The sequence below is a fragment of the Lithobates pipiens genome, unplaced genomic scaffold (assembly GCF_037356315.1).
Source record: "Lithobates pipiens isolate NorthernLeopardFrog02 unplaced genomic scaffold, aLitPip1_a1.2 Scaffold_8, whole genome shotgun sequence".
Lineage (NCBI taxonomy): Eukaryota > Metazoa > Chordata > Amphibia > Anura > Ranidae > Lithobates > Lithobates pipiens.
Genome location: NW_027507903.1, coordinates 480083622 through 480371979, shown reverse-complemented (window position 1 = coordinate 480371979; position 288358 = coordinate 480083622). Strand labels below are relative to the sequence as shown.

The 288358-nt window shown below is 43.7% G+C and overlaps 2 protein-coding genes across 5 annotated transcripts; both read left to right on the top strand.

Annotated features, from left to right (window-relative positions):
- Positions 1-7169: 7169 nt before the first annotated feature.
- On the top strand, positions 7170-47437 carry MANSC1 (MANSC domain containing 1). Of its 4 annotated transcripts, none has more exons than XR_013270302.1 (6): positions 7170-7272; positions 41114-41184; positions 42862-43157; positions 44608-44748; positions 45055-47246; positions 47412-47437. XR_013270302.1 is itself a non-coding variant. In XM_077468808.1 (5 exons), exons 3-5 carry the CDS (start codon positions 42932-42934, stop codon positions 46224-46226), a joined length of 1539 nt encoding a protein of 512 aa, XP_077324934.1. In that variant the 5' UTR covers positions 7170-7272; positions 41114-41184; positions 42862-42931; the 3' UTR covers positions 46227-47247. The 4 variants fall into 4 exon arrangements, 1 of the variants encoding a protein (XP_077324934.1); XR_013270303.1 differs by having other exon boundaries at positions 7242-7388; XR_013270304.1 differs by having other exon boundaries at positions 7267-7290.
- A 69109-nt stretch (positions 47438-116546) lies between these two features.
- LRP6 (LDL receptor related protein 6) lies at positions 116547-263456 on the top strand. Its single transcript, XM_077468806.1, has 23 exons — positions 116547-116732; positions 131140-131533; positions 157684-157881; positions 175867-176063; positions 179280-179411; positions 186421-186817; positions 190149-190320; positions 213981-214197; positions 214286-214575; positions 218264-218490; positions 222747-222931; positions 228662-228988; positions 229074-229273; positions 229992-230203; positions 233766-233956; positions 236118-236327; positions 237563-237688; positions 239691-239927; positions 244670-244780; positions 247918-248148; positions 252354-252490; positions 252586-252683; positions 255778-263456. Exons 1-23 carry the CDS (start codon positions 116675-116677, stop codon positions 256058-256060), a joined length of 4830 nt encoding a protein of 1609 aa, XP_077324932.1. The 5' UTR covers positions 116547-116674; the 3' UTR covers positions 256061-263456.
- Positions 263457-288358: the final 24902 nt, after the last annotated feature.

Sequence of the window (288358 nt, the reverse complement as noted above, 5' to 3'; positions counted from 1 at the left end):
TAATATGGTCTTTGACTTGGGGGTGCATTGTTGTAGTAATAAATATATATATATAAAATATTGTGCTTTCGACAAGTCAATGCTGTATTCTAACAAATTCTGACATTACATTGGAGCAAGTACAATTTACATATTTATATATATATATATATATATATATATATATATATATATATAAATAAATAATAGTAGTGCTTTATATAATATATATATATATATATATATTATAGTGCATATATATATATATATATATATAATATCGTGCTTTTGGCTAAGTAAATGCTATATTCTAACTTGACATTACAACCTGCTCCTGCTCCTCGCCTTGGTGACTTTGGTAGCAGGACTCAGAGAAGCAACACACAATGTTCTCTCTCTGCCCTGCAGTGCACTCTGGGAGTTGTAGTCTCTGCAGAGCACAGGCACCAGACGGCCATGTTGAAGTCTGTGTGCCTGTGCTCTGTGGGAGAACTACAATTCCCGCCATGCACTGGGGCCGCCGTCGCCGACTTTAGGGGAAGGGCTAGGACTCGAAGGACGGCGCTGCAGCAGTCGAGCCTGCTATTGGACGCAGGCAGCATGACCATGCCCACACCATCCACCACCATGATGTCGAGCGACTGTGCACATTAGTGTTATCCCCCCTACTCGTTCCACCACCGCGGAGCGCGGCGGTGGATCAGCTCACTCTACACCGCAGCTGTGTGCAGCGTGCCCGCCGCCCACTCACCCCGCCACTTGCGAGTCCCAGTGCCCCACATTGTACACAACAACAGCACAACACCTGAAAGGCAAATTAGGCAATTGCGCAACGGCGAGGCCCTTTCTGTGGGCGAGGCCTAAGGCAATCGCCTAATTTGCCTAATTAAAGAGCCGCCTCTGCAGCTAATGGTAGGAGAGATACCCAGTCACCCTGGACAAAGGATGTGAAGCAATGGAAGTATTGTTCTAATGTCTGGTTAGTCTGTTCGGTTTGTTCATTAGACTGTGCATGGTATGCGGATGACATAGAGAGTTTGATTTTCAGGGTCTCCCAGAGTGATTTCCAGAACCTGGACATAAATTGGACCCCTTGGTTAGATACGATGTCAATAGGTCCCCCATGGAATCTCATAACTTCCCTAATGAACACTCAAGCAGTCTCTGCAGCAGATGGTGTACCCTTTAACGGTACGAAGTGGGCAATTTTGGACAGACGGTCAACAATAACAAAGATCGCCATGCAATCTTCAGAAGGTGGTAATTCTACTATTATCAGGGAAGGCATCACTGCGCACCAGGAATTGCATGACAGATGTGCACATTCACGGTGCACGCACTTGCACGCACACGTGCGGCTGTCACCAACGTTGGCGCCAAAGGGGCTATTTAAAGTGAATACGCCAAAGACTCCTTGCTGTTTGGTCTGCAGCTTCTGTGTGTCCTGAAACCTGTTATTTGTGCTGACCTCTGACCCTTGTCCCGGCTTGCTCTTACTAACCTGCTTGATACCCTGACTCCGGCTTGTTTCTTGGATTTCTCATCTGCCTGCTGCTCTACCTGATCCACCAGAACGTTACCGACCCAGCCTGCCTGACTCTGCATCTACTCCTCCAGCCTGCTGCAACTCCGCTCTGTGAATCGCACCTGTTCCTGTTCCATCTGCGATCCAGTCTGCCAAGGTTCTGGTCTACCGGTCTGCCTGCTGCATCTCCAACCATGAGCATCCAACCATACCGATACTGGACTGATCCCAGCCACTCCTGTGTCACCGTGTTTCTGTGGCTGCTATTTCAACCTCAGGGGCCCACAAGCTGGTGCGGCAAGAGAGACTCTCCTCTACACATCAGGCTCACGATCCAGGTACCTGACAATACCAAACAGCCAGGAATGAGCCTGCAGGAGGAACCTCTCCATTGAAGGAAATCTGCCAGCACCTCGCTTCCCTCTCCCAAGTGATGACATCCCTGCAGGAAGACTACACTCGACTTGAAGATCGCGTCCAGGGACTGGCTACTTCTGCTGCTTTCTCTACTATACCTGTGCCTGCTACATCCACTGGGGTCTCTGCTTGCCCTCCAGTAATGATGGTACCACCCAAACCTCGAGTTCCAGCCCCTGAGAGGTTCTTCGTGATCAAAGCCAGTTTAGGGCTTTCCAAAATGCCTGCCAGCTCTACTTTGATCTGCAAACAAGGACATTCTCTCTAGAAACCACAAAAGTGGGATTTACCATTATGTTGCTTCGAGGAGAACCTCAGTCCTGGGCTCATCGCCTATTGGAGGAAAAGAGCATACAGTTAAATACTCTACAACTTTTCTTCATGGCCATGTCTCAGCTATACGACGACCCACAATGAACCGCCACTGCTGAATCCGCCGTACACACCTTGCAGCAGGGTCACAGACCAGTCAAAGACTACATTACGGATTTTAGATGTTGGAGTGCGGACGTTGACTGGAACGGCCCTGCCCTGCATCCCCGGTTCCGTTTGGGTCTCTCTGAAGGACTTAAGGATGAGCTGGCCCGGGTAGGAATACCCAGTACACTAGAGACTTTGATCATGCTTTCCATACAAATCGATCTCCGATTACGTGAGTGAAGGTCTTAGAAATATTTCCAGTAGTTCAGACCGACATGGACATTTCCCAAGTCTCTCAAGTTTGCTGATTCTATGTCTGGAAATCATGCTCACTCCATTCCAGAGACATCCAAACCGAGGCAGTTGGGTTTGATCCATCCGTCATTCACCTTCCAGAAACGGCAACGCCGACGAACGAACAACCTCTGTCTTTGCTGTGGGGAGCCCGGTCACTACATATACACCTGCCTGGCTAAACACTGTAAAGGTCCTCTTCTTTCTCCAGCTAAACAACCCAACATATCTGCCAATTCTGCCCATGTAGTTTTGCCTATTTCATGCCAGCTTCTGGGAAGAACCATACCAGTAACTGCGATTATTGATTCAGGTGCCTGCATTTGCTTTATTGACCTGTCCTTTACAGCCCAGCATCACATTCCACTGCAACCCAAGGACCAAGGGCTCTTCGTGTTCCTGGCAGATGGATCCTGCATTAAATCAGGATTTGTGACCCAAGAGACTCCCCCACTTCTAACCATTACCTGCACCCATCACCAAGAGTTGCTGTGAGATATTCTCCATCTCATTAGAGACCCACCGAGGACATGTCAACAACGTACTTCTCCGACTCCGCTAGCATGGACTTTATGCCAAAGCGCAGAAGTGCGACTTCGAGCAGCAGAGTATCCAGTTCCTTGGATTAATTATTTCCACTGAGGGAATCAGGATGGACCCTCAGAAAGTGTCCACAATTCTGGATTGGCCAGCCCCTACCGATAAGAAGGAAATCCAACGTTTCATAGGCTTTGCCAATTTTTACCGTAAATTGAGTAGAAGCTTCTCAGCCATTATCTCTCCAATCACTCAACTTACCAAGCAAGGCATTGATTCCCACTGGTCCGCAGAAGCACAAGCTGCATTCGAAACCCTGAAAGAACGTTTTACCACTGTCCCTATCCTAAGCCATCCAGATTCTGCCCTGTCTTACATCTTGGAAGTGGATGCATCAGAGCGCGCAGTCAGAGCAGTTTTGTCGCAGCGACAGGGCCCCAAGGATGTAATCCATCCAGTCGCATTCTTTTCTCAGAAACGTACCCAGCCAGAAAGGAAATACAATGTGGGAGATAGAGAGCTCCCTGCAATCAAGGCTGCATTAGAGGAGTGGAGGTATCTGCTAGAAGGAGCCACTCACCCAATATTAATCTTCACAGACAATAAAAACCTTGAATATTTAAGGTCTGCAAAACATCTGAGGCCTCGTCATGGCCGTTGGGCTCTCTTTTTCTCGAGGTTTGTTTTCCATATTACTTACAGACCCGTATCAAGAAACATTAAAAGCCGTTGCGCATGTTTGATAACCCAAAGGACATACCTCCAGACACCATCCTACCAGCTGGGAACTTACTCCTGTTACAATCAGGTCTATTACCACGATTATAGCAAGCCTCAGCAGGTACAACCAGTCCTCCAGAGGTCACCTTGCTATTATGGAAACAGGGAGAAATATTTTTACCAGAAACCACTAGAGTGGCGGTCCTAGGACTCTGTCATGACCACTCATTAGCAGGCCATTTCGGTATCCACAAGACCATAGAATTGGTCCAGCATAATTTTTGGTGGCCTGGGTTGGAGGAGGACTGCAAGGCCTATGTCAAATCATGTATTATCTGCACCCGGAACAAGAGAACCCAAAATAAAGCTTGGGGTCTACTCAGACCCTTACCCATACCTGATAGGCCTTGGAAGATGATTGCCATGGACTTTGTTGTTGAGCTTCCACCTTCTGAAGACTGTTCTGCTATTTTTGTGGTGGTGGATCACTTGTCAAAAATGGCGCACCTTCTCCCCCTAAAAGAAACTCCATCTGCAGCCGAGACCCCTGAGGTCTTTATCAAAGAGGTTGTCAGACTCCATGGCATTCCAAAGAACATCGTATCTGACCGCAGAGTCCAGTTCACGTCAAGGTTCTGGAAGGCATTATTTGGATCCCTAAAGATTGAACTATCCTTCTCAACAGCATATCATCCCCAGACCAACGGTCAAACAGAACAGACCAATAAAACCTTGGAACAATATATCCAATGTTTTACGTCCTTCGCCCAAGATGACTGGGTATCTCTTCTTCCTTTGGCGGAGTTTGTTTATAATAACGCCAGCCACTCTGCCACCAAACAATCCCCCTTTTTCTCAAATTATTGGTTCCACCCAACCTTTTTACCTGACTTGATCCCTGAAACTGTTGTTCCTGCTGTCCACTGTGTTCAGAGCACTCTGGATTTTTTTTCTTCTAACAACCTGTTATTTCAGGAGGCGGTCAAGAAAGCTCAGGAGGACAACAAGAGAAGCTTCGATAGGAGGAGGAGAAGGGAACTGTTGCTGCAACCGGGGGACCTGGTATGGCTTGCCACAACGAACTTAAGGATGACCTGCCCATCCAAGAATTTGGCACCGAAATTCTCAGGACCCTTTCTGGTAAGAAGACAAATCAATGATGTGTCTTATGAGTTAATTTTAAAGTACATCCTGTATTCCACATGTCCCTGTTAAAGCTGACAGTACCAGATCCATTTCCCAATCGTAGTTCAGGACCCCCGGCACCTGTTACTGTTAATGGGGACGATAAATTCAAAGGGGAGGCCATTATAGACTGCAGGAGAAGAAGGGGACAAACACAGTACTTAATTAAGTGGAGAGGTTATGGTCCAGAGGAAAAATCTTGGTAGTAATGTGCATGCTGCGGATTTGGTTTGCGCTTTTTTCCATAGCCATCCCTGGAAGTAGAACCAGTTGGGCACACAGAGGTTGCCCGTAGAAGGAGGGCAATTTCAGGGAAGGCATGACCGTGCAGCAGGAATTGCACGACAGACGTGCACATTCAAGGCGCATCGGTGAGCACACACGCACGTGCTTTTGCATGCACCTGCATGCACACGTGCGCCTGTGCGCATACGTGCGCGTACACGTGCGCATGTCACCAATGTTGGTGCCAAAGGGGCTATTTAAAGTGAATACACCAAAGACTCCTTGCTGTTTGGTCTGCAGCTTCTGTGTGTTCTGAAACCTGTTATCCATGCTAACCTCTGATCCTTGACCCGGCTTGCTCTTACCCTATCTGCTTGATACCCAGGCAAAAGCGTAGTCAGGGCACAGGCCAGTTTGACAACAGATGCTAAGTAACATGAACTGGAGACAGAGATCAGTCCGTGAAAAGCCAGAGGTCAGGGCAGGAAGCATGCAGGAGTAGTCGGGAGCAAGCTGGATCGGTAACAGAAGTCATACACACAGGAAGCAGGATTCAGGTAAACGCTGCAGACCAAACAGCAACCAGTTCAGCGTTGTAGCTCCATTTAAATAGGCCGACTGGCACCCGTTCTGGTGACAGGTGCTCGCACCAACACGAGCGCCAATGCGTGGTCACGTTCACACATACACGTCTACAGAGACATCTGTGGTTGTTCTGGTCATTCTTGGTTGGTGCCTGCGCACAGGTATGCACCTGGAAACAGCAGCTGTACAGTGTGCAGTGATCACAGTTGTTGATCAGTTGGAGGATCAGAGGTAGTGACCACAGTTGGTGACCAATGGGAGGATCAGAGGCAGTGATCACAGTTGGTGATCAGTTGGAGGATCAGAGGCAGTGATCACAGTTGGTAATCAGTGGGGGGATCAGAGGCAGTGATCACAGTTGGGGATCAGTGGGAGGATCAGAGGCAGTGATCACAGTTGGGTATTAGTGGGAGGATCAGAGGCAATGTCACAGTTGGTGATAAGTGGGAGGATCAGAGGCAGTGAACACAGTTGGGGATGAGTGACCAGGGGTAGTGATCACAGTTGGTGATCAGTGGGAGGATCAGAGACCAGAGGCAGTGATCACAGTTGGGGATCAGTGGGAGGATCAGAGGCAGTGATCACAGTTGGTGATCAGTGGGGGGGATCGGTGATCACAGTTGAGGATCAGTGGGATGATCAGAGGCAGTGACCACAATTGGGGATCTGTGGGAGGATCAGAGACCGGAGGCTGTGACCACAGTTGGTGATCAATGGGAGGATCAGTGATCATAGTTGGGGATCGGTGATCACAGTTGAGGATCAGTGGGATGATCAGAGGCAGTGACCACAGTTGGTGATCAGTGATCATAGTTGGGGATCAGTGATCACAGTTGAGGATCAGTGGGAGGATCAGAGGCAGTGACCACAATTGGGGATCTGTGGGAGGATCAGAGACCAGAGGCAGTGACCACAGTTGGTGATCAGTGGGAGGATCAGTGATCACAGTGGGAGGATCAGTGATCACAGTCGGGGATCAGTGATCACAGTTGAGGATCAGTGGGAGGATTAGAGGCAGTGACCACTGTTGGGGATCTGTGGGAGGATCAGAGACCCGAGGCTGTGACCACAGGTGGTGATCAGTGGGAGGATCAATGATCATAGTTGGGGATCAGTGATCACAGTTGAGGATCAGTGGGAGGATCAGAGGCAGTGACCACTGTTGGGAATCTGTGGGAGGATCAGTGATCAGCGTCCTCTGCGACCAAAGAGACCAGCGCAGATAGAGAGGGCGGGGCCTTGTGCAGCGAGCCCAGCCAGGAGGCGTGGTTGGGAGGGATCAGCGAATGTTTGGGTGTGGTTAGAGGGAAATGTAGTGGGCGGTGCTGGGAGCTGCGACTGGGAGTCAGGGGAAGCTGAGCGATCTGGGGAGCAGACGGAGGAAGGTGAGAAGGACAATTCCTGTAATTATCTCCGTAGCATGTAATGTACTGTGTCCCGGGGTGTGCGGAAATGGGAACCCACTATGGACAGAGCAATGACTCTATATGGATGGAATATGGTAGGTTAGGGGAAGGGAGCCTGCACCGGGGCTGATCATCATATGGGGGGATGCCTATGGTAATGCATTGCATGCATTTTGTCTTGTGATCTATAGAGAGGCATTTTACTGGTTCACTAGATTTATGTACACAAATCCTTTGCTATATAAAATGGATCTACATATACAGTGTGTGTGTGTGTGTGTGTGTGTGTTTCACCTTCCGACGAGTTTGCATCACTGAGTGCTGCCAGGCTGGGTTTTCTTATTATTTCTGATTATAATACATTATAAGACTATATAAAGCTATGTCTGGTGCAGGTGAATAGCCCTGCTGTAATGGAGTATATGCTGTAATGGAGTATCTACTGTATACTATATGGTATGTCTTAATGACACTGTGCTGTAATGGAGTCTATACTGTATATGGTATATAACGCCCCAGGAAAAGATTGTGGAATGCTGTGTTGGATACAATGGAACCAGATTGTGCAGGTGTCTGGTAGATACACATTAGCAGGTGTCATGGTGTTTCTGGGGCAATAAGGGTTAAATAAACATGGGGGCCTTGCAGGGTGTGTGGCACTGTAGCGGGTGTTGTAAACACCCCTCCCTCCGGTTTGCATACATAAGGCCATGTGTAGGACAAGGCAGTGCAGGTCTTCCATATGTTACACAGCAGAGTGTGCAGGTGGTGAAGGTGGTGCCCGCCCTGGGCTGTGCCAGCATTGTCTGACCTCTGTGTGATATTGGGTTTCTGCATCAGCATTTCTATTCCAGCAGTGTGCTCCGACCAGTGCCACACATACTAGACTGGCCTTGTGGGCAATCGCAGCCCCCTAGCTGAAAAGAAAGTCTAAGATCAATGGGCATTCTTGCTACACTCAGACTGCTAGTTACTCAGCACTGCAGGATTTTTATCTTGCCTTAGTGTATCACAACTGGCATGCCCGGCAGAACCTTTCACTATGCATGACAATCCCTCTTGTCCCAAAGAAGATCCTTTTGAATTGGAGGCAAATTTAACCCCTTGCTGCTGCTGTAAATTCTGGGAGGCAGAATTTCAGAACTTGTGATTGGCAGTTACAGCGGTCACTTGATCAGAAGCTCCCAATTCCAAGTATGCATCAGGAGCTGCCCAAGACAGTGAGTGCACTCTCAGCACAGAAAATCCATTCCCCGTGGATGCATGCATGTGGACACTTGGCATTAAAGGAATTCAGCTCCTTTGCAAAAAGTAAAGGCGCAGAGTTAAATAGGACTCAAGCTTCAAATACAGTAGTTGCTGACTTTTAATATTAGGGTACTTACCGGTCCATCCATCCAGTGGTGTTCTCACCCAACCTGATTATTCAATGAGCTGTCGGGTATTGGGTGTCAGCTGTTGGCACTGCAGTCGGTTTCCTACTGTGCTTGTCGTTGTGAATGGGCTGCAGTCTTCCGAGACCTGTTAAGTGTCCCAGAAGGCTGTGGAGGAAGGGGGGCAGCCAACTTCTGGCTCAACTCTCTGCTGTGAAGTGAGCTGGAAGTGGGAGCGGGTACCTGGCAAAACCAGGTACACACACACACACACACACACACACACACACACACACACACACACACACACACACACACACACACACACACGGTGCCAAATGTGGCAGCGGAGGGGGAGGCAGACAAATGGAGCTTCCCCTTTTGGGTGGAGTTCCGCTTTAGGTCCAAGGAGCTGCATGATGTCCTCTGGGCTTATCTCTATTATTTACATCTGATAGTTTTATTGCACTCCTAGATGGCGACTATCACTGCATTTTCAAAAGTCTCACACTGATGTATCGTTAACATTAGAGTCAGTGCAGCTGCTTTGCCTGACTTTCCTCCTCCTTCTGCCCAATCCCAGAAGCATTTTTATTATGTGAACTCATTTACAAAATACAAAGGCTTCTCTGAATGAGCAGCAGAGAGGAGGGGCGGGTAGAGGTGCTCTGTGTGCCTCTATCTCCTCTCACAGGCTGGCAGAGCCATAAACCTGTCAGATATAAATAATAGAGATAAGTCCAGCACCTCCTTCGATTTTAAAGCGGAGCTAAAGCCACCCCCCCCCCCCAACAATTTGAAATGTAAGCGTCAGCAGCTAAACAAATACTGTAGCTGCTGACTTTTAACATTGGGACACCTACCTGTCCAGGGATTCCACGATGTCGGCACCCCAGACGATTTTCAGTCTGTTCTCGGGTGCTGCCGCCGTCATTCCCTGTAAGGGAAACCGGCAGTGAACCCTTGCGTTGTGCTTTCTGAATAGAGTAGAGGAGGGTGGGGGGGGGGGGGGGGGGGCAAACTTCCGGGAGACTTTGCTGTGGCAAGGTCTCCCAGAAATGGGGACGAGTGCCTGTCAGAAACAGGTACCCACTCCCCCCTCCTTCCGAAAGGTGCCAAGGGGGAGGAAGCAAACAAGTGGAGCTTCTGCTTTTGGGTGGAGCTCCTCTTTAAGTCATAGTGGCCTGGCACTTCTTACATAGTGGTTGGATTATATGCGTATAGCTGGCATGAACAGGTATAAAGGCAGCTCTGTATTTGTTAATGCATTAATATGTTTATTTTTAGCTTATAGTTTCAGTGTAAGTACCTGGATCTTACAGGATATTAACTTCTTGTAGTCCCTGTATAGAAGAGTTTAAACTGGGAGAAAGAGAGACGTAGTACAAAGAGCCAATCAGTTGTGCTGATGTGCTTAGAAGGTGCATGTGGATGGGAGGAGATGACAAAGAGACAGGGAGATGAGCTCATCAGTCTGGACCTGTTCATTTTACTATCTAATCGCAGGGGGGTCGGGGGGGTGGGAGACCTGTAAGTGTTACTGAACTACAGCAGAGAAAAATCAGGGCTTCTGCCAGTTAGAACTGTGCTGTGTAGCAGAGCTATATAAATCTCCAGACTGGATAAACAGAAATGCACAATCATTTGGCAGTTAAGACATCTCTTGTATATTTATTTCAAGAGTGAATTTGGCCATTTGCCTTTAGTTCAGCTTTAAAAAAGGGACTCTTCCCCTGAAGTTGATAAGGCTTGTTAAATCCCCCAGTGGATCCTCCACACAGCACTCGTCCCAGTGGTTTGGAAATAAACGTCTTTTTTTTATTACTGTCAGTGCTGGCTGTTGCTCCATCCCAGGCCAAAGCCCAATTTATGGGCATTCCTAAGGGGGAGGTACAGGCAGAACTGCAGCCACAGACCCCTTTGAATACTAGGCTCAGTTTATATAGATAAAAGGCTGAGCCTGCAATCTTCTGCAACCCCCGGCTAGGTATGAAGAGATTCCTATGCTAGTAGCTGGTGGCTTGTGTTGTGAATGACTGTGGCTGGGGAGCACAGCTTGAAAACGGTATACACTGGCAGCTACTACATTTGTCAGAGATAGATTAGAGTTGTAGCAGCCGGTGTGTGCTGTTGTCGGCTTGTGGTTTTGTGAATGTCGCTTTTCCGCAGCCGCTGTCTTCACACAGCTACTAGTTTGCAAGCTAAAAAAAAAAGCTTTACAGAAAAGCTATAGTCAGGCTTTGATGTATATTAAAAACCCAAAATGTGTTTTTTTTTTTTCTTTTTATTTATTTACTTATTTTTTTCAATTTTGGATGGAGTAGGAAAGGTTTCAGGATTTTTGTCCCATTGGAATTCCCCTCTTAGATGTCACTAGAACAACTATCCTCATTGGAAAATCCTCTCTCTATTGTTTTTGATTTCCTCTCACTTCCTGTTGTGTCTCCTGGACAGAAAGTGAACAGCAAATTTCCCAATATGACACAGCAAAAGCAAAAAAAAAAAAGAGACTGGTGTTCAAACCATTCCCTACTGGTTTTGTTTTTACCAGGTAAGAAGCTAAAATGCGATTTCCCCAGATTACGGTTTTCCTTTTAATGCATAGTTCAATTTTGTTTCATTGAGCCCTGGTTCACATTGATGTGATTTGGCAGACAATTTGACATGTCAAATCGCATGCCAAATCATTGGCAATTGCCGGCAATGGCACCATCCGAATCGGTGTGATGCCGCATTTGTGGCACCGCACCAATTCCCAAAATTAGTTTCTGTACTACTTTTGGTGATTTCGGGGTGTGATTTCTATTGACATCTGTGCACAAACCCGCACAGATATCTCCGAAATCGCCCTGAACTCAGGACTGACATGCCGGAATGAAATAGTTCAGCTGAACTCGCACGACTTCATTCCCGCGGTCCGTGTGAACCAGGGCTGATGTTCACTTGGTTGCATCACAGCTGAAGCTTAAGGATCCTGTTTATAGGAAGTTTATTGGTTCTTACCTCTAGTAAAAACTATTACTGCCAGATGTCGCATGTTGTTTCCTTTAAGCTGTAAAAGCTATCACCCGTGGTCCGCAGTGAGCACCGGTGGCATCCATTTTGTAGGCGTGTCCAATGTTCAGCGTAATTCATAGTCCAAATGGCGAGGATAAATAATAAGGTCACTTTGTAATTCGTGTGCGTTTGGTCATATGGCCCTGCTGACAAGGTGTCCTACTCTAACTTTGTGCCCATACAGAATGGAGAGCAGCTTCTGCCAAATCTTTTGTCTCTGGCAACATGAAAAATAATACCCTCCCTCTCCAAATATTTGCAAATCCTGCCATTAAATCTTTTCGGTGACGCGCTTGTTATTTGTTACTAAGCTAGACTATTTTTCCTAGTTTGTTCACAAAGGTGATTCTGGCCTTTCCACAAGAGGTAAAATGTACCTAAAACAAAAATGCAATGCGTTGTAGCTTATCAGTCCTTAGATGTGGTGGCTGCATTCGTTTTCGCTTTTCAGGCTTTCTTTCTTTTTTTCACTTGGTAAAACATTTAGAGTCCTTTCACACGGGGTGGATCAGTCCTGATCCGCCCCGTGGATATCCGCTTGCTCAGCGGGGATCGTCGGAGCGATCTCCTCTGAGCAGGAAGATGACAGGTCCGTCTCTGCACACTGCGCAGGGATGGACCTGTCACAGCGCCGCTCTCCCCTATGAGAGATCGGGTGACGATGGACCGTAGTGTCCATCGTCATCCGATCCGATGATGGATGGAAAAATAGCTTTTTCCTCCATCACACTTTTTCGGATCGGAGCGTCGGATGTCAGCGGTGACAAGTCCGCTGACATCCGACGCTCCATAGACCTCTATGGAGCATCCATTCAGGTCCGCCTGAAAAACTGACAGGCGGAACTGTACGGATCGTCCGTGTGAAAGGGGCCTTAAAGGCTGGCTCGTTTGGCTGTACTTCTTCTCCTTTTTGGATCACAGCAGTGTAGTTCGTTTTGCAATCCTGTCACCCGTTTTCAGCAGACAGCGGGCTTCAGCCTGCTAATGTCACAGATGTCACAGAGGCGGTCCAGGTTCAAGAAGGACCATATGATCGGGATCTGTCCACATGCCTGGATTGGCACCTGGCTTGACCTCTCACCGAACCGATGAGAGCCTGGGCCAGCCGCACCCGCCTCTCCACAGCCCAGCGAGCACAGGGTGCAGAGCAGAGAGTCGGTAACTGACAGTTGCCAGCTCTCTGCTCAGGGAGCTCTGAGAACCAAGCGATTGGCGGTGTTTAATCGCTCAATTCTCAGTGTTTGGGCTGGCAGGGGACAGATGCAGCACCATTGCTGCATCCACCTAGGTAAGTATGATTAAAAAAATACAGCAAAACCCATACTTCTTTTAACTTCATCATCTCCTCTTTGCCATAACATAGGGAGAGGTGTTCTGTATTCTATGGGTAGGATTGAGAACAATGTAACTGACCATAGTCTGCAAAGGCAAAGAGTACACAAAGTCATTAGCAGATATCAGGATTGACTGGTATTTTTTACACTGATTGAAGAGATAAAACCTGTACACATTCAATGTTGTATATATAATGGACCAAAAGGGAGCGAAAACAAAAAAAACAAAAAAAAATCATTGTTAGGATTTCTATACAGATTAAAGCAGAGCTCTAGCCAAAAACAAAGATAAAAACCAGCCTTTGCTGCAACATTCACCTTATATCCTGAAGTTTCCCTGGCAAAACCTTTTTTTTTTTTTTTTTTTTTGCCTTCTAGATGTCCGCATTCTGATGGCCAGCATCATTCAACCCACTTCCTCTGAGACCAGGTTGTTCTGAGCTAATTCTCAGCTTGTGACTAAATAGTTAAAACAGAAGCAGCACAGTGATGAGTTCATCTCCTCTCATTAGTGTTTCTTTTCAGTATGTGAACTGATTGGCCCCTTGTACTGCTTCTTTCTCTCATACTCCAGCCCTGCTATATTTATGGTACTTGCACTGCTGGTATTTGGAAAATGCATGTAATGTGTATTACAGACCTGTACTCGTCTTTTATACCTGTCTATAGTTCATCGTTAAAATATTCATGTCAGAGTACACTGATAATCAGGGCAGTCTCACCACTGCTGCCAGTCAGTGCCCATCAGTACAGCCTCATCAGCGCACATCAGTAATGGAGAAAAATTACCTGTTTGCAAATGTTATACCAAACTATGAAAGCGTGTGTGTGTGTGTGTGTGTGTGTGTGTGTGTGTGTTTTTTTTTTTTTTTTATGTATTTAGCACAAAAAAAAAAGTGGTGATTAAATGCCACCAAAAGAAATCTATTAGTGTGAAAAAAAAATGATAAACATTTAGTTTGGGTGCATGACCGCGTAATTGTCATTCAAAGTGTGACAGCGCTGGAAGCTGAAAATTGGCCTGGGCATTAAGGGGTAAAAGTGCCCAGTAGGCAAGTGGTTAAGTAGGTTTTGCATCCCTATAGACTTGGAAACCAGAACCAGTCATCACATGTCCATGATTCCATTGAAGATATTTTTTTGTTCTTAATTTCAAGTTTCAGGAAGTGAGGTGGAGGAGATCACTGGGTGACCAAACGCTCCCCCATCCACTCAGCGAGGGCTAATAAAATTCCATTCTTTATTAAATCCCGTCTAGGTATTACCTTTAACTCTTGTGTTACCTTTGACTCCCAACCTATTGTGAGTGGCATCAATAGGGGAAACTCCTAATTCTAAACTTGACAATCAAGTCTTTCCTGATTGAGGCTTCTGGTGTAGTGCAGGCCCTGCAACCTTGCAGAGTCACCAGGCAGAACCACCCGCCCCAGGGGGAATGAGCACCCTGTTCCACCCTCATTTTAATCTTATTACAACAAGAATCTGCTCTGAGGCTCTCTGAAGCCAGGCAATGCCACAGTTTTTACCCGCAAAGCTTTGCTTTTTAGTTTTTTTTTTATTTATTTATTTAAAGGGGTTGTATGGGTTTGTTATTTAAAAACAAAAAAAAAAAAGTTATACTGACCTCCACTGTGCAGTTCGTTTTGCACAGAGTGGCCCCGATCCTCCTGTTCTGGGGTCCCTCAGAGGCAGTTTTGGCTCCTCCCCGCAATAGCTAACCCCCCTCTGGGAAGCTCTATACCGAGGCGATTAGCTTGCGGGCGTGCTCCCTGTCATACACATTATGTCCATAGGCACGCACAGAGTGTATGACTTGGTCCCGCCCCCCCCCCCCCCCGGTGGCCGCGTCATTGGATGTGATTGACAGCAGCGCAAGCCAATGGCTGTGTTATCAATCTATCCAATCAACGGCCAGACTCCGTGGTAAAGAGGATTCTGGGAGACACACACAGCAGGTGAACGGGCTCAGGTAAGTAAATGGGGGGGGGGGGGGCTGTCATTGCCAGGTTTTTTTTTCACCTTAATGCATAGGATTCATTAAGGTGAAAAAAACACAAACCCTTACAACACCTTTAACCTGTTGCAATGTTTGTTTCATAGTTTGTTAGGTTGAATAAAGACACCTGTCCATCCAGTTCAACCTGAGTGAGTCTCTACAATTGTCCCTATCCCTGTACATTGCACACTCACTTCGGTCCCTACCCTCAAGGAGCCCACAATCCAAGGTCCCCATTCATATACTAGGGCCAATTTTGGACAGAAGCCAATTAACCTACCTGCATGTCTTTGGATTGTGGGAGGAAACCGGAGTACCCGGAGGAAACCCACGCAGGCACAGGGAGAACATGCAAACTCCAGGCAGGTAGTGTCGTGGTTGGGATTTGAACCAGCGACCCTTTTTACTGTTGGGCGAGAGTGCCACCCACTACACCACTGTGCCACCTGATATTTGTATATAACTATATCTCCTCCATTCTTTCTTTTGTGAGGTCAGGTACTGATGTTGAAAAATAAGTTCTGGCTCACAATCGGTCTTACAATTCACCCCAAAGGTGTTTAGTAGGGTTGAGGTCAGGGCTCCATGCAGGCAACTCAAGTTCCTCCAAACAAACTGGTCACACCATATCTTTATGGTGCCAGCTCTGTACACGGCACAGTTGTGCTAGAACAGAAAATTTCCCAAAACTTACCACAAAGTTGGAGGAGCACAGTTAACTAAAATGTCTTTAAGTGTCCTTCACTGGAAACCTCTGCTGATTCCATCATTGGAGGGGTTCACTTATTTTCTTTGCCACATGCAGAATAGGGGTGGGCTGTGCTGCGAAAGTAATATGTGTACACTGAGTGCACAGCATCAATCAGGCTTCAATCACTGTTATGAAGCAATAGTGTCCAAAGGAAAGGAGGCTGTTCAACAGAATTGGCAAATTGTCTGCTGCAGTGCAATCAAAGGTACTCGGCCTCCTTTCCTTGAATACTATGGGGACAATCACTAAGCAAATTGGTGGATCAGGCTAAAGCCTCATACACACGATAGGACTTTGTACAAACTTTCCCTTGGATTTTTGTACAAAGGGCGTCGGCCCTGAACTTGCATTGCATACACACGGCAGGACTTTTTCAGCCAACTTTCAACAAATCACGTGGTTTTTCTGCTCTTTACCGCCACCTTTGGTCAACTTCTGTATTGTTGTCTGATCTTTTGCATTGGTTCTGAGCATGCCTGTTTGTACTTTGTACAAAAGTCCTATGGTTTTCTATACACACGATCAGACTTTGCTCCATCAGACTTTTGTTGCCAGAAAGTTTGTCCGTTCGTACAGCCAACAAAAGTCCGATGAAAACCAAAAAAGTTTGTCCGATGGAGAGTACACACGGTCGGATGTTGCTCCAAAACAGCTAATTTGCATGTTTGTTGTCAAAAAGTCTGATCGTGTGTATGGGCCTTTACTCTCACTTGGCAAAGTCTTTGCGACCAGATTACAATTTACAGATAGGTTTGTCCTCCAAACTCGCCTTTACCCAAACTTTAAAGTCGGAAAACAGGTAAACAAAGGGTCAGGATGCTGGTGACTTCCGTGCTGATATACAGTGCATCCAGAAAGTTTTTTCACATTTTGTTATGTTACAGCCGTATTCCAAAATGGATTCAATTAATTATTTTCCTCCAAATTCTACAAACCATAACCCATAATGACAACATGAAAAAAGTTTGTTTGAAATCTTTGCGAATGTATTAAAAATAAAACAGGGAAAAAAATTCCATTTACATAAGTATTCACAGCCTTTGCTTAATACTTTGTTGAAGCACCAATTACAGCCTCAAGTCTTTGAGTATGATGCTACAAGCTTGGCACACTTATTTTTGGGAAGTTTCTCCCATTCTTCTTTGCAGGACCTTTCAAGCTTCATCAGGTTGGATGGGGAGCGTTGTTGCACAGCCATTTTCAGATCTCTCAAGAGATGTTCAGTCAGGTTCAAGTCTGGGCCATTCAAGGACATTCACAGAGTTGTCCTGTAGCTACTCCTTTGTTATCTTGGCTGTGTGCCTAGGGTCATTGTCCTGTTGGAAGATGAACCTTTGCCCCAGTCTGAGGTCCAGAGCGCTCTGGAGCAGGTTGTCATCAAGGATGTCTCTGTACATTGCTGCATTCATCTTTCCCTTGATCCTGACTAGTCTCCCAGTTCCTGCCCCTGAAAAACCGATCCACAGCATGATGCTGTCACCACCATGCTTCAAAGTAGGGATGGTATTGGCCAGGTGATGAGGGGTTCCAGGTTTCCTCCAGACATGATGCTTGCCTTTCAGGCCAAAGAGTTCAATCTTTGTTTCATCAGACCAGAGAATTTTGTTTCTCATGGTCTTTTGGGTACCTTTTGGCAAACTCCAGGTGGGCTGTCATGTGCTTTTTACTGAGGAGTGGTTTCCGTTTGGCCAATCTACCATAGAGGCCTGATTGGTGGAGTGCTGCAGAGATGGTTTTTCTTCCCTCTCCACAGAGAAACGCCGGAGCTCTGTCAGAGTGACCACTGGGTTCTTGGTCACCTCCCTGACTAAAGGCCCTTCTCCCCCGATCGCTCAGTTTGGCTGGGTGGATCTGCTCTAGGAAGAGTCATGGTGGTTCCAAACTTCTTCTATTTATGGATGATGGAGGCCACTGTGCTCATGAGACCTTAAATGCTGCAGATATTTTCCTGTACCCTTCCCCAGATTTGTGCCACGATACAATCCTGTCTTCGAGGTCTACAGACAATTCCTTGGACTTGATGGCTTGGTTTGTGCTCTGACATGCACTGTTAACTGTGGGACCTTTTTAATAGACAGGTGTGTGCCTTTCCAAATGATGTCCAATCAACTGAATTTACCACAGGTGGACTCCAAGTTGTAGAAACATCGAAAGGATGATCAGCGTTAGAATGCACCTGAACTCAATTTTGAGTGTCATGGCAAAGGCTGTGAATACTTCTGTACCTGTGATGTTTTTCATTTTGAATAAACTTGCAAAGATTTCAAACAAACGTCTTTCACATTATCTTTATGGGGTATTGTTTGTAGAATTTTGAGGAAAATTAATGAGTTGAATCCATTTTGGAATAAGGCTGTAACTAGGGTTGCAAGGATACTAGTATCGGTATAGGTGCCGATACCGAGTATTTGCACAAGTATTGGTACTCGTGCAAATGCACTGATACTTTCAGGCTCTGCTCTTTGAGCTGTCAGTGGGTCTCCCCAGTGTTAAAGAAGTCTGGTCATTGGAGCTGTCAAATGGGATGAACAAATGTTCCTCTGTTTAACCCCTTAATAACCCTTAATTTACTCCATATTTACTCCCTATTCTCCTCCATTTAATTATTTTCCTGCATCTTTTCTTTTGTTCACATTTATTTTAAAAACAATAAAACTTTTTTTTTTTTTCTTTTTTGCTTTGCTAGTGAATAAAAAAAACTCTATATATATATATATATATATATATATATATATATATATATATATATATATATATATATATTATATTCTACTTTTCAATGCTTTGTACCATTGCTGACAACTGAAGTTAAAACGAAACAGTTGCGGTAGGTATCGGTAATTGGTATCGGCGAGTACTAAAAAGAAAGTATCGGTACTTGTACTCATTCTAAAAGGGGGAAAAAAAATGGTATCGGTGCATCCCTAGCTGTAACATAACAAAATGTGTGAAAACTTTCCAGATGTGTATGGACATATGTCCATATTTGGTTATGCTGTCACAGTGCAACTTTAGCGCAAAGAGTGAATTTATGACTCGAGCTGTGAGCTTATGAAAAAATCTGTCGCATAATTTTCTGTCAGTGCTCCCTTTTAACATTGGCAGTGCCCTGATGAATTGATAAAGGCCCTCTTTTATGCCTAATATATCAATTGATGGTTTGCAATTGTGTATAGATGCAGACAGGGACAGTGCAGAGCCTGTGTCAGCTGTAAAAGGGTCAATGAACAGGTATAAGACCGAATGGAGACCGGTAGGTGTACTGTAGAGAGTATTCTTCAGTTAGTCATTCAAGAATTTGGGGGAGACTCGCAAGGAGTGGACTGTGGCATGGGCTACAACTGGCCCATTCCTTGTTTCATTCAACTCCTGAACCAAAGACAACGCCAGAAGCCTCTTACCTGGGCTAAGGATAAAAAAGGACTGGACTGTTGGTCAGTGGTCCAAAGTCCTCTTTTTGGATAAAAGTAAATTCTGCATTTCATTAGGAAATTAAGGTCCCAGAGTCTGGAGGAAGAGTGGAGAGGTGCAGAATCCAAGTTGCATGAACTATCAAAAGAATTTGGGCTTCCACAACATCTCATCTGTGCCACAGACTGATCACCTCCATGCCACGCCGCATTGATGCAGTCATTCATGCAAAAGGCACCTCGACCAAGTATTGAGTGCATACTATACATGGATATATTTTTCAGTAAGCCAACATTTCTGTATTAAAAATCCTTTATTTTTATTGGTCTTATGAAATATTCTAATTTTCTGAGATACTGAATTTTGGGGTTTCACTAGCTGTAAGCCATAATCATCAAAGGAAATAAATACCAAATAAATGCTTGAAATATATCACTCTGTGTGTAATGCATCTATAGCAAATATGAGTGTACCGTATATACTCGAGTATAGGCCGACCCGAATATAAGCCGAGGCCCCCAATTTACCCCCAAAAAAACTGGCAAACTTATTGACTCGTGTATAAGCCGAGGGTGAGACATGCCTGTCCATCCCTGTGTGTGTGTCCGTCCATCCCTGTGTGTCCGTCCATCCCTGTGTGTCCGTCCATCCCTGTGTGTCCGTCCATCCGTCCCTGTGTGTGTGTGTGTGTCCATCCATCCATCCATCCCTGTGTGTGTGTGTCTCCATCCATCCATCCATCCATCCATCCCTGTGTGTGTGTGTCTCCATCCATCCATCCATCCATCCATCCCTGTGTGTGTGTGTCTCCATCCATCCATCCATCCCTGTGTGTGTGTGTCTCCATCCCTGTGTGTGTGTGTGTATCCATCCATCCCTGTGTGTGTGTGTGTCTCCATCCATCCATCCATCCATCCATCCGTGTGTGTGTGTCTCCATCCGTGTGTGTGTGTGTGTGTGTGTGTGTGTGTGTGTGTGTGTCCAGCCTACCTGTGTCCCGAGCCTTTGTCCCGAGCCTCCGTCCCGTGTCGTGCCTTGCCTTCGTCCCGTCCCGTCCCGTGCCCTCTTCGTCGGCGGCCATTGTAAAATTCAAAAGCCGCGCCTCCTCCTTCGCCTGTGATAGGCGGAACACTGAATTTCCCAGCAGCCTGTGTTCCGCCTATCACGGACGTCGTATCATCCTCGTCCGTAGTACGAGGATGAGAAGATGCCCGTGATAGGCGGAACACAGGCTGCTGGGAAATTCAGTGTTCCGCCTATCACAGGCGAAGGCGGAGCCGGAGGCGCGGCTTTTGAATCATAGAATGGCCGCTGTCTGTCTGCTCGACACGCTGATCGAGCGGGCAGACAGCGATGACTCGAGTATAAGCCGAGGGGGGCACTTTCAGCCTCAAAAAAGAGGCTGAAAATCTCGGCTTATACTCGAGTATATACGGTAACTTTTTGAATTGAATTATTGAAATTTACTTTTTGATGATATTCAAATTTTTTGAGATGCACCTGTGTGTATGAGATTAGAGAATAATATATATATATATATATATATATATATATATATATATATATATATATATATAATTTATTTAGCGGTACCCCTATAGGGGCTGCTGGATATCGTGGTTCGTCTGTCACCCTTTCCAGTCACTTTTGGGACATTGAACTGTCCATATTTTTATTGAGGAATTTTGAACTTGGATAGGGTAAGGGAAATGATGGGATGCCCAAAGTATATAGTAGAATCAATAAAATGATCAGATGGAACATCCTATTTACACTTTTATAGTTCCAGTCTCCTCCAGGACAACGCTTATTTGTAGACTGTTCCTCTCTTTCCTGTACGATACTTGGTTCCTGGTACAGCTACCACATGGTTAGGCCTGACCCTGGTTCCAGCCAGGCCTTAGCAACTGCCATTTGCAGACAGGGACCGCGGGCCCCTTTAGTGTAGCAACAAGAATAGAAGGCTTTATTGCTAGCTGACCTTGATGGACTACTGCTCCCAGTCAGTCCTTTTCAGGCTCTGCCAACCCTCCTGGCTGCAGCTGCCTGACTCCACTGCCCATGACCTCAGTCTCTCCCGCTGGCTCTACATCCATCCTCCCTTTTTTTTTTCCTCTAATATAAATACTGTATAATATGAACCCCCCCCCCCCCCGCGTATATAAGCGTACATCCTTCATTCTCTTACAACGGGAAACCAACTTAAATCAGGTCTACGATTGTTTCCAAGAAATGTCCGTTTGTTATTTTTTTTTCTTCTAATGAAAACTGACATTTGTTATCTTCAGTGGCCTGGCTTTCCTTCCTTCCACTCTGTTTTGGGGGTCTCAGGCGCTAAGCCATTGTTATATACTGACAGGTCTGCAGCTTCCTGCCTGAGAAGAGCTGATGCATAGGATTTCAGTGCTGAAGGAACATGCGGACATCTCCATCTGAAAATGCTTGTTGCTTGGCTTCCATGTGATCATACGGCTTTGATACTTTTTTGCCTCGTTCCGCTGGAACCTTTCTCTGACTTTGAATGCTGCATGCATGTTTCAAGTTGAGGACTCAAAACAGTGAAGGCAGATAAAACCAGCAAACTAACATATTTAGAAAGAGGTCATCAGCCTATGTGTTTCTCAGTACAGGTGTATCTTAATGAAATATAAAGATATAAAAGACAAACATTAATTCAGCACTTTTATTTAACACTTTTTTTTTTTTTTTTTTTCCCTTGCAAGCAGTACAAGTCCCTGATTTGACTAGGTATCGGCTTCTTGCAATCCCTGTACAAGCAGAGCTTAGACTGGGAAAGTGAGAAACAGCACAAGGAGCCAATTGCTTCATATGCTGATGAGGAGAGAGCAGAGAGCCATGAAAAGGTGTGGACTTTGGCAACCTGTCCATTATAGTATACAGGGCTGGTGGCTGCACCTAGCTGCTGAAAACTGCAGCAGAAACTACTGCTTATGAATATAACTTTAAGCAGGCCATAGGTGAGTCAAAACTGAACACAAATTTTTCTTGTTTGTTTTCGTATTAGTGTGCCAGTTGCGACACACTATTTTCGTGTGTCACAATTGAAAGTGCCTGATTCAACATGCTGGATTTAGAAAAACAAAACGCATGATGGCACAATAGTATGCACCATTTTAATTTTTATGATCGATAGAACATTCGGTTTTCGAGTTGTCTATGGCCTGCTTTAGTGTGGAAAATAGTTTGGGCCAAACAAACTATCTAGAGGGATGGTAAACCAATCGGACCACCCCGTGTACATTTACTGTGGCAGGGCGGCCACTCTATGCAGAATGATGTACAGGCATGCAATTCTGTACTTCTGGGTCTGGGGCACGCATGCACACCACCGGCGACGCGCTCCTGCTGTGACTGGACACAGTGGGAGCCAATTAGTGGGTCTGGCAGGCACAATGTCTGCCGGTACCTGACGATCGTTAATGGCACACGGCAAGTAAACAAGGCAAATCGCCATTCTGTGACAAGGGAAGGCAGTAATCTTTTTTTTCTGCTAAGCAGAAACATGGATCTCTGCCTTCCCACAGTGCAAGCAATCCCTAGGAACACATTTTAACACTTTGATCACCCCTGATTTTTAACTTCTTAACTTTTAACTCTTCCTTGCCAGTGTCATTAGTACAGTGACAGTGCATATTTGTAGCACTGATCACTGTATTAGTGTCCACTGGTCCCCAGAAAGTTAGGTGTTCGACTTGTCCACTGCAATAGTGCAGTCCTGCTATGAATGAATGAATGAATGAAATACTTATATAGCGCACAATGCGAACTGAATCGCCTCTAGGCGCTGTGGCGAGCTTTGATCATCTGCTAAAAGAGGAAGGTCTTGAGTTTTTTCCTAAAAGCCAGGTGATTTTCTTCCAGGCGGATGTTTATTGGTAGAGCATTCCATAGCCGAGGCCCTTGGACAGCGAATCTCCGATCCCCCTTGGATTTATACCGGGCTTTGGGCACGAGGAGGAGGTTTTTGTTGGCTGATCGAAGACTGCGGTTTGGTGTGTAATGATTTATTTTCTCCATTAGGTATTGCGGAGCTTCTCTATGCACGCATTTGTGGGTGAGGCAAAGGGTCTTGAACGTGATCCGATTTTTTACGGTTAGCCAATGTAAGCTCCTCAGTGAAGGAGAAATGGATTCCCAGGGTTTTTTCCCCTGTTATCAGCCTTGCCGCCGTGTTTTGGATCAGTTGTAATCGCGCAAGTTGATATTGTGGTAATCCTATGTAAAGCGAGTTTGCGTAGTCCAGTCGTGAATTAATGATTGTTCCAACTACCACTGCTTTGTCATTCTTTGGGATAAAAGGGATGAGTCTGCGAAGCATGCGCAGCAGATGGTGAGATCGACTGACTACTGCTCCTATTTGCGCATCCATTGACATTTGTGCGTCTAAAATAACCCCGAGACTCTTGGCTTTGGTCTTTGGGGAGATAGTCTGCCCAAAGACGGTTGGTGGAGACCAGGAGGTTTTGGTTGCGGGCTTATGATTTGGGTGTAAGATAAGAAGCTCTGTCTTTGATTGGTTCAGCTGGAGGGAGTTGGTGGTCATCCAGTCCTCTATTGATTTGAGGCAGTTTTCAAGTTGTTGTTGGTGATCTTTTTTTCCATTGATCCGGAAATAAAGTTGCGTGTCGTCAGCGTAAGAGTGGAAGCAGAGATCTGAGCATCTGATGATTTGAAGGAGTGGGCGAATGTAAATGTTGAAGAGAACGGGTGACAACGGAGAGCCTTGAGGGACTCCGCAGGTGACTGCCCGAGTTTCGGAGAGGAATTTTCCTAGTTTCACTGTCTGTGACCGATTTCCTAGGAAGGACGCGAACCAATGGAGATCTATGTCTTGGACTCCGGCTACTTCTGTGAGGCGGACGAGTAGAGTATTGTGATCTACTGTATCAAACGCTGCACTTAGGTCTAGCAGTACGAGGAGACACGGCTCTCCGTCATCTGCCGCTTCGAGGGCGTCATCCCAAATCTTGAGGAGAGCTGTTTCTGTTCCATGACCCGGGCGGAAGCCTGATTGCAGCGGGTCCAGGAGTTTGTGAGTATCCAGGTGAAGTTGTAGCTGATGTACTACAGCTTTCTCCATGATCTTAGAAATGGTGTTGAGGCTTGTAATTGGCCTACGGTTGTTTGGATCCTGAGGGTCCAGGTTTGGTTTCTTGAGTAGAGGTTTGACGATGCCTTGTTTGAGGATGCTGGGAACAATCCCTTCGTGGAATGATCGGTTTATGAGGTGGGTTATGGTTGGAGCCACGATGTCGGAGCATTCTTTCAGTAGTTTTGTGGGGATGATGTCAATAGGTGAGGTACTGTCACGCAGTTTATTAATGATGTTTTTTGCGGTGTCTACGGTAATTGGGGATAGTGAAAATTTTGGCGGTTGCGGTATGTTGGTGCGGACATCCTCTTTATGTATTTGCTGGCTGAGGTCGGATGTTTTCTTCTGACAAATTGTTTCCCTGATGGTTTTGACTTTATCGATGAAAAAATCTGACAGTTTGTCACAGTAATCCTGGGATTCGCTTTCTGGGGGTTCTAGGCACACCGGATTCATTGATTGATTAACCAGTTTAAACAGTTCCCGCGGTTGGTTTGCGGCCGTTGAGATTGTATATGAGAAGTGGTCCTTTTTGGCTTTGAAGATTGCTTTCCGATAATTCTCTGTCAGACCTTTGTAGTTAAATAGGTTTTCCTCGGTGGGATTTCTTCTCCATGTTCTTTCCGCTCTTCTGCGTTCTTGCTTTAGTACGGAGAGGGAGCTATTAAACCATCCAGCATTTTTCTTCCTGATGAGAGCCCTGCGTTTTGGTGCTACCGAGTCTGCTGATTGCAGTAATGCCTTGTTCAGGGAGTTGAGTGTTTCCTCCGTAGAGTGGTTTAAGGTTATTGTAGATATTTTTTTGGACAGAGTGGTTTTGAAGGCTTCGGAGTACAGTTTTTTATGCGATCTGGTCCAGTGCGTTGTTACAGGTTTCCGTTTTGCGTTGGTGATGTTGGTAGTGATTTTGAATTTGATGGCGTGATGATCCGTCCATGGTAGAGTTATGTTGTCGAGTATGTTGACGTCGATGTTCTGTTTGAAAATGAGGTCCAGGGTGTGTCCTGACCCATGCGTGGGAGTCTTTATCAGTTGCTGTAGACCCAGTTCTTCTAGTTGATTGATGCAGGCAGTCGCGATGGGGTCTTTAGGCTCGTTTGCCCAAAGGTTGAAATCTCCGAGTGCCAGGAAATTTTTGAATTTTAGGGTGTGCATTGCAAAGGATTCCGTGAGGGGTGAAAGAAGATTGGACTTTGGTCCCGGTGGTCTGTAGCACAGTAGAATATGAGTGGTGTCATGGGGTGTTGGTTGAAAATGTAGCGTCAGGGTTTCCATAAAAGACACTGGGTTCTGAGATGATGGTTTAGTGAGATCCAGGTGACCTTTAAAGATCACTGCTAGGCCTCCTCCTTTTTTCCCTATCCGGTGTTCGGTTAGGATCCTGTAGTTTTCCGGCACCAATTCGGTGAGGATGGTGTTGCAGTCAGAGGTTAACCAGCTTTCGGTGATGAAGAGACAATCTACATTGTTCTCGATGATGAAGTCGTGTACTTCCAGTCTATGTTTGACTGCAGACCTGGCGTTAATCAAGGCGCAATCTAATTGTAGTGGTCGAGTAGATGTCTTCCTGTGGTTGGGAGCTGCTTGTCGTCCGGTTTTTAATAGTTGTTCTCTTTGAAGTATTTTTTGTATGGAAGATGGCAATGTGGTGTTGATGTTCCTTAGTCTGTGCAGAACTTCAGCTGAGTATTTGAAGTAGCACATGGTTTGTGGATGCTGTTGATGGTACTATGGGCCTAAGATGATGATCCTGATCAGGGTATTGATCCTGAGGTGGGGCTAGGTATCAGACTTGCCGCCGTGCTTGAGGCTATTAGCGCGCAAGTTGATCAGGGGATGCCTATATGGATGCGGAAGGAGTTGTTGTATTCGGTTGCTGGCTGTTCCAGCTGCCTTTACTTAAGGTGGAGGTCTCCGCTTAGAAAAGAAGTCTGGCTGTGATCTGGAATAGTCGTCCTAGGATAGCGTAAAAAATGGAAAGGAGGCCGGAGGTAGGGGTAGGCTAACCTATGGTTGTTCCAGAGGAAGGCAAAAAACCCCCTGACAGTAGCAGCCAAATGCACCAGTGGGGCAAAAATTCCTTCCTGATCCCCGTAGGCGGTCGGACAGAGTCCCTGGAACAATCACTGGGGGGGGGGGGGGGGGGGGAGTGGAGGTGCGAGCTTACCTGGCTGCGGTTGTCCCCTTAAAACACTCTGATCCGGTGAATCTGGCTTGCTGTCAGCCTGACATTTCTGGAAAGCTGTCTGGTTGCCCCTTGCAGTGGGATCTTTAAAATGGAGGGGAGGATGGATGTAGGATAGAGGTTAGAGACTCCTGTCTTAACTCCTGTTTTCAACTCCTGGTTATTAACTCTCCACTTTAGTTCAAAAAAATCCACTTATGTTCAGAAAATCCACATGCAAGCCACAATCAGGGAGCAAGCTCAAGGGGGAGTTTGTAGAACTACCTTTATACACCTGTGAACAATTCACCCCTCCCCTAATTTGGGAGGAAGAAAGAGGGGAAAAAAAATGCTGTTTAAAAAGTGTCAGCAAAAAAGGTCTTTTAAAAACTGCTAGCAAATGTATCAAATAAAGGAGGGGAGAAAATAAAACACCCCCAAAAACAACACTTGCAAGCAGAAGCAGTCAAGCAGAAGCAGTCAAAGCACAACTCCTGGTTATTAACTCTCCACTTTAGTTCAAAAAAATCCACTTATGTTCAGAAAATCCACATGCAAGCCACAATCAGGGAGCAAGCTCAAGGGGGAGTTTGTAGAACTACCTTTATACACCTGTGAACAATTCACCCCTCCCCTAATTTGGGAGGAAGAAAGAGGGGAAAAAAAATGCTGTTTAAAAAGTGTCAGCAAAAAAGGTCTTTTAAAAACTGCTAGCAAATGTATCAAATAAAGGAGGGGAGAAAATAAAACACCCCCAAAAACAACACTTGCAAGCAGAAGCAGTCAAGCAGAAGCAGTCAAAGCACAACTCCTGGTTATTAACTCTCCACTTTAGTTCAAAAAAATCCACTTATGTTCAGAAAATCCACATGCAAGCCACAATCAGGGAGCAAGCTCAAGGGGGAGTTTGTAGAACTACCTTTATACACCTGTGAACAATTCACCCCTCCCCTAATTTGGGAGGAAGAAAGAGGGGAAAAAAAATGCTGTTTAAAAAGTGTCAGCAAAAAAGGTCTTTTAAAAACTGCTAGCAAATGTATCAAATAAAGGAGGGGAGAAAATAAAACACCCCCAAAAACAACACTTGCAAGCAGAAGCAGTCAAGCAGAAGCAGTCAAAGCACAACTCCTGGTTATTAACTCTCCACTTTAGTTCAAAAAAATCCACTTATGTTCAGAAAATCCACATGCAAGCCACAATCAGGGAGCAAGCTCAAGGGGGAGTTTGTAGAACTACCTTTATACACCTGTGAACAATTCACCCCTCCCCTAATTTGGGAGGAAGAAAGAGGGGAAAAAAAATGCTGTTTAAAAAGTGTCAGCAAAAAAGGTCTTTTAAAAACTGCTAGCAAATGTATCAAATAAAGGAGGGGAGAAAATAAAACACCCCCAAAAACAACACTTGCAAGCAGAAGCAGTCAAGCAGAAGCAGTCAAAGCACAACTCCTGGTTATTAACTCTCCACTTTAGTTCAAAAAAATCCACTTATGTTCAGAAAATCCACATGCAAGCCACAATCAGGGAGCAAGCTCAAGGGGGAGTTTGTAGAACTACCTTTATACACCTGTGAACAATTCACCCCTCCCCTAATTTGGGAGGAAGAAAGAGGGGAAAAAAAATGCTGTTTAAAAAGTGTCAGCAAAAAAGGTCTTTTAAAAACTGCTAGCAAATGTATCAAATAAAGGAGGGGAGAAAATAAAACACCCCCAAAAACAACACTTGCAAGCAGAAGCAGTCAAGCAGAAGCAGTCAAAGCACAACTCCTGGTTATTAACTCTCCACTTTAGTTCAAAAAAATCCACTTATGTTCAGAAAATCCACATGCAAGCCACAATCAGGGAGCAAGCTCAAGGGGGAGTTTGTAGAACTACCTTTATACACCTGTGAACAATTCACCCCTCCCCTAATTTGGGAGGAAGAAAGAGGGGAAAAAAAATGCTGTTTAAAAAGTGTCAGCAAAAAAGGTCTTTTAAAAACTGCTAGCAAATGTATCAAATAAAGGAGGGGAGAAAATAAAACACCCCCAAAAACAACACTTGCAAGCAGAAGCAGTCAAGCAGAAGCAGTCAAAGCACAACTCCTGGTTATTAACTCTCCACTTTAGTTCAAAAAAATCCACTTATGTTCAGAAAATCCACATGCAAGCCACAATCAGGGAGCAAGCTCAAGGGGGAGTTTGTAGAACTACCTTTATACACCTGTGAACAATTCACCCCTCCCCTAATTTGGGAGGAAGAAAGAGGGGAAAAAAAATGCTGTTTAAAAAGTGTCAGCAAAAAAGGTCTTTTAAAAACTGCTAGCAAATGTATCAAATAAAGGAGGGGAGAAAATAAAACACCCCCAAAAACAACACTTGCAAGCAGAAGCAGTCAAGCAGAAGCAGTCAAAGCACAACTCCTGGTTATTAACTCTCCACTTTAGTTCAAAAAAATCCACTTATGTTCAGAAAATCCACATGCAAGCCACAATCAGGGAGCAAGCTCAAGGGGGAGTTTGTAGAACTACCTTTATACACCTGTGAACAATTCACCCCTCCCCTAATTTGGGAGGAAGAAAGAGGGGAAAAAAAATGCTGTTTAAAAAGTGTCAGCAAAAAAGGTCTTTTAAAAACTGCTAGCAAATGTATCAAATAAAGGAGGGGAGAAAATAAAACACCCCCAAAAACAACACTTGCAAGCAGAAGCAGTCAAGCAGAAGCAGTCAAAGCACAACTCCTGGTTATTAACTCTCCACTTTAGTTCAAAAAAATCCACTTATGTTCAGAAAATCCACATGCAAGCCACAATCAGGGAGCAAGCTCAAGGGGGAGTTTGTAGAACTACCTTTATACACCTGTGAACAATTCACCCCTCCCCTAATTTGGGAGGAAGAAAGAGGGGAAAAAAAATGCTGTTTAAAAAGTGTCAGCAAAAAAGGTCTTTTAAAAACTGCTAGCAAATGTATCAAATAAAGGAGGGGAGAAAATAAAACACCCCCAAAAACAACACTTGCAAGCAGAAGCAGTCAAGCAGAAGCAGTCAAAGCACAACTCCTGGTTATTAACTCTCCACTTTAGTTCAAAAAAATCCACTTATGTTCAGAAAATCCACATGCAAGCCACAATCAGGGAGCAAGCTCAAGGGGGAGTTTGTAGAACTACCTTTATACACCTGTGAACAATTCACCCCTCCCCTAATTTGGGAGGAAGAAAGAGGGGAAAAAAAATGCTGTTTAAAAAGTGTCAGCAAAAAAGGTCTTTTAAAAACTGCTAGCAAATGTATCAAATAAAGGAGGGGAGAAAATAAAACACCCCCAAAAACAACACTTGCAAGCAGAAGCAGTCAAGCAGAAGCAGTCAAAGCACAACTCCTGGTTATTAACTCTCCACTTTAGTTCAAAAAAATCCACTTATGTTCAGAAAATCCACATGCAAGCCACAATCAGGGAGCAAGCTCAAGGGGGAGTTTGTAGAACTACCTTTATACACCTGTGAACAATTCACCCCTCCCCTAATTTGGGAGGAAGAAAGAGGGGAAAAAAAATGCTGTTTAAAAAGTGTCAGCAAAAAAGGTCTTTTAAAAACTGCTAGCAAATGTATCAAATAAAGGAGGGGAGAAAATAAAACACCCCCAAAAACAACACTTGCAAGCAGAAGCAGTCAAGCAGAAGCAGTCAAAGCACAACTCCTGGTTATTAACTCTCCACTTTAGTTCAAAAAAATCCACTTATGTTCAGAAAATCCACATGCAAGCCACAATCAGGGAGCAAGCTCAAGGGGGAGTTTGTAGAACTACCTTTATACACCTGTGAACAATTCACCCCTCCCCTAATTTGGGAGGAAGAAAGAGGGGAAAAAAAATGCTGTTTAAAAAGTGTCAGCAAAAAAGGTCTTTTAAAAACTGCTAGCAAATGTATCAAATAAAGGAGGGGAGAAAATAAAACACCCCCAAAAACAACACTTGCAAGCAGAAGCAGTCAAGCAGAAGCAGTCAAAGCACAACTCCTGGTTATTAACTCTCCACTTTAGTTCAAAAAAATCCACTTATGTTCAGAAAATCCACATGCAAGCCACAATCAGGGAGCAAGCTCAAGGGGGAGTTTGTAGAACTACCTTTATACACCTGTGAACAATTCACCCCTCCCCTAATTTGGGAGGAAGAAAGAGGGGAAAAAAAATGCTGTTTAAAAAGTGTCAGCAAAAAAGGTCTTTTAAAAACTGCTAGCAAATGTATCAAATAAAGGAGGGGAGAAAATAAAACACCCCCAAAAACAACACTTGCAAGCAGAAGCAGTCAAGCAGAAGCAGTCAAAGCACAACTCCTGGTTATTAACTCTCCACTTTAGTTCAAAAAAATCCACTTATGTTCAGAAAATCCACATGCAAGCCACAATCAGGGAGCAAGCTCAAGGGGGAGTTTGTAGAACTACCTTTATACACCTGTGAACAATTCACCCCTCCCCTAATTTGGGAGGAAGAAAGAGGGGAAAAAAAATGCTGTTTAAAAAGTGTCAGCAAAAAAGGTCTTTTAAAAACTGCTAGCAAATGTATCAAATAAAGGAGGGGAGAAAATAAAACACCCCCAAAAACAACACTTGCAAGCAGAAGCAGTCAAGCAGAAGCAGTCAAAGCACAACTCCTGGTTATTAACTCTCCACTTTAGTTCAAAAAAATCCACTTATGTTCAGAAAATCCACATGCAAGCCACAATCAGGGAGCAAGCTCAAGGGGGAGTTTGTAGAACTACCTTTATACACCTGTGAACAATTCACCCCTCCCCTAATTTGGGAGGAAGAAAGAGGGGAAAAAAAATGCTGTTTAAAAAGTGTCAGCAAAAAAGGTCTTTTAAAAACTGCTAGCAAATGTATCAAATAAAGGAGGGGAGAAAATAAAACACCCCCAAAAACAACACTTGCAAGCAGAAGCAGTCAAGCAGAAGCAGTCAAAGCACAACTCCTGGTTATTAACTCTCCACTTTAGTTCAAAAAAATCCACTTATGTTCAGAAAATCCACATGCAAGCCACAATCAGGGAGCAAGCTCAAGGGGGAGTTTGTAGAACTACCTTTATACACCTGTGAACAATTCACCCCTCCCCTAATTTGGGAGGAAGAAAGAGGGGAAAAAAAATGCTGTTTAAAAAGTGTCAGCAAAAAAGGTCTTTTAAAAACTGCTAGCAAATGTATCAAATAAAGGAGGGGAGAAAATAAAACACCCCCAAAAACAACACTTGCAAGCAGAAGCAGTCAAGCAGAAGCAGTCAAAGCACAACTCCTGGTTATTAACTCTCCACTTTAGTTCAAAAAAATCCACTTATGTTCAGAAAATCCACATGCAAGCCACAATCAGGGAGCAAGCAAGCTATAAGTCGATGATCATTGCCATTTCTAGTAAATAATAAATACAAATTCCAAAAATATATCCTATAGGTAGTAGACACTATAACTTTTGCGCAAATCAATCAATATACGCTTATTGGGATTTTTTTTTTATTATTAAAATATGTAGCAGAATACATATTGGCCTAAACTGATGAAGACATTTTAGATTCTTTACATTTTTATTATAAAAAATGTTTTTCTATAGTGTGTTTGTTTTTTTGTTTAAGACCCCTTTCACACCACACCGCAACTTGCGTCGGCGGTAAAACGCCGCTATTTTTGCGGCGCATTTCGGCCACTAGCGGGGCGCTTTTACCCCCCGCTAGCGGCCGCGAAAGGGTTAAAACCGCCGGCAATACGCCGCAATAGCGGCGTTTTGCCGGCGGCGTTACAGCGCTGCCCCATTGATTTCAATGGGCAGCAGCGGTGGAGGAGCGGTAAACACACCGCTCCTTCGCCGCTCCAAAGAAGCTGCTGGCAGGACTTTTTTTTGACGTCCTGCCAGCGCACCGCTGTAGTGTGAAAGCCCTCGGGGCTTTCACACTACACACAATGGTGCAGCTTCTTTAGGGCGTTTTGCAGGCGCTATTTCTAACGCTATAGCGCCTGCAAAACGCCCTGGTGTGAAAGGGGTCTTATAGTGCAAAAAATAAAAACTGCATCAGTTATCAAATACCACAAAAAGAATGCTTTATTTGTGGGAAAAAAGGACATACATTTTATTTGGGTACAGTGTCGCACAACCGTACAATTGTCAGTTAAAATAATGCAATGCCGTGGCCCGTATCACAAAAAATGGCCTGGTCATGTAGGTAAGGGGGGTAAACCTTCCAGAGCTGAAGTGCTTAAATGACAGAGTTGGAAAATGTAAAAAAAATTTGGAGCAGAGTGTGACCAAAGAATAGTCCTTTTTAACAGGTCTGAGCTTAGAACAAGGAAATCTTAACTCCCATGATCTGATGAGAGCTTTTCTGCGCGGTGTCAAACTGCGCTTCATTTGGCATTTTTTTTTTTCCATAACTTTCATAATAATTTTATTTCAAGTAGATGTAAACCCAATCAGTAAATTCTCAAGTTAATATTTAACATGTTAGGGCCATTTCACACTGATATGTTTTTACCAAAAAAAAAAAAACACAGGAAAAATGTTTCCCTTTAAATCCTATGGGACTTTTCCCACCACTGCGCTGTGGGTGTGTTGCATTTTGAAAAGTCCTACATGCTACATCTTTGGTGCAGTTTTGAAAACCTCACCAAAAAACGTCACCTGTCCATTTTATTACAGGTAGCCCAAAAATGCACAGGAAACACATCTGAAGCATAGCATATGCGTTTTTACCACAGAGCAGTGTGAAAAGGGCATTAATCTATTTTCAAAAGTCATTTATCATCTGCAGCTTTCATTAAAACAATCCCTGGAGATCCTGCCATGAAGGTTCCTGTTTAGGCACTTCCTGTTGTGGGGTGAAAATGCTCCATCTCTGTCCCCGGATTGTGCTTCAACATTCTCACCTTGTTAGATAGACTACAAGTTTCAACATTACACAGGTATGGCCCACTGTTGGTAACCTGCATGAGGAATATTGTGCAGCCATTGCTGGAGTGCACATAAACTGGAAGTGTGCAAAGAGGATGCAGGAGATCAGCAGTACTGTAAAAAAAAAAAAAAGACAGAAATATGGATTTTAATTTAAAAAAAGGAAATTGTTTGACCATGTGCAGAGCAAACGAAATGGTCTGTTTTTATTGCTTTGTAAAAAAAAAAAAAATGTCTGTGTTTATATATATATATATATATATATATATATATATATATATATATATATATATATATATATATATATATATATATATATATATATATATATATATAAAAAAAAATTTTTTCCCAGTAGGAATAGATTTGTAAAAATATATGAATCCTGAAAATTGTGTGATAGTAAATAAACCCCTAAGTTTCATTAAAATTTTTATTTCAGTTTACTGAATGCTCCAAATCACACAACATCAAGTTCCATGTTTTTTTGTTGGTAGTGACCGTCCGTAGCAACGCAATCCCCACCCCCACCCTCCTGCCTATGTGACGATTCTTTCATTTGCAAAAGCGTGTTTTCATCTCAAAGGGCGCAGGGAACTCTGTGAGTCACGGCGTTTATAGACAAATAATCCCTTTTCATTCTGAGGAGTGACCTGGGCGGATGTTTGATATCGGTACAGAGAAAATTAGCAAAACACAGACAAAAAATTTGAATGTCAATAATCTTCTTTTCCACTTCAATCTGGTTTTCTTTCGGTGCCAAAAACCATTTAACTGGAGGAAAGGGGTCGTTTTGGGTTGACTTCATTGATGTGGGTTTTTTTTTTTTTTATGTGTTTGCCCTTTTTCCTGTGTCACCACATTCCTTTACTTTTCCTTGTGTTGCATTCATGTGAGATCAAGGCCTCATGTACGCTGCTGCTGCTAAACGGACGGTTTAGGAGCAGTTGGGCGTTATTTCAGCTGCCCCTGAACTCTCCTCTGTTATCTTCTCTGTCCATGTACACAGAGTTGTTTCTAGGCGGTTGATTTTAGAAGCATTTTTTGGAAAGCAAAAAAAAATGCATTCAGGACGGATGTTCAGAGGCATTTGAAACGCCAAATGCAGGTAACAGCATGTAAACGCGGTAACTCGCGTTTAGCCGCATTTTATTTCCAGGCAATTTTTTTTTCATTTTTGACAATTTTTGACAATTTGAAAAAATGCTGCTAAATGCGGGAAAATAGGTGGTTTTTAAATGTTGGTTACTATCTGTCAAGTTAAATTGTTCAGGAGAGGTTTTAAAACCGTCCTGTGTACATTAAGCCTTACATGCTTTTTGTGTGAAAAAATGCATACACGCTGAATTTTTCCACACCACTTTCAAGGTGTGACCCGAAGCCTCATTCACACCCTCGGTCCTGCGTTAAAGTGCACGTAGTGTGCGTCCGCTGGTGTTCATTGGGAATGTATGCTATAACATGTTTTAAAATGCCACAGTAAGATATTGCTAGCATACCTTTTTTGTAATAAAAATACCATTATGACATTTATTCACCACCATAAATGAGTGGCATTTTGGGGATGCGGTAGACCCCTTCCTCAGGCAGCAATTGCCCCTTATTTTTGGTCTGTGGCCTCATTCACAAAGGCATACTTAAAGTGGTTGTAAACCCATTACTACTACTTTAAAGACAACTGGAAAGATCTTTAGCATATACGCTTGCGCCAACGTCATCGGCGCATGCGCAATGAAGAAAGGGCATGATCGTGCAGTTTCTAAAGGGCCTGTGCCGTAACCGGCAGCTCCCATTCGCGGAAGTGACGTAACGCGACTCCGGCCAGTCACTGATGGATGGATGTGGCCTGCAGTGGGTACATCTCAGGCTTTGTTTGCAGTTCGGTGCAACATAATGGGCTAGTATGCATTGCAATTACTTTGCAGGGTGGGGGGGGAGGAAGTAAAACCCATCAGGTTTTAATTCCTCTTTAAAGGGGTTGTAAAGTTAGAAGTTTTTTTTTTTTAATCTTAAAGGATGCTATACATTAAGTTTAAAAGCATTCTGCGTGCAGCAGCCCCATATTTACCTAAGCTCCCTCTGGATCCAGTGATGTGCACGAGAGACTCCACTGTCTGGAAATGTGCCTCCTCATTGGCTCAGACAGCATCGAAGCGCCATTGGCTCCTGCTGCTGTCAATCAAAGTCAGTGTGCCAATGAGGAGCAAGAGAGAGAGAGGGGGGGCCGGGCCGCATCTGTGTCTGAATGGACACACAGAGCCGTGGCTCGGCTAGGGTGCCCCTATAGCAAGCTGCTTGCTGTGGGGACACTCAACAGGAGGGAGGGGCCAGGAACGCAGAAGAGGGATCTGAGAAGAGGAGGATCTGAGCTGCTCTGTGCAAAACCACTGCAACAGAGCAGGTAAGTATAACATGTATTTTTAACCACTTCCCGACCAGCGCACGACTATGTACGTCGACAGAATGGCACGGGCAGGCATATTGGCGTACAGGTACGTCCAATATTCAATGCCGCCCTGCCATCGGGAGCGCGCCGCCGCCGGCGCGCTCCCGCGCTGGTCGGGACCCCCGTGAGTCCGGTCGCGGGACCCGCGGACTCGATCGCCGCGGGCATCCCCGCGATCTTCTCACGGAGCGGCCGAATGGAGGAAATGCTGTGTAAACAACATTTCTCCATTCTGCCTAGCAACTAGTGACGCTGATCTCTGCTCCATGTGATTGGAGCAGAGATCAGTGTTCACTAAATGAAAGCCCAACCCCCCCCACAGTTAGTAACACACCCCTAGGAACACTTAACCCCTACACTGCCACCCACTGGTTAACCCTTTCACTGCCAGTGTCATTTACACAGGAATCACTGCATTTATATAGCAGTGATTACTGTATAAATGACAATGGTCCCAAAAATCTATCCCTATTTTGTAAACGCTATAGCTTTTGTGCAAACCAATCAATAATCGCTTATTCCGATCTTTTTTTTTTTTTCTTTTTTTACCAAAAATATGTAGAAGAATACGTATCGGCCTAAACTGAGGGAAAATTTTTTTTTTAATATATTTTTGGGGGATATTTATTATAACAAAAAGTAAAAAATAATGCGCGTTTTTTCAAAATTGTCGCTCTATTTTTGGTTATAGCGCAAAAAATAAAAACCGCAGGGGTGATCAAATACCACCAAAAGAAAGCTCTATTTGTGGGAAAAAAAGGACGTCAATTTTGTTTGGGAGCGACGCAGTGCCGAATCGCAAAAAGGGGTCTGGTCTTTTACCAGCAAATTGGTCCGGTCTGCAAGTGGTTAACAAAAAACAAAACGAGACTTTAGTATCACTTTAAAGTGGAACTTTATGCAAATATTAAAGGGCGAATAAGCAGGAATTTTAATGCAGAAGAGACATGCTTTATTTGTTTTATTTCCTTTACTTCTATAGTGCTCTCAATTTACATATATGTATTATACATTCACATCAATCCCCACCCTTAAGGAGCTTACAATTTCTAAGGATCCTAACTCGCATTCTTACAAATAATCTACCAGCATGTCTTTGAAGTGTTGGAGGAAATCCACGCAGGCACAGGGAGAACATGCAAACTCCATGCATGTAGTGCTGTTGTTGGGATTTGAACCAACAACCCTAGTGCTGCTAGGCAGAAATGGTAACCACTTAGCCACTGTGCTAAGTTACCTACCTGTCAATAGGCCCCTGTACAATGAGCTGCACATGCATTCAGCAATGTCAAAGCTGACTGAGAACTCCCGTGTATGTGTGGAGTCGTGCCATATCAGCCCGGCCAATGAATGCGGCCAACAACCAATACCTGGAAGCTGGCTGCGTGCAGTATTTCTGGAGCCAAGGTGAATAGAGTTCTGCTTTAAGCGTACAGCTATATGAGGGCCCTATTTTGGCTGCACAAGATGCCCATTTTACATACATCTGCATGCAGGCAGTCCCATTCATCTCAATTGGGATATAGTGACTGCCGCTGCTCCCAATTTGATAGCCATGTGGTGTGAATTAGCCCTAGCAGTCCATCATATCCTAACACGGGCATTGACTACCTTGGTACAGAAAATGTATTCCGTTTTATGTATTTGATTGGTTTGCGATTTGAACAAAAAAAGAAAATGCAGTTGCAATATATTTGCTATGTGTGTGGACAACAAACTTAGAAGGGTTTCAGAAACTGTGATGGGGAGGATGTACAGTAGTTGTTGGAGATCTTAAAGCGGAATTCCACCCAAAAATGGAACTTCCGCTTTAAGTGAAGGTGACTCCCTGACATGCCACATTTTGGCATGTCATTTTTTTGTGGGGGAGCGGATACCCTCTTTTTAGGGGCATCCAGCTCCCACTTCCTCCCAGCGCTACAAGGAAGCTCCCCCCTCCTGTGCAATCTTCTGGGACACATCACAGGTCCAATGAGATTGCCCAGCCAATTGCAGCGCGCAGCAAGGCTCGTGCATGCGCAGTGCATGCACAATTGTGAAGCCAGAGGCGGGCACCCACATTCACAATGTCAAGGAGAGAAGGGGGAGAGGAGCGTGGTTTCGTTTGCCCGCATCGCTGGACTGTGGGACAGGTAAGTGTCCGATTATTAATTAAGCAGCTACACTCTTTGTAGCTCTTGACTTTTATATGGGTGTAACTCTGCTTTAACCACTTAAAGACTTGGTCTCTTTTTTGACACTTATTGTTTATAAGTTAAAATCTCCTTTTCTAGCAAAAAAAATAAAAATTACTTAGAACATATATATGAGATTATAATTTTTTAGACACCCTAGAGCAGGGCCCTGCCCTAGAGAATAAAATGGCGGTCATTGCAATACTTTGTCACACCGCATTTAGTAAATTGATCCCCAACATGTCACGCTTCAAAATTGCGCCTGCTCGTGGAATGACGAAAAACACTGACCTCCTAAAAATCTCCATTTCTACAGGTTACTACGTTTGAGTTAGAGGAGGTCTGGTGCTAGAATTATTGCTCTCGCTAACGATTGCGGTAATACCGCACATGTGATTTGAACACCGTTTTCATATGCAGGAATGACCTATGTTTACGTTCGCATCTGCGCGCAAGCTAAGCGGGACAGGGCACTTTAAATACATTTTTTTTTTTTTTTTTTTTTTACACTGTCCTTTTAAAAAAAATATTTTTTGGGTCACTTTTATTCCTATTTCAAGGAATGTAAACATCCCTTGTAATAGAAAAAAAAAGCATGACAGGTCCTCTTAAATGTGAGATCTGGGGTCAAAAAGACCTCGGATCCTACACTTACACTTAAATGCAAAATAAAAATGTAATGTCTCCCCTTTTAAGACCATTGGGCGGAAGTGACGTTTGTCGCTTCCGCCATTCAATGTTATGGAAACAAGCGGGGACCATCTTTTCCTCACACGGCTCCAGGCTTGTCAGGGGAGAGGATGCGATGGGAGTGGGCCCCTCTCCCGCCTCCGATAAAAGTGATCTTGTGGCGAATCCGCTGCGGAGACCACTTTTGTCTTAAAGTGCACCACCCACCATTTTAGAAAATTAGCTGCTGCCATAAAAACGGTATTTAGCATCAAAGTACCGACGTACAATGATGGTGATTTGCGCAAAGTGGTTAAAGTGGCTGTAAACCCTCACATATACTGAGTCACTGGCCTCATGTAATAAACAGAGCTGAAACAAATCCTCCCACGTAAGTTGTTCCTGTTTATCTGCAGTCTTCTCTTCTCTTCATCTGTTCAAAGTTCAGAATTTATAAAGCTTGTCTGTCATAAAAAAGAGGCCTGAAGTTACATTCTGCAGAGTGGAAGGAGAGGAGAGCTGATTGGAGGGAAAGGACATAAACCCCTTCATACAGCGCATAGGAGCAAAGCTGAGGCTGCCAATCGCCTGGAGCTCCCTCCCCGTCACCATTTTTCTCTTGGGTTCAGGAAAACTTGTCAGAAGTGATTCATGTGGATAGCAGAGAAACTAAGCAGCAAACAAAAGTGACACTAATGCCGCGTACACACGGGCGGACTGTATGGCGTACTTAGTCCGTCATACAATCCGACGGACAGTCCGTCATACTTTCGACTGAACGGACTTGACCACACACGGATGCACAAACAGTCCGTCGAAAGCTTGCGCGATGACGTGTACAGCACGTACGACGGGACTAGAAATAGGAAGTCCAATACACAGCAAAGCACCCTTCCGCCGTGTAAATCCTTTCTGAGCATGCGCCATTCTTAGTCCGTCGAACTAGCCTACTGACGAGCGGATTGTCCGCTGAAACCAAAGTACGACGGACAGAATTTTCGAAAAATCTGAAATACTTAGTACGCCAGACTGCACGCTGAAAAAGTCAGCTGAAGCCCACACACGAGCGGACTGTCCGCTGAAATGTGTTTCGACGGACTAAGTACGCCATACAGTCCGCCCGTGTGTACGCGGCCTTAGCCCTGGTTCACACCAGTGCGACTTTGAAATCGTGCCATCTCAAAGCCGCAGATCAGTGCGATTTGCACCTTCGATTTGATTGCAGCTTGCAACTTCATTTAGCAGAAGTCTATGCAAATCTCAATGAAAATGGGAAAGAAAGTAGTGCAGGAACCTTATTTTTTCAAAAGTCGCTGCGACATGAGTGGTTCCATTGTGGGCAATGAGGTGCAACTTGTCATGCAATTTGGAACTGTCATATCTCACAGTTTGAACAAGGGCTCAGGGGTTGATTTACTAAAACTGGAGCGTGCAAAATCTGGTGCAGCTCTGCATGGTAGCCAATTGGCTTCTAACTTCAGCTTGCTCAATTAAAGAGGAGTTCCAGCCTGTTAAAAAAAAAAAAAAAAAAAAAAAAAGGTCAGCAATGCTGTAGCTGCTGACTTTTAATATAAGGACACTTGTCTGTTCAGGGATTCACCACTGGTTTCCTACTGCGCGAGTCGCGCGGCGCTTTCTGAATGGGTCCATCGTCTTCTGGGACACACAGGTTACAGAAGGCAGCGGGCGAGTAGTAGAAAATGACACCCTGGGCCGCGGCGAGGCTGGGGCAGAAGTACATAATCTACTTCATTAAAGGTAGGAAGGAAAAAAATCGTTAGCCAAAAACGAGGGGTGGAGGGGTAGTCTTTCCTTTAAGACCTAGTTGAAAAAGTGGGTGGAACTCTGCTTTAAGTATTGTTGACATAGGCTATCGGGGAAACAAAGTCAGGAAGATGTTTTTTAGTTGGCAGCAGGCCTGGGTTCACATTGTTGCGATGTCAGACGTTGCATATGATTCGCGCTGCAGTGCAAATCACATACAATGTCTGTACGATGCAAACTCAGCCATACAGATTGTATGGCTGAATTTGCATTGCATTTGGACCAAACTTGTGCAGGACCCGTTTTTTGGTCTGCATTAGAATTGGATCGCATGGGTGTTCACACCCATGTGATCCGATTTCTGTCTGAATTGAGAGATCGCACTGTGATATGCGGACGGATCTGGGGGTGTCATCAACTTTGTATTTGACACCCGCAGTGTGAACTGACTATGAGATAGGTGTAATGCAGGAACCCGCAGTGGATTAGCAGGGTTCTCGCATCGCACCAATATGAACCGAGCCTAAGACCTGACAGAATGATTGCCACTGATGTGTGCAACAACCAGCACACTAAAGTCAGAAATGTCTTTCAGTTCAGCAATCCGTATTTGTTCTTTTAGCTCTTGTAACAGGAAATGTTGTAACAGTTTTTTTCCTGTTTTTTGGTATATAGGTTTTGCTGAGCCAAAGTGATTCGTCTTGTATTATGAACTCAGTTGGCAAAGGAGGTGAATGGTCATTAAGGTAAGTACTACATGGCTGTGTTTAAAACCAATGATGGATGCCGGTGCCAGCTGCTTAGTCACTTTGTCGCCCTCTGCCTGGCATTGGAGGGTAATGAGAGCACAGTTTTCCTTATCATACTTCTTCCAGAGAAGCTGATTGCAGGGCCTGATGACTATCTGCCGATCCACAATAGCAGCAAATATTTGCCTTCCTTCTTAATCACTGATTCTGAAAATAAAGTCAAAGTAGCTGGTGATTCACTGTATAGTTCAGACACACACAGCTCTATAGCAGACAGTACCCGGGTTAATGAACAGGGATCAGCAAGCAGGAAAACCACCCAGCAAATGTTTATGTAACAGCCTGTGGTTCTGGGCGATCAGCCTTTTTTAGGGACCACTTCAAGGCGAAAGCCCTCCCACCCACTAGTACTAATCTTATGGAACCCACTGTAACTCGCCCTTTCAGGAATGAGATTTGATGCAACAAAGCATTGTAAAATGTTGGAAATTTTATTTTGCAAAACAAATAAATGTTATCCAGTTAATGTTAGACCAGGGATAGGCAACCTAGCGCATGTGTGTCAGGGCAAGCACACGTTGTCATTTTCAGTAGCACCTGGAAGACCATGACGTGGCCTATGCATGGGCCTATACTGGCCCACTAGAAGATCTTCCTATGGGCCCCTGTACCCTACAAACTATAGGCTGTAATTGACAGCTCTCTAGGTTATCAGTTACAAAGCCTTGCCTGCGCCTCTGTTCCTGCAGCCCATCCACCTTCATGATGTTTCAGATAGGGCCTGCATGAGATCACTGATATTCAGGTACAGGCCCTCCTCCTGGTACCACCATATACTCCGGCTGCAGAAACCTATCTGCCTATCCTCTTCACCTTTTTAAAGTGGAATCGCCAGCTACAGCAGGTATGAATGTGATACTCTTGTTTCTGGTGGTGCAGGAATGGGGGCTGATCTGAGGTCTGAAGGTGCAGGAACTGGGGTTGAGCTGGAGACTGAAGGTGCAGGAATTGGGACTGATCTGAGGTCTGTGGGTGCAGGGATTTGGGTCTGGTCTGTGGGTGCAGGGATTTGGGTCTGGTCTGTGGGTGCAGGGATTTGGGTCTGGTCTGTGGGTGCAGGGAACTGGGTCTGATCTGCTGTCTTGTAAATTGGAAAGAAATGTGAAAAAAGGTTGCATACTGCTAGTTGAGATTTATGTTAAGGCGTAGCTCTCAAGTGTGTCACAACATCCACCAAGAGCCTGAATAAAGATGCATGTAAGCTCTTGTCCTGTGCAAGAGCTAATGTGCTCTATCACACTACCCCAAAGATTGTCTGTCTGCAACATCTGTCAGTTAACAGCAACCTTCAACTTGGAGATTTAATGTGTGTAAATGAAACAAAACACGCTAACCTTCAGTTAGACTTGTAGACAATGTAGACTTCACCAAAAATATTATATTGTATCTTATGCTGTATGTAGCTTATTCTATAACTGACAATGTTCCTATAGCACTGCCTGACATAAAGTTGTCCAGAAGAGGGCACACCTGCTTCTCTGAATAATAAATATCATGCAAATATGACCGATCAGCAAGTAAAATGTTAACAGCTAAAATGAGTACTTGGTTGTTGATACAAGCTTATTTGAATCTCATTCTAAATTCCTGCTTCTTTAAATTTGTGTTTTCCAGATACCCGGATCATTGTGATATGCTGCTTGGTCCGATTCTGCCTTAAATCTTCCCCCATGATCCGGCCGTCATGCTGGCCTTCACACCCCATCTCGTCTTCAATTTGCTGTTCTCTACTCTGCTTCTGCCTGATGCCTCTGCCTCCAGATTCTCAGCATGTGTCCCCCAGGATATACCCAACATGACAATAGATGTTGAAAATTCTGTCACTAAAGGTGCCCGCTTTACTGATCCTATAAAAGCTGCAAGTGCAGAGGAGTGTGTGTCTGCGTGCTGCTCTAAGCTAAATGGCGTAGGTGAGTATGCCTAGAACATGGTGTAATTAATTTTGTGGAGACAGGTTTGGGCTGAACAAAACTCCACTTTTATTAGAATATTGGAAAATGTTATGGCTACACAAGTTATTTTTTAAGACCCCCTTTTCCACTGATCCGATTTTGCCATGCTGGAAAGCATCTTTCCAGCGGGACAAAAGCGCATCAAAATTATTTCCTCTTAAATTCTATGAGACTTTTTACATCGCACTACGTTTGCTCCGCTGTTTGAAAATCCTACATGTATTGTAAGGTGCCAGACGGCCCATCTTCTCCTTCCCCGCCATGTGTCCCAGGCTACCCTGTCCCTCCTGGGTGAACATCATGGCATGTGTCAGAATAGAGAATGGCGGGAGACCAGCGAACGTTCATTCACTGATCTTTCATGTGAAGAACAGCAGAACCAATCAGCTCTGATCACTTTTAGGTTCAGCGCTGTCATTTCACAGCCTCTGTGGCTGGGAAAGAAAGTAATTAAGCACATTATTTGCTTGATTCTCTTCACAAGAATGCAGAGCTGACATGTCGTCTTAACGAGAACCTGTCACCTCCACTATGCTATCACAATCGTTATGGCCCATCAGCCCCCTGGTGATGGAAATAAAGTTTTTAAGTAAAAAAAAAAAGTTTTAAAGACTACATTTTAATGTAAAAAACCCTAAAAACATTTCTAAAGCCTTTGCCCACACGTACACATAGGGCTGTTGCCAGGAGTTTTGTGTGCATAGGTGAAGGTGCATTTTGGTGCCCAACACCATCCTTCCACGACCCCAGACAGCAGCTCTGCAGGGAGGATGGGACTCAAATAAGGATAAAACATCTGTCATATGAGTGTGAACCACAATAAAGTGCAATGTGATCGATATCAAGAATCATTAATACATGTACGTTCCAAAGTGCTAACGTAATAAATAATATGCCTAAAACATACATTTCATATAAAAAGTCCAATAAAATTTTGCCATGATAAACTTGTGCAGATCCATTGCCATCTGCTTACCAAAAAAAGTTACTTTATAAAATTATGAGGTCATGTGTGTTGGGTTGGGTGTAAATGGACAGCAAAGTCTGTTTACTTCTAAGCACCCATAGAGCAGAGCGGGCTCCAACCATCAGCTTACAGATCCCCCACTGAGCAAAGTAGAGTCCCCCCCCCCACGTGTCTTCTGTTCTGCACTTACCCCGTCGATCTCCTATGCTCTGATTCTGTGTAACTTCTGACATGTCTCCATCTCTTTCCCCTTGCTCCATCTCTCCTTCTCTGTGCCCTCTTCCTCATGTGTTCACCCTACAGAGCATCCCCATGTACATGCAGGGGGCTGTATAATAAAAGCCCACACATAAAGACATTTAATCCTTGCCTTACATTCCACACAGATCTTTGTACAGAAACTACAGTAAAGAAATCTGAACATGTGATTATTCTTTCTAGGTGATCGAACCTGCAACCTTGCTGTGTATGACACCAGAAGCAGCAACTTCGTGCAAAATTGTTACCTGTTCATGTGCCCAGAGACTGAATCCTGTCCCATGTCTCCCTCTCCAGGGGTCTTCAGTTACTCCTTCTGGACAGGTTGGTAGAGGAGACACTTTGCTGTACAATCCTAATTCCTTGTTCTGTTTTATGTAAAAGCTCTGAGATGCAGTCATTTCTGGTTTTCTTCACTCGGTAGAGTGTAGAAGCTCTTCTTTCTATGATCTCTTTTGAACTTTACCAAAAATGAAAACAGTCTTTGGCTGGAGTTTCTATGTAAGCAGTCATTTAGTAGCTGTCTGTAACATTTCAGGTTTTTCCTTGAACATTTGAATCAGATGCTACTGAAATTCTTTGTTTTCTGATGATTTGTGCGGACTCAGTTGTGAATTTATTTTGTTTCAGAGAAAGGAAAGAGTAACGCTGACTCAACAGAGGAGGATTTGCTGGACAGCTCTAAGAATAATGGTAAGGTGCAGAACTCTCCTGGTAAGAAGGTGAGCCCTGCTTTCCAAGCAAATGACTCTGCAGAGCCAGAATCTGAGGAAGAGTTAAGTGAACATGACTCGATCAAGAGCCCTCCATCTAATGTTCATTCTCAGAGCAAGACCGATGAGGTTAAACACCTGACTAAGGAGGACAAAGCTGACACCCCTGACCGTATCACCTCCAAGTTGCTTCATCTGGCCAACAACATAGACAAACGGTTGGAGAAAATTGAAGCCAGCTATAAGGAAGCAAAAGACTCCAAGTCTGAACTTTCTGTCTCGCCTACAGATGAGAAGTCTGTGGTAAAACCAACGACAAGTTCCAGAAACAAAGATGCAAAAATGTTTTCTTCTCATACTAAGGACACAAAACTTAGTGAAGTTATTAAGAAAAAACCTGAGACCTTTGAGGTCCATTACCTTACACCAGAGCTCAGCACCTTGGCTCCATCTGTTAGGACTTTACACCAAATTAGCACTGCTGCCCATCGTCTTGTTCCAAACACAAAACCCATCTTCAACCCTTCCACCATCCCTTCAAAGGAAAGTAAAGTTGCTAAAAAAGCACCAAGTTCAGGTACAAAGGACACCAAGGTTCTTGGTCACAATAGTGGCAGTTCTCCCAGCAGAGATGCAACTGTGAAAAACATGCAGACCGGTCACTTCATGATCACGACTCAGGTTCCAGCCACCAGTGCTGCCCATCAAGCCAAATCTTCCCTTGCGGTAACTCGACACAATCCTTCACGGACTTCGCTCTTGAAGGCTGCCAAATCCACCCTCAAAGTTGGTGACCATCCTTTTACTAGCAAGGAAGTACAGGAAGCTGATCGATCAGTTTCAGAGCTGACTTCACCAGAACAGGATCCTTCTGCTGAGGATACTAAGGATTCCCCTCAAAATCTTGACTCTCTTGATACCGTTTCGCATGATGGTGACAAAAGTGGTTTGGTGGCTGCTCTAGTATTTGGGGTAATGTTCCTTGTGCTGGTCATTGGACTGGTCAGTCACAAGGTATCTGAGGCGCGGCGCCGTCACCAGTACACCAAACTTGACTATCTAATCAATGGAATGTATGTCGACACCTGAGGCTGGGTAGTAGAAGGTGCTGTTTCAATTTTAAGTTGACCAGAAATCAGAATAGAAAAATATGGAATTCTTCAGGACTACACAGTAGCTGCATGGTGCAGTTTTCAACTTGACTTCTACAATTGAGAGTTATAAGGCGGCCATGATGAACACCAAACCAAAAGGGGACCTGTCATGATAACTGTTGCTTTTTGCATGCCTGAAGTGGTGCTAAAGGCCATAGCAAACCTATGTAGTGCCATGACTAGCACTGCAACAGCAGTCAGGACATAGGAGCCTTAGTTGGGGCAGCTCAAGAAGAATTCCAAGTATGGATATTTTTACATAGCTACATTATATATCATACAGGCACGTACTATATGCTATGCATGTGGGATCGCTGTAGTTCACACTGCTACCACAGTGATCTGCACTAGCTTCTGGGTCTTGTGCCGAGGACCTGGACACAGGAGGTTGCCTGCTCAGCACCAGTGCCATTCAGGGATGACTGAATTTTCTTAAGGAAAGCTTTCTCTGGACAAGGTGGAGAGGTGCAGCAGTAATGGCATGCCCTCCAACTCAGAGAATGCAATGCATTCATTGAAAAAAATTCTCTGAATAAGGCCCGTACTGATTGGGTGACCTCTTTTGTTCACGTTACAGCATGGCAGCTGAGGAATGTTGGCTCTGGAAGCTAGTGGAGATCACTGTAGTATTGTTGCCTACTATAGTGATTTCCAGCTTCAAGGGGGGATTTTACCGATATGGTAAATGCATAGGTAGATTGATTTACGCTGGATCAAAGTATGTAAAAATATCCATATATGGAATGCTTCTTTAAATTCACTTCTTTTGAAATATATCTTATCCCATGAACAAAAAATTTAGTATTTCCCCCACACCCCTTGTAATGGCGACAACCAGGGCTCCCTATATGGAGTGAGCATAGATGCCCAGGGACTTGAAGTGTCATTTGCAAGATTGCTAAGTGAAAATAAAAGAACAAAAACCTGAAAGAAAACTCATACAGAAAACTCTAAGGCAGGGGTCTCAAACTGGTGGCCCTCCAGCTGTTACAAAACTACAAGTCCCATGAGGCATTGCAAGGTTGACAGTTACAAGCATGACTCCTACAGGCAGAGGTATGATGGGAATTGTAGTTTCGCAACAGCTGGAGGGCCACCAGTTTGAGATCCCTGCTCTAAGGACTAATAAAGTGCAATATATATTAATTATTTTTTATGGGTTTTTAAACTGTCACTGAAGATTTACAAATTGAATCCACTTTAGCTAAACGGCTGAAAAATAAGTAGCAAAGTTGATGAAACGGTTTCTTATTTCTTGTGAATGGCTGACTTCACAGTGCTTGTACAACAGCCATGGAAAGGAGCACACACATCACCCCAATCATAAATAAGCCATAACAGTAGCTGCTTATGTGTCTGAATACACTGAGGTTTTTTTACTTAAACTGGAAAGTACAAAATCTCTTGCTGTGCATGGTAGCCAGTCATCTTCTAACCTCCAGCTTGTTCGATTAAAGTGGTTAAGCCACTAAATTAAGTTTATACCATCCCCTTGTCTTAGAAAAGAACATGTCTCCTAGTGCCTGTGCTATATATATATATATATATATATATATATATAATATAAATAAAATCTCTCTCTCTATATATCTAAAAAAAGGCAGATTTCTACTTGTTTTCACAGCGCCTCCCGGTGTTCATGTTGTGACTCCGGCTCTCTCCTCTCCCTGTCTGACAACTCCAGCAGGTGGGGCTGAGCAATCCCACTGATGTCAGCCGGCCGGGGGAGGGGGGATGGCTAGAGAGAGAAGGAGAGAGAGCTAAAGAGTCATGTGAGTGCTGGGAAAACAGGTAGAAATCTTCTTTTTTTTTTTTTTTATTTAAATAAAGCTCAGGCACTAGGAGACAGGTTCTTATCTAGCAGCAGGGATGGTATAAACATAACGTTTTAGAGCAGCTGGAGCACAGCGGCGCTGGCAGGGAGGGGAGTGGGGAGGAGGACAGAGGGAGAGCTGCAGATGGCAGCGGATGACAGAGGCACGTAAACTGACCACGGTGTCAAGGCTCAGCAACCATGATAAACCGTGCTCAGTTTTATAGTGGGGAGGGCATAACCAGGCAGGATCGGCCATGTATTTCAGGTGTTACAGCGGGCCAAATTACACAGCACAGTACTGTTATGCTTTAAAGGAACAGTATCCTTTTTATTTATTTTTTTGGGTAACAAACGCTTTAAGCTTTGAAAAAAATAAAATAAAATAAAAAGCTGCACCAGATTTTGAACAGTTTTAGTAAATCAACCTCACTGCTGGTAAAAAAAAATAAAATAAATAAAAGCAAAAAAATAACATCAGATTTCAGCCTGTTTTGGGGCAAAGTCTCTGACTTGACAGCATGCACTCATCAAGGATATAATGGGATGCAGGGATTATAAATTGGTGCAGAGGCAGGAAATTTAACCCTTTCATGACTAAGCCTATTTTTGGCATTTGGTGTTTACAAGTTAAAATCCATATTTTTTGCTAGAAAATTACTTGGAACCCCCAAACATTATATATATTTTTTTAACAGAGACTCTAGAGAATAAAACGGCGATTGTTGCAATATTTTATGTCACACGGTATTTGCGCAGCGGTGTTTTAAATGCAACTTTTTGGGAAAAGGGACACTTTCATGAATTAAAAAAAAAAAAAACAGTAAAATTATCCCATTTTTTTTTTTTTTTTTTTTTTTTGCATAATGTGAAAGATAATATTACGCCGAGTAAATAGATACCAAACATGTCACACTTTATATTTGCACGCACTTGTGGATTGACGACAAAGTACGGTACCTAAAAATCTCAATAGGCGACGCTTTAAATTTTTTTTACGGTTACCAGGTTAGCGTTACAGAGGAGGTCTAGTGCTAGAATTATTGCTCTCGCTCTGACGATCGCGGCAATACCTCACATGTGTGATTTGAACACCGTTTACATACACGGGCGCGACTTCCGTATGCGTTTTTTTGCTTCGCGGGGACGGCGAGCACTTTAAAAAAAAAAAAATTATTTATTTTAAAATGACTAAATTGTTTAAAAAAAAAAAAAATTTGATCACTTTTATTGCTGTCACAAGGAATGTAAACATCCCTTGTGACAGTAATAGGCAGTGACAGGTACTCTTTATGGAGGGATCGGGGGTCTAAAAGACCCCCCACCCCTCCTTTACACTTTAAAACCGGCACCATTGGCAGCCGAGTAAACGGGAAGTGACGTCATGACGTCGCTTCCGTGTTTACTATGAGGAGACTGGAACTAAGCCGATTACGGCTTCATTCCAGTCCCTGCCTAGCGGCCGGAGGCATCGCACCAGGAATTGGTGCTCCCGATCGAGCGGGAGCACTGGTAACAGCGGCGGGAGGGGGGGACGTCCCCTCCCGCTCCTCCGGCATAACAGCCGAGTGGCTTTTAGCTGCATCGGTTGTTATGGCTGGATAGCCAATCGCCCGCTGAACAAAACGGTACCGGGATGATGCCTGCAGGTGCGGGCATCATCCCGGTATACCCCCCCGGAAGCCGAGTACGCACATCTGCGTACGCTCGGCGGGAAGGGGTTAATTTGTACAATAAAAAAGAACCTGCACCACCAAAACATGTTAAAAAAAAAAAAAAAAAAACACACAAATATGCTACTAAAATTACCATCTAAAAAAAAAAGATTATGCACTGATAATACATTCAAATAGTAGGTCTGAGAAATAGTTACTTGTCTCAAAGAGCACATCGTTGTATACACTTCACACATAATCATGAAAAAATTAGCCCAAACGACCTCATTTGTCAATCAAATATAAACTGAATTAACTAGTTAAAAAAAAAACGCCAATTGTTCCAGGGACCCAGGTCACACGTGTATACAATATGTACAGATCACATAATTATGTATCTATAGGGAAAGTGCTAGATATATTGCAAAGCTGGTTTGAATCCCGACCACGACACCATCTGCCTGGAGTTTGCATGTTCTCTCTGTGCCTGCGTGGGCTTCCTCCGGGTACTCTGGCTTCCTCCCACACTCTAAAGACATGCTGGTAGGTTAATTGGATTGACTAAATTGGCCCTAATATATGTATGAATGTGTGTTAGGGACCTTAGGTTGTAATCTCCTTGAGTGTAGGGACTGATGTGAAGGTATATGTAAAGCGCTGCGTAAATTTACGGCGCTATATAAGTACCTGAAATAATAACAAAAACCCTAGGTGAACAGTTGCCTATAATAAATATAGGCAATGTGTATAAGGCCTTATTCACAGTGGATGTTTTTACAGCTGCTCCTGGGGGTATCTGCTATTTTTGTTCCTGCCTCTAAACTTCCCTGCATGCTAGCCTATATTTCCATGCACACACAGGGTTTTAGCAGCGTTTAGTGGCAGGAAAAAAAAATAAAACGCTGCCAGTGTGTCCAGGAGCAGCAGAGTTTGGGCAGAAAAAAAAAACTTGATGCTACTAAAAGTGCCTAAAATGCTTTGGCGTGTTCTAGTGCTTAAGCATTAATTAAATTTATATTGGTCAGAATAATTTATTTATTCTGGACAATGAAATTAAATTACATCCAAGATCTTAACGCTTGTAAAAGCTTTGGACACTTTTACAAGCGTCAGACATTTTTTTCTGCAAAATGCTGCTGGCTTCTAGGAGAGTTAAATAAATGTCCTGTGTGGATGAGGCCTAAAGGCCCATACACACGATCCAAAAACCGGATGGAAAAATTTGTACGACGAGCTGTCTGACGATTTTCAGACCGTTAGTACGGTGCTTTTGACAGACGATTTTCGCTTTTTCATCAGACAAAAGCTGGCTGTGCAGACTACATAAAATTTTTGTCAGCTGTGAACTCAACATCTGATTTTCGTTTCATTAGTATGGTTTTTGTATGAAAAAAATCGTAATAGCAGGACTATGCATGCTCAGAAACATAAGAATAGATATAAAACTATTCAACACATTACGTCACTTCTGACGTTGTATTCTGTCGTACGAAAATTTTAGTATTGTGAGTAACCTTTTCACTTTCGACATGAGACTAGCATGCCACAAAAAACTAACGTAAGGTCATCCAAAAATGTAAGTGCGTGTATGAGGCTTTAGGCTGTGGGCCTAAAGTGTGTATTAAGGGCCAGTTCACACCAGATGCAGTTCCGTGTGCTTTTTTTTCTGCATTAAAAATGCATGCATAGTGTTTTCCATGTATTCCAATGGCTCTAGTTCACACCATGCAGTCAGTTTCTGGTGCAGAAACTGACCGGGAACTGACTGTATTGGTGCAGAAAAAATGGAACTGCATCTGGTGTGAACTGGCCCTAAATGTCCCAAGTCTAGTTATAGTACCCTGTATGACCCACAGATGGTGCTGTTCACAGGTAATCCACAGATGAACTTCAATACAAGAAGACTGATAAAAATCATGGTTCCACACGCTTCATCGGGGTAATTTAGGTAGTGTGTTCAGAACTTCAATCTGTGACTCCACTAGACCTCATATTTAAAGCTGAATTACAACATCTGATATAAGTTAAAAAACGTAGCTTTACTTCTGTTGAGAAAAAAAAAAGCATTCCCTTCTTGGTGATCTATGTACATTGCAGGGATTTGTACAAAATTTGTTGCAGTCGCCTACGTTTCTGTTCTGAAGAAATAACTGTTTGTCTGTGTCCATGTTGAAAGCGAATCGAATTGGAGTGATTTTATACTAATCAGCTGCTGTACTAATATGGAAAGTGACTGGGTCTGCATCCCTTTAGATGGGATTTCCCTTTGAGCGTATCTTACCCAAAATTACTTTTTTTGTTGTAGGGGATGCCAAAAGTCTGACTTGTATCTTAGTGCAGGCTTCTGGGAAAATCGGTAAACCAATCACACAAGCAGGAAATGACAGCCGGAGGCGTGCTGTACACCATCTGCGCACAAAATGCCTCCAGGTTGCCATAATACCTTGCATTTTATAGAGAATTACAGCACTGCAGATTGAAAAGGAAGAGTAATTAATTTTTAACATACTATTACAACTCAAGCCATATTGTATTTTTATATACTTATGTGTGTGTATATAGATATAGAGAGATATAGCTGTGTGTGTATGTACACACACACACACACACCTTATTTTTTTTATTTTATGTTTGTCAATGTTCTGCCTTACGAATGTGGAGTTGCCCTTTTAAAAGCTGATTTTTAATCATCACGGGAGCCCTTGTTTGTCTCTGAACTCTGAGTTGCAAGAGGTTCAGTTTATCTAGTCATTTTTATACCCATAACATTGGAAGGGGGTGTTGGGAGTTAAGATAAGAAAAAAGTACATTTTGGCTTTAAAACCAAATACTGTCAGTGTTGCTTTAACAGTAACTCTCATAATTGGGCTGATAATTTGTGTGCCAACGCCGTCGTTCATATAAATAGTAAAGGACAATTACACTCTTATAATGTGGGCACACTGAAAAACGTGAGCTGATAAAATGGATTAAGGGTGTGCTGGCCAATCAAATACAGAGACTACTGCACTAGAAACTCCCAGAACACAGGGAGATGAAGCGTTAATATATGAAAATGCCTCAGAATTTGCACGCTGCCAAGCTGACCAAGGCTTATAGACAATGTCCGATAAAGAGAGTGTGTCTTGAAGAAACCACACTACCTATTAGTGATACAGTATAAAAAAAAATGTGTAAAAAGACACTAAGATTCCACAATGTGAATGAAAACGTGATGCAAAAACATATAAATTGTATGCAAATATTCTTACATATAAAACGTCACAATGAATATAAAATAATATATTTTTTTAAGTGAAGGCAGGAAAAAAGGAAAAAAAGTCCCAAAATTAGCTCTATTGGTGATTGGTAAAAAACAGTCAAACAGTCCCATATAGTGTTCAATTAGTGCTGAAATGATGACATTCATTACCCTTCAAAGTGAGCTCAAGTAACGAAACAGCCACTTACCAGACCTCAAGGGTCAATGCACTTATATGCTGATGACAGCTGACAAGAACACCAATCTGTGTTGCCGCCTGTATGGAACTCTGAGTAATCACAGACTCTCGGCTCACAGGTGGATGTAAAAATGAAAGGAGGATTGATGGTGCATTATCATTAAGGCTGTGTTCACACCTATGCGCATTGGATGTGTGTTTCACCGCATCCAATTCGCATAGCTGGAGAATAAGACGGGCACTCTATGGAGCTGGTTCATATGTCTCCGGCGTGACTGTGGAGCGCACTGCACATATACACTGTGTGTCTTTGCCTCCGTTTCAGGGCCGAATTCAGGCAAAGATTCTGCCCTGATCCGTTCCTGAAGCAGATCGCTTTGCTGTGCGATCCGCGGCCGGTTTAGGTGTGAACCGAGCCTTAAAAAAGTTAACGCGGAGTTCTGCTTAAAAATTTTTTTTTAAAAGCCAGCAGCTACTAATATCACCTGTCCCAGGGTCCAGCGATTGGGGGGAATGGAGTCCCGCTCGTCTCCCCCTCCTCTCTGCGGCAACGGTATGATCGCTGTGGCTTAACAGCAGGGCACGCACTGCGCAAGTGGCGTGCCGTGACTGGCCGAGCAATCGTCTGGGACCTGTGACTTGTCCCAGATGAGAGATAGATAGATAGATATCTATCTCTCAATCTCTAAAATATATTGGAGAGTCCACACTTGGGTATAAGCTAGGCTGCAGCCCCCCCTGGGATGCCCTAACTGAAGCACCAGAAATGTAAGAAAAAAGTGAATTGGGGATAGATGAGTGGCACTGCCTATAAACTAAAAAGTGATAAACTAGCTCCCCCTTCACAGGTTATAATAAAAATGAATTAACTAAATTATTCCAATGGTTTGTGCTTTAAACCTCCTACAAAACCTGAAATTAAATTAATTAGTGCACAAGTGCCATGCTAAGCCAACATTAGCTGTATCATTAGTGATAAAAATGAAATTAGATAAAAAGTCCACTTTAGGCTGGGTTCACATTGCAGCGATGCGGGAACGCCACAAATCCGCGGCGGGTTCCCGCATCGCATGCCTCCCGGCGGCAGTTCACACTGCCCTATGCCAACTGCTGGGAGTGTCAGTGAAATGTTAATGACACCCCCAGATCAGTTCGCATATCGCAGTGCGATCTGCAAACTCAGACAGGAATCGGATCGCATGGTGTGAACACCCATGCGATCTGATTCTGCTGCGGACCAAAAAAAGGGTCCTGTGCGAGTTTGGGGGGGGGGGGGGTGCGATGCAAATTCAGCCATACTATCTGTATGGCTGAACTCGCATCGCACAGAGATCGGATGTGATTTGCACTGCAGTGCGGTGCGAATCACATCCGGTTCTCGTAGCCGCAGCAGTGTGAACCCAGCCTTACACACATGTATAACCCACACTCAAATGGTTAATTACGATCCACCTGTTGCAAGGTTTTGAATATACTTCCAGAGTGATGACAAGTGTTTTGAGTGTTTAGCCGAGCAGTGTGCAAAAAACCCGAAAATTTTATATATTAATAATGTGTAATAACACTGAAAGAAGATTATTGTGCAGAAGGCAGTCCAATAAAAATCATATCATAATTTTCAAGTGACTCCTCCTGTTTCAAAGTGACTTGTGCTTGTATTTGTTTCCAGTCCTGGTGCCAAGGTGATAAAGTGACTGTTGTGCTCCCTTTTCGGATCCCTACTCACTAGATCCCTGCACCCCTACAGGGGCAACTCACATGTGGTGAGTTTGCAACAAGCTGGCGAAACCAATCGATCCTCCGTTCGATCGTCCTAGGAGATCCAAGGCCCTCTAGGGGCGGTTCCTGGTATCCTGCTGTCACTGGATCATGGGACAATGATTTCTTTATGGCCCCCAGTAATGTGTCCTCATATAGAAAGAAGATAGGCTCCAATAGTGTAATTCTGGATAACCATTTTTATTGAAATTACAAAACAACTAAAATAAGCTAAAACAGAACAAATATAAAGTCCCGTGAGCGGATAGGTGGAAAAAAAAACCCTGCATCTGATGGTTTAAAACACAAGCGCTCTCGGGCTGTGTGCATTCCAGCAGCAAGAGCCGCATTTAATCGGAAGTGACGTGTGTGCGTAGCTCCGCCTTACGCGTTCCATCATAGGACATTGTCTGAGGCAGTGCCACCTTGGTACACCTCACATCATTTATGGAGAACAGCCGTACAGGATCCACCCCTCTTATTTGGTTAATTACTTGCGGGCAATACGGGTGGCTTACACTGATCCCATTAATAATTAGAGCAAGCACCACTAATCCATAGTCCTAATGCTGCAACCTTCAAGAAAATATTAAAGTCCTAATTTATATTCTTAGGAATCAAAATGTTATAGTCCCGGGATCCGATCACATTTGTTTTCCCATATCGCTGCTCTCCCATTAAAACTTTTACATTTTAACAAGTGAAAGAGGCTATCTTAACTTAACAGGGTAAATGGGCTAATTACCCCTTTTTAAAATGGTATACAGATTTATTCGCTATGCCAAACCATTGTATTTTAGAAATGGTAGGGTTATACTGATCCCCACTCATCCTTTTAATTTTAAGCCACTTAATGCAATTCCCCTCCACTGCTCTATCCCCCCAGGGGTCAAATTGGGAATTACTATGGAATTTTTGCTATCCGTCACTAGGTTGGACTTTGCAATCCAGATATTACCTCGTAAACCTAAAACTATTTCAGAATAATGAGGGACATCATGTAGATCATAAATATATGTAAGGCATGTCTAGAGATGTTGTCTTGGGTGCAGTAACCATCTGGAGTGCTAACTTTGGCCCAATGTACACCTCATAGTCAGATCCAGTAATGGAAATCTACTGCAATCTGCGTTTGCTCCCATCCAACGATCTTCAAATCGACCTCCCCTCATTTTTATTTTCTCTCCCCTGATGCCCTTTAGAACCCCTGTATTGGGTCCCCAGGAGGGTTAATTACTATGAACCACTAGAATATGCAATACCAAATACCCTAAGACACAATGCCACAAGATATAATTGTCAGACTTATAACAGATTTTCACCAATGAGGAGGAGAAACCAACACACCCCCTATGGGAATTTCCAGTAAAGGAGGGAATTTAGAGAGGACAGGGATTTTCCCAGAGGTGGGCAATGAGAGAGGCCTCCTGGGAGATGGAAAGCTCATGTCCCCTATCAGAATCCTGGCTGGAGAGGACAGAATGGGAAGGGGGGGAGGATATTTCACCTGGGGACCCGGGGAGGATATTTCAGGAACATAGAGGAGCAGGGCCATACTGGACATCAAAAACACCTACAGGAAGTGAATTCAAGAAACGGGTGGGACAGCAATCAAGGAAGAGAGATGGGACCAATACCAAGAAATTTAGAAAGAGGAGGGAAGAGGAAAAAGACGACGAGAGTATCAGGGAAAGGGGTATATAGAATTTAAGTAACATTCAGTTCTGAGTTGAAAGTCTTAGACCTGGGACTAAAATTCACACCTGTCAAAACAAATTTGATGCCTATATTCACCACCAAAAATGTATGAGAAAACTCAATTTCAAGAAACGCTGCACTAAATGATGATAAGGGGGTACTGGAAGATCCAGGATATGTCCAAAATAAACTCAGGAATAACTCTATATTTAACCCTAAGACCCCCTGGCAGCCAGTGTCTGGCAGTGTTTAAGAAAATGGTTAAAGACGACCTAAGAAGGACAAGAAGTCCTACAATATCTGGAAAACTATTAAGGAAATTGAGAAGAAGGAGGTAGTAATACTCAACTACTCAATATCTAAAACCACTGGTTAAAGGGAAGTCCTATTTAAGAGACAGCATGCAACTCAGAAGAACTTCAAAAAGTCACTGGGGCTCACAACTACTTACTGACCACTATAGACATCAACTCACTATACACCAGCATAGTAGAAAAAGATGGACTAAAGGGAATAGAGAAAGCACTACTTGAAAATACAAGATTGAAATGGGAGCAAATTGGATACATCCTTTGAAGGTCTCCAACTAGTCATGGAGAACACCTACTTTTAGTACAAGAAGAATTGTTATGTCCAAACCAAAGGGGTAACTATGGGGTCGCGCTATGCACCCAGCGTAGCTAACCTCTTCATGAACATGTGGGAGGAGGAAAAACATATATGGGTAGAAGATATTCCAAATCAAGCTGTACCGTCGATACACAGACAACCTGATCATCCTATGGGAAGGGACGGCGGAGACCTTTGAGAAGTTCCTTGAAGAACTGCATAAAAACAAATATGATATGACCTTTACCAGCAAATGCAATTTTCAACAGATCGATTATCTAGATCTGCAGATATTTAAAAGGGGGAAAAATTACACACTAAGACATTCTTTAAAATGACAGATCCGAATGGTTATATACCAATTCCCAGCTGCCACCATCCCAAGTGCAAAGGGAATATTCCCAGGGGACAACTCCTAAGATTATGCAGGAATTGCCACTCCCTGGAAGATTTTGAAGTACAAGCAGACATCTTGATCAAAAGATTTCAGGAAAAGGGGTACCAACTATCAAACCTAACTAAACTGAAGATAGAAATAATGAAAATGGAAAGGAATGTGCTTTTTGCAACAAAAAAAAAAGTTAAACAAAAGGGTAACCAAATGGACATGGCTTTCATTAGAGGATATAACATGCAATATCAAGCCTTAGAACATATCATAAAAAATACTGGCCCATCTTGAAGGAAGACAGAGTATTATATAAAATCTTACCAAGGAACAGTGGCGGCCCGCCCATAGGGGGCGCCCGAGCGCCGCCCCCCCCCCCCCCTCCAGGCAGTCACAAAAAAAAAAAAATTGAAAAAGAAATTTTTTTTTTTTGAAATGGCCCTTTAAAAAAAAAAAAAATGAAAAAAAGTCCTTAAGTGCACTGTGTACGAGCGCCGGACACAGTGCAGCGCTGGACACAGTGCACTATGTGAAGCACCACGTCAACGCAATCACAAGATTGCAGACGCGGCACTTCATTTGCGGGGTTTTAACCCGCCTTGTGGCGCAATTAAAAGTGCCGATCTGCATCCGCCCGGCGCCCATAGGTTTATTATGCTATGGGCTTTGAGTGACAGACTAGTTAGTCTGTCACTTCCGGTCTTCCCCTGTGTCAGACCAGTGCGCCGAGTGGAGGAGCAGAGGAGTGAACTCCTGCGCTATGAAACAACAACAAGGTAGATGCTGGAAATCCACAGGAGGGGGGTAGAGCTGAATGATTCCACTGACAGCCAAACGAGGCACAGCAACACCAGTGGAGATATTAGAATCACTGACGATCACACAGGGCTGGTCTCCTTATTTCTACAGGATGGATGGATGGGGAGGTTTCACACGGGCTGTGAGTTTATCAAGTGCTGATCGTCAATGCTTCTATTATCTCCACTGGTGTTGCTGTGTCTCGGTTTGGCAGTGTCAGTGGAGGCTCTTGTGAAACACACAGCCCATATGAAGCCTCCCCCCACCCACCCATCCCTCTGTCCCTGATTCATCCCACCCACCATCTCTCTGTCCCTGATCCATCCCAAACACCCACCATCCCTCTGTCCCTGATTCATCCCACCCACCAGCTCTCTGTCCCTGATCTATCCCTCTGTCCCTGATTCATCCCACCCACCATCTCTCTCTCCCTGATCCATCCCACCCACCCACCATCCCTCTGTCCCTGATTCATCCCACCCACCATCTCTCTGCCCCTGATCCCTGATCCATCCCACCCACCCACCATCCCTCTGTCCCTGATTCATCCCACCCACCAGCTCTCTGTCCCTGATCTCTGATCCATCCCACCCACCCACCATCCTTCTGTCCCTGATCCATCCCACCTACCATCTCTCTGTCCCTGATCCATCCCACCATCCTTCTGTCCCTGATCCATCCCACCTACCATCTCTATGTCCCTGATCCATCCCACCATCCTTCTGTCCCTGATCCATCCCACCTACCATCTCTCTGTCCCTGGTCCATCCCACCCACCATCTCTCTGTCCCTGATCATTCCCACCAACCATATCTCTGTCCCTGATCCATCCCACCCACCATCTCTCTGTCCCTGATCCATCCTTCTGTCCCTGATCCATCCCACCTACCATCTCTCTGTCCCTGATCCATCCCACCATCCTTCTGTCCCTGATCCATCCCACCTACCATCTCTCTGTCCCTGATCCATCCCACCATCCTTCTGTCCCTGATCCATCCCACCTACCATCTCTCTGTCCCTGGTCCATCCCACCCACCATCTCTCTGTCCCTGATCCATCCCACCAACCATATCTGTGTCCCTGATCCATCCCACCCACCATCTCTCTGTCCCTGATCCATCCCACCGTCCTTCTGTCCCTGATCCATCCCACCTACCATCTCTCTGTCCCTGGTCCATCCCACCCACCATCTCTCTGTCCCTGATCCATCCCACCAACCATATCTCTGTCCCTGATCCATCCCACCCACCATCTCTCTGTGCCTGATCCATCCCACCATCCTTCTGTCCCTGATCCATCCCACCTACCATCTCTCTGTCCCTGGTCCATCCCACCAACCATATCTCTGTCCCTGATCCATCCCACCATCCTTCTGTCCCTGATCCATCCCACCTACCATCTCTCTGTCCCTGGTCCATCCCACCCACCATCTCTCTGTCCCTGATCCATCCCACCCACCATATCTATGTCCCTGATTCATCCTACCCAACATCTCTCTGTCCCTGATCCATCCCACCATCCTTCTGTCCCTGATCCATCCCACCCATCCATCCCTCTGTCCCCGATCCATCCCACCCATCCATCCCTCTGTCCCTGATCTATCCCACCCACCCATCCCTCTGTCCCTGATCTATCCCACCATCCTTCTGTCCCTGATCCATCCACCCATCCCTCTGTCCCTGATCCATCCCACCCAGCCATACCTCTGTCCATGATCCATCCCACCCACCATCCCCCTGTCCCTGATCCATCCCACCACCCCTCTGTCCCTGATCCATCCCTCTGTCCCTGATCCCATCCCACCCACCACTGATCCAACTCCCCACCCCACCTCCATCCCTCTGTCTCTGATCATCACCATCCCTCTGATCCCACCACCAAAGGCAAACATGTAAGATATTGCATTATTGCAGTCACTAAATGTGATGACTGTATTTGTTTTATTTTATTAGGCTTTCTTGTACTTCATTGTCTGCGGTGACCTCTGCCTATTGCTGTTTCCCGAGCACCTTTTTTGTGTTTCCTGTTTTTTTTTCTCTGGTGAACGAGGAGTGTGGCTGGGCTGTCAGACATATTGATGTGTCATTAGAACCTGGTGTATAATGTATAGCCTGGTATATGAAGTATAGAGCCCTGTGTATAATGTAGAGCCTTGTATATGATGTACTACAGGGGACGGAGTTGGTGGATTCTATAATGGGTGGGGCTTAGGAGAAGTGGGATGGGTCAAAAGGGTGGGCGTGGTCTAGCGCCCCCCCCCCCCCATCTTAAAACTTCACCAGCCGCCACTGCCAAGGAAACCAAAATTTGTCTACAGAATGGCTCCATCTTTCCACAACCACCTAGTCCATAATGTGGTTGACCCCAAAAGCAGTTAAGATTTTCTCAGAAATGAAGGGCTTCTACAAATGCCAAAGATGTCTACCATGCAGAGTGAGCAAAAAACAGCCAAGAAAAAGAGTTTAAAATCTAGATTTGACCATAAAGAGCACCAAATAAAATAATTACATGCCACGGCACTCATGTTACATTCACCATCAAATGTCCTTGCCACCTTCAGTATGCGGGAAGAACCACCCGACCCCTGTTCGTGAGGATCGGGGAGCATATTAATAACATACGAAAAGGGTTCCCTAAACACAACTTGTCACGACACTTTGATGAAGTCCATAATAGAGACCCCTCAGGGCTGATCTTCTATGGAATTGATCTTATCAAGGATCATTGGCGAGGAGGCAATAAGAAAATACAGGTCTCAAGGAATGAACCAAGTGAATATATAGGTTGGGGTCTCTGGCACCCGGGGGCCCTAACCTGGATATAGATCCAAATTGTTTCATATCTAACACTTGAGCAATCCATTCCCGCTGTGATATCCAAAATAAGTTGGGCCTAGGATATAATATAGGTGGGCGACGATAGTAAATTAAACATCTATTAAAACGGGAGTCCGCCGTTTTTTTTTTTTTTTTTTTTAAGCCAGCAGCTACAAATACTGCAGCTGCTGACTTTTAAAATAATGACACTTACCCGCCCAGCTCGCCCGCGATGTCGGCACCCGAAGCCGATCTCTCGATCGTCTCTCGGGTGCTGCCGCCGCCATCTTGGGTATGGGATTTAGGAAGTGGAGCCTTGCGGCTTCATTTCCCGGTTCCCTACTGTGCATGCGCGAGTCGCGCTGCGCAATAAGGATGGTCCCCGCTGTCTCTGGGATCCGTGTGTTTCCTAGCAGACAGCGGGGGACCTTCGGAAAGGGGCGTAGATTCTGCGGAAAGGGGCGTACCTTCTGCAGATATCTATGCCGGAAGTGGGTGCAGATACCTGTACTGTACAGGTACCTGCACCCCCTCCCCCCTGAAAGGTGCCAATTGTGGCGCCAGAGGGGGGGAGGGTTCCAATGAGCGGAAGCTCCACTTTAGGGTGGACCTCCGCTTTAATAGAAGAACCTGGACACAAGCCCTCGGGGTTAGACATGGAGGCATAGTCTAAACATATCATCTATATAGGAATCGCCCCATAATGCATGTCCCATACACTCTACTAGTTAGGGAGGTATTTGGGACTGGGCTATTTAGCCCAGGACATATACAATGGGTTGCCATGCCGCCACCTGACCTCTAACCTACAAAAAACCCAGCAATTAATCTGCCTCTGGAGACCCAATACAGGGGTTCTAAGGGGCATCAGGGGTTATAAAATAAATAAAATGAGAGGAGGCTGATTTGGAGATTGTTAGACGGGAGCAAACGCAGATTGCAGTAGATTACCATTACTGGATCTGACTATGAGGTGTACATTGGGCCAAAGTTAGTACTCCAGATGGTTACTGCACCCAAGCCAACATCTCTAGACATGCCTTACATATATTTATGATCCACATGAAGTCCCTCAGAATACCTGAAATCGTTTTAGATTTACTAGGTAATATCTGGATTGCAAAGTCCAACCTAGTGAATGATGGCAAAAATTCCATAGTAATTCCCAATTTGACCACTGGGGGGATAGAGCAGTGGAGGGGAATTGTATTAAGTGGCTTAAAATTAAAGGCTGAGTGGGGATCAGTATAACCCTACCATTTCTAAAATATAATGTTTTGGAATAGCAAATAAAATTGTATACAGTTTTGAAAATGTATTAAGGGGTAATTGGCTTATTTACCCTGTTAAGTTAACATAGCCTCTTTCACTTGTTAAAATGTAAAAGTGTAATGGGAGAGCAGCGATATGGGAAAACACGTGATCGGACCCCGGGATTATAATATTTTGATTCCTAAGAATATAAATTAGGACTTTTAATATTTTCTTGAACGTTGCAGCATTATGACTATGGATTAGTGGTGCTTGTTCTAATTACTAATGGGATCAGCGTAAGCACCCGTATTGTCCGCAAGTTATTGACAAAATAAGGGAGTTGGATCCTTATTGCTGCTCTCCATAAATGCTGTGAGGTGTACCAAGGTGGCACTGCCTCAGACGATGTCCTATGACAAAACGGCGGAGCTACGCACACACGTCACTTCCAGTTAAACGAGGCTCAGGCTGCTGGAACGCACATAAAACGAGAGTGCTTGTGTTTTAAACTATTGGATTTGGGTTTGGTTTTTTCCACCCATCCGCTCACGGGACTTTATATTTGTTCTGTTTTAGCCTATTTAGTTGTTTTGTAATTTTAATAAAAATTGTTATCTGGAATTACACTATTGGAGCCCATCTTCTTTCTATATGAGGACACATTACTGGGGGAGCGTAAAGAAATCATTGTCCCATGATCCAGTGACAGCAGGATACCAGGAACTGCCTCTAGAGGACCTGGAGGCCTTGGATCTCCTAGGACGATCAAACTGAGGGATCGATTGGTTTGGCAGCTTGTCGCAAACTCACCACATGCGAGTTACCCCAGTAGGGGTGCAAGGATCTGGTGAGTAGGGATCCAAAAGGGGAGCACAACAGTCACTTTATCACCTTGGCACCAGGACTGGAAACAAATACAAGCACAAGTCACTTTGAAACAGGAGGAGTCACTTGAAAATTATGATATGATTTTTATTGGACTGCCTTCTGCACAATAATCTTTCAGTGTTATTACATATATACTGTATATTAGAGCTGCACAATTAATCGTCAAGAATCGTTATCGCAATCTTGACTAAAGTGTTTCACAATTCTTTCTATGCAAAGAATTCTCTCTGCTCTTCTGAAGCCACAGCCATATATATATTTTTATTTTTTTAGTAGACACCCTAGAGAATAAAATGGTGGTTGTTGCAATATTTTATGTCACACTGTATTTGCGCAGCGGTCTTTCAAATGCAATTTGTTTTTGAAAAAATGACTTTAATGAATTTAAAAAAAAAACAGTAAAGTTCGTTTTTTTTTTTTGTTTTTGTTTTTAGTCCATTTTTTTTTATAATGTGAAAGATTATATGTCGCCAGAATCGTGCGAGAATCGTGATCTTTTTAGCCTAAGAAAAAAAAAAAATCGTGATTCTCATTTTGGTCAGTGTGGGTGTGTATGTGTGTATATATATATATATATATATATATATATATATATATATATATAGTAACATTGGGGGGTTTAACTCAAGTGGTTAGAGGCATTTTTAAGTCCACATCAGGCAGGCGTTTATAGTTAAGGGCCTGGTAGCCCACGTTTATTAAAAGGAAAAACAAAATAATAGTCCATCCAGGAATCCCACGCAGGGGTCCAATCTTAAATTAAATACACACACTCCAAATGAAAATGCTAGCCCACCTGGCTACTCTTCAGCAGTAGTGCTGCTATAAGTACTTGCCCCTCAAACGAGCTGCTTGGATACACACAGTCTTAGGCTCCTTGGATGCACACAGCTTCAAGCCCTTTAACACACAGTTTTGGACTCCTTGGACGCACACAGCTTCAACCCTTCAACGCACACAGCTTTGGGCTGTATATATATATATATATATATATATATTACAATTTTTTTTTTTCTTATTTTTTTGCACACTGCTTGGCTAAACACTCAAAACACTTGTCATCATTCTGGAAGCATATTCAAAACCTTGCAACAGGTGGATCGTAATTAACCATTTGAGTGTGGATTACACATGTGTGTAAAGTGGACTTTAATCTAATTTCATTTTTATCACTAATGATACAGCTAATGTTAGCTTAGCATGGCACTTATGCACTAATTTATGTCATTTCAGGTTTTGTAGGAGATTTAAAGCATCTACCATTGGCAAAATTGTGTTAATTCATTTTTATCATTACCTGTGAAGGGGGAGCTAGTTTATCACTCTTTAGTTTATAGGCAGCACCACTCATTCATTCCCAATTCGCTAGTGGCCCAGATGATTGCCGAGAGGGAGGGGGAGAGGTGATCTCCCTTCCAGTGCCACGGTGCGCCGGGCGAAAGTGGGAGCTGGAACCCTCTAAATGAGGGTATCCGCCCCCCACCAAAAAAAATGACATGCCAAATGTGGTATGTTAGGGGGTCACCTTCCCTTAATGCAGAAATACAATTTTTGGGTGGAACTTTTAATTTAAAAAAGTTTGCACTTACAGACTATTTTCTTGTATAATAGCACAGAATATTGTAGTGGTACAGCTGCCTGCAATGCGGTCCGTACGTGCTAAAGTCACTAATGACTCCGCCCGACACATTTCCTCCCCAATCCCAGATGGTGCCTTCTAAAGGGGAAAAGCGTCGGGCGGAGTCAGGGCGTACAGACCGCACTGCAGGCGGCTGTACCACTAAACCATACAGGCTGCAACACAGATTGTGTTCTTGTCAGCTGTGATCAGCGTATATGCGCATTGACCCTTGGGGTCTGGTAAGTGGCTATTGCATTACTTGAGCACGGTGGTGATGCACTCGGCACTTTGATGGCTAATGAATTGTCATAATTTGAGCACCAATTGAACACTATTTGGGACTGTTTGATTGGTTTTTACCAATCAGCAATATACCGTACCTAATTTTGGGACTTTTTTTCCTTTTTTCTTGCTTTTACCTAATACTTTATACAATTTTTTTTATTTTATATTCGTTGTGACATTTATATGTAAGAATATTTGCATACAATTTTTATATGTTTTTGCATCGCAGTTTTGTTCACATTGTGGAATCTTATTTTTGTTTTCTTGCACATTTTTTATAATGTATCACTGATAGGTAGTGTGGTTTCTTCACGGCACACACTCCATTTATCCGACATTGTCTATAAGCCTTGGTCAGCTTGGCAATGTGCAAATAATGAGGCAGCTCACTTTATTTTCATTTATAAACTGAAGCTCAGCCCTGAATGCCTTTTGAATGACATGGTCCATGGAAAATAAATTTAGTGCACACCACATTGCTAGTGCCATTGTTCCACTCTAGGAAATGGTCATAAAAAGATCATATGATCAGGGTTTGGCTCTGCAGCTCATTCATACAACTTTGCAAACCTTGTGACACCCTTGACAACATTTGTTTATGCACATCTAATTATAGTTTGTCGAAGAGGAGGGGCAGCAGTGGGATGTTAGACATCGAACAAAGAAGTGCATTAAACAGATGGTCTTCTGGCAGGCATGTGTAAGGGTTTCTGAAAGCTTGTGTAATAGACATTCACAATGTACTAGTACTGTGATCTAAGGAAAAAGAAGATTGTTTTAAAATAAGCATCCATATCTATATTAATCACTTGATCTCTGGAAGGTTTTACCCCTCCTTATGGCCAGGCTGTTTTTTTGCCATTCAGCACTGTGCTACTTTAACTAGCATTTGCATGTTCATGCAACAATGTATGCAAATTAAATTTATACCATTTTTGTCACACAAATAGCGTTTTTTAGGTGATATTTGATCACCACTGGGTTATTTTTTTTTTTCTATATAATCAAAAATAGACTTCTTTTGATACATGTCTTTGGTAAGAAAAGAATACCAAAGTTATATGGTCTACAAACCATGGTATACACATATACAGTAATTTCTTGAGGCCCTTAAATTGCCAGGACAGTACAAATACCCCACAAATTACCCCTTTTTGTAAAGTAGACAGTCTGAGGTATTTGGTTAGAGGCATGGCAAGTTTTTTGTCACAATTTTTTATTTATTTTTTGCATATTGTTCCCAGTGCAGTACAGTGGCCCCATATGACTAGTGTGGTGGCGATCAGGGATACTGACTGGTGACAGTATGTTAAAATATATATATATATATATATATATATAAAATATATAATATTTAAAAAAAATATTAAAATTGCTGTCACAGTGATGATCACTGTAACAGCAATGTTTTGAACTGTCATGAATGGGTTACATTCAAGACAGCTGTGATTACTATTGTGTGCTGTGATTGGCACACAGCTACCACATGGAACAGGGTGTTGTGATTGTGGGCCAATTACAGCATCACAATAGGAATTACAGGTGTTATAAATTAAATTCATTCATAACCGCCTTGTTGACATTGTGATCCTGTAATTTCATAGGGATCACACGATCTCCTGGCCTCTCAAAGCAGCCAGGCACCAGGAGCCGCAATCTGCTGTGTACAGAAGCAGCCCTAGGCTGCATGTACATGTATGCGATCCAGCCTGTCCATGCTGGTTAATACAACCAATTATCAATATATAACATTTTTGTTTTGATGCATTTATTTTAACCACTTGCCTACCGGGCACTTTTACCCCCTTTCTGCCCAAGCACAAAGCTGTCGCACTTTGAATGACAATAGAGTAGTCATGCTACACTGTACCCATATGAAAATTGTATAATTTTGTTTTCACACAAAGAGCTTTCATCTTTGTTCATCACTGGGTTTTTTATTTTTTGCCAAATAGAAAAAACCTTCAAAAGAAAAAAAGATTTTCAGAGTTTGTTATAAATGTAGAGGCAGGCTCCCGAAGAGCACGCGCTATGTTTTCAAAATTAAAAGCTTTACCCAAACTAGTTTGGTTTGGGCTTATTTGACTAAATTTGTCTCTGTCTCAGTCTGACTGGACTGTGGGATGTTCAGCCTGGCCACAGGGGGCACTGTCTCTGGTGGCAGGCGTGGAACTGTGGTCTGGTTAGGCGCTTGAATTATTCCCTCTCGGAGTCAGGTCAGTGGGAGTGGCCCTCCTGTTGTGCCCTCTGGGAGAGGGTATTTAAGACACGGACGTCACGCGGTTCTGGGTTCCGGTACAGTATGCTGTGCTGAGTATTTGGTCCTGGTTATCCTGACCAGCCCCCAGGAAGGCTATGGCGGTTCCATCCGACTTTGATGCCTCGGGGCTGGCTAGCCCAAGGCAAGGGAACTGAGGAAGGATTCTGATATTGATGGGTACTGTCTCCGGTCCGGGAGAGACCCAGTATACTTCGAGCATTCCAGGGGAGGCCTCTTTAGAAGAATACCACACGTGAGGTTGGTTTCTGAACAAGAGCCTGGAAGGGCTGAAGTAACCGAGAGAATCTTGGTCTATCGCCAAGTGGGCTGAAAGATCCAGGTATCCTACAAGTGTTCTACCGCTTATGCCACGTACACACGATCAAACAATCGGGTGGAAAAGTCCGGCAAACTCAAGTCCGCCGGACAATCCCCCCGTGTGTAGCCTCCGGCGGACTTTTTTTACCCGAAAGTACGGCGGACTTAGAAAGTAGCTTTGCACTCCAATCTTCCCGCCGGACTTGCATTTCGGCGGACAATCCGGCCGTGCGTATGCCAGTCCGCCGTACTTTTGAAATGAACAGACTTTTCCCGCCAGGAGAAAAGTCCGCTCATTTTGAGCACATCTCCAGGTAGCCGGGGCCCGCGAAGGATGCGTCGCTGGCCCCACCACCTGGTATGGACTTAAAGGGGAACCCCAATGCCTAAAAAATCGGCGTGGGGGTCCCACCCAGATCCACATCAGACCCTTGTCCGAGCACGCTACCCGGCCGGCCAGGAAAGGGGGGGACGAGCGAGCACCCCCCCTCCTGAGCCGTACAAGGCCGCATGCCCTCAACATGGGGGGTGCCTTGGGGAAGGGGGGGCGAGAAGACCCCCGAAGACGGAAGACCCCCGGAGCTGTGCAATAAACTATTTTAACCCTTGTGTGTTGTGTTTTTTTTTTACAGGTGAATGGGTAGGGGTATATTGTACCCCATACTTATTCACATAGGGTGGGGGGCCGTGATCCGGGGGCCCCCTTATTAAAGGGAGTTCCCGGATTCCGATAAGCCCCCTGCCCACAGACCCCGACAACCAACGGCCAGGGTTGTCGGGAAGAGGCCCTTGTCCTCATCAACATGGGGACAAGGTGCTTTGGGGTGGGGGGGCGTGCGCTCGCTCGTCCCCCCCCTTTCCTCGTCCCCCCCCCTTTCCTGGCCGGCCGGGTAGCATGCTCGGACAAGGGTCTGATGTGGACCTGGGGGGGACCCCCACGCGATTTTTTTTTGGGCGTTGGAGTTCCCCTTTAAGTCCATACCAGGTGGCGGGGCCAGCGACGTCTCCTTCGCAGGCCCCGCCTACCTGGAGACGCGCTCAAAATGAGCGGACTTTCCTCCGCGTGTGTGGGCGAGTCCGTTCATTTCAAAAGTACGGCGGATAGTCCGGCGGACTTAGTACGCAGTATTAGTTCACTGAAAAACTGCCGTGTGTGGGCAAGTAGCCCGTTCGGAAAGTCCGGTGGAAACTCCGCCAGATAGTCGGCTACGTGTGTACGCGGCATAAGAAGCATTCAGGCTGATCACTTGCCATGCACATGGTAAACGCAGCAAAATTATGCATTCCGATGTACTGGCGCAAAAGTGAGGCCCCCACGGTCAGTGTTTGGTTGCACAGACTAAGTAAAACAGCGGAAATGGAAGAGCTCATACATCAAGCCCATGACCGCTCCGCAACGTTCAATTCGATTTGGGCATGTTGGCATCACTTTATTACTACCCCCGAATACAATAACATCATCCACCCACCGAGATCGGGGGAGCGGAGCTGATTGATTGACAGTTACCCCCCAACCCCCCCCCCCCCCCCCAGTGCCCGCCTTCCCTGTTCTTCTCCCTATTTTTAAAGTCCAATTTTGAAGACATGTCTTGCTCTAGGTTTTAGCACAGACATCCCAGTAAAACACTTTCTGGACTGGCTTATTTTCTTTAATGTGTTCCTTCCGTTTTTATTTCCATCAATTTTTTTTTCTCTTCTTTTGTTCCCTTTTGGGTTCTAACATCTAATATAGTTGATGTTCAGTTTGTAACTCTTCTTCAGCTAAAGTTTGATCTTCCCAACACAGCAAGATCCCTCACGGGGTGTTGGGGTGAGATAGAGTTTCTATGATTCAAGTATGTCTATTGATTCCTTCATTGTTATATATAGCATATTGTTGTTACATGTATATGTATCAGAAGCCTTGTTTCATATTTTGTATTTGTTGAAAATCTCAATAAAATATTTCGTTAACTTGTTTGAAACAAGAAGAAAGAGAGGAACTGGAAGCCCCAATAACTTTGAAAGAACTTCAGGAAGCAGTTGCGAGTATGCCAAATCAGAAATCGCCTGGGCCGGATGGACTACCGATTGAAGTCTATAAAAACTTTGGCGAGATACTGATTCCTGAACTCCTGGAGATGTTAAGAGGAGCATATGGGGAGGGTAAATTGCCTCCATCAATGATGGAGGCGGTTATAACCCTGTTGTACAAAGAAGGGAAGGACGCCTTAGATGTTGCAGCGTATAGGCCAATCTCTCTCCTGTGTACCGATACAAAGATACTGGCCAAGGTATTAGCGACTAGGCTTAATCGAGTCATAGCAAGATTGGTCCATATGGACCAAACAGGGTTTATAGCCAACAGGTCAACGAGTATAAATATTAGAAGAGCCTTTTTGAATTTGCAGGTCCCAATGGATAACGATACTCCGGGTGCAGTGGTGGCATTGGATGTAAGGAAAGCATTTGATAGCGTAGAATGGGGATATATATGGAAAGTTTTGGAGAAATTTGGCCTGGGTCCTTCCTTTATAGGATGGATTAGGATGCTATATGACAAACCTAGTGCGAGACTAAAAATTAATAATGAGTTATCTGGGAAAATAGAGTTGGGGAGAGGGACGAGGCAGGGGTGCCCATTATCACCCCTGCTCTTTGCATTGGCCATAGAGCCCCTGGCATGTGCAATTAGAGCAAACCGGGATATTGTCGGTTTTGTAAGAAAAACTGGAGAGGAAAAAATCTCACTTTATGCAGACGATATCCTATTGTTCTTAGGGGATATGAGATACTCACTACCAAGGGCAATGGGACTGGTGCAAGGGTTTGGAGGCTTCACTGGGCTGGAGATAAATTGGGAAAAATCGGAATGTCTCCCTTTGGACCCAATTGGTCAGCAAACGGCCTTGGGAACCCCCCAAATGCCAATAGTGGATAAGTTGAAATATCTGGGAGTAACCTTGTCAAGGGATCCTAAGCAATATATAAGTCATAACTTAGTCCCATTATTGGCTAAGTTTAAACAAAAAATTGCTATATGGAAACGAATGCCTCTCTCGGTCGCTGGCAGATGCAATCTGATAAAAATGATATGGATGCCCCAACTTTTATACATATTACACAATGCCCCAATATGGATTAACAAAAGCTGGTTTGATAAAATCGAGATGCTGTTTAGGGAGCTAATATGGAGGGGAGGACAGGCTAGATTGAGATTGCGGATGCTTCAGCTACCGGGAGAGGAAGGAGGATTCGCGGTCCCTTACCCGGAGTGCTATTTTTGGGCGTCCCAATTACAACAGCTAGGGGGGATCGATGAGAAGAACGGAGGAACCCCAAATGGGAGATTAGTATTAACAGGCTCCCCACATAGTACCCTGATTGAGACCCTGGAAGCGGACTCATTCCAGTGTAGATGCCCTACAGTAAAAATGATGTTAAAGCTATGGGGTACAGTTAAAAAAAAAATGGGATATAGTGAAATAACAAAGTATACGCCTCTATGGAACAATAAGAAGCTACAGGAAATATGGCGGGTTGGAAAAATTGCAGATTGGGAAAAATGTGGCATTGTAAGGCTAAGCCATTTATATGGCGGCAGGGGTATTAAATCCTTCGACCAGCTGCAAAGAGAATTTAAGATATCACAAAATTCATTCTATGCCTATATACAAGTGAGGCATGCTTTAAGGACCCAGTTTGGAAACCTGTTATTAACATGGGAGGAAATGCCCTTGCTATACCCAGTAGCACAAGCAGGACCCACTAAAGGATTAATATCTAAATTCTATGCCCAGCTGGGTGAACAGATTAATAGTGAGAGGAAAGGGAGGGTTGAGAAAGGGAAATGGAAGCGAAACCTAGGTAATATAACACGAGTACAGTGGAAAAATATCCTAGCGGCATGCCCAAAGGTCTCGGTCTCTCCTCCTCAGAGGATTTCCCATTTAATGGTAATTAATAGAGCATACTATACTCCCCAGAAATTATTTAAATTTGGTAAGAGAACAGATGACTTTTGCCCCAGGTGTGGGGGGGTCAGGGAATTTAATGCACATGCTTTGGAAATGTCCCAAATTATTTAGATACTGGGAAGGAGTGGTAAAGATAATAAGTAGGGTCTTTGGGACGGTAATAGAGTTAAATCCCATAGTGTGCATTTTAGGTTACAGAGAGGAGGAAGTAGAAAGGAAGGGAACAACAACGGCAATCCTAAGATGTTTATTTCAAGCTAGAAGGATGATAGCTAGGAGATGGCAATCAAAGCTACCCCCTACAGTAGAGGATTGGACAAGGGCGGTAAATGACTATCTATGTAAGGAGAGGGCAGTATATGCAAAACGAAATAACTTAAAGGAGTTTAATAGGAACTGGCGAGAGTGGATAGAAGTGATGCATACCCCAGTTTAAACCATGATAGGAAAGGGAAGAGGGGAGGGGGAGGGGGGATGGGTAATGGGAAGGAGTAGGGTAGGGTACATTAAAGGTTCGGGAATCATTATAACACAATTATGCTATACTGTAGGATAAAAGCACCAATATATATATAAGAGGGGAGGGGAGGGGGGCGGGGTTGATAGAAAGGATGGGAGGGAGGGGTGGGGTTATAACAATAGGAAAAACGTAGGAATTGCAAAAATAGTGATGGTAGGAGAAGGGGGGATATGGTACTGTTTAGATAATGTGCTTTTTTTTTTTTTTGCTAATTATATGTGATGTATGGATGTATCTTCATGTCCCCCTTCCCTTCCTAGAGCTCTAAAACTCAGATCTCGGAAGGGAAGAAAGAGGTATTTGAACCCTGGTAATGTTATTTTAAAATGTGGTCTGTATAAATGTGAAAATTTAATAAAGATTCACAATTAAAAAAAAAAAAAAAAATATTTCGTTAACTAAAAAAAAAAAAAAAAAAAAAAAAAAAAGCATTCAGGCTGACTCAATTTACTTCTGGCAGCAGACAGAACGTTGTCAGTACTGCTGCAGCGCACAGAGCCCCCATACTGTATGTAGCTAATGCTACTTAGTATGATAAACTCCACACAGCAGCTTAATCACTTAATGGAAATAGTTTGTTTGGACCACTGTTCATACTGACAGGAAACCTCAAAATTTTGCCCATTCTTCTTTGCAAAATAGTTCAAACTCTGTCAGATTGGATGGAGAGCGCCTGTGGACAACAATTTTCAAGTCTTGCCACAGATTCTCAATTGGATTTAGGTCTGGACTTTGACTGGGCCATTCTAAAGTCTCGTATACACAGTTGGATTGTTGGACAACCGAGCGTCTGATTTTTGTCAAAAGTGTGCCAGGATCTTGTCTTGCATACTAACGTTACACAAATTGTCGTGCCACAAACACTAACGTAGTGACGTACTACAAGGAATTTCAGCTCTTGAGCGTCACCCTTTGGACCCCTTCTGCTAATTCTGTGTTTGAGCATTGATTCCGAGCATGCATGTTTGTACTTTCCACTTTTGTGTGAGATTTGTGTACTGACCATCCGAAAATCTGACGTGGAGCTTGACTGACAAAAATTTATTAGCCTGTCATCCAACATTTGTTGTCGGGAAAATTGGAAAACAATTGTCAAAATGAGCATACTAACGGTAAGAATTTTGGACCAGTGGCATTACTAGGCGGGTGCGGGCCACACCCGGGTGACACCCGCCAGAGGGGTGACACCCGTGGGTAGCGGCACCGCTAACACCGCCCGCTGCCCTGTGTCTCGCGCCGCGGCTGTGTCCCTCAGTGGAGGAGGAGCCTGAGCTGGAGGGATACACACTGCTGTGTGTATCTGCTGTTCTGAGGTATGTAAGGTGGGTGTCTGTACTACTGGGGGTGTCTGCACGGAGGGGGGTGTCTGTACTGAGGGGGGTCTGCACTGCTGGGGGGGTGTCTGTACTAGTGGAGATGTCTGTACTGAGGGGGTCTGCACTAAGGGGGTGTCTGTACTGAGGGCGGTCTGCACTGAGGGGGGTGTCTGTACTGTTGGGCGGTCTGCACTGATAGGGGGATCTGCACTGAGGGGGGGTGTCTGTACTGAGGGGAGTCTGCACTGGGGGGTCTGCACTGAGGTGGGGGTGTCTGTAATGCTGGGGGGTTCTGCACTGAGGTGGGGATGTCTGTATTCATAGAGGGGGTCTGCAACGAGGTGGGGGTGTCTGTACTGATGGAGGTGTCTGCACTGAGGGCAGAGGTTTATACTGAGGGAGGGGGGTCTATATTGATGGAGGGTGGTCTTTACTGAGGGAGGGGGATCTATATTGCGGGAGGGGGGTCTATAGTTAGTGGGGGGGGTCTGTACTGAGGGGGGCTATAGTTGGTGGGGGGGGGGGGTGACACCAACCCTAGTGACGCCACCGTTTTGGACAACAGTCTGTCAAAAGACAATCCCCTTCCAAAAATTGAACTGTGTGTACGAGGCTTTACACATGAATAGACTTTGATCTAAACCATTCTATTGTAGCTCTGGCTTTATGTTTAGGGTCGTTGTCCTGCTGGAAGGTGAAGCTCTGCCCCAGTCTCAAGTCTTTTGCAGACTCTAACAGGTTTTCTAAGATTGTTCTGTATTTGGCTCCCTCCATCTTCCCATCAACTCTGACCAGCTTCCCTGTTGCTGCTGAAGTAAAGCATCCCCACAACATGATGCTGCCACCATGTTTCACCATGGGGGATGGTGTGTTCAGGGTAATGTTTTCCACCACACATAGCGTTTTGCTTTTGGGCCAAACATTTCAATTTTGGTCTCATCTGATCAGAGCACCTTCTTCCACTTGTTTGCTGTGTCCCCCACATGGCTTGTTGCAAACTGCAAATGGGACTTCTTATGGCTTTCTTTCAACAATGGCATTTTTCTAGTCATTTCCATAAAGGTCAGATTTGTGGAGTGCACAACTAATAGTTGTCCTGTGGACTATTTAAAGCGGAGGTCCACCCTAAAATGGACCTCCGCTCATCGGAACCCCCCCCCCCTCCGGCGCCACAATCGGCACCTTTCAGGGGGGAGGGGGGTGCAGTTACCTGGATAATCCAGGTAACTGCACCCACTTCCGGGCTAGCTCTCTGCGGAAAGGGGCGTACGTTATGCCCCTTTCCGCAAGCGCCCGCCCCCTTCAGCAAGTGCCCCGCTGCCTGCTGGGAAACACACAGCTCCCAGAGGCAGCGGGGACCGTCCGGATTGCGCCGGGCGGCTCGCGCATGCGCAGTAGGGAACCGGGAAATGAAGCCGAAAGGCTCCATTTCCTGATTCCCATACCCAAGATGGCGGCGGCACGAGCGAGCGGTCGGCTTCGGGTGCCGACATCGCGGGCGCGCTGGACAGGTAAGTGTCACTATTTAAAAGTCAGCAGCTGCAGTATTTGTAGCTGCTGGCTTTTAAAAAAAAAAAAAAACGCGGAGTCCCGGTGGACTCCCGCTTTAAGCTCCTACAGATTTACCATGGGCCTCTTGGCTGCTATACTGATTAATGCTTTCCTTGGCCGGCCTTTCCATTTAGGTGGACAGCCATTTCTTGGTAGGTTTGCAGTTGTGCCATACTCTTTCCATTTCCGGATGATCAATAAACAGTGCTCTGTGAGATGTTCAAAGCTTAGGATATATATTTATATATTTTTTTTATATAACCTAACCCTGCTTTAAAAATGACACACTATTTACTAATTGGGTGACTTCTGAAGGCAGTTGGTTCCATTCGATTTTAGTTAAGGGTATCAGAGTAAAGGGGGCTGAATACATATGCACGCCACACTTTTCACATATTTGTTAAAAATTTTGAAAACCATTTATCGTTTTCCTTTCACTTCACAAACGTGTGCCACTTTGTGTTGGTCTATCACATAAAATCCTAATAAAATACTTTGACATTTTTGGTTGTAACATGACAAAATATGGAAAATTTCAAGGGGTATGAATACTTTTTCAAGGCACTGTATATACTGTGATTCTGTAATTGCCAAATCTCCCTCCGCTAAGTCCGGCTGTAACCATATTAACTGTGGGCAGCTGCCTGTTCACTTCCTGGATTTACACAGACACACTGCTCTAGCCCTGCGGCTCTCATTGACCCTCCTATGACTTATTCCCCCCTTCCTTCCTGGCAAACTCCCAGAGGAGTGAGAGAGAGCGAGCTGTGCATGATGTCATAAGCCTAGGCTCATGACCAGACAAACAGGAAGTGGGCTGTATAAGGTATTTACTGGCAGAAAATAAATATTTTACTATCCAAAGTTAAAACAGCAAGGGCAGAAGATTTAATAGATGGAAAGTTGAAAAAATTACTGAAGGTCTGCTTTAATTGCTTAGGTCTTTGGGCACCTTTATTCCCTGTGGCTTCCAGTTTTGCTCTGGAATGGATTACCACTGGGACTGAGTTCTGACTACATTCATTGAGTGAAGTGTAATGCCGCGTACACACGTAGCCGACTATCCGGCGGACTTAGTCCGGCGGACTTCCAGCCGGAATGTCCGCCAGACTTTCCGAACGGGCTACTTGCCCACACACGGCACTTTTTCAGCGGACTAATACGGTGTACTAAGTCCGCCGCACTATCCGCCGTACTTTTGAAATGAACGGACTCGCTCACACACGCGGGGGAAAGTCCGCTAATTTTCAGCGCGTCTCCAGGTAGGCGGGGCTCGCGAAGGAGACGTCGCTGGCCCCGCCATCTGGTATGGACTTAAAGGGGAACCCCAACGCCAAAAAAATCGGCGTGGGGGTTCCCCCCAGGTCCACATCAGACCCTTGTCCGAGCACGCTACCCGGCTGGCCAGGAAAGGGGGGGACGAGCCAGCGGATGATGTCCCCGCCCATTATGGTGTCACAGTCCCAGAGGATGCTGGGACTGTGACATCATAATAGGCGGGGACATCATCCGGTGATGTCCCTATATAAGTCGCCGCACGTCGCGTCGCGTCGAAGCCATTGTGAGCAGCGGATGCGACGAGGCAACATCTGAAGAGAACAGAAGGCGGCGATGACAGCGGCGACAGAAGACCGGGCCACTGCCTATAAAAGAGCTAGAAGAAGGCGTGGTGGCCCGGCAGAAGAACCGAAGAGGGGGACAAGACCCCCGAAGTCGGAAGAAGAGGGCGGCGGCGAGGAAGAAAGCCGGGCTCCTCCGCTAGTAAAAGAGCTAGAAGAAGATAGCGAGGAGTCCGACGAGAAGACCCCCGAAGACGGAAGACCCCTGGAGCTGTGCAATAAACTATTTTAACCCTTGTGTTGTGTTTTTTTGTACTTTATTTTACCGGTGAATGGGTAGGGGTACATTGTACCCCATACTCATTCACATAGGGTGGGGGGCCGGTATCCGGGGGCTCCCTTATTAAAGGGGGCTCCCGGATTCCGATAAGCCCCCCGCCTGCAGACCCCGACAACCAACGGCCAGGGTTGTCCTGAAGAGGCCCTTGTCCTCATCAACATGGGGACAAGGTGCTTTGGGGTGGGGGGCCGCGCTCGCTCGTCCCCCCCCTTTCCTGGCCGGCCGGGTAGCGTGCTCGGACAAGGGTCTGATGTGAACCTGCGGGGGACCCCCACGCCGTTTTTTTTGGCGTAGGGATTCCCCTTTAAGTCCATACCAGGTGACGGGGCCAGCGACGCATCCTTCGCGGGTCCCGCCTACCTGGAGACGTGCTCAAAATGAGCTGACTTTTCTCCGGGCGGGAAAAGTCCGCTCATTTCAAAAGTACGGCGGACTGGCATACGCACGGCCGGTGTCTTGTCGTATAACGTCCTCCATCCGATAGTGTCCGCTGCGTACTGCGCATGCGCAGTACACAGCAGCACAGATTCCGAACATTGCCGAGGATGAATGGCGCCTGCGCCGTGAGTCCAGGTTCTAGCCCCACTATCCAAGTGGACATAGAGTAGGAATAAAAAAGAGCCGAAGCTCGCCCGCGAAGGGCCCTCTAATATTCACAACCCTATGTCCGCTTGGATGGTGGGGCTACCACCTCCACTTACGGCGCAGGCGCCGTTCAGCTTCGGAGATTTTCCGAAGCTGCGTCTGCTCTGTACTGCGCATGCGCAGTACGGCCCGGACACTATTTCATGGCCAGATACTATACGGCAGAACACCGGATTGTCCGCCGAAATGCAAGTCCGGCGGGAAGATTGGAGTGCAAAACTACTTTCTAAGTCCGCCGTACTTTCGGGTAAAAAAAAGTACGCCGGAGGCTACATACGGGGGGATTGTTCGGCAGACTTGAGTTTGCCAGACTTTTCCACCCGATTGTTTGATCGTGTGTAAGCGGCATTACAAGCACTCTCATTACTGCCATACAGCATTGCAAAAGCATTGCCTTGCTCCTGCTTGAAAAGAGCCATGTGAAACGTTGATCTGTTCCTCCTGCTCAACTGCAGTGACTTTTATCACCTCTAGCCTTCCGACCTTCACCTGCTTTTAGGTGTCCAGGTTGCTTAAAGTGGGATTCCGCTCTTTTTTTTTTTCTTTCTTACCTGTCTCACAGGTGGGCGAGTGCTACCTTCGATTGGCATCCACGTCCGGCGTTTATTTGACCCCCGGCGCGACGAATCTTTTCCTCAGGATGACCTATAAAAACCTGCTCTGGCGTTTTCCATTTTAACTGTGGGCGTCTGAAGCCCACAGGCATTTACTTCCTGGTATATGAGGACGTCTGGCTCCCAGCATGCTCCGCTCCATCTTGCACATGCTCAGTGAGAGCAGTGTAATGGCAGATACAGCTGCCTGCCCACTTAAAAAATGTCAAATTCGTACACGCCCTCGTCACGTGACCGGCGTCCTAACGAAATCTCGCGAGATTTCGCAATTTCATTGTCCCCCATGGATTCTTGGGAAATAGCTTACAAATTTCCCAGGGACCATTGCGAGGACGATAGCCACGCCTACTCCCACGGGAGGACAACCCGGAAGTCAGCTGAAACATCAGAAATAAAAGGTAAGTAAATAATATTTTTTTTTCAGGGTTCGTTTAGGTAAGTATGCTATCTGTTGATTTTAATAACATGTACTTTCATTTTTAGGTACCAAACCACTTTAAGCATATACAGTACATTACTTTACTGTCACATGGTTGCAACATGTCTGATTCTAAACATGGAGGGGACAGTCCCACTATACCGGTGGGCACCCCTAGCTCACATTCTGCTAATGGTCCTGGAGCCACCTGCACTGTGACTAGTGATGTTCTGCAGCCTGAAATGATGTCATCCTCTGCAATTTTTTCCTCCATGGCTCCCTCGGGCGTGGCTGGACCTTCTCCCCTCTTGGCTAAGGTTTTTACTATGGTCATGCAAGATTGTATGACCCAAAGCACTCAGTTATTTGCTAACTTAGATCACAGAGGCCACAAGCATGTTCCTGCACCATGTCCTGCAGATTCTGTCTGATTTGCCCATGGCCTTAGTGCAGCCTTTCTCAACGTTTTCAACACAGAGGAACCCTTGAAATAGTTCTCCAGTCTCGAGGAACCCCTGCTAAAAAATTTGAACACTACAACTCGTGATACATTAGTGTGATGGTAAGTGGGAAGAATGCTCCTTACACTTGTGGGCTTTGGGAATAATTACCTCTTTACAGATAGCTAAAAAGATCAATGGTGTCAGTGGGAACTTATCTGAGAGGCAGAAATTGTCCAATGCTGAAGGAACCCCTAGTAACTTCTGGAGGAACCCTAGTTGAGAATCACTGCCTTAGTGACTTTGAAGCCAATGGCTGCAGGGATTCTTATTCTGAGTTTTTCCATTTCTTGATTGATAAGCTTACACCAGAAAGGCAGTCTGCTGCTATTACTTCCAAATTAAATGAGACAGTTTCAACTCTTATTGATGCAGTGCACACCACTCTGAAACTAGAGAACCTGCCTGTTTCTACCAGTACTGTTTTTCCAGCCTTGTCTAAAATTTCTAAGGCTGAAAAGACTTCTTTGCCCTAACTGTTGCTCTGTGGGGATTGAAAACATCCTGATGAGCTGTTTGCTCATTCTAAACACTTATTAGCCTTGTATATATTTAGTGAGGATTTTTTTTAAGTGGATTGTTTCCAGTGGCCTGTGAAAGAATTCTTACTTTTCCAGTTGAGGATGTGCCTGTCTTTAAGGACCCAACTGAGCGCAAAAAGCCTAAGTAACAGCCTACAATTCTTCTTTCCCCTCTGTTTTGAATCCTTTTCAATTCTCCACTCACTCGACAAACACATCGAGACTCCCCCACCCTTCCCCAAGCTTGACTTCCCTTCCACCAAGTCCTCAGTCTGCCAAATCCTCAGACAAGCTATACTGTGTATAAAGATGCACCTTCACCTCCCAGAGTGCGGGGGACATTTTGTTAACCTTTGCGGACACTTGGACAGCTTGCATCTTAGGCCGCGTACACACGGGCGGATTGTATGGCCTACTTAGTCCGTCATACAATCCGACGGACAGTCCGTCATACTTTCGAATGAACGGACTTGACCACACACGGATGCACAAACAGTCCGTCGAAAGCTTGCGCGATGACGTGTACAGCACGTACGACGGGACTAGAAATAGGAAGTCCAATACACAGCAATGCAACCTTCCGCCGTGTAAATCCTTTCTGAGCATGCGCCATTCTTAGTCCGTCGAACTAGCATACTGACGAGCGGATTGTCCGCTGAAACCAAAGTATGACGGACAGAATTACGGAAATTCCGAAATAATTAGTACGCCAGACTGCACGCTGAAAAAGTCCGCTGAAGCCCACACACGAGCGGACTGTCCGCTGAAATGTGTTTCGACGGACTAAGTAGGCCATACAGTCCGCCCGTGTGTACGCGGCCTTAGATGTTCGGGTGCAAGATGCATTCTCAGTTCTTCTGGATTGAGGTATCCTTGTCCAAGTTTGGGTGGCAGAATGGTTTCAGTGGTTTTATTCAAATCTTTTCACCATTTCCAAGTCCGTCCATGGGAAAATTTTCCCCTTTCTGGATTTTTAGAAATGGTTCAGAATGTCTTTATTCAAGTTCAAAAGGCTTCCTGGCTTCTGTTGCCATCAAAGATAGATTTACATGTCCCTATTTTTTCAGCACATCAGCACTTTTTACACTTTACTGTGTTGCACTACCAATTCCTGGCCCTATCCTTCGGTATTTTTTATGTGCATTTTAAGTATTCACCAAGGTGCTTGCTCCTATACGAGCCATGCTGTGTTCTCATGGCATCTTCATTTTGGGGGTTACTCAGACAATCTCCTGTTTAGGGTAACAGTCATGACAGGCTCTTTTAAACAATGTGAAGTTGACTTTCCAGACATTCTAGTACTTCCAGTGGGTTCTGAGTCCTTGTTTGGTTGTCCAGTCTTAGACACAGCTCAAGCCAAAATTTTCCTTCAGCTGGAGAAACTTCAGACCCTCTGGCCTTGGATTCTCCAGTTCTGCAACCCTCCAATTTTTAGCTATTGCATTAAAGTCCTAGGTCTAATGGCAGCCTCTTTCAAGTCTTTTCTTCCCATTTTTTAGAAAATCCCCCAGAAAGAAATCATTCTATTGGGCTGCGGAGGAGTCCTGCCACCCACTTGATTATTGGAGGAGTCACGCCCCTTGATCACAGTGGCGTCTCTAGCTTTCATATTTAGGGGGGACAGGGACAAAAGTAGGGGGGCCAACTCTTACTGTCCTACCCCTGCTATTGACAGCGCTGGTCTGGTGTCTGTCTCCTTGGCAATGTGGCAGTTTATTAGGACATAGTGCTGGTGACATTATAGGTACATGCAGGGGAAGGCTGGCACTATTGGTTGTAGAGAGCTGAGCCCCCAGCTGGTCACCTAGCAGCAGTAGATCAGTATTTTGGAACTGAGGTCTGGTTTGGCTGTCTCGTAAGAATTGGTCCATACTACTGGAGGGTCATCTGATCCAGAGTCAGTTGGACAATGGTGTCAGGGAGGAACCAAACGTTTATCTGCAAAAAAACATATTGGTACTGCATAAGCACAGGGTGATGGTGATTTATTCATGTGCTGTACTTTTTCTCAGCCACTGCTTCTCTCAAGCAGCCTGATTCCTTTTTTGTCATCCCAAGTGAACACTGTAAGGCTGTTGGCTAAATAGAAATATTGAAATTGAAATACATTTTTACTTGTCAAAAGATTTGTAAGTCTGTACAATTAGCCTTTAGATTTAGGAATCCCTGCTAGACAGTAAAGCTCGACACGTGACCTCTAGAGAAATTAAAGTGTGGGCAAAAAACACATTCAGTACATTGCAGCAAAACATGCACATTTTTTAAAATGCATTTAAAAATTCGACAAGTACCGGAAAATACTTATCGATCTGCCAGAAAATTGAAATCCAATGAGCTAATAAGTCCCTGTAGTGAGCTGACAACACTGCCGCTGCTCCACTGAAATTGTAAGCAATGTTGTCAGGACTGGGTGCTCTGTACTCTATAGGGAAGTGCTGGACAGTACTGACAACTTTGCATGAAGGGGTAATATATAATTGTATTCAATGTTACTATTACACAAATACATTTGAGAATGTGTAACAAAAAGGCAGGCTTTCTATATCATTAAGTAAATAATTATATGCCGTTGGTTATAATAATCAGATACAATAGCAAAATCGAAATAAAATTACAATTATTAATCCCATTATCAACTGTATAATTACGTATATACTTCTATCCGTGCTTCTTCAAATGCACTGATAGTGCTTTTATTTGATGCCCAGACTGTAGGTGCTGCCTGTTTGCCCTCACGCCCCTCACCGACCATAGGGAACTTTTCCACTTGTGTAACTCCCCGTAAGTCTCGCAGTTGCGCTCGGCTCTCTCCGTCGGTGTGTCGGCTAACCGGGGACCCTGCCGGGACCGGGTAGTGGAAGTCTTAGAGGATCTCAAATAACTACGGTATGTCATCTCAGGTAACTATGTCATAAAGTGTTTATCATTATTAGATTTATTATATACATTGTTTATGTGCGGTGATATTGATTTCCATACATGTAAATTTCTTTACAGCGCATATATCCTCTGAAGAAGACCCGATGGGGTCAAAATGCGTCATGATTCACTCAAGCGCTTGAACATTTTGTATCACTGTGTTTAGTTTCCCATGTGTAGTTGCGCTTCCTTATCTCCTGTACTACAGCTCATATTTTTACTGTAATTGTCACCCCTTGAAACGATGTCTCATTAAAGTTTATTCAATTTTAAACCTGTTGTTATCCTTTCACCAGCGCTTTGCTGCCTAGAAACCCCCTCCTGGGGGGACAACTTCCTCTTTTTCAAAAAGGCAGGTTTGATCCACGATTTTGGGCAATTTTTGGTCATCTTGTGAAGGCACCTCTAAAGACTCCAGTGCTACCTCTGGGTGAAAAAAGCTGGTTTAAATAAAGCTCTTCAATTTCTACTCGCATACATTAAAGTGGAACTCCACCCAAAACGGGGATATTCGCTGGTCTGCCTCATCTCCCCCCCTTCCGCTGCCACATTTAGCACCCTTCAGGGGGGTGCAGGTACCTGGTTCCGGTACAATTTACATTATCCTGTGAACTTGCAGTCCTGCACTCGAGAGGGTCATGCAGGGAGTGTGGAAAAAGTCTTGTCTGCAATTCCAAGGCCAGGCAGGACTGCAAGAGTCTTTGTGAATGGAGTTTCTCCTGTAAACTTCAGTTCAGCTTTAGGCTGGGTTCACACTAATGCGAATTGGATGGTTTTCCCTGCATCCAATTCGCACAGCAGGAGATTGTGACCCGGTTCGCATATCTCCGCAGTGGTTCCGGTACAATTTGCACAGGAGCCCTGTGCGCCTTTTGGTCTATTTCAGGTCTGAATTCAGCCAAACATTTGGTCTGAAATCAGACATGAAACGTGCTCATATGGGAACCCAGCCTTAAAAACAAACAAAACGTGGAGGGAGTGAAGATCAAGCTTGAATTGCTTTTGCCCTCCATCTCGTTGCCTAACCGCAACAAACAAGAACACCCTACTCTTCCGCAGTCTCAATCTTACCTGAACAAACAAGTCTTCCCTAGTAGGTGAACAAGCAATAAAGCTCCCCAGTACCTGCATGGCTGAATAATAATAATGAAAAATATATACAGTACTGACCCAGAAAATGTGCATGACAGATACTCTGTACAGTGACTGCGACCTCATGCCGTTTTTTTAATTATGTGTGCTCTCCGTTATAAAACAAAAAAAACTCTGTCTCCCCCATTTCTTATACCATACCAGGATACTTTTCAGAGAAGGGGGTGGCAAAGTGTCCCCCTTTCCAAGGCACCTTGTCTCTTAAGGGACAATGGGGTCTTCCCCACACCTGAACCCCCAAAAAAGTTGTGGGGGTACACATAAGAATCAGGAAGCCCATATATAATGAGGCCTCCTCCTCCCCAGAAATTTAGAACAGGGGTATTTTATTACCCCCCCCCCACCACAAAAAAAGAAAAGTAAATAAACATATGCCATTAAAAAATAAATTTTACAACATTACAGAAATAAAAAGCTGTAAATAATGTACTCAATCATGCTGCCCAGTGATGTATTGTAAATCCTTATCAATCACAAAGACACGGTGCCTGATGAGGTGTTTTTTTTGTATCCACCCAGACCCACCACCCAACAATAATCCCCCACCGCACTCCCATTGCAAATGGCAAATTCCCTGCACTCAGTAATGTAAAGAAAGGGGATCCTGGGCTCACCAGCTATTTTTTTTCAGATTTGGAGTGTATGGATAAGCCATAGTCTAATACATGCATGGGCGTCCGCAGGTAGGGGCAAGGGGGGTCAAGTGCCCCCCCCCTGGAATCAGGGACCAGATCTTAAATTCAGCACAGTTGCATCGCTATCGGGGTGCGGGCAGCCAGCACCCGGGTGCCATCCACCAGTGGGGTAACACCATCAAGGTGCTGTCAAGCCCCCCATCAGTGTAGTGTGACTTCGGGCTCTTTTCCTTGCTCAGTCCAGCAGAGAACTCAGCGTCACTGTGACAGGAGAAAGGCGTGATGAGGGCTATCAAATGTTTCCCCAACTCCCCCCCCCCCCCCTTTCTCCTGTCAGGGACAAGAGACGGTGGCTCTCACCAGGTTCCCCGCCCAGCTTCCTGCCCGAGAGACACACTGCCCAGTGCCACCAGAGAGAGAAACGCTGCCCAGTGCCACCAGAGAGAAAAAATAAGCCACTACCAGGGTACAGACATGCTACATTACTGACCAGAGTCGCCCCAGGGGAACCCAGAGTGAGCGATCATCCAGCCGGAGGGATCACTGCTGTAGTTTTGCTGGGTCTGGTAAGAGGGACTGTTGGCCATTATCCATTACTTATCATAGGGACTGTACTATGTCTGCAGTCTCTGACCATGATAATGTGATCATGACATTGTCGAAAAGGGGCGGTGCATGGGTGACCCTAAAATGATGCCCCCCCCCTGAAAAAAGTTCTGCGGACGCCCATGAATACATGTATGTAATAATGAATGCTAATAGATCTGTGAAAGATTCAAATACCACTGCCTAGAACAGAGATTCTCAACCAGGATTCCTCTAGAGCAGTGGTCATTAACCCTGTCCTCAGTGCCCACTAACAGGCCAGGTTTGCAAGATAACTGAAATACATCACAGGTTATATCATTTGCTGCACAGTGCTGTATTCTAGGCTGCATCTCCCAAGGTAATACATAAAACCTGGCCTGTTAGCGGGCCCTGAGGACAGAGTTGATGACCACTGCTCTGGAGGTTCCTTGAGCAAAGGGCAATTGCTGACTCTCAGATAAGTTTCCACTGGCAGCAATGATTATTTTAGCTATCTGTAAGGGGGGATTTTTCCCAATGACCGCCACAAATGTAAGGATAATTCTTCCTGCTGCCCCTCACACTAATGTATCATGAGCTGTAGATATAGTCATTTTTAGCAGGGGTTCCCTGAGACTGGGTTCCTCTGCATTGAAAAGGTGGAGAAAGGGTGGCCTAGAACTATGATTAAAGAGGAAGTAAACCCTGATGAGTTTACTTCCTCTTTCATTCCCTGTAAAGGCAAAGCATAATGGACTACTATGCATCGCATAGTAGCCCATTATGTGTCACTTACCTGACACAGGAGCCAGCGAAGTCGCCGCTGTCCCCTGTAGTCCGCCGCATCCATCTTGTTGGTGGGGTCTCGCAGCTCCGCTGCTGTCATACGGCGAAGCCGCGATGATGTCACTCCCGCGCCTGCGCACGGGAGTCGACACACGCGGCAGCTCCATTCTTGGAAATGCCGCGCTCAGTGCGCCTGTGCGCCGCTGTCTACGGCGCATGCGCCGTAGACAGCGGTGCCCGTTTTCGGGCCAATATCTCCTAAACCATATAGGTTTAGGAGATATTGCTTGGACCTACAGGTAAGCCTTAATCTAGGCTTACCTGTAGGTCAAAGTGGTTTGTAAGGGTTTACAACCACTTTAAGCACATGTTATGTGCTTTATGCAACCACTGCAGTTCAGAATCTGAACAACAGAGGGAACCAAAGTACCACTTGTTAATTGACATATGTTCACACCAACAAAGAACCATATCTGTACTGTACATAGCAAGCAAGGAGGTTTCAGGGATTGTTTTCTAACATAATATAAAGAAGGAATAGAGATTAGCAAGCGAAAAAGAAAGAAGAGGTTATAGACAAAAAGCTGTCTAGTTCTGGTTCTCTATGTCTATGATACAGGCAGTTGAAAGGGATAACATTCCAAAAACCCTTGCCAAAGTTCAAGGGGGATCAATCAATCCTCTTTCTCTTTAATATAAACCCTGGGACTCTTTCAGGGCAACAATATTACCACTTAATTGGAAGTATAATTTGTACTATGGGAAATGTAGACAGGAGCCAAGTAACCTACAAGCAATGTCTTTGGAGTTTTGGAGGGAAAAGGAGTACCTGATGGAAACCCACACAAATAGAAGGAAATCCCTGATTTGCAAACCCCTGATTGGGATTAAAACCAGGTACCATAGTGTTGCAAGACAGAAACAATAACCACTAAGCCATTGTGCAAATAAACAGTAGTTTATTTAAATTACAAATAGATAAGCCAATCAAGGGTGGATCCAGATATTGATGCAGCTAAAGTCATGTGCAAATCGAACCATTTATTGGAAAAGAAAGTTGACCTTGATCCCAACCCTTCCACATTCCTAATGATCACTGAGGCCAGTTTTATAAGATCAATAGGAAGGCTCAGGGTGTAGCAGAGCCAAGCTCAGTTATTATTTGAAAAGCCAAGATTAGAATATACAGTGCCTTGCGAAAGTATTCGGCCCCCTTGAACTTTTCAACCTTTTGCCACATTTCAGGCTTCAAACATAAAGATATAAAATTTTTATTTTTTTGTGAAGAATCACCAACAAGTGGGACACAATTGTGAAGTGGAACGAAATCTATTGGATTTTTGAAACTTTTTTAACTAATAAAAAAATGAAAAGTTGTGCGTGCAAAATTATTCGGCCCCCTTGTGTTAATACTTTGTAGAGCCACCTTTTGCTGCGATTACAGCTGCAAGTCGCTTGGGGTATGTCTCTATCAGTTTTGAACTTCGAGAGACTGAAATTCTTGCCCATTCTTCCTTGTAAAACAGCTCAAGCTCAGTGAGGTTGGATGGAGAGCGTTTGTGAACAGCAGTTTTCAGCTCTTTCCACAGATTCTCGATTGGATTCAGGTCTGGACTTTGACTTGGCCATTCTAACACCTGGATACGTTTATTTGTGAACCATTCCTTTGTAGATTTTGCTGTATGTTTGGAATCACTGTCTTACTTTCGGGGAAACACGGTAGTAAGGGACACTGTTTGTTTTGCCAAGCTGGCCAAAACAAACTATGTAAAGATGGAGTTCAGCTTTAAGTATTGTGAAGTGCTGTGCTTTAAAATGAATTTAAAGCGGAGTTCCACCCATTTAAAAGTCAGCTGCTACAAAAAGTTTAGCTGCTGACTTTTAATAATCAGACACTTACCTGTCCAGCGATGGGGACGTACGAAGCCTCGCTCCTCTCCCCCTCCTCTCCGTAGTGCCGGCATTCTAACTGTGGGCGCCCATCTGTGGCATCACAGCAGGGCTCACACTGCGCATACGCGAAACACGCTGCGAATGGTCGGGCAATCTTCTGGGACCTGTGAAGTTTGCAGGGAGGGAGGAGAGGTGATCTTCCTTCTGGCGCCGCAGCACCAGGGGAAGAAGAGGGAGATGGGTGCCTCTAAAAAAAAGGGTACACACTCCCCCACCAAACCCCCCCCCCCAAAAAAAATGACATGACACATGTAGCATATCAAGGGGTCACTATCACTTAAAGCGGAAGTTCGATTTTTGTGTGGAACTCCGCTTTAAAGTGGTTGTAAACCCTTCCATATATCCATTGAAGTGACTGGACTCAGGTGATACGCAGATGAAACAAATCCTCCTACATAAGTTGTACTTGTTTATATGCAGTTTTCTCTTCCCTGCATCCATTCATAGTGATCAGAATTTATAAAGCTTGTATGAGCTGTCAGAAAAAGGGTATGGAGAACTGAAATTATACTCTGCAGAGCTCATTGAGAGCTGATTGGAGGGAGGGCGACACCACCCCCCTTCACACAGGAACAGAGCTGAGGCTGTTAATTAGTTAGAGCTCTCAACCCTGTCACCTTTTTTCTTTTGGTGTCAGGAAGCCTTGTCAGAAGTGAATCATGCTGATAGCAGAGGAATGAAGCAGCAGACAGAAATTACACTTAATTGGGACACGTACACACTATAAAGGTATAAGCTTTGTTCATATTTCATGTCTGGGGTTTACAACCACTTTAAAGTGGTTGTAAACCCATGGGTGGGGGAAGCAACCTGCAAGGCAAAGGCATAATGAGCTAGTATGCATAGCATACTAGCTCATTATGAATAACTTACCTGAGAATGAAGCCCCCGAAGCGGTCCTCCGTCTTCATGTCTGCCGCTGCCATGGATCCCGGAGTGACTTCCGGGTCTCGCTGCTCCAGCGCTGTGATTTGCCGGAGCAGCGATGACGTCACTTCCGCGCATTCGCACGGGAGCCGATACTTGCGGCATGTCGCCGCGATCTGCGGCCTGCCCAGTGCGCCTGCGCGCCGTAGACAGTGGTGGCTGTCTTTTTGTAAATATATCCTAAACCGTATAGGTTTAGGAGATATTTCTTGGACCTACAGGTAAGCCTTAATCTAGGCTTACCTGTAGGTCAAAGTGGTTTGTAAGGATTTACAACCACTTTAAGTAACCTTTTGCCAAAGTTGATCTCAAGTCTTCCCTTCAGTCTTGCAGAGTTGTACAGGCTCCTCTCCTGTACTGAAACTGCTTGCTCTGATTTCAGTTCACACTGAGTTTTTCACATTGTACATTAGAAGCTGCAACAAGTTAGAGCCAGTCACATTTCCTGGCTGGAGGACATCCTACATCATCTAGCCCTGTCCTCCCCACCTCTTTCGTTCATTGAATTTAGTTCTGTTAATCATGGAGGCTTAGTACATACCATATTTATCAGCGTATAACACATACTTTTTTCCTCTTAAAATCAGGGGGAAATCGTGGGTGCGTGTTATACGCTGTTCCCCTGCCGATTGTAAGCCTCTGGGCCGTTCTCGGCCACTTTCGGCCTTTCTCTGCGGCTTTCAGCCATTCTCTGCAGTTTTTGGACACTTTCGTCCTTTCTCGACAGTGAAAAGCCGCAGAGAGCCGCCGAAAGCTGCCGAGAATGGTCGAGAGTGGCCAGAAGCCGCCTAGAGCTACCGAGCGCGGCCGAGATATACAGGACATCCGGCTCTGTATCGCAGCGCATCATTTTTAAACGCCAAAGCCAAAAATGACACTGGCAAGGCTGCATGACAAAGCTGCATATAACACTGACAAGGCTGCAGATGGACACTGATAAGAGATACATTGATAGGCATTTAAATGTAAGTTTTCTTTTTCTTTAAACTTCCCTCCTAAGTTTTTTTCCTTAAAATTCCCTCCTTAATTTGGTGCTAGTGTTATACGCCGATCCTCCCAACATTTTGAGATGGGAATGAGGGACACCTACTACAAATGTATGTAGGCATAGGACATGCCCCCTGCCATGCTCCCTTAAAGGAGAATTAACCAAAAATAAAAGTTAATTAAATTCACAAGTGCTTTTTATTACCACTACTATTCCTATATATTAGTTTTTAAAATTTACAAATGCAGCAGTTTAGAAATTGGATGAAAGGTTTAGCACTGGGAAACACTATATGAAAGATAAAAAGTACATCTTATAGACAACTGTATAGATCAGACCAAAAAGAGGGACAGAGGGACATTGCTCGAAATCAGAGACAGTCCCTCAAAATCAGGGACAGTTGGGAGCTATGTCAGTATCACCTATGGGTGCTACCTAGGGGGGTGTACATCCACCCACCAGGCATTTTGATAATTTCATAATTCTTTCCAAGAGCCAGTCCACTGCTTATATCAGGGCTTGAGAGGAGTAGTATGGTAGGTTTCTGATGTTTTTTTAGGACTCTATGCACAGCGCTCTGCTGGCCCCTCCAGCCATGATCTGCCTTCATTACATAGAGAAGCGCAGAGACCGAGCGGTGACATAGCTGGGTCTAATCTAAGTTATGTCATGAAAATGGAAAAGGTTTTATTTAAAAACTTCATTAGCATGTTGATGAGGGGGGGAAAGGAGGAACCCAGCAAAGCAAAATATAAGCAGATTGAACTTCACTTTTACATTTACAGATGGACTAAAAGGAAGAATTTTCATTTCCCTGAAATGTAGTATTTTTGTTTCCAAAAACTGCCACCTTAAGAATTGCTCCTCTGGGAAACATTGTACTTCCAGGAATTCTCTGTGAGAAGTGAATCTACAGACGGGCGGGCGGCCTGCCCCATTACTGTGTGCCCAGCAAAGGTCTAGGATTACAAATCACACGGAAGAGACTGAGCGCTAACCCCCCCCCCCCCCCCTGTTCTGCGCTAAACCCAAATTCCTCTTTTCCCCCGAGTTCAAAAAAATGACGATACGCTGATATTGGCGGGTTATATTTGTTCAGCTTGCTTCAATGAGGGCCATTTAGGGGGCTTCACAGCATTTTGCAAAAGTAATTACTATTTTATGCGATGGAAAGAATCTGCGAGGGAGTTGTTTGCATAGTTGCCAATATTTTTAACCATTGGAGTCCCTAGCTCTTTTTCTTCCATTATTATTCTCAATTTCAGAGCATTGTTTTCTTTTAGAAATGTCTTGGCTCATCATGCCTTTTAGTGTTTGTAGCCTTCCCTAACATACTTTATACTGTAAATATTTTTTTCAGAACAGATACAGCTTCAGTTTGGTAGCAGATTTGTACAAATATAGTTTACAAAGAATTTGAAAAAAAAAATGTACGTAGTTTGCGCACCCCTTGATATTTACCCCAAAAATATAATACCCCACAAAATAACCATCAATGTCTTCAGTTTAGAATGGTATTCCATAAGTGTGATCTCTACGTAACATAGTGGAATAGTAAAGATCATTGCATTTAAGGCCCCTTTCACACGGGACGGATCAGTAATGATCCGCCCCGTGATGATCCACTCGCTCAGCGGGGATCGCTCTGTTGTCCCCGCTGAGCCGGCGGCGGACAGGGCGGTCCCAGCACACTGTGCAGGGACCGCCCTGTCAGCTCTCCGCTCTCCTCTATGGGGATCGGATGAGCATGGACCGTCTGTCCGTGTTCATCCGATCCGCTCTGCAGACGGATAGAAAAATAGGATTTTCCTCCGTCTGCAGAATAGGACAATTGCGGAGGCAGACAATAGCGGGTGTCTGCGGATGTTCATCCGCAGACACCCGCTTTTTCTCATAGGGATGCATGTATGTCCGTATTTCATCAGCAAACGGATGGATGAAATACAGACATACTGTCCGCATGTGTAAAAGGGGCCTAAGTGTTGGTGAACTTTGTTTCCCTTTGCAACACACAGGGAAAACAATCCCTAAACTGTAAGCCAAACGTTAAAGGAGTTGTAAAGCCTCAAGGTTTTTCACCGTAATGCATTCTATGCAGCTGTCAATCAAATCCATTAACACGGGAGCCGGGTGAAAGGGCGAGTCCTGCTGTCTGTGTCAATGGACGCAACAGCAGGACTCGGGAGCACGCCCGCACTAGTGCCCCCATGGAATATGGCTCTCCGCAGGGGCACTCGATGCGGAGGAGGAGCTGGAAGTGGCGCCGGGTGACCCCAGAAAAGGAGGATAGGGGCCGTTATGTGCAAAACTCTTGCACAGAGCAGGTAAGTACAACATGTTTGTTAATTTTTTTTTTTTTTTTTTAAAGCTTTACAATCACTTTAAGGTATGTTCAGGTGAGGTTGGCAAGGGCACAAACTAACATGGCAGCAACTTTTTCACAGATAAAAATCCAAATAACTGAAGCCCAGGAGCTGATTGTGTCAGTTCCTGGGCTTAGTGCTGGTGCTGGATGCCAGATGTCACTGATGGGTAGTTCCAGCCTACATGCAAGCAGGGAACCACAGAATTCCTGGTTCACCTGATTCCTGGTACCATTTCTAAATGGACCTAAGTGGTAATTAATTATCTGCAGTCTTCTCTTCTCTACATCCATTTAAAGTCCAGAATTTTTTACGTTTGCCTGAGCTGTCAGAAAAAAGGGGGCAGAGAGCTGAAATTACACACTGCAGAGCGCAGTGAGGAGAGCTCTGAGAGCTGATTGGAGGGAAAGGACACACCCCCCTTCACACTGCACACAGGAACAGAGCTGAGGCTGTCAATCAGCTAGAGCTCCCTGCCCTCTCAACTTTTTTTCTCTTGGTGTTAGTAAGAGATTCATACTCATAGAAGAGGAACAAAGTAGCAGGCAGAAATGACACTGAGACAAGTACACACTATAGAAGGATAAGCTTTGTTCATATTTCATGTCTGAGGTTTACGACCACTTTAAGGTCCATGAACACATCCATGCTGAAGCAGAGTAAGTGAGCTAGCTGTTTTGCCCACTGGAAACCCATCATCACATTTACTAATCAGGATTTATTTATTTTGTCAGTAATTACAAAATTGACTCATACTGGCATTGATTTTCTGCTTCTGGCTGCCCTACTATCTAGATCATCTTTTGAATAGTCCTCAATAAGGATGAGGTCCAGTGTGTTGGCACACTCCACGTGCAGAGCCCGCCAGGAAGTCGGCGCAGCGCTGCGCTAATCACAGGCAGTGAGACATTTCCCGAGGGGCGGCTGCAGAGATCGGGTCAATGTCTCACTGCATGTGGAGTGTGCAAATACACCGGAGCTCATCCCTAGTCCTCAATCTAAGATTAGGAAAAGGCAGTGAGTAAAGCCTTAAGCCTCGTACACACAGGCAGAATGTCGGGAGACATTTTCCAGTACAAAAAATACCGGCTGACATTCTGCCTGTGTGTAAGTCAGTCTGTCAGTGTAAGCCGCTCGACCAGCTTCTGTTGGAGGTGCATGCTGGAAAACCAGAAGCCGACCAACTCCCAATCAGCGCTCTCAGCCAATAGTAGAGGGTGCACACTCGGAGGAGCCGTTGTACTAATTATCCAATGTTATTACAACGATATCCCCTGCTGTGCTATTGTGTTCTGACAGGAAGACGCCCCCCACCAGAACACTCCGGTTAGCGTTCTCGGCATTGGCTGAGAGCACTGATCGGGAGCCAATCAGCGACCATTTTCGATCATGCCCCAAACGGCCGAATGGCTGTCTTCTGTTGGACCAACTGCAGTACACACGGGCCTAATGTCAGACAGTTTCTATTGAACTGGCTGATGCCATCCGACATTCTGCCGTGTGTACTAGGCTTGAGTTTCTGGTTGCCTCCATCACTGTCTGTCAAAGCTCACTTCACTACAGTCCACCCGAAGCACCCTAAGCTTGATGAATCTTCCACCATTTACAATCTAATTAAGGCTACTTGCACACTAAATGTTAAGCTCATGTGTGTCCATTCCCTGTGTTTTGGTGCATGTTGGAGGCACAAATGCAGTGTCCAGCTCCACTGCCTGCAGCCTGTCAAAGTCAATGGTAGGCTAAATGCTCTGCGGCTTAATGGGGCGGAATGCTGTACTGAGTGGCACTCTTGTTTAGTGCCATATGCATTCAGGAACGCATGCCCTGGTCACAGATATTTGGCGCTCCAGGAATACATACCTGAATGCAGAGGACCCTAAACACAAATACCACTCATTACAGCATTTATCTCTGTCCAACCGCAGCATATTTCAACCTCCTATATACTTTGACAGGCTGCTGGCAGCAGGAATGGACCCTGCACCTGTGCATCCTGGATACACTAAATCCCTGGGATTGAATGGACATAAGCGAAACACCTTGTGTGCAAGTAGCTTTAGACCTCTTGAACACGGAAGCCTGAAAATGCCATGTTTTCAGTTATTGAGGCCCTTTTTTTTACTGATTTAATTCTAGCCTATTGTTTTTAACAGGCCTGTACACACAGGCACAAAAACTTGTGTATAGAGCAGTAAAAAATCTGCGTTGCTGGTCAGTATTTTTACTTGTATATGGGCATATACATGCATATGGCACAATACCTTGGAAAAAAAGCTAGAAGAATTTTTACATGTGTGTATGCAAATATGTGCATGTGCTATACAGCCCATCCTTGCATTTTTGTGGAATATCTGATAGTCATACATCAGGATTGTGTGCAAGTTTAAGGTCTCATGCACACAGATATGCTCCAAGAATGCTGCCAGAAGTTGGCAGAAAAAAATGCCTCTAATCTTGCGTATTTGTGCACATTTGTGTATGTGTTTACAGGCGTATGGCGTTTCTAAACATAAACTCATTCTATTGGCTAGAATAATCATTTATTCTAGCCACTGGAATAAATTAAATTTTTGCGCATTCAGACGCATTTATGCACATACACACGTAAATTATGCTCATAAGTGCCTCTCCAAATGCAACTTTGAGGCATTTATTTCCAGGGCCGGATTAAGAACATCATGGGCCTGGTGCTGAGGATTTTGGGCTTTTTTATGAAATAGATAACAAAAAATAATTGGCATTTTTATTTATTTATGACAAATTAAATTAAATAGAGAGAGGGAGGATGAGAGAGAGAGAAAGGGGATGAGAGAGGGGTGAGGAGTAAGGGAGGGAGGATGAGAGGGAGAGAGGGGGGGGGGGGTGAGAGAGAGAGAGAGAGAGAGAGAGAGAGGATGTGCACGAGCATGCATAGGAGTGGCATCAATGCAGCCCGGCCAAGGCAAGTGACCAAAGGCACAGAACCCAGAAGGGTTTTGATCCCAGCCTAGCTGGAGGGCTCAGTCTGACATGTAAGTGTACTCTAATGTGCTAATATGCTGTGCATACTAGCTCATTATGGCATAACCTACCTCAGGGCCTCTAAAAAAAAAAAAAAATGTGGTAATGTTAGCAAAGTTTACTAAAGCTTTAAGATCCTTTTTTTTTTTTTACATTGCTGAATGCTATTTTTACTTTGTTGGACTATGCTGCTACTGCGAGCGAATTTGGCTTGCAGTTGCAGAGTGGCCCCATTGAAATCAATAGGTGAGTTTGACAGGCGGTGCTGCCTGTCAAACTCTGCAGTTAAAGATGCTGCAGCTAAAGAAATCACAAAAAAAAGTTGCAGCTGTGAAGTAAAGCATCACAGCTACACCATTCGTACAGCCCTGTCCAAATGAATTTTTAAGATTTGGGTCAGGGACGTGCGGTGAGATAGGTGGCTGGTGAGGCACTGGCTAGTATCAGAGCCAGATACACACGGGTTCCATACGCTGCACGTTAGAGTGAGAGCAATAATTCTAGCACTAGATCTCCTCTGTAACGCTAAACATGTAACCTGTAAAAAATGTTAAAGCTTCGCCTATGGAGATTTTTAAGTACTGTGTGTGCAATTGTAAAGCGTGACGAGTTAGGTAGCTATTTACTCGGTGTAACATCACCTTTCACATTATACAAAAAAAATAAGGCTAAATTTAGTGTTTTTTATTTATTTTTTATTCATGAAACAGTTTCTTTCCAAAAAAACACGTTTGAAAAATTGCTGCGCCAATACCGCGTAACATAAAAAGTTGCAACGACCACCATTTTATTCCCTAGGGTGTCAGCTAAAACAATATATATATAATGTTTGGTTCTGAGTAATTTTCTAGCAAAAAAAAAAAATTATGATTTTTACATGTAGGAGAGAAGTGTCAGAATTGGCCTGGGTGGCAAGGGGTTAATTACCATAAGTAATATACAAATAATTGTTATATATTATTTTTAAGGTCATTTACTATATTTTCAAAAACTGTACTCAAGCAGGTGGCTTAATGGACAAATTACTGAAATTTGAAGTTATAACTTCCAACCAGTTATTTCACAGTAAATAGATAAATAATAAATTATTATCTTATAACATATAGCATATAAATATATGATTTAGCTTGTACCTTTTCAACATCAGAAGATTCTCATTCTCCTTCTTTATCGTAGCTGTACGTCAGTCCCTTTAAGTGGGATAGTAGGCGCGTGAAGGGGTGCTGATGCTCGTGACCGGGGGTCGCGATGACCACCGGCCACGAGCGATCGTGGGCACAAGAGGCAGAGCAGGGACGTGTGTGTGTAAACACACAAGGATCACTGTTCTGTGAGGAGAGGAGAGCGAGATCGTGAGTTCCTATGAGCTGGGAACCAGGCTCTCTCATCTCCTATCTCCCATCCCCCACAGTTAGAATACACACATAGGGAACACAGTTAACCCCTTGATCGCTCCTTAGTGTTAACCCCTTCTCTTCCTGTATAATTTATACAATAATCAGTGCATTTTTATATCATTGATCGCTGCATAATTGTCTTTTGACCCAAAAATGTGTCAAAAGTGTCTGCTAATTTCGCAGTCTCGATAAAAATCGCAGATCGCCGCCATTACTAGTAAAAAAAACATAAAAATGCCATAAATCTATCCCCTATTTTGTAGACGCTATAACTTTTGTGCAAAGCAATCAATATACGCTTTTTGTGAATTTTATTACCAAAAATATGTAGAAGAATACATATTGGCCTAAACTGAGGAAAAAATTTGCTTTTTTTTTTTAAATGGGGCTATTTATTACAGCAAAAAGTACAAAATTGTGTGTTTTTTTTTCTAAATTGTCGCTCTTTTTTGTTTATAGCGCAAAAAAGAAAAACCGCAGAGATGATCAAATACCACCAAAAGAAAGCTCTATTTGTGGGAAAAAAAGGACATCAATTTGGTTTGACCATGCAATTGTCAGCTAAAGCGACGCAGTGCAGTATCGCAAAAAATGGCCTGGTCATTGAGCAGACAATTCTTCCGGGGCTGAAGTCGTTAAACTGGCCGCTCTATATTTAGCTTCTGACAGGCTGCACAAATACACAAGGAGCCCTGTATCTTTGGAACCATAGGTCCTAGGAGCCCAAAATTTTGACCAGTGGTGGGGTAGGTCTTTGGCTACTACCCCCCCCCCCCCCCCCCCCCAGATTGAATATACAGTGGCTGTAGCTGTGTTCGGAATTAAGCACTCATATTAAATAGGAGTCACACCTGCCACCATTTAAAGTGCCTCTGATTAACCCCTAATAAAGTACAGCTGTTCTAGTAGGTCTTTCCTGACATTTTCTTAGTCGCATCCTACAGCAAAAGCCATGGTCTGCAGAGTGCTTCTAAAGCATCAGAGGGATCTCATTGTTAAAAGGTATCAGGAGAAGGGTACAAAAGATTTTCAAAGGCATTAGATATACCATGGAACATGGTGAAGAACTGGACATCCCTCCAAAATTGTTGAAAAGACAAGAAGAAAACTGGTGTGAGGCTGCTAAAAGGCCTACAGCAACATTAAATTAAAAAACATGTAGGTCTGTGAAAGTGACTAAAACGTGTCTCAATAACCAAACAACAGTTCAGAGTCCAACTTGGACTCAATAAACTACGCTGATAGGCCAGAAAGCTACCTGTTTATTTAATTTCTCTATGTCTTTAATACTTTTCATCAATAAAAATTGTAAACTTTTTAAAGTATGCCTATAAAGGCAATTCCTTTCAATTCTTGAACAGGACGTGGCATAGTATACTCCATTGTGCTGTCCACAGCGCCACCCTGTGGTGACAGTTTTTTATGCATTTATTCTTGAGGTTGTACAGAAGTCAAACTGATCGACTTCCGTTGAACCACCGGTCAGATTTTTCCTACTCAATCAAGGCTGCCAGCTATAGTCTGCAACGTTGATCAGTGTACTCTGACAACCAGGAAGTCTCCTGGCTGCCAGAATACAACAACTCAGTGGAAAGGATTCTTCTATGCACATTAAGTGAAATTGAGTCTGTTTTTTTTTCGTTCAACTCTATGGTTGATCGAAAAAAGCTGTATCATCTATGGGCTGCTTTAGGCAGCAGGGACACCAAGGGTTGCAGGAAAGAAAATAGCTGGACTGTGTTGATGGGGGAAACCCTGCGTGGAGCAGGCCTGTACTGGCCATCGGGACTACCGGGAGATTCCCGGTGGGCCGATTGGCTCAGTGGGCCGCTGGGCTGGTTGTCAGTTTGAGTCATAGTGTTTTTTTTATTTTTAGCGACGGCGGCGGCCGCGGCTCCGCTACAGCATCTGGGCCGGCCCGGCACACAGGTTCCACCCCCTCGTGACGCTGCCACTCACTAACCTTACTGGCAGCCTCCTTGTCCCAGCGCCGTGATGTCACACACGGCCGGAGGGCGGAGGCGGCCCGGGGATATGGGAGGAGTCAGAGTGTAGCAGCTGCTGCCCAAGCTTAGCTGCCTGGCCTAGGACTGAAGAGAAAGTGCCGCCGAGGAGGAACGAGGAACCAGAACATTGCTCCACAGCTCCAGGACTCCACTCCAGACACAGACAGCAGCACAGACAGGGTCCATCACCTCACCAGTGTCATTAAAGTAAGTAAGATAATCAAATGCTATACTGGATGCAGGCTGCATGGCATGTCTGTGATATCTTTAAAGCGGTTGTATTTTTTTAACTTTTACCTACAGGAAAGCCTATAGTAAGGCTTACCTGTAGGTAAAAAAAATATCTCCTAAACCTGTACGGTTTAGGAGATATTCCCCTCGGTATGCACCGCTGACTGCAGCGGCGCATGCGCACAAGGGGATTCTCAGCTGAAAGTCCGGAAGTGGCCGGACCCAGCCGGGATGAAATCTCCCGCGCGCATGCGCGGGAGTGACAATATCGCGGCTCCGGCCACTCACAGTGCCGGAGCCACGATACCCGGAAGAAATGCCGAGGGAGCATGCCAGCTCCCTCGGCGTGGATCGGGCCAGATGTCGGGACCTCGTTCTAAGGTAAGTATTTCATAATGAGCTAGTATGCATACTAGCTCATTATGCCTTTTGCTTTGCAGGTGGTTAAAAAAAAAAAAATTTGCGGGTTTACTACTGCTTTAATATGCAGCATAGCGGGGGGAGGGGGTAGGGGTAAATGTACTGCCACTGACCATGGTAATTGATTAATAATTTATTGTCACTGTCCACGGTAATTGATTAATAATTTATTGTCACTGGTCACGGTAATTGATTAATAATTTATTGTCACTGTCCACGGTAATTGATTAATAATTTATTGTCACTGGTCACGGTAATTGATTAATAATTTAATGTCACTGATCACGATAACTGATTAATAATTTATTGTCACTGGTCACGATAACTGATTAATAATTTATTGTCACTGGTCACGGTAATTGATTAATAATTTATTGTCACTGTCCACGGTAATTGATTAATAATTTATTTTTTTGCGCAATTGCGTATAGTTTATATACAGTTTTTGTGTGTGTTTTCAAAATTAAAGTGGGCCGGTTTGGATGAAGTCCAGGGCCAAATTTTTGTCCCCGTCCAGCCCTGGCGTGGAGCCATTGTGTTCTCGAGGCAGGGGAAGGGGGGGGGGGGTGTCTGCTAGAACACAGTTATTATTGCTGGTGACTATAACAGCCACTAGCAATAATCACATGCAAGTTTACACAGGCTGGTTGTACCCAAGTGGCCAATCAAGTGGCAGAAGAGTCTGAGCCCGGCAGGAAGATCAGGATAAGATAGAAGCCCCCATGACACTGAGGCACTGGAGGGAATCGCTTGGTGGGTCAGTATGCCACAATGGGCTAATATGCAGTGCACACTTGTAAAAAAAAGTGCCATAAAGTTCCCGGGGGTAATTTTTTTATGTGGTGGTTTATTTCCACTTACTATGGTAATGTTCACATCTCATGCATCAGACTGTTTAACATTTTTGAGTTTGAATCTCTATTATTCCTATGTAGATGATTTGTGATTGGATACTATGTGGCTCCCGGAACATATTTGTCAACTTCATATCAATAAAAAAAGCAAAAAACTGACAAGCTCATCTATCTTATTATTATTAAACTCCTCACACAGCAGCATACCTGATTGGTTCCTTGTGCTGCTTCTTCCAGTTTGAGCTCTAGTACACAGAGACCGCAAGAGGCTGATACCAAGCCAATTGCACCTACTTACACTGCTTGTGATTAAAAAAAGAAAAATGTAACACTATATTAATAAACACAGAGCTGCACTGATGTGTGCATACTCCATGTGTATTACACCCCCGGCTGCCTTGTAAGGAGTGGAAGTTTTGGGTTTGCGCCACCAACCATAAAACCAATGCTCTGAAGCCATTCACAGCTGCTTAGGGTGGCACAACTTTGCTCCTGGTACACAGGCTAGCGTATTTCGATTTTGGGCTTCAAGGATAGCATAATATTTTTATATGATAATATATAGTTATATACTGAGTATTATTTATATTGTCACGTCATTTATAATCTTGTTTATATCCACAGGTGTTTTTATTGCATTGTGACCTCCTGCATTAAACCAGCACAGAACTTATAGTGAGCCTCCCAGTAGCTGGTTTATTAAGCTTACTTTCTGACTGGTGGATGGATCATGTTTGCAATTAAGTTTTTTACATATTTTTAATAATGTGACTGTGCTTATTGTAATGTCACATGCTTCTTGTAATACTTTGTATTGTATTGTTTGTTGTCAATAAAGTACATAATACTTTTTCATTGTGTCCTATATAACATTATAGTTAGTGCGGCAAAGATTTTCAGTTTTGAGGAAATTTTTCTATGTTGGGTTTGTAATGTTAACTTAAATGATGACTAACACAGCAATGCCGATTATTTGCCAACAATTCCAGTGTACAAACAGCCTCAGATGTTGGATCTCCATGCCTTCATTTCGACCATAGGAACTACAAAGTAGTCTGATGACTGCAAATGAGAAAGGAGCCTTACAGAAACATAGAAGAGCGATGGAACAAAAGACTGAGTGGTCCATGAAATATGCCCCATTGCTTTTATATTTATACATGTTCTGTTTATTTATTTATTTGCTGGCACATACGTAAAAAGGCACATTTTTCTTTGATGTCAATCAAGTGTTTTAGAACAAAAGATCCTATGAAATTATCAAATCTATAATCAATTTATTATTTAAAGGCCCTCATGCTGGTCATGGGCCTTTGCTTGTCTTTTACTGGCCCTAGGGTTGTATGGAGGGTGGGCAGAGCAAGGCCCCTGCAACACTGGTGTCTCTATGTGCAGAGTGGTAGTGGGCTCCAGCACCCAGCAACGGACCATAGTAGCCATTGATGTCTCCTGCCCAAAGGTCCCTTGCATAGCTCTGGTTGTGGCATCTGGTTAGAAGAGGAGCTACGTGGAACATGGAGCAAATACACATGGCAAGTGACCGCTGAACCCCAATTTTTTAGGGGGCTTTTATAATCCCACATTGACAATGGAGCACTATTCCTCGTACAAACACCAATGATTAGGGTACTATTCATTTTACTGACACCAACAATTGGTCACTATACTTTTCACTGACACCAGTGATGGGGCACTATTCCTTCCTCTGAAACCAATGATGGGATACTATTTATTTCCTTGTGAACAACAATGAGTTACTATTCTTTTTCGGTGACATCAATGATGGAACATTAATATTTTCACTGACACCAGCGGTGGGGCACTATTCTTTTTACTGATATCTATAATCGGGGCACTACTTTTTCACTGACACAAAAAATGGTATACTATTGTTTTCAATGACACCAATGATGAGAGACTTTTTCTTTCACTGACACCAATGATGGAACACTATTCTTTTCACTGACATTTATGATAGGGCACTATTCTTTTTACTGATATCTAAAATCGGGGCACTACTTTTTCACTGACACAAAAAATGGTATACTATTGTTTTCAATGACACCAATGATGGGAGACTTTTTCTTTCACTGACACCAATGATGGGACACTATTCTTTTCACTGACATTTATGATAGGGCACTATTCTCTTCATTAACATCAGGGATGAGGGGCTAATCATTTCAATGACATCTATGATGGAGCGCTATTTTTTTCACTGACGCCAATGGTGGAGCACTATTTCTTCCTCTGAAACCCATGATGGGGCACTATTCCTTTAAAGCGGAGGTCCACCCTAAAATGGACCTCCGCTCATCGGAATCCCCCCCCCCTCCGGCGCCACAATCGGCACCTTTCAGGGGGGAGGGGGGTGCAGTTACCTGGATAATCCAGGTAACTGCACCCACTTCCGGGCTAGCTCTCTGCGGAACGGGCGTAGGTTACGCCCCGGTTCCGCAAGCGCCCGCCCCCTTCAGCAAGTGCCCCGCTGCCTGCTGGGAAACACACAGCTCCCAGAGGCAGCGGGGACCGTCCGGATTGCGCCGCGCGGCTCGCGCATGCGCAGTAGGGAACCGGGAAATGAAGCCGAAAGGCTCCATTTCCTGATTCCCATACCCAAGATGGCGGCGGGACCCGGCAGCCGAGCGAGCGATCGGCTTCGGGTGCCGACATCGCGGGCGCGCTGGACAGGTAAGTGTCACTATTTAAAAGTCAGCAGCTGCAGTATTTGTAGCTGCTGGCTTTTAAAAAAAAAAAAAAAAAACGCGGAGTCCCGGTGGACTCCCGCTTTAAGTTACACCAACAATGGTGCACTATTGATAATAAAATTGCTCGAATTTTACGTCATTTTTTTTTTTTTTACTGATCTTAATAAAATTGCTCTGCGCCTCTTTCCCATCATCCTTTCTTTTGAGCACTATTGTCAATTATAGTTGACAAGCACTGGCAGAATACAAGTGGTACAGAACTACTCGGGCACTGGAGCACTAGCACTTCACCATATCACAGGAGCTCCATAGGAGCACTGTCACTTTAAATTTAGGTTCTACTTCGGGATTTATATTATCTGCACATTGTGTGTTTTGTGATACAGTGCTTTGGAAAAAGTATTCATACCCCCTGCAATTTTCCAAATTTTGTTGTGTTACAACCAGAAACGTGAATGTATTGTATTGTGATTTTATGTGATAGACCAGGGATATGCAATTAGCGGACCTCCAGCTGTTGCAGAACTACAAGTCCCATAAGTCATAGCAAGACTCTGACAGCCACAAGCATGACACCCAGAGACAGAGGCATGATGGAACTTGTAGTTTTGCAACAGCTGGAGGTCCGCTTATTGCTTATCCCTGTGATAGACCAACACAAAGTGGCACATACTTGTGAAGTGGAAAAAAAATTATAAATGGTTTTCAAAATGTTTTACAAATATGTGAAAAGTGTGGCATGCATTCAGCCCCCCTGAGTCAATACTTTGTAGAACCATCTTTTGCTGCAATTACAGCTGCAAGTCTTTTTGAGTATGTCTCTACCAGCTTTGCACAGCTAGGGAGTGACATTTTTGACCATTCTTCTTTGCAAAACAGCTCAAGCTCTGTCATATTGGATGGAGAATGTCTGTGAACAGCAATTTTCAAGTCTTTCCACAGATTCTCAATTGGATTTAGGTCTGGACTTTGACTGGGCTATTCTAACACATATATATGCTTTGATCAAAACCATTCCACTGTAGCTCTGGCTGTATTGTTAGGGGAATTGTCCTGCTGGAAGGTGAACCTCTGCCCCAGTCTCAAGTCTTTTGCAGACTCTAACAGGCTTTCTTTTAAGATTGCCCTGTATTTGGCTTCACCCATCTTCCCATTAACTCTGACCAGCTTCCCTGTCCCTGCTGAAGAAAAGCATCCCCACAACATGATGCTGCCGCCACCATGTTTCACTGTGGAGATGGAGTGTTCAGGTTAGTGCAGTGCAGTGTTGGTTTTCCTCCTTTAGGCCAAAAAGTTCAATTTTGGTCTCATCTGACCAGAGCATCTACTTCCACATGTTTGCTGGGTTCCCCACATGGCTTCTCGCAAACTGCATACGGGACTTCTTATGGCTTTCTTTCAACAATAGCTTTCTTCTTGCCACTCTTCCATAAAGGCCAGATTTGTGGAGTGCACAACTAATGCTCTGTACACACGACCGGTTTTCTCATCAAAATAAACTCTGAAGCTTTTTTCCGACGGAATTCCGATGGAATTCTGCTGAAGCTGTCTTGCATACACACAATCTCACCAAATTCCGACCGCCAGAAACGCGGTCACGTACAACACATACGATGGGACTAGAAAAAGGAAGTTCAATAGCCAGTAGCCAATAGTTTCTGTCTCGTACTTGCTTCAGAGCATGCGTCATTTTTGGTATGTCAGAACAGCATACAGACGAGCAGTTTACCCTATAGGAATTTGTTCTTTTGGTAAAATAAAGAAGTCTTCTAGATCCGTCAGAATTTTTGATGTAAAAAGTCAGATGGGGCATGCACACGGTCAGAATATACAATATACATTTATATACTGTATCAATTTTTATTGGAAATAATCTCACTATCTTACTTTATCTGAGGACAGATTGTTCCACCTGAGCTGTGGATCTCTGCAGCTCCTCTAGAGTTACCATGGGCCTCTTGCCTGCTTCTCTGAATTAATGCTCTCCTTGCCCGGCTTGTCAGTTTAGGTGGACGACCATATCTTAGTAGGTTTGCAGTTAAGCTACACTCTTTCCATTTTCAGATAATGGATTGAACAGTACTCCGTGAGATGTTCAAAGTTTGGAATATTTTTTTATAACTTAACCCTGCTTTAACCACTTCCCGCACAGCCTATAACAGAATGATGGCTGGGAAGTGGTTCAGTTATCCTGACTAGGAGTTATATAATGTCCAGCAGGATAAGCCACGATCACGCGCCCTAGGGGGCCCGCAGCACTGCAATCGGTGGTGTGGTGTGTCAGTCTGACACACCACATAATCAATCTCGGTAAAGAGCCTCTGACAGATGCTCTTTACTACGTGATCAGCCATGTCCAATCGCGGCTGATCTAGATGTAAACAGGAAGAGCCATTTATCAGCTATTCCTCACTCGCCTGACAGGAGGGTCTGTGCTGATTGTTTATCTGCACAGCCCCCCCGGATGCCCGCACAGGACCATCAGGATGCCGTCAGGACAACCAGGGATGGCCACCACACAGGAAATCCAGGTATGCTACCCTGGACCACCAGGGATATGCCAATCAGTGCCCAGGCAGCTGCCAATCAGTGCCCATTAGAAATGCCTGCCAGTGCCAGTACCACCAGTGATGCCTATCAGTGCAATATATCAGTGCCAGCCATCAATGCCCATCAGTGCCACCTATCAGTGCCCAACAGTGCCACCTATGAGTGCCCATTAGTGCTGCCTATCAATGCCCATCAGTGCTGAATATCAGTGCCACCCATCAGTGCCCACCAGTGACACCTATGAGTGCCCATCACTGCCGCCTATCAATACCCATCAGTGCTGCATATCAATGCTACCTATTAGTGCCCATCGTCAGTGCCCATCAGTGCCATCTCATTGGTGCCACCTCATCAGTGCCACCTTATCAGTACCTGTCAGTGCAGCTTATCAGTGCCCGTAAGTGAAGGAGAAAACTTACTTTTTTACACAATGTTATAACAGAAACAACGAAAAACTATTTTTTTTCAAAATTTTCGGTATTTGTTTAGCAAAAAATAAAAACTGAAGAGGTGATCAAATACCACCAAAAGATAGCTTTATTTGTGGGAACAAAATGATAAAAATGTTGTTTGAGTACAGTGTAGCATGACCACGTAATTGTCATTTAAAAAGTGAGAGCACTGAAAGCTGAAAATTGGTTTGGGCGGGAAGGGGGGGGCAAGTGCCTGGTATTGAAGTGGTTAAACTTCTCCACAGCTTTATCCCTGACCTGTCTGGTGTATTCCTTGGCCTTCATGATGCTGTTTGTTCACTAAGGTTCTCTAACAATCCTCAGAGGGCTTCACAGAACAGCTGTATTTATACTGAGTTAAATTACACTAATGCCGCGTACACACGATAAAACTATCTGGCGGAAAAGTCCGGCGGACTCGAGTCAATCCGCTCATGTGTGGGCTCCGGCTGACTTTTTTTTACCCAAAAGTCCGTGTGTGTGCTAGTCCGCCATACTTTTGAAATGAACAGACTTTCCTGCGCACAGAGGAAAGTCTGTTCATTTTGAGCGCGCCTCCAGGTAGCCGGGACTAGCGAAGGAAGTCAATGTCGCCGCTTTCAGTGGCGAGATTGACACATCGCTGGCCCCGTTACCTGGTATGGACTTCAAGGGGAAGCCCTACGCCCCGAAAAAACGCCCGCAGACCCCGACAACCAACGGCCAGGGTTATCGAGAAGAGGCCCTTGTCCTCATCAACATGGGGGGTAAAAAGAGTCCACCTAATGCCGCGTACACATGATCAGGCTATCCGGCGGACTTAGTCTGGCGGACTTTAATGGTGCAATATTCTTTTTATTAATATCATTGATGGAGTACTCTTATTTTCACTGACCTCTATGATGGGAGGTCTATTTTTTTCACTGACACCAACATGAAACTATATTCCTTCCTCTGACACCAAGGATAGTACACTATTCCTTCCTCTGACACAAATGAGGGGCACTATTCCTTTCACTGACATCAATGACTGGGCACTATTTATTTCACTGACACTTTCAATGGGTTAGTATCCTTTTTACTGACATCTATGGTGGGGTACTATTCTTTTCAATGACACCAATGATGGGGCAATGTTCATTATACAGACACCTACGATGGGGCACTACTCTTTTTACTGACACCATGATGAACTATTTAATACACTGACACTTGCGACTAGGCACTATTTTTTTCACTGACATCTACGATGGGGCACTATTCCTTTCACAGATACCTGACACCAATGATGAGGCACCATTTTTTTCACTGACACCTACAATGGGGCACTTTTCCTTCTCTAACTGACCAGCGCCTTTTACTCACACTAACCAGGCTTATTTTCAGTCCCCCTGATAATTGACAATGGGGCATTTTTAACCTAAACTGGCCACAGTCTGGCCCTTCAGCAGTTTATAGGACAGTTTACTAGTCTTTTGTTTAAAAAGTTTGAGTATATCTGAATTAAACCAAACTATCAACTTAATTCTAAACACTTGAACTGACCCTGCTGCGACTCCATTGTTGTGCGATTTCCAATTTGACTTGCTTGCAACTTTCATTCAACATTAAATTCTTTTGGATTCTAAGTCGCATCAAAGCAGTGCAGGATCCTTTTTAAAAGTTGCTGCGACTTTCATTGTATTGATTGGATTAGCTGCCATTGAAATAAATGTGACGTCACTTGTCATGTGACTTTATGTGTTGCAAGTTGTATAGCAAGTCAAAGCAGTGTGAACCAGGACTTTATCCTAACCCAAAATATCAACTTAATCTGCACCCTAGCACTCGACCTGTCAGCCAATATAGAGGGTATGTATAGTCTATAGACTTTACACAGCTAATATATGAGATCAACATTATCTGCTTGTCGTCCGCCCTTTAGCAGCTTTAATGCTTCAGGGCGGCAGCAGCTGTGCAATGATCACTTATAAATATGCGATCTCGCACTTCTGGGTAGGGGGCGGTTGTGCGCGCCACCGCCGTCTTGCTTCCACTGTGATTACATACAGCAGAAGCTGATCGGCGAGTGCTGGATATTCAATGTATGCTGGCACCCACGATTGTCAAGCAAAGACACAGAACTGCGATCTGCCTATGCAAACAAGGCAGACTGCCGTTATGACAGGGGGGTTGTAGTGTTCAAAGCAGGGAATAAATTCCATCCCTTCCCCTAGTAAAAGCCCCTCACGCAGTATAGTAAATCACTGGCTAGGCACCCAGTTCTCCCTTTAATGGCCCCTGATGTTAACCCCTTCCCAGTCAGTGTCATTAGTACTAGCATTATTGTCACTGGTTCCCAAAAAGTGTTAGTTAATGTCAGAATGTCTGTCTCAATATCGCAGTCCTGTTATGACGCGCTGATCACCACCATTACTAGTAAAAAAAAAAAAATATCCCATAGTTTGTAGCTGCCATAACTTTTGTGCAAACCATTCAATATATGCTTATTGGGACTTGTTTTTTTTTTTTTTTTTTTTACCAAAAACATGTAGCAGAATACATATTGGCTTAAATGTATGAAGAAATTAGATTTTTTTTTTCATTTTTGTTTTTTTATTTGATATGTTTTATAGTAGAGAATAGAAAGTAAAAAATATAGATTTTTTTATTGTCTGTCTTTCTTTGTTTATGGCCGCAAAAAAATAAAAACACAGAGGTGATAAAATACCACCAAAAGAATGCTCTATTTGTGGGGGGAAAAAAGACATACATTTTATTTGGGTACAGTGTCGCACTACCACACAATTGTCAGTTAAAATAATGCAAAATAAGGGGGGGGTAAATCTTCCGAAACACAATTGATTATAAAGCTGATAACAGGAAGTATAGTATAGTCTGTAGAAGATAATATATAGCCTATGTCTGACTTATAGTATATGCCGGACTTTACACATCTAATATATGAGGTATAGTATATTAAATAAAACTTTTGCAGCTGACATGTGATTATATTAAAATTTCATGGATATTATGTGGCTGATATTTAAGATGTGTAGTCTAGAGATATTATATAGCCTGATTATAAGTTAGAGTATACTCTGGACTTAACACATCTAATATTTGAAGTGTAGTATATTAAATGGACCTTTTCTAGCTAACACGTGGCTATACTAAATTCCATATACATTCCCGTGACTGATACAGTCAGGACCATAACTATTGGGACATTGACACAATTCGAATCTTTTCAGCTCTATACACCACAACAATGGATTTGAAATGAAACGAACAAGATGTGCTTTAACTGCAGACTTTCAGCTTTAATTTGAGGGTACAGTGCCTTGCGAAAGTATTCGGCCCCCTTGAACTTTTCAACCTTTTGCCACATTTCAGGCTTCAAACATAAAGATATAAAAATTTTATTTTTTGTGAAGAATCACCAACAAGTGGGACACAATTGTGAAGTGGAACGAAATCTATTGGATTTTTGAAACTTTTTTAACTAATAAAAAAATGAAAAGTGGGGCATGCAAAATTATTCGGCCCCCTTGCGTTAATACTTTGTAGAGCCACCTTTTGCTGGGATTACAGCTGCAAGTCGCTTGGGGTATGTCTCTATCAGTTTTGCACATCGAGAGACTGAAATTCTTGCCCGTTCTTCCTTGCAAAACAGCTCAAGCTCAGTGAGGTTGGATGGAGAGCGTTAGTGAACAGCAGTTTTCAGCTCTTTCCACAGATTCTCGATTGGATTCAGGTCTGGACTTTGACTTGGCCATTCTAACACCTGGATACGTTTATTTGTGAACCATTCCTTTGTAGATTTTGCTGTATGTTTGGGATCATTGTCTTGTTGGAAGATAAATCTCCATCCCAGTTTCAGGTCTTTTGCAGACTCCAACAGGCTTTCATTCAGAATGGTCCTGTATTTGGCTGCATCCATCTTACCCTCAATTTTAACCATCTTCCCTGTCCCTGCTGAAGAAAAGCAGGCCCAAACCATGATGCTGCCACCACCATGTTTGACAGTGGGGATGGTGTGTTGAGGGTGATGAGCTGTGTTGCTTTTACGCCAAACATATGGTTTTGCATTGTGGGCAAAAAGTTCGATTTTGGTTTCATCTGACCAGAGCACCTTCTTCCACATGTTTTGTGTGTCTCCCAGGTGGCTTGTGGCAAACTTTAGACGAGACTTTTTATGGATATCTTTGAGAAATGGCTTTCTTCTTGCCACTCTTCCATAAAGGTCAGATTTGTGCAGTGTACGACTGATTGTTGTCCTATGGACAGACTCTCCCACCTCATCTGTAGTTCTGTGCAGTTCATCCAGAGTGATCATGGGCCTCTTGGCTGCATCTCTGATCAGTCTTCTCCTTGTCTGAGCTAAAAGTTTAGAGGGACAGCCAGGTCTTGGTAGATTTGCAGTGGTCTGATACTCCTTCCATTTCAAAATGATCGCTTGCACAGTGCTCCTTGGGATGTTTAAAGCTTGGGAAATCTTTTTGTATCCAAATACGGCTTTAAACTTCTCCACAACAGTATTACAGACCTGCCTGGTGTGTTCCTTGGTCTTCATGATACTCTCTGCGCTTTCAACAGAACCCTGAGACTATCACAGAGCAGGTGCATTTATACAGAGACTTGATTACACACAGGTGGATTCTATTTATCACCATCAGTCATTTAGGACAACATTGGATCATTCAGAGATCCTCGCTGAACTTCTGGAGTAAGTTTGCTGCACTAAAAGTAAAGGGGCCGAATAATTTTGCACGCACCACTTTTCAGTTTTTTATTTGCTAAAAAAGTTTAAAATATCCAATAGATTTCGTTCCACTTCACAATTGTGTCCCACTTGTTGGTGATTCTTCACAAAAAATTAAAATTTTATATCTTTATGTTTAAAGCCTGAAATGTGGCAAAAGTTTGAAAAGTTCAAGGGGGCCGAATACTTTCGCAGGGCACTGTATTTACATCCAAATCAGGTGAAACGGTGTAGGAATTACATTGTTATATGTATATGTGCCTCCCACTTTTTAAGGGACCGAAAGTAATGGGACAGATTAACGATCATCCATCTCACTTTCACTTTTTAATACTTGGTTGCAAATCCTTTGCAGTCAATTACAGCCTGAAGTCTGGAACACATAGACATCACCATACACTGGGTTTCATCCATGGTGATGCTCTGCCAGGCCTCTACTGCATCTGTCTTCAGTTCCTGCTTGTTCTTGGGGCATTTTCCCTTCAGTTTTGTCTTCAGCAAGTGAAATGCATGGATTCAGGTCAGGTGATTGACTTGGCTATTGCATAACATTCCACTTCTTTCCCTTAAAAAAACTCTATGGTTGCTTTGGCAGTGTGCTTCGGGTCATTGTCCAGCTGCGCTGTGCAGCGCCGTCCAATAAGTTCTGAAGCATTTTGCTGAATATGAGCAGATAATATTGCCCGAAACACTTCAGAATTCATCCTGCTGCTTTTGTCAGCAGTCACATCATCAATAAATACAAGAGAACCAGTTCCATTGGCAGCCTTACATGCCCACGCCATGACACTACCACCACCATGCTTCATTGATGAGGTGGTATGCTTTGGATCATGGGCAGTTCCTTTCCTTCTCCATACTCTTCTCTTCCCATCACTCTGGTACAAGTTGATCTTGGTCTCATTTGTCCATAGGATGTTGTTCCAGAACTGTGAAGGCTCTTCTAGATGTTGTTTGGCAAACTCTAATCTGGCCTTTCTGTTTTTGAGGCTCACCAATGGTTTACATCTTGTGGTGAACCCTCTGTATTCACTCTGGTGAAGTCTTCTCTTGATTGTTGACTTTGACACACATACACCTACCTTCTGGAGAGTGTTCTTGATCTGGCCAACTGTTGTGAAGGGTGTTTTCTTCACCAGGGAAAGAATTCTTCGATCATCCACCACAGTTGTTTTCCTTGACTTGCAGGTCTTTTGGTATTGCTGATGTGTCTAATTGACATTATACAGGTAATATATGAGGTGTAGGACACTATGGATATTAAACTTGTGATATATGAGTTATGAAACACTGTATGGGAATTTATAGGTGATATATGAGATATATAGCACTGTATGAATATTACATCAGTGATATATAAGGTATAGAACACTCTATATATTGTATAAAGGATTTATGTAGCGCTGGGCTCCCAATGAGCACACGCTATTTGTTTTGCAAATTTATGTGTTCCTAAAACCACAGTTGGGTTTTGGGGTTAATTTTTCTAAATTATGGTCTCAGTACCAGTTTGGCACTGCACTGTGTTCTGCTTGGCCATAGGTGTCGGTGTCACCTTTGGCAAGCATAAGAACGCTGTCTGGTTGGATGCATTGGGTGCCAATCTCTCTCGGAACCAACCAGTGAGTGTGTCACCCTGCTGTGCAATCTGGGAGGGGGTACTTAAGGTGCTGAGGTCACGAGATACGGGGTTCCGGTCCAGAGGATTGTTCCGTCATCTTGGTCCTGGTCCTACTGACCAGCCCTCAGGGGCCCTAGTGGCCTGGGGTGCGGATCTGTCCATTTCTAAGTCTCGAGGCTGGCTAGCCCGAGGCACAGTAACTGGAAGGAGGATTCCAAGGTGGTCCGGTGACGTCTCGTCTTTGGAGAGGCCCAGCAACTTTACAGGGATACAGGGATGCGCCTGGCTCCTCAAGGGTGTTTCATCCTGTTTGCATCGGGAGACATCGAGGTCCTTGGGATGCTGTGTGCAAAATGTAAAGGATTGATTGTAAGCCCTCGGCCGTTTGTTCGCTGTCCTGGCTGTGGGGAATGCTTTTTCAAAGTGGAGCAGTCTATCAAAGGCCTACCACATAGACTGGGCCACAGAAGAGTCTGCCACCTATACTTCTTTGGTGAGGCCTTCCACAGCTGCGATGCCCGCTAGCATTCCTGAGAGAGATGCCACCGCTTCCACTATGGCTACTGTCGGAGGAACTACTCCGGAGCTGATGGACATCAATTCTTCCACCATCACCGATGACACTATGCCCGCTTTGGAGAAAGTGGAGCGTGCAAAGGCTTTCTGCAGCCACAGTGGAAGACCAACCCCAAGTCCGGCCGGACCAAATCGGTGAAAGAAGGTTGCCCCGGAGAAGTCTAACAAAATAGTGAGTAAGACTGTGACTAATTATTTGCCAGCGGAAGAAATCCAGGACTCCGAGTTAGACTCCCTGTCCGCTACAGGGGATGATGTGGCCGCTACCTGTACAGACATTTTGGGCTGGCTAGCCCTTACTTCAAGGAGCGTATCGCCACAGGCAGAAACTCTGACCACCGTTAGTGTGACTTTGCCAAAGCCTGTAAACCTGCCCACACTTAAAGCGGTAGTAAACCCGCACATTTTATTTTATTTTTTTAAACCTGCAAAGCAAAAGGCATAATGAGCTAGTATGCACCGCATACTAGCTCATTATGAAATACTTACCTTAGAACGAGGCCCCGTCATCTGGCCCGATCCACGCCGAGGGAGCTGACATGCTCCCTCTGCGTTTCTTCCGGGTATCGCGGCTCCGGCGCTGTGAGTGGCCGGAGCCGCGATATCGTCACTCCCGTGCATGCGCGCGGGAGATTTCATGCCGGCCACTGCCGGATTTTCAGGCCGAGAATCCCCTTGTGCGCATGCGCCGCTGCAGTCAGCGGCGCATACCGAGGGGGATATCTCCTAAACCGTACAGGTTTAGGAGATATTTTTTTACCTACAGGTAAGCCTTATTATAGGCTTTCCTGTAGGTAAAAGTTTAAAAATCGAGTATACAACCACTTTAAGAGAGACTCTGCCGCTCTGTTTTTTTTTTGTGTGTTTTCTTTTTCAGGATTCACCAAGATCGTCTATCAAAGCTGCTGGAGAATGGGTGGTGTAGATAGGCAGGAATTGGGTGGTGTATGTATACTTTACTTGTGTCAATGGTTTTATATACTGTGATGTTTAAACGTGTTTTACATTCCTTTCCTTTTCCCATTCCAAACCCTAACGTTCATGTACTCGAATTTTTCTAGTTTTAGACATTTTCTTAGCCAGACGATGAGGACATAGTCTAAATTACCAGGGGGAGTATGTAGTGCCGGGCGGGCTCCCAACCTCTGGCAAGCATAAGAACGCTGGGGCGCATTGGGTGGCAATCTCTCTCGGAATCAACCAGTGAGCGTGTCACCTTGCTGTGCATTCTGGGAGGGGGCACTTAAGGTGCTGAGGTCACGAGATACGGGGTTCTGGTCCAGAGGATTGTTCCGTCTTCTTGGTCCTGGTCCTCCTGACCAGCCCTCAGGGGCCCTTATGGCCTGGGGTTCGGATCCTTTATTTTCCGAGTCTCGAGGCTGGCAACCACGAGGCACAGTAACTGGAAGGAGGATTTCAAGGTGGTCCGGTGCCGCCTCGTCTTTGGAGAGGCCCAGCAACTGAGAAAGCAACCAGGGGAGGACTCTTCAGAAGAGGGCCATGCTGGGGGCTGGCTTCTCGGTAAGAGCCTGGAAGCTAAATTTACAGTCACCAGGTGAATCCACACTTGTATGGTATCGCCGGACCAGCTGTAAGATACTGGTACCGTACGAGGGTTCTTAACTTTGAATATCCTTCAGTTCTACAACCAAGTCTGTGGCAGAGACTTTGCATTTACAAGTTCTACAACCAAGTCGGTGGCAGAGACTTTTCTCTATCTGAACCATCTATCGGTTGCTAAATCTGCTTAGAGGAGATTTATCCGATGGCTGTAATATCCAGTTGCGAATGGCTATTCTCTGGATGCTATGGTGAGAAAATTATGCAGTTCCAAGAGTACCTGAAGTTCCTACCTATTCCCACTATCCTTTATTGAGAGACTGTCTTTTGTCTACCATTTTACAAATAAAAATCTCTAAGGTGGATCCAGTGTCTGTCTCTACAGTTCTTTGGGCCATCTACCTCGGGAAACCCCTAGACACATACGAGGCCAAGAAGGTACCGGTAAGCCCAAATTTAATCAGCCGCTCATTCGGGGGTAAGAGCTACATTTATAAGACATAGGACATAGTGTGGACATTATATAGGCGATATTTGAGGAGTAAAACACAGTATAGATATTATATTGGCTATATATGAGGTATAATTACATTAAATGGACAGTCTATAGATGGTTTATGATATAGTGTACACTGAATAGACAATATATATGTGATATAAGAAGTACAGAACACTGTATGGAAATTATATAGGCCCTATATACGAGTTATAAAACACACCATGGACATTATATATAGGCAATATACTGTATGAGGTATAGAACACTATATGCAGGGCCGTCTTTACCACGGGGCAAAAAGGGCAGCTGCCCAGGGCCCAGTCATTGTTGGGGGGCACAAAGCAGCTGCACCTTGTGACAGCGCTCCTCTCCCCACGGCCGCTCAAACCCCTCCCACCTCTATAAATCGATCTCTATGAGAGAGCAGAGGAGGAAGGGGTGGGGAAGTTGCACGAGCGCCAAACGCTATAGAAGAGCAGAGGAGGGAGGAGCGGAGAATTTACACAGACAGAAGCTCCTCCTGACTGGCAGCCTGCACAGACACACTGTGAGTACTCTGCAGCTCCACTCTGAAATTTTCTAGGTGGTGGGAGAGGAACTGGGGGGAGCTCTGAACTGGAGAAGAGAGCTTTGTACCCATACACAGACACCCCTCAGCCCTGCACTCCTTGCACAGCGCACCCCTCAAGCCTGCACTCTGTACATAGTGCACCCCTCATCACGGCACTGTAATGATGTGCTCTAACCTCTAGCACCATTAAGTCGTAATGATGTGCAGTAACCTTCAGCAACAAATCAGTGGACAGTAATGATCTCCTGTAATTTCTAGCAACCAAGTAGTGAGCAACAATATTGATGTGCAGTAACCTATAGCAACCATTCAGTGAGTGGTAAGGATGTGCAGTAACTTCTAGCAACCAATCACTTAGCAGTAATAATGTGCAGTCACCTCTAACAACCAATCAGCAAGCAGAAATTATGTGCTGTAAGCTCTAGCAACTAATCACGGAGCCTTATTGTGTGCTGTAACCTCTGGCAACCAATTGCTGCCTGATCTGCTGCAGTGAACTGATTTTGAGTCTAGCTGCTATTTATTGTATGTCTCAGAGTGGGGGCAAAAAAAAATAAAAAATGTTTGCCCAGAGTCCAATTAATATTACAGACAGCCTTGACTATATGGGTATTATATAGGTTGTATGTAAGGTATCTACCACTGTGTGGACATTATAAAGGAGACATATGAGTTATGGCATTTCTAGGCGATATATGAAATATAGAGCACCATGTGAATACTGTGTATGTGATATATGAGGTATAGAATACTGTGTGGACATTATATAGGAGGTATAGAGCACTGCCTGGAATTATATACTGGTGATATATGGGGTCACTTAATTATGTGGACATGAGGTATAGGCGAACACTGTACAGTATACAGCCCGTGTACGGACACAATATGGAGCGGGCTTCTCACACACAGTGGCGTCTTGTGAGGCTCTATGAAGACTGTCTCTGCCCGCTTTCCTCTCCTCCTCCTAAAGCAGAGCTGGGAACCGCATCCCTCCAGTCCGGGGATGAAGATTCCTCCTCTCTCAGGCTAGGCCCGTGAAATGTAGTTCCGGCTTTATGAGGGGGAAGGGAGGAGAGAAAATAGTCCTTGTGGAATTCCGCCGGGTTCTCCGGCTCTGCAGCTCGGTGGCAGATGTGGCGATTATAGAACATTGGTCAGGGAGTACGGATGTCCCTACCGGGTTCGGAACCGCCGAAGCCTGTCTAGGAGCGGACGGTCCGGGGAGACAAGGCGAAATATCAGTCCGCGGCAGGAGGGGAGAGCCAGGCGGGAGAGGGGGAGGAGAGGAAGCTCACACGCATCATGGAGAGGCCGGAGAGGGGCAACCGGGGGAGCCGGGAGCACTGAGGAGCCGCCGCCATGTCCGGGCCCCGCCGGTAACAATATGTGGAGCGCCATGCTGAGGAGCCTGCTGCTCTGCGGCCTGGGCTGCCTGCTGAGGGGTAAGTGACGTCCGTCCAGGGCTCTGTCTGAGGGACACCCGACCGGGTGTGGGTGGGGGGGGGTCCACACCAGGGGATGGACCCTAGGGGACTGGCACCTTACCAGGTGATGGGTGGATGGAGGGACTGGCACCATACTTTGGAACGGGGGCTGGCACTATACTGAGGGATATGGAGACTGGCACTACACTAGGGGTTAGGACTGACACTCCTTGGGCAGGAGGGGGGTGAGGGCACTATACCAGGGGCAGGAGGGGATCTGGCACCACACGGGGGGGGGGGGGGATCTGGCACCACACTGGGGGGGGGGGGATCTGGCACCACACTGGGGGGGGGGGATCTGGCACCACACTGGGGGGGGGGGGGGATCTGGCACCACACTGGGGGGGGGGGGGAGATCTGGCACCACACTGGGGGGGGGGGGGATCTGGCACCACACTGGGGGGGGGGGGGATCTGGCACCACACTGGGGGGGGGGGGGATCTGGCACCACACTGGGGGGGGGGGGATCTGGCACCACACTGGGGGGGGGGGGATCTGGCACCACACTGGGGGGGGGGGGATCTGGCACCACACTGGGGGGGGGGGGATCTGGCACCACACTGGGGGGATGGGGGGATCTGGCGCCACACTGGGGGGATGGGGGGGATCTGGCGCCACACTGGGGGGGATCTGGCGCCACACTGGGGGGGGGATGGGGGGGATCTGGCGCCACACTGGGGGGGGATGGGGGGGATCTGGCGCCACACTGGGGGGGGGATCTGGCGCCACACTGGGGGGGGGATGGGGGGGGGATCTGGCGCCACACTGGGGGGGGATGGGGGGGGATCTGGCGCCACACTGGGGGGGGATGGGGGGGGGGATCTGGCGCCACACTGGGGGGGGGATGGGGGGGGGGATCTGGCGCCACACTGGGGGGGGATGGGGGGGATCTGGCGCCACACTGGGGGGGGGGATGGGGGGGATCTGGCGCCACACTGGGGGGGGGGGATGGGGGGTATCTGGCGCCACACTGGGGGGATGGGGGGGGATCTGGCACCATACTGACGGGGGGGGGGGGGAGATGATCTGGCACCATACTGACGGGGGGGGAGAGATGATCTGGCACCATACTGACTGGGGGGGGGGATGATCTGGCACCATACTGACTGGGGGGGGGGATGATCTGGCACCATACTGACTGGGGGGGGGGATGATCTGGCACCATACTGACGGGGGGGGGGAGAGATGATCTGGCACCATACTGACTGGGGGGGGGGGATGATCTGGCACCATACTGACTGGGGGGGGGGGGGAGATGACCTGGCACCATACTGGGGGGGAGGGGAGATGATCTGGCACCATACTGACTGGGGGGGAGATGATCTGGCACCATACTGACTGGGGGGGAGATGATCTGGCACCATACTGACTGGGGGGGAGATGATCTGGCACCATACTGACTGGGGGGGAGATGATCTGGCACCATACTGACTGGGGGGGGGGGAGAGAGAGAGAGAGAGAGAGATGATCTGGCACCATACTGACTGGGGGGGGGGGGGAGAGAGAGATGATCTGGCACCATACTGACTGGGGGGGGGGGAGAGAGAGAGAGAGAGATGATCTGGCACCATACTGACTGGGGGGGGGGAGAGAGAGAGAGATGATCTGGCACCATACTGACTGACTGGGGGGGGGGGGGGAGAGAGAGAGAGATGATCTGGCACCATACTGACTGGGGGGGGGGGGAGAGAGAGAGAGATGATCTGGCACCATACTGACTGGGGGGGGGGAGAGAGAGAGATGATCTGGCACCATACTGACTGGGGGGGGGGGGGAGAGAGAGAGATGATCTGGCACCATACTGACGGGGGGGGGGGAGAGAGAGAGAGATGATCTGGCACCATACTGACGGGGGGGGGGGAGAGAGAGAGATGATCTGGCACCATACTGACTGGGAGGGGGGAGAGAGATGATCTGGCACCATACTGACTGGGGGGGGGGAAGAGAGATGATCTGGCACCATACTGACTGGGGGGGGGGGAAGAGAGATGATCTGGCACCATACTGACTGGGGGGGGGGGGGAAGAGAGATGATCTGGCACCATACTGACTGGGGGGGGGGGGGAGAGAGATGATCTGGCACCATACTGACTGGGGGGGGGGGAGAGAGAGAGATGATCTGGCACCATACTGACTGGGGGGGGGAGAGAGAGAGAGAGATGATCTGGCACCATACTGACTGGGGGGGGGGGAGAGAGAGAGAGAGATGATCTGGCACCATACTGACTGGGGGGGGGGGAGAGAGAGAGAGATGATCTGGCACCATACTGACTGGGGGGGGGGGGAGAGAGAGAGAGATGATCTGGCACCATACTGACTGGGGGGGGAGAGAGAGAGATGATCTGGCACCATACTGACTGGGGGGGGGGAGAGAGAGATGATCTGGCACCATACTGACTGGGGGGGGGGAGAGAGAGAGAGAGATGATCTGGCACCATACTGACTGGGGGGGGGGGGGGGAGAGAGAGAGAGAGATGATCTGGCACCATACTGACTGGGGGGGGGGGGGAGAGAGAGAGAGATGATCTGGCACCATACTGACTGGGGGGGGGGGAGAGAGAGAGAGATGATCTGGCACCATACTGACTGGGGGGGGGAGAGAGAGAGAGATGATCTGGCACCATACTGACTGGGGGGGGAGAGAGAGAGATGATCTGGCACCATACTGACTGGGGGGGGGGGGAGAGAGAGAGAGATGATCTGGCACCATACTGACTGGGGGGGGGGGGAGAGAGAGAGAGATGATCTGGCACCATACTGACTGGGGGGGGAGAGAGAGAGATGATCTGGCACCATACTGACTGGGGGGGGGGAGAGAGAGAGAGAGATGATCTGGCACCATACTGACTGGGGGGGGAGAGAGAGAGATGATCTGGCACCATACTGACTGGGGGGGGGGAGAGAGAGAGAGAGATGATCTGGCACCATACTGACTGGGGGGGGGGGGGAGAGAGAGAGATGATCTGGCACCATACTGACTGGGGGGGGGGGGGGGGAGAGAGAGAGAGATGATCTGGCACCATACTGACTGGGGGGGGGGGGGGAGAGAGAGAGATGATCTGGCACCATACTGACTGGGGGGGGGGGAGAGAGAGAGAGATGATCTGGCACCATACTGACTGGGGGGGGGAGAGAGAGAGAGAGATGATCTGGCACCATACTGACTGGGGGGGGGGGAGAGAGAGAGAGAGATGATCTGGCACCATACTGACTGGGGGGGGGGGGAGAGAGAGAGAGAGAGATGATCTGGCACCATACTGACTGGGGGGGGGGGGAGAGAGAGAGAGAGATGATCTGGCACCATACTGACTGGGGGGGGGGGAGAGAGAGAGAGAGATGATCTGGCACCATACTGACTGGGGGGGGGGGGGAGAGAGAGAGAGAGATGATCTGGCACCATACTGACTGGGGGGGGGGAGAGAGAGAGAGAGAGATGATCTGGCACCATACTGACTGGGGGGGGGGAGAGAGAGAGAGAGATGATCTGGCACCATACTGACTGGGGGGGGGGGGGGAGAGAGAGAGATGATCTGGCACCATACTGACTGGGGGGGGGGAGAGAGAGAGATGATCTGCCACCATACTGACTGGGGGGGGGAGAGAGAGAGAGATGATCTGGCACCATACTGACTGGGGGGGAGGAGAGAGAGAGATGATCTGGCACCATACTGACTGGGGGGGGGGGGGGGGAGAGAGATGATCTGGCACCATACTGACTGGGGGGGGGGGGGAGAGATGATCTGGCACCATACTGACTGGGGGGGGGAGAGAGAGAGAGATGATCTGGCACCATACTGACTGGGGGGGGAGAGAGAGAGAGATGATCTGGCACCATACTGACTGGGGGGGGGGGGGAGAGAGATGATCTGGCACCATACTGACTGGGGGGGGGGTGATCTGGCACCATACGGGGGAGGGGGGTGGATCTGGCAGTATGGTGATCTGTCACCATAGTGGAGAATGGGGAGGGCTGGCACTATACCAGGAGTAGGAGGATGTTGAGGGTTGGCATAATACTAGAGGCAGAAGTTGAGGGAGATGGGGACACTAGCGATAGGAGTTGGCAACTGGCATGGCATCATAGGCAGACCAAGTTGAGAAGTAATAAAATGAAGTAGGTTGGAGGGGTGAATATCGGCTGTTATAGTGCTGTGTACACTAATGGCTGACCAATCTGCAGACAATCTATGATTTGGGCTGGATTTTGCCATCTCACTGTTGATGTAACCCTGGTTAATGTTTGTAGACCTACTTCTTGGTCATCAGAACTGCCAACTTCTTCTAGATCACCTTTATCTCTTGGGACTGATGGTCCCTTGCACAGACAGATCCTATACTTTGTGCAATGTACTAGCAACATTCAGTAGGTAAAAGATGACACAGAGTAAACATGAGGGGGTACTTCTCTTGGCCTTTGAGTATTTTATTGGCTAAAAAGTTTTTTTTTTTCTTTTTCATTTTTCTTGCAGCCATAATAAGCTTGGTTTTGAAGAGACCGGTGTATTGCAGACCTTCTCTGCTGTGTTTTCATTTTAAAGCGGTATTGAACCTAACAGCAAATATTTTATACTGCAGCCTACCAATTCCTAGATGTAATGGCTTTATTCGTTTTTTATTTTTTTAGGCATTTTCAGGTGTCCTGCAGATATAGCAGTTAGAGGATTGAGACAAACCATTTAGCACTGACAGGGGTGCTTACAATGGTCCATCTTTTATTTTATTCATGTAAACCCTTTTTCCTAAACGGAAGAAACTGTTTGCTGTAAATACTTAAAAAGGTGTGAGCTGGCGTTTGACTTCAATTTGTTAGGTGTCTCTGTTGCTCCTTCATCTAGAGTGGAAGCTCTGTAATACAGGGGTTCCGATCACTAGGTGAAAATAGAAGTAAAGTAGCCTAAAAAACAAATGCAGATACCGCATCTAAGGACCGGTGAGCTGCAAAATATTTAATTTATGGTTTTGGGTTTAATAAACTTTAAGTCTGGAATAGTTACCTTACCCACCAGTTCAGTTGCTTTTGTCCTATTTAAAAGTTTAGGTAATTGCCATTTCCACTTGAGATCCATATAGACCTGCCATTGTTTATGTTGGCTTTTTCTCTCCCGTGATTACTCCAGAATCCTTGGTAAAAGCACTCATCCCACACAATTAGTTGGCGAGGTAATGGCTTTTACATAAACCACCAGTTGTTATGAATTATTTTTTTTCCATGGTAACTAAAGATTGATGTTTTCCCCCTTTTTTTTTTTTTTTTTTTTTTTTATTTATTTTTTTTATCATATGCATTTGGCATTTGGAGTAAATTTCTGTAGTGAAACCTTTTTTGATTGTTTCCTTGGTCACATGACTTTTTGGGGATAATATTTGACTGTAAATTATATTGAAAAAAAGTATGTATTGAATAGTTGGGTACTACAGACACACGCATGTGAACGCAAAGCGAGTCCAAGAATAGATGATCTTTGGCATTTTGATTTGAATGAAAAACGCAAGCTTTCTGAAAGTTCCTTTAAAAATCGTGGTTTGGTTTGTGAAAAGCTGCAAGTCAGTGCCCCTTTTCTTTGTGTAGCTCGCCAGCAATGGAAAGGTTAAAAGTCACTGACAAAAGGCTCCTGCATTCCTGTATGATGTGGGAATGAAAACACTTTTCAGATGTCTGCTTAATTGTAAATGCTTCTACCAGAATTCGTCTTCCACTCAGATCTGTGCACGGGTGAATCTGATTAATCTTGCAGAAGGGAAACAGTTTGTTAAATTTGGAACCTATTACAGTTTTCCCCCCATTAGTGTGTGAAAGGGAAATTAAATCCTTTTTTGATGAGCACTCTCTGGCTAACAATCAGTGCAATTGCTATTTTTTTTTTTTTTAATATTTTTAGGGCACAAAGATAAAGAAATAGGAGATTGTTTTGGCGATTGCCAAATAACTTTTTACTGTTTCCTCCTTGCTTTGTTTTCATTTGTGCACTTTGGCCAACTGAAAAAAAACAAAAAACTGTTTGATGCAATTCCACTTTCTCCAGTGAAGCCTATGATGCACTCATTGGGTATGAAATGTAAAATTTATAGTATTTTCCGGCGTATAAGACGACCTTTTACAGTAAAAAAAAAACGGGCAAAAAGCTCCAGTCCCAAATTGAGTCAGCAGCTACAAATACTGTAGCCACTGACTTTTGTAATAAGGACACTTTCCTGTCTAGGAATCCAGCGCTTTTCTCACCTGAACTAATTATTTTTTTGGAGCGCTGGAATCTTAACCAAAGGAAACTGGCAGTGGAGCCTTGTGGCTACCTACTGCGCTTTAATAGTGCTGCAGTCTTCTGGGACCTGTGATGTGTCCCAGAAGGCTGTGGGGGGGAAGAGGGAGGGCGGATCTGAGCGGGAGCGGCTGCAAACGAGCAGAGCTTCCCCTTTTGGGTGAACTTCCGCTTTAAGAACCAATCCAAGCACATGCAGAAATCTTGGAATCTTGTTGCTGCAGCTTGACATTTTCAGAAGATTGAATGTAACTCTTAGCCTGGGTTCACACTAGATGCAGAGTGAATTTGCTGCGGATTCGGCACCGCATCTAAATCGTAACCCGTCCATGCATTGCGGAGTGTATGTTACCAACACCTGGCAATCGGTTTGCAAATACCCATGCGATACAATTCTGGTGTAGACAATAAAGGGTACTGCACCAGTGTGTTTCACCGGTGTGATTCAAGCCATACAAATCCATGGCTCAAATCGCACCCCAGAGACACTGCATGTAATTTGCACAGTAATGTGCGGTGATTCCTGTGCAAATTACATGTGGTATCTTGCGACTCAGCAGTGTGAACCTGGGCTTAAAGTGATTGTAAAGCTTTGTGTGTGTGTTTTGTTTTTTTGTTTTTTTTGTTTTTTTAAGTCATACCTTCCTCCCCTGTGCAAGAGAGCAGACCCAATCCCCCTCTTGGCCCCCCCGGTGGCGCTCCTGGCTCCTCCTCTGCATAGAGTGCACTCATGCAGGTGCGCTCCCGAGTCCTGCAGCTGCGTCTATTAACACCGACCGCAAGATTCAGCCCCGTCACTGGCTCCCACGACACTGGATCTTATGGATGGCAATGGCTCCTGCTGCTTTCAATCTATCCAATGAGGACACTGGGCTCGTCACCACACCTTAACAGCTCATTTAAAGCTGATCTCCAGGTTTTAGTGATGTTTAAATAGTTTGGACCACGCTGGTCTAAATGAATTCTTTACATCAGTAACACCTGCAGTGGCTGTCAGTTCTGTATGAACTTTCTGCATACAGTGGTGTGTTTTGGCAGCCAGGCAGGAATCTCCTATCTTGCTCCCGCAACAAAATCTAGCCGGGCTGAGCGCTACCCAGCCATTCACAGGGAGCATTGTATTCTGTTACAGACTACCTCTGGCTGAGGTGGGGAAATTGCATCACAAGGCTACATACCTTTTTAATATATCGCTGATAGGCACTGCAATTGTTGGTGAAGTAAATAGTTTGCTCAGACCAGCTTGGGCTAAACAAACTATTTAAACTTCAGTTAAAGTTAGCCTTAATCTGATCATGGACACGATAATTTCCTGCATTCAGCCCAGCGGGCTGAACAAGAGAAATCTGTAGATTGCCTTATCCATGCTGATCAGAGTGAATGGACAAACCACCCGCTGCCGCCTTTTGCAGTCTGACAGCTGGCACCTGTGGCTGTTAAAATACCTGAACAGTAACACCCCTTTCACACCAGGGCATTTTGCAGGCGCTATAGCATTAGAAATAGCGCCTGCAATCCGTCCTAAAGAAGCTGCACCATTGTATGGGGCTTTCACACTGCAGCGGTGCGCTGGCAGGATGTCAGAAAAAAGTCCTGCCAGCAGCTTCTTTGGAGCGGTGAGGGAGCGGTGTGTTTACCGCTCCTCCACCGCTGCTCCCCTTTGAAATCAATGGGGCAGCGCTGTATTGCCTCCGGCAAAACTCCGCTATTGCCGACGGTTTTAACCCTTTCGCAGCCGCTAGCGGGGGTAAAAGCGTCCCGCTAGCGGCCGAAATGCGCCGCAAAACCGGCGGTAAAACGCCACTAAAAATAGTGGCGTTTTACCGCCGACGTAATGGGCGGTGTGGTGTGAAAGGGATTCTTACTGCATTTGGCTGCAGTCACTGTTCAGCTGACTTTTTTTATTTATTTATTTTTTATGCCCTTCTCTTTTTTTGATTTCTGAAAGAGAGCTTTTGGTTCAGGCCTTGTCGCCAGGCAAAATTCACAGGGATTGGCTAAAAGTCGAATTGTGTTGACCAGCTTTAGTTGCACTTGTGGTTTGAATACTAACTGCACCACAGACTAGCACAGCCATGCTTTGGTGCCAACAGGCTTAAAATCCTTAAGACTGACTTTACACTGTTCACAGTAATGCACATGTGTAGGTGTGACTGGGCCAAAGTTTCTTTGTTTTTCACACTAAACTGCAGCACATCGATGTAAACTAGCTCCATAGGAAAGAATGGGATTGCTATTGAAAATAATGCATTTTATGGAGCAAAAATGCAAGTGTTTTGAAAGTGTCCCTCAGGTTTTTCAAAACTAGGTGTTGTCAGTGTCGGGGATTGACAAATCTAGAGAGCAAGTGTTTCTAGAATATTATAGCTGATGCCTCACTTTTTATTTTATTTTTTATTGGTGGAAACGTATTCCCTGGCCTCACTTCCTAAAAATGCAGTCTGGCTTCTAGATTGGGCTGATTGGCTCCTAAATAATGCATTATGCTGTCTTCTACGGGTCAGCGTATGGCCGCTGTATGGTAAACATGCTGCACTGTGCAGAAAATATACTAAAGCCGCTTGTTAACATCTGAAGAAACTTTCCTCCCCCATCTGCCTGCACTGTCAGTAATGAGCACAGTTCTGGGGAAAAGTGTGCAGTCTGCTTTTGTTAGGGTCACTCTGGGACAGACAGTATGAGGGATGCTTGCCAGTCTTTTCACAGCTTTTAACGGAGAATCTTCTTGCTCTATACAGCTTATGAATCTCGCCTGATGTTGTTCACACACCTGGAAATCTTTATCCGCCTTCAGTGGCAGACTTCTTTAGAAACAAACAGCTAATAATTTTGATTTGTGAAACTCTCCAGGAATCCTTACAAAATCTATATTTATACAGTTTTTCAGGCCTGAAAGTGGCGATTGTTTAAAGTGTTTGACATGTAGCTGAAACCAAGGCTTGCAGACAGAAAAAGCTAATGGAATGCAGATGTGAGCTAGATACATAATGCCTCGGTTCTCTACAGGCCCTGTTGATTGTCAGGGACTCCGCCTGTCGTCCAGAGTTTACAGAATATATCTAACTCTGTAAACCAGAAAAGCCCCGTCCATGTCTGGAACAAAAGGCCCCTAGCCTTTGTCTGCTCTTGAAATGCATTTGGATGGTGTCAAATGGTAAGCAACGTGAAACTTGGTGATTCTAAAAGCAGAATTTTTTTTTTTTTTTTTAATCTTAATGCATTCTAAGTATTAAGGTAAAAATCCTTTTGGCATAGGTCTAGTCAACAAAGACCTACAAAATATACAAAAAAACGCAACTTTCCTTGGTAGGAAAAATAGCTGCATTTAAAATGCAAACCCTGCCTAAAATATTATACTACTTTAGATCATTTACCAATCCCAACAATTTTTTTTATACAAAATATATAATAGTGTATGGAACGGAAAAAACTACAGGGTGGCATTCTCCATTTTAACCACTAGAAAAATCTTTGTGAGGAATGAATCTACCTGACATCAAGAATTATTATTGTGCAACCTTATTGGATCAGATGAAATTTTGGTTCTCTACCACAGATGGTTAAACATAGAAAAAGAAGCCACCAAAAGACACGACTTATACGCCCTGGCAATAACTTACTCTATACTTCCAAAGAATAACCTAACTTGCTTAGTATCAGAGCTATATGAATAGCCTGGAAGCATATACTTTCCAAAACTAAAGTCATAAAAAAAAAAAAAAAAATCCATACTATCTGTACCAACGGGAACATTTAATTATTGCAGAATACGCCTAAATGTTGATGAATGGGTCAAGGAAGGATATCCTCTTTTATATAAATCTACCTTTGCAGTATAAAATGATAATTTTAAGCAAACTAGGAAAGTACACCCATTTTTATTTTTTTTAAAAGCTCAATCCCAATAATCCTATATAAATCCCCCTCAATAATGTGACCACTTTCTTACTCAACGTAATAACCAAAAAAAAGGGAATTTCCTTTTTTCTATGAACTAACTACCCAAATAATAAAAACGCACCCATGATTAAATGGGAGAAAGACTTGGCTCAATAATTCCTTTGGGACCAATGGGGAAAAAAGGCATTAATTTATCCAGTAAATCTGCGTGTATTGAACACTGGGATAATGCACAAAAAATGCTGTATAGATGGTATTTGACCCCATATAAATTCTCAAAAATATATCCCTCTACATTTGTCTTATGTTGGAGATGTAACAAACAGACAGGTAGCCTTCTGCGCATATTATGGAGCTGTAAAAACTTGCAAAGCTTCTGGAACACATGAGCTTCATTTATAGCCGACCTTACGGGAAACCTAACCAAACTTACTCTGGCCACAGCCTTACTCGGCCAAAATGTGGACATATACCCAACAACATTTAGAACAATAGTAATCCATACACTAATAGCAGCAAGGCTCACTAGCTATAACTAGCCTCTGGAAATCCAGGGACTCGCCCAATTTATCGACAGCTATAGCCAGACTAAATATTCAAACTCAGTACAAAGGTATGCTTGCTTATAAAAACTACTCCACCATCACATAAAAAATGGAATACTTGGCTATCCCATCCTAGAGCATCCAACTACTTAAGAGAGTAACTTTTAACTTATCCTTAAAATGTTTGTAAACCCTCCCCCAGAACTTTGTCCCATGTAAATCAGCATAAAAAACCCTAATGAACACTGCTTGTAGATATCTCCTTACTTGCTTAGTATTGTTGTAATCCTTTTTGTTCTTTAGAAAAAGTCACTGAGCATGCCCAGATCTCCCCTGATTTACGGCACACTCTGTTTTATCTATCTGTTATCAGTACTTCCTACAGCACTGAACTCCCAGGAGGCTGCTAATCACTCAGAGCTTCCTTCTACACACCATGTGAGGTGACATACAATGTAAACCAGGGAATGGGACAGCAGTACTGCAGTCTTAGCTGAAGCTGATAGGACACATACAGGCAAACACTAGGTAATCAGCACAAGTAAACACTATGAAATAAAACAAGTCAGCTATGAACAGGGAAGCAGGGTTGCCATAGAAACATTGGATTGAGAAGGAGGCTTGGTTAACAGTACATGAAGTGCTCAATGTAAGGGCAGAAATACACTCCACTGTGGACTCAGAAAACAATACTTAAGATGGCACTGCCTAACCCCTGGAAACACGTTTTTTAAAGTTTTCTTTAAACAGTAAGTAATATGCAATTTTGGGCTGGATTACAGTGGCTATAGAATAGATTGATAATTACTTATTATAATGGACTAAATGAAAAGAAGCATCTGAGTGGGAGAGTTTACTTCCTCTTTAAGTTTGAAGTACCATTAAGGCATATATGTGAATATCTTTGTAGTCTAGCAACTTGGACATTTTCAATTGGATTTGCAAGTTTTGTTTCGTTCATTTTTTTTTTTTTTTTTTTTTTTTAACCCAACTATTTAGTAAATTTGGTGGCCTGTCCATGCCTACAGTTAGAACCCATTAGGGGTAGGCTGGTACAGGTTTTCAAGTATTTTTTATACTTGCGCAAAAACCTTTTTTAAATCAATGTAACCATGTTGGATACAGATGACTACGGCAAATGAAAATTTGTATTGTTAAAAAACTTTCAATAAAAAAAATGTTAAAGTCCATCTAAATGTAAACCGTTCATTAATAAAAAAAAAAAAAAAGTGAAAAACCCTTTGGTGTGCAGTTTCCCCCGTAGCCCACACTTACCCAAGCCCCATCTCAGTCCAGTGATGTGCACGACAGCAGCAACTCTCCCACGTCTTTGCCTCCTCATTGGCTGAGACACAGCAGCAGGGGCCAATCGCTGCCAATCGCAACCAGTGGGAAGGGAGAGTGGTGGGACCATGCCATGCGAGGTGGAGCCAAGCCATGCTTCTTCTAGACGCACGCAGGTGGCTTGGGAGCAAGCATGCACAAGTACCTCCACAGCACGAGACCTGAGAAGAGGAGGATCGAGAATCCTGCTCTGTTCAATGGTTTTGCACAGAGCAAAGTATGTGTTTATTATAAAAAAACTAAAAAAGCCTTAACTATCATTGTTAATGTTTGATTTTATTAAATTTTTTTTAATCTGTTGTTCTACATAGTATTTTATTAGCATAATATGGCTCATTACAGTACAATATTTATTTAGTAGTTTAGTATTGCTGCCGTTAGTAATCTTGTTGTTTTTGAATGTAACTGTGTATTTTAGTAAGTTCCCTTTTGGAATTAATAAAGTATGTTAAATCTGAATATCACTTTAAAGCAGTATTAAACCCAAAACAAAATGTAGAATATTGTACATATACCAATCGCACCTCCAGTATTAGAGTGCTCCCCACTCTGGGTGATGGAGCACCTTTTTGGAAGCAGCATTGTCAGTTTGGGGAGAGGGGAGTGTTTGATGCACTAGCAGATTTTGATATACTAAAGCTACTTTCACTCCCAGACTGCCCGATCCTTGGCAGTGAAGAACCGCTAGTTTTAGTGGCGATGGGCGGGAGTGGGGTGCTTATAACCCTAAAGAAGGGGTTAACAAGGAGTAAAAAGCACCACTGCCGAAGAGCTTTGCAGGCACTTTGGCAGCGCTGCCCATTGATATCGATGGCAGGGGAGATTTAGGAGCGGTGTATACACCGTTCCCGTATCGCCCCTAGGATGCTGCTTGCAGGACTTTTTTTAAATTTTTATTTATTTTTTCGTCCTGCAAGCGGACCACCCCAGTGTGAAAGCACTCAGGCTTTCACACTGGAGAAGCTTGAGAGGTGTTTTTCAGGGGCTTTACAGGTGCTATTTTTAGTATTAGAATGCCTTCAGTGTGAAAGGGATCTAAGAAATTGAAAGCAAACTTCAGCTAAAATTTTATTACAAAAGAATCAAAATGTTGCTGTAAATGCACCTGCGGGAAAAGAAAATGAATGCAGCCATCACATCTAAGAACATCTATGAATTGGTAAATTGCAATATAATAGGTGTTTGCTGCCATTCGTAGCATCGTGCATTACCACATGGTCACTGGGGTGTGTTGTGAAGGAACAGTGTAATGTGGTGTTTACTATTTTCTTGTTTTTGTCATTTATTTTTCTTCAGTGCACACCACTGTTGTGCACACACACAAATCCCAATAATTCTACTTTCACACTAGGATAGCGGTAAAGCGCAGCTCGTTTTCGTGCTAGCAGTGTTTTCCGGCTGTTAGCAGGGTGCTTTTAACCCTCTCCAGCGGCCAAGGAAAAGTTAAAAGCGCCGCTGTCAAAGTGCTTCGGTAGCGCAGCCCATTGATTTTAATGGCAGGGGCCGTTAAGGAGCTGGGTATACACCACCACAAAGATGTATGACTTTCTTTTCCCATCCTGCAAGTGCACCGCCCCAGTGTGAAAGCACTCTGAGATGCGCTTTGCAGGTGCTATTTTTAGTGCTAAAACACCTGAAAAGCGCCCAGTGTGAAAGGGATTTAAACGAATATTGATTGGTTTGCGAAAAAGTTATAGCATCTACAAACTATGGGATATTTACTGGAATTTTTTAAATTTTTAATTTTTTTGTGCTTGGATCTTAATTTTATTTTTTATTTTATTTTTTTGTATGTGAATTAGCTTATCCCTGCACCAGACCTGTGCTCTTGAAAAAAACAGGTACAGTTGTTATTATGACCTGCTGATTGTTAGGAATGCTTCCCCATGTATACAGTTGTTTGACAAACTCTCTTTTCCCTGTCATCAATTTGTATTTAGGTGTCTGTTTATGAAGCAGTGAAAAAATGTCTTTGCTTCATTCTCAGAGGAGATTGTTCTCCTCAGGATGGCAGTTTATAAAGCTTTGTAGGTAGTGTGAATTCTGATACGGATCGCAGCTTCATAAACTGCCCGTTTCTGTGTCAGTCAATGAGAATTCTCTGTGTGTGGAGATCATCGGTTGGAGAATATGTAACCAATCCCTTTTGGTTGACATTTTCAGTGAATGAAATCTAGCGAGTCACTAAGAACTTACTGTATGCCCCAAAAAGTGCCACGATGGTTTCCTATTTCCGTTAATTACATTTTTGTTTCTACTTTTGCATTAATTCTCGGCTTTAAGAGACTAACTAACTGACTTCTGATTACATTTTCCTAGCGTCTCCGTTGCTGTTATATGCCAACCGGCGTGACCTGCGGTTGGTGGATGCTGGAGGAACAAAGGGGAACTCGACTGTGGTGGTCAGCGGCCTGGAGGATGCAGCAGCTGTGGACTTTGTATTTTCCCGAGGCTTAATTTATTGGAGTGATGTGAGTGAAGAAGCAATAAAGAGGATTGATTTTAACAAAACTGTGAGCAATCAGGATGTTGTCATATCGGGACTGGTATCGCCAGATGGACTGGCTTGTGACTGGTTGGGAGAGAAACTGTATTGGACAGACTCGGAAACCAATAGGATAGAAGTCTCAAACTTGGATGGCTCTTTACGGAAAGTAATATTCTGGCAAGAACTGGATCAACCACGAGCAATTGCCCTGGATCCTACCAGAGGGTGAGTGAGGCTTTACATAAATGTAAATTTTTTCAACAAGTTCTTTAATTTTATAACCCACTTTGAGTGTAATTGGTGCCGTTACCTTGCGATAACCCAGACCGAATTAGATCTGACTAAAGGCTCGTACACACAATGAGAATATTGGAGTATTGGTCGTGTGTGTGTGTGTGTGTGGGGTGGGGAGCCGGGTTGTCTTTTATAGAAAATAAAGAGGTTACTACAGTTATGAAAATTCTCGTGCAACATGGTAAAACTTTGAAAATGTTGTGTTGAGTTGTAATTTATTCTTTTGTTAACGGGGCATGCGTGGTCTTGCTCTTCTCATTTCTTTTGTACAAACACTGTACTGATTTAAAGAAAATTGTCTGATCTGATATCGTACTAGAAATTTTTTTTGTTTGTCCCTTTGGATAATTTCAGATGAACTGTTGTGATCGGTTGTCGAAAGCTGTGCATTTATGATCTGATTATCCTACGATTGCTCTGAAAGCTGTATTTTTCAGATAATTAAATAAACCTGAACCTGTAGCAAAAACCTAAAAAACAAAATGGTTAAAGTGATGCACCTATAAATCTAGTCCAAGAATATAATAATATGTAAGCGACTAAAGTCGCCATTCAGCTTTCAACATCATATAGCATGGATATACACACATTTCATAAAATATAAATATTGATACAAAAGTGCTCAAGTGCACATAAGTTTGTGATACTCTGACCACCGAGGATCCGTTTTTAGTGTCCTTTAACCACTTCCTGACCGGTGCACGCCGATGTACTAAAACAAAGCCCAGCCCCCCACAGTAACACACCCATAGGAACATTTAACCCCTACACTGCCACCCACTGGTTAACCCCTTCACTGCCAGTGTCATTTACACAGGAATCACTGCATTTGTATAGCAGTGATTGCTGTATAAATGACTGGTCCCAAAATGTCCGATGTGTCCTCTGTAATGTCACAGTCACAATAAAAATTGCTGATCGCCGCCATTACTAGTAAAAAAAAAAAAAAAAAAAAAATTAATAAAAATGCCATAAAACTATCCCCTATTTTGTAAACGCTTTAACTTTTGCGCAAACCAATCAATAATCGCTTATTAAGATATATATATATATATATATATATATATATATATATATATATATATATATATAATTTTTTTTTTTTTTTTGAGGATATTTACTATAACAAAAAGTAAAAAATAATGCGTTTTTTTTTTTTCAAAATTGTCACTCTGTTTTTGTCTATAGCGCAAAAAAAAACGCAGGGGTGATCTAATACCACCAAAATAAAGCTATTTGTGGGGAAAAAAAGGACATCAATTTTGTTTGGGAGCCACGTCGCACGACCGTGCAATTGTCAGTTAAAGCAATGCATTCCCGAATCGCAAAAAGTCGTCTGGTCTTAAGCCAGCAAAATGGTCCGGTCTGAAAGTGGCTAAAGCAGAGTTCCGCTTAAAAAAGTAAATAAATAAAATCAGCTGCTAAAAATACTGCAGCTGCTGACTTTTAATAATCGGACACTTACCTGTCCCAGGGTCCAGCAATGTGGGGGATCAAAGCCCCGCTTGTCTCCCCCCTCCGCTCGGTGGCACTGGCATTTTAACTGTAAGGCACCCACTGCGCATGCGTGAGCCATGACTGGCCGCGCAATAATCTGGGACCTGTCACGTGTCCCAAATTGCCTAGAGGTAGGGGGAGAGGCGATCTCCCTTCCAGCGCCGAGGGAAGTGATGTCAGGAGCCCAGGCGCTGAAGGAGGCAGATTTAGAGGGACCACATAGCAACAGGCATAAAAAGGTTAAAAAAACTAAAAGTAAATACATTTGGACGTTTTTTATTTTTTCATGCACATTAATGACTTTTTTTTTTTCTGGGGTGGAACTCCACTTTTTAATACAGCAATAATATATGTAACTTGATAGGTGACACTGAATATAGAAATCTGCAGCAGTGATTACACTCAGGTGTTCCCCACCCCAAGGTAATGGCCGCTCACCTCAGAGCTTGCGACCTCGCAATTAAGTTTGGTCAATACATGCTTTTGAATTATCAAAGCGTATTCCAGGTTAGGTTGCAAGGTCCAAACACTGCTCAAAGATGTAGCCTCCTCGCATATAAATATAAAAAAAAAACTCCATAGTGTGATACCGTTTTAAAAGGGCTTTGTTCGCAGTAAATAAAATCTATTGTAGGGCACTCACATGGGTCTGGTGCTCTATAGCATGCCTTAATAGCGCCAAGCCGTGGATGAGATTGTGTGCTCCTACTCCATAAGGTAGACCAGCTGTCTCCTGCGCTGTCCAGTCCCCTCCCCTACGTGTGTCGATACAAGGGGCAATATCGTATCTTCATCAGGGAGCTGCTGTTCATCACCCCCCCCCCCCCCCCCCCCCCCCTGGTAAGGATACAATATTTCCTTGTAAATATTGTATAAGTTTTTTTTTTTTTTTTTTTTTTTTAATAAGTGTAAAAATAAAAGGTAAAATAAGAGTTTTTTTTAAATTTATTTTTAAAAGCGCCCCATCCAGCCGCGCTCGTGTGCAGAAGAGAACACATACGTGCGTCGCGCCCACGTATGAAAACTGTGTTCAACCACACATGTAAGGTATCTCTGTGATCGGTAGAGCGAGAGCAATAATTGTAGATCTAGACCTCCTCTAACTCAAAACTTGCAACCTGTAGAAATATTATTTTATTTTTTTATTTTAAAACGTCGCCAATGGAGATTTTTAAATGTAAAAGTTTTGTTTCCATTCCACGAGTGGGTGCTATTTTTGAAGCGTGACATGTTGGGTATCAATTTACTGGGTGTAATATCTTTCACAATATTAAAGAAAAAAAAGTGGGCTAACTTATTTTTTAATTCAAGAGTGTGTTTTATAAAAAAAAAAAAAAAAAAAAAAAGTGAGCTTGTAAGAACGCAGCGCAAATACAGTGTTCTAAGTTTAATTTTCTAGCAAAAAAAATGTTTTTAACTTATAAATGACAAATCACAGAGGCTCGGCCCTTTTTTAAGTGGTTAAACTACATAGTTGATAAAGCTAACGTAGAATGTACAATCGGATTGTATAGTGTATGGTCAGCTGAAAACATTTTTTATCTGCTTCTTTATGGTACTTGGGGGAAGATTGGCTAATATTGTACACATGTTACCAGATTGTGTAGTGTTCTTATTGTGTTCCTAAACGTTGGCCAGGCTGCAGAATGTTCTTGTCTTTCAGTGCATGTGTGGTCAAGATGGAGTACATTCTTGATTGTGTGTGGCCTGGTCTAATGTTTGAACATCACTTATGTGCTTCAGATTATGACAGCTTCTCTAATACTATTTCCCTTTTTTTTTTTTTCTTTTTTCTTTTTCCCGTGTAGCCTAAAAATACGGTGATCAGCCTCAGTTTTACATATAATTTTTTTATTTTTTGATCCAGTGTCAGATTTGAGGCTGAAGTTACTTGGAATTAGATGCAGGCGTTAATCCAGAGGTCTGCTTTCTATTTACTTGTAGAAACGATGAATGTTTTTCTTTGATGCGCAGCCAGGTGTACACAGCAGCGTGCAATCAGATGCCGAGTGCTGCCAAAGCTCCGAGCCTCATCACATGCAGACAAATTAATTGGGTTCTTTTTCTTTGGGCCTCCGGGGAAGATAACCATGTCATGATAAAATACTATGTCTCATGCTTTTCCTGCAGGATCCCATGCATCGGTTTAGTATCTCTTGAATATTTTAGTCTTCTCTCAGCTGGGGGACTCCTGGTGCTTTACTACACATTGTTGTATTAATATCCCTTATGCAACAATATTTGTCTCCTGTATGAATACTCTGATCAAAATTTAGATCTTATGCCAGGATAAGTCATATAAAAGTTTTAGTAAAAGGTGATATCTGTTTTGCTCCTTAGCATTCTCAAATATATTACAAAGAAAAAAAAAAAAAGTATGCAGCTAGTTTAACCACTTTCAGACCGGACCAATTTGCTGGTCAAAGACCAGACCACTTTTTGCGATTCAGCACTGCGTCGCTTTAACTGACAATTGCGCGGTCGTGCGACGTGGCTCCCAAACAAAATTAACGTCCTTTTTTTCCCACAAATGGAGCTTTCTTTTGGTGGTATTTGATCACCTCTGCGGTTTTTATTTTTTGCGCTATAAACAAAAATAGAGCGATAATTTTGAAAAAAACGCATTATTTTTTACTTTTTGTAATAATAAATATCCCCCAAAAATATATAAAAAAACATTTTTTTCCCTCAGTTTAGGCCGATATGTATTCTTCTACATATTTTTGGTAAAAAAAATCGCAATAAGCGATTATTGATTGGTTTGCGCAAAAGTTATAGCGTTTACAAAATAGGGATAGTTTTATAGCATTTTTATTAATTTTTTATTATTATTTTTTTTACTAGTAATGGCGGCGATCTGCGATTTTTATTGTGACTGCGACATTGTGGGGGACCCATCGGACATTTTTGACACATTTTTGGGACCATTGTCATTTATACAGTAATCACTTCTATATAAATGCAGTGATTCCTGTGTAAATGACACTGGCAGTGAAAGGGTTAACCAGTGGGTGGCAGTGTAGGGGTTAAGTGTTCCTAGGGGTGTGTTACTAACTGTGGGGGGGTTGGGCTTTCATTTAGTGTACACTGATCTCTGCTCCAATCACATGGAGCAGAGATCAGCGTCACTAGTTGCTAGGCAGAATGGAAAAATGTTGTTTATACAGCATTTCCTCCATTCGGCCGCTCCGTGAGACGATCGGGGGGATGCCCGCGGCGATCGAGTCCGCGGGTCCCGCGACCGGACTCACGGGGGTCCCGACCAGCGTGGGAGCGCGCCGCCGGAGGCACGCTCCCGATGGCACGGTGGCAACGAATATTGGACGTACATGTACGCCAATATGCCTGCCCGTGCCATTCTGTCGACGTACATCGTTGTGCGCTGGTCGGGAAGTGGTTAATCATTTTGTGTACAGGCCATGTTTGGGAATGTCTCTTAAAGTTTTTCTTAACCCAAAAACAATAAATATGGATCCTGTAAAGCATTTTATACAGCACAGTGTTTGTCCTGGGTGATCTGGACCCCTGTGACAGCTAACATACCTGACTGACATTGCCAGTTTCCCCCCTCTCCTATGTAAACTGACCACAATAATCATGGCTGCTAAGCCCTGACATTGTGGTCTGTCTACGCACCTCCATCATCCACAGCCTGCTCTTCTGTGTCTGTCTCCTGTAACCCCCCCCTTCGTGTCTCACCTAGTCACAGTGCCTCACCATCTCCCTCCTGCTACAGGAATAACCAGTATATTTTTACACTATCCATTTTGTCTCCTAAATACAGTGCCCGTTTTTTAGTAAAAAACAAACCCTACTTTGCCGCAGCGAGGACACCTCGCCGTACCAACCCCCCCCTCCGCCGCTGCTTCTGTCAGATGGGCAGAGAGGGGAGACAGCCGGTTACATGAGCCGCCATGAAATACGGTAAAGGAGGAGTTTTTTTTTTTTTTTTATATAAAATTGACGGGGCCACTGTATAACGAGACAGAGCGGATAGTGTAAATTTGTGAAAGTGGGTTAACAGCCAATTTAAAATAGCTGTCCATAATACCAAACCATTGACTCTGATTTAAAGCACCTGTGCAAGATAAAGGAAAACCCGCAAACATGGCCTGTTTGGGGGTACTTGAGGACAGGATTGAGAACCACTGGTGTAGATGAAGCCAAAACTTTGAAATGTCATTCTATCCTTTATTGCCCTTAAAGTTCACTATTATTATTATTATTCAGGATTTATATAGCGCCAACAGTTTGCGCAGTGCTTTACAATATGAGGGCAGACAGTACACTTACAATACAAATCAATACAGGAGGGATCAGAGGGCCCTGCTCGTTAGAGCTTACAATCTCTTGTTTTTCACCTGATAGGCTAGACCAAATGTTCTATCTTTTTTCTTTAATGCAAAGTGCTTTATGCCAATGCTAGTAGATCACTTTATCCCCCCGTACACACGATCCAAAAATCGTGACGAATTCTCGTACGGCAGAATGGAGAATCTGAAGTGATGTTGTTTAGTGTCATTCTCTTATATTTTCAAACAACAACTGTACTGATTAAACGAAAATTGTACGATCTGGTATCGTATGAGAAATTTTCATATTTATACCATCGGATAATATCAGATGAACTATCGTGATTGGCTCTCGAAAGATCAGTACTAACGATCCGATTTATTGTACGATTGATTCGAAAGCGGTATTTTTTTTTTTTTATCCAATTTTTGGATCCTGCGTGCGGGCCATTAGCCTGACTGGCTTCACAACTGAGTTTCAGTCACTCCATAGTCCATTTTGGCTCAATTTTTGTTTTCCATGTCACTACAGCTTACCAAAACACAGAGATGGGAGCACGCAATGTGTTGTGGTACATTGCCGTATTGCAGACTTAAATATTTTATTCATAATGTTGTGTATTTTTTATTTTGTGCTATGGCATTTAAAATGAATGGTCACCTTTTAGACATGGTAATTTTAGGGCAAAGGATGGTATGAAATGGTGGTGGACTCTTTGTGTGCCCCATGAAATCTCCTGCATACTTCTAATCCACATGAGGCTGTAAGATGAGGAAGTTCCATCCTGTGTTCTGATAGTGCTCGGCTCTGACTGTGCGCTCCACAGGGAGCTAATGAACTGCATAAGTAGGTTTATGTTGGAGGTATGAGGTTAGTGGAACAGTAAATAGAAGTACCATTTGCTTAATTTCTTGCTGAGCTCATTGCAAAGTTTGGTGGGGAGGGAGGAGGGTGGAGAGCGGGCACTATCTGAGACGCATGGCTTTCTTAATTACAGAACTCCTCTGATTAAAAGCCATGCTTGGAGAATGGAAAGGATACACTGCTTAGCTGAAAGCTGTACAGCTGCTTGCTTGTGGTCTTCCTGAACGGATGGTCCCCCTCCCCCAGTGTTTGTATTATTCCATGGCACTTCCCCCAGAGCTTGCAAGTCAATAAGAGGCTCTGCTGCTCACCCTGGGAAGCCTCGGAGCTGTGAATCACTTCTAAAAATGTGGTTGTAATGAACCATATTTTAATTAAATCGAGTAGACTAAGCAGGCACCTGGTATGAGTTTACAAATCAAAGCTATTAGTACATGGATTATACATGGGTTTTCTAACTCTTATAAGAAAATTTAGTAAATTGCCATGCTTTTTGAATTGTTTATAAGAGATGTTGGTGTAGGTTATTTTATTTGTGTGGGTTTTTTTTGTTTTGTTTTTTTTATAATTAAACCTGCGCAGATCAAATAGCTTTTTTTATTTAATTTTTTTTTTCTGGAAAAATATACATTATACTACATTTTGTAGGGTTAGCTCACTTTTTTTTTTTTTTTTTTTCCCCTTTTTGTTTGTGTGTTTACACGAGTTCTGCTGCAATATAAATGCATGCTGCTTTTTTTTTTTTTTCACTGGAACTAGTTAGTAATAGTTAGGGCCGGTTCACACAGCGAGGCGCGGCGAGGCGTCTCCGACTTACCTCGCCGCGACCTGCGGGGAGCTCAGCGGCGACTTGCAGAGGACTTCTGTATAGAAGTCAATGCAAGTCGCCCCCGAAGTCGCCCCGAAGTAGTACAGGAACCTTTTTTCTGAGTCGGAGTGACTCGAGTCGCTCCTCTCAGAACGGTTCCATTGTACAGAACGGGGGCGACTTGCGGGAGCGAGGCGAGGCGAGCCGTGTCGCCTCGCCTCGCTGTGTGAACCGGCCCTTTAGTAGTGTGAACTAGGATATTTGGAAAACATTGATCTTACTATTCAGGTGTTCAGGATGTCTTTGAAAGACCACAATCCCAACTTATTTTTTGTTTTGTGTTATAACATCTTTCAATGATCTTCAGTAAAATTCAACGAGAAGTTCACCTTTTTTAAAAGTTCTGTGGTTTTGTTGGCCAAATGCTGTTCATTACTGTTATGGCAGGGGAGTGAAACGCCTGGTATGTCTAATTGCTAGTTCTGGTAAGAACTACAGGGGGTCCCCGGGTTACAAACAAGATGGGGTCTGTAGGTTTGTTCTTAAGTTGAATCTGTTTGTAAGTAGAACAGGTACATTTTTTAAGTGTAGCTCCAAAGAAACAAAGTTTTAAGCTTTTTGGGTAGCATAGGGAAGGTTTGTTCTTGCTGTCTGTGCCCCTTTTCAGAAGATTTCACCTCACTTACTGTCCCAATAACAATTGGATTTTGAAAATGTTGGGTTGTTGTGGAAACAAGGATTGTTGATAAAGCATCAGTGGAGGTACCCTTTTCCCATTATAACTGAAGTGAATTTCCCTTCCTAGGGGTAGATTTCCTTTCACTTTCTGTTGTCTCCCTCAGTTTGTAACTAGGGGACCGCCTATGTGGAGTCTGTGGTCAACTCTACACTTGATGAGGCCACTGCTTGCACTGTAGTGTACTAGCTCATTCTTACAAGTGTGGGCAATGTATCTGAGTGCTGGGAGTTCTATTTATCAGAGGCAGCCCAGAGACTGAAGAGAGACCAGTAACCTGGAATTGGTGTCAGCGAGGTATGAAGCAGCCTAATTCACTCAGAGCTGGAGGTGGCACACTTGTTTAGTTAAAATCCTCCAACAGGCAGAGACCCTGGAGAATAAAGGATTGGTAAAATAAAATGAGGGCTTTGCCAAGATCACAAATATCCAACATGTCAAGCCTTATAATAGTGTGCACCTATTATATTTTTAGGTACCCAAGTTTGTCAAACAGCAATTTAAAAGCCCATAGTATACAGTTACCCTAGAATTATTGCTGTCACCAGCATGCACAGAAACCTGTTAACCTGTATAGCACAAATGATGGTTTCATATATAGGTGTCTCCACAGTGTGCGTATACAAACATGCTTGAGGATCAATGTGAGCATTTTTACTATAAGAAGTTCTCCCTAATGCCTCACGTTCACGCTACTGTGGTGTGCAGATCACAAATGTACTGGGGGGGGGGGGGTGGGGGGCTTAACGGAAGCAATCGGTGTGTCAGCATGGATTGTGTGTGTGTGTGTGTGTGTACACACAAACACAGATGAGTTTCTGTGCTTTGGTCAGTTTAGAACAGGGAAGTAAAAAGTCACTGACCCGATCAGATACAGTGCCTTGAAAAAGTATTTGTACCCCTTTTTCCATTTTGTCATGTTGCAACCAAACACCGTCAATTTATTTCATTGGGATTTTATGTGATGGCCCAACACAAAGTGGCACATAATTGTGGAAGGAAAATGATAAATGATTTTCAATATTTTTTTTTATAGATTTGTCCCGAGTCAATGCTCTGCAGAACCCTCTTCTGCTGCAATTGCAACTGCAAGTCTTTTTGGGGATGTCTCTACCAGAGAGTGACATTTTTGCCCATTATTCATCTTTTCAAAATAGCTCAGGCTCTATCAGATTGGATGTGTAAAGGTCTGTGAAGAAGTCTTGCCACAGATTCTCAATTGGATTTAGGTCTGGACTTTGACTGGGCCATTCTAACACATTAATATACTTTTATCGAAAAACATTCCATTGTAGCTCTGGCTGTATGTTTAGGGTTGTTGACCTGCTGGAAGGTGAACCTCTGCCCCAGTCCCAAGTCTTTTGCAGATTCTAACAGATTTTCTTGTAAGATTGCCCTTTATTTGGCTCCATCCGTCTTCCCATCAACTCTGACCAGCTTCCCTGTCCCTGCTGAAGAAAAGGCCACAACATGATGCTGCCGCCACCATGCTTCACGGTGAGGATGGTGTGTTGTATCGGATGGCAGGCGGGTGTCGGTGAACACATCTTCGCTCATCTGCCTGCCCATAGACGTCAATGGTGGTTTGCTCGGATCCGCCTGAAAAACAGACAGGCGGATCCGAGCGGGCTGATTGTGTGAAGGGGGCTGAATAAAGATGACCTCCACACTTTTCAGATATTTTATTTGTGAAGCATTTTGAAAATAATTTTCCTTCCACTTCACAATTATGTGATGTGTCACTTTGTGTTGGTCTTTCACATAAAATCCCAATAAAATACATTTTACATTTTTGGTTGTAACTTGACAAAATGTGGAAAATGTCATATTTTTCAGACTTGTCCGTCGACATTTTGGTGCACTTTCACACTGGGGTGCCGGCAGTAAAGCACTAGTTGTAGCAGTACTTTACCATAATTTTAGAGGCCCTGTTTGGTCGCTAACAGCTTTATAAAGGGCTAAAAGCGCCCTCAAAGTGGCACTTTAGCGGCGCTGCCCTTTGATTTCAATGGGCAGGGGTGCTTTAGGAGCAGTGTATGCATCGCTCCTAATGCGCCTCAAAAATGCTGTAAAGTACCTCAGTGTGAAAGTAGCCTAAGAATAGGTATACTTGTATTGGCCTATCCTGGACCAATGTAACTAATCGGAGCCCCTGCGCAAGAAAAAAACATTCCTTTTCATATGACAGAGGTGTTGAACAAATAGTCATGTTTTTCAATCTAGGCATAAGCAGGCACTTTTAAGTAACTAGAGGTGATGGGCATACATTGACTTAGAACAAAATGCATCGGTATATTTTTACTTATCTGTTAAAGCGGTAGTAAACCACTGGGGAGGGGGGAAACCTGCAAGACAATAGCATAATGTGCTAGTTACATTATGAAATCCTTACCTTACCTGCAGTGGTGCCCAGTCACCACTGATTGGGGCTGACATGTTCCCTTTGCGTCTCTTCTGGGTTTGCGTGCTTCGGCACTGTGAGTGGCTGGAGCTGCAACGATGTCACGGGATGCGCGCGGTAGCTGTCCAATCTGGCATGGAGCTCTGACGCGATACTCCACATCTTCAGGAGGCATGTGCTGCTGACGGTGGCTGCATTCAGGGTAAATATCTCTTAAACCGTGCATGCAGGTTTAGGAGATATTATTTTTTACCTACAGGTAAACCTTTATTATAGGCTTTCCTGTAGGTAAAAACCAAGTGGACAATACAACCGCTTTTTAAGTGTGGAAAAATTGCTGGTAATTCTTCTATTTTCAACTTATCTGTGCTCCCTCCCTGCTTGTGCTGACTATTGGCTATGTTTCCGAGTCTCTGTGGACTATAGAAGGCCACCATCCTATGTTGTAAAGGGCAACCAGAAGGGTGTTTATTGTAGGCCTTTTGCAGGGTCACAATGATGCAGCAAGTGTTGCCCCCTTAGGACAGGAAGTGTGGTGCTGGCAGGATCATCAGGTAGAAATTAGTTTATTATTGGGTGTGTATATGTATGTGTGTATGTGTAATATATATATATATATTTCTTTTTATTGGGTTTTGCAGTTACCAGGTCCTTGTTCCAACCTGAGTGTGCATTTACAGCTGAGCTGTTCTGTTTGTTCCTATCCAAATCTGAGAGTATTCAGTCTGCATTGAAGAGATCCTGGTAACAAAAGCCATTAGTGGGGCTTTCTGTAGTTACATGTTCATGTAAAGCGGATGGCTCTGGTTTTTTGTGGGGGGAGGTGCTGAGCCTGGGCTAGTCCCATGGTGGAATGCTTTTGAACTTGAGTTACAAAATACAAAGCATGAAATGGAGCATGTGTTGATGTACAGCTGAGAGCTGTGCTGATGTGCCTGTATTCTCACATTCCATCCCCCCTCCTCTGTGTCCCCACCATCACTGGACAGCCTGCTTCTCCTTGGCGCACATGCTTACTTGCTTTTGTAAATGGTAGTTATCTTGGCTGGAAGAAGCCAGAGAGTCCCTGACCTGGAAGAAGCATAAAAAAAATCAAGAAAACCAGAGTGAAGTCAGAACTCCTAATCGGCATATTTGGATAGTACTAAAGTTAGTTGATTCGGCATGACAGCAGACTTGACTATTCTAAACAAAAACAGAGGTTGGCAATGGCAGCTAGCTTTCACCCATTTCTGTGCCCATTAAAAGTCAGCAGCTACAAAAAGTGTAGCTGCTGACTTTTAACAGACACTTGCCTGTCCTATGGTCCAGCGATGCGGCTCCACGAAGCCTCGCTTCTCTCCTTCTCCTCTATGCGGCCCCGGCATTGCAAGTGTGGGGTACCTAGCTGTGACATGCGCAAGTTGTGCTGCACTTTTGTGAATGGTCAGGCAGTCTCATGGGACCTGTGACGTCCCAGAAGATTGCGGGGGTGGGGGGGGGAGGTGGAGGAATGGAGACCTTGCGCTTGACGCCATGAGCAGAATTGGGAGCTGGGTACCTGTCAAAACTAGGTACCTGCTCCCCTCGCCCCACTTTTGGGTGGAACTCTGCTTTTAAGGGGGGTACACACTATGAGAAAATTTGAATAAATTTTGCGTATGAGGAACGATTATTTGCTTTCCGCATACTGTGTACGCAACTTTCGACATCTGATTGAAAATTTTCCATTTAGGAATTCTGAAAGCGACAAATTCCAAAATTTGTCTCGTACGTGTACCAAACTAACAATTTTCATTTAAAGTGGGAGTAAACTCCCTTGTATGATTTTTGCCTTATATTAATAAGGCTTACCTAATATAGGTACAGTAAAGATCTCCTAAATGTGCACTGTTTCTAGGAGATATTTCGGACGTCACTGGCACATGCGCTCTGAAGAAATGACATAGTCATGCATTAAACAGTGATGTCATCGCCAGCTCAGCCATTCATATCGCCAAAGTCCGCAAACCTGAAAGGAAGACCAGGTGTCCATGCAAGTCTGTCATAATGTGATGCATACTAGCACATTATGGCTTAAACTGCCCCGTGCCTAAATTTAAAAATTGTAAAAAAAAAATGAAGCAGTGTACTACTGCTTTCATATGTACTGTTTTTGTATGGGAAAAAAAAAATCCGATATGAAAGGCTGGACATGATCTGAAACGATATAAATAAGTAAAAAAAAAATCCTTTTGCCTTTTCGAGAATTTTCGTACAATTGGTGCCATCGTTGGTTTCAACTTGCTGTGAAATCTCATGGAAAACTGGACGATCGTTGGCCTGTTTTTCTTGGTGTGTACCCAGCTTTAGGCCTTGGTTGGAAAATGTCTGAAGTTCTGAACTGAAAATTAAGGTTACTACTTTAGTTTTTTGGGGAGACATCTTGCTTTATACTGCAGAAATATGAATGTGTATTTTTAGTAATGTATATAAAATTAACCTTTTCTATATTGGCTTCCAGATTGCATCCTCTGAGCTGTATAAGGTTATACGTGTTTATAGTATACAGAGTTTTCATGTAAGGAGAAGAAAAGCCAAACCATTATCATGTTTCAACCTGCAGTTGTTTGTACAGCCCTGGCCAAAAGTTTTGAGAATGAGACAAATAAAAATTTTCACAAACTCTGCTGCTTCAGTGTTTTAGATCTTTTTGTCAGATGTTACTATGGTATACTGAAGTATATTTACAAGCATTTCATAAGTGTCAAAGGCTTTTATTGCCAATTACATTAAAGCGGAGTTCCACCAAAAAAAAAAAAGTCAGCAGCTACAAATACTGCAGCTGCTGACTTTTAAAATAGACACCTGTCCAGGGTGCCTGCAATGTCACCCAAAGCCGACCCGTCCCTTGGCACCTGGGTGGAGGCGCCGCCATCTTCAGTAGAGGAATTGGGAAGTGAAGTCTTGCGGCTTCACAGCCTGGTTCCCTACTGCGCATGCGCGAGTCGCACTGTGTGTCCTGACTGGTCCCTGCTGTCTTCTGGGACCCGTGTCTCTCAGAAGACAGTGTGGGGGGGGGGAGCGCCGAGGAGGGGCCGGACATGGCGTAGAGCGCCACAGATTCTGCGGTGGTCTATTGCCGGATGTGGGATCAAATTGGAGGTCGACCCATATGGGTTTTTCTCTGGCTGATGCCGATATTTAGAAATCAGGCAGCCGATGGCCGATACACGATGCAGATTTTTGCGGCCGATTTATTTTTTTATTTTTTTCCCCCTCATTTCATTAAATCTAACAATTTAGTTAAATAATAAAGAAGGGATACAGAAAATTGCTTAAATTAACAAAATGTTAAGATAGGGGGTACAGGGAGGTGGCTGTGGAGGAGAGGGGGTACAGGGAGGTGGCTGTGGAGGAGGGTCATCCATTTTCTCAATGCCAGCTTGTCGGCCTCAGCCACGTTTCCCTTTAAGGGGAGATTAAATAAAGTCTGCAGGAGGGCACAGTAACACACACTCCATTTTTGTGACTTACCCTCCATACATCCTGGTATCTATCTGCATGCACCTGATGGGGCTAGGTGCATGCTGATGAGTTGACCAGCCAATCATATCAAGTGAGATAGAAGCAGCCAGCAGGCTCCGCCTCAGCAGGGAAGGAAGAGGAGTTTAGCTAGTGCTGGCCATGATCTCCTGCAGAGGCTTGTGATATGCTAATGAATGATCCTCTTCTACAGCCTGCCGGGGGGTGGGGTGGTGCCAGTGAAACACTCCTTCCCTTCTATAGTGGCTGGTCGCATGGGTGAAGGATCGAGGATTAATTTTACATGCTGCTGCAGCGGGGGACACAGGTCTGTACTGCAGGCGGCCGGGTATAGTGTTACCTGCCAATCTTCATGGTTTGCGCAATAATCGGCCGATGCCGATATATCGGTCGACCTCTAGATCAAATACCTGTATTGCACAGGTATCTGCTCCTCCCCCTTAGAGGTGCCAAATGACACCGGAGGGGGGGGGGGGGATAAGTGGACGTTCCATTTTTGGTTGGGACTCTGCTTTAAGCTCATACAAAGAGTCAATGACTCTTTTTCTCGTTCAAAAATTTTGTACAGAATATAAGACAAATTATGTGATACCAGAAATAAAAAGTAGACCTATTGAAGTACGGATGATACAAAGCAAAAAAGAATTTCAAGATATTCTCATGGGAATGACAATAAATGGCCTTTTATATATTTTAGAATTTGAAAACATTCTTATAGCTGAGTTTTAAACATTTTAATCCCAAGAAAATATAAATATGTCTAAAAGAAAATATATGATTTTAAAGTTTTGACCATAACTTCTAAAGTATGTTTATAGTAAGTATTATATAGTAAGGGAAGAACATAAAAGGTATATAGGAGGGGAAGGGGAGGGAATAATTCTCCGGAGGAGGTTTTATATATCATCTAATGTTGTAATTCTATAAAAAATCTTAATCACCATAACAATAAAACTCGGTTGTCAATATTATCTGACGTATAATATTTAATCCAGGGTTTCCATATGGTATCAAACTTTGTCATCTGGTTTTTATCTATAGCGTCCATTTTAGCATGGATGAAAGATTTATTCATTCTACGTTTTGGTTTCTGCAATATTCACCACATCTGTTTTCCACGTATTGGCTATAGTCTGCTTTGCGGCTATCAGGAGTGTAAGAACTAATTTGAATTGTTTCTGATTCAGAAAGACTGGTTTTAAATTGAGGAGAGCTATAATTGGGTCTGGAAAAATTGGACGATCAAAAAATTTTGTAATTATCAGATCTTTTTCCAAAATGATTGTACAATTGAGCAATGCCACCAGGTATGTATATAGGTACCCTTTTCTGGACAGCCACAAAAGCAGAGGCCAGTGTTGTCTGTTGAGAATTTGGCGATTCTCGCTGGAACCAAATACCAGCGTGTGAGAACTTTATATGATGATTCAGACGCCAATATATTTATAGAGGAATATTTTGTGAAAGACCATATGTTGGACCAAGACCTAGAATCGATCGTACAATCCAAATCTTTTTTCCCACTTGGCCACATATTTAGGTATAACAGTATTAGAATTAGATATCAGTTGTGTATACAATGTCATACGACCTTTAGCATGTGGTTCCTTGAGACAAAATCTTTCAAATTGAGAAATATTATGTAAGTTTACACTTAAATTGAGAAGAGGAGTATAAAAATCTTTGATTTGGAGGTATCTGAATATTTCTGATTGTGGAAGCTTATATAATTCACATAGATCTGTAAAAAAAGATTTTATTGATGTAGTTGAAGTTAAAGCGGGAGTCCGCCGGGACTCCGCGTTTTTTTTTTTTTATTTTTTATTTTTAAAGTCAGCAGCTACAAATACTGCAGCTGCTGACTTTTAAAATAGTGACACTTACCTGTCCAGCGCGCCCGCGATGTCGGCACCCGAAGCCGATCTCTAGATCGACACTCGAGTGCTGCCGCCGCCATCTTGGGTATGGGAATCAGGAAATGGAGCCTTTCGGCTTCATTTCCCGGTTCCCTACTGCGCATGCGCGAGCCGCGCTGCGCAATGAGGACGGTCCCCGCTGCCTCTGGGATCTGTGTGTTTCCCAGCAGGCAGCGGGGCACTTGCGGAAAGGGGCGTAATGTACGCCCCTTTCCGCAGAGAGCTTGCCCGGAAGTGGGTGCAGTTACCTGGATTATCCAGGTAACTGCACCCCCCTCCCCCCTGAAAGGTGCCAATTGTGGCGCCGGAGGGGGGGAGGAATCCGATGAGCGGAAGGTCCATTTTAGGGTGGACCTCCGCTTTAAATTATATAGACAAGTAATACCAGCCTTAGACCAAGCTTTAAAGGTTTTGGGATATTTCCAGGCTGGGTAAAAAGTCGGATTCTTGTGGAAAGATAATAGCGGATTTTGTGGAGATTGCAGACCATGTGAATTTCTATACCTATCCCATATAGATAGAGAGTGCTTAGAAATGGGGTTATTTATAGACTTACGATCCGCAGGTTGTAACCATAATATATTGTTTATAGGAAGAGGATCACAGTCTACAGCTTCAATGAGGACCCATAAAAGAATCTCTGTAGAAGAGTGATATTTTGTTTAATTGAGATAATTGAGCTGCCTTATAATATATGTTAAAGTCTGGGAATCCCAAACCACCCAAAGCTTTGGGGAGAACAAGTGTTTTTTGTGAAGTCTGGGTTTTATTTTCTCCCAAGTAAATTTCTTTACTTTTTGTTGAATCAGCCTAAGAAAATATGCAGGAATATGAATCGGGAAAGTTCTGAATAAATATAAAAATTTCGGAAGAACAGACATTTTTATGATATTGATTTTCCCAAACCATGATATCGTCATTGATGACCAATTAGATAACGACCTTGTAATATTTTTTAATAGAGCTAGGTAATTAGCTGCAAATAAATCGGAGGGGTTGGGAGTAAACTGCACACCCAGATATGGGAGGCTATGATCTACCCACTTAAAGGGTAGTGAATTTAGTAAAGATTGTTTATCTTTTTCGACAAGTGAAATGTTTAATGCTGAAGATTTTTGAATATTGACCTTAAGGCCCGAAATAAATGAGAATTCTTGTAGTACAACCATAAGATTTGGGGCCGAAACATGTGGAGAAGATAGAAAAAGGAGAATATTGTCTGCGAATAAACAGAGCTTATGATGAAAGCCACCCATTTCAATACCTGTTATAGTGGGTTCCATCCTAATTCTTTGTGCTAAAGGTTCAATGAGTAAAGCAAATAATAATGGCGAAAGTGGACATCCTTGACGAGTCCCCCTCAGTATATTAAACTCGTCTGATTTGTACCCTGCATATCTGATATAAGCTTTGGGATCTTGATACAAACTAGAGATCCATCGTAAAAAATGAGGGCCGAATCCCCATTTGGAAAGGGTATAGTTCATATATGACCAAGATACTGTGTCAAAAGCTTTCATAATATCTAAAGAAAGAAAACAAGTGGGAATACGTCTTTTTTTTTTTTTTTTTTTTTTTTTTTTTTTTTTTTTTTTTAGCGGCATGTGACAGGAGTGTTGCACGTCTAATATTATCTCCTGCTTGATGTAATGGAATGTACCCCACTTGATCACGATGTATTAGATTGCCTATAATAGTATTTAATCTGTTAGCTAGAATTTTGGCTAAAATTTTTATGTCCAAATTTAATAACGAAATAGGGTGATAATTAGACCATATTGAATCGTCTGTGTGAGGTTTAGGGAGCATACAGATAATTGCAGTTAGGGTTTCTCTTCTAAAAGAATGACCTTCCAAAAGGGAATTAAAAGTGTTTGTCAAGACTGGAGATAGGCTGTCTACAAACGTTTTGTAATACAGCGCAGAAAAACCATCAGGACCTGGCCTTTTATTTCGTTTCAGATACCTCTATAATTGACACTGGTTCCTTCATCATTTCCATTTGTGTTTTAGATAGTGTCGGTAGAGATATATGAGAGAAAAAAATCATTTGCTCTAGAAGGGTCCAACTCATTATTAGAAGAGTATAAATTTGTTAATTGTGTTTTGAATTTTTGTAATATTTTTAAAGGATTATTTGTGTATACCCCACTAGAGATTTTCAGACGTATTGGTTTCGTTGGGTTCTGGCAGGATTTTAATGCCCTGGCTAATAGTGTGTGAGGTTTATTCGCATTGATATAGAAATTGTGTTGTGATCTCTTGATGGTTTTATCCGCTGCTTCAGTAAGGAATAGATCAAATTCCAATTTAGCTTTGTCAAGATTTATTTTAGATAAAGAAGAAGGGTTATTTTGGAATGCTGTGTGACATTTATTGAAATTTGTTTCTAAAGTCTGACAAAGGATTTTCCGCTCTCTGTTGAATATGTTTGTTTGCTGTAGACATATGCCACGGAGAACAGGTTTGTGTGCTTCCCATAATGTAGTCGGAGAGACGTCAGGTGTGGAGTTATATTTTATATAATCTTTGAGCGCAATTTCAAGATTATTTTTATGAGCTGGATTTTTGAGTAGGAAATCCTCTTAATATCCATGTTGGATCTTTTTTTTTTTGGAATTATAGAGGCAACAGTAATGTAGCCTGCACGATGATCGGACCATGGGATGGGAATAATTTTTGTAGATATTATTTCTGGAATTAGCCCTATGGACATAAATATATGGTCTATCCTAGAGAATGAGCGATGAGGGAACGAGTAATGTGTGTATTGTCTCTTGGTTGGATTTAATTCTCTCCAAGTATCTACTAGGTTATGTTTTGTAATTAGTTTTGATAAGAGTTGTTTGTCTGCTGTATGTGACTGTGGGATTGGTGATTTATCCAAAAATGGGAATCTGGTCTGATTAGAATCTCCACATAGAATTGTAGTACCTATTTTGTGGTGTTCTATAGTTTGAAATAAATGAGAAAGAAAAGAAATAGAATTTTTGTTAGGAGCGTAGTATGGTGATAGCGGTATCACGTAGGTGTCCTTTAAGAATCAAGTAACGACCTTCTGGATCCTTGACAATTTTGTGTTCTCTTGATGCCTGCTTGACATACTGCCATATTTACGTTACCCTCCTGTCTAAACTTACAAAATCTGGGTATTCCCTTTTTAATTTTGCTGCCAGGCCCTGCCCTCCACTTTTAAACTCAGATGGCCAGACCATTTGTGCAATCTTTCCTTCTTCCCTTTTTTCACATACAGCTTTCGGAGTTTAAAGCGGAGACATGCCAAATGTGTTTAAAGCGGAAGTTAAATTTTTGGGTGAAACTCTGCTTTTTAAAGACACCCATAAATCATATATTTTCTGAAAGCATAGGATAAGTAAAATAATATCAAGGGGTTATTTCTTTTTGGCATATGTTTAAACAATATTTTTCTCTAAAAATACATTAATGTTGACAGACACAAATGTGCAAATCAAAATGCCTGCTAAATTTCCACTAAATATAAAAGCTAAAACTGTATTGAGCTGTTGAATAACAAATATTTGGATATGTTAGTGCTTTTTTTTAGAAATCTGTGAAAATTGATGGCACACAACTGACAAGGCAAAATTGCTCTAATCTGGTTGTTATCATTATTCACTTACAGCTTTCAGAGTTTTTATGGGACCCCCTAACCCTTATGCCGGCCATACACGGTATGAATTTCGAAAGAATTTTCTTTCGAAAATCGTATCTAAGAATTTTCGTATGAATTTCGCACCATTAGTGGGCTGCAGCAACAGCCGATTTTCGTGCGGAAATAAAATTTGAGGAATCGGATATGTTGGAAATTTTTAGAAAAACGAACGATTTTCTAATCAATGATGGGAGAATCGTGCGAGAAACGTAATAAGAAAAGAAAATGTACGGAGATAAAAGAAGATTCCCAGCCAAGAAAATTATTTTCTGTAGCAACATGAGATGAAATTGAAGGCTTGGTCAGCCGAATTTCGAAAATCAATGGTGGCGTCATCGGATCACAAAAAAAAACGAATTTTCTGATTTTGACAAGAAAATTCGTTCGAAATTCGACCGTGTATGGCCTGCATTATACTTCCTGAAAGCTCATGACCTGTAGAATAAATGGCAAGTGCTACTGATATTTACTCTCTGCAATAGTAGTGCACATGTTTAGTGTCATTTTAGAGAAAATAGTGATTTGATAAAGTCATTATTAATAGACCTGAACACAACATAACTTACAAATTTCCTACGAAGGCCTCGTTCACGTGAGGTGTACTAAGCGTGTACGCCTGTGGAGGGCTGTTTACCCACACATGAAAGCACAGATGTTCTGTGCATTCCCGTGCAGGCAGTTCCATTGATGTCTATTGGGACACAGCCTTCCTGTTCACCCACAAACTGAAGCATTGTAAACAGTTTACTGTCTTCAGAGACCGATCTCCTGTTGCTCCCCTGCAGCAGCTGAAGCTGGAAGGAGGGAGAAGCTGGCAAAGGTCGGCGTTGGAAGTGAGGGATTTGGAGACAAGAGGGGGAGGGTCACAGTACAAGGGGAATAAGAGCAGTGGAGGAAGCAGAGCAGTTGCTGTAGGTTTTAGGTAAATAGCTGGGATCAATGGCTTGTTAGCCGCTGGTCACAGCTATTGGTTCAACAGAGTTTGCTTAAGTTATGCTATAAGCTCATGGGCCCTGAAGTAGTTCTGTCGGTTTGTCTGCCGTAGGGAGATGGCAGTGAACATTTTTATCTTTGGAAATATGTAATCGTAGCATAATTCATAGCATCATAATTGGACTGTATGCCTAGTGCAGTGATATTTTAAAGTGTGTGTGTGTGTGTGTGTGTGTGGAGATATATATCTCTCATAGAGAGATTAAAACTGACAGGGGTTCTAATCGCTGTCTTTGTCCTATTTCCGTTATTGGTGAAAGTAGAAGAAAATACATTTTGGGTTAAACCCAGAAAAGTAATTGGGGGAGGGGGGTAGAATCGTCACATGTGGACCTAGTTCTGGGGGGTGGGGGACCCAAGGGATCCCCCTAATTTGCAGAGATTTCCTTTCACTTCCTGTTTGGCTGTGGGACAGGAAGTGAAGGGAAATCTCTGCAATGGAAAATGAATGGCAAAAAAGAAATCCGACAAGGGTTATAATGTTCCCTTACTTTAGCCCAATTCTATTTTAGGGTCCGGAAGCCTGAGCAGCCTTTTGACAAGTGGCAAAAATTGACAGGCTGTTTTTTTTTCTTTTCTGTTTGCTGTGTCATGGACACAGGCAGGAGTTCAGGGCTGATTACTTGCATATGATCGATTTTATGTGCGAGTGGCCATAATTAGCTGCGGGAGCTGGCAGCCTCTTATTTTTAATGGGACTGCATCTCACGTCTAATTGCCGCTGGGGTTTCACGCATCTAATTGTAGTGGGGTGCATTCAAGTGTGAATACACCCTTAAAGGTTCAGTTTACCTTCCCACCAAAACCTATTTTGTGATCCTATCATGAATGTGCTTGGTCAGGCACTTCCTGTTAGTAAATATTCTCTGACCTTGTATTCCAGTTGTGCTATTACACAGGCTTCCAGTTTCTTTCACGACTTGTCATGCACATATGATCCACTGTTGTCCCCATCATGAAACGCACCCTAAAAAATGCCTTTAGCTATAGCTAGTGTGCATGTAGTATTATACAGGATTTATATAGCGCCAACGGATTGCGTAGCACTTTACAATATGAAGGGAGACCATACAATTCAATACCAGAGGGTTAGGAGGGCCCTGCTCCTGTGAGCTTACAATCTAAATGGGGAGGGGCTGGTGGTACTAAAGGTCAGACAGGAAGTGGCTGCAGGAGATCAGAAACACGAATATATAATGGATGAAAAGGTTAAAACGATTATTAAAAAAAGGCAATTTAGGGAACACAGCACTTAAACCAAGATGTCATTGTCGGTGTTTACATCTGCAAGTTCAGGAAGTTGCCAAGTGAGTTCTTTTGAAAACAAATGTGAAAGACTGTATGTTAGCCTAGGTAGGTATCCAGTTTCAGACCCCTGGATTAAATGTCCAGTTTAGTTGCCAGTTTAAACTGCTTTTCATCATACAGAGACCCTATAGCCACAGATTCAGAATTATATTTTTCCTCCCCTTATTTGTAACGTGTCCTTTTCTTCCTGTCATGAAGTATGTGTGAAGGGCAGGTGTGTTCACATGACTAGAATGGCATGCTCTGTCATGTTGTCTGTTTTCATACATTCTCTGTTTGGATTGGGTTTGGATAGCTAGTTTTCACACCAGTTTATGTCCCAGAAATCTCCCGATTTTTGTCTTGTATAAAACTATTGAATAAAGTTACCTGTGCAAACCTCGCCGGCAGTGATTGTGCCTGGATGCCATGTTCTGCTTTCCAAACAGGGCACTTTCGCCCCCTTCCTTCCCAGATCAATTGTCAGCTTGCAGCGCTCACACTTTCAATGACAATTGCGTGGTCATGCGCTGTACCCAAATTAAATTTTTATAATTTTGTTCAGACAAATAGAGCTTTCTTTTGGTGGTATTATTCATGACTCCATTTTTTTTTTTTTTTTTAGCAACTGGCTCTGTGTTTCCATCACATGATGGTTGTGATTGGACATGGCTGTCGTGATCAGGAGGGCCAATCACAGAGCCCTCCTGCTGTCCAGGATGTGCCGTGTCCGGGTGACACAAGCGCATCGGGATCACTCCGCTGAGGGACATTCCTGAATGTCCACTCAGGAGAGAGCACCCGCCTGGCCGTTTATGTAATCTAATGCTGCATCCATTTAGGTAAGTATGAATAGCTAACAAAAAAACAAACTATGTCCCTTTTAACATGCGAGGCCGCTGGATCTGTGGCATAAACTGTATGTTGCTGAGGCCAGCAGTCTAATCGGTGCTCAGTCATTCAGAGAAAGCAGTGTATTCTAGCATTAAATACAAAGCTTCTTCTGATTGGCTGCGTCAGAGAGGAGACTGATGATATCAGGACCTCTGACTCAGCCAATGAGAGGAAGCTTTGTATTGTTTGTGGAATACATTACTTTCTCTGAATGACTGAGCACCGATCAGATAGACTGTGTTCCAGGTATGAGACAGGAAGTCTTGGCTCGAACTTGGAACACAGTGATTTTTTATTTTTTTTAACTCTCCTCTCAATGCCTGTTGCTAGGGGGTCCCTCGTAGTCTGCCTCCTTCAGTGCCTGGGCTCCTGACGTCACTTCCCCTTGGTGCAGGAAGGGCTCCGCTCTGCCGCCTCCCTCCTGTCAGTCATCTGGGACACGTGACAGGTCCCAGATGACTGCGCGGCCAATCGCGGCGCCGATTGCACATGCGCAGTGGGTGCCCACCGTTAGAATGCCTCCTCTTTAAAGAAAAGTACATCGCTGGGTTCCCAGCCAATGTAAATTTATTTTGGTTGACCTTTTTTTATTTTTTATGTAATTTTTAACATCTTGTATTTGTAATATTCTCTGCATAACAATTAGCTGGATGGAACGACATTTGTGGTATTGCATAATTCACCCATTCAGTTTAAAACTGAGAGACTATTCTTTCATTTCGCATGTTCTGTTTCTAAAAAAAAAAAAAAGAGAAAAATCATTTGATCAGGAATACCACACATGGATTACTAAAAACAGTCACAACTGTCTGCCGACCGCCCTAACCGGCACCCCCCCCCCCCCCCCACCCCCTTCTTCTTCTTTTTTTTTTTATAGTTACAATTTCATCTTTCAATTCTCTGTCAACCCCCACCCCTTGTTTGGTGATTGGGGGCTGTGGGAGGAGCCTTTTTTGTGTTGCTCTTTCTTTCATTGGAGAACAAATTTTGCGGTTTTACTATACAAGCTGGGTGATTTCTTTTAATGATTTACTAATTGGAGGTGGCGCAACTGTCTGTTTCAACTTGTCTTCTCAAGGCTGAACTTTTTGTCAGCAACAAAGGGTAATTGTCTATGGCATTTACTGGTGACATAATCCCAATACTGGAGACAAGCCCTATTCTTCATATACAAGTGATGTTAACACTTTCTATGCACATGCAGCCAGATCAGACTTGGTATTCTTTCATGTCGGTGCTTACTGTACTACACTGTAGATTTATAAGCTATGAAACCTAACCAGACAGCTTTTGAGAATAAAAAAACCCAAGGCGCTCCATTGTACAGTTATATGCTTTTAAAGTGATCCTAAACCAGAAGTATTATTGCCATGATGTATTCATATATCTATATCTATCTGTGCTTTTATTTAATTTTTTTTTTTTAAAGTACCTTATTCCTGCAGCACTGTTATGTGCTCACGTGATCTTTCCCTGTTCTTTTGCATCTGCAGGGAAAGATCTTTGGGGAGGGGCTTCTATTACTCCGATGTGTGCTATCTACAGTGTGTGTCTGGCCAGTCCTGATTGGTGCTGTGCCAGTCACATGACTAAAAAAAATTTCAGAAAAGCAATTCAAATTAGATTATAACTGTCTCTAGCTCTCGCCATCTGAGTGGCTGATTAGTGAAACTCTAGACCACTGTAACTACCCCCCCCCCCCCCCCCCCCAAAAAAAAAATCACATACCTAGAATTCAGCTTTAAAGCAGGAGTACAGCCAAAGCTGTACTTCTCCTGTGGATCAGAAGAGTGCAGTTTGTTCTTCACTCCTGTGACCTGTTTTCAGCTGAAGTCTGCTGACATCACAGTGTCAGTCCAGGCTCGGACAAGATCACAATGAAGTTGCGATCCGCCCACTGGAATGTCACCCAGCTCAGTCTCTCAGCGTGCTGCTGAGAGCCTGCCTCCCTCCACAGCCCAGCGCTCTAGCCAGGGATCTGTAAGAACTAAGCGATCGGTGCTGTTTGATCGCTCGGTTCTCAGGGTTAGAGCTGGTGGGGGACTGATACTGCATCCACTTGGGTAAGTACGATAAAAAAAAAAAAGGGAATATAATATATATATATATATATATATATATATATATATATATATATATATATATATATATATATATATATATATATTCCCATACTTCTCTTTTAACTCATTCTGTGAAAACCAGAAGTTTTAGTTGAGCAACACTGTGAGAGCAGGGGCCAGCGGGATTGAAAGTTGTTGGCTGCGTGTGCTCCAGTGTGTCAAGAATGTGCTGTCAAGGGAAATGCTGATAGTAGAAGAGAGCAGAGTGACAGGTAAGCTCATCAGGCTGCTTCTTCTGGTTACACTGACAGAATACTGGTTGAGTAAGGGACAAAACTGATGTGCCTAGTGCACACAATGAGAAAATCTGATGAAAAATACTGTTTTCAAAACAATCGCACAATATTCTGATCGTTGGTACACAGCTTTCAAGAGCCAATTAAAACAGGTCATGCAAAATGATCAGAATGGACAAATGCAAAAAAAATTCTTGTACGTTAACAAATCAGTACAGTGTTCGCTTGTTCGTGAATAAAATCTGAAGACCAAGCATGTTCGGAAGCAAAAGAATACAATACATTGCATCACTTCCGAAATTGTATTCTGCCATATGAGAATTTTTGTAACTTTAGTAACCTGTTGGTTTTCAATATGAAAATGGCATGCAGGAAAAAACGAATGATCATTCGTCCGATATTCTCATCGTGTATGAGGCTTTAGTGTTTCTTAATTGCAGTAGATAAAAACCAGACCAGACGGGGCTTTGTAAATCTCAGCACAGTATGGACAAAAATAAAATTTGATTGGCAGTGGATGAATATTATTATATACATAAAGAGAATATAAATCAGTATATACACACAGATATCTTGTGTATTTAGCGTTCTGTCTGAAGGTCCATTTTTATCTAGCAGTTGTGTTATCTAGTTGGAGGAACCAGTAAGGGCAAAATATAAGCAGATTAAACTTCAGCTTTGAGGAAACTGTAGCAGGTTGGAATTTAAAGTGCTCATTTACTTATCTACAAATGCTTTATGTATTGCAGTTGTATGTGCTTTCTTGATGGTTCTTGTGTACCTTTTTACTGTCAACCAGGTGAAATGCAGTGCTACCTTCTTTCACTGGTTTTACCATACAATTTTTGTCTTTCAGGTACATGTACTGGACTGACTGGGGTGAAGTGCCAAAGATCGAGCGTGCAGGGATGGATGGAACACAACGATCTATTATTATAGACTCTGAGATATATTGGCCAAATGGCCTGACTTTGGATTATGAAGAGCAGAAGCTTTACTGGGCTGATGCAAAACTCAGTTTCATCCACAAGTCCAACCTGGATGGTACATTTCGGTAAGTGCTGGAGCTGTTTTTATTGCCAGACTTCTCAGCTGTGTTCTGTTCTAGACGTTTAATCCAATATGTCATTTAAGGCATGTCAGTGCTTTGGGGGTGTGCTAATGGCCTTGGCTTGGCTTGGCATGAGATTTATTTACAGAAGGGTTTGACATGCAGCTCACCTTCTTCTGACCTGCATTTAATCTGCTTCAATCAAATTTTAGAAACCACCATTATGTTTTTTCCCATTCACAAAGCAATACCTTAAACTAAAGTACATTTCTTAGTTTGCTAGTTGTTTCTTTGGTGCATGTTAATACATGGGACTCCATAGGCAGCTTCTATTGAAATCTACTTGTTGAAAACTTTATCGGGACTTTTTTATTTTTATTTTTTTAAATATATGGACCACTTCAACATTTTTAGTTCTCAGATTTTTTTTGATTTTTTTTTCCCACACATGTATCCGCATTTTTGGCCATAAAATTATTCAAAACCCCCAGAACATTATATATGCTCTAAAGGCAGAGGCTTTGTAGAATGCAAAGACAGTAGTTGCAATTTTTTATGTTGCCTGATATTTGCGTAACTTTTTAGCAAACCCATGTTTTCAGGTAATTGTATTTTAATGCAAAAAAAAAAAAAAAACGCAATGCATAACCCATTTTTTTGTAAATTATGTTAGGCAGCGTAAATGAATACCAAACATGTCACGCTTCAAACCATGTAAATTTTGCTACATACATAGGTGACGCTTTTAAAAGCCCTTATAGGTTACCACTTTAGATTTACAAAAGAGGCCTAATATTATAAGTACTGCCCATGATCTCTGTGGGGTGATTGTTGTTTGAACACGTGTGAGACCGACACATTAGTTTGCCTTTGAGCACGGGGGCACTTTAAATGTATTATTTTTCTTAATTTTATTTTTATATTGTTGCTTTAATTTTATTTTTCAAACACTTTTATTGCTGTCACAAGAAATGTAAACATCCATTGTGACAGCAATAGGCACGTGACGGGTGCTATTTATGGAGGTATCTAGGGTCAAAAAGACCTCAAATCCATTCTCTGCACTTCAACCAGTATCAGTGTCTTTGAATGCTTTTATTTTTTGAAAATGGTGCCAATGATATCCGGGTAAACTGGAAGTGATGTCAATTCATCACTTCTGGGTTACTACTATGGAGACCCGTTTAAAGCCGATCCAGCGAATAGGAATTTTATAGTATAATTTAGCAAACAAGTGGGCAGCAATTTTTTAAATATTTGAGTTATGCAATATGAATGGCAATGGTATCATGTATAACAAATATTAAGCAGAAGATGCTATCCCAGTTTGGCTGCAAAGGTGGAAATGCACATTAAATTTGTATGGAAATCCCCGTCAACATAGGCCCTTATAAAATGAGTTCAGGTAAAAACCCTCTTAAGTGGGTGAATCTTTCTCCCTAAGAACGTATTTTTAAAATGCATTTTTGTACATTTTTTCAGTTCAGTCACACTAGAGGTGATCACATCTTAATCAAAAAAAAACGTACACAATACTGCATGATTTTGATTTTGATCTGGGGCAGACTCCGATAAGCCCCCTCCCCTCCATAGAAAGCCGGTTTGATTCACAGGTCATGCAGATCGGATGCAGTCCAATTCTCCTTCGTTTTTCGTATTGCTCCAGAAATTTTGTAGGCAGGTTTGACACCATACACTTGGGAATTTGGAGCCAGAAATACTCTGGTACTGTCATATTAAAGAGGAAAATGGAAACTCACCTTCTGGGGAATTCTTTAAGCATGTCAGACACCCTTTAGAAATCTGTCAGTTGGCAGCACAGGAAGTCTTAGTGTTTGAGCCCGATTCATGTATCTGTTGGTGCCCACACTTCCTCTGTGCACTCCGTCCATCCCTGGTCACTGCATTTGTCGCTTGGTCTGTGCAGAGGCTGATGGGGTACTGAGAAACTAGTTCTCCATGAGGTCTGTCTAGCTGTTGATTGACAGTACATAGCAGTGGGTGTATTCATAGACTCTGTTCAGTTCAATAGTGGCTTTGGAATCTGCCATGCACTCTCAGTCAAAAGGAAGGCAGACCTGATGAGAAACTGTTTTAGTTGCCCATCAGGCTTCAGCCACTCTAGTACACAAGTCATTTCTCAGATATGGGCATTGCCATGTATTGGTAATGATGACACCACTATGTCTGGCTGCATTGTTTAATTTTAGCTTTCAGCTGCGGAGTATCCCGAGTGACAACTGAATGGGGCTGGGGATAGAGCACTGTGCAGGAAGCAGTCATGCTAATGACAGCTTTTCAGCACAGACATGCCGCACCTCATCTGAATTACTGCCAGCTTCCTACTCTGACGGTAATTCTTTAAGAATCTGTTGGTTCTCTAGCGATGGGTTCTTGAAGGGGGCGATCGTAATAACTACTTGAATTTGCTACATGTGGCACTGGCTCAATTGCTTGTCTGAATTAAAGGGGAGCTCTGTCTTTTTTTTTTTTTTTTTTTTTTTCAATAGTTTTGTTTGAGATTTACAATGATGGGTATAGCCAGTACAAAAAGGTACTTGTAGTAGGATAGTAAAAAGAGAATCAGTCCACAAAGTCATATACAGTAAGCATAACAGTATATGTTTGTATCAAATACAACAAATGTAAGACAGTAGGCTCGGATATTGGGATGCACCCCAGAGAAAGTCACCTCCGTGTCCCATGCGACCCTGCACCATCGTCAACGTGGGCACAACAGGGCAGATATGGACAGATCAAGGCAATTCATGGGGAGTAATCCAAAGGCATCCTAACACCAACCAAGATCGATTAAAAATGGACATTGTACAAGTATTATCCCATGTTGAGCTATACATCATGGATAATGATAGAAAAGAAAACAACCTTTGGTGAGGAAAGTAAGAAAGACAGGGAAGATCAAGGCGTAGATGTATCAGGGAAATATGCAACTATTTGAGTGGTGTTGGTCTCTACGGTAAAGGCATTTAATCTGTAGAGATCTGTAATGAATAATACATCCATCCAACCTGACCATATGTCTTTGTAGCTGCTAACTTTTAGATTGCTTTGTGGTGATCTTACCCGGAAGTGGGAGCGGGTACCTGTCAAAAACACTCCCCCTCCTCCCAAAAAGTTGCATATGTGGCAGTGGAGCAGGGGAGGGTGTTGAACATGCAGAGCTTCCTCTTTTGGGTGAAACTCCACTTTTAAAGTGATTGTAAAGGTTTTTTTTAAAATAACAAATATACTTACCTGCCCTGTGCTAGGGTTTTGCACGGAGCAGCCGCGATCCTCCTCTTCATCAAGTGCCTCCATGGAGAGATGCTTTCCATGGAGGCACCCGAGTCCTGCTGCGTCCATTGGGCTTGCACACATCGCTGGAACGAATGGGATCAGATAAGAAAAAGAGGGGCTTTGGGGGGCAGCTACAGCACAGGTTTTTCACCTTTAATGCATAGAATGCATTAAGGTTAAATATCTGGAGACTTGACAACTCCTTTTTAAGCATTGGTAGTTCTTAAAATGAAACTCTTCTCATTTTCACTCCAATGATGCAGCGTGCAAGAGCTCCCTCACCAGGTGCTTAAATCTTCTCCCCAGGTTTCTTCCTGTTTCTGATCTTTGCCTACTTATTGATTATCTGAGGTGTCGTCACCCCAGCTTGTGTGCAGGGGTTTGTTCATCTCAACAGATGTCAAAAATTGTACCGTGAGCTGCATATGTGTACAGTGTGGACAGGCAGGTAAGAAAACTATAATGCAGAGGAGACCTATCATGTCTCCGTCCACTGTATAAGAAAAAGCCTGCTTATTTGCAAATGTTTGTCATTTTGTATTAAAGTAGTACTTTAAAGAAATGTGGAAATTCATAAAAACAAAATTACATACTCCCCTCCATGATGCAGCATTAGTCTAATGTTGCAACTGTCCCTCACCAGCTCTAAGCCTGAGAACTGAGCGATCACATGACTGCTGATCGCTCAGTTCTCAGTCTCTTACTCTCTAAATATTGGAAGCATTGTATCCCCTCCTTGCTGTCTGCTTTAACCCTCTAAATGCTGGACTACAGTACTGAAGCCGTATGCGTTGTACGTGGTTGCAGTTTGGCGACATTCGCTTGAGTTTGATGGGGAAAATGCTTACCGTAGCTACCATCTAAAGCATCGTGACTGTACAACCTCTGCTCACTGCCTTCCCAGTTATAGGGGGAGTGGTGGTAAGGCTGTAAAAATGCAATTCAACAGTGTGGTTTTACTGCCCGCAACTGTGCAATGAGCCCTTAAAGAGGAGCTACACCTTTAAAAAAAAAAAAAAATTAAAAGCCAGCAGCTACAAAATATTGCAGCTGCTGACTTTTAATAAATTGACACTTACCTGTCCCAGGGTCCAGCGTTGTCGGCGGCAGATGACGAGCAATCGCTCGTCTCTCCGCTGCCCCCGCCGCCATCCTCTGTCAGGGAATCAGGAAGTGAAGCGTTGCGGCTTCACTGCCTGGTTCCCTACTGCGTGAGACGCGCTGCGCGTCTCCACTGGTCCCTGCTGTGTCCTGGGAACTGTGTGTTTCCCAGAACACAACGGGGGGCGGGGCATCTGCGGTGGTCTGTGGCGAGCTTGTCCCGGAAGTGGTAATCCAGGTATCTGCAACCCCCCTCACTCCTGAAAGGTGCCAATTGTGGCACCGGAGGGGGGGAGGGATCAGATGAGCGACACTTCCACTTCAGGGTGGAGATCCGCTTTAAGGAACAGAAGTGTCCAAACAGTTCACTTACTATTTTTCAGAAGGGATTTAAAGCGGTTGTAAACCGGATGTACAACAAAAAAAAACCCCTGCAAGGCAATGGCATAATATGCTGGAACAAAGACCTCCAGCACTGTAAGGTTCCTGCTGAGAGGGCTGACATGTCCCCCCCCCCCCCCCCTGTCTGTCTTCCGGGTTCACAAGCTCAGGTGCTGTGACTGACCAGAGCCACAATGACATCACTCCTGCGCATGCATGCTGGAGCCCTGGTTTCCGGCTTGAAGTTCCTCCCAATATTCCAGACCTTGTCCCTGGGTTCACACTAGTGCGATGTGGAAACCAGCACCGATTCCAGCATCGCTCTTCTACCACAGGATGTTCACACTGCCTTTGTTCGAATCACTGCGGGCATCATTAACAAAGTTGATGACGCCCCCAGTTTAGTTTACAGATTGCAGTGCGAATCATCTAATGCGAGTTTAGCCATACAACTGTATGGCTGAACTCGCATTGCTCAGAGATCGCATGTGATCGACACCTGTGGTGAGGGTGCCTATTACGCTAGTGTGAGCCCGGGCTTAGAGTGCATGCATCAGTGATGTCACTGGCTACATGCAGGGTGAGTACCCCCCCCTAAACGTGGACGGTTATTATAGGCTTTCCAAGTGGGGTTTACAACCACTTTAAGATATAACTTTTGTCCTAGAGTACTGCTTAAGCACATTTACACAAGTATAGATTGGATTATGCGGGTCCATTGGGTTTCTTTAAAGCTTTAATTCCTTTATTTTGTCCGGTGATCGAGTAACATGCCACCTGTCCCTGAGGCCCCTTTCACACTGGGGCGGTGGGTGCTGGTGGTAAAACGCCACCCCATTGGTTTCAATGGGCAGGAGCGGTGTATACACCGCTCCTTCACCGCTCCAAAGATGCTGCTAGCAGGACTTTTTTCAGCATCCTGCCAGCGCACCACGCCAGTGTGAAAGCCCTCGGGGCTTTCACACTAGAGACACAGCATCGGCTCTTTCAGGGCGCTCTGCGGGTGCTATTTTTTATCGCTGTAGCGCCTGCAAAGCGCCCCAGTGTGAAAGGGGTCCATGTGCCTACTTTCACTCCCCTGCTGTATTTATGAGGGAGTGATATAGTCACCCTTAGACAACAGCCTTATTAATCCGTGGAGAAGGTAGTGTTTTTAACTAGTAGATTTAGATGAACAAAAATCATTTTATTCGGGCACAGTGTTGCATGACTGAGTGATTTGTCAGTCAAAGTGTGATAGCACTGAAAACTTAAGCGATGCACTGAAATTTCGGCGGCCAAAAGTGCTTTTTCTGTATTTTGCCGATAGAGAAAAAAGTGCAGATAATGGTACAGAAAATGTTATCATGATTTTACTGTGCTTGTCTTTCATAGGTAGTGTGACTCAAAAAGTGCAGCTCAACACTTGTGTGTTCTTGCTGCATTTCAATGCATTTCAGTGGGAGGTGCGGTTTTCCTAACTGACCAAAAATGCAGCAAGCAAGATTTTTACCACCACAACAGAAGCACAACAAATCAGTGTGAAGACATGCATAGAATTTAAAGGAATATATTAAACTCATTTTTGGTTTTGGCACAAATTTCCATTTGGTCCATCTCTAGAAGTATGGCTTTAAAAAAAAAAAAGCTGCAACTCCTGGACTGGCTGAGTGACATCAGCTGACAGTGGGCTTTAGCCCGCTGGATTGCAGAATGAACCGCACTCCTGTGATCCATACTATATATTGGCTATACCTTTCCTTTAAAAATGGCCTTGGCAGGAATGGGGTAAAAGTGTGTTATATTGAGTGAGTTAAGTTTTGATACCGCTGGTAGAGCGCTCACTACTTACCTGATTTATTGTGATTTTGTGCAGTATTCAGCCTATTATATGGATGGGGCCTTGTTAGGGTTTTGATGTGGAGGATGATGTTATGAAGAGAATTGGGTGACAAATTCAGCACTGGTAATCCTGTGTAACAGCCTGACTTTTGTGTTTACACAGCTGTAGGATATTATGCTGATAGCAATCATTTCCTGATCTCTTTACAAGCCCAAGGCTACCAGTTTCTCTACAGTAGCTTTTTGTTTGCGTCTTCCTGTCAGAAATTTTATTTAACTATTTAGCAAAGATAGCATATAGGAGGTTGAAGGGCATCTGTGGTCTGCATCCTCACATAGTACTTAAATTTGCCATATTGTATTGTTTCCTTTTTTTTAATTTGGGTTTCATGTCCAGATGTTTCAAGTTAATCTTTGTGCTTCTATATAAATGTGTGTTTTTCCTGTTAAAGTATGTACTGTAAATAAGATTCATATTTTCTTATTGATGTACAATGCTTGTAAAATTAAAGCCCTGTCCTGGCAGAATTGCCTTTAGAAATTGGTGATGGATGCATATGGTGCCCAGATGTTTAAGGTAGCTGTGGCTTACGCAGGATACAGCCAGGGGTTTTGTTGGGTTAGCTAATGTTTGAGAATACAGCCTAGAGATTTGTGAGAAGCTATTTTTAAAGAGCCACAAGATACTTTGCGGGACATTTATGAAATCATTTAGGGACACAAATCCAAATCGGCAAAGCATATGTAACAGTTTGTATGTGAAATTGGGACCCTGTGAATGAAATCCTGGACAGCAAACTGAGAAAGATTTGCACAGTTCAGTGAGCATCTGAAATGGGCACACGGGGTCAGAGGCAGGTTTTATTTTGTTGCACATTTAAACCTATAGTACATTTTTTTTTTTTTTTGTTGAAAATACATATTAACCACTTTCAGACCGGACCATTTTGCTGGTCAATGACCAGAGGTCTTTTTACAATTTGGCACTGCGCTGCTTTAACTGGTAATTGCGCGGTCATGCAATGTTGTACCCAAACAAAATTTGCGTCCTTTTCTTCCCACAAATAGAGCTTTCTTTTGATGGTATTTGATTGCCTCTGCGATTGTTATTTTTTGCGATATAAATGTAAAAAGACCGCAAATTTTGAAAAAAAAAGATATTTTCTACTTTTTGTTATTAGAAAAATCCAATAAACTCAATTTTAGTCATACATTTAGGCCAAAATGTATTCAGCCACATGTCTTTGGTAAAAAAAAAGTCAATAACTGTATATTTATTGGTTTGCGCAAAAGTTGTCACATCTACAAACTAAGGTACGTTTTCTGGAATTTACGCAGCTTTTAGTTTACGACTGCCTATCTCATTTCTTGAGGTGCTAAAATGGCAGGGCAGTACAAAACCCCCCCAAATGACCCCATTTTGGAAAGTAGACCCCCTAAGGAAATTGATAAGTGGCATGTTGAGCCCATTGAATATTTTATTTTTTTGCCTCAAGCGATTGAATAATGACAAAAAATTTTTATTTTTTTTTTTTTTTACACAAAGTTGTCACTAAATGATATATTGCTCACACATGCCATGGGCATATGTGAAATGACACCCCAAAATAAATTCTGCTGCTTCTCCTGAGTACGGGGATACCACATATGTGGGACTTTTTGGGAGCCTAGCCGCGTACGGGGCCCCGAAAACCAAGCACCGCCTTCAGGCTTTCTAAGGGCGTTACAGTTTTGAAGGCCATAAAATGCCAAGATGGCACAAACCCCCCCCAAATGACCCCATTTTGGAAAGTAGACACCCCTAAATTTAGGGGTACACTAGTGAGACTAGGTAATAAATGGCGGGTGCCCTGAAACTATAAAAAATAACTAACCAACCAGCGTCGCCTGTAACAGTTATATGGTGATCACTGGTGAAAGGGTTAACTAGGGGGCAATCAGGGGGCTTTATGCGGTAGTATATGGGGGTCCCTGGCGCTATAAAAAGCTGCGGCCAACCTAAATACCTACCTGCCTAACTAGCGTCACCTGTGACACTAATACAGCGATCAGAAAAACGATCGCTTATTAGGCTGGGTTCACACTGGAGTGATGCGGGAACGCCACGAATCCGCGGCGGGTTCCCGCATCGCATGCCTCCCGGTGGCAGTTCACACTGCCCTATGCGAACTGCTGGGAGTGTCAGTGAAATGTTAATGACACCCCCAGATCAGTTCGCATATCGCAGTGCGATCTGCAAACTCGGATCACATGGTGTGAACACCCATGCGATCCGATTCTGCTGCGGACCAAAAAAAGGGTCCCGTGCGAATTTGCGGCGGGTGCGGCGAATGGCTGAACTCGAATCGCACAGAGATCGGATGTGATTTGCACTGCAGTGCGGTGCGAATCACATCCGTTCTCATAAACCGCTGCAATGTGAACCCAGCCTTAGTGACACTGGCGACGGGGGGTGATCACGGGGTTAAACCTTTATTGGGGGGGTTAGGGGGGTACATTAGAACTAAAGGGGGCTAACCCTAACTGCCCTAACAGTTATTACAGTCACAAATGACACCAATGCAAAAAAAAATTAAAAATTAAAAAAAAAATGCAATTGGTGTCACTGTGACTGGGGGGGCAGGGGTAATTGGGGGGTGATCGGGGGGTAAAGGGGGGGTGTGAGTGTGCCTGGCATGTTCTACTGTGAAGTGTCGTGTTGGTGCAACTCACCGATCCTCTCTCCTCGGTGCCGGAACGAAAAATACCGACACGGAGGAGAGATTACATCACTTCCTCTCCTGTGTTTACATTACAGGAGAGGAAGTGATGCAATGCTTCACTCCCATTCGTCAGGAGCGATCGCGAGGGGGTGGCCATGAATGAATCCCGGATCGCTCCTGCACGGATACCGACCGCCGCTGGCACCGGGGGGGGGGCCCGATCGGGCCCCCCACCCGCGGGAAGGCAGGGACGTACATGTACGCCCATATGCCTGCCCGTGCCATTCTGTCGACGTACATCGTCGTGCGGCGGTCGGCAAGTGGTTAAAATATACACTAGTTTATTTTCTTACATCAGGGGACACAGAGCCATAGTAATAACTATGTGGGTTATATCGGCGTATCAGGTGCTGGACACTGGCACGCCCCTTAAGGCATGAACATCCCCCATATAACCCCTTCCGTTACTGGGAGTCCTCAGTTTTTTCGCCAGTGTCTAAGGTGTTGGGCACGTGTAAGGATGTGTGTACTGAGCTCCACGGGCAGTAATCCTTTGAGAGCCAGCCATCCTGACCGGATCCATTCTGATGTCTCCGTAATGGACTAAATGAATGGTACCCGGGCCTCGTCATCCAAAGACACAAGGTTTTGCTTGCGAATGCTTTTAAAGCTGGGCCCTGGGATCCAGTACTTTTTGGTAGTAAAGCCAATAAAAGTTTACTGGCAGGGTCTTCTCGCAGGTCCAGGAATGCAGGATTACCTGAGTGTACCCCAGTTGCTGAATGTTTCCTTTCAAGGTCTCGGAGCCTACCGTGAAGGGTGTAGATTTTTTTTATTTTATTTTTATGTTATTTTTTTATCTCTGATAAACCCTGCTGCGAGGAAAGGTAGGGGAGATTTTCTCAGCTAAGCTGGGGAGTAGCCCTGGAAGAAGATTCTGTCCAGGGGACATAGGCAAGGTCCACTAACCTAGACCATCAACTTTTTTGTTGGAAGTTTCAGGCAGTGCAGGTTATGGGACTGTCCTGACAGGATTCAGTCTGACAGAGCCATGGCGGTGGCTTACATCAATCACCAGGGGAGGCACGAGAAGTCGTGGAGCCCAAAAAAGAGGTGAATAATGTTCTATCTTTGGCAGAACACAACACTCCTTGCCTATCGGCAATTTTAATATTTCAGGCGTACTGCTTGAGACGCCAACAATTTATATCCAGGAGAATGATCTCTTCACCCCGACATCTTCCTAGCAATATGTCAGATGGGGTACTCCATTTATCCAGATCATAAGAGGGCAGTAGAAGTCCTTTGGACTCTGCCATTATAGCCAGACCACCTTGCACAAGGTCCGGTATTTCATCCCTCTTTACGGACAAGGAGTTTAACAGGTTTGACTGTTGAATCCCACTCTATAAAAGATTGTGGGTGATCTCCTTCAGTATTGTCTACTTTGACTAATGCCAGGAAGCCGGCTTCCAGAATCGCTTACTATAGAATCTAGAAAGCCATAGGTTTCTTGGTATGGATCCAGGGTTTGGCTCCCCAGGAAGTATGTCAATCGGCAGGATTCCTAGATATGGGATCTGAAATGAAGCTGGCCTTGACTTTTATCAAGAGCCAGATCCAGGCCGTGTCAATGTCTTTTCCTATGGCCTCTTGCTTCCCACACTTGGTGCGTAGCTTATTCAGGGGGTAACATGGTTTATCACCTTATCAAGGCACCTTTTAAATCCTTAGGACTTAAAATTGGTCTTTTCGGCTTTGCTGAATCAGCCGTTTGAACCTTACGAGAAATTGTCTTGGTTCTTTGACAAAAAAGAGAATCTTTTCTGCTTGCCATTTCTTCTGCTAGAAGAGTATCGGAACTAATGGCTCTGTCTTGTAAGAGGCATATTTCATCATGCATAAGGATGAGGTGGTTTTATGTCCTCATCCTGAATTCTTACCAAAAGTGGTAACAGGTTTTCATTTAAAACAAGATATTATGCTTCCTTCTTTCTCCCCAGAAGCCTTAATCTGGGGAAGAGAAAGCACTACAGTCTCTTGATGTAGTAAGAGCGATCAGAATCTATTTAAAGGCGACCGCTCAGGTTAGCAAAACACAGGTTTTGTTTGTACTCCCAGAGGGTCCATATATGGACAGGCAGCGTCAAGATCCACTATTTTCCAGATGGGTTTGTCAAGTAATTGATCAAGCTTCAGCTTAAAGAAAATTCTTCCTTCTCATATTAAGAGCACACTCATCCAGGGCGATTAGTGCCTCTTGGGTGGTGCATCATCAGGCCTCTATGGCTCCGATCTGTAAGACCGCAACTTGGTCTTCAGTGCAGACGTTTATCCAATTTTATTAAATCAATATTAAAGGTCATGAGGATAACACATAGTTATTACTATGGCTCTGTGTCCTCTGATGTAAGAAAAGAAAATTAAGATTTTTAAAACGGCTTACCTGTAAAATCCTTTTCTTTGATGTACATCAGGGGTTACAGAGGTCCCTCCCTTCTTCTTATACACTTTAATTGCTTGGCTACAAAACTGAGGACTCCCAGTGATGGGAGGGGTTATATGGGGGAAGTTCACGCCTTAAGGGGGGGGGGGGGGTGCCAGAGTCTAGCACCTGATACAACCCATATAGTTATTGCTATGGCTCTGTGTCCCCTGATGTACATCAAAGAAAATTATTTTACAGGTAAGCGGTTTTAAAAATACTATTTTTTTTTTAACCGTGTGCCTCCATTGATGATAACATTTTGGAATGGTTCAAAGCAAAGTTAGACATCTTGCCAAACTGACCAGTACATAGCTATAATAACAAAGTATATGTCTATTTTGTGTGATTAAGTGTTTGATTCTGTTTTGGCACTCTTCCTACACTGCCCTGCATTAGATTATCACTTTTGCTGTCTGTCAGCTCACTATGCTGTTTAGGTCTTCCATGTGCTGTGTGTACCTACTGAGATTTAGACCTCTCTCCCTTTAGTCTCCAGATCATGAAACCACATTAGAATGATAGTGCAGTAGAACCTGATTTTTTTTAATAGGACGTTGAGGTGGGGGTGAGCTTGAACGTTGAGGTTTGAATAAGCAGTTTATGCAAAAATCACATCAGATCCGACCTTCCAACATGGCGTTCTATGGTGGAATAATGTTTTTGTGGCCTAAGAAGGCTGCGTTTCAGATTTGCCAAGTCAGTGTTTGAAGAATAGTGACGCTCTTCAGTGTTTGCTGCTGAGATGCCTGGAATGGTCATCCCCCAACCCATCCCCCCTCCCAGCACACACAGTACTGCTGAGCTCCTGCCAGCTCTGCTGTGTAAAGTGCTGCCAGCTTTTCTGAACTGTTTGGAGTGATGGAATTCATTCACCCATTAAGAAAATAAAGCCAATCCAAGAGATAACTAGAAGCAAATGGATCTGCCTCTGGTTGCCATCTGACTTGGCTGGAAATGTTTTCTCTATGTTCTGTACAAAAAGTGTGACTATTGTATAGCTCATTGACTCTTTTTAACATCTCGTGTAGATATGTGGATACCTGGGAATAGCTATGGTGTGTCTGTAGAATGCAAGACACTGCAGTGGAGCAAAGTTCTCAGTTAAATGTTTACTCTGAGGAAGAAGATGTTTGTCTCGTTAGTGGGTTCCCCTCTGCTGCTAAATGTAAAAGTTTAGGCCATTGTGCTCCTGAGCCGCAGATTCCTACAGCCTGTTCACTGGCTATCCGTACATATAAGAGTGAATGCATTATAGTTGCTGTTCAGCAGCACTGTGCATACCCTGTTGAATCTGTCTATTTTATTTTTAAGTTTTATGTTGACTTTAGCCAAGTTGCATTGTTTTCTGGTTAGGGTTGGTAGCAATTGATTTGATTTTTACTTGTCAGAATTTGCTTTTTGTGGTGGTTATTTCCAGAAAGAATTATTTACATTGGTATCGCACCCTATATAGATGTGTGACCGCTGCTCTTCCTGTCCTTGTTAGCCTCTCCACCTCTGTACCAGCAGGAAATGATTATTTGTATTACATGCACCATTAACAAATTCTTCCCACTTCACATCATGACTCTGGATGAAGAAATCCCTTATTCATTGCATTATAAAATAAAAACACACTGCATCTCCTACAGAATTTTTTTGCACGTGTGAGAATGGATCTGACATTTGTTCATCATCATTAATAATAGTATGATGGTCTTTTGCTTGTGTTGTCGGATTTGGTATTGACAAATTTCTGATCTCTGTGGCTCTATGCATGAAACGAATAATAATTTTACCTCTTAGCTGAGCCTCTTCTCTGTTCTGTAGGATTTAATTCCTCTTGTGGACAGTTCCACTCCAGTGATGCAGACTCATAGAATTCTGGTGTAGATCATGTGTCGCTATGGAAATGGCACACCTAAGGCAGTCCAAATATTGATGATTGATGTACCTTTTTTTTATTTATTTATTTATTTATTTATTTTTTTAATCCTTCAACCAGCGGGTTGACTGAAAAAAATTCACTTTTTTTTTTCTCCTTTTCATACATTTGAAGTGAATGGGGAATCGCTCAGACGGTACATAGGGAAAAACCCAACTGACTGGTTGTACGGACATTGATCAGGTCTCTGCAGATGGTGTAAACAAGGCCTTAGACTGTTGGAGCAAAGGGGAGAAGAATCTGCAGGGAACAGTATAGTGGTGGGGGGGGGGGGGGGGGCGGGGGATCAGCTAGGTGGAAGTGCTTTATCAAGTCCCCTAGACAGAAATCCACCAATAAATCTTGTAGTGTATGCACTGTAGGGGAGGATTTCCAGATTTCCTAGAGTTCAGCTTTAATGGCTCATACACGCCTGTGCTTTGGGTCAGACAGCCGATTCCTGTGGCTGGAATGACCTGTTTTTATGTGACTAGCTGTGGCAGGAAGCCTGTACAAAGCAATGACAGGCACTACATTTGTACGCAGTTTGTTCATGTCTACACATTTAGTGGTTACCTTTTGGTTGGGAACAGATCTGTCTCTAACTACAGGTATCTGCTCAATGTGAAAACAGCGGTGGACAGCTGCAGCTCCTGTCTACCTGTTATTGCTTTGTACAGGCTTCCTGCCTCATCTGTTTGCATACGCCTGTCATACCAGCTGCAGGAATCTGTTGTCTGCTCTAAAACACAGGTGTGAATGAGCCCTGGGAGCCCAGTTATTAAACAGTGGTACGGCTTTACCGTGGCTTTTCTACTGCTAGCAAAAGGCTCATTTTATAAAGCACAGCGCTGTTTACTACAAATGAGCTTATCTTATCAGCATGCTTTAATTATTTTACAATTTGTAATTGTATATGCACCCAAGGACAGCTCAATTTATGATTTAATGCTAGCTCTGCCTATTTGTGCCTTTTTAACCTGGACATAGATGGTTTGAATCTCGGACGGTTCAGCAGGGAAAGGCTGAGATAACCATCTATGGGTAGGCAGATTGTACCCAAGTTGATCCATCGTTCAACTTGGGTTCAACCAGCATGTCAGATTTTTACATGTGATTACCAGAAGCTACAGCTGCTAGCAATAATCACTGTGTTCTCCCAGCATGTACAGCTACCTGTACCCCCCCCCCCCCCCTCGAGACAACCCATTAGCTCTACGGGAGGAATCCCCACCCCCCATCAACTGTCCAAGGAATCAAGCGAAAACTGAATCTATGGGCTGCCCATAGATGATTCGGGCCTGTTTGCATTCAACCAGTGGGTTGAATGAAAACAAATCTGACACTATTCCCTCATCTACACACTCAATGTGGATGGGGGACCCCCCCCCCCCCGACTCGCACACCATTGGTATACACCGATCAGCATTGCAGGCTGTAGCCTGTAGCACTGATCGAGCAAGGAGGTTTTATAGAAGTTGATCTGTATGATCACAATGCCCATACATGGATAGAAAATGTGCCAGTCTCTGCTGAACCTGCCATATTTATATCCATGTATGACCAGCTTAACTCCTCTACCTAGTACGTGTGTCAGGCAGTATCTGTCCGAAAAGAATAGACTTCCTGCATTTCTTGTACCCAGAGACCATCTGATATTAGCCAAGGATTTGAGTTTTATATGAGGGATTTTTTGAACGGCAGGAATTTGTGGCAAACGAGGTATTTATTTATTTTTTTTCCTCTCCAAAGAACATTTGATTTAGCAATGCAAAGATGTGCATGTTGATTCATTTGAAATGGAACGTTCACTTAAATTGATGACGTTGCCCATCTCTAATACAGATCACACACTGCAAACATTACAGGGGGCCAAGTGAGCCCTGGTCGAATGAACTTACAATTAAAGTTATGGAGTCATGGGCCATTTCCTTGTCCTAGGAAATCTTCCTTTCCCTTTTTTGTTGGCTTGTTTTACCCAGGAATTGAGGTTTGGGCACATATTGTATTTTGGTTGCGTGTGTGTGGTTCCAGAATAGGCAGAAACTGCACTGGAATAGTTAACGAGAATATGTCTAACCAGCGTGTTTAGTCTTCATACTCCTTCTCCAGGCCTTTGTTCTTCCCAGGGGTTGGTGAACCTAAATTTGTTTTATTTGTAAGTACCAAACGGTTCCAGCTGTGAGGACTCTCTGGCTCAGGGCAAACCTGTTTACTTTAGCCGGCTGCTCACCTCTGGGGGATCTGTTTTTCATTGCTCCCTGTGTCTGATTACACTTGTGATAATCTCCCAGAGCTCCAGGCAGGAAATGGCAGCGGACACAAGCCGTACTTTCCATGATTTTCCATAAAGTCTCCTTTGTTTCACTACGTTCTCAGACTGATTGCATAAAGAGTTCCTTGTGACCAGCTACATGACACAAAATCACTCGCTAGCTTTCATTTGAAGCAGAATGGACCCTGATTAGCGAGCGCAGAAATTTACATGCAAATATTCACTGTTATATTTAATACTAAAGTCTGGGAGCTTTCCTGAGAGGCCTTACAATGGCTTTCTGAGAATGTAAGAAAGTATAAAACCATGCTGGCAGCCTATATTATACAATACACATCCTAGTGAGTAGTGCCATATACATCAATGTGTTTGTGACATACAAATCAAAATATAACACTTATATATATAATATGCACAAACCTGTAATGTGCTTGGTGCTTCCATAAAAAAAATGCATTGGTGTTCCAAAACTTAGAAAATGGTGAGATGACTCCCCCTTTGGTGACCCCCACACACCAAAAATAGACCCTCATCTTCGCAGTTTGGGATCAAAAAAGGCAGTGATCTGTTGATCTGGGGGTTTGTAGGATGGTTCCTCAACAAACTCTTTGAAGAGGGTGCTTTATGACCGGATATGCCACACTCCATAGATGGGGAATAGTGAAATGCCGTTTAACGTAAATTATCAAGTGCATTACAAGCGCCATTTGCAGGATATTTGTCAGACAGGCATCAGTAAAAAGTTCCACATCATCAAATGACATCCTTTGACGATGCCCTGGGGGAGGGGCGGAACGTGTCAATGTATTTCCGGTTCATGTTAGCCATTGACACAATTTCCGCCTCTGGAATGCACGCCATACAGCAGTGAACTCGGATGTTTTTTTACTTTGCACATCGGCTGAAGTCTTATTTTTATTTTGATTTAGTACTTCAGCGTGAGTTTTGAATAGATTTATTTCTGAGAATGCTGTTCACAGTGTAGATGTTTTATTTGATTAAACACCTTTCAGTATTGCAAATAGCAGAATTTGCTTTTCCTTAAAAAATTAAAAATAAAGTGTAGATTGAGCACAGGTGGGCATATTATTGTAAGGTTTTACCAAGGTTAAAAGTATTTACTTTGTTACGTAGCAAGAAACGGCTTTCATTTCTTGTACCTTTTTTAATGTAAAAAGCCATCCTTGAGCTCTAGTCAGTTGTCTATTCCTAGGCCAAAGATGGCACCGTTTGTGTGGACTACAGTGATTAAATGACTGTGCCTACTGGTAATTTAAAGGCTCTTCACACCTTTGCAGCCATTATTAAAGTCTCTCACTCTCTGTGGTTCTTTGAAAATCTGCATGTTACCGAGTGGTAACCTAACCAGGAAATTCCATCACTTGGGTCCCACTGAGCCTGCAGTTGCGTAGTCAAATGTTAATCAATCTTTGGTAACAAATTGAGATAAAGGCACACTACTGGGGGCAGCACAGTAGTCCTGCGATTAGCACTGCTGGCTGAAGCACTGGGGTCCCTGGTTTGTTTCACATGGAGAATGCATTTTCTCTGTCCTTGCCTGTGTTTCCTCCTACTCTGGTTTCCACTCCAAGCATATGTGCTGGTTGGTTATTGGCTGCTGTCTGAAATTTGCCTTGGTATGATTCTTCTGAGCTCGTCTAAAATGGCTGCATCACTAAAAGCCTCAACAGCTGATAAAATGCTCACGCAGAAACGCCCTATAGAAATGTTCTAATCGCAATGAATACATGAGCATTTCTCTCATTCAATGTGAATATTTTTTTTGCTGGTTTTAGAAGTTCATTAAGTCTTTTCCAACATGGTTTCCTTGTATGGGTGCAAAAAATATAACTAATCAGACGGAAAAGATTTTTTCGTTACTTTTTTCTTTGCACTTAAGTAGAGTGTTTAATCTGTAGCATAAATGAATATTATACTGTTAATAGTGAATGACTGAATATAAAATATTTTTCAGCACTGTATGTATCTTTTGACTTTTCCCTTTGCATTTTTTTCTTAGACAAACTGTTGTGAAAGGCTCTCTCCCTCACCCATTCGCTTTGACTTTGTTCGGGGACACAATATACTGGACGGACTGGACCACGCACTCTATCCTGGCGTGTAACAAGTTCACTGGCGAGGAGCGCCGTGAGGTGGACACCAATATCTTCTCTCCTATGGACATCCATGCGTTCAGCCAGCGGAGACAGCCAAACGGTCAGTACTCATCCATTTTTATTCAGTAAAGCAGATTTCAGTTTAAAGTAGCAAAATTGATTTAGTTTGTTATTGCCAGGGTGGATTTTATTTAAATCGACTCGATTTAACGCATAATTTTTCAAGAGCAACTGTCATCTCTGACCCGCTATTGACTCACCGGGAGTCCCATTCACTTTAATGGGACGGCTGGTGATGTGGCAGTGACACAACAAGGTGAGGGATGTGGTGGCAGTAGATGAATGGATGCCCACTAACAGGTTGCTGCAATGATGGAACTGAAATGACAGGTGCTCTTTAAATGTAAGGACTTATTCTTGCTGGTAGCTAGAATCTTTAATATTTGCAAACAAAATGAAGGTTTCCTATTTAGAAGAATAAGCTGTCGGCTTAGCAAAACGATGCTATCAAAACCAATTCAATCATACAGTTTTTATATCTCCCCACTGTAATATACATCTCCCCCACTGTAATATCCACGCCATCTCCCCCACCCACAATTGTCATAGAGCAGCGCTGTGGGCACTACAGATGCAGTCTGCTGCCATCCGATTTCTCCCCTCCACTGTACAGATCTGTACAGAGAAGGGAGAGGGGAACCAGCGCCATCATGACGCCGGTTTTTTTACAGGTGATCGCTCCGTCATTTGACGGAACGATCACATTGTAAATGCTGACGGGTGCACCAAGATGGCCGCCGCTTCGGAACTAGGCCAAAGCCGTGGCCTTTCCTAAGGCCGACACCAGGGAGTGCCCCGTGGATCGCGACATGTGCCGATCCGAGCGGGGTGACCCGTTCGGATCACGGATCGGTGATGACCCGTTGCACTAATATATATAAAATATATATATAATTACAGACTATACATCTACTTGAACCGCCTGCTATCTTTCTGGGACAACGTCCTTTAATGCCGCCACAGTCTCGCTGGGCTTGCACGCCTGTGAGTGGGGTGCGATGGGTCCCTGGGGCGTGGTGCAACCCCAATCTTGGTAAAGAGCCAATGATGAGGCTCTTTACCCATGTGATCAGCTGTGTCCATTGGTCACATGTAAACATGAGTGTGAGGGGAGGAGTGGCGATCAGCGGCATTTCCTCACAGGGTAGACCTGTACAGATAATCGAGGCCACTGATTATTGGTGCAGCCTCATCAGTGCCCATCGGTGCACATCAGTAAAAGAGTAAAAATGTTTAAATGTTTTGCTACGTGAAAATACCTGCCTGTTTAAAAAAGGAATTTCCCTTTTTCACACAGATTTGCTTTGTAAAGACTACTTTTAAAAATGCATTTGTTTTTAGTTTGTTTTTCAAGGCCAGTACTGTGAACAAATGAAGACTTTCGTCAGCGTTCAGATTGCTGAGATAATGAAACCAAAGTCCTGGGGAGCCTTGAGCATCACTTTCTCCAAGGATGATATTTTAGTCGCTTTGTGACCCTGCATTTATCCTCCTCACGGTTAGCATAGCGTTATGCTTAGACCCCTTTCACACCAAGGGCGTTTTGCAGGCGCTATAGTGTTAGAAATAGCGGCTGCAATCCGCCCTAAAACAGCTGTACCATTGTCTGTAGTGTGAAAGCCCTCGGGCTTTCCCACTAGAGCGTTGCGCCGGCAGGACGCCAGGAAAAGTCCTGCCAGCAGCTTTTTTGGAGCGGTGAAGGAGCGATGTGTTTACCGCTGCTCCCCATTGAAATCGATGGGGCAGCGATGTAATACCGCAACAAAACGGCGCTATTGTGGCTTATTGCCGCCGGTTTTGACCCTTTCTTGGCCGCTAGCGGGGGGTAAAAGCGCCCCGCTAACGGCCGAAATGCGCCACAAATGCGCCGGTAAAACGCAGCTAAAACTGCTGCAGGTGGGCCAAGTGTAGACTTTCTACTTTGAGCCTGGGTTCACACTTGTGTGATGAAGACACTGCATGTGACACTGAAGACACTGCATGTGAGTCACACAGGAATCGCACTACATTCCTGTGCACATCACATGCGAGGTCAATGCGTTTTGAGCCATACATTTTGTATAGCTGAAATCGCATCTGCACCAAAGTGGTGCAACACCCCCCCGCACCTGAATCACATTGCATGTATATAGGGCTGCAACCAATGATTATTTTCTTAATCGATTAGTTGGCTGATTTGATCGGTTAATAAACTTAAAAAATAAATAAATAAAAAGTGGATCAAATTGACGTTCATTTTCAACCACAGTGACGAGAAAATTCGGACATCGAAAATTCCTTTGACCATGAAGTTTTCTGACAGTGTATGTGGTTTTTGTTCAGAAATGAAGTGAAAATTTCAAACACAATTCTTTCATTCAGGGAATGTACAAAGATTTTTCATCTGAATATTCTCACCTGAAAATTTATCCGTGAGGCCAGCATAAGGCTCGGTATACACCTATGCAGTTTTTGCTTTTGATCTGTTTTTGCAGTGCTTTTTGCTGTGCATTTTGATTTTTGCACACGTGATTTTACGGCAATTTACTTTTTTTTTTTTTGGGCAGATTAAAAAACACAAATTGCTGCAAAAACCCATTACATTCTTTTCTGCAGCTTCTCCATTGAAGTATATTGAACCAAAAAAGCACAGTTTTGCGTTTAAAAGTTCCTGACCCTTTCCAAATAGGCAGCGGCTGAAAAAAGCACTGATATGAACATATCCCATAGGAAACCATGTAAATGAACTGTAGTGCGTTTCTACAAAAAGCACCAACAAACATATATAGATGTGAAACAGGCCTAAGACGTTTAGTAACATAGTGGGGTTAAAAAGACTAAAATTAGCCCTTTATAGTACAAAAAAGCAGATAATCACTACTGGAAGGGGTTCATTTTTTTTACTGTACAACAGTGAAAGTAATCTTTACAGTAGTGATTATAATTTTTGTACTATAAAGGGCTCTTTTTTTTTTACCCCCATTATGTTAGTGGTTGATTAATCGATTATGAAAATGGTAATCGATTAATTTCATAATCGATTAGTTGTTTCGGGCCTATATGGATAGTCACACTGATGTGATGTGATTATGGCAATTGCACTGCGTTTTCCAAAGTGTTTCAGGGTGTTGTCACTCTAACATTGACACCATGTGATTTCAATGTGGTGCGGTAAAAGCACAGAGTTTGCATAAGTGAACCAGGGCTGAAAGTGAAAACCATGTTCACAAATTGTATCTTATTGTCTGATTACATTTATGTTCCTTTTTTATTTCAGCTACCAATCCATGTGCTGGTCACAATGGTGGCTGTTCTCACCTGTGTCTGATGTCACCAGCAGAGCCTTTCTTTCAGTGCGCCTGTCCCACAGGTGTACGTCTCAAGGATGATGGGAAGACCTGCATGCATGGTAAGCTGGACTAGATCTTCCTTTTTTGAAAAAACAGCATTAGGTTGGTTTATTTGTGAAAATTACATAAATTGGATTTCCTTTTACAAATTGCAGAAATGCTCTCTACGGTTTTGAAACTGTGGGGGATTTTCTTTTTTTGTTTTTTTGTTTTTTTTGTTTCCCCATGTTCATTTTTATATTTTCTTCAAACCTTCACAGATCTCTTCTACCAATTTTTTACAATTTGGTGAAACATGGAAATGTCAGTTCTATGTAAAAGTTGAAAAGTTAAAGGGGTTGTAAAGGTTCAGTTTTTTTTTCTAAGTTAAAAATAACAAACATGTTATACTTACCTGCACTGTGCAAGGGTTTTGCACAGAGCAACCCCGATCCTCCTCTTCTGGAGTGCCCTGCCAACACTCTTGACTTCTCCCCTACATCGCGTTTACCTAGGGGCATCCCTGCAGGCGCACGCCTGATTTCTACTGCATCCATGCTGAGGTGGTTTGTAGTTGGGTGGGTGGGACCTGATGGGAACTAAGTGACCATTTTCCCAATCTGGCCCTCCTTGCTTTTGATTAACTGCACATAATAGTAAGCAGAGCCATAGCTTTTGTTCAGTCCAATAGAGGCTTTCAAATTCAATCAATCCCCCTGGTATCAATCAGAAGCATGGTTGATCTGATGGGGGGGACTAGTCTCCCAGTTCCCCTTCAAGATTTGCCCATCTAACAGGTGCTGCGACGTGGGGATTTCCCCCATTAGGTCTTCCTTCCCAAATATAAGCAATTTAATACTTGGGTAAAGACTTCACCATTATCCGGACCCTTTGTTTACATTAAGCTTTGGGCTGGGGAATATCTTAGCTGACAGCTGACTAGGGCCTGGGATAGAGCCCTGTGCAGGAAGGTGTCAGTTTCATGGCATATTTCCAGCACAGACATGCTCTACTCTGAGCAATAAGGCCTCATGCACACGAGACACAGATGAAACCTCTGTTAAAAAAAAGCTGAAACGCGCGTTTAGAAACGCGCGTTTTGCCGCGTTTGCATGCCGCGTTTAGACGCGTTTGCGTTTAAACGCGTTTATAAAGATAACATCATGTAGACCCTCCCCAAGCTCTCAAAGCATTTTTTTTAACTATTTCTGCTATTTTGATCAGAGTGAGCAGCAGCAGCATAGAGAGCAGTTGTACACTTGCATTTGCCGTGTCACTTGCCACGGCACCTGCCACAAGTTGTGGATTGTCCACTTGCCACGTCACTTGCCACAAGTTGGGGATTGTCCACTTGCCACATCACCTGCCACGTCACCTGCCACAAATTGTGGATTGTCCACTTGCCACGTCACTTGCCACATCACCTGCCATGTCACTTGCCACGAGATGTGGATTGTCCACTTTCCACGTCATCTGCCATGCCACCTGCCACAAGCTGTGGATTGTCCACTTGCCACGTCACCAGCCACATCACCTGCCACAAGTTGTGGATTGTCTACTTGCCGCGTCACTTGCCACATCACCTGCCACGTCACTTGCCACGTCACCTGCCACAAGTTGTGGATTGTTCACCTGCCACGTCACCTGCCACAAGTTGTGGATTGTCCACTTGCCACGTCACTTGCCACAAGCTGTGGATTGTCCACTTGCCACATCACTTGCCACGTCACCTGCCACGTCACTTGCCACGTCACCTGCCACAAGTTTTGTATTGTCCACTTGCCACGTCAGCTGCCACGTCACTTGCCACGAGATGTGGATTGTCCACTTTCCACGTCATCTGCCATGCCACCTGCCACAAGCTGTGGATTGTCCACTTGCCACGTCACCAGCCACATCACCTGCCACAAGTTGTGGATTGTCCACTTGCCACGTGACTTGCCACATCACCTGCCACGTCACTTGCCACATCACCTGCCACAAGTTGTGGATTGTCTACTTGCCGCGTCACTTGCCACTTCACCTGCCACGTCACTTGCCACGTCACCTGCCACAAGTTGTGGATTGTTCACTTGCCACGTCACCTGCCACGTAACCTGCCACAAGTTGTGGATTGTCCACTTGCCACGTCACTTGCCACAAGCTGTGGATTGTCCACTTGCCACATCACTTGCCACGTCACTTGCCATGTCACCTGCCACAAGTTTTGGATTGTCCACTTGCCACGTCAGCTGCCACGTCACTTGCCACATCACCTGCCACGTCACCTGCCACAAGTTGTGGATTGTCCACTTGCCACGTCACTTGCCACGTCACTTGCCACATCACCTGCCACGTCACTTGCCACGAGATGTGGATTGTCCACTTGCCATGTCACTTGCCACGTCAGCTGCCACGTTACTTGCCACGTCAGCTGCCACGTCACTTGCCACAAGATGTGGATTGTCCACTTTCCACGTCACCTGCCATGCCATCTGCCACAAGTTGTGGATTGTCCACTTACCACGTCACCAGCCACATCACCTGCCACAAGTTGTGGATTGTCCACTTGCCACACCACTTTCCACGTCACCTGCCACGTCACCTGCCACAAGATGTGGATTGTCCACTTGCCACGTCACCAGCCACATCACCTGCCACAAGTTGTGGATTGTCCACTTGCCACGTCCCTTGCCACGTCCCCTGCCACGTCACCTGCCACAAGTGGATTGTCCACTTGCCACATCACTTGCCACATCACCTGCCACAAGTTGTGGATTGTCCACTTGCCACGTCACCTGACACAAGTTGTGGATTGTCCACTCGCCACGTCACTTGCCACATCCCCTGCCACAAGTGGATTGTCCACTTGCCACATCACTTGCCACATCACCTGCCACAAGTTGTGGATTGTCCACTTGCCACGTCACCTGACACAAGTTGTGGATTGTCCACTCGCCACGTCACTTGCCACATCACCTGCCACAAGTGGATTGTCCACTTGCCACGTCACTTGCCACGTCCCCTGCCACAAGTGGATTGTCCACTTGCCACGTCACTTGCCACGTCACCTGCCACAAGTTATGGATTGTCCACTTGCCACGTCACATGCCAGTCACCTGCCACAAGTTGTTGATTTTCCACTTGCCACGTCACCTGCCAAGTCACTTGCCGCGTCACCTGCCAGGTCACTTGCCACGTCACCTGCCACAAGTTGTCTATTGTCCACTTGCCACGTCACATGCCAGTCACCTGCCACAAGTTGTTGATTTTCCACTTGCCACGTCACCTGCCAAGTCACTTGCCGCGTCACCTGCCAGGTCACTTGCCACGTCACCTGCCACAAGTTGTCTATTGTCCACTTTCCACGTCACTTGCCACTTCACCTGCCACATCACTTGCCACAAGTTGTGGATTGTCCACTTGCCACATCACTTGCCACCTGCCATGTCACTTGCCACAAGTTGTGGATTGTCCACTTGCCACGTCACTTGCCACAAGTTGTGGATTGTCCACTTGCAATTGCAATTGTTTAAAATATTTTTCTAATGGTTTTTCATCATTTGCAATCATTTTTGAGATTTTTAATGTAAAAAAAAAAGGTCACCTTTAAAAACGCATATAAACGCAAACGCGGCTAAACGCGGTAGCGGCGTTTTGCCGCCTTTTACCGCGTTTTGCCGCGTTTTGCGTCTGAAACGCAGAAATTTTAGTTTCTGAACGCATTTTTTTGCTTCTGGAAAAACGAGATTAAACGCAACTGCATATAAACGGAAAAAAACGAGACTGTGTGCATGGACACATAGGATAACATTGAATGAGTTCAGGTGCAGTTGAAAAAACTGTCCAACTGCATCTGAACGCGCGTTTAACTGCGTCTCGTGTGCATGAGGCCTAACTTACCTCTGTTTGCCAAGTCAGAGCTGGTCTTAATTACCATCAGTTTCCTAAACAGCAAACTGGCAGGACATCTTTAAGAAAATCTCTGCCATGGTGACAGGTTCTTACAATGGAAGTAGTAAGAACTGAACTGGCACAAACGTTTGCCTGCATTAGGCCCAGATAGGTCACTTTAAAAACTACTGCCGAATTCTCTAGATTGTGCTGCTGTTACAAAACATGTTTTTTTGGCTTTCAAAATCAACTTCAAACCTCAAAATCTGTTTCAAATTGGCCGTTAAATTGCTCTGAGCAGGTTCATCATGAGGCAGATGGTTTTTACTTTTTTTTTTTTTTTTTTTTTTTTTTTTTTACTTTTACATTTTTGTTATTTGGACAAATATGTGCTGCTTGTCCATTGCTGAGTAACCAAGGAGGACAATAAGAAGTTCTCCCCCTGTCAGAACACAACAGCTCAGCGAGATCGCTGTACCAACACCATGGTTAGTACGGTGGCTCCTGACCGGAGCTGTGAGTTGTCTTTTGTGCAACCCGTGGGAGTTGCACAAAAAAACAAACACTAGTGTGTACCCGTCTTATTGTTTCACCTCACCATCTGCCAGATGCAAAATTAATTTATATAGACGATACGACCCAAATTAACCCCCACACCTCCCTCTGCCCCTGTAGATCATGTTCAAGCATTGTGTTTATTTATTTTTACCTTGTTGCTGTAGCAAAAAAAAAGAAAATCTTTAATTCTTATTCCCTGAAACATCATCAGTCTTGTAAAATTCAGCATTGTTCTGCCTGAAAATAAATGTGTACATGTGAGGAGGTATAGAGGGGTTAGACCTTCATCGGGCAGATTTGACACCACTTATTGACATTTCAGGCAATATTTTGGCTCATAATTGGAAGTTAGGCACTCACTAGAGCCCCAAACAGGTATTTTTCTTGCAGCATTGTAAAGAAACAAGACATGGGGAAACCTGCTTCTATTTCCCAGACATACACTTGCAGTTTTAGGTGGGCCTGTCCTCTTTGTTTCTATGATGTAAACAATATGGTAATGTATACCAGCTGTGTAGCTGGGGAGGGGTTAATATGGATACCACCTGGGTGATATGTGTAAGTGGGGGGACCTGTCAGCATAGTGGCACAGCCCTGCTCAGTCGGATAACAATCGCGTCACAGCTGTTCACGGCTGCCTTTTGTCTGGCTCCTCTCACGCAACTACAGCTGCCTCTGCTATTAGTCAGAGTGAAATGGCAGGTATTTACTGGGCAACATCACACAGTGGTAAATCTGTTGTCTGACTACCACCTGTATTAGTCGTCAGGTCTCTGCCACTTTTATAGAAATGCATGTGTCACCTCCCGGAGCCCCTTTGGGCTGTCCTCAGCTCAGTCTGATTCTCCCTCCCTTGTCTGCCACTGGAATGTTGGACCTGCCCCTAGATAAACATTGAGGAATGTTTCTATATGGGCCCCATGTTTGTGTAAGGGGGGTTGGGGTGCCTAAATAGTCATTCCCAGAGACTTTGCAGAGAAGAAAGCAGTTGTCACCAGACTAAACAGTTTCTAGCCCTGGATCTGGTTCCTTGTGGACTTAAGTCTGGTGAACAGGGCTAAAATGTGTTTTTTTTTTTTTTTTTTTTTGTTTTGTTTTTTGAGCCCTGCATGTTATCCTTGGAAAAAGGCTACAGAAAGCTTTAATTATTTAATTTTACTACTGTGGTCTTTTCAAATCCTTGTGCATGCACGGCCGATTTTGAAAGTTTTTCATAATGTAGAGCGAGTTCTTTGTTAGTGTACCTCACATAAGTTTTCTAAATGGTCCTTCTGAGTAAGGATATCCTAAAATAAAGCACACAGTATTTGTTATACCCTGTTCAACTTCCAAAGGTAGTGATGATTTTAAACCTGATTATTTTTTCTTTTTTCTTTTTTTTTTTTTCTTTACATGAACCAACAAAGTGGTAGTTGGGTTATGTCCTTTAAACCCAATGACTATTGGCACTCACAATTACTGCAGCTGTTGACTTTAGATTTAGGGTAGCAAATGGAAACTTTGACCTGGAAAGCAGCTTATGGAATGGCCGTAGCCTTCATTCTTCTCTTTGTATATGATTCAGAACACTCTGGTCCTTGTTCATTATAAAGGCTGAAACGCACAGACGTAATTAAATGATGCCTGTCCATGTTGGATTTTGCGTGTGCTTTAAACTTTCTCAATTGGCAAAGCCGAGAAGTTGACAAAAAAAAAATACTGAATTATATTAGCCCCAATCATGTTTGTGCTTTGTAAATTGTTTCAGCAAATCTTCTATTTTGGTAGACACTGACAAGTGAAATCCAGTATGAGCTTCCTTTTACTTCTCTGGAACTCCTAATTGACATCCATTCTCTTCTTTCAGCAAGTATTTGGCTAGCTTACCATTTAGTACTGACTTTCCCCACTTTTGTTTGCTCTTTCCTGTTCCTGTTCATGTTTGTCTCGCGAACAAACCCTTTTACTGAAAATTGATTATTGGGAAAATGTGTGACTGATGGGGGAAAATGTAATTAAAGATCAAGCATTCCTTGATTATTGTAAATGTAACATAATGGCAGCGGTTTAGACATTAGCAATACATTCTTTTAGCCCGCAGACGGTTTTGTGGCATATAGGATCCTATATGTGCATGTAGACCCATTTTCACTTACAGTTTAGGCAGAGGCCGGGGGTATACACATGCTGTGATGCTTTACATCATTGCAAAGATTATCCCCGTCACGTTGGTGGGCAGTGCTGCAAATGATTGTGACCTATTCATGTTGATGGGGTTGTGCTGGAGCAGCAAGCCGAGTGCAAGATTTGTTTTTGTGGCGCGTTCTCCCTATTGAAAAAAAGCCTGTTGGCTGTCAGAAAAAGCATTCAAGAGGTGGCAGTATCATCTCCTACATTCCTGACGGTCACCCCCTCTGTAAAAGCAGTCCACCTACAATTGCTTTTCAGACAACACAAGTGTAGGAAAGCACTAAGAGTGAAAGACGCATAAACATTAACTATTGGGTATATTTTTGGAATTTTACCAAAGTATCTAATAGTGAACATGTTACAAAAGCATTGAAGCCCCTTTATTTGTAGCTGTAACAGCCACAAAGTAATTGTTTAGTAAGCAGAAGTGTAAAATGTTTTTATATAGTACCATCATTTTGTCACTTAATGTGATTGATTGCTTTTCAGGTGCTACAGAGCTGCTGCTACTTGCCCGGCGTACAGATCTCCGGCGAATATCCTTGGACACCCCTGACTTTACTGATATTGTGCTCCCTCTGGATGACATCCGCCATGCCATCGCCATAGACTATGACCCAGTGGAAGGTTATATATACTGGACTGATGATGAGGTGCGAGCCATTCGACGGGCTCAGGTTGACGGTTCCTCCAGTCAGTTCATTGTTGTCTCACAAGTATCTCACCCTGATGGAATCGCTGTGGACTGGGTGGCTCGCAACTTGTACTGGACAGACACGGGAACCGACCGCATCGAGGTGACGCGGTTAAATGGAACTATGCGCAAAATTTTAATATCGGAAGATCTTGATGAACCCAGAGCTATTGTCTTGGATCCAACAAATGGGCGAGTAGTCTTTGTTTTTTTTTTCCCTATGTATATTAGTGTAAAGTGAATCTGAACTGCCCTGCCTACAGTCTTAAGATGATTAGCTGAAGCACTTGTAATTATTTTAGTCTACAAGCCCCATTAGTCTTAGGACTCTGTGCTTGGGACCACAACCTCTTTACAGATTCAAGCCCCACCCTCTGTTCTGCCAAATAAGAGTGCCCCTACTGGCTTCTGAAACACTGGCATTTGATAGTTGAATGACAAAGTGGCGCTTGGTGCTGAAAAGGAGTGCATGCCTTCTGGGCTTGGAGACTGTCACTGACGGTGTCTGGAACACTGGCCCCAAAATACCCCTTGTTATAGCCTAGAGAGAGCAGTGATGTCACTACTTCAGTTGTGTGGCAGTGCTAGGCTCTAAAGCACTGTAACGGGAGGGCAGTTACATACTCCTCTATACTTGGAACCACTTTTTTTTTCTGTTCTGACTTGAATAGAAGAGCTGCAGGGGATTGGTGGAGAGGTGGTTATCAGTCGGACAGAGGGGGGGTCCTTTTTTCATAGACATTGTCACTTTGCCAACTTGAGGAAATTTTACTGCTTGCATTGCAGCACAATTGCATTTTCAGGAATGGTCTGATTCAATTAAATGAGAACCAGACAGTATCATACTTGCCTGTGAGCTTTACAGATCTAATTCACTATGTGTTCTAGTTAAGCCCCGTTTTCAAAATTTTACGGCTTAAGGCTGGTTTTTAAAGAATCGTTCTGCTGGGCAGTGACCGTGTCCGGGAAGTAGCATGGTGCCAGCTCCTTCTGAGATGTTTTTGGTTTGCATATATGCAGCCCGGACATTGGATCCCCCTCCCCCAAGGTAAAGGCCCCTCTGTGGGTTAGTCCAGCCTTTTTCTTTTGGAACTTCTGTTTCCAAGTTATATTCCGGTAATTGGCATTGTTTCTGGACTTCAGCTGTCACTTTTTAGCAAGGATGTAAAGGTTACAAATCTTATACATCTTTCTGGTTGGTAAAATCATGGGGAAATTTTTTCGATATTCTTACATGTCTTAATGTTTAACACTACTCACACTGTAAAACCTGCAAATAACACTTTTTTGTTAAAATGGTAATTAAAGTGGTTTCATTCTATGCATTAAGGTAAAAAATTTTTTATGTTGCAGCCCCCCTTTTTCTTACCTGAGCCTAATTTAATCATAGCAATGTGCACAAGCACAGCGGCTCCAACCACTGTGTCTCTCCTCATTGGACGGATTGATAGTAGCAGGCTCGGTTACAAGCCTGCACGGGTTCCCCATGGAAAGCGGCTATTTGTGGGGGGCACCCGATTGAAGAGGGGCCTAGAGCGCCGGCGGCTCCCCGTTCAAAGAAATTGGCTCATAATTGCCTCTTAAGCTGGCCATAGTTTGAATCTGTGCTAGTTTAGCAGGGACCAGCCAAGATTTGAACCATGTATAGGCAGGCTGATTGTACCCAAGTTGATTAAACCATCAGCTTGGGTACAGCCTGCCGGATTTTACATGCAATTGTCAGCAGATTTAGCCGCTAGCAATTATCAATGTGTTCTCCCAGCAGGGATGGCTCCCTGCGCCCATCTGCCGGGAGAATACAATGGCTTTGGCGAAGGGATTCCCCCATCAACACTGACTGTGTTGATGGGGAAAATCAAGCGAAAATGGCATCGGCTATGGTCTGCATGTGGCTACAGGAAAGAAAATCGATCCTTTGTGGCCGGCCTTACAAAGGTTTGCCCTAGATCAGTCAGAGTTGTGTGTTTTTTTTTTTTTTTTTCTCTTCTATTCAACCAGTGGGCTAAATTAGAAAAACTGACTTGATTCCCCCATCCCCACACACTTGATGTGAATGTGGAAATCCTCCCTGCTGAGCTCCCCTGCGGGAGGTTAATGAGGGAATCGCACCGCCTATGACTGGCTATACAGCTGCTTGACCTAGCCAACACTGCAGTAGTGTAATACTCTTGGTAACCTGCTACACGATGTGGTGTAGTCGTGACTACAGGGCACAGTAATGACATAGGGGCCAGCGGATTGAACAACCAAGCATGGCGGGTGATTAGGCAGCAAACATACCTAGGAGTGCAAACAATAGTGAAGATTATTTTAGTTGAGGTATCTTGGCAATAGTTTAAATCTGGGCATCAGGCAGCAGAGGAGATGAGTTCCCTGCAAAGAATAGAGATCTACTTAATTTTATTATTTTAGTGACAACCGCTTTTAAGTGATGCTAAACGCTGTTTTAAAAAGAAAATCCTTTTCTAAATAAGTATTCTTATTTTTAAGTGCCTTCTGTTTTATATATTTTTATATATAGATATATATATTTTTTTGTAATGCTGTTGTGATCCAACTTCCTGTTAGAGGATGGTGCTTAAGTTCTACGTTCCCCCCCCCCCCCCCCCCCCCCCCTCCACGGTTGCACTGTATAGCGACATAACCATCCTTTCTTGCTCGCTCCTGAGATGAGCTAGGGGACTATAGATTGAGACTAGTGTGCATAGAGCGATACATGTCATGCAGTGAACGTAAAAGGTGGTAGAAAAACAAACTATTTCACGAAAAATAGGTTACTGTACCGTTTTGTGTGTGGATTATTTTTGGTTTAAACTGGTATTAATCCCAAACCCAAATATGTAATATATTGCAGCTTAACGGTCATTTGATGTGGTGGCTGCATTCGTTTTTTTTTTTTCCCCTGGTGACCTGGCTGGTAATACTTCCTGCATTACTATTAGGGTGCCTATGCTCTGGATAAATGAGCACAGGGGCACCTTTGGACAGCTGCATTGTCAGTCTGGTGGGGGGGGGGTTATTTATGCACTAGGAGATGTAAATAAACTATCAATTTGAAGCCAAACTCCAGCTAACACTTTAAAAGCTTTTTTAGCAAGTGTTTTTTTTTTTTTTTTTTGGTTAGGATAAAGTTTTTACATAAAAACTGATCATTCTAAGCACTCCTGTCAGTGGTAAATAGTTTCTCTTCTCTGTAAGGGATACATCTGCAAGAGAGCTTGTTCTTTTGAAAAACAGACTTACTGGTTGGCTCACCAAATAAAAATAAGAGCGCCTAAAAAAAAAAAAGAAAACAAATGCAACCTTACCATTTAGAATTGGTAATCTGCAATATAATTCTTGATTGTGGGTTTATTACCCCTTTAAATTGGCTGGAGGACAGTATTCCACTGAGACTCAGGCATGGATATATTCACACATTGTGTATTTTTTTCAATTGATTTGGTCAATGCCCCTGTAACCATTGGAACGATTTAAACATTTCCCAAAGCAGTCGTCTTACATAACTTGTATTTTTCTACAGCTACATGTACTGGACCGACTGGGGAGAGAACCCAAAAATCGAACGTGCTGCAATGGATGGCTCCGATAGGGTGATTTTGGTGAACACCTCCCTAGGCTGGCCTAATGGTCTTGCCTTGGACTACGCAGAAGGGAAAATATACTGGGGAGATGCCAAGACAGACCAGATAGAGGTGGGTTACTTTTCAGCATGGTTTGGATTGTCTATGTGCTTGTTCACTCCAGTACCGCAGCACAGCTGTGTGAATAGAACTTTGACGTTTCACTCAAGGTTAATGTATATAATTTCAGATCCCAACAAGTGTGTGTTGATATAGAGACCGTTTGTTCTGCCCCCCGAAAAACGATTTCATTATAAATGTGGTGATGGCTCTCTTTATCTTCTAGTTGGTGCTCAAGTCCTGTGAGTGGCTGATAAGCCGTATTGGATTGTAGCCTCTATATGAGCCTACTGCTGCCTATATAGTTATCTGATGATGTGCAATCATTCATCAGTATGAAACCTTTCATTGATGGGAATGAGTGTCTGGGTCCCCAACATGACATTGTTACAGCAAAGCTGCTTTTCTCAGGTGCTTGCTGTGACTATTGTAGACCGGGCTGGGCTTGGGAAAGCTCTAAGTTGCATAAAAAATGTATTTTTGTATACATATGCACACACATTTTTTTATTATGTCACTTTTCCCCCTAAGTACAGTAATTACTCTGTTGGTTCTCTGGCAGCTTCTGAGACATCGATAAGCTGCCCGTGGTGGTTAATGGAACCCAGCAGGGGGGTTCAGAAGGAGGCCTTTGTTCCCCATTTTATCTGGCAGCCGGCAGCAGACAGAATCAGACTGTCTCTACAGCAGTGACATTAATCTCGCTCAGTTTTCTCAGAAAAGATGGCTGCCTCTCATTGTGGCACACCAGCGGGGTGTGGGAGTTGCAATTATTATAAACTGCACATCAAGACTTGCTTAACCTCCATGTCTGCCAGCCCTTGTAGCAGTGTTTATTGCAGATGGATCATCTGCTTGAATGTGTAGAGTTTCCATATTCATGTCTCATTCACATTTGTGTAAACATTTTAAACATATCTAAACGTGCACTTTTGAAAATATGCCTTCCAGATCTGTTTTCAGGCTATAGAATTTTCAAAACCTAAGTAACAAAGCCAGTAGCTGCTGGGTCTATATCCTCAAATATTTAGAGTATCAAGCCACATAGTGCTTGAAGGAAATCTTCTCAAACAGCAAACAAAAACCTTCTCTAAATACTAATACCTACTCTAATGCTCTGTGAGAATCCTGTGATGGTCTGCCAGACAATGTATGTAGGCAGTGACATAACTGTTAATATAGCGGTATAGGTGCAGCTGTGATGTCCCAGGAATCGGAGCATGACCTATTCTGTGTGAATCGTCTCACAGGTAGCGTTTAATAACTTTTTAATCGCTGTTTGGACATTTTGCACATTCAGAGGGGAGGGTTCAAAACAAGCTCATGGCTGCATTGTGGGCATACAAAAAAACGCCCCTAGGGGTCCAATAGACCCCTGATGTCTCAATAGAGAGGACCCATCACCTTCCCAGTGCTATCACACAGAGGGCTTGTGGGAAAAAAAATCTATACTTTCAACAACCAAAAAGAAAAATGTAACAAATTTTGAAAAGATTAACTAAGTTGCACTTCACACACAATTTGTAACTGTGCTTATGTGTATGGGATCGCCACAACTGTTTATCATGTTACCTGCAAACTGATGGTTTACGCCTGGTTAAAGCGGAGCTCCACCCAAAAGGGGTCCCTTGTTTGCCTCCCCCGCCCCCCCCCCTCCCTCTGCTACCACATTTGGCACCTTTCGGGGGCCACCGAAAGGTTTCATTGCCGGTTTCCCTTACAGGAAATGAGTGCAGCACCTGATAGCCGATTAAAAAATTAGCTGTGGTGAAGACACGCTGGATTCATGAACAGGAAAGAGTCCTAATTTTAAGTCGGCAACTACAGTATATATATTTTTTTTTTTCTGAAAGAGCCTTGAGCTCCGCTTTAACTGTAACCTAATCGCCTGAAAAGGCTTTTAAAGCATTGCCTATGGAGAATTTTCAGTACCGTAGTTTTATGCAGTATTGTGGTACATGCAATTTTAAGGCTCGGTTTCCAATAGTGCAACTTGTCATGCAATTTGTTACTGCAAAGCCGCATGACAAGTCGTACCCCATGATTTCCAGTGAGTACTGTTCAGATCTGTGCGACTTCAAAGTAGTCCCTGCACTACTTTGGTCCCACTTTGATGTGGCTTGAGGTCCATAGACCTCAAGAATACACTGGCATTGTTTCAAGGTGCATAAAAATCGTGCAACTTTTTCAGGTTGCAATAGCGGAAGCCTAAAGAATAAGTTCACTTTATTTAGGATGGAATATGTAAAATGTCCCTGTGGCCTCTCCCCCCTCTCTCCCCCTCTCTCTCCCCCTCTCTGTGACAGTGAGCAGGCATCTTCTCTGGGCACCAGCCCGACTGTGTCATTCATTGACAAAGTTCTTGGAATGGGAAACTACAAGTACCAACAGCCTTCACGGCTGTCTGCTTGTAGAGCTCTGTGAACTACCATGGTGCTGTTATGCAAACAAGCAGACTGATACACTGGCAAGTCTGCAGGAGTCCTGCGTGGCACCTCCATCTGCTGATCGCGGGTGCAGTGCTTTAGAAGAAATAAATGCAAATTTTTTTTTTTAATCTGCAAAAAGATGTGCATTCATTATTATTATTATTATTTTTTTTTTTTAAAGGTGAACTTATTTAAGACCTGAAATGTTTTTATGGAAAACCTTTATTTTTATATATATATTATACAAGTATTGTACAACATGAGATATTGCTACAACTATTTATTCAACAAGGCCTCTGCTTTCAGAAAATATATGTTCTGTGTGTGTGTGTGTGTGTTTGTTTTTTTTGTTTTTTTTTTTGTTTTTTTCCCATAATCAAATTTTTACTGATACTTGGTATAGTAGAAACAATTATCAGATGACTGAAAATTGTACATTGTCATGTGTTGTATATCTCAAGCAAACTGTCTGACAAACTCTGGAAGAACAGATGACAAAATAAATACATGCCAGAATGAGTAATTTTTACAATTCAGGATTTGAGCCCTGAGCCATGATATTCAGACTGGTGACTACATTGTAGACAGTAATTTCGGTACAATGTTTAGGTAGAAATAGATTTAAGCATCTGAAATGTACCAATAAGGACATAATAAAACAGGATAGAGACTAACCTGAGCTGAGGAAAATAATCCTAGAACCTACCTGACAAGTGTAACTTTATGGAATATGGGTGTGCTATAGGTGACAATCACCCTCACTGAGCCTGGGACTTATTTATATAGAGTAGTATATCCATCCCACCCTTATTTCCCCAATATTTTTCCATTGTGTCTTTAGTAGTCTGAACAGATTGTGCAGCTGCCATAATTATATTCTGAGAGTTTTTAGAAATGTTATAGCCAAAAACGCAGATTTCTTTATCGTACTTCATGGGAGACAGAGCAGCTATAACTACTGAGTTATACGCCACCTATTGGCGAATGGACACTGGTAAATCAATCAAAGAAGTCCTCACCTATATAACCCCCTCCTGCACAAGAAGTACCTCCAGTTTTTTTCACCAGTGTCTGTTAAGTAGGTGGTCACTGATGTGACATGTGCTCCTTGGAGCATATTTGGAGGTCTGGACGGTCCTATTAGGAATCGTGGACTTCGGTCGGATCCGTCCAAAAAAGCTATCCGCCAAAATGAATGGTACCTGAGCCTCATTGGGAGAAGAGAAGATTCTTTGAGGTTTTGCCTGTAATGCAGCCTTATGCCGCTGGACGCTGCTTAATGGAAACTTGTGCAGTGTTTATTCTGACCAAGGTGCTTTCCTGCAGGATGCTATACAGGTCCGGGGGAGTGGACCCCAGATTAAGGTGGACCCAGTCTCTGAAGGTCTTTTATGACAAAGCTCGTGATGGGTAAAGATTGGACTCCTCTTATGTTCAGAGTCCTGCAGCAGGAATAGTAAGTCTGCATATTTTGTAATTTCTCTTTTAACCACTTCACCCCCAGAGGATTTGGCTGGCCAAAGACCAGAGCACTTTTTGCGATTCAGCTTTTTTTTTTTTTATCGTGACTGCGACCTGATGCCGGACATATCGGACAATTTTGACACACATTTTTGTGACCATTCACATTTATACAGCGATCAGTGTGATTTACTGTGTAAATGTGACTGACAGTGAAGGGGTTAACACTAGGTGGCGCTGTAGGGCTTAAGTGCGTCCTGGGGAGGGGCTACGTATGACACGTCACTGATCACAGCTCCCGATCACAGGGAGCTGTGATCAGTGACAGTGTCACTAGGCAAAACAAGAAATGCTTTTGTACATTAGCATTTCCCCATTCTTCCTCTCCATGAGAAGATTGCGGCTATCCCCGCAGACATTGAGTCCACGGGACCCACGGTCAGGCTTGCAGCGCGCCTGGTATCCCAAGCCCTGCGAAATCATGTAATATAACGTGATTTTGCACATCGGAGCCAACCTGCTGCAGTAAAACTGCAGTGGCTGGTCTGCAACCGGTTAAAAAAAAAGAGCTGGCTGTTCTCCCAGTGGCCACTGGGGACACTGTGCTGTTTAATCATGCTGTGTACTTTTTAGTAGTGTGGGCTGCTGTTTCTCCTCCAGCCACTAGAGGGCGAAAGTCGCTCAGTATGGCCTATTTTTATATAGGCAAGAACTGGTAGGGCGGCCATGTTAAAGCCATGTGGTCCTGGGAATACCAGGTAGGGCCTCTTGGAGACCCAACACCAGCCCATGGATACTAGTGAAGTGTGAGTACTTGCTGTTGGAGAAATATGTGACCAGACAAGTCATGATTATATACTGCTTACTTACTGCTTAACCACTTGCTTACTGGGCACTTTCGACCCCCTCCCCCTCCTGCCCAGACCAATTTTCAGCTTTCATCGCTGACAAAATTTGAATGACAATTGCGTGGTCATACAACACTGTACCCAAATGAAATTTTTATCATTCCCCCCCCCACAAATAGAGCTTTATTTTGGTGGTATTTAATCACAGCTGGGGTTTTTATTTTTTGCTAAGCCAGGCATTTTCTCAGGATAGTGGAATTTGTGGAGTGTGCTCACGGAGTCGGAGCAAATATTTTCGGATGGGCTTTCAGGGTACGAAAGGGCGGTGATAGTGCAGCTAGGATACAGGGGGTCTCAGTAGATTTTTGGTAAATAACAGAAGTGTTATACATGGCCAAACTGAAAACATAAATGGACACGTTTTATACCAATGACGGGATTTTCTTGTGGGAAGGTAGGGTTCAATCATCTGATCGTTGAAATTCTGGACTGGGCCGTTTCTTCAGGAGGCTTCAATGTTGGTGTCATTATGGATGGGCGTGAGCATGTGGATATTTTGTCTGCCCCTCCACTTGACAGCCAATGGCTCTTGGTTTCCAGCAAAGACGCAGTCTCCCCTCGTCATAGCCTTTAATTGATGAGTTTTTGCAAGAAGCCCTTTCTATTTGCTTTTACTGTAACACATGCTGGGGTGTCTTTTCGGTGAAGATTGCAGAAGAGGGGGCAAGCTAGTATACATATTATCCACATAAAGATGGTATCCCTTTCCAAGGAGTGGATAAACAAGCTCCCAGACAATTTTGCCACTGGCTCCAATATATTCTGGACATTCAGGGGGATGCAGTTGGCAGTCCTTACCTTTGTTCACCCGGAAGGTGTAAATGTACCCCGTGGCTCGATCACAAAGTTTGTACAGTTTAACCCCATATCGGGCCCTTTTTCTGGGGATAAACTGATGCCCAGCCTGCCTGAGAATTTTTAGGACTGGCCGAAATTTAAATTTGTCAAAACCTGGGCCATTTCAGGGAGGCCACTGGGTGTTGTCATTATAGTGGAGGAACCACAAAATCATAAGTTATCTTGATTGTGGCATGGGGTTGGTAGGCCAACAGGAGTACACTTCTTTTCCCATATTAAAAATTAGGCCTAAGAAAATTTTGAATTCCTCTACGGTAAGTTCCCTCCACTCAAAGGGACGGCATAACTAGAGCCAGGGTTGCTTACTATGAATTAATGTGCATAAAGGTTGCACTGGGCCACAAAGGACAATAGTCTTTGGTGGAAAAAAAAAAAAAATCAAGGATGACAATCGGTGTGCGTCTGGACACCTGGCTGGGTGGTAAAAGGGGGGATATTTTGCTGCTCCGGAATTGGGGGGAAGCCACAGGAGGTTTTGAAGGGCATAGAGAAGGCTGGCATGGCCCCTATCCATTTGGGGCCGAGATGACACCCTACTGGTGCCTGACCTTTGTTGCAGTGGCACGGCTCTCGAGGTGGGATTGCCCTGCACTGTTGGTAGTAGACTGCTGCTCCATGCCAGAACACCTTCTTTTTACAGGCACATGTTACTCTTCTGATTCTGTATCAGACCCACTGCTTGTCACAGGTTCATAGGCTGAATCGGACTGAGACACGGAGAGCTCTCCGCTGCTCTCATCAGTCATGTTTAGAGGCTGGTAGGCCTCCTTGCTAGTAAAATTTTTTTTTGCCATACTGGAGGCTGGTGAGGCTGCACTGCAGAGTACTGATGTGCACTATTGAGCACTGTGGCGGCACTGTAGTGGTACAGGCATGCACTGTAGTGGCACTGCAATGGCGCAGATGAGCATTGATAAGCATTGGTGTGGCTCTGGTGGGCACAAGCGGCACTGGTGTGGCACAGGTAGTACAGATGGCACTGCTGGGCACATATATATGTGCCCATTAAACTCCTAATTAGGCACACGATAGCTCCTCTCTCCTCACGCTGCATCGGTGTGAGGAGAGAGGGGAACTCCTGATGACCCTGGTTTAAAAAAAAAAAAAAAGAATTGTCACTTTTATTCCTATTACAAGGAATGTAAACATCCCTTGTAATGGAAAAAAGCATGACAGGACCTCTTAAATATGAGTTAAGTGGTCAAAAAGACCTCACATCTAATTTTTACACTAAAATGCGATAAAAGTTGTCATTTGGAAAAATAAAAATGGCCCTTTTTAAGAGCTATTGGCGGAAGGGGCATTTTAAAGTTGCTTCCGCCTGCAATAGTATGGAGACGGGTGGGGGCCATCTTCCCCTCACTTGTCTCCATACCAAGGAAGGAGAAGGATCCGATCACCTCCACCGCTACCGATGGCTCCGATAAGAGGCAGAGGGCACCAGATAGCGGCGGGAGGGGGGCCCTCTCCTGCCGCTGATAAGTGATCGTGCAGAGAATCTGCCGCAGAGACCACTATCGTCGGAAACCGGACAGCCCGCTGAAGAAGAAAATACCAGGGTTATGGCAGCTAGCTGCTGCCATAACAAAGATATCCCACTTCAAATTTGTTAAATTTGATCCCATCTTCAAAGTGGTTAAATGTACGCTGGCAGGTTTTCATTTATACTGTGTACATATATGCTTAAACTGTATACATATGTGCTTATTCACTGTAAACTGTATACATGTGTGCTTAGTTGCCTAGGACTACATACATACTTATTTGCCTTGGGATACTTACATATGGGCTTATTGCCTTGAGCTGCATACATAAATGCATGAAGGGCAAGAATACTTGTATATCGTATTTATCGACGTATAACACACTTTTTTTCCCCCCCCTGAAAATCAGGGGCAAATCGTGGGAGCGTGTTATACACTGATCCCCGCTGTCTGTGAGGGCTGCCGACATTGACCGAGCCGAGTGTACTGTGTACTCTGCTCTGCTTGCAGTCCTGCCTCCTAGCCTTTACGTCCCGCCATTGGACCAGTGTTGTGTCCATCATAGGAGCCGGGCCAAGGGACGGGGGCGTGACTACGAGCGAAGCAGAGTACACAGTACATTCGGCTCGGCTAGGTCGGTGGCGGCGGTGTAGCGACATATTCAGCGACCCATCACAGTTTGCTACGGAAGTGACGTTCCATCGCCGCCATCTTGCTACACCCCACACTCGTGCACAATAAGGATACACTAAAAAGGGGGAAAGTGGACATGTTACACCCACCATAGTTTTTCATTTTACACGTAACAGTAACGTCGGTTTATAAAGCTGCGCTAAATTTAAAACCCCAAACATGCTGCAATTTTGGGGAAGGCTGCAGATGGACGGTGTGTAAGGCTGCAGAGATGGGCATTTAAAATGTAAGTTTTTTTTTTTTTTTTTTTTTCCTTAAACTTCCCTCCTAAAAGTTTTTTTTTCCCTTTTTAAACTTCCCTCCTATCACTCGGGGGCGTGGCCAAGATGGCAACCAGCTAGGACGTGTTTGCAGAGAGCTCCGCACCTGGCAGGCTATTTATCCGGCATTTAGGGACATATATCTATCCTCGTGGGCCGGTGAAGCGGTGGTGAGGCTCGGGGATGCGCAGGGGTAGCTCCGGTTCCCATAGGAAGAAGCACACAGCATCGGGAACCCCGCTACAGACCCGCGCGGCACGCGGCCAGGCCTACACCAACATGGCGTCTCAAACGGACCACGCTGACACGCCACCGCTGGGTGCTGATCAATTCCAAGCTCTTATGCAAGCGATCACAGGCTGCCAGACTACCCTAACCACTAAGATGGAGCAGATACAGCTCGACATGGGGCTTATCCGGCGAGATATGGATAAACACCGGGAGCGGCTTGCTGAGGCGGAGCGGAGGGTTGGAGACGTGGAAGATGTTACCCGCGACCATGATGCCTCCCTCCGTACCCTGCAGGTGCGGGTGAAGGCGCTGGAATCCAGGGCTGAGGACCACGAGAACAGGAATAGGAGGAACAACCTGAGGTTGGTGGGCCTGCCGGAGGGGTCGGAGGGCCGTGACACCGAAGCCTTTACCGAACGTTTGCTACGTACACTTCTCCCGCTCGCTGAGTTCTCTCCTCATTTTGTCGTGGAACGAGCGCATAGAATGCCGTCGGTTCGTGGCCCGCCGGGAGCCCCGCCGCGCACGTTTATTTTCCGCCTTTTGAACTTTAGAGACAGAGACCTGGTTCTTCGGGAGGCGAGGAAGGTGGGGGACCTGCGCTTTGAAAATGCTAAATTAATGCTCTTTCCTGATTATTCTGTGGAGACGCAGAGGCAACGCAGGACATTCGACCAAGTCAAGGCCCAGCTGCGCACCAAAGGTCTCAAGTACAACATGATGTTCCCCGCGAAACTCAGAGTGATTGACGGAGAATCCGTTCGTTTCTTTACCTCCCCGAGTGAGGCCTCCAGATGGATCGATTCCCTTCCCCGGCAGGGATAATTTTTGATGGTGATTACCTGACTGGGGTCCACAAGCATCACAAGTTTCGCCCAGTGGCACGCGGATCGGTTCCCCCCCCCCCCCCCCCAGCTCTGTCCCTCCATCTCTGAACTTGGAGCGCCGGTTGGAGTGCCCCTCTCCTTTCCATTAGTGGTTTTGGGCAGGGGGCGAGGAGCCGACCTGATATTCTGATGCTCCTTGGGGGGGGTCTATGGGTTCATGTTTTCATATTACTGCCTTACGGGCCTTAGGGCCTTACCCCTCCCCTAGTTTATGCCCAGGGGGGTTTGCATGATTACTTCTGGACGTGGACACACTGTACCGAGGATGCTGGACCCCGTTACTCCGAAGTTGTCGTCCAAACTTTTGGGTTTTTTTTTTTTTTTTTGTCTCCTTTTTGTTGGACGAGTTGTAACTAAGAATGGGCCCTTGGAACATTCCAAGAGAATCTTGCACTTCAATCTGAGGCGTCACTTATACTATTGTTTGTTCCCCTTTAACTTGTTTTTTTGCCTCCAGGAAGCGGCTGCGCTGGAGTCTGTCTACTCTGCGCAGGAGACTCTGTCCTAGGTGTGCTGGTTGATACGCACCGCCCCCGCGGGAGATTTCTCCTTTAAATGGGTTTAATTACGTTTGGTTTGGGTTCTCAAACACCCTGGGGCTGTTTTTCTGGGGTGTGGGGTGGGAAGGGAGGGGAGTTCTGTTTTTTTTTTCTGTTTTTTTTGTTGTTTTTTTGTTACATGCTTCCATGTTTTCTGCTATGGACAGCGCTACTATAACGAATGTACAGGGTATATCATTGCATTACTTAAGATGAGATATTTGTGCCTTGACCCTGGTCGGGCAGTCATATCCGTTGGTCCCCCCTGCCCTTCCAGGTTATGGCTCCATTGAAGATCCTCTCCTGGAACGTTAGGGGGCTTAACCAGAAGATTAAACGCTCTTGTTTTTGACTACATGAAAAAATATGCTCCGCATATCTGTATTCTTCAGGAGACGCACCTAGTGGGGGGAAGGATTATGGGTTTGAAGAGGCCCTGGGTGGGATACCACTATCATGCCACATATTCCGGCTATGCCCGGGGGGTTAGCGTTCTCATCCATAAGTCCCTTAATTTTGAGCCTCTTGATATTGTTACAGATAAGGACGGGAGATACGTGCTGGTGCACGCCACAATAGACATGATAGAGATGGTGCTGGTGGGTCTTTATATGCCTCCTCCTGCGGATCTGTCTCTACTACATAAATTGACTGCCCTGATAGCCCAATTTCAGACTGACAATGTGGTTATAGCAGGGGACTTTAATATTCCTCCTAATCCTTCTCTGGATAGGTTGACGCCTGATCGGGCCACAGACTCTCCAGTTTCTCGCTGGGCACAGGTGTTTGGGCTGGAGGATGTCTGGAGGTGGAAACACCCATCAGATCGCCGGTTTACGTGCCATTCCTCCTCCCACAACACACTCTCCCGTATTGACCTTGTTTTAGCTGGTGCCCCCATGCTTCCCAGGGTCCTTGGAATAGAGTTACTTCCTCGGGGCATCTCTGACCACTCCCCACTGTTGTGTACACTGCAAACCTCTACCCCTCAGAGGGATAGACTATGGCGATTGTCTAGGTACTGGATTGAGCATCCCACTATTGCCTTTGAGATGGGCGGTGAAATCCGGGGATTTTGGGCCTCAAACGTTGGCACGGCTTCTGGGGGGATGGTCTGGGATGCCTTCAAGGCCTATATGAGGGGGTGTTACCTCTCTTCCATTGGTCGGGAGCGCAGGAATGATAGGATCACGGTAGAGGAGGCAGAAGCCAGGGCCCAAGAACTGGAGACCCGATTCACCCTCACGGGTAACCCGCTCACGGCTCAGGATATGAAAGTAGCGTATCGAGAGGTGTTGCTGCTTAGGGTGGCTAAGACAAGCAAACGTCAACTGGCTCAGACGCAGAGGATTTTTGAACAGGGCGAAAAGACGGGGAGGTTGTTGGCCTGGATCTCTAGGGAGCAGGCCCCAATCTCCACTATCCCTCGAATACAGAATAGTGCTGGGACACTGGTGACGGATCCCCTTGCCATTAACGCTTGCTTTGCAGAGTTTTACTCCACCCTTTACTCATCTAGGGTGCAGTACTCAGCGCAGGAGTTAAGTGCTTTTTTTAGAGGGGGTGACACTCCCTGCCCTTACTTCTGAGGCCAGGGATGGCCTGGACTCCCCGATCACTCTGGCGGAGGTCCGACTTGCACTGGGGTCCATGCAGCCGGGGAAGACCCCTGGGGAGGATGGGATACCCCCGGAATTTTATAAGCACTACCTGGAGGAGGTGTCAGTTAGAATGCATGATATGCTTACCGCGTCCCTCCGGGAGGGAGATCTTCCTCCATCTATGGCACAAGCCATCATAGTGGTGATCCCTAAACCTGGGAAGGACCCCCAGCTGTGCTCGTCATACCGACCCATCTCCCTGCTCAACTCGGACGCGAAAGTGCTGACCAAAATCCTTGCCAGGCGACTGAATGAGGTTATACTTACCTTGATCCATGAGGATCAGTCTGGCTTTATGCCAGGGAAGGGGACAGATATTAATATTCGCAGGCTCTTTACTGTTTTGGCCTCGGGGGATGCAGAAGGCGGGGAGGAGGTTGTGGTCTCCCTGGACGCGGAGAAGGCCTTTGACTCCGTGGAGTGGGACTATTTGTGGGCAGTCCTCCGTAGATTTGGATTCGGTCCAGCCTTTATCTCGTGGGTCAGGGCGGTGTACAGAGCTCCCACGGCCAGAGTGCGTACGGGTGCGGTCCTCTCCCCGCTCTTTTCCCCTCCACAGGGGAACCAGGCAGGGGTGCCCCCTGTCCCCGGGGCTTTTTGCACTGGCAATTGAACCTATGGCGGCTCTCCTCCGCTCCTCTCCTGAGGTTCGGGGTATTGTCCGGGGTCCTTTGCAGGAAAAAGTTTCGTTATACGCTGATGATACCTTGTTGTATCTCAAGGACGACGGAGCCTCCCTACAGGCGGCATTGTCGCATATCGACCGGTTTGGACAGTTCTCGGGTATACGCATAAACTGGGCGAAATCAATTTTATTCCCACTACATGATGGTGCGGGTGGTTCCCGGGTGGATGGGCAACTGCAGAGGGTTTCTCAATTTAAATATCTGGGAGTGGAAATACACAGAGACTTGAAACAATTTATTACCCTTAACCTGAGTCCGGTGGTCACCCAGTTGACCCAGAGGTGTATTGGGTGGAGGTCCTTGCCGCTTTCACCAGTGGGACGGGTCAATTTAATTAAAATGTCGGTTCTTCCTCGGTTTACCTATCTCTTCCGTCAGACCCCAGTCCACATCCCGCTTAGATTCTTTAAGAAACTAGATGGCATTGTCTCGTCCTTCGTTTGGAATGGTAGGCCCCCTAGAATAGCTAAAACAACCCTCCAACGGCCCCTTGTGCGTGGCGGTCTGGCACTGCCCTGTTTTCTGAAATATTACTGGGCGGCAGTCCTAGTGACTGTCAGGTGGTGGCTCTCCGAGGGCCCAGTCAACCCTGCGTCCTCGTTGGAGGCGGCGTTGTTGGGCTCTTATGCGGAACTCAGGAACCTGATCTATAGGGGACCCCGATCTAACCCTGGGATAACTCTTCCGATGCGCACGACTCTTAAAATATGGGATCTGGTGAACAAAAGGTTGGTGGGCGCAGGGGTGTGGGCCCCGGGGACTCCCCTTTGGGGGAACCCCCGCTTGCCCCATTTTCAATCCATCCCTGATCCGATTGTTTGGGCCAGGCATGGAGTTACAACACTAGGGGACATAGTGTCTCAGGGGCAGCTACTCTCCTTCGATGCTATTAAACAGGCCAGGGACCTCCCGAACCATATGTTTTTCAGATTTCTGCAGTTGCGACACGCCTTCCGATCTCAATTCCCATCTAGAGTGACTCTGGGGGTGTCGGCGGTGGAGGAGGCGCTTGGTCCTGCGGGGGGAGGGACGCGCACACTGTCCACGATGTATGCCGCGCTGACCGTATTGGACGAGACTAGGATCTCCCATTTGTTTGAGCTCTGGCACGGTGACATTCCGTAGCTTACTGAGGAGGACTGGGAGGAGGGTTTACAGCAATACCTGACCCTGGCGATTTCTGCAAGGGATAGGTTTATACAATTGAAGTTCCTCCACCGGGTATATTTTTTTTTTTTTAAAGCCTGGCAAGGATTTACCCTGACCGATTGACTACCTGCCCCAGATGCAACGAAGATGATGCTGACTTTTTCCACATGGTGTGGTTCTGCCCTGGGGTAGGGGGATTTTGGAGGGGGGTCCTGGCCGACATTAATGCTGTGGGGGAGCTTACGATTCCACTTAGCCCGATACCTCTCCTGCTGGGTATCTGTGATTTTTTTGGATATCTCCTGGGGGAAGAAACTGTTTATTTTTTACACTACACTCTATGCGAGGAAAGCAATACTACTGCAATGGAATCAACCTCTCCCTCCTACTAAACAACTGTGGCAGTCCCTGGTGAACGCGGCTTTGCCGCTCTACAAACTCACATATCTGGGCAGGAACTGCCCTGGGAAATTTGGAAAGATTTGGGCGGCATGGGTTGAGGCGAAGCATTTGACCATTGCTTAGGCTAGGGGGAGTGGGGGGTGGGGGGGGGGGGTTCCCTTTTTTGTAATTTCTGTGGTTTTTTGTGTAGTGGGGGGAGGTCTCGGGGAGGTTTTGCATTCTATGCTGCAATGATTAGTGACTCTACACACTGTTAAGAACTGTCTGTGCTTTCTATGTGATACAATTTGATTATCTGTCTACTCAAAATATGTACGTACCCTGCTGATGCATGTCTGTTTTCTGTTTTTCTTTTGTTTGAAACATAAATAAAAATCTTTGTTAAAAAAAAAAAAAACTTCCCTCCTAAACTTGGTGCGTGTTTTTTATCTTAATCCATTCAGTAGGGGAAAGGAGATTGTCCTTAAGTACCATTTAAGGGTTCGAGTTCATCTCTATCCAATTTTTCCAGAGTCCATTGCTTCTCACCCCTGGATTCATACTTCATACAGCGTGTAGCGTAATGGCCCCACATGTAAGACCACTCTTGTGTTCTTGGGACTGGGATTCGGTCTTGGTGGTCTTTGCAGAGGCCATTTTGTTAACCAATTGGGAGACTGTTAATCCCTTATCTCAGAAAATGTCTTCTTTGGTTGCTATAACTTCACTAAGTGGAGTTTTAGAGCTGGTGGCTCTTTCATGCAAGGAGCTGCTCTTGGTCGCATATTGTAAAGTGATGTTGCGTCCTAATCATCTCGATTGCCTAGAGTGGTTTCTAGTTTTCACTTGAATCAGGACAGTGTCTGTCTTTTTAAAAAAAAAAAAAAAAAAAAAAAAAAATTTCCATTCAGCAGGAGAAAGATTGCTACCTACTCTAGAGGTAGTTCAGATGCTCAGGGTCTACTTGAGTTGTCGGCATAGATCAGGAATCCTGATTTGTGTAGCCAGGAGAGCCCAGGAAGGGCAGGCGGCATCCGGGTTGAATGTGTAGCAGTGGATCTGCCAGTTTATCAATGATGCTGAAGACCTGTTGTTCTGCATGTATTACCAGAAGGCCCCAGGAATGGACAGGCAGCATCTAAGTCGACCATTTCCGCCAAGTGGTTGTTCAGACTTATAGATTAAGGGGTAAGGCCTTTTTCCAGTAAGGGCACACTCTACCAGAAGGGCGAGTGCTTCATGGGCAGTTCATCATCAAGCATGGATGGCTTAGATTTGAAGCCTGCTCCTTGGTCTTCGGTGCATAAATTCTCACTAGGTTTTATCAAGTGAATGTTAGGACTCAGGAGGATGTTGCATTTAGACACAGTGTACTGCAGGCAGCAATATAGTTCTTGGAGAAAGAGACAAGGTGCGTCAATCTAAGTGCAGTATGTAAAAACTGTTTTAATGATGCAAAAAATAAAAGGTGCCAAGTGGCTGCTCACAAATATGAAGTGAGAGTCAAGCATGTTAGGCATATATAGAGGTCCATATTCACAGATGGAGTCCGCTGCAGAAGCACTGGAGGCATCCCAGCAAGGTCTGGAGGAGATGGCCCAGATGAAGGTACACACCAAGATGTCCTGGGTGGGCACCGTTTGATGCAGGAAGCGCAGGGGGTTCTGGGTGTAAGGCTCGATGGATCTTGCCGATGGGCCAGCCGTTCATCCTCTAGTAAACCAGGAAGTACAGCGGGCGTGAAACGCACACCAGGAGGCGCCAGAACCCCGGAGGCGGAAGGGCAAACCAGCTTGGAACGCACCTACGTGAGGCGGAAGTGCCGTATGGACGTGTCAGATGATGCGTTTCAATGCATCCACATTTTCCTCCGATCTAGTTCATTGGCAGAGGTGTCAATAATTTATAGGTTGGCGCCGGTCACTAAATAACGGCGTCGGGTAGTTAAATGGAAGTGGGACGGCCAAAGAATTTAATAACAGGGAACGATGCAGCAGCAATATAGATCTTGTTCTAATGGTGTTTCTTTGGTCATAATGGGTTCCCTCAGCTCAAAAGCATTGCTTGAGAATATCTCAGTTGGTTATCTTGGCTGCTTTGTGTCCTGTGATGTATGATAAAAAAAAAATCCTAATTTCTTTTCGACAGCTTACCTGTAAAATCCTTTTCTTTGAGTACATCACGAGGCATGGAGATCCCTCCCCTCTTGTCTGGGAAGTTTATTGCTTGCTACAAAACTGAGGTACTTCCTGTGTAGGAGGGGTTATACAGGGGAGAACTTCTTGTTTGATGTACCAGTGTCCATTCACGAATAGGCGGCGTATAACCCAGTTAGTTATGGCTGCTCTGTGTCCCGTGATGTATTCCAAGAAAAGGATTTTACCGGTAAGCTGTAGAAAAAAAAATCCTAATTTTAACGTGTGCAAAAAAAATTGCTCTAGAGGAGAACTATTTACCATGTCTCATCCTTTTTATGTTTGAACTCTTTCCTCAATTTTATGCATTGCAGCCAAAGCCACCAAATTATCATTATTTAAAGACTAATACATTTTCCTCTGGCACTGTGAAGATTTGTACTGACCATGATAGGCATATGACATGTCGTCTGGAACTGTCTGCAATGCTTAGCTGGTTTAGCAGTTTGCGTAATCTGTCAATGGGCTGTCTACAAACCCTAATGGTTTTAAATACCCAAAATTCTTCTGCTGAGGTAGCAGCTTTTTTTCCGTTTAGTCTTGGTCTTTAGTTGTTCGTTTTTTTTTTTTCGTTTGTTTCTTTTTTTCCACAGTGTATTGTTAAGGCTGATGCCCAGTGCCTTGAAAAAGTATTCACACCTTGAAATGATCCTCATTTTGTCATGTGACAGCCTTAAATGTATTTTATTTGATGGACCAACACAAAGTGGCACATAATTGTGAAGTGGAAGGAAAATTATAAGTGTTTTTTTTTTTTTTTTTTTTACAAATATCTGAAAAGTGTGGCGTGCATTTGTATTCAGCCCCATTTACTCTGATGCACCTAACTAAAATCTAGTGCAACCAATTGCCATCAAGTCACTTATTTAGTAAATAGTCCACCTGTGTGTAATTTTAAAGCGGAGTTCCAATACACAAAAAAAGTCAGCAGCTACAAATACTGCAGCTGCTGATTTTTAATAATTACACTTACCTGTCCCAGGGTCCATCGATGCGGGGGAACGAAGCCCCGCTAGTCTCCCCCTCCTCTCTGCGGCACTGGTATTGTCACTGTGGGTGCTCGGCTGTGGCTTCATATCCGGGCATGCCCTGCGCCACGAGGTGACTGGCCGGGCAATCGCCTGTGACGTGTCCCAGATGATTGCCGAGAGGGGAGAGGTGATCTCCCTTCCGGTGCCATAGGAGAAAGTGGGAGCTTTTTACTACAGGAGGCTTACCTGTAGTAAAAAGTGGTCTGTAAGGGTTAACAACCACGTTAAAGGAACAAACCAGTTTCTCTTGTGGATAGAAAGTCCCTTCCCCCATGCATTTTCTGCAGTCCCCATCCCAGGAGTGGACAATTGCTTGGACCACATGCTAAAAATGGGGGACTCTGGATGTGGACATCCTAGCCTCCAGATACAACTAGCTACCTCTGTTTATACCAAAACCAGGGATCCTCTAGTTCTGGTCTTGAATGCTCTAAGTATCCTCTGATCAGGCTAAGCTATGCCTTCCCTCCACTAAGAATTCTGCCACAACTGCTCCAGTGTACAATCCCAATGCCAAAGAAGTTAGGACACTGAAAAATCTGCAAACCCACAATCAGCTGCTGTATTAAAAAAAACCTTTATGTAAATAAGACGGGACTATATAAACGCACACACGTGCCCTTATACAGAGCTTATTATTTTCCCACAGCACGTAAAAAGAAAAAGTTGTAATGAACATTATTCAGGGAATCGCCTCTCCTTGCAGCATATAAAGATGCTAAGTAACAATTCCTGACTATAACGTGTCAACTGTGAAATGTAACGATCACAAAATCCAGTTCATTAAATATTCTGGAGTAAGCACCTTAGTTTCCAGTAAAAGTGTCTTCTTTCTTTAATTAAAAAAACTCCACCCAATATTATTGTTGTTAAACAGAATTTATATAGATTCAACAGTTTACACAGCACTTTACAAAATAAAAGGGATACAATACAGTTACAATACAATAAAATACTAGTAGTAGTAACTAGAGGATTAAGAGGGCCCTTCTCAGAAGAGTTTACAATCTAATATATAATATATTTTTCTGAAGGGATTTTTTTTGTGTGGAAGAAATGCGTGAACATTGTTTTACTGGGTGTGAGTTTCTTCACACTAGTACGCACATTAGTGAAGGAGACGCATTACTTATTTGCAGAACAAACTAAGAAAATCTTCTTTTTCTTTTTGTAATTTTGGGTATTTTTTTGTTTTTTTTTGCACAAATAAAAAATCGCATGTACGTAAGTATTCACAGCCTTTGCCATGACAATCCAAAATTGAGCTCAAGTGCTTCCTGTTTCCATTAATTATTCTGTGGTAAATTCATTTGATTGGTCATGATTTGGAAAGGCACACACCTGTCTATATATAAGGTCCCACAGTTAACAGTGCATGTCAGAGCACAAGCCAGGCCATTGGGTCCAATGAATTGTCTGTAGACTTCCGAGACAGGATTGTATTGAGGCACAGATCTGGGGAAAGATGTAGAAAAAAAACTGCAGCAATGAGCAAAGGGCCCTCCGTCTGTAAATGGAAGAAGTTTGGAACCAACACGACTTTCCCGAGGAAAAAAAGGATATCAATTTTGTGCAATTGTCAGTTGAAGGGACGCAGTGCCGTATCGCAAAAAATGGTATGGTCATTACGGGGGTAAATCCTTCCGGTGCTGAAGTGGTTAAGCAGTTTTATACTGGGATAATGCCTTCAGCTACAAGCATCATTACTGTATTGTGTTGTGTGTTTTTTTTTGTTTTTTTTTTGTTTTGTTTTTACAGACAGATTCCCATGTATGTAAAAACCATCCTAGCAGTTAATTGTCCCTCTGGTTCCTCTACAGTCTCTACCATCCCACCAGCAAGCCCAGATTGAAGCCAGTAGTTCCACTGGCTTAACATAGATCTGATTGGCCCTGATAATTTCTACGGTATATGAAACCGGAAGTGATGAGTATTTAATTACTTTTTGGTTTTGGCTGTTTACCGACCATTAGGAGCAAGAGAGCTTTGGATCAATGGCCAGCACAGTGGTGTAGTGGTTAGCACTCTCTACCTAGCTGTAAAAAGGGTCACTGGTTCAAATCCCAACCACGGCACTACCTGCCTGGAGTTTGCATGTTCTCCCTGTGCCTGCGTGGGTTTCCTCCAGGTACTCTGGTTTTCTCCCACACTCCAAAGACACGCTGGTAGGTTAATTCGCTTCGGTCTAAATTGGCCCCAGTATATAAATGTGAGTTAGGGACCTTTTAGAGTGTAAGCTCCTTCAGGGTAGGGACTGATGTGACTGTACAATGTATATGTAAAGCGCTGTGTGAATTGACGGACTTTATAAGTACCCTTTTAAATAATCATTCAAAACTTCCAAGGGCAGAGGAGAGATCAGTAAAGAGTACATGTCACTGCCTATTGCTATTACTAGGGATGTTTACTCTTCTTGTGATTAACAATAGTGTGAAAAAAAGTGGTGGCACTGTAAAAATAAAATAAAGGCGTGAGGTATCGTCGCAAGCATTAGAGGGAGATCAATAATTCTAGCACCAGAACTCCTGTATAACTCTAAACTGGTAACCTGTAAACGCTTATTTTTTATTTTATTTTTTTAACAAAAGGTCCTGTAAGCGCTTTTAACGTAAAGTAGTAAAACTGTAGTTTGTCGCCATTCCACAAGTGTGCACAATTTTAGAATTGGCCTGGTCTTAAAGTGGTTAATGACAAGGGTGTACTTTCTCTACTTTTGACATATATCTATAAAATATATAATTATTTTTTTTGATTTTTTTTTTTTGATTTACAAGGCAATTTTTATTATGCATTGTTTAAAAGAGATTTATGGGATTTTTTTTTGATTTTTATTATTTATTTATTTTTTTGGGTGAATCGTACTTGCCTAGGTAGAAGCGCCATCAGTCCCCCACTGGCTCTCGCACTGAGAACCAAGCAATCAAACACCGCCGGCACCATATGGTCGTGCTCCTTCCCGAGCCTTGACCGGATGTGTGACGTTGGCATTCTTCAGCCGGCTGTCTGCTGAAAACTGGTCACAGGAGTGCAGACTTTTGGCTGTGCTTCTCAAAGTATATCACCTTTCTCTGTAGACACTGTTTTTAAAGACCTAATGTTCTGCCTGATAGTAAACACTGTCAAGTGTTTCCATGGGATGTACTTAATTTTTCAGAAGACTGTAGTTGATCTGTTAATTCTTTTCTAATAATTTTTTATTTTCAAAACATTTGGCCTGCCCAATCTGAGAGGATTATTTCTTGGCTTCTGATATGAATTGCCAAAATCAGATTGAGGTTTGCATTGTAGTAACCTGTGTTAAATTTTTGTGCGGGGTGGTGTTTTTTCTTTTTTGTGTTTTTTTTTTTTTTTTGGACCAAGCCCCAAATTTTTAGCTCCTAAACTTGCCTCTGTGGATGGAGATTTGGTGCATAACCTAGCTAAAAAGCATCTATTGTGTTTGGTACTCGCTGTGTGTGGGCAGGGTTCTTTGGCAGCGGGAACGTGTGGGCTCTGTGTGTGTAATGGTATGTAAGCAGGATTTCAATGAAACAGTGATTTTCCAATTATGATAATTGTGTTCAGTCTCTGTGTGCTGATAACTTGGCTTGTATGTTGATGAACCCTCTGGCTGTGTATAAAATCAGTTTTGGACGGGGGAGGGTCATATATTTTCTCTTTCTTAAGCATTCACAAACATATGAGAACAAGCAATCGCCTCTTTGGTTTTGCAGTTGGATGATTAGTTTAACACGTACGATGCCGTCAGATGTCTGGCGTTCTGCAGCCGGGTAATAGGGGAGGTCCGGCATCGTTTTGCTGGTGCCTTCCTTGCCAGCTATCAGCCAGAGGATCTGGGTCGATGTGGTTGAAGCCACATGTTTCCTCTGCTTTACTTTCTCCCGCTATGCGGTTTCGCTGTGTTTAGACTTTGACCCAGAATGTGAAACTCTACACTGCTTGGCGGTTCGCAGAGCAAAAACCACCAGAGAGTAAATTTACCTTGGTTTTTAGCAGATGGAAGGAGAAAAATGTAGTTTGTCTAAAACTTAGAGTAACTCTACCTTTTGTTAAGGAAAAATCTATTTCCTCTGGATGATCACTATAGATGGAAATGATTTTAACAAAGTTTGTTGCAGATTCCTACGTTTATTTTATTTTTTGCTCTGAAGAAATAGCTGTTTGTTTGACAGTATCGTTTGGAGACTGATTCTGAATAGGAGGATCTGTTTCATTATAATTGGCTGATGCACTTTTCATTGGTGTAATGAGAATAGTTGCAATGTCTGCATCCTTTTAGAAGTAATTAACCTTTAGAGAAAACCTTACCAAGAATGAAGATTTCATTGCAGCGAGTGGCTACTCTCTTGAATCTTCGTGTAGAATTCTGGAAAAATCAGTGAGCCAATCACACGGGCAGGAAATTACTTTTTGGAGACTTGCCTCCGGGTAGCCATGTTGCATTGAATTTTACAGAAAATGACAGCAGTGCAAATTAAAATGGGTCGTTTTTAGTAGAGTATTGAATTACAGTATGATTTTTGTGGCAATTGTATACAGTATGGTGCTGTTCTAAAGCAGAAAGATTTTTATCTTAATGCAGTCTATGCAGCAGCCCCCCCTCATCTTGAGCCAGTCATGTTGCACGTGAAACTAGGCTGTCCAGGACTTTCCCTCCTGTTTGGTTAAGACATACAGCAGACGCCATTAGCCGCTGCTATCAATCAAAGTCAGCGCACCAACGAGGAGATAGATGGTGCAGGCCCGAGCCATTGCTCTATGTCTAAATGGACACACAGAGCAGCAGCTCAGGTGCCCCCAAAGCAAGCTGCTTCCTGGGGGGGGGGGGGGCGCACTTGACAGGAGGGAGGGGCCAGGAGCATCAGTGAGGCACAGAAGATTAGCATCTGGTCTGCTCTGTGTAAAACCACTGCACAGAGTAGATAAGTATGACATGCTTGTTTTAAAGAAAAAGACTCACTTTAATTCCTCCGCTATGTTTTTCCAACAAAAGTGCAGTTATAACCTCAACTGCGGTTGTTCTCACCCAGTGTGATGAGATTGACTTAAAAAAGAACGTCAATGTGTACTTTACAGTAAGCGATCTAAAGTTAATTTTCTTAACATTTTGCACAGAGCAGAGGATTAGACCCCTGACAGGGTGTGTTTGTTTTTTTTTGTTTTTTTAAAAGCCTAGGGTCACACTAATGCAGTGTGAGTTGCCTTTTGCAGTGCAATTTCATGGAGCAGCTCCGATTCCAATGCGTCTTAAATGTGATTTGGATACAATCAGTCCCTCTCTCACATAGACCAGAGATGGGAGTAACCAAGCAAAAACTTGCAGAAAACGTACTGGAATTGTGTTTTCTTAGGACACATGAGCGATCTGCGTGCAATTTTTCATTCAAGTCTGGCTATGAATCGCACTAAAGTCATGCAGGACCATTTTTAAAATGGCTTCAGAATCGCACTGCATATATATATATATATATATATATATATATATATATAATGAACAGTCTCTATAGAAACATGTTGTTTCACTAGTCATGATTCCATGCGTTCTGGAACACACAAAAATAAATTTCATCGGTGAAAACCATAGCTAAATTTTTGTGTCACTGATGGGTGCATTTCATCTTTTTGTCTTGATGAATACTGTCAGTAGTGAAAGTAAAGGAACAATCTAATTGTAGAGATCTTCAGGGTTCTTTTAAAAGGTTTGTTTTTATAACTGCTCCCATTGCTGTTTGAACGCCTATTCCAACTACCATGTGAAAGGAAGATGCTGATACTTGCCTATACTAAGGTCCCTCTCACCCAGTCACTTGAATGGCTCCCAGCGATGGGAGAGGAAAGGGATCTGACAATGGATGCCTTATGGGTGATGTCACAGACCCAGACATTTCGGGCATTGTTGGAGATCTCATTTCTCCCCTGAGTCTTGCCACTGTGGAGACCATGTGACTGGACTGGAGTGCACCGAGGTAAGTATAAGAATCATCTTCTTTTTTTACGGGGTAGTTAAAATAAGTGTTAGAAGGGGATGGGGGCAATTTTGGGCTTAGTTATAGACTGAAATTCCACTTTGAGTCATGATGTACTTCATTTTGTTTTTTGTTTTGTTTTTCCCTGTTTGGGTTTTAACACTAATATTTTTTGGAAGTACTGCTGCTTTGTGTTTTAAAGCTGTTATTTAGCCAGCTGTCTTCAGTTGAGGCAAACATATTGTGAAAGTGGTGTACTGTGTGATGTTATGACTTCTGTGTCCCCAAAAATGGCTAGCAGGCTGCTTAGAAGGACCTGTGCTTTCTATGTGGAACCAGCAGTCTTTCTGCAGAGGCCTGGCAGGCCCCTTGATTTTTCAAAGCTAGAGCTTTTCAGTCAGCAAGGGGCATGCTCTTTGTGTGTCTGACTCCGCTGGAAGGGTGTTTTGGACCTCTGCAAAGAGACCACTGCTTCCACACAGAGCAAGGGTCATTTTCTGCAGTATTATAGCATGTAGAAGGCTTTTCTACCCGAGCTCTGGTTGCTTTCCAAATAAAACTTATTGTAAGGCTTTATTCACCTTTTTTGTTTAAATCATAAATATATTCAAACTCTAAATTGATTTGCGCCTTTAATGGCAGCCACATTTTTAAAGAGATGTTTCTTTTAGGCAAACTTCAGCTTCTTGATGAAATGGTTATATGCTGTGTAACATTTCTCTTATGTCTGTCTTTGTCTTAACTGTTCATTAAAAACCCTAAATATACTCTATATACATTAAGGTTTCATGGCTCTTGAGTTCCTTTCCCAGGCATGTTTGTATAATTATCGTTGTTTTTATTGATTTTTCAGGTCATGAATATGGATGGCAGCGGACGCAAGGTACTGGTGGAGGACAAGCTGCCACACATCTTTGGCTTCACACTTTTGGGGGATTACGTCTATTGGACTGACTGGCAAAGGCGCAGTATTGAGAGAGTCCACAAACACACGAGCGAGCGTGAGGTGATCATTGACCAGCTGCCTGACTTGATGGGTTTAAAGGCCACAAACATTCATAAGCTATCAGGTAAGCTGCTTGTGTGCAATGGTTCAAGTAATCTTTTGATTTACGGGAATACACAGCAAATATTGAATTTTATTTTATTTTTTTAAAGGTACTAATGCCTGTGCTGACAGCAATGGTGGCTGCAGCCACCTGTGCCTGTATCGACCCCAGGGACCACGCTGTGCATGTCCCATAGGACTTGAGCTGATCAATGATATGAGGACTTGTATTGTACCAGAGGCATTTCTTTTGTTCTCCCGCCGGGCTGACATCCGCCGCATATCACTAGAGACCAACAATAACAATGTAGCCATTCCACTGACTGGTGTGAAGGAAGCCTCCGCTCTTGATTTTGATGTGACCGATAACCGTATCTACTGGACAGACATCAGTTTAAAGGTGTGTGCTTATCTGACATTCCACATGCGTTGGCAGTGTGTTGCCTACATGGTATTGCCAATATAAAATACATTTAGTAACGCTTTAACTGTTAATCAGTATTTTTTTTTTTTTTTACGTGAATATTTGCAAAAAAAAAAATCTTCAGGTTTTTTTTTTTTTTTAAATGTTTGTGTTTTCCTTATGTTTAAGATGGAATTCCAGTGTGTCTATCTAAGCTTAAAATTGCTCCCTCCCCTCTAACTCATATTCTAACTACCATGTGAAGGGAAGATGTAGATACTTGCCTATTTGGAGGTCGCTCCTGTCTGGTCACTTGATTGGCTACCAACAGTGGCTTCAGGGGAGAGGAAGGAGATCGGACAATTGATTCCCCATAGTAAGACCCCTTTCACACTAAGGGCGTTTTGTAGGCGCTATAGCGTTAAAAATAGCCCCTGCAAAACGCCCTAAAACAGCTGCTCTATGCACTCCAGTGTGAAAGCCCGAGGGCTTTTTTACACTTGAGCGGTACGCTGGCAGGGTGTCAGAAAGTCCTGCCAGCAGCTTCTCAATGAGGCAGCGCTGCAATATCGCCGGCAAAATGCCGCTCCGGCTGGGTTTTGCGGGCAGATTTAATCCCTTTTTGGGCGCTAGCGAGGGTGTTTAAAACCGCCCGAATAGTGCTGCTAAAACGACGGTAAAGTGGCGCTAAAAATAGTGCCGCTTTACCGCTGTTGTCCTAGGCGGCGCAGTGTGAAAGGGGTCTAAGCCAATGGGTAATGTCACCAACCCAGACATTTCAGCCATTGTTGGCGATCTCTCCTTTCCCCTGATTCTGGCCGCTGGGGTGACCGGACTGGAACACCCTGAGAATGGCTAAGTATGAGCATCTTCTTTTTCACAGGGTAATTAAAAAAAAAAAAAAAAAAAATACAGACTGTACCCATGTATGGTTTATTTTTTTATTTTTTGTTTTGAGCAGAAGCTTTTCTCTTTTCAGATTCTTTCCTAATTGAATATTTGATTGGGGCCTTGCTGGTGGGTAAGGGGGGGGAGGGGTCACTGCTCTGGTGGTTGGGGGGGGGGGGTACAGTGTTGCTAACACTTTTTTTAAATTATCTGTTTAATAAGTGCAAAAATACCTGTTGATTTCTACCAGAAATCTTGTGTGAAAATTTCATGTGCTCTCTGCCTGTGTAAAAGCAGGGGTTATGGAGATTAAGAGATGTCTGTGTTTTTTAACCATCAAAAATAAAGTAGACAGGGCTGACACTGCATGTATAAGAGCTCAGAGGCAAATATACACAGATGTCATGTCAGAGAGAGGTACTTCTGGCAAATCAACAAATCATTTTTTCTGTACTTGCTGCATGTTTAATGAGATTAAACATGGAGCAGTGGGCAGGTATTGCAGAGATGTACTAATTATTATGTATTCTGCTTCCCCTCCTCCCTTTGATGTAGGCTCCAGGTCGGCAAACAAAGGAAAGCTTAGAGCGCAACCCCCTGCCTTGGAAACAAAATATTAATGTACATATTTACTGTATAACTGTATGACAAACAGTATCTTTGGTTCCAGGGCAGATTGTGGAGGGGTATTTTCTTGCCCTCTAGACCAGTGATGGCGAACCGTGGCACCCCAGATGTTTTCAAAACTACATTTCCCATGGTGCTAAACTACGTTGCAGAGTGCATGACCATCATGGGATGTCTAGTTCCAGAACATCTGGGGTGCCAGGGTTCGCCATCGCTGCTCTAGACGGTTGCATTTTATAATATAAGCTGGTAGTAGTGGTCTTTTCAACCTTATGTAGGGGGTTGAGCACTGGCCTCACCCTTTCCCCAGCTGGAGCATAATGTAAGTTTTCTCTGAGGTGAACAGTATGCAGTGTGTGTTTTAGAATGCATGCATGCAGGCTCCGCCGGAACAGCCTGGAGTTCTAATTTGACCCAAAATATCCGGTATCTAGCCAGGATGCTGAACGTTTTGTGTATTAAATTCTGCTGTCATAGACCCCCTAGGAGGCAAACCTTTTCCTTAGTGTTTGATGTCTTGATGACAAGTGGGCACAGGCAGGGAGCCCTTAGAGTGCAAGTTCACCTTTTCAGAAAAAAATAATGGAAAGGTGAACCTTACACTGTACATCCTCCCCACCCTTCGTCTCCGCAGTACTTCATTTCTGTGGGTGATGACCTGTTAGTGCCCATGCCACTGGTGTAGCAGTCTGAGGATTTGAAATCCCTGCTCTTCTTTTTTTGGTGCTTTCGGGACAGATCAGAGGGATTCTGATTGGGCAGCACAGAAGCACTGCATAAAGAGGGAGAATAGATGAAATTTCAAATCCCTGGACCACGACACCAGCTTTGTAGCCATGAACAGCTCATTACCAATGGGGTTAATTAAAACCGGTCCAAGGAGGGTAGAGAGAGTGTACGGTGTTAATTTTTTCGGAAAAAGGTGAACTAACCCTTTGACCATTTCAGCCCCAGAAAGTTTTACCCCCTTCCTGACCAGAGCACTTTTTACAATTTGACACTGCGTCTCTTTTACTGACAATTGTGCGGTCATGCAATGCTGTACCCAAACTAAATTTGCTTCCTTATTTTTCCCACAAATAGAGCTTTTGGTACTATTTGATCACCTCTGCATTTTTATTTTTTATTTTTATTTTTTTTACGCTGTACACACAAAAACGTAAATTTTGAAGCAAAAAAAGTTTTTATTTTTTTACTTTTTGCTATAGTATTCCCAAAAATGTTTTTTAAAATCAAATTTCTTCATCATCAGTTTAGTGCAATATATATTCTACATATTTTTGGTAAAAAAAAAACCCGCAATAAGTGTATATTGATTGGTTTGCGCAAAAGTTAGTTTCTACAAACTATGGGAAAGATTTATGGCATTTTTTTTTATTTTTTTTCTATTAGTGACGGTGATCTGCGATTTTTTTTTTTTTTTTTTTTTTTGCGGTCTTGCGACGGACAGATCAGACACTTTAGACACATTTTTGTGACCATTGACAATTTATACAGTGATTAGTGCTATAAAAATGCACTGATTACTGTGTAAATGACGCTGGTAGGGAAGGAGTTAATGCTAGGGGGCGATCAAGGGGTTCATTTTGTTGCCTCAGTGTGTTCTAACTGGGGATAAGACTGAGTAGGAGAGGAGATATATTGCTGTTTTAGGAACAAATGACATGCCCCCTCTCTGACAGCACTTCCCTGTGCTGGCGCTCGTGCACTTGATCGCGTGTGGCCGTCGGCGACCGATGGCCACACGCATGGGCTCCCGTGCCGCGGGCGTGCGCCCTCTGGCAGCTCTTAAAGGAACCCTGTACCTTTATGGGTTTTGCACAGGGGAGCCATTCTGCCCCTGTATATAGACGTGAGCCTGTCAGGAACTTTGACAGTTTGACTGCCTCTTTGGGAGCTCTACAGTGATAGCCGACCATCCTACAGTAGCTCAATACAGACACTATTATATTCCTGATGATGAGTATATTGAATCTTAGTACATTAGCTTGAAAATTGCATATTGATTTTCTACATTGGGTTAACTGCTGAAATTTACACATTTGGCTCCATATTTGGTAGGCCTTCTTTTTGTTTGACAACCCTCCCACACCTTTTTAGAAGTGACAGGTGAGATTTTCTTGCAAGCCAAGCAGTTTCAGCAATGAATCCTGTTTTTCTTTCCTTCCAGACAATCAGCAGGGCATTTATGAACGGAAGTGCTCTAGAACATGTGGTCCAATTTGGCTTGGATTATCCTGAAGGCATGGCTGTGGACTGGCTGGGAAAAAACCTTTACTGGGCAGATACTGGCACAAATCGTATTGAGGTCTCCAAGCTGGATGGTATGCATCGGCAGATACTGGTGTGGAAAGACTTGGACAGCCCACGGGCGTTGGCTCTAGATCCAGCAGATGGGTGAGTCGCCTGAAGTGGAATATCAGTATAGATTGTCAGATGGATTCAATATGGAGTAAAGCAATGTACATTTTCAGACACTTGCCATTTATTCATACATACAGGCATCTTTTGGGGTGCAGTGAATTGGGGCATATGTAGTAACATTCCTGTCAAAAGTCGACAATGGTTGATTATGTGGATAAACCCTCCCAGCATGTAGCTTTTGAATTTGGCACTTAAAAGGAGAATGCCAGAATTAAGGGGGATGAATTCTTTTGCGTTTTTAGGTTTGCAAATGTTGTGTTGGTAGATGTAATCTCTCCTCCTCCTTTTTATCAGTCAAAGATGATCTTTAAAGTGTAATTTTGGGGGTGGAATCAGATGATAGTCTTGGCATTAATACAGCCGTTTCTGGCATTTTATCATTAGTGGTTTGCTTCATCAAAACATGGCTTAAATTTAAAGTGGTCAAATACCAGCCATAACCCTAAAGTATGTAATGTTGCCCTGCCTCCTCTCCATCTCTTACAGTTGGACATCATTTTTTTTTTTTTTTTTTTTTTTACAGTTGAAGTTTGTGCTGCAAAACACTTTCTCATTTCTTACCTGGGCGTGAATTATTTTTTTTTGTTTTTACCCCTTCCTCACCTGCGACGGCTCTGGAGTTACTCCTGTAGCAAATCTGCGCATTCATAGGTTTCCGCAACCATCGGTTCACACGTGCGGTTAGCCATCTTTGTACATGCATGGAAATTAGGGATAACAGAAAGCTTTGCTTTGTTTGCACATGCGTGGGGCACCACTTGCTTGCCAAAGTGTTCTGCCAGGACCCAAAAGCCAGGTAGAGTCCTTGGGCGCATTTGCGCACACGCTATAATGGTGCCTACAGAGGGGGAAAGCTGGTAAAGAGTAACTGAAGTCACGCTTTAAGGCTGAACTTCAGGCAAAAGGCCAAATTTATAAATGGAAGCTGCCTTACCTGCAAACAATTTTATACTGCCCCTCCAGTTCTAAGATTTTTACAGCTCTGCCACAAAGCACAGTCATGTGTGGCATGGCAGATTATCTGATTTATTCTTTTCTTCTGCAGTAGTTGTCCCCTTCCCCAGCCAGTAATTTGATATTGAAAGCAGATGCAGGAGAACGATTAGCTTGTTTTTCACTCTGCTTTATCCAATCCGGATTCCCCTTGTTGGCACACGAGTGCTGCAGCACAACTGATTGGCTTCTTGTGCTGCTTCTCCCTTCCTGGCTAAACTTTAATCTGGGGGTCTACAAGAGGTTACACCAGGTCAAATTCAGGTGCATACACTGCTAGCATTTAAAATGATATAATAAAAATGAATTACCGTACAAAGTTGCATCAATTTTGTCTTTCTGGTGTATGGCTGTAACATAGCAAATACCAGCTGTAGGTTTAAGAACATTCACTATAGTGTTTTGTCTTTACCTGATCTCCAAAACCACGCTGACTGTACAGTTTTTATATAACCAAGGGCTAATTGTATTATGATATAATATCCTTAGAAGGAAATGGAAAATTCCACAAAAATAGCAGATCATCTCTATTTTTCCAGATCTCAGTAGTTCTTTGTCTCCTCTCTTTGCCATAACAAAGGCACATTATCCACTCTGCATCCTGGTCTGCTATCAGTAATTACTCTCTCTGGGAACACAAACCTGAAATACTATCTGGTCATTCAGCCAGACAGCGTTGTTGGGCATAGCTCCATTCCTCGCCTTTCTCTTCTCATATGTTAACTAGGTCAATGCTCTGCTGCCACTACATCCAAGGGAAGGTTTGTTATGTACAGTACCTAGAATCTCCTATTACAACCAGGTGTATATGTTAAAGAGCCATTACAAACTTTCACAAATGTATGAATACATTGTCAGCTCTGATAATGTATGCCTGAACAAACTGGAAAAAAAAAATCTGTGTATCTCTGCAAAACAATGCACATTTACTCATGGTTTTTATGCATTTTGAAGCTGAGGGCTGGGCACAGAACTTTTTATTTACTAATATTCCTCAATCGCCACGAAAAACAAAAATCCACTGTGTGCACCAATGGCCTTTACAAACCCAGACTGTACCTTGTTAAAGTACAGGGGTTGGACAAAATGATGCAAACAAGTATGGTAAAAGAACAAAATTGTTACCTAATATGGTGTTGGACTGTCTTTGGCATCCAAGACAGCCTGAATTCTCCTGGGAATTGACAAATACTGTACAAGTCTAGCATGGTGGATAATGGAATCTGATACCACTCCATGCAAAAATCCGGATCACAATCCTGCGCAATGTCCTTTTTGTCTCTTTCAGTCAGTTGATCATGTCGACCACGCTTAGGCTGATCACACTACGTTTTCCCAGAAACTGTATGTGCTGTGATAACCTTTGATATTTGTACCTTGCGACGCTGCAAATAGATAACGTAAAGAATAAGTTCACCTTTTTAAAAAAAAAAAAAAACGAAATTAATTTTTTTACTTGGAGCCTGGAAAGCGTTGCACCTGCAATCAGCAAATCGTGAGTGCCATGCAGGACTTCTGCAGACTCCTCAGTCTATCGGCAAGGCTGCCGAGACTTGTAGTTTCTCATTCACAGAGGACAGTGAGTGAATGACATGGGCGTGCAGGTGGAGCCCCGCACGGCCACAATATTTTCAAACGGTGACAGCGAGTGACTGGAAAGGGGGAGAGGCTGCACCGGCTGGAACATGTTAAATGTTCGAAAAGGTGAACGTATTCTTTAAGTCAGAGGCACCAGCTAAATGGACACCAGCTATTTGCATTCTTTGAAACTCGATAAGCTCTGACATCACTACGTGTTACTAGCAGAGCCAATCGCACAGTGAATAATGAAACTGAGGCTTCCCACCTGTTAGCTAGGTGTCTCCCCACACAGCGATAGCAAAAGCATGTTACGTCACTTCCACTTTCGACATGAAACATGTCGTCACTTTCACACCTGCAAATATTGTAGTGTTTCCATACTTTTGTCCATCCCCCTGTAGCTATGAAATTACTTTGCTGCACATAACCTGAGCAGAACTTTAGGAGGTAACCATCAGGCTTTTGTTAAATGCTGAACTCCAGGCACAAACCCTTTCAAGCAGATATATTCCTCTATAAATGTACTTTGTGTGCACCAAATGCCCTTACAAACCCAGATATCACCTTTTAAAAGTAGGGGTTAAATCCTCACTGTGCTGTGCAGAGAGCAGAACTGTGGGAGAGACTCGGTGTGCCCCACCTACTTCAGGCTGTCTTCAAAAAACTACAGGTGGTGGAATACAAGACTGGTCACTGGTCTTTATCGAAGGAGTCCCCTGCACAGAGGCAAAGTTTTACAATGCACGAATGTCAGATGGGGAGCAGCGACTGTCCTTGCAGCAGCTGCATTACAAATTGCGTGAATGGAACTGCTTCCACGGGGATGCAGAGAACACCTGTGCATCCTGTGTGGTGTGGGTAAACGCTGCCCTCCACAGGCGTACGCCATGTGAGTGGGGCCATGGTAGGAATTTAGCAGGAATGTTGTAATTTGTGCTTGTGTACAAAAAAGGATTTTAGTCTCTTTTGTTTTTAGTGAAAATAGAGATTTGATAAACATTTGTACAACCATTGTGGGATCTAAATAAAGTGAATCGGTAACGACACTTTTTTTTTTTTTTTTTTCCCCTTGGCTATGCTTTCATTAAGCCCAGGTTCACATTGATGTGATTTGACATTTGCAATAGTACCGTCTGAATCAGTGCGACACTGACTTTGCGGCCTGGCACCGATTCCCAAATTAAGTTTCTCTACTACTTTTGGCTACTTCGGGTGCTATTTCAATAGGCATCTGTGCAGGAACCTGCGCAGATGTCTCTGAAATTACCCCCAAAGTCAGTCTTTTACAAACTGAAAGCTGTAAGGGGGAAAAAGCAATAGAAAATTGCAAAAATGGTTTGGTGACCTGAGTTTAAAAGTGGAACGCAGAGCCTGGCAGCGAAAGGGTTAAAGGCCACCACAAGCGGGCAAGCTTTTGTGGGTTTTTTTTTATTTTTTTATTTATTTTTTGTTCTCTCTCGATCACAATTTGTCTTGGAAGAATCCTACAAAACTACTAATGATACAGAAAAGCATTAAAAAAAATTCCAGATTTAGGCAGGATTATTAAATTTGTTTAGGCAAGGATTTAACTGGTTGTAGTATGTACAGTTTTTGCTTTTAAATTCACTTTCACTGTCTTTGTTTGAGTAACTTATTTCTGTTCACTTTTGTAGGTTTATGTACTGGACAGAGTGGGGAGGAAAGCCCAAGATTGACAGGGCTTCTATGGATGGCAGTGAGCGTATTACTCTGGTACCCAATGTGGGTCGGGCCAATGGGCTGACTATCGACTATGCTGAGAGACGACTATACTGGACAGACCTTGACACCAACCTTATTGAGTCATCCAACATGCTAGGTAAGTGCAGGATCCCGGGAGATGTTTTATAGTCTGTGTTGACTTAAAGTGATTGTAAAGAGTAGTTTTTTTAGAATTTAAAATAACAAACACATCATACTTACCTCCACTGTGCAGCTTGTTTTGCAGAGTGTCCCCAATCCTCGAGTTCTGGGGTCCCCGGCGGCTCCTCATTAGATAACCCCCTAGGAGAAGCGCTGTCCGGTGGGGGGGGGGGGGGGGGGTGTTTTACCTTGCATGCACACTCCTGAGTCCAGCATTCGGCGTCTATAGACACGAATGCCGAACTCAGCCTCGGCGACCGCATCATTTTATTTGATTGACAGCAACGGGAGCCAATGGCTGTGCTGCTATGAATCCAATCAAGAGCCAGGTCCCAGTGCAGAGAGGGACAGCCCGTCTCTGCCGAGCGTAATATGGGGCTTAGGTAAGTAAAGATTGGCTGCTCAATGACCAGGCCGTTTTTTGCAATATGGCACTGCGTCACTTTAACTGACATTTGGGCGGTCATGCGACTCTGTACCCAAACAACACTTTCCCCTCAAATAGAGCTTAGTTTTGGTGGTATTTAATCATCTCTGCGTTTTTTTTATTTTTTTGCACTATAAACAAAAATAAGTCACAACCTTGAAAAAAACACAATATTTTGTACTTTTTTGCTGTAATAAAAAGCATTTTTTTTTTTTTTTAAAGCAAATTTTTTCATCAGTTTAGGCCTATCTGTATTCTCCTACATATTTTTGGTAATAAAAATCACAAAAAGCATATGATTGGTTTGCACAAAAGTTATAGTGCCTGAAAAATAGGGGATAGATTTATGCCATTTTTATTATTCTTATTTTTTATTTTTACTAGTAATGGTGGCAATCTGTGATTTTTATCGAGACTGCGACATTATGGCGGACACTTTTGACACATTTTTGTGTCGCTTGATAATTATACAGCGAAAAAATGCACTGATTACTGTATAAATGTCACTGACAGGGAAGGGGTCGATCAAGGGGTTACCTGTGTTTATATATATATATATATATATATATATATATATATATATATATATATATATATATATATATATATATATATATATATATATATATATATATATATATATATATATATAAAATATATTAGTGTGTGTTCTAACTGTGGGGGATGGGACTGACTATAGGATAAGAGATGTGGTTCCCAGCTTGTAGGAAGTCACCATCTCTATTCTCACAGAACTGGGGTGTGTGTATGTATGCGCTCGTACCTGTTCTGCCTCTCATGGCCAGCGGTCATCATAACAGCCGGTCACGAGCATCGGCGCCCCTGCTATCCAACTTAAAGTGACCGACGTACAGCTATGACTGTTCGCGGGATCGTGCAGACCTGCCGCAGTATGACGCCAGCTGGTCAGCAAGTGGTTAATCGCTGCTGTTTTTTTTGCTGAATAAACAGAAAAAGAATGAACACTTACATTTTTTTTTTTGGGGGGGGGGGGGGGGGGGGCTACGGAAATTAACGATTAATTCCTCGATTAATCATCAATTTTTTTGATCAGTAGATTGCCTGCCCTGGGGGTGCTTTGAGCCAAGCTGTGGCTGCAGTGCAGGAAAAAAAAATCTTTTAAAAATGTTTTTACATACTGTCACCATTACAGTACAGCACCGCCACACTGGTGTGGCAGTGATCTGGGACACTGAGTAGTGGCAGTATGTTAAAAAATAAAATTTAAATTTTCTTTAATACATTTTTTTTTTTCCATACAGTGACCAGAACAATACAGTGTTATAATAGTGTGTGCGTTTTATTTATTTATTTTTGTTTTACATTTATAAGCAACCATTATTTTTCGGAATGAAAACCACTCATTCAGTTTGGCCACAGTTAATCACATGGTACGGATGGGCTCTGATGGGCCCTGTCTATACCGTGTGATGACTGTGACCAATAACGGAGCTCATCACAATAGTACACAATGAAAGGCATGAATCAAAGCCTTTTCATTGTGTACGTCTGTCATGTGATCTGCTGTGATTGGTCGCAGCGGGCCGGTGCATTGATCTGTCATTGGCTGTGTCCGGTGGACACGGCGGCTGAAAGATCATGCCGGAGTGTGGCCCAATCCCGGGAGGACATCATATGACATCCTCCCAGAACATCAGTGCTTCCACATTTTATGATGGGCTGGGGCGGGAAGGTGTTAAATACCAGTGGCTTCTTGTTGCATGCAGTGGTTATGCCTGCTGGCCAGTATGTTATTACAGATTTTAAATTTTTTTGTTATTTTTGCTCAAGAGGCTGGAAATATAAAGGCTCCCACTGTATATTTGTTGTATGTTTTTGTTTTATGACACGGAGCCTTGTAGTAATGTTTTATAAGCTGTGTCTTTTTTAATAAGAAAAAAATATGCTTTGATTCATCTGCATTTAATCAGTCTGTGCCATTTCAGTTGCTGCTGTTTCAAGATATTTTTTGAGCCTCAATAAATGGCACTCTCATGCTGAAATTCTGCACAAAAACACAAAGCTCCAGGCCTGTACACAAAGTGCAGTGGAGCTGTGGAAGGTCCAGCTGTTAGCAGGGCCCAGAGCCAGCTCTTACTGCAGGTAAAAAAAAGCTGCCTCCCAGCTGTGCCCGTCGGGCTGCTGTCTTCTCCATGCGGCTGGAATGTTTCTGTGAAGGAAATGAGCAGCACCATGGACAGGTGCCAAACTTCACTTGCCGCTCTGACTTCATTTGCATTAAAAAGGATTTATCTGCAGGGGGAAATGTTAAACATGCTGTTTTATGTAACTGATCCGCTTTGTATAAAAGCTTCCCCTTCTATCAGTTTCTTCCTGAACCCATCCGCTCCTCGCCTGGGTTTTAAAGGGCCTTTTCCTGCCACTACAGTTCTCCGTTCCCTGATACATATTTCACTGCAAGATGTATGTTAATTACTCAGCAACTTTATGAATGAAACCGCACAAGGTCAATAAGGTTTATTGAACTAACATTCTGCAGTTGTACTCTTTTTTTCTTTTCAAGCCAAACTGGGCGTCCTCTGATAAATGAGATGAGACAGAGAGGCTAATTTAGTGTTTTGGAAGGCTGTGGAAGCTGTAGCCCCCAAGATGTCCTCTCTGCTGAGTCTTTTAGTTGGAAAACGGAAGCACATTGATTCCTCATTCAATTATAGATCTTAATTATCAAAGCAGAAGCTGCTTCCTTCTAATGTACGGTGGTTTTGTGCATCATTTCCTTGGTCACAGCAATGAAAAACATTTAGAAGTTTTTTTTTTTGTTTTGTTTTTTCCCTTAGACAAATGTGAAGCATTTCTTGTACAAAGGGTTTTATTGAACATACAGATCAACAGGATAACACCAAAAACAATGGTGAACACATCCTATATACATATTTGCATAAACTTCAGGTGTCAAAAATATATTAATCCGAGACACAAAGGTTTGCACATGCTCCTTAAAATTCAGGGGCGATCTTATGAGGTCAGCAAATCATGATGGTGCGGTGACAAGCTAGACTTCACTTTCACGTGGGAAAGTAGATTTGCAGGGCCTTGTGTAGCACATGTGTCGAGAGAAAATGTCAAACATTTTCAAGAAGAAAACAAAAGAAGAAAATGTAAAAAAAAAAGCATACCTAAAGAAAGGCGTTATATATTCGTAAACGTTCTGTCACCATGTGTTCAGTCCCAGCAGGACCTAGCCTGTGGGCCAGAGAGAGATAGAAAAGAGTAGATAAGAGGAAGGTATGAGAAGAGGGAGGACCAGAATAAGAATGAGCTAGGTGTGTAGGATAGAGAAAGAGGGGAAGAAGCAGAAAGGGGAGTGAAAGGAGAGGGGAGTCCACGGGGTGGAGATTTACTAGAGAGAAGAGCAGTGCTGAATCGAAGTGGGAAGGGTGGGTATGCGCCACCCAGGGTTGCCACGTCCGGAGGAATTTGTTATGCGTATCTGAGAACACTGCTGTCAGTTTCTCATTAACCATGATGTCATTTACGTGATTTTTAACTGCTTTGAAACTGAGAGCTGGAGTTTTCCAAGCTTTTGCTATGGTTAACTTGCAGTAAAAATATGAGAAGCCAATTGGCGTTCTGGTTGTAGTAATTCTATGATCGGTTTCCCCAGGATGGCCTCAAAGTCCCTTTTTATGTTATTGTTGAAGAGGTTACGAAGGAGTGAGTAGACTCTGACCCACAGTCTGCATACCCTGGGACACATCCACCAAATGTGTGCCATTGTGCCCTGCTGAAAACACTCACGGAAACATAAGGGAGAATATGATGGGATAAAACTTGCTAATGTAGCCGGGGTGTAATAGCACCTTGTACGCATTTTCCAAGAAGAAAACATCCTTGAAGCACTTGGACAGTGCACTAGTCATGATCTGCCAATCCTCTGGGTCCAGTTGTTTCCCCAATTCCGCCTCGACTGGAGAGGGTATGGTCTCAGGGGTGTGTTTTTTTTAAAAAAAAAAAATTTTTTTAACCCTATTATGGCTGCATATATTAGGGAGATCAAACCCGAGGACTGGGGTCGTGATCTATAAAGGCTTTCGAAGGGGCTTAAAGTGTAAAGGGTTGGCTGAGATTTTATAAGAGATTGAAGGAAATGTCGGAGTTGCATATAAAATGTAAAGCATTTCGTATCAAAATTTCTTTCAAGTCAGCAGGTGGAGCATCGGGCTCAGTTTCACATATACTTTTATACAGCTTGTTTGTTGATGGGAATGGGTGATTATAGATCCCAATAGCTCATGTGGAAATCTACATATAAGTGAATGACTATTTTCTGCTTTATTCATTATCAGAGGGCTTACTCAGACCTACAGAGCATCCAAACATGTAGTTTGTTAAAGCTCTGTGTATCGTAAACAAGTGTGTATGTTTGTGTTTTTATAACCTACTTTTTTTTTTTCTTCTTTTATTATATATTATTGCTGTCACTTGCAGCCATTTCCTGCCTACATGCACTTCAGCAATGGCTTAATGATTTATCACAGGACTAGTTTTGTTATGGTGACAGTAGGTGACTACCTGCATAATGTGTGTTGAAATGGCCACTTGTATTCCCTATCAGAATTCTGTGTAACAGAAGGATAGTTGGGAGACAGGCATGATGTTTTCACCCTATAATAGGAAGTATCAGAAAAATTACCTTGATGACAGGGTCATCAAGTATTATATTAACAAAAGCTGCAGATAAAAAAAAATTACTTTTAAAATGTCCTTAATTTTTAATTAGTTTAATGATTTGACTTTGTGCCTAAATTTCCACAAGCTGGTAGTATTTTCTGGATGAAAATGCTAAATACTTGACTTTTTTTCTTCTTTTTCTGATAATTTGAACCTAAATAAGCAGGTGGTGACAGGTACTCTTTTATGGAGGGATCGGACCCAAAATCCCTCCTTTGCACTTCAAAGTATTTAGATCGCCAAAAACTGTGATTCTGACTACTATAATTTTTACAGCCATATCGGAGGGTTATCCCTGAAAAGCCTACGACCTGCTCTAAAAAAATTGTACCGGGATGATGCATACAGCTGCATGCATCATCCTGTTATAACCCCTTAAAACAGAGGCTGCATATGTGCATACGGTCGGCACTAAGGGGTTAAGATCTAGAGGTCCACATTGGCAGCCTCCATATTTCCCAAAGTAGGTTTACTTTTAGCCACTTTAGTACATAAAGCATTTCCCTGGTTTCTTGAAATTTATCATGCTTGCCATTCCTTTCACAGGACAAGACCGTGAAGTGATAGCTGATGACTTGCCTCACCCTTTTGGGCTGACCCAGTACCAAGACTTTATATACTGGACAGACTGGAGCCGCCGTAGTATCGAGAGAGCCAATAAAACTAGTGGCCAAAACCGAACCATCATCCAAGGCCACCTGGACTATGTCATGGACATCTTGGTGTTTCATTCCTCCAGACAGTCCGGCTGGAATGAATGTGCATCCAGTAATGGTCACTGCTCTCACCTCTGTCTGGCCACACCGGTCAGTGGCTATACCTGCGGTTGTCCTGTTCACTATTCTCTGAACTCAGACAACAAGACCTGCAGCGGTAAGCGCCTTGTCCAGGAAATGTGTCAAACTCCTTAAAAACCCCAGTGCGTCTCATAAAATTACCCTTTAATTATCTTTTACAGCGCCTAGCTCATTCCTGCTATTCAGCCAGAAAAACGCTATCAACCGCATGGTGATTGATGAACAGCAGAGCCCTGACATCATTCTTCCAATTCACAACTTGCGTAATGTGCGTGCGATTGATTATGACCCTGTGGAGAAGCACCTGTATTGGATCGATTCCCGGCAGACAATCCGCCGTGCCCTTGAAGATGGGAGCCAGGTGAGATGAGATGTCTATAGCCTAGCAGGAAATTGTTATTGGATATTTTGTTCCTGTGATTACGGTGGTAAAGTGAGTAAAAGGATGCACCTCAGCCTGTGATTGGACATTGAAGATGCAGCAGCAGATAGACGAGGTTGTCTTGATCCAAAACTTGAAGCGAGCACAATGTTTCTTTTTAAAACCAAATTTAGCATGAACCATGGTCAGGCTCCGCCCCTCTTCAAAGAATTACAGGGTTCTTCTGTTCAGAAGGTTTAATGATTTTAATTTAGTGTGGCTTGAACTGCACAGCCACATCATTCAGGTCTTGAATTTCTACCACAGAATAGGGGCTTATCCCTCTTACCGCTTCCCTCCTGTAGTGCTGCCACACTTCTCCAGCCCCATAGCAGCAGGTCAGGCACAGATAAAAATAATTTGGGAGCGGAGAGTGCTAAAAGGGCGGGAGGGAGCTGGAAACCAGTAAACTTGCTTGGCCTAAATTTTCTGAAGCACACTTGTCAGTTTTTGGTATTTTGCGCTTATAAGATTACGCATGGTAGCAGGTTTTACAAGAGTCTTTTACTAAATGCGCAGAAATGAATACATCAGGGTTCAGACGTCCTAGTGTCTAAACCCTCTTTTACCTGATTGGCAACTTTCCTGCTAGTATGTCTATTTGTGATTGATCCCCCCTGTTAAGATAACTTTGTTTTTGTTTTTCCGTCTTGTACAGAATATAACTGTGGTCTCCAACACGAACACTAACCAGAACCTGGACATGCAGCCATACGATATGAGCATCGACATCTACAGCCGCTTTATCTACTGGACTTGTGAAGCCACCAATGTCATTAATGTTACACGTATGGATGGCCGTGCTGTGGGAGTAGTCCTTAAAGGTGACCAGGACCGACCCAGGGCCATCCTTGTGAACCCTGAGAGGGGGTGAGTAGACAATGCTGTGCTTCCAGGCAGGTTGGGCCAAATTATTCTTGTAAAGGAAACCTGTGCTGAGAACGATATCCAGGCTGGGATCACTGTATCTTAACACTGAAAATGTTAGTTCCCTGTTTTGTAATTTACTGATTATATTGATCTTAAATATGAGTTTACATTCTGTATCCTTTAAAGATTTTCAAAGTGGAGTTCCAGGCTCCTCCAGAAAAAAAATTAAGTCATAGCTACAATTACTGTAGCTTCTGACTTTAAGACCCCTTTCACACCGAGCCGCCCCGGGCGTCTGGTAAAGTGGTGCTATTTTTAGAGTTGCTTTACGGACGTTCTAGCGGTTCTAATCGCCCGCTGGTGGGGCGGTTTTACCCCCGCTAGCGGCCGAAAAGGGGTTAAATCCGCCCGCAAAGCGGTGCTGGTATAGCAGTGCTCCCCCGGGGGGGGGGGGGATTTTGGGTTCAAGCAAGCGGATCTCCGCTTTAATAAAAATCACCAAAGGAGAAAATGTTAGTTCCCTTGCTGACTTTCTTATCCAGTGGCTGCAAGTCACAGATCTGGAAAAACTATGCAGGTTAGAGGTTCCCCTTTTCACTTGATGTGTACTTGTCCTGTATAAGTGACTGGTATTCATATTGAAGCCCATTTTCAGGGTTAAGATACAGTGATCACAGCCTGGAAGTAGATGGGATAACCCCCCTCACATGGAAAGGATAGGTGACCTCATAAATACAGGATTACGACCAATAAAGCATGTACCTATGCTGGCTAAACTGGATATCATGCCCACAGATAACCAAGGGGTAAACCAAGGTAAACAGAATAGACAAGTGTGTTTCCATCCCTAATAAATTTCTAAGAAATACATACAGGTGGGACTATATATAGCCGTGACCATCCGGTATACAGGTCTCCATCCCCGATAATTTGACAAAAAAAAGGGGCAAAGAGGGCGACAGCGGGACTTTATATGAAACAAGACACTTGGGGTCAATTAAATCAATCAATAAAATGAAAATATTAATTTATTGGCAACACAGAGGGAGGTAGTACCGTAGATAAGTCAATATGTAATAGACAGAATTAAAATGATAGTGACATAACACAATAAAATTCATAGTACAGTAGCATTATTACACATGAGTAATGAACCAATAATACATCACAAAGTGTGTATACACTAATAACCAATAAAATTAATGATTTAAATAGATCAAACCCATAGTAGAATCATGGTTACTGGGGCATAGCATCCAATAATATAAATCTTGACGCGCTCCGTGGATTGTTTCATCTAAACATCGGAGGTACCTGTGATAAATAATATATTAATAATCAATGGTAATTGATTAGAAAAGCAAAGAGAGGGGACAAACGATGGTCCTAACAACTCTTACCTATGGATTGATTTTAATTGACCCCAAGTGTCTTGTTTCATATAAAAAGTCCCCGCTGTCGCCCCCTCTTTGCCCAATTTCCCCCCCCCTTTTTTTTTTTTTTTTTGTCAAATGGGTAGGTTGCTGTAAGGAAACATTTTTTACTTGTCTCCCCTGTGGGTCCTGCTTTTCCTCTGTTAAGTCCCATCGGCCAAATGCTAGGGTTCTCTAACAAACCTGAGGGCTTCACGGAACAGTTGTATTTATACTGAGATTAAATTACTCACAGGTGGATTCTATTTACTAATTAGGTGACTTCTGAAGGCAATTGGTCCCACTAGATGTTAAGGGTATCGGAGTAAAGGGGGCTGAATACAAATGCACGTCACACTTTTTTCACATTTTATTTGTAAAAAAATTGTAAAACCGTTTATCATTTTCCTTCCACTTTGTGTTGGTCTGTCACATAAAATCCCAGTAAAATACGTTTAATTTGGTTGTAACATGACAAAATGTGGAAAATTTCCAGGGGTATAAATACTTTTTCAAGGCAGGGTAACAAAGAGGAGGAGGCTCAGGGATGCTCTGTGCAAATCCACTGCACAGAGCAGGTAAGTATGGCATGTTTGTTCTTTTTAAATTTTTTTAATTTCTGAATTTAATATCACTTTAAATTGCCACCCGTGATTTCCACCTGAGGCTACGCTTTCAGTATTTAAGAATCATGGCAAATATTCGCGGCGAAGATCAAAATTGACACAAGACTGCTGCCCAAACACTCTTCTAGGCATCATAGTTGCATTATTGGTGGCTTTCTGACATTCCAGGTACAGTGGAACCTCGGATTGCGAGTAACGCGTTTAATAAGCATTTGGCAATACAAGCTATTTATTTTTATTTTTTTTAATCCTTCCTTACGAGTGTTGTCTCACAAAACAAGCAGGATTCAAGCCACTGCGGTTTGCAAGGGGGCTGTTGACACTCGAGTCATTCAGTGTTTCTGATTTGCATCCTACAAGTATTTGAGTGTCTCCGGCACCCCACCCCCACACACACACACACCTCTGGATTATGCTCGTAATCCAAGGTTTCACTGTACAAATATATTAGAGGTTTCTTTTCTGCAGCTAGTAAATAGTTATGAGATCGATTTCTGCGTGGACAGAACACTAGTAGATGAGGAAAGTGGGATTCTGGGGTTACGCTTTAACCCCCCCCCCCTGGCGGTATTCCCGAGTCTGGCTCGGGGTGAAAATTCAGTTCCATTAGCAGTAACCCCAAGCCGCACTCGGGATCGCATCGCTGAATCCAGGAAGAGTATGCTTACCTTATCCCCTGGATCCAGCAATGTCTCCCCGCAGTGTGAGCGTCTCGTCCTCCGCTCGATCTATCACGGAGCCGAGCTCCGTTCCCTGGGAGCGTTGTGACGCACGGGGACAGAACGGCGCCAAATTCAAAAAGTAAAACACACACATTACATACAGTATAATGTAATCTTACAGATTACATTACTGTAGGTAATTATTTCACATCCCTTTTTGTCCCTAGTGGTTTCTCCAGTGTCCTACATGCAGTTTTATATTATAAAAACTGTTCTTTCTGCCTGGAAACTGGAGATTGTCCATAGCAATCAAAACCGTCCCTTTACATCAAAAGTGGTTTTAGACCAGCTAGAAAACAGCGATAATAAATTATAATCACTTGCAGAATTGATATAGTGATTTGTGGGGAGATCCGTCATCAAATACTGAAAAGTAATGACAGTGACAATTCTGCAACTGAGCAAATTTCAGTGTTTTTTGATTTGATTACATTATTGAATAATTTATATTATTATTTGGTATAATTATTTATAGTTTATTATATTTTAATTTAAGATTTTGTTTTTCAAACTTTATCATACTTGGGATGTCTACTAGACTCTGGTTTGGACAAATTTAAGTGAGTTATTCCTAAGAATTGCAGGCCTACAATATAAAACGCCAAATTTCCATACAAAATAATTGTACTGCTTTCAGTACCTAAAAGCCGACATAATCATAATGCCAGGGAGGTTAAAATTAAAATTGCCAGTACGCAGGTTAATTTAGAATTTTTCCTGGAGTGTACTCTAATCTCACTAATAATTTTAAAACACAGATTTTCATACAAACTGATCTGCTATTGCTCCATTTTCCTTTCAGGTACATGTATTTCACAAATTTACAGGAGCGTTCAGCAAAAATAGAGAGAGCTGCTCTTGATGGGACAGAACGAGAAATTCTCTTCTTCACAGGCCTAAGTAAACCCATCGCCCTGGCACTAGATAACAAGTTAGGAAAACTGTTCTGGGCTGATTCAGACTTGAGACGGATAGAGAGTAGCGATCTGTCTGGTAAGAAATGTGCTGACCTAAACTAAAATTGTAAATAATAAACATTTTGTATATCTGTAAATCAAATACTGTGGGTAGATTGGCTGTGCTTGCCTAAATTTCACCCTTCAGAAATTCCAGTAAAAACAGCTTGGCATCATTTACACACTCCCAGCCAGAAGGAGGTTTTTTTTATTTTTTCAGAAATTCATATTGTATTTTTTATATTATGTACAGTAGAGGACACTGGATTATTTAAATCTTGACCAAGGGTTATGTGCTGCCACAGTCAGGTGAGGACACTAGCAAACAAATGTATTAGGGCATCCCATATAACCCCTCCCAGCAATCTCCTTTTTTTTTTTTACCAGTGTACTTAGCTGATGGACAACCTCTAGCAAGAGCAGGTTGCTGATTTGTATTTCTGACATTACTGGAAGATTGAAGACTTAATTTGATAACGCAGGGCCAGCCTGTAATGTTGTCTCTCCACCCCAGACTGCATGTGCTGTTTACCCTCAGTACAACAGTATCTTTCTGTGCAGTTAGCTGCAGAGTCCTGTACAGGTCCAGGGCAGTAGCAGTTTGATTCCCATTAGTTCCAATGCCTGAAGACCCTCTTGGTGGATGAGGGCATATCCTTGTAAGGTGGGGAATTCCAGCTGGTTGTCTAACCCCTGTTAAGGTGCCGGTTCCCTGCTGTGTCTTCCACTGGTCCCCTTCCCTCACACCTAGTCCCCAGGATAGAGTTGGCAGTGAGAGAACCTTTGGCCTTAAGCATGTTAGCATTGTGTCATGATACTTTACATATTTTACAACACTATGGCCTAGCTTGCGACAACTTGTGACTATACATTGTGACTATAGCATGCTCCACTTTTCATATATCTGGATGATTATGCCACATGTCCCGTGACTCATTTGAGCACACTGGTTCATTCTGTGTGCATAGCCCCTCCCTCTGGCTTCAGACACCATTGAGCATGCTGCATCACTGAAAACAGGAACACCAGGTACACCAAAGCTCCTGCTGCTACTTTGATCCGGTTTGTGGCTCGGGTCACCACATCGGCCTTCATTGGGTTATTCAGCAGCCTCAATTATGGGACAAAACAGCTGCCCCTCTTCTGCTCGACGGCAAGTTATTGCACTGACTAAGGTTATGAGTACCCCACAGGGTATCCCCTCACCTTCATAGCAAACTTCAGATGCAGGGGCTGGCCAGCACACACTGCACAGGACCATGAGGTTGGTTGTACAGGTTACCCCTCAAAAATCTGCACCTGGGTCCTTTTGACTTAATTTTCACGCTTCAGTCTCCCCTTATTTCCTTGTGTACTCCCCATTTCTCCTTTTTAACTAGAAAGTAATTTACAGCCTCTGTGGCAGACCTGATTGTGGCATCATTGCTTCCTGATGAAGAGGAGGATTTAGAATCCAGAGGACGATCGGTCGTCCCAATCTCTCCCAGACTGAGTGCAACCAATATTGTTTTAGTGGACATTTGTGCAATGATGCTTCAAGCTTGAGTGTTCACCGCTTTCTGGGCCTAATGTATCCAGTATAGGGATGCCTTCCCAAAATTAAGAAACCAGCAGGTTTTTTCTGATTCACACACTTGTGCACAATGTGCTGTATAAGGCCTAAGACCAGACAAATTGTATACACCTATCTGGAGATTTTGCGCAGTGGGGGGTCTACCAAACAATTTGGAAAGTGATTGTGGTGTATCTATTTCTTGCCTCAACAAATCACGGTTCACATTAATGTCCCAGTCTTTGATAAGAAAAGACACCAAACCAGCTGATGCTAGACGGTGCTGTAATGCACTCCCTGAGTTGGGAATCTGATTCGCTTGCTTGGACATGCTGATGCTGGCTTTGTTGCCCACCTAACGGTTATTTTGCTTGGGAATGTTCTAGGGTCAAGTTTTAAATGAGACTGTGTCCTGTATTGTACGATTAATAAATCATGATAGCCTTGTGCATGAAATCCATTTTCTTGGAGTACAGTACACAGACTAACCTCCCCTTTGTCCTGCTGTCTTTGATTGCTTGCAAAAATATTTCCCACCCCTCCCCCTCGGTTTTAAAGCAGAAGTGATGTTTTATGACCTAGCTAACGTATGTAAATGGATTTTGCTTACCAGTTTGTTATAATCATATTTACCACTTGCCTTCAGGGGGAAACCGTGTTGTTCTTGAGGACTCCAATGTGCTGCAGCCGGTAGGACTCACTGTCTTTGGCAATCACCTTTATTGGATCGACAGACAGCAGCAGATGATTGAGCGCATTGAAAAAACAGGACGTGAAGGGCGCACCAAAATCCAGGCCCGTATTCAGTTCCTGACTGACATTCACGCAGTAACTGAGCTCAGCATGCAGGAGTACAGTGAGTGTCCACATAGTATCTGTGCTTGCGGCTGGATTCACACCTATGCATTTTTAGTGCATTTTGCAGATTTGCACTACAGAACATGTTCCATAGGAAACCATGTTAAATGGACTGTAGTGCAAATTTGCAAAAAGAACTAAAAATACATAGGTGTGAATCCAGCATTATACTCTGCCATGGCCCACTACAGCTCTGCAAGGGGGAATTCATTTTATATTGAATAGTGTCATTAGTTTTGTCACACCTAAGCACTGGGTATAAAATATTTCCTGTAGGTTTAGCAGAGGGTCAGCCAAGATGTTATCCCCTACACACCAGCAGCAAGCCGGTATTGCTGGTGGTTGGAGGCGGAAGACATTTGAGTCTTGGGATATCATTAATACATGATTTAACTATACAGAATTACTTGTACACCTGTAAAACCCAACTCCAGACAAATTTGCCGTTATTAAATATTGAGTAGAGAACAATAAACATTGTCCAGGCTTAGTTGGCTCTCTGTGACCCTGTTACGGAGGTTTTCCCCTCACTTCTTTACCTGTGATGCTTACACAAGAAATTGAGGGTTCTAGTATCACCAGGACCAAAATGCACAGAGAAGAAAATTGTCAGAATATCTAATCCTTCCTAATTCAATTAAAGTAGATGTTAATGTTTTTTTTTGTTTTTTGTTTTTTCCCCCCCATTTTGGCTAGAATAGGGGAGGGTTATAACCCCTGTCAATTTTTGTTTTTACCATTGTGTCCAATTGGAGAGATTTCCTTTTTACTTACAGTCCTATATCCAAAACAGAAAGTGAGAGGAAATCCTCTTAAGTGAAGGAGTCGGTGTGTCACCAGAACTAAAATCCCCATTGGAAGGTTCCCCCTCTAGTCCCAAAATTCTGGATTTTTATTTTTTTTTACTTTCGATGATCACAGTAAACAGGACAAATAGAGGGTAAATCTCCATAACAGGGGCACAGATGGCAATAAAAGTTGGACAGGGGTTCTAATCCCTCTCCACTAGCCAAAACGTAAAAAAAAAAACAAAAAAAAAAAAACCCTTAAAAACATGTCTTGTAGTTTGGAGAGATTTTCCTTCATATCCTGTGAATTTCCCTAGAGAGGGACACAGACTGCAATAAAAACCTGTTGCACACTGTATCCCAAATACAATTTTAGCAGGAGTTGCGCTTTGCAAACCTAACCTAATGCAGGGTTTGTTTTAATGTATTTTCTTCTGTTTTACAGAGGAGCATCCATGCTCTCAGGATAATGGTGGCTGCTCCCACATTTGTATTGTAAAGGGAGATGGAACAACTCGCTGCTCTTGCCCCATGCACCTGGTGCTTCTCCAGGATGAGCTGTCCTGTGGAGGTAGGAAACTGCTTCCCATCATGGGGATATATGCTGTTCTGTAAGAATTAGGTTTATTGTGTATAATGGAATATGTAGCACAGCTGCAATTTGGATTGTGCTCGCTGCTTGATCATAAAGACATTTACCCAGGGGTTTATGCATGCTTAAAGCTGAACTCCAGCCTTCCCTTTTAGTCTTTCACAGTTGTGCAGGCGCCTCTCCTATGCTGAAAATTCTTACTTTGATTTCACTACACTGTGAATGTCTCACTTTATATTTTATGGCTGTTGATTTCTTCATAAACGTATTTTTTCTTAATGGTTGGATTGCTGTATGAAAAATATATATCTTTAAAAAGGTTAGTGGAAGGTGCTTATATTGTATAGTGTGAGAATTAGCTTTGCAAGTTGCAAAGGGCGCTAACAGATGTAATGATAATGTACATAAATAGATGTAACACTAGAATTGAGAATCCTGCCACAAAAAAAAGTGTCCTGTCTAACACAGCCTTTCTCAACCATCTTATCAAATAGGAACCCTTAAAGTTACTTTGCATTCTTAAGAAACCCTTGCTAATAAAATATTTCCAGTAATAATGAAATTGTGAGCTACATATTGATTACAAAAATAGTCAAAAATACTGCAAGTGAATTTTGCGGTGTTCCCTCACATTGGTGGCCAGTGAAGTACCCCTTTTCATCAGTAGTCAGTGAAGAAGTGCTCCTTATTTTGGTGGTCATTGGGAGAAGGACCATTTCACACTAGTGCTCAAGGAGAGGAATTCCCTTTAGCTTAACCACTTCAGCCCCGGAAGGATTTGCTCCCTTTAATGACCAGGCCATTTTTTGAGATGCGGCACTGCGTTACTTTAGCTGACAATTGCATTGTCCTGCGATGCTGTACCCAAATAAAATTGTCCTCCTTTCCCCACAAATAGAGCTTTCTTTTGGTAGTATTTGATCACCTAATGTTTTTTTTTTTTTTTTTTTTTTTTTTGCGCTATTCAAATGTATTTGAAAAAAAATATATTTTCACACCTAATAAAAAAAATAATTAAGTCTAATTTCATCAACAATTTAGGTCAATTTGTATTCTACTACATATTTTTGGTTAAAAAAAAATCCCGAAAAGCATTTGGTTTGCGCAAATGTTATAGCATCTACAAAATAGGGGATAGATATATGTCCTTTTCTTTAATTATTTTAAACTAATAATGGTGGTGATCAGCGATTATAACTGGTCGGCAAGCTGTTAAAGTTGAACTTTAGTCACAAAATGAAGTTCTGATAGTTTGCTTCATGCTGACCCCTTTTGCAGGTATAGCTATGTAAAACATTAAAAATAAATGCCTATACTGTTTAAAATCCAGTAATACACTGTCTCACCCTGCTAATGCTCAGTTGCTCTTCATTTTTAGGCAGTGTGACAAATTTGTAGAGGCCAATCTGCTGACTGCCTAAAGATTTACTGCTGTTCAGTCAACTCTGGTCTTCAGCAGAATGACAGCCTCAAGCAAGTAGAAACTTGGGCAATGCTGGAGGCAATTTACAGTGCACACTAAATTTTGTTTCAATAGTTTTTATTAGTTTTATAAAAGAGAGTAATGCAATTTTTAGTATATGTTTTTACATTGTTAAGGCAAAGAATTTTAAAGGCATACATTAATATCAAAATCGAGGGATACTAAAATAGTCCCGATCTGGTCACATACTAATTTTGGTAGCATAATTCTTGTAGAATGTATGTTCCTTGTGAAGAGCATTATTTTTAATAAGTTGCTATGGGTAAAGTTCCACTTTAAAAGATCATTGAAGTTAGTGGTTACCTATTTGAGAAGCAGAAATTGCTAATTGTTCAAGCAATACCTTGCAACATCTTTAATAACCCTGGTTGAGAGGTTGTGCTAAGGTGATGATTTGGCAGCAGTAATCGTGCCGTGTTAATTGGCATCTTCACATGTCACATTTGACAGTTGCAGGTTAAGAGTCTTGGTTTTAATATTTTGTGTTTTCTCTTTCAGAACCCCCAACCTGTTCCCCTCAGCAGTTCACCTGCTACACGGGGGAGGTAGACTGTATCCCTGCTGAATGGCGTTGTGACGGTTTCACAGAATGCGTGGATCACAGCGACGAACAAAACTGTCCTATGTGTTCTGATACTCAGTTCCACTGTGCCAGCGGGCAGTGTATAGATTCCTCACGAAGATGTAATGGCGATGCAAACTGCCAGGACAAATCTGATGAGAAGAACTGCGATGGTATGTGCCAATAATACAGACCATAAAACACAAGCCCAGAATGGTCTTTTTAGTCATTAATGCTGTATGATTAGCGCATACAGATGGAGAGCCATTCAGATCTACAGCTCTAAAGGTTTTGCGGGTGACACAAATATTTTCAGTCTGCTGCCTCAGTGTTTTTTAGATCTTTTCTGTCAGATGTTACTAATGGTATACTGAAGTATAATTACAAACATTCCATAAGTGTCAAAGGCTTTTATTGACTATGACATTAAGTTTATGCTCTATGACCACGCTTGCTTGAAGCACCTGCGGCTTTGGAGAGGCTTTAATTCAGCCTTAGCTTTGTTTTGGAGAAATTGTAGGTGTGAGATATCAATTCAACACACACAGGCATCTGCCAAGCTTCAACAAGGCCTCATTGAAGCACCGCTGAAGCCTCATTGAAGCACCGCTGAAGCCTCATTGAAGCACCACAAAAGCTTGTTAAAGCAGTAGGAGCTTTAATGTGTGTTGAAGCCGAAGCAAGTGTAAATGAGCCCCTAATAACATTCTGGAGTATATTCAAATTGCCATCTTAAAAACTGAGGCAGCAGACTTTGTGAAAATTAATATTTGAGTCATTCTCAAAACTTTTGGCTACGGCTGTAGAAGGTGTTTGTTTTTTATTTTGTTTTTTCTTTTTAGGGCTAATTTACACCTGCTTTGGTGTTAACACACATTTAAAGTGCCTACTTCTTCAACATGCTTTTTTTATCTGTTTTTGAAGCTTCAGTGATGCTCTTTTGAAGCATGACAGATGCCCTGTGTGTACGTATATCATACCTGCAATTTCTCCAAAGTGAGGCTAAAGCTGAATAAATGCCTCTCCAAAAGCCGCAGGTGCTTCAAGCGAGCTTTGTCATAAAGTTCTAAGGAGGCTTTGAAAAAGTTTTGAAGCACCACTCAAGCGACATGTGGTATAATTTTTGAAGTGAAGCCAAAGCAAACGCAAGGTGTAAACAGGACTGTAAACTAACCATTTTATTTAGTGACAGGAGCTCTGACTGGCATTCAGGGAACTTTAACAAATCCGGTCCAAAGCCTTGTTTTGAAGCAAGTGTAAACTAGCCCTAAAAGAGGCATATCCCATGTCCTACTCCTGGCATACAAAGAAAGCTGCAAAATAAATATCCAAAAAATATAATGGTGGCACCCTGACTTCTGAGGTTCGTCCAGCTTTGATAATTTAACCATAAAGGTTATGGTAAAAAAGGGTTAAAGGATTCAAAAAGCCCTCCCAACAGATTGGTGCATAGCACATTAAAGCCTTTTTGGAATAGAAGGTATTCATATGTCTCGTTCTGACACCTATTAGATTGTAAGCTCTTCTGAGCACTGCCCTCTTAATCCTCTTGTATTTTATTGTATTGTAACTGTATTGTCTCCTTTTATATTGTAAAGGGCTGTGTAAATTGCTGGCGCTGTATAAATCCTGAATAATCATATTTAAAAATTGAGGACTGTGTGTGAAACCATGCAAATCCCTTTATACCCATTAAAGAGGAAGTAAACCCTGATGAGTTTACTTCCTCTTTCATTCCCTGTAAAGGCAAAGCATAATGGACTACTATGCATCGCATAGTAGTCCATTATGTGTCACTTACCTGACACAGGAGCCAGCGAAGTCACCGCTGTCCCCTGTAGTTCTGAGCGTCCATCTTCTTGGTGGGTCTCCGTGGGTCTTGCTGCTCCGGCGCTGTGATTCGCCGGAGCAGCGATGACGTCACTCCCGCGCATGCGCACGGGAGCCGAGACTCGCGGCATTGCCGTCATTGACGATGCCCCGCTCAGTGCGCCTGCGCTGTAGATAGCTGTGCCCGTCTTCGGGCAAATATCTCCTAAACGTATACAGTGGTGTGAAAAAGTGTTTGCCCCCTTCCTCATTTCCTGTTCCTTTGCATGTTTGTCACACTTAAGTGTTTCGGAACATCAAACCAATTTAAACAATAGTCAAGGACAACACAAGTAAACACAAAATGCAATTTGTAAATGAAGGTGTTTATTATTAAAGGTGAAAAAAAATCCAAACCATCATGACCCTGTGTGAAAAAGTGATTGCCCCCTTGTTAAAACATACTATAACTGTGGTTGTCCACACCTGAGTTCAATTTCTCTAGCCACACCCAGGCCTGATTATTGCCACACCTGTTCACAATCAAGGCATCACTTAAATAGGAGCTGCTTGACACAGTAAGGTCCACCAGAAGATCCTTAAAAGCTACACATCATGCCGAGACCCAAAGAAATTCAGGAACAATTGAGAAAGAAAGTAATTGAGATCTATCAGTCTGGAAAGGGTTATAAAGCCATTTCCAAAGCTTTGGGAATCCAGCAAACCACAGTGAGAGCCATTATCCACAAATGGCGAAGACATGGAACAGTGGTGAACCTTCCCAGGAGTGGCCGGCCGCCCAAAATTACCCCAAGAGCGCAGCGACGACTCATCCAAGAGGTCACAAAAGACCCCACAACAACGTCCAAGGAACTGCAGGCCTCACTTGCCTCAGTTAAGGTCAGCGTTCATGCCTCCAACATCAGGAAACGACTGGGCAAAAATGGCCTGCATGGCAGAGTTCCAAGGAGAAAACCACTGCTGAGCAAAAAGAACATCAAAGCTCGTCTCAATTTCTCCACAACACATCTTGATGATCCCCAAGACTTTTGGGACAACATTCTGTGGACCGATGAGACAAAAGTGGAACTCTTTGGAAGGTGTGTGTCCAAATATATCTGGCGTAGAAGGAACACTGCATTTCATAAAAAGAACATTATACCAACAGTAAAATATGGTGGTGGTAGTGTGATGGTCTGGGGCTGTTTTGCTGCTTCAGGACCTGGAAGACTTGCCGTGATAAAAGGAACTATGAATTCTGCTGTCTACCAAGAGATCCTGAAGGAGAATGTCCGACCATCTGTTCGTGTACTCAAGCTGAAACGAACTTGGGTTCTGCAGCAGGACAATGATCCTAAACACACCAGCAAGTCCACCACCGAATGGCTGAAGAAAAACAAAATGAAGACTTTGGAGTGACCTAGCCAAAGTCCTGACCTGAATCCTATTGAGATGTTGTGGTATGACCTTAAAAAGGCCGTTCATGCTCGAAAACCCTCTAATGTAACTGAATTAGGACAATTCTGCAAAGATGAGTGGGCCAAAATTCCTCCAGGACGCTGTAAAAGCCTCATTGCACGTTATCACAAACGCTTGGTTGCAGTTGTTGCTGCTAAGGGTGGCCCAACCAGTTATTAGGTTTAGGGGGCAATCACTTTTTCACACAGGGCCATGATGGTTTGGATTTTTTTTCACCTTTAATAATAAACACCTTCATTTACAAATTGCATTTTGTGTTTACTTGTGTTGTCCTTGACTATTGTTTAAATTGGTTTGATGTTCCGAAACACTTAAGTGTGACAAACATGCAAAGGAACAGGAAATGAGGAAGGGGGCAAACACTTTTTCACACCACTGTAGGTTTGGGAGATATTTCTTGGACCTACAGGTAAGCCTTAATCTAGGCTTACCTGTAGGTCAAAGTGGTTTGTAAGGGTTTACAACCACTTTAACTAGCACAATGCACATCCACAACCATCAGTATATGGTGCAAATGTAGCCTAATATAATAGAGCCATTTCTTTTAAACTGCATACAGCCCTTTAAGCTTTTTGGCCATCAGTGCATTGTATGGAAACCACGACTAGAGTAGGGCTTTGGACCCAATGAGAATGTATAACCATAAGGCTTTAGTGATAAAGGAATCCTAAAGCTCTCCAACCAAATTGGTATAGAAATGTATTTCTATATAGCTGTCTACTACCAAAAAGGTTTTTATTTTTCTTCTTTTAGCTTTGTTTTTGCCTGTTATTGAATCTCTTAACAGAGTGGGCGAAGCCTGATTGGGAACTGAGATCAGGTCTGTTGCACTTTTGAATGACAACACAGTCAGTGGGTATATCCATAGCTGCTATTCAGTTCAATTGCAGCTTTCAGATTTGCCCACTGCTATGCACTGTCTGTTCAGTTCTCCCATCAGTCCCACCCACCCAGAGACAAGTCATTTCCTAAATATGGATAATTACCTGTATCCATGTACTATCATTTGTTTTAGCTTTTGGACAAATAATCTCCCCACCAATGGCTAAATGAGGGCAGAGTAAGTGCTGTGTGGGAAGCTGTCACATACATGACAGCTTCCCAGGACAGGCATGGTCCACTTTGCATGCCAATTCATAGTAGGTCTTAATTGCCGTACATTCCCTAAACCGAGAACTGGTGGTAATTCTTTAAGACTTTATCGCTGCCTGCCCTAGCAATAGATTCCTAAAGGGGCAGTAGTAAGAACTAACTGAATTTGCTGCACATGCCGCTATTGTTACCAACACTGGCACAAATCAATTAGGTGCAGTTGGTTAAGGGGAATACTGCCAGAAAAATGGTGTTGGAGCCATTCTGAATTCCCCTGAGGTCTTACAAAGGCCTATATGGGAATCAGTATTGTTCTTCCTGCTGGAGAGATCCCTCTAGTGATAGATTTGTATGTATTGATGATTAATAATCTATAGAGGGAAATCAAGACTCTGTGGCTTCTGCTGGTAATCTCTCTAGTGATGCATCCCTTTCTATTCATTTTCCTGTTGCTAGGCCACACTGCTCATTTTGCAAAATCTTAATCGTAATATATATGTGTATAATTGAAAATTGCCCATTCATATCTTCTCAGAAATCTGCACACCAGACCAGTTTCACTGCGGCAGTGGACAGTGCATCAGCAAACATCGGCGGTGCGACCACAAGCGAGACTGTAGTGACAGCTCTGATGAACTGGGCTGCTGTAAGTGATCTAGACAAAAATATAAAACTGACCGGTTCATTTAGGTATTCCCGCAAAGCTCAGTTCACCCAGCATAATTACCTGAAATTTCACTTTATTTCGGAACCCCACACATCAGCTGCAAGTTTAAAATTGGGATGCGATTTGAAAGACTCTGTAAGTTAATGTTTGGAGGGTGGGGGGTGTGGAGGAAGTTGGCTGATCTGTGAGAAATGGAGAGCCCAAGGTGAGTAACAGCAGTGCAGTGATGTCAATGCAGGTGGGGCAAAAACTGCATGTTTTGCCACTCCGTTATGTTAGGTAACCATAAAGCAAATTGGTAGTTTGTGTTAGGAATTGCAAAAAGTTTTTATATCACTATACACCACATCTGTGGCAGGTAATTTTATTTAGAGATGTGTATATAATATAAATGTGTGTATGTGTGTATATATATAATATTATATTATAAAATTTACAGGTGCATCTCAAAAAATGTGAACGTTATCAAAAAGTTAATTTATTTCAGTAATTTAATTCCATTCAAAAAGTGAAAATCCTTTATCCTTTATCATTTACATTCATTACCCACAGTGATATATATTTCAAGCATTTCTTTGTTTTAATGGTTATGGCTTACAGCTAGTGAAAACCCCAAATTCAGTGTATCCAGAAAGTTCGAATTTTGTAAAAAAAAAAAAAGTTGAATATTGTGACCTCATGGTGTCACAATCTAGTAAGCTAGTTAACTCAAAACACCTTTAAAAGGTTTCCTGTGCTTTTAAATGGTCTCAGTCCTGGTTCAGTAGGCTACACAATCATGGGGAAAACTTGACAGTTGTCCAGAAGACGATCATTGACGTGTGGTAGAAAAAGGTGCACAAGCAACAGGGATAACCGCAGCCATAGGAGGATTGTGAAGCAAAGCCCATTCAAGAATTTGGGGAGATTCATAAGGAGTGCACTATGGCTGATTTCAGTGCTTCAAGAGCCACCACACAGACATATCCAGGACATGGGCTACAACTGTCACATTCCTTGTGTCAAGCCACTCCTAAACCAGAGAAAATGTTATAAGCATCTTAATCAGGCTAAGGAGACGTGTCTGTTGTTTAGTGGTCCAAATTCCTCTTTTCAGATGAAAGTAAATTTTTCATTTCATTTGGAAATCAATGTCCCAGAGTCTGGAGAAGGAGTGGAAAGGCACAGAATCCAAGTTGCACGAGGTCCAGTGTGAAGTTTCCACAGTCAGTGATGATTTGGGAAGCCATGTCATCTGCTAGTATTGGTCCACTGTGTTTTATCAAGTCCAAAGTCAGCGCAGCCTCTTACCAGGAGATTCTGGAGCACTTCATGCTTCCTTCTGCTGACCAGCTTTATGGAGATGCTGATTTCATTTTCCAGCAGGACTTGGCCCCTGCCCAAACTGCCAAAAGTACCGGCACCTGGTTTAACCACTTTCCCACAGGGCACTTGCACCCCCTTCCTGCCCAGGCCATTTTTCATCTTTCAGTGCTGTCTCACGTTGAATGACAATTGCGCAGTCATGCTACACTGTACCCAAACAAATTTTTATAATTTTCTTCACACAAATAGAGCTTTCTTTTGGTGGTAGTTAATCGCTTCTGAGTTTTTTTTTTTTTTTTTGCAAAAAAAAAAAATTTGAATATATATATATATATATATATATATTTTACTTTCTCTCATTTTTCTCCTCCACTAATGTGTGCTGATGATACGACACTGATAAACTGAACTGGTGGGCACTGGGAGGCGGCATACTGGTGGGCACAGAGGCGGCATTAATCAACAGCATTGATGGGCGACACTGATGGGCCTTGAGCAACAGCAGTGATGGGCATTGGTGGGCACTGATAGGCGGCATTGGGCGACACTGGGCATTGAACGAAAGCAGTGATGGGCGGCACTGGTGGGCACTGAGAGGTAGCACTGATTGATCAACAGCAGTGATGGGTGACACTGGTGGGCATTGATCGACAGCAGTGATGGACATTGGGCAGCACTTACAGCCAGCACTGACTGACATCGCTAATGGGCACTGATTGGTGGCACTTGTGGGCAGCGGTAGCCGCTTATTGCTGCCACTGGTGGCCACTGATTGCTGCCGATTACATGTGGAGGTGCTGCTGATCAACTCTCCTCGCCACACACTGTCAGTGTGAGGCGAGGTGTGCCGATTACCGGCATCTCCATGTTTACATGTGACCAGCTGTTATTGGACACATCCGATCACATGGTTAAAGAGCCACACTGAGATCGGGGTTGCGCCGTGCCATAGCAACACTGCGCGGCCACGTGCCAGCGGCCGTTCTAGGACTCAGTCATATGACGTATTCCCAGAACGAGAGGCGCACCTCTCCGCCGTCATTTGATGGTGGGTGGGGGTGATTAGTTAATGATCATGGTATATCACTATGCTTGAGTAGCCAGCAAACTTCCCTAACCTAAACCCCATCGAGAATCTGTAGGGTATTGTCAAGAGGAAGGAGAGACACCAGACTCAACAATGCAGATGAGCTGAAGGCCACTATCAAAGTAACCTAGGCTTCCATAACACCTTAGCAGTGCCACAGGCTGATCGCCTCCATGCCACGCTGAATTGATGCAGTAATTCATGCAAAAGGAGCCTCAACCAAGTATTGAGTGCATCCTATACTGTACATGGACATACTTTTCTGTAAGCCAACCTTTTTTTTTTTATTGGTCTTATCTGATCAATTTTTTTTTTGATATACTGAATTTTGGGTTTTCACTAGCTGTAAACCATAATCCTCAAAATAAAATAAAAATGCTTGAAATGCATCACTCTGTATGTAATTGTTTATTTTTATCCATTTGCAAAGTGAGCCAAACAGAAGTGTAAATCAAATACATTTTTGGTGTGACTACCCTTTGGCTTCAAACCAGCATCAATTCATACACTTGCGGACTTTGTTCATTTACATGTCACCGTGTGTGTGTGTGTGTATATATATATATATATATATATATATATATATATATATATATATATATATATATATATATATATATATATATATATATATATATATATATTATTTATTTATTTAAATGTTTGACTTGTTTTGGTGTTTAATTTGCTGTGATCTGATGTAACACTTTTATGACCCTTCTAGATCCTACAGAAGAGCCACCTCCACCCTCGACCAACACCATCGGCTCTATTATTGGGGTTATTCTTACAGTTTTCGTGGTGGGTGGAGTTTATTTTGTGTGCCAGCGTGTTCTGTGTCCCCGCATGAAAGGTGATGGAGAGACCATGGCGAATGACTATGTTGTGCACGGGCCAGCCTCTGTACCGCTGGGGTATGTCCCCCATCCCAGCTCCCTTACTGGATCACTACCTGGTGAGGAACATGTGTTTGTGTTTATGAATTGTATCCAATGCACTTCACTGAGGGAACCAGAAAAATGACATCTTCCAGTGGGGTCATTTGTTCTGGCAATACATGTCTGGAGAGATTTTCTTTAATTGGATGAGCCTGCAAATCCACCTGGATGGGTGATATTGAACCACTATTGCTCCTTTTTACAAATTAATGTTTATCTCATTAATGATTTGTTAAGCAGGCTGTACATTTTTGATAATTTTCAAGTCAGTCAGCCCTCTGAAAAAGCTTCTCTTTGCTCAGTGTGCATCCAAACGTTTTCTATCACTTCAAGTAAAGCAGGGTTCCGTTCTGGGAAAAAAAAAATGAATTTGGGTAAAACCTTGAAACGCTCTAGATCCTTTATACAGATCTTCGGGCCATCTATGCTCTCTACATGAAAAAGTGGTCAAATTATGCCACCATCTCCTCCCAAGAATGATCAGCTAAAGCTGGGTGGAATTTTGAATGAAACTTCTTAGGTAAATGTTAATTTTTCTAATCATTGGTGGGCCAATTCGATGCTCGTTTTTCAAGCACAGTGATGAGAAAATTTGAAGGAGCAGGATGTAATTTTTTTTTTTTCTCAGATTTCTAACAGGTTATGTGGTTTTTGTTTGGTAAAGTCTATTCATTCTAAAATCAGATTTTAAAAGCAAACAAAATCTTTACACTAATCTTTAAATGTTCCATGACTTCTACTAAGAATGTTCATACAAAATTCTATGCATCTATGGCCAGCTTTAGGCAGCCCATGTATTGGTCCTCTTCTCTTTTATTTTTTTTATTTTATTTATTTAATTCAACCAGCGGTTTGTACAAAAACAAGACCCGATTTTCCCCAAACCACACATTCGAGATAGATGGGAAAATCATTTCTGCTAAGTTATTGTGTTCTGATGGCAGGGAGACTTTCCCACCATCAGAATATGTTTATCAGCACTGCCAGCTATAGCCAATGGTGCTTATCGTGCAGAAATTTTCCAACAGGCTGGCTGTACAAAAATTGATTTTAGTAGATTGACTTCTGTACAACCAGTCTTGCCCATACATGATCGAAATTTGACTGGTTCCTGCTGAGCTTGCCAAATTTCAATCCGTGTGGTTGGCTTTAACTGTAGTTTACTTCTAAATTGTTTTGTTCTCTCCATCACTTTAAGAGCCCTACATAGAGATATTATAGGTGGAGCTCTCACAGTGGCAGGGTATAAACTGTGTTTACTCTGTGGCCCTTTGTTGTGGCTTTTCTAGACTCTGGATTTCTTCTGAGGATCTAGCTAGTATCCTATTGCAGAAATCAATGAGCAGCCGCATCTGACCCCCTGTGAAACTATTGTTCAAAGTCAGTGGGGTCATGTTACCTCCCTTCTTAAGAACACATTGTGTAGAGGGGAGCCCTCCTTCTGTCCTCTGGGCTTTTCCTTTAACTGCTTCTACACTGGTACAGGGTTCCTGTGTGTGGGCGAGCATACAGCAGCATTTCCTGTACAGAAATGTTCCCTAATTTTAAGCTGGTCACTTCCCACCATCATACCCTTTTTGTAGGGGTCATCTATAAACCTGCAGTCTGTTATTTGTGCTGAAACTCTGCATGATAACTTTTTAGCACACAGATTCAGGGAACCCTTAAATATGTGGTTAAAAATACTTTATTTTTTGACATCTTAAAGTGGCGCTTCACCCAAAATGGGGAAGCTCTGCTTGTCTGCCTCCTCGTCCCCCCACCACCACCACCACAAGTGTCACCTTTGGCACCTTGTGGGAATAAGGAAGTGGTTCTCCCACTGCCTGCTGAGTTTGTCACAGTGAAGTTGGCCGCAACTTCGCCCCTCACCACAGCTGGCCCATTGACAAAGCACAGTGCGATTTGAGCATACGCAGTAGGAAATTGGCTGTGAAGCCACAAGGTTTCACTGCCTTACCCAACAGCACCCAAAAGCCGATTCAAGAATTGGCTTGGGTGAGGACTGAGGACAGATAAGTGCCCTAATAATGTCAACCGCTGCAAGATTTGTGACTGTTGGCTTTTACTTTTTTGGTGGGGGGGGGGGGGGGCTGGAGCTCTGCTTTAAGGATTTCATTCAATAACTGCAATCATAAGTATTTTATATATTCTAGTGAGACCCTGTCATTGGTTCACGGATGTTGCTAGTTTTACAAATTTAACTTTTGAAGTTACTCCAAGCAAAACTGAAATGTTTGGAAGGTTTACGTAATATATTTCCAATCTGAATTTTTTTTGTTAGCCTAATTTAATATAAGTAGGTTACTTGGTGATTCTGCCATTATTGCCCTGTTTATAATCTAAGGCTGGCCATACATTATAAAAATCTATTGTACAATTTTCCTTTAGATTTACCAAATCCATATAATACGAGGCCAAACCTAAAAACTTTTAATTTGTATGCAATCAGGCAGACACTTGCACTACATAGTTGAAGGTAACTCTAAAGGAAATTGAATAAAGAAAATTGTGTAATGTATGGCCAGCCTTAGTTTCAATACAGGGCTGACAATGCTGATCAACCAATATTCAAATACCTAATCCCCTGAACATTGTCCAAACCCAGAATCTGTGCTGGACAAATCAACCAAAGTGCTCAGCACTTTTTGTATGCATGATTTATTATTCATGCCAAAAGCACTAGACACTCCAGGCACTTTGTGAGATGTGCATGTGCTTTAATTGTTTGGGAGTGGTTTACCTACCACCAGCTGCAGTGGCTAGGAAATAACTGTAAAGTGACATCATCCATAGAGTTACTATGGTGCTTCAATTGTCAGATGCCTTTCCTACACACTCCAGCCACTGCTGACAGCTTAGCCTGGGACCGGAGCTTCTGCAGATCAGGTAAGTATAGCGATTTTTTTTTTTTTTTTTCCTTCATGGCTAGATAAATTTGTCTTAGAATTTGTCCGAGTAGTCTTTGAGTTTAGGTTTTGCCTTTACTTCCACTGTAACTTTTGTAGTTTTGTTTAAAGCGGTACTAAACGCATGTAAAAGAAATCCCCAGCAAGCATAAGACCGCTATAGTTTGCATTTGTAAACATGCAGGAATACACTATAGCAGTGATGGCAAACCTTTACACCCAAGATGTTTTGGAACTACATTTCTTATGATGCTCATGCACTTTGCAGTGTAGTTGAGCATCATGGGAAATTTAGTTCCAAAACATCTGGGGTGCCGAGGTTTGCCATCACTGCACTATAGCCTCAAAGTAGCTGTCTTACAATTTGCGCAGCTTGTTTCCTTAATTCTCTGTTCCTGCTAAAGCCTGTGCCATATTTATGGTTGCCTACAGATCCCATCTGTATGTGTACTTCTGCCCTTTGTATGCAAAAGGCAGAATTTCACACGTGCTTAATAAGAGAACCAAGTCTCGTTTTCATATAAAGCCAGCAATAGACTGTGCGGTCCTCCTTGCTTTCTGTGCTTTGAATGTCGAAGTACACCCCATGTGACATTGCTAGCCAAGTTCTGAATGGTCCGCATTAGTCCATGGCATTGCAATCCGGCGAGAGTGCTGACAGAGGCACAGCATGTGAATGCAAAGACTGGCAAAAAACTAAGTGTGCCATCTGTTAGGGACAAAATAAGCATGCGTTAGTGATGTAATTGAAAGAAACATCTGACATTATCTTCTAAATGGCACAGTTTCAAATACTTTCTAAGTCATTACAAACTACATTACATGGGGCACAGTTGCCAAGGAGTGTTTACTTCCACTTTAACCCTTAAGCCCCTTTCACACATGCCGACTGTTCGTTTCATCAGTTCAGTCACGTTTTTTCACAGAGAAAACTGATGAAGTTTACACCCCCTCTTTCCCACCCCCTCTTTCCCAACCCCTCCTTTTGTTTTTGCATGAAAAAAAAAAAAAAGACTGTCCATTTCCATCTGTTTCCATAGAGATTCATTAATGTCCATTTTTCATCTGTGAACACATGGATGAAAAACTGACAAATGGTCTGGATGTTTGGAAGGGCCATTAGTCTGTCCTTGATCATTGAAGTAGTAATCAGCATGGCTTAGGTTTATTGAGCCACAACTGGGCGCCAGTGATACATGTTTCACACCAAACACTGTGATGATAGTTTTGATATTCTTTAAATTAATTTCAATCACTTGGAGGCTCCAGAGCTTCTACTTTCTCTTATCTGATTACCATATCTCTCCATTCAGGCATGTCACGAGGCAAGTCGGTCATCAGCTCGCTGAGCATTATGGGTGGAAGCAGTGGACCTCCTTATGATCGCGCTCATGTGACTGGAGCATCATCTAGCAGTTCTTCCAGCACCAAAGGAACTTATTTCCCACCTGTGAGTTTTTTGTCCTCTGCTATAGTTTGTCTGATGTGCAATTTCACGAGCAAACTTAACAAACATTTGCTTTTTTTTCCCCCCTTTTATTGTAGATTTTGAACCCTCCTCCTTCCCCAGCCACAGAGCGTTCACATTACACTATGGAGTTTGGATATTCATCAAACAGCCCATCCACACACAGATCGTACAGGTAACCTTCACAGAATAAGGACATTGAAAGTAACAAAATCCTGATGAGGTTGTCACCCTTCCTCACTCTGCTTTAAAAAAAAGTACCTATCTTGTACAGAACCACATACTGGATAATCATAGACCTTGGTTTATAGGCTGCTAAATTTAAGGAATTGGACACTGACAGATTTTGGACACGCCCCCTATAACCTCACCCCCTCCATGGGACCTGCCGTTTTTTGTTAGTGTCTTTAGTTGATTGAACTTATTTTGGAGTCTTCAATGAATACACTCTTCACTGTCCTCTACTTTAGCATTAGAAGCAGTGCATCTGGATTGGTGTTAACATCGATATTGGGAACTCTACCTGGACCCCACACTGTAAGGTTGACCTGTAATGTTGCTATGGGCACTGGATCCTTCTTGGGTGTTCAGATTGGCAATGAGTGCAGTTAGCTGTAGGATGATATACAGGTCCAGAGTCCTGGTCCATTCCTCTAGTTGCCAGATTCTGAAGACTCCTCCATGTTATTGGCCACCATGTCACGTGAAGCCTGGACCCAAATAGGGACCTTCAACGTATAAAGTTGGAAGACAGATTTGTCATGGTTATCAGTTCTATACTGTAGCTTTAAGGCAGGTATAAAACGCAATATTTCCATTATTACACCTATTCAAAGACTAAGTTCTCTTTTGGAACGTTGCATCCGTGTTTTACACAGCCGCATCATTAAACTACAAGTCCTGTCTGCCATCACAGTAGACATCTCGTAGTCCTCAGTGAACTATAAGTGCCTTAATCAGCACATTTTAGTCCATTCACTCTTCCTTTGACCTTCTACAGTTCATATGGAGGTACAGGCAGAAAACTGGAAGGAGATTGTGCAGGAGTCTGATATAGCATTTGCTACTGATCACAGGATGCAATGCGTTGCAGGCACCTGTAGAAAAAAAAATTGCATAATTTTTTTTCTGCAAAAATATGCACATTTATTTTTTCCTTCAAAGGTGAGCGGGAGTTCATTCACTTATTGAATGTTTAAACTTTTAGACTTTAGTAAAAATTCCACCATTCAGAGCTTAGTCTTAGGTGGGTGTAACATCGCATCACAGGTTGCACCTTTTGACCACTACTTTCACCCAAACACCTAAAAGGTACTCGTGCACTTTTCCTGCCTTATTGTCATGGAGACTGTTATAGGACAGTTGACACCAAAGTTGCTGTTTATGTAAGTCCTCTTCCCAGTGAAGTGGCTGCCCTCACTCATACAGTTTGTTACAGTTTACCAATCTCTGGGTATAGATGCCCCAGACCTGTGGTTAGATTGGTGGTTTCAAAGGAGTACAAAATAGTGTTCAAAACTCTACCCCTTCATCACCTTCTTTTCTCAAATCAACCTCTGCTGTCACCACCTGAACCAAGGGGATTCAACCCGAAATCTTCAACCTAATATGTTAGAAACAAGGGACCCTGGGATGTGGATAATCATGGTCTCCAGATAAAACAAGTTACCTCTGTTGCCAGGAAGGACCAAGGATCCTCTAGGAATGGAATGCTTTAATAATTACCTGGTCTCAGTTCAGGCTAATCTATGTCTTGCCTCCAGTGCAAATTGTGTCCTCAATGCTCTGCAAAATAGTGGAAGAGAAAAAGTAATCTGGTTTTCATTGCACCAAACTTGCCCACAAGAACCTGGTACACAGGTTACAAGGAGACAACTGCTGATCTCCTCTCAACAGGCCCAGCCCTGCTTTTTTAGTACCCAAAATCAACCCTGCTTCTCAGTCATTAGCTTGGCTTTAACAGAATGACTGTGGGACAGAGGGGGTCTCTAAATCTACCATTGTTACTGTTCTAAGATCCGTTTCGCACTGCCAGCGTTTTTCAGTCGCTACAGCACTAAAAAAGCCTGAAAAAAGTGGCTCCATTCACTCCAGTGTGAAAGCCCGAAGGCTTTCACACTGGAACAGTGCGCTGGCAGGGCATCAGAAAAAAGTTCGGCCAGCAGTTTCTTTAGCGCGGTGAACACACCACTGCTCCCCATTAAAATCAATGGGGCAGCGCTGCGATACCACTGGCAAAACGGCACTCTGGCGGCATTAACCCCTTTTCGGCCACCAGCAGAGTGGTTTTTAGCCCTGCTAAAACTACGGTAAAGCGGCGCTGCTTTACCGCCGATGCCCGGGGTGGCTCAGTGTGAAAGCCCTCTAAAAGGAAGGAAAGCCACTTCCAGAAAGATTCACGATCATACCTGGAAATCTTTTTGCCTGTTGTGAACACAGGCATTTTAAAACCTGAGATCACTCTGTGCCTCATAGTCTGGTCTTCCTACAAACAGGACTTGAGCAGAACTTAAGCACTCTGAAAGGACAGATTTAGGCCTTGCTAGGGGGTGTTGCCTTAAAAGCTTCCCAGAAGGTGTGTCCTAAAAAGCTTGCCAGTGCCCGATCACCTGAAGGTACCAGTGCATAACCAGGGTCTATGAATATTCAGCCAGTGTACCATACTTCAAGATATGGTACTTATAGGCAAGTCGAAATTCCTTTTTTCTTGCCATTTTCAGAATTTTATCGATCATACTTAAATAAAAATAAATAAAAAAAGCGTGCTTTATAGCTTCAAAAGCTTGTATTTTTAAAAATGTTGCTTAGCCACTAAAAAGTATCACATTTTGACTTCTCTACTTTGCTATTTGCTTAATATAAGGGCCGGTTCACACTATAAATCTTACAGGGACCACTCTGTGTGTTCCTGTGTGATTCACATATGATCCAGGTGCAGTGAGATTTTAGCCCATTCATTTGAATGGGCTGAATTAGCCCTGCATTGTAGTAATAGTGCATGCTCTACTCTACAAAGTGAAGAACTGGATCCTATGATACTTTTGTACCATGCAATCCAGAGCATGTCACGTGTCGCAGAATTGCCTGTGGTCTGCTTGTTTTTGTGAAGCAAATCCCGGTATGATCTTAAAATGCTTAGACCTTTAGTTGCACGTAGTATTCAGGACCCTATTTTTACTGTCCCTACTTAAGATATGTCTGTATCCTAAAGACTACACTAAAGTTTGTTTGCAATACTGTATTGATTGTTTTTACTTTTCTCTCCTCAGTTATCGACCGTACAGTTACCGTCATTTTGCTCCTCCAACCACACCATGCAGCACAGATGTGTGCGATAGTGACTACACCCCCAGCCACCGCCTGACCTCTGCCACGGCAAAGGGCTACACCAGTGATCTCAACTATGACTCAGAACCAGTCCCACCTCCACCAACCCCACGCAGTCAGTACCTGTCTGCCGAGGAGAGCTGCCCGCCATCCCCTTATACAGAACGCAGTTACTCTCATCACTTATACCCACCGCCCCCCTCTCCTTGCACAGACTCCTCCTGAGATTCCCCCCCACCTGTATATACACAAAACCTGTGGAGAAAGGGGGTCCGTGGAAAGCTTCATGTACAGTTGTATTTTCACAGAACTCTTTAGTGGCGAGCAGAGTTCAGCCTGTGGACCTATTTGTACATAGTGAAAAAGGATATTTATATATTTTCTTAGCTCACTCCGTCATCCCTGTGCCATTAACCCAAAATCCAGCTCATTCACTCACCTATCCAAGTTTTTTGTACAAAGGATTTTTGCTCTGCCAGTATATTGTACAAATATATATATATATATATAAATATCTATTTTTGCAAACTGAACACACAAAATGCCTTAAATGGACGCTGCAGAAGCAAAGAAGTCTTAATGCCAAAAAGATTCAGAGTGATTGTGAGCTACAGTAGACGTCCAGACTTAACCAGGGTAGGTGGCGTTATTCGGAGAGCAGCAATTGGTGCCAGTTCATCCTTGCTTTTGACACTTCATGGGTTGTTAATGTCTTTTGGTATTTGATTTGGTTTTAAGTTCAACCAGATGAACACTGAACAGAAAAATTTCATCCATATAGAACTCTACTTTTTAATGATGGGAAAATCCAGTATACGCCATGTGAACCAATTAGACTGCAGTATCAGAATGTTGTTTTTTTTTTATTTTAACCATCATACAGTGTTTGCCTCAGTGTGATTGGACAAGTCTACAGTGTGTTTACAAAAATGGGGAGTGTGTTGCCCCAAGAACTAGATTGGGTAACTTTCCTAAGAGACCGGGTACTGAGCACCTGCAGAGGCTCATCCTACACTTTGCAGACTGCAAAAAAAAAAAAGGGGAAAAGACCAGCTGCACTCTTTGAAAGTTCAAACGCTGGTAGTTTTTTTTTTTTTTTTTCATCTGGACAATAGTCCTTGATGGAGACTTTGCCTAAAGAGCACATTCTTTGCCTATATTATTCAAATAAATGAAGTTACCACCATTTGAATTTCCAAGTAGTGCAACCCATCTTTTCCCTTGGATTTCTACAGTTTTTAACAGACCTTTTACTGTGTAAATTTTTATTTTTTTTACATGTTTTATAATTGATGAACACACAGTGGCTCTTCCCTCCCATTAACCCAGGCTTTTAGTCGGTGCTGGAGGCTGCCATAACTCTGAAGTGCCATGCAAGTGAAGTGCCTGCCCCTGACTTGATTCTGGAACATGGCTAGGTGCAGCCTCTGGCAGTGACAAGCTACTTCATAATAGGGTCCCCTTAAAACTGTTAAACATAGGCAGGTGTTATTTGGATGTTGCTGATCTTTTCCTGCTCACTTCATTCAGACAAATGCATGTATGTCCACATGAGAAGTATCATTAGGAATTTGATAGACCAAGATATCCCAGCTATTAAAACAGAGAAGTCAGCTGAAGGTGTACTATCCTGTAGCTGTTCTAAATTCAGCAGCATCAGAAGGCAATTATCGAATGGCTGAGAACCTAAAATTTTAACTGAAAAATGTAAATGTCAGTTGATGAAATTAACACATCCCCCTTCCACCATTCCTTTTATTACTAATGACAAGAAAACAATAAAATGTGTTGACAGTTGTAGCAAAATGATGCTTATTAGGCTGGTCATACATTATTCATTTTTTTGAGCAGATTCCCCCACACACTCAAGGTGGATGAGGGAATCCTTCCCAATGTGGTATTGTATTTTGACAGTCGGGCGCTTTCCCAGCTGTGAGAATACATTGATCAGTGTTTCCGGCGGTAGCTGGTCGCACTGATTGTGGAAAAACCTGACTGGCTGTTTTGTACACAAGTGAATCGATAGATTGATTTGAGTACAGTTAGCCTGCCCATGCATGATCCAAATTTGGCTAGTTCATGCTAAACCGGCCAAATTTTGATTGTTTTCTCCTTTTCCTAGCACAAATCATTACAAGGTTCTGGAAGTTCTATACTACCCTCAGGGTCCTGAAAGTTCTATCTGCTCTGCGACCCGCAAAACTAAATATACCACTACTGTCATGTCAGAGGCACATGCTGGGAGAAACCACTAAAACCAGTGTGCAGGACTATTAACTGAGGCCCTCTAGCTGCACCTGTCAGATCAGAGTAGCTTGGTTTTGTTTTTAAAATGGACCTAAAGTGATCCAAAAGATGCCAATAAGATTAGAACTGTTTGACAGCAGGTAGCTCCTCTTAAATATTTTAGTTAGAATTTAGCCCCAAATCTTGTACTGTAGTATGAAAATTTCAACCAGCTCTCCTGGTAGACAGCCTGGCTATCTCTGCAGTGGTTGGATCCATGGTCAATAGAAAGATGGATGTGGCTAGTGAAAGGAAGCTGGCCAGTATTTGCATGTAAAGTTACCCCAGGATTAAAGCAGACCTCTCTCCCATTATTTGAAACCAGCAACATCATTGAAATTATTATACCAAAATATTTTAATATACGTTAGTTACTTGCCTTTTGCATTTCTATTTTCGCCAGTCTTTGCTTTGTCCACACCTTACTTGAAATCCTGCACCACCATTTTAAAAATGAACATTCAGTAATTGGTGGCTGGCTTGCTTCTACCTTGTTTTTGGGATTGAGAGCCCACTGATGGTGTACAGCACAAATCTTGTTCATGTGCTGTATGCGATCCATAATGGTTTATTAATACGTTGTGAAGACTTTAGCAAAGCATATATATATATATATATATATATATATATATATATATATATATATATATGCATTTTTCCCCAGTCATCTTCCAGGATGGCTTACAGAGAGAAAGGCTCCTCCCACCTAGCAGGAGGGGGACCCTTTTTTCCAAGAATCGGTGAGATTTCACATAAAATCTTGTGAGAATTTGCAGTAAACTGAATAACTTCCCAGGGGACTGCTGCGGTAGGCACTGGCTACCTCACCAGCTTCCTGGAAATTCCAGAAGCGAAAGAAATGCGAGTGTGATTTATATACAATTTGCTGTTTTTTTTTTTTTTTTATATATGACTGAAACATGTTTTACAGGTTTCTTAAGTTTGGGGGGAAAGGGTCTGCTTTAAGTTTTTTGGGGCTCTTAGTAGATTGGGTTTACGATTTCTTAGAATGGATTCTTGGATTATGGCAGGTTCATTTTAACCCTTCTGTCTGAGATCTGCTAGATCCTCCCCTGGTAGGCGAAGCCTGCAAAGTGTATTTTCTATTTTCCGAAGCTGCGAATGTTAAGTGTTTTTATACCATGTATGATGTAGATACTGTATTTGTATTTATAAACGCAAAATGTAACATTTTTCTAATAGTGTATATCCCATTTATATATCCTTGCAGTATGTTCAGATAATTGCTTTGTACAGTCACCAGAATGCAGGAGTTTAAAATGTGTCCTCTTAGTGATGGGGTTATGGAGGGTTTTGTGACTGTTTTGCTTTGTAATTGCACATTTTATGTTTGCATTAGATAAACACACTTTCTTCCTCATATAGTTCTACAGGAAGCTCCAACCTATAGGATCATGCATGACCGCAACAAATGTTAGGTCATCCTGGTAATATAGACCTTACAGGAGGTTGTTATTGGAATGTAAGACAGTTGGCAATGTGGTTTAGGTCAGGGCTTAAAATTGCCCTGCCATTCACTTAAGTTTCCTTCAAGAGATCTCACCTCTCAGGCATCCCATGTCACCTACTACCCTCCCCTCCATTCCTGTGATGCCACCTCTAACACTGTGGCTTTGGACACGCCAGGAGTGGCTCCATCCTCAGACTGTTGGGTCACTACTAGTGATGTATGGGTTGGTGGATGAAACCAGAGCAGGCAGCAGGTGACACCGGTATCCAGCACTCCAAGTGCAAAACTCTTACAAAAGCTGCACTGTTGGCTTGGACAAGAGCCAGGAAACATGGGACATTAGAGGCAGGGTCACTAGACGTAATAGACCTTAATAAACAAATTGAATTTTGTTCTTTAATGTGGGACTAAAACCATTAATTTAACGGTTTGCCAAAACGGTTATATTAAGGCTCGGTTCACATTGGTGCGATGTCGGACATCGCATGTGATTCACACTGCTATGAAAATTGCTTGTGATGTAAATTCAGCCATACAAATTGTATGGCTGAATTTGCATTGCATTCGGACTGAAGTCATGCAGGACCCTTTTCTAGTCTGCACCAGAATCGAATTGCATGGCTGTTCGCACCCATGCAATCTGATTCCTATCTGAATTGACAGTTTGTACTGCGATATGCGAACCAATCTGGTGGTGTCATTAACTTTGTGCAATTTGTATACGATGTGGAAACCCGTACTGGATTTGCAGGGGTTCTCGCAGCAGTGTCAACCCAGCCTTAAGGCCTGCCCTGAATGATGTTAGTTTCTTTCACAGCTTCAGTGATCTAACTGAACTATCAATCCTTCGAATGGCTGGTGTCATAACTGATCAAATGTGCAGCACCATAACAATAGCAGATCAGACGCTAAGATTGCAGCTTCCTTGGCTTTAAAGAAGAGCAGGGTTTAGTTCCACTTTTAGTTACAGAGAAAAGTTTGAATTCTAGAAAACGACTCTTAAAACATGGATAGTTTTATATTTATATCCATGAAGAGCCACTTGGTATACATTTCCATTGACTACAGCAGGAAACTTTTCTACAATAGCAGCAGGATCCTGATAGTTTGCCTGGTCCCTAGGTTTTGTCCAGCCCTGTCCTAGCAAATTAAAAAATGGCTAACATTGTTGGATGTTTAACGCCTAAATGAAATCAAATCTGTCATGTCCTGTCATTTTAAACCAAATTGTAAAATGTTTACAAAGTTGAGTATATGTATTCCCTCATTTTTATGTCATGGGAGCACTTTATATGTAACATGATACATAATACCGTTTTTTTTTTTTTTTGTTTTTTTTTCCCAGGCATATAGGTCACCACCAACTAAATTAAACACTTTTGTTAATTTCAAAAACATGGGGACCTGTGCCTTTTGCAATACGCATGTGAACCAGTGCAAAAAGTTTACAGATAATGCCTGTATTAAATAAAATTTTCACGGTATATATATATTATTTTTTTTGGACAGAGTGGAGATGAGCAGACTGAATAGTAGGTGTTGATTACTGTCTGTGTCCCTGTTAGGGAGAATCGCCCTCTGCATTTGTCCAGTTCATTGAAAGAAAATCCTAAATTTAGGTTGTCCTCAGAAAATAATAGAAGCTCAATCTTCCAATGGGGGTGTTCTGACAGAGTCCACCTATCGAAAAGTGTCCGCTCTGAACTGCGCAGGCGCATCGCTTGCGCAGTACGGAGCACAAGGAGATTTGGTAAAATCTCCGAAGATAACGGCGCCTGCACCGTGAGTCCAGGTGCAAGCCCCACCATCCAAGTGGACATAGGGCTGCACATATTAGAGGGCCCCTCGCTTCGCTCAGCTCTTTTTATTTTAACTCTATGTCCACTTAGATGGTGGGGCTTGAACCTGGACTCGCGGCACAGGTGCCGTTCATCTTCCGATATTTTCGGAATCTGCTTGTCCTGTGTACTGCTCATGCGTAGTACACAGCGGACACTACCCGACGGGGGGACACTATTTGACACGACACCGACACTAGTTCCCATGACCTGAGGGGGCCCCAAGGCATTCCCTAAATTTGTATGGATTCCTTCTCCCTTCTAGTTTTGGCTGTGAGACAGGAAGTGAAAGAAAATCCCCCCCCCCCCCCAATAAAACACAGATGGCGAAAAACCCTGCATTTTTATAACCATCCCTTGCTCTATCCAAAATTAGAAAAAGGTTTGCTTAATCTACTTTAAGATATTGTAAAAGTGCATGTTTAATGGGCTGTTGCCAAATGCATACTATTTTTGTGATGACCATATTTCCATATCTGGATCTTTTGGGACCAAATTGTTTTCATCCTGCTTGTGGATGAATTTGCATATATAATTCTGTTGCTCATTTTGTTCTGCTTTTTTTTTTTTTTTTTGGAGAAATTATAATGCAATGAGGTATTGTGGCTCTGCTTGTCCATGTTATGCAAATCTCTACGTAGATAGTCCTGCTTCAGTTAATTTTGGATAAAGGGACCCTGTCGTTTGCCCATACAGAGCAAAGTAGCATTGTCTTGTGTAAGGACTGGTCAGCTGGTTTTGGGTTTGTGGCGTTTGCATTAGTTTGAGGTGCTTTTGAGATCATTCAGCATTCATGGACAAGTGCATGTGGCCTACAGTTGTTGTCTTTCTGAAGAGGCATTTGACCTGCTTCAAGCAGGTTTTACATTCCCATAGACTTGTATAGGAAAGCAATACCTCGTACTACGCAGACCCGTTAACCCGCCCCTAACCACCTTATACTCACAACTATAGTGCTTGCCTGCCAATCCATCTTTAGAGAAGGTTGCTGCAAAATGTCCAGCTCTTTCAGTGATCGTTCTCGCAGGACAGACATCCCAGGTATTTTGGTGGCTGCCACAAAGGATAGAACCAGAGGGGATCACTGTACAGGTTAGAATAAAGTGGTTGGGGAGTTTTACAAAGACACAAACCTAAACCTGAAAAGACAAGATGATGGTATCTCTTTATAACTTAATTTAATGTAATTTCCATTTAGTAGGAAATGCTGGGAATGAACAAGAACTGTTTCGGGTACAGTGGACTGTAGGCCTCTGCTTACCACCTTACATCTTATATTCTTCCCACCATATTTCCCACATCTGCTCTCCTGCTTACTTTGGCTTCTCTTTCTGCAAAAAGTCCTCACTTGTGCTGAACCCTCTTTATTTTAGATAGAAAAGTCCAGCAGCGAGAGCAAGACTCAGTCAGCTTCTTCCATAGTTACACACCCCTAAGCTCTCGATCACAGAAACTGTTTTGCCGAATGGGTGCATTCTCAACGACATGTCTGATGGCTAGTGCATCAATAGGGCCTCCTGTCCTAATTGTCACATTTCCTGTTCAACTTACTGAAACTGTCACCTGTTTATTACATGTAGGACTTTTCCGTTATAGGCAATGAGGGGTAATTTGAGTTTGTGCTATGACTACATTAGTGTACGTTTTTTATTTTCTGGATCTTTGTAAGTGCATTGTGCAAGAAGGTTTAGATCATGATGGCACTGATCCTTTATGTTGTATCCGTGTTCCAAGCTTTAACTCTCTCCACTTCCTATCTCCTGCCGCTGGTACGACAGATCTGCACAAGGATGTATTATTTTATGCTATCGGCCAACATTTGGTCACCTCAGAGCCACTCATTCAAAGTTTTTTTTTTTTTGTTTTTTTTTCTTTTTCATATATTTTTTTTGTAAAATATGGGCTTTATTTGGAAGCTGTGTATAATTAAAAAAATCCCATGACCTTGTATAAAGTTTCATTATTACTGTAAGCCGAATTGTAACAAAGAATTAATTTTTATAATAAAACAAATGCTTAAAACAGAGTTTTGATCATTGGTTTGATGTAGCATTCTTGTCTGGTAATGAATTGCTAAACTTCTAAAAATTGCCTATGCTCTTGAGTTCTGTTAACTTGAAAATGCTGTTGTCTCGGAAACCATTGGTATCTATTAATGAAATATATCTGACATTATTTTTATAAAAAAAAAAACATGGAATTCCTCAACTCATTGTGCACCAAAAAAAAAAATCTTGATGGTGTCCCCATCATGTGAAGTTGTACACAGGCACATATTGGTGGGATCGCAGTACTCCATTTAAAAATTGCTTACATGTCTTAGCCCTGTGTGGGCCTTAATCTTAGCCTATTTTCCCTATCCTATACAATCATCTGGGGAAAAAAGTACACTACATGAAAATTCTTGCTTCACCATGCAAACGTTAGATCTTTATAAAGTGCCTAAAGGATAATACATATTTATATATAAAGAAAAACATGATGCATTTGTCTTTTCAATAATTTCTTGGACAAAGATCTCAATAGATGTAATCTTGTTCTGTTGAAAGATTAGGTACAGTAAGTCCCCTACATACGAATCTTCGAGTTGCAAACTTTCAAAGATGCGAGTATGTTTGCAGTTTTTTTTTTTTTTTTTTTTAATTCAACCCAGCAGGCTGAATGGGGAAAAAAAAAAGGTCGCTGTACCAACACAAGCAATGTTGGTGCAGTGATCTCCCCAGCTGTGCTCTCATAGGGGGGGTCTGCCCTGCCAGAACACACTGATCAATGCTCGTAACCTTTGTCTGCAAGCACTGATCTTTTTTGGACTTATGAATGAGCTCCTGGAACAGAACGCGTTCGTAAGTAGGGGACTTGCTGTATATTCTTGGCTTCAGAAGCTGGTATTGCCGCCTTCAGCAGAAATTACTTGCAGGTGTTATGCAAGGCTGCCAACCAGACTTGTGACATTTAAATTATTTCTCACTACCTCATGCAAAATGCCTTCAGTTGCACAAAGCATGGGAGTTTCCTTGCCTGAGCTGCCTATTTTAACCACTTGCTGCCAAGCATTGTACCCGTACATCGCTAGACCTCAAGTGGTTATACCAGGATGATGCCTGCAGCTGACGGTTGACGACTCTCTTGTAAAAGCAATCTAGCAGCTAATTAGCCACAGGATTGCTTTTACAAGCAGCAGGAGGACCCTCCCACCTGTGGCTTTACCACGATCTTCTGTCCTTATCGACCAGACCACTTTTCCGATGGATGATCGGAGCCAGTCAAAAATCTGATCCCCTTTGTTTGGCTCCATGATGTAGTAACCTGGAAGTAATGACCTTACATCACTTCTGGTTTACCGACATGTAAATTGCCCCACTTAAAAAAGGGGAAAAAGATGCATTTGACCACACCGATCTTGGTGTAGACAAAGTGCCAGCATAGGTAGGGGGTGCTGGGTCAAGTGGTTAAATCCTTCCACAACAACATTTCAATGTGATTTAATCCCAATCCAGTTATTCTTTCTAAGCCGTTATTTATGTTGAAACATCTGCTTCCAGTTCAATTTTAACTTTTGGACAAATGGCCTCACATTCTCATTTAAACTGGTTGTAAACCCTAGAAAAAAAAAATCTGCAAGACAAAGGCATAATGAGCTAGTATGCATAACATACTAGCTCGTTATGAATTACTTACCTGAGATCGAAGCCCCTGCAGCCAACATCGCTACCGGAGTTACTTATCGCGGGCTCCGGAGCCGTGATGATGTGACTCCCACACATGGGAGCTGCTGGTAAAGAAGCATTCTAACTGAAGCAATTGATGTGCCGTTGCTTCAGTGTGCATGTGCCAATGGCGTTGGCACACGCAAATACAGGGGATATCTCCTAAACCGTGCAGGTTTAGCAGATATCGAGTGTAGCTACAGGTAAGCCTAATTATAAACTTACCTGTAGCAAAACCTGTAAACCCTTTACAACCACTTTAACCATCATCTGATATGACATAGAATTTATTGTTGACTTAATTACTGCACAATTCCCACGCACGGAAGCTGATAAGCAACCGCAAATCATAACATTTTCACCATCATGCTTTACAGTTGGAAGGAAGCTCTCCTGAAATGCTGTTTGTGGTTTGTGCCATATAGGTCTACTGCCACTGTGGCCAGACAACTATATCTTTGGTCAGTGCACAGCAAATTATTCCAGAAGCCTTGATCTTTGCCTGTATGTACTATAGCAAACTGTAACCTTGCCCTATTTATTTTTTATTCTGGCACAACTTTGCACGTTAAGGTGGTATTATACCCAAAAGCAAGCATTTATTATATTGTAGCTTAGATGTGATGTCTGCATTCGTTTTCTTTTTAGGCTTTTTTTTTCTATTTACCTAATGATCCTGCTAGGAAGTCTGTTTTTCAAAAGAACATGTTCTCGCGCAGATGTATCAGTTACAGGTAAGAGAGAAAACATTTAATGCTAACGGGGTTGCCTACAATGATCCACTTTTTTTTATGTAAAATCTTTATCCCCAAAAGGAAAGAAAAATTGTTTATTTAAGCGGCTTATAAAGTATTAGCTGAAGTTTAGCTTTGATTTGTGTATTTAAATCCACTAGTACATCTAACATTCCTTCCCAGACTGATGATGCTGCTATCCAAATGTGCCCCCTGTCCTCATTCACCCAGAGTGGGTTACTGGAATACAGGAGGTATGTTGCTGGCCATATCACCAGATGAAAACCACCACTTCTAATGTTCAGTAAGCTGCAATATATAACATTTTGGTTTTCTGTTTATTACCGCTTTAAATTGGTGAAATCTTTATGATTGTAGTTGCATTCACTTTGACCCCAAGTGTTACAAAGGTTACTTGCAGATCTTTCAATAAAACTGGGGTTCTTGGAGACTTTTTTTTTTTTTTTTTTTTTTTTTTTTTTAGCCTCGGTCAGCTCTCGGGTTGAATTTTGCCAGGCTAGCCATCCTGAACAAATTGGCAGTTTGAAATATGCGCTGTTTACCTGACCATGAATGATATCTAATTTGAAAATAGTACGGCAATCTTTTTAAATCCTTTTGTCGGATTCATAGGCACCCACAGCCTTCTCTGAGGGCTTTATAGATTGATTTTGGCATGATACCACACACCTCATTAGCAAAGAGAACACCAGACATTAGATGGCTCATATTTAAATAAGACTGAGTCTACCTCCATATTCCCTAAGATAATTTAACCATTGGCAACTAATCTGTAACAAAACTACATTTATGGATTTAAAATAATGGCATACTACTTCATACTTATGACTACTTGGATCTTGCAGCTGCCTTTTAGGTTAATATACACTTGCTAAAAGAAACCGCCCTGGTATAACCCCCAGTTTTGCAAGAAGCTGAAGACAAACCAGCAACTTTTATAGGCAGCCCAAAGGGTCACATTAAGCGTGCGCCAGTGCCCACAAGCGAGCGCCGGCCCACGAATGAGCCGACGCGCTGTTCTAAACATGCATTCGTACAGGTACAAGGCCGAGGTGCCTGGAATGTCTATTCTCCTGATAATGCCCCGAGGGGTGGCCTCTGGATATCAGTTCCGGATGAGCCTGGTGAAAAGCTTGGATCAAGCGTGGGGCATGTAAATTCCTAGAAGGTTCCCAGGCGTTATCCTTAGGGGGATGCCCCTTCCACTTAATCGGATACTGTAGCCATCTACCCCTATTTCTGCAACGCAGGATTTTCTCCACTTCAAATTCACTTTCTCCGTCGAGGAACTGGTGGAGGAGGTGGCTCCTCCCTGTCAGGGAAAGGGCTAGGAACAACAGGCTTCAGAAGGGATGCGTGGAATACTGGATGTATTTTGCAGGCATTGGGTAGGGTAAATACAAAAGCTACAGGATTAACCATCCTTTTGATCTTGAAAGGCCCTATGAACTTTGGCTCCAATTTCCGTGAGGGAATAGGCAATCTAAGGTTAATGGCTGATGTCCATACTACTTTGCCCACCTTAAAGACTGGGTTTTCCTGTCCCTTGTAGTATTTTCTGTACTCATCCTGGGCTTTTTGCATAGCTTCCTGTATTCTCTGAAAGTTCAACTGCATGGAAGCTATCCGGTCTTGTACAGCAGGGACAGAAACCTCGGGAAAGGATCCTGGAAGAAACGAGGGGTGAAATTGGCCCAGAAAGGTGTCTGATTAGTGGCAGTGTGAATGGAATTGTACGCAAATTCGGCATACGGCAGGAGAGTCATCCTGAGAGTTGAAAGAAAAGCAGCGGAGATACTGCTCCAGGGTTTGGTTTGTTCTCGCCGTCTGGCCGTTGGTATGCTGAGGAGAGACCGATCTTAATTTCCAGAGATTTACACAGCTCCCTCTAGAACTTGGAAGTGAATTGGATACCTCTATCCGAGGTGATGCTTTTGGGTACACCATGAAGCCTAATGAAGCAGAGGGAGTACCTGCTATGGGTAGGAAATGTGCCATCTTTGAGAGTCGGTCAATAACAAAGATAGTAGTGAACCCCCCCCCCGAGGGAGGTAGGTCCACAATGAAGTCCATGGAGATTTCTGCCCATGGCCGTTCAGGGATGGATAAAGGTTTTAGCAGACCCCAAGACTTGGTATTTGATCCTTTGCTACGCTGGCATGGGATGCAGGAAGAGACCTAGTCCTTGCAGTCCCGTCTCCAACCCGGCCACCAAAAGGAACGGGAAACCAGTTCCGCAGTCTTTTTAGTGTTCCAAAGTGGCCTGCCAGTTTGTGTTCAAGGAAAGTCCCTGAGTCAAGGGCCTTGCGTCTAGTGGAACAAAGATCTTCCCCCGGGCCCAGAGTAAGCCATCGTGTCTCTCCAAGGAGGGAATTTCAGGGTCTGGACCATGGCTGGATGCAGTTTTGATGGTGGTCATTGGGTCGGGTTGAGTGAGCAGACAAAAATTTTGCGGGGACAAAATGGTACTCTGTTCAACCTCACCAACATCCGGGAAAGCGCATCTGCTTTTCCATTCTTCGAGCTGGGTCTGTAAGAAATGTGAAAATTAAATCTGGAAAAGAAGAGAGCCCACCGGGCTTGTCTGGGTTTTAAATGTTTAGCTGTCCTGAGATACTCCAGATTTTTATGATCAGTCCAGATCATGACAGGATGAGATGCCCCCTCTAGTAGGTACTTCCACTCTTCTAGCGCAAACTTGATGGCTAACGGTTCCCTATCACCAACATCATAATTCCTCTCTGGGGGGCTTAACTTCCGGGAAGCAAAGGTCACTGGATTTGAGAGAGAATGGCCCCGGTGGCTGTCTCAGAGGTACCCACTTCTAGTACAAATGGCAGGGCTGGATTTGGATGCCATAAAATTGGTGCAGATGAGAACAGTCTGTAGTTTGAAAGCCTCTGGGGACCAGCGAAAGCGACTATGTTGGCGTGTTAGCTGGGTGATGGGTGCTATAATAGATGAGAACCCAGCAATAAATCTCCGGTAAAAATTTGAGAATCCTATGAATCGTTGGACCCCTTTTTTGTCCACAGGGGCCAGCCACTCCTGGCTTGCCTTGCCCTTCTGAGGGTCCATTGCGACCCCGTTGGTGGAGATGATGAATCCCCAAAACTGCACCGTTTTTTCAAATTCACTTTTTTCTGCTTTGAGGTATAATTTGTGTTTCCTGAGGATTGAAAAGACCTGTTTGACATGTACTTGGTGGAGTTCAATAGTGGCATAAAAAATAAGGATGTCATAGAGGTATTAACAGAAAATATATTTACCAGATGCTGGAAGGTTGTTGGGGCATTGCAAAGCCCGAAGGGCATTACCAGTTACTCGTAATGCCCAAATCTGGACCTGAAGGCAGTTTTCCATTCATCTCCAGCCTGAATACGAATGAGGTTGTAGGCCCTACGAAGATCTAGTTTGGAGAAGATTTGGGCGGATCAGAAACGTTGGAACAATTCCAGGATAAGAGGAAGCGGATACCTATTCTTGATGGTAATTTTGTTCAGTTCCCTGTAGTCAATGCAGGGTCTAAGAGAGCCGTCTCTTTTCTCTACAACGATACCGGCTCCAGCCAGTGATGGAGGAATTAAACCTTTTTCCAGGTTTTCATCAATCTAGGACTTGAGAGCCTTTAATTCAGTTTCAGATAGTGGAAAGCCATTGCCAAAAGGAATTTCAGAGCCTGGCAAAAGATCAATAGGGCAGTCGTCAGACCGATGAGGTGGTAGACAGTCGGCCTGTTTATCATAGACATCCTTAAATTCAAGGTAAACTGGAGGTACATGTTTGAGGCTGTCAGGTACTGGTACTATGGTGGAGCAAGAGGCTGAAGTTGGAAGGAAGCAATGCTGGGAGCAGTACTGGGAGTGAAAGGAGACTTCTAGTTGATTTGGGGTTCATGTGCCTGTAAGCAGGGGAGCCCCAAGATGATGGGGAACTTGGGAGAAGGGATAATGTCGAAGCGTAGAAACTCCTCATGACCGGAGTCTGTGGTGATGAGAATGGTTTCTTGGGTAATAAGTCCAGAGCGGGGAAGAGACCCATCAGCCAGATGTACCAGGAGAATAGAGAGATATTTGGGATCAGATGGCGCAAAGAATCAGTCACTGTATAGTCTCTATTTGAGAGTGAATATTTTAAAATGTCAATAACAGTAGCATTTGTAATAATATAGGAGAAGCACCGTCGGCAGCAACAGTCTTGAGAGGAGAAGCAGGGCTCTCTAAAGAATTTGAAAACACAAAAAACAGGGAGAAGGTGCGCCAGACTAAGTGCAGTATAAACGATAAAGTATTTATTAAAATGAAAAACATACGGCCAAATGGCTACTCACAAAGGTCAGAGTGATTTAGGCATGTAAATTAGATAGGGATGTATCCATGTCTCAATCCGGTCCACGGGGTTTGCAGAGCTGATGGAGTATAAAAGCAGACAGGGGGGACGACAATAGGCTTGCCTCTGTGTTCCAAAAGCTGATTTGGAGCAGCACCTCTGTATTTCTAATAGTTTTCATCGGTTTCCAGCTTTGTTAAGCGTCCGGATGGTCGGATGGCCGGAACCGGAAGTGCGTTCCAGCGTGGAACGCAAGCTCTGGGATCCGGAAGTGACGCGTGGGCCAATCAGAAGACGCGTTTCACAACTTCAGTTGTTTCCTCAGAGAACTGAGGAAACAACTGAAGTTGTGAAACTTCAGCTTTTGGAACACAGAGGCAAATCAGCTTTTGGAACACAGAGGCAAGCCTATTTTCGTCCCCACTGTCTGCTTTTATACTCCATCAGCTCTGCAAACCCCGTGGACCGGATTGAGACATGGATACATCCCTATCTAATTTACATGCCTAAATCACTCTGACCTTTGTGAGTAGCCATTTGGCCGTATGTTTTTTATTTTAATAAATACTTTATCGTTTATACTGCACTTAGTCTGGCGCACCTTCTCCCTGTTAGATGTACCAGGAGGAATATTTAGCCTGGCTGCTCGCTCCGGAATCAACTATGGTTGGCAAGCGGGTTTCCTTTTCTGTTAGCTGTAAGGAGACAGAGGGTGACATAAGTCTGAGAGAAACCAGAGACTTGATAGTTCATGACAAACTGAGAGTAGGACTTGCTAGGTCTCACAGGGCAGGTGCGGAGGAAATGTCCTGAACCCCCATGTAAAGGCATGGGTTGGCCTGTTGCCTGCGTAAACTTTCTTCTGGGGTGAGAGGAGCCTGAACCAGTCCCAGTTGCATGGGTTCAACCTCAGAAGTGGTGGAGCCGTGTAGGACGGATGAATGGGAATCGGCTTGGGCAGCATCCAGCTGGGATGGGAAACCTGGAAGCGGTCTGAGCGTCGATCCCACATACGCCTGTGCAATTTGGTGGCTTCTTGGATATAATCCTCCAGGGTAGTAGGGGTTCAATACGGTCTAACTCGTCTTTAAGAGCTTCAGACAGCCCTCGGCAGAACTGGTATTTGAGGGAAGGTTCGTTCCAGCAGGTATCAGCCGACCACTTCCGGAACTCCACAGTATAATCCTCAACTGGCCTTCGCCCTTGAGAAAGATTGTGTAAGGTAGCTTCGGCTGTGGCCACACGTTGGGGGTCGTTGTAAAGTTGCGCCATACTTTCAGAAAAGGTATCCACAGAATTTAACACAGGGTTCCTCTGTTCCATTAGGCTGTGGGCCCAGGCTTGCGGGTCATCGGCCAGGAGGGAGATGATAAAGCCTACTTTTATCACTTCAAAGGAGAAAGTCCTGAGTTGGAGGGCCAAGTACAAAGAACGGGCGTTTTTAAAGGCTCTGAATTTTTTACGATCACCAGAAAATCGTTCCGGGTTCAGGGGAGGCCATGATCACCGTAGGGTTAGAGGAAACTGCAGAAGAGGAAGCCCCACTGGTGGGTGCAGGAGCTGTGGTAGCTGGTGCGGATGGCCCGGCAAGCTGCTGGAGATAACTGTCTATTTGGGTATAGCCCTCTTGCAACTTTTGAACTGCATTGGTGAGTACCGATATTTGCTCACATAGGATCTCAAGAGGGGAACACGCTCTGTCGGCCTCCGACATGGATGGTTTGTACTGTCAGAGAAATACTTACCGATGTCGAGAGCGGTTCACCCTTGCGACTAAGCGCAGTTCCCTGGAGGTGATAAAGGGAGTGAATGGCACAAAGAGGCACAGGCTACCCAGGTGACAGGAGAAGCCTTGCGTGAAGGTCCTTGTAGGGATGAGCACCTGTGCAAGGGCTGGCAGATTGAAAGCACAGCTGACGACAAAGTCCCAAACCAGGCTGAGGATCAAACATTGAAAGTCTGTAGCGTAAAACACAGGCTGAGGTATGGTGTCTTTACACGAGGCACGTCCAGGTCACAGGCCGAGGGTCAAGGCAAGTAGACAAGAGGCAGCTCCGGGTCACAGGCAGAGGGTCAAACACTGGAGATAAGCGGAGTCTGTTAAACAAGCCAGGGGTCAAGGTCCAGGCGATAGGCAGCAGAGTCGAGAACAATCCGGGTCACAACAGGTAATCGGGTGCAAGGAACAGGATCAAATTTAGCAGGAAGCTGAAGACAAACCATCAACTTGTCTACGCACGAGAGCAACTTTTATAGGCAGCCCAAAGGGTCACTTTAAGCGAGCGCCGGCCCGTGAATGTGCATCCGCCAGAGCGCCGTTCCGCCGCGCATGTGTGCAGGAGCATGGCCGAGAGGCGCCTGGAATGTCTATTCTGATACAGACCCATGCTAAAAATGCGCCTGTGCCTATACATTGCTATTGCTGCTGTTCATATTCTATATTAAAAATTATATATTAAATAGTATACACCAAACCACAGTGCAAACAATAAAAATATTCAATGTGATTACAGCAAGCTAACTAGAGTGCCACAACTGTGCATACACAAAATGTATAATCTCACAAATTGTAAATTGCAAACATATTTTTCAAGTCCAAATAAAGTCTCCAAAAAGGCTTTTCTCCAAAGTGCTCCAAAACTGTCACATGGTGAACTGTACTCCACACAACAACTTTGTGCATTTACTCACCAGATGGTATGAACTCCTTTAGCAATACTGCATGTGGGTCTATCAGGCTTAAACTGGTGAGCAAGAAGATGTAACCACCGATCCTCCTGTTTATTGTAAAAAGTTTAAAATCACACCTAACCATGTTCCAGAGAACTAAATTTCCTCTTAGAGAATTACTGCTCTGTATTTGAGTGTCCTGCCAGAACATTCACCAGATACCGGATAACCCAGAGATTGCTGCTGCAGGATCCAGTGTTTAACCGCAACCTTACAGGCCACCCCACTCTACTATGTGGGGTCTGGGTACCACCATGCTTTGCCTCAGGGATGTAGTTGATCGATCTAAATGAAAGCAGAGCTCCAGCCAAAAGGGGGAGCTCCACTGCCACATTTGGCACCTTTTGAGGGGGGATGGTGGGGAGCAGTTATCTGTCAAAACCAGTGGTCTTTGACCATGCCCTGTGAGAGGGGTGAAAAACGTTGAGATTTCAGTTCCTTAGTGACGTCATGTCCGGTTAGTGGTGGAACGCATGGGAGGTTTGCGTAAACCAAACCCCTTGCGGGAGCGAGTCGATTGCCCTGCACGATTTTTATGTACAAAGCATGTATTCCTAAAGGCCCTGCTGTGCTTGCCCACTGTGAGGGTTGAAATTTGGACCTTTGACCCTGAAGCTAGGACCAGTGAGTCCCTGTTTTCCCTGATACTTTCAGCTATGACTATTGTGTGCACAGGTTATGCCACTGTACCACTGCGACAGCATTTCAAAGGTGCAGTCCCGTCCAGTGCACAGTGTGATCACACAAGTTTGCCATTTTGGGTTCCTCTGGACAGTGATCATATGTGTATTCAGCGGCAGCAGTGCACAGCTCCATCCCAGCTCTACCACTACTTCAGCACAACTACAGCAGCCACAAGCCAGCAAGTAAAGGAACACGTGTGCGGGGTGACATGCTGCATAGGTGTCTGGCCCATTTTCTTCTTCATACAGTACAGGGCACAGGCAGGCTCAAACTATTTGTGTTATAGGTAGGTACCTAGTAGTGATTTGACAATGGCAAAAAAAATTAAAAAATGTGATACCCCCCTCATAACCCCTTCCCCTCCAAGCAAGCCTCAGTTCTTTGCTGTTGTCTGTTGGAAGTTTGATTTCCTATTAACTGGAGATTTTTTTTATTCATTTCAGCTCCAGAAGGTTTTACCCCCTTCATAACCAGGCCATTTTTTGCTATTTAGCACTATGCTACTTTAACTGTTACGCTGCACTCAAACTAAATTTATAGCATTTCCTTCACACAAAGATTTATTTTGGTGGTAATTGATCACCATTGGATTTATTCTATAAACAAAATGTTGCTTTGGGTACTGGATCATGCTATAGTTAGGAACCTGCCTTGGCATGTAGTGCAGAGCATTGGGTTAGTCGCAGAGTACTATACAGGGCCAGGGGTGAGGTGATCTGCATTAGTGTGACCCAGTCCCTGAAAACCCCTTTGTTAGCCACCTTTTGATATGATTATGCTCCATTTACTCTTGGGCTCTACATTTCAACATCCTGTCAGTATGAGACAAACGTCAGAAGACCTCGGATCTGCCTATGTACCTGCTCCCAAACAAGGTTGGCCCTGGAATAATGGATTTCTATGCAGAGGCTGGATGACGAGAAGTAAAAGTGTATACAATTCTACATAAAATGGAAAATTGAATAAAAGACAAATTGTAATGTGGCTGAATTCTTTAAATCAATATATACAGTACATTATACAATATAATTGTTGCATCCCTACAATGGAAGTGCTTGAATAAATGGATTAGTATAGTATCCTAGGTTGTGAGTCCTAGAGAAAAAACAAATCGGATACTTTAATGTACAAACTTTTTGTATTGGCTGGTGTTACTTTTCCTTCAAGTTTTACAGAGGTAGGTGTGGTCAACTGTATCTTGAATAGGCATTGTATTGTGACTCAAAACTTTCTTTTAGCAACCACTTAGTCTTTGGCTTTAGTATGAGATTCTTCCAAAATGTTAGGATCTTAAATTAGGGAGAAAACGCCTTCACCCTATGCTCACACCTATGCGTTTTTTGGTGCGGTTTGCAGAAAGGCACTACAGTCCATTTAACATGGCTTCCCATGGATGTAGTTCACATCTGTGTTTTTTGCAGCACTGTTTTTTGGAAAGGTTCAGGGACTTTTTTCCTGCACCGGATTGTGTTTTTCATGTAATAGACTTCAATGGAGCCGCACCAAAAACGCTTTGTGTTTTTAATGCAATTTTCTCAAATCGCCTTTCAGGACAACCCTGGAGAGGGCGCAGCTCCGCCCATTTTAACAGGAAACATTTGCAGACATTTAAATCCATCCTCTTCCACCATGGCTTCAGTTATTGTGTTTCCTCCGTCATGGTGGAAGCACTTGCGGGAACCATGGGGCTGTGTCTCTCCAGGGTGGAGTTGAAAGGCCTTACCTCGGTGAGGTGTTGTTTTGTATGACCATCCCAGCTCCCTCCCAGTACGATCGGAGGGCGCTCCAGAGCCTCCAACCTTTTCCAGCTCAGGGGAGCAATGGCCGATAGGAGGTCGAGGCGTCCGAACGTCCGGAGCTCTGTTGATTTTCGTGAGTTCGCACTGGTAGGCTTCCGGACGTTTCCCTCTGGCGGGCGGATGATGTGGCGGCCAGTGACACAGCTTCCTGTTCAGGCAGAACGATGAGTGGTTCCGGTCATTTGTAATGCAGGAGTTCGGGGGTGGGTCTTTACGACCGGTGTTTCCGCTTCCGGGCAGCGTAGTGATGTCAGACCCAGGAAGCTTAAAAGTTTGGCTGTTGGTTTTAGTCCCTGCTGCGCTCTCTGCATGATGGAGGGTTCGTCGGCGTCTGTGGAGGCAGGCACCGCAGGCACTGGTCAGGCCCAGGTAAGAGGGGCACAGCGGTGCTCTTTATTCTCCTTATGGGCTGTATGTTTTTTGTCTTATGTTACCTCCTTTTGGGGAGCCTGCCACTACAGTTCTCCAAGGTAATTTTTCTTGGATCTGTATTCTATTGGTGGTGGCTTTGAGGGCTGGTGTTTTTCTTCTGTGTGCTGGTGATTGGGGAGCACCATGGTTGGCGTTATTCGGCGGTTACAGTGGTTATAAGACTTTGTCCATCTGTCCTTTAGGAAATTGTTCTGGGGGAAACCGAAACGTTCAAATCCGCCAAGCCAGAAGAAATGGCCCTCATGCAAGAATCCACTGCGTGAATCTTGGCAAAAAGCCTTATGCGGATCATGTATCAAGGAGCTGGTTGAGGAGGAATCCTCCCAACAGTACAAGGACCTGTTTTACTCTGTTCAGGAGCTTGCAAGTTCCCTGAGCTCCGTTAAGACACTGCTGGTCCAGAATCCATCAGGTCCAGGCAGTAGTCGGCAACCACCACCAAGTCCCAGGGCATCTACCTCCAAATTTGGGGAAGATTTGGACTTGGGACAAGCACTCTTCCTTCCCTCAGGGATTCAGAGGATGAGGTGGAAGAGGAGGATGACCGTCGTAGTTCCAAGTATAAATTGTCCTTGGAGGAAGTGGACGATCTTCTGAAAGCAATTTACATATGTAGCACAGGCTTAGTATTGCCTCTGTAATATATGCAGAATATTGCTCTCTGAAACATTGCATTTTTGGCTAAACTGATAGCTGCAGGATTGAAGGCAGATTTTGCCCTGCTGTAGCTAAGAAAGAAGCCCACCCCTAACAACAAAAACAATGAAAGACCGGATTGGATAGCTACCCAGGAGAGCTGTGATTGGGGGAGAGAGAGGACACAGGAGGAGAGACAGACTGGCATGGTGGCAGGCAGACAGAAGAAAGTATCCCATGTGTTTAACTCTTGAGCACTTCCAGAGCCTGTGACTCTCCTAAAGGAAGGTGCACACTTGAGAGGGGAGTTTGCAGTGTGTTATTCTGCCTGATTACTGAAGATGTGCTAACAGTGCAGAGAAATCTAGAGACCAATTTCAGTGCTGCAGCAATCATCATCATTATCCTGTTTGGAGGTTTCTGTGGCATGTGTTGCTCCCATCACCATCCAGTCAACTGAGACAGCAATCAATCTACCAATTGCTGGAAGGAAGATATATCAAGTGCATCTAATGGTGAGAGATCTTCTGCCATCCTTGTGTATGTGGATCTAGCTGCTAGGTCCTATTTGCTGTTAATGCAGCTTTATCTGAAGGTGGATCTCCACATCTGATAATCTTTGTGACACTTTGTGAAGATACCCCTTTCCATTCTGTGGATTACAAATTACGTCAAAAAAGTCTTAGTACTCAAACACACAATTTAAAGGGCCCCAACGCTGGCAGACTCTGTGTGTGTTTGTGTGAATAGAATTCCCACTGGCCAGTGGTTAGCTAGAACCTACAAGACCTAGGTCAGGTCTTATAGTCAGTAATATCACTTTTGGGAAATTGTTGAACATTATTCTTTGTATTGTATTGTACAGTTTGTTTACTGCTTGTTCAGTGCATTTCAGGCAAGGCCTCCCACTGGCGGTTAAAGTGAATGAACACAAATCCTGTTTTCCTTTACTGAGAAGTTGTAGTATATAATTGCACTTAATATTTGTATTCTGTTAATCAGTTTATCTCTTTTCAGGGCTTTTTGCTAGTTCTAATAAAGCCCAGCTAAAAGTTGAAACAGTGTTTTGGTGTTACTGAGATCCTGGGGAGGGTGAGTCATCACTGGTGTGGGACAGAAGACCCGTATATTACAGTGGCCCTTGCGGGGGTGGCGCTACACACAACATTGGATATCCAAGAAGAGAAGGTCCAGTTGTCAATTCATGACAAGATGTACCAGGATCTGGACGACACCAAGTCTAGGGTGTGTCCAGTCTGATACAGTCAAAAGGTAGGGGAAGGATCCAGAAAGAGCTCCTTTCCTTTCCAAAACCTTGAAAAGGCGGTTTCCTTTTGACGATAATGATTCAGAAGTTTGGAACAAAAAGCCATGGGTTGATGCCGTTTTTTTGCAGGTGGCACGCAGTACAGATTTAGCCTTTGAGGACATGGAGATTCTTAAGGATGCAATGGACAAAAGGGCGGAATTCCTCTTGCAAAAGGCATGGGAATTCCGCATCAGAAAGCCTTAAACCAGCTATGGCATCCACAGAGGTGGCTAGAAATCTTGAATGCTGGGTGGAGAAACTAAAGTCACGTTGAGGCAGGAACATCCCGGAAGGATCTTCTAGAGTCTTTTCCGTTGATCTTGAAGGCTGTAAAGTACATAGCTGATGCTTCTGCCGAGTCTATCAAGAATGGCAGCCAGATCTTCGGCCCTAGTAAATTCCGCTCGGCGGGCGGTCTGGCTTAAATCTTGGTCAGGCGATACAGCCTCCAAGATTAGACTGTGCGGCCTACCCTTCTCGGGGATCTTCTTTTTGGTCCGGACCTAGAAACCATTCTAGATAAAACAGCGGACAAAAAAGGCTTTCCCTGCCAAAAAGAAGCGGGCAGCTAGGAAAAATTTCCGTGCTGTTCAGCAGCCCCGAAAGGGTAGAGAGGACCGTTGGAGCCCCCAAAAGGGTAAGGGTAGAAGAGGGGTTCTTTTTAAATCCCCTTTCGAGCTACCTTCAAAAAGCAAATGACAGTCCAGTTCCAGTAGGAGGAAGGTTGTCTGCTTTCCTCCTGTAGTGGAAAAAAACATCTTTGAGCCAGTTTGTGAGGCACATTGCCAAGAGTTAGTTTGGAGTTTCTGGAGCACCCTTCAAACAGGTTTTATGTTACAGCCCTTCCGAAAGACCCAGACAAAGCCTCTGCAATGACGAACCTGTTACAGGATCTGATCCACCAGGAGGTAGTTGTCCAGGTCCCAAGACATCAGGATGGGCAAGGTTTTTACTCACACATCCTCCTGGTGAAAAAACCCTCAGGAAAGTACCTGTTGATTCTGAACCTAAAGGTCTTGAACAGGTCAATCCTCTACAAACACTTTCAAATGGACACAATCCATTCGATAACAAAGTTGCTAACCCCAAACTGCTTTGTGGCATCCCTAGACCTGAGAGATGCCTATCTACATGTCCCAATTGCCCAGGCCTCCCAACGTTTCCTTCGTTTGGCAGTCAACCTGGGGACATCGATCTGGCACCTTCAGTTCAGGGCCCTGCCTTTTGGACTCTCGTCATCCCCCAGGATCTTTACAAAGATCATGGCGGAAGCTCTGGAGCCTCTAAGGTTGAGAGGGATTCCTGTGATTCTGTATTTAGACAACCTTTTGTTTTTTTGTGGACTCCAGGAAGCAGTTGTTAACAAACCTGCAAGTAGCTCTGGTACACCTCAGAGATTTAGGATGGCTCCTCAACTTGGAGAAGTCAAACCTAGAACCAAGTCAGGAAGTGACCTTTCTGGGCTATGTATTCAATTCTGTCCTGCAGAAGGTTTTCTTACCACAGGCAAAGTTGAAAAAAGTCCAGATGGCGGTAAAAAGGATTCAAACTAACTATGCGGTTTCAGTCCGCTCAGCCATGGCAGTGTTAGGGCTTCTCACGGCCTCAATCCCAGTGGTACAGTGGGATTGAGGCCACTGCAGTTGTGTATCCTACGAACTTGCTCTTACCAGGTTTTCGTTGGAGAGAAAGATCAAGCTTACCTCAAAGGTGAGACAAGCTCTGTGGTGGTGGAGGGATTCAGCCAATCTAACGAGAGGCCTCCCTTGGATGTTTCTGGTAGACAAACGTCTAACGACGGATGCAAGCGCCTGGGGTTGGAGAGCCCATCTGGATGGACTAACGGCCCAGGGGACTTGGTCCAAGGCAGAGTCCTGGAGATCATCAAGCTGGCGAGAGCTCAAGGCCATTTTCCTAGCCCTTCTAGCTTTTCACCATCTGGTGAAGGGACATAATGTCAAAATCCTCTCGGACAATATGACTGCGGTGGAATATGTCTTAAAGCAGGGGGGGACCAGGAGCAGGGGGTCTCATGGATCTAGCCAATCAGCTTTTCTGTTGGGCAGAACAGAATGTAGCCTCCTTATCGGCAATTCACCTGAAGGGCTCCCAAAATCTGTTAGCCAATCTGCTCAGCAGAAGAAGACTGATAGAAGCAGAGTGGTGCTTGAATCAGAAAGGTTTTTCTGATGATTACCAGAAAGTGGGGGCTTCCTCAGGTAGACCTATTCGCCAGTCAGCTTGAACGCCAGGTCCCCAGGTTCCTTTCTCTTCGCTGAGAAGACCAGGCCTTAGGCATAGATGCTCTAGCGCATCCATGGCAATACCGCCTGTGTTATACCTTTCCCCCCTTCCCTCTAATCCCGATGGTCTTAAAGCTCAGGGAGGAGGAGACCAGTTTAATCCTAATCACACCGTTCTGGCCAAAAAAGCCTTGGTTTGCAACGCTACTAAACCTGGCCTCAGAGCCTCCTTGGAAACTACCGTTCAGGGAGGACCTTCTAATACAAGGATCAGTGGTTCATCCAGAGGCAGAGCGTCTACACCTATCTGCTACGCTTCTGAGGAAGATCTTCTAAATGCTAAAGGTTTATCCGACAAGTTAGTAAAAACCCTACTCCCAAGCAGGAAAGAGGTGACTAGGGCCATATACCACAAGGTGTGGAAAAAGTTTAATTCCTATTGTACCTCCAAGGGCTTCCAGATGAAGAGTCTGATTTCGGTCCTCGAGTTTCTTCATGCCGGAATGGAGAAAGGACTGGCAGCCAGCACCTTAAAAACTCAGGTGGGGGCTCTTTCAGTTTATTTTGAAAAGACTATATCTAGAGAAGCTCTAATTTCAAGATTTTTTTAGAGCATTGGCACGAAATAGGCCAGTGTCTATCAAAAGTTTTTCCCAGTTGGGATTTATCTATCGTTTTGCAGAGTCTCACGGGAGTTCCGTTTAAACCCTTTTACAAGATTCTTGTCTGAAACATTTAGTTCTTAAAACAATCTTTTTGGTGGCCATTATGTCAGCAAGGCGATCCAGTGAACTTCAGGCCTTGGCAATCACGGAGCCTTTTCTGAAAATCTTTGCAAACCGGGTAGTCCTTCAAACAGACCCAGCGTTCCTTCCCAAGGTCTCCTCAAATTTTCACCATTCTCAACAAACCTATGTTCTCCGTGGCTCCTGCTAATGCAGGTGAGGAAGCTTTCCATACCTTGGACGTAAGGAGGTGCCGCCTTCAATTTTTGTCAGTAACTAGAGAACTCAGAAAGTTGAATGCCCTGTTTGTAGTCTTTTCAGGCCCTCGTAAGGGTTAAAAAGCCTCCAAAAGCACTCTGGGTAGGTGGCTCAGAGGGGCAATTACAGAGGCCTCTGGAGCTAAAGGAGTAATACCTCCCGCAGGGACCGCGGCTCATTCCACAAGAGCAATGGCAGTATCCTGGGTCGAGAGGGCTGGTGCTATGCCTGATAAGATTTGGAAGGCGGCCACGTGGTCAAGCTATTCAACCTTTCTCCAACACTACAGGTTGGACTTATTGTCAGCTACAGATCAGGCCTTCGGCAGGAAGGTACTGCAGGCAGTAGTCCCACCCTAGGGTAAGCTTCTTGGTTATCCTCTCCAGGGTTGTCCTGAAAGGCGATTTGAGAAAGACTTAGACTTACCTGTGACGGTATTTCTAAGAGCCTTTCAGGACAACCGCTAGTTTCCCTCCCTTTTTTCTAGATTAGAATTGGTATAAGTATGTATCATGGTTTTGTGTTTTTTTCTGTGCTTTGTATTCCAGTATGCCGGAGGCCATAATAACTGAAGCCATGGTGGAAGAGGAGGGATTTAAAGGTCTGCAAGTGTTTCCTGTTAAAATAGGCGGAGCTGCGCTCTCTCCAGGGTTGTCCTGAAAGGCTCTTAGAAATACCGTCACCGGTAAGTCTAACTAAGTCTTTCGTTTTGCAGGGGGTTTTTTTTTCCTCTTTAACACAGTGTATGGCTGGTTAATGAGAGGGCTGGGAAGTCGGTCACCGCGTCCTTAACAACCAATGCGTCATCAGCTGTTAGCGGGATTCCTCACTGACAGCTGATAGGGACAAGGGCCTCTTTCTTACAATACTGGGTGCTGGTTGTGGGGGTCTGCAGGCAGTGGACTTATCGGAATCTGTAAGCTCCCCAAATCCTACCCCTCATCATTCATCAAAAAAAGTGTAAAAAGAATAAAATTGCCAACGTGCGGATAAAATGTCATCTCTCCTCCACGACATCCATAAAGTAGAGGCCCAACATAACATGCCCCAACTCCGACGCTTGAACAAAACCTCTTATCCCTTCGCAGACAACAGACTTCTTAAAGTGGTTGTAAACCCTTACAACATACTTTGACCTACAGGTAAGCCTAGATATCATGTCGGCTCCCGTGCGCATGCGCGGGAGTGAAGTCATCGTGGTTTTGCCGAATGACAGTGGCGGAGCAGCGAGACCCCACCGAGAAGATGGATGCGCTGGACTACAGGGGACAGCGGTGACTTTGCTGGCTCCTGTGTCAGGTAAGTGACACATAATGGACTACTATGCGATGCATAGTAGTCCATTATGCTTTGCCTTTGCAGGGAATGAAAGAGGAAGTAAACTCATCAGGGTTTACTTCCTCTTTAAGATATGAAGCCCAGGCCACCATACAAAGGTGCAAAAGACTTAATCGCTATGAAACAAAGGTGCAGAAGACTTCGCTATGAGTCAGGAGATGAAAGCGGGAGAATGTTAGCCTCGATTAGAGAACAAAAATTAGCTTCATACATCCCTCAAATTATTCTACCCCAGGCCAAAAGTCGGTGCTTCCTAAACAGATTTCCCAGGGCTTTAGAGACTTCTATTCTTCCCTTTACAGCTGGAACAGTCCCCTACTCAGACGCAAATAGAAAATTATATTGCCTTAACTAATCTCTGAGGTACGAGAAGATTTGGAAGCATGTTCTATTAAAGGGGTCATCGTAGTGCTACAATCTAACCTATAGGTAACCCCCTGATAGGCCCTACAGTAAGTACTTGCACACAAGTAGTTGGAAAAACCGCTCTCTCATCCACAGACTGCCCCGATGCTCATTCTTGGGAATCTGGGAATTTTTCCCAGGCCTGAGAGACAGACATTTCTCCATCCTGCGACAAAATAACTGCTTTCGGGCATCATACTTTTTACTATCGGATGACCCAGCTTTTTTTCTTATTACACATTACGACTATTCCAGCTAAAAGGTTTAAGCAATCAATTTTACGACATTTGATAAATACCGCTAAGGCATGTACCCCCCTAAAGTGGAAAAACGTATCACCCCCAACAGTCAGATGCTGGCTAAAGTGGAAGAGATCAATAAGATGGAAGATCTCACACTTTCAGCACAAAATAAACAAGAAAAATACTCTGAATTGTGGAGATTATGGAATATGTTTATCCTCTCTGAAGAGGGTCTAAGCTTACTGGGCTCATGATTGTTGAGCATGTGCATCTTGCCTAGCTGCCCAATGACTTGGTATTCTTCACCCCACCCCCTCTTTCCTGGTTTCCCTCCTCTTTCTTTTTCCCCTCTTTGCTACATTTGGTTATCTTCTCTTTTCTTCTCTTGCTTAAAATTTAGAAAATGGAACGTGAAGTAGGCGATCCTGGGACCTGTGACTACTGGTTTATCCTTTGGTTGCTACACTACTGGAATTATATTCACACAGATTGTATACTGAGTACGTTATGCATGATCTAACTTAACATCTGTTTTTTTTGTTCCATCATTTCAATGTAGCTGAATTGTTATTTTGATGTACAAACCTAGAATCTCCTTTTTTGGTTTAAATAAAATATTTTAAAAAAGAAATAAAAACAAAGTTTTTGACAATTCCTTTATTAAAAATAAAAACGAAATCCCCTGATATAGATCCATCCTCAGTCATGCTGCCTGCCAGTGTGGGGTTCCCCTATGTGGGGGGATTTCACAATTTTTATTTTTTTTTGCCAACAATTTCCTGCTGATAGCTGATGACTCGTTGGTTTTGAAGAATGTGGCGGCTGGCTTTCCAGCCTGCGCCTTGGCAACCAGCTATACACTGGGTTTAAAGAGGAAAAAAATGCAAATACATGAAAACTGCATGCAAAAATGCAGGTTTGAAAAAGCAAAATGTGTCTGTAAACGTTAAAGTGAAAAATCTCACCAACACACCAAGGATCCCCAGAGTGGGTCCAAAGCTTTAATCAGCAATGACATAGTTACAGTAGATGGCAATGTTTTGGAGCCACGTAGGACCCCTTGACCAGGCCACTCCTACTCTGGAGATCCTTGGTGTGCTGGTGACATTTTTCCCTTTGACTTGACACGTTCCAGCCATTGGTTGCTACAGCACCCACTTTAGGTAAACAGCCATTTCTACTTGGTGTGTTGTCAACCGCATAGATGTGAACCTAGCTTTAACGGGTATTGGTTGGGGATCATCAACCTTCTCTGTAAAACTTGAGAGCTGGACCTTCAGACAAAATCTCAAGCAGAAAATCTATTTTTTTCCATTGGGTGGTTTTTAAAATTTTATTAAGAGAAGTATGGCCGAAGCTTTTTTTTTTATTTTTTTTTATTTTATTTTTTTTGGTCCTTCCCTGTGGCTCACAGAAGTGCACTTTTTTTTTTATATAAGCAGATCTAGAAAGTCATTAGCTGGCACTAGGGGTGAATATATAAAAGTGCAGCGCTCATACACTATTAGTTAAATAAGTGAAAATATTCCAAACTGAATCTCTAATAATAAATCCTTATAGATATAACAGTTCATCATGTATCGCCATAAAAGTGCCAATCCGGTCTTCAAGTACTCTTCAAAGAAAAAACTCCACAGTGTACACCGCCACCAATCCAATGCACTCACCAGAATGTATGGCTGCGTGAGTTATAGGCAGCAAATTAGCGTGAATGGAAATGTCCAAACCACTGCAATCCTTCCTTGGGGAATGTTCCATTTAAGATTACTTTCTAAACCAGGAGTCTCCAAACTGTGGCCCTTTGCTTCCATTTATCAGGTCCTCAGGGAACCGTTCCTTCCACTGACACTAGATAGAGATGGAGAATGAATTCTCCCACTGACACCAATTATGGGGCACTGTTCCACCCTCTGACACCAGTGATGGGACACTTAGCCACCGCCCCCCCCCCCCCCAACTTACACCAGTGTTGTAATTTTTTTATTTTTACCCCAGTTGACCACCAAGCCTATTGCATTTAATCCCCCATTAAACTGGCCCTTTGTTTCAAAAGTTTGGAGACTCCTGTTCTAAACAATGGTACGATCAGGCTGTTATGCCTTAGACCCTTACAGTAAATGGTAAGGCTGTGTAGAACAAATTCTCATCAAACCCGTGCCAGATGAAGCTTATATAGTGTAGTGTTTATTGGAAGTTGTGCTAAAACATATAAAAGTAAGAAAAATAAAGTCTCCAGAACTTACAACTATGGCTGCCACATACAATTCATGCCCTGGCTCTCTCTTCGACCAACACGCTTTATGCTTTAGCACAGTGGTCATCAACCCTGTCCTCAGTCCCTACTAACGGACCAAGTTTTATGTATTGCCTTGGGGAGATGCAGACTAGAATACTGCAATCGCCGAACAGCAAATTATATCACCTGTGATATATTTCAGTTATCTTGCAAACCTGGCCTGTTAGTGGGCCCTGAGCAAATACCACCAAAGGAAAGCTCTATATGTGGGGAAAAATATTACATATATTTTGTTTGGGTACAACATCGCACGACCGCGCAAATTGTCAGTTAAAGCGACACCATACCATATCGCAAAAAATGGCCTTTTTAGAAAGGGGGCAAATCCTTCCGGGGCTGAAGTGGTTAAATATATCATCTACAGTACATACTATCATTAAAAGATTCAGAGAATCTGGAGAAATCTCTGTGCACAAGGGACAATGCAATATTGTTCCTTCAGGTGCTCAGGAGGCATTTTTTTTTTTTTAAACAGGTATGGTTCTACGATGGACATCCATTGCATGGGCTCAGGAGTACTTCCAAAAATCACCGTCTGTGAACAATGATTGAAATTATGATCATAATTGCCGTAAGAGTTTTTGTTACCCTGGATGTCATTGACTATGTGAATTTATTTGGCCATTCAGGAATTATTTCTACAGAAGTCATAATTACACTGATCTTAAATTACATCAGAATATCAATATCTCAACTGCATTATATGTGGACAGATCTTCTATAGCAATACCCCCTACACCCTTCATGTCCCCTCATACACAACCTACAAGCTCGAGCACCCAGGGACTTCTGTACACACGGACAATCCATTATAGACACCGAAAATTGTTCATATCCCTGCATACGCAGTGGCGGCTGGTGCTCAAATTTTTTTTTAGGGGGAGCAAACAAACTGAAAAATACTGACACCCCCACCTCCCCCCATCAATTGCAGTCTCACTGTGCCCATCAAATGCAGCCATTGTGCCAAACGCAGCCACTGTGCCCATCAAATGCAGCCACTTGTGCCTAGTATATGAAGCCACTTGTGCCAAACAAATGCAGCCATTTGTGCCTGTCAAATGCAACCACTTGTGCCCGTCATATGCAGCCATTTGTGCCAATCAAATGCAACCACTTGTGCCCATCATATGCAGCCATTTGTGGCGTCAAATGCAACCCCTTGTGCCAATCAAATGCAGCCAGGCTCGACTGTCACTTCATGAAGCCCCCCCCACGCAGCCGGTCCGGCAACACTTACCGCTAGTGTGGCGGGGGCTCTCCTCACAGATCTCACAGAAGATCTGTCCACATATAATGCAGTTGAGATATTGATATTCTGATGTAATTTAAGATCAGTGTAATTATGACTCCTGTAGAAATAATTTCTGAATGGCCAAATAAATTCACATAGTCAATGACATCCAGGGTCTATATGAGTAACATAAAAACTCTTAGCCCTTGTACACACGGTCGGACATTCCAACAACCAAATCCGTCGGATTTTGTCCGAAACTGTTGCATACACACAGTCGGACAAAGTTGTCAGAAAATCTGATCGTACTTAACGTGATGAGGTTATTTCGTTAGGACGGGACTATGTTCAGGCTAGTAGCCAATAGCTTTGGTCTAGGAATTTGATCTGAGCATGTGTGGCACTTTGTCCGATCGGAATTCTCTACACATGATCAGACAAAGTCCGATCGGATCATGTTGTCGGAAAATTTTATAGCCCAGCTGGAAAACTTGGTCCGACGGAAACAGTCCGATGGAGCCCACACACGTCGGATTATCCGACAACACGGTCCTATCGGACATTGTCCATCGGAATGTCCGACCGTGTGTACAAGGGCTTACGGCAATTATGGTCATAATTTCAATCATTGACCAGAGTACAAACCCCTTCAGGGTTGTTTAGCCAATCTGAAAATGTAGCCGTTGATGCATACATATTTCACCAAGATGATGGTCAAAGACCATCATCTTGCAATGATTAGCAACATTTGTGCATTGATGATGAATCGGGAAAATTGGATATGCTTCAGGAAGTGAGCAAACAAGGTAACCGTATCAGCTGCTGACTTCACATCAAATGACGTACTGGGTATGTAGTGATTGCCTGTACTTTACCTTGTGCTGTAACAGGTTGCTGTGCCCGATCTCGGGAACCAATTGCTGTACATTCCAAATCTCCTGATCACAATGGATCACCTCATAAAGCTGTATGCTGTGCGCATACATCCTTGCACTCCCCAGGTAATTCACAGCCCCTAACAACTCCGGGACATGCTGGATGAGGCGTTGTGTGACGGTGATGACATCAATGCTTTTCGCTTGGAATTGCGTAGCTTCATCTGTACGTTGGAATGGCACACCGGCTGTTCCTTAGAGCGGCATAGCGGCCTCAGTTTGGTACCACACCTAATTAAAGTTCTTAAAGGAACATTTTGATGTTTATTATTTTGTTCAAACTGTAAACTCTTTATATGCATGCATGGACTCAGAAGAGAGATCATTACCACGTTGGAGAATATTCATTAAGGAATATTTAAAAAGAAGGGTAGAACTTCTAAAGCTCCATTTAAAGATTAGGCTTTAACCTTATAAAGGGAGGTAATTCTAGCATTAAGGAAATAGACTAAATAAAGACATACATCCAAAGAGGACAAGACCAGCAATTATGTTTTTCACACATCTGAAGGTCCTAACAATATTCCCAAACTAAACTAAATCATAAAGGGGGCACCTAAATTACAATTAAAGGTAAGGTTCATAACCTAGTAGAGCCGCACGATTCTGGCCAAAATGAGAATCACTTTTTTTTGCTTAGAATAAAAAGATCACGATTCTCGCAACGTAAAATCTTTCACGTTATAAAAAAAAATGAGCTAACTTTGCTGGTTAGTTTTTTTTTTTTTTTTTAAATTAATTGAAGTAATTAAAAAAAAAAATGCATTTGAAAGATTGCTGTGCAAATACAGTGTGACATAAAATATTGCAACAACCACCATTTTATTCTCTAGGGTTTCTACAAAAAAAAAAAAAAATGTGTGTGTATATA

Excerpts from the sequence above, each read along its gene's own strand:
- MANSC1 (XM_077468808.1), top strand. The coding sequence starts at position 42,932 with ATGCTGGCCTTCACACCCCATCTCGTCTTCAATTTGCTGTTCTCTACT. Across the intron at positions 43,158-44,607 it reads CTCTAAGCTAAATGGCGTAG|GTGATCGAACCTGCAACCTT; the intron begins GTGAGTATGCCT and ends TATTCTTTCTAG. Across the intron at positions 44,749-45,054 it reads CAGTTACTCCTTCTGGACAG|AGAAAGGAAAGAGTAACGCT; the intron begins GTTGGTAGAGGA and ends ATTTTGTTTCAG.
- LRP6 (XM_077468806.1), top strand. The coding sequence starts at position 116,675 with ATGTGGAGCGCCATGCTGAGGAGCCTGCTGCTCTGCGGCCTGGGCTGC. Across the intron at positions 222,932-228,661 it reads TGAGTCATCCAACATGCTAG|GACAAGACCGTGAAGTGATA; the intron begins GTAAGTGCAGGA and ends TTCCTTTCACAG. Across the intron at positions 228,989-229,073 it reads AGACAACAAGACCTGCAGCG|CGCCTAGCTCATTCCTGCTA; the intron begins GTAAGCGCCTTG and ends TATCTTTTACAG.